General features: G+C 45.4%; 9 protein-coding genes and 2 long non-coding RNA genes across 21 annotated transcripts; 3 read left to right on the top strand and 8 right to left on the bottom strand.

Annotated features, from left to right (window-relative positions):
* Positions 1-5,591: 5,591 nt before the first annotated feature.
* On the bottom strand, positions 5,592-23,091 carry LOC125739655 (tripartite motif-containing protein 16-like). The gene is made up of 6 exons (XM_049009980.1): positions 22,407-23,091; positions 17,392-17,487; positions 15,637-15,870; positions 15,306-15,465; positions 14,871-14,930; positions 5,592-6,360 (listed from the first exon to the last, which is right to left on the bottom strand). The coding sequence occupies exons 1-6, from the start codon at positions 22,995-22,997 to the stop codon at positions 5,828-5,830; spliced, it is 1,674 nt and encodes a 557-aa protein (XP_048865937.1). The 5' UTR covers positions 22,998-23,091; the 3' UTR covers positions 5,592-5,827.
* Positions 23,092-28,978: 5,887 nt separating this feature from the next.
* LOC125739622 (tripartite motif-containing protein 16-like) lies at positions 28,979-43,147 on the bottom strand. The gene is made up of 6 exons (XM_049009915.1): positions 42,491-43,147; positions 39,721-39,816; positions 38,911-39,144; positions 37,797-37,956; positions 37,364-37,423; positions 28,979-29,812 (listed from the first exon to the last, which is right to left on the bottom strand). The coding sequence occupies exons 1-6, from the start codon at positions 43,079-43,081 to the stop codon at positions 29,280-29,282; spliced, it is 1,674 nt and encodes a 557-aa protein (XP_048865872.1). The 5' UTR covers positions 43,082-43,147; the 3' UTR covers positions 28,979-29,279.
* Positions 43,148-48,702: 5,555 nt separating this feature from the next.
* Positions 48,703-125,819, bottom strand: LOC125739618 (tripartite motif-containing protein 16-like). 2 transcript variants are annotated; one of them, XM_049009910.1, is made up of 7 exons: positions 125,186-125,819; positions 120,319-120,414; positions 119,506-119,739; positions 119,175-119,334; positions 118,752-118,811; positions 111,588-112,041; positions 48,703-49,219 (listed from the first exon to the last, which is right to left on the bottom strand). In XM_049009910.1, the coding sequence occupies exons 1-7, from the start codon at positions 125,774-125,776 to the stop codon at positions 49,138-49,140; spliced, it is 1,677 nt and encodes a 558-aa protein (XP_048865867.1). In that variant the 5' UTR covers positions 125,777-125,819; the 3' UTR covers positions 48,703-49,137. The 2 variants fall into 2 exon arrangements, with proteins under 2 accessions (XP_048865867.1, XP_048865868.1); XM_049009911.1 differs by lacking the exons at positions 111,588-112,041; positions 118,752-118,811; positions 119,175-119,334; ... (1 more) ...; positions 120,319-120,414; positions 125,186-125,819 and adding exons at positions 57,968-58,027; positions 58,390-58,549; positions 58,721-58,954; positions 59,214-59,309; positions 62,363-63,051 and having other exon boundaries at positions 48,703-49,673.
* Positions 48,703-193,447, bottom strand: LOC125739617 (tripartite motif-containing protein 16-like). 5 transcript variants are annotated; one of them, XR_007397218.1, is made up of 9 exons: positions 192,800-193,446; positions 187,953-188,048; positions 187,197-187,430; positions 186,866-187,025; positions 186,433-186,492; positions 179,653-180,218; positions 111,436-111,478; positions 72,452-72,496; positions 48,703-49,016 (listed from the first exon to the last, which is right to left on the bottom strand). XR_007397218.1 is itself a non-coding variant. In XM_049009908.1 (7 exons), the coding sequence occupies exons 1-6, from the start codon at positions 193,388-193,390 to the stop codon at positions 179,683-179,685; spliced, it is 1,677 nt and encodes a 558-aa protein (XP_048865865.1). In that variant the 5' UTR covers positions 193,391-193,446; the 3' UTR covers positions 111,086-111,478; positions 179,653-179,682. The 5 variants fall into 5 exon arrangements, 2 of the variants coding, with proteins under 2 accessions (XP_048865865.1, XP_048865866.1); XR_007397217.1 differs by lacking the exon at positions 72,452-72,496 and having other exon boundaries at positions 111,387-111,478; XR_007397216.1 differs by lacking the exons at positions 48,703-49,016; positions 72,452-72,496; positions 111,436-111,478 and adding an exon at positions 111,086-111,435 and having other exon boundaries at positions 179,610-180,218.
* Positions 71,966-87,444, bottom strand: LOC125739623 (tripartite motif-containing protein 16-like). The gene is made up of 6 exons (XM_049009916.1): positions 86,801-87,444; positions 82,442-82,537; positions 81,629-81,862; positions 81,298-81,457; positions 80,876-80,935; positions 71,966-73,100 (listed from the first exon to the last, which is right to left on the bottom strand). Exons 1-6 carry the CDS (start codon positions 87,389-87,391, stop codon positions 72,568-72,570), a joined length of 1,674 nt encoding a protein of 557 aa, XP_048865873.1. The 5' UTR covers positions 87,392-87,444; the 3' UTR covers positions 71,966-72,567.
* LOC125739657 (uncharacterized) lies at positions 74,590-102,384 on the top strand. Its single transcript, XR_007397222.1, has 2 exons — positions 74,590-75,394; positions 102,267-102,384. It is a non-coding gene; the product is annotated as an uncharacterized LOC125739657 (long non-coding RNA).
* Positions 154,378-155,490, bottom strand: LOC125739842 (E3 ubiquitin/ISG15 ligase TRIM25-like). Its single transcript, XM_049010346.1, has 2 exons — positions 155,004-155,490; positions 154,378-154,406 (listed from the first exon to the last, which is right to left on the bottom strand). Exons 1-2 carry the CDS (start codon positions 155,461-155,463, stop codon positions 154,378-154,380), a joined length of 489 nt encoding a protein of 162 aa, XP_048866303.1. The 5' UTR covers positions 155,464-155,490.
* Positions 193,448-202,208: 8,761 nt separating the features above from the next.
* On the bottom strand, positions 202,209-205,216 carry LOC125739656 (uncharacterized). The gene is made up of 3 exons (XR_007397221.1): positions 205,091-205,216; positions 204,409-204,605; positions 202,209-203,586 (listed from the first exon to the last, which is right to left on the bottom strand). It is a non-coding gene; the product is annotated as an uncharacterized LOC125739656 (long non-coding RNA).
* Positions 204,486-211,065, top strand: LOC125739638 (cytochrome P450 7A1). The gene is made up of 6 exons (XM_049009957.1): positions 204,486-204,623; positions 205,122-205,362; positions 207,307-207,905; positions 208,632-208,762; positions 209,043-209,221; positions 209,976-211,065. Exons 1-6 carry the CDS (start codon positions 204,544-204,546, stop codon positions 210,288-210,290), a joined length of 1,545 nt encoding a protein of 514 aa, XP_048865914.1. The 5' UTR covers positions 204,486-204,543; the 3' UTR covers positions 210,291-211,065.
* Positions 211,066-211,627: 562 nt separating this feature from the next.
* On the top strand, positions 211,628-218,879 carry LOC125739640 (syndecan binding protein (syntenin)). Of its 3 annotated transcripts, none has more exons than XM_049009961.1 (9): positions 211,628-211,908; positions 212,589-212,677; positions 212,774-212,855; positions 213,831-213,940; positions 214,968-215,126; positions 216,276-216,451; positions 216,535-216,706; positions 217,424-217,515; positions 218,108-218,879. In XM_049009961.1, exons 2-9 carry the CDS (start codon positions 212,627-212,629, stop codon positions 218,160-218,162), a joined length of 897 nt encoding a protein of 298 aa, XP_048865918.1. In that variant the 5' UTR covers positions 211,628-211,908; positions 212,589-212,626; the 3' UTR covers positions 218,163-218,879. The 3 variants fall into 3 exon arrangements, with proteins under 3 accessions (XP_048865918.1, XP_048865919.1, XP_048865917.1); XM_049009962.1 differs by having other exon boundaries at positions 211,629-211,908; positions 212,780-212,855; positions 214,965-215,126; XM_049009960.1 differs by having other exon boundaries at positions 211,632-211,908; positions 214,965-215,126.
* An 898-nt stretch (positions 218,880-219,777) lies between these two features.
* On the bottom strand, positions 219,778-240,910 carry nsmaf (neutral sphingomyelinase (N-SMase) activation associated factor). Of its 4 annotated transcripts, none has more exons than XM_049009887.1 (31): positions 240,734-240,910; positions 238,609-238,698; positions 238,152-238,230; positions 238,005-238,069; positions 237,791-237,827; positions 237,356-237,406; positions 236,983-237,054; positions 235,996-236,043; positions 235,742-235,794; positions 234,773-234,902; positions 232,654-232,725; positions 232,190-232,298; positions 231,476-231,652; positions 231,263-231,342; positions 230,367-230,457; positions 230,182-230,245; positions 229,476-229,527; positions 229,150-229,270; positions 228,847-228,978; positions 228,054-228,096; positions 227,794-227,960; positions 227,139-227,250; positions 226,899-226,957; positions 226,749-226,816; positions 225,690-225,757; positions 225,467-225,590; positions 224,235-224,507; positions 223,406-223,556; positions 222,561-222,663; positions 222,323-222,432; positions 219,778-221,891 (listed from the first exon to the last, which is right to left on the bottom strand). In XM_049009887.1, the coding sequence occupies exons 1-31, from the start codon at positions 240,769-240,771 to the stop codon at positions 221,797-221,799; spliced, it is 2,934 nt and encodes a 977-aa protein (XP_048865844.1). In that variant the 5' UTR covers positions 240,772-240,910; the 3' UTR covers positions 219,778-221,796. The 4 variants fall into 4 exon arrangements, with proteins under 4 accessions (XP_048865844.1, XP_048865846.1, XP_048865843.1 ...); XM_049009889.1 differs by having other exon boundaries at positions 224,424-224,507; positions 240,734-240,908; XM_049009886.1 differs by lacking the exon at positions 240,734-240,910 and adding an exon at positions 239,167-240,702.
* Positions 240,911-264,802: the final 23,892 nt, after the last annotated feature.

Below are 264,802 nucleotides of genomic sequence, written 5' to 3' on the forward strand. Positions count from 1 at the left end.
GCGATGTTTTAAAACCTCTATTTTTCCACACTCTTGCATGGTGATGAACAGCTCCAAACACATATTGACTATCAGTGTATATAGTAAGTGACTTATTTTTGAATAGCTCGCATGCCCTAATTACAGCATAGAGTTCAGCCGCTTGTGCTGAACAAGCAGGTGGGAGTGCATTGGCCTCTAACACTTCAGTGGACGTAACTACAGCATACCCGACCTTATTTTTTCCCATATCATTTTTTGATGCTGATCCATCTACATAAACAACCATTGAATCTGATATTGGGGTCTGTAAAATATCTGCTCTGGGTTTTGTTTGCTCTTCCACAACTGCTTTGCACGAATGTGGCTCTCCATCTTCCGTTGTCGGAAGAAGGGTGCTAGGGTTAAGAGGACCACATCGCTGTATAGTAATGTTTGACTGTGAAAGCAGGAGTGAGACTAAGGTCAGATGTCTAGCATGTGTGAGGAACGGAAGCGGCGTCTGCAGTAAAACTAATGAAACTGAATGTGGCACCTTCAGGGTGAGTGGGTGACACAACACTAATTCTGCTGATAATTTTACTGCTTCTGCAGCAGCTGCACATGCTTGCAAACATTGTGGAAAACCAGCTGCTACTGCATCTAATCGTTTAGAATAGAATGCTAGTGGTCTTTCCTTTGTCCCGAACGGCTGTGTTAATACCGCTTTCATATAACCTTGATTAGCATCAACACATAAGGTAAATGGTTGTTGATAATCTGGTAAGGCAAGTATCACATTTGTTTGTAGCATCATTTTTAAGTTTGTGAATGCCAATTCTCCTTCTTTTGTCCACTGAATTTTATCTTTTAAGGCCATGTCTTTCCCATAAATTAAGGTTTGCAGAGGTTGAACGAGTGCGACATAATCAGGTAGCCATTCTCTGCAATAATCACAAAGTCCTAAGAAGGACATCATTTGCTGTTTAGTCTTTGGCTTTGGTGCCTCTTGTATTGCCTGTTTTCTAGTTTCTAATAATGATCGACCTTGTTGGGAGAGTTTATGTCCAAGATATATAACTTCCTCCCTGCAATATTGTAATTTTTGTTTTGATGCTTTATGTCCTGTATCATATAAATGCTGTAACACCAACAGTGTGGCTTCCTTACAATGCTGTTTTGTATCTGAAGCAATTAATATATCATCTACATACAGTAGCACTTGACTATGGGATGGTATTTTACAGGTACTCATAGAATATCTAAGGGCCATGGTATATACATGTGGACTTTCTGAAAACCCTTGAGGGAGTCTAGTATATGTGTATTTTTTTCCCTTATAGGTGAGACCAAATAAAGGTTGAGAATCAGAGTGCAATGGTACTGAGAAAAATGCATTACTGAGATCAACTACTGAGAAGTAACTTTTATCAGGGGTTAATGAGTTGAGCAATAAGTGCGGGTTGGGCACGTCTGGTGCTGCGTGTTGCACTATGTTATTAACTGGTCTTAAATCCTGCACCATGCGCCATTTCCCTGTATGTCCCTTCTGGACAGGGAAGATAGGAGTATTGCAAGTGGCCTCAGGAGCCTCTCGCAATATTCCTGATGCCAACATATCCTGCACTACAGGGGCTATACCTTTCTCTGCCTCAGGTTTTAACGGGTATTGTCTAACTACCGGGCGGTGTTCTGATTTCACAATTACTTTGTATGGTGGGAACCCCTTTACCAGTCCTACATCAGTGGGGGAGGACGACCACAACCCTTCCGGGAGGCGATCTAGATCTGGACATGATCCCCCCTCCAGAACAGAAAAAATTTGTCAGGTTGGGTCCTGCAAGTGTGTGGTGAGAGTGGTTTGAACTCTCCATCCCAAAGGAAACCGCCACACATTGTGTTTTTTGTCATAGCTCCAACAGGAGCCAGGTACGGGTTGGTAGTCATTGTGACTGTGCATGGAATCTCGTAAGAACATCTCTACATCCCTCCACTGCATCTGAAATGGTTTTGATAGAGATACGTGTGGTGTTTCCCCTCTGAACACAGCCTGTTGTTTATTAGATAAGATGACTGAGGCAGCAGAAAAGCCAGTAGTGGAGTTAACATATATATGTTGTAAGGTGATACAAGTGTCTTGAAGGGCATGAAACGTTTTGTCATAGGCATAATCTGGTCCTGGGGTGCCTTTGTACCACATAGTGACGTGTAAGGCATCGTCAGGCATGAACTGGGTTTGTTTAGGGGACTGCTTTTCTCTAGTTTTTCGCAACAATTCTCGTGTCTGTGCAGTTCCCCCTAGGTCCAGTGACCAGTAATATTGTGGTGCTCCGGTTCCTTGCACAACATAGGCTTCCTCATTTATGATTGCTTTCATGCCAGAGTTTGTGGTAACTACACTAATGCCCATCTGTACCATAAGGTCACGGCCTAACAGATTGACAGGGCAAGAAGGGCTTATTAACACTTGTGCTTGACATTCAATCCCAGTTTCCTTATCTTTTACTGCAACTGGGTTTGTTAGCTGATGACTGTCTGTTTGGCCTCCTGCTGTTTTTATATTTATGACAGATGAGGAGTATGTGACTTCAGGAGGACTGGAGGTTAGGACAGTCCTACAGGCTCCAGTATCACACAGGCATTCGTATACTTTGCCATTTATGATTAATTTCCGACTTGGCAAAGTTCCCCACTGCCTTTCTGCTAATAGCTGACATACTGCTTGCAAATCTATTTCCTCATCCAGGAGGTCTTGTAAGGTAACCTCCGTTTCTTCCCTTAAAATGACCTCTGTTTCACCTCGGATAGTGTCGGCAACAGGGGTCTCCGAGGAGGGTCATTGGTCATTTTCGGTGGAGTTTGGATTAAATGGTCGCTTCCCTGACCTGCAGTCCCTGCTTAAATGTCCAGGTTTCCCGCATGTCCAACACTCCTGTGAAACATGTCCTGTGAAAACCCTCCTGTTTGTTTATTTCTAAATCTTCCTCAGCCTCTAAATCTTCCTCTACCTCTGAATCCCCCGCGTCCCCGAGGGTTCGTTTGCACTAGCGCTACCACGTCAGAGGCGCTGAATATTGTATCTGTCTTTTGCTGTTTCTGCGCTTTCTGTGCGTGTTGGGCATATTCTAAGGCTTGTTGGACTGAGCCAGTATTCTGATGTACCCAATGTTTGTCGAGATATTTTCGCAATTCAGGCTTTAGGCCTGCGACAAAAGCTCGTTTTAATTGTTGCTGATACACTCCTCCGTCTTCCTCGTCGTGAGGAATTCCTGAATTTCCCCTGAACACCACTCGCATCCTATCCATAAAATCCTCAGGTTCCTCTCCATCTTTTTGTTTGCACTGCGCTATTCGCCCATAATCTGCACGTCTCACGAAGACTGTGTCTATCCTCTCTCGCAGGTGTTGTAATGCTTGTATGAGTTCCTGTGAGTCATGTGCTAAGACTTCATCATTATTACCATGTCCTGTGAAGTCTCCCGCTACACGTCCCCATTTATGGGTAAACAACTGTCTTAGGCATCGGTACATTTCCCTGCCGTTCAAATGAAAACTACTTTGTAATTCTAGGATGGCAGTCCAAAACTCGGGTACCCCTTCTTCAACCGGGGGTATTTCTTTTAAAGCCGCTGTTCTATCCTCAGCGGTCCAGGGTCTATATACTAACATAGTTTCGGGTCCTGCATTATTTGGGCCTCGATTTGGATTTGCCACTTCTACGAGGGGACACTGCCATTCTACCTCCTCTTGTTCTGTGTTATTTTTTGGATGCCATTGTACTTTAGCTGTGGCCAAATCTTTTACAGGATATAGAGAGGGATCAGACCCTCGAGTTAACATGCGAGATGGTTCCACCCCCCCCCCTTGCTTCTTGTCTATCTGTGGCTGGAACCAGCGCCGGTGCAGGCACCGGAATTTGTGGGGGTGGTGGAGGAGCTGGAGGGGCAGAAGGTCTTGCTGCCGTTTCTTCGTCTAGTGTGATTAAAGCCACCTGCAGTTTTTTCTCCTTATTTCCCTTTTTCTGTTGTCTCTTATTATCTCTTAGTTTACTCTGTTCTAACCATGCATCAGAGAAAACGTATTCCTTTTTTCTATCTTGGCCTTTTTTATTATTGGTAGTCTGTAACATCTCCAGTTTTAAGTTTCCCTGTAACTTTAATATGTCTGGAGTATGGAGTTTTCCTTCAAACCCATGTTTTTTCCTCCATCTCTGACTACTTATTTGTCCTGATCCTGGTTTATATCCTTCCATAAACTTCTCATCTCCCTCTAATTTGATTTGTTTACTCAGATTTTTTCCCATTGTTACCTTTTATTGAATACACTACAAAACATAAAAAATCCTAAAAGCAAGTCCCTGGCATGAGACTTCAGGAGGACACCAACACGGCCTTCTACTGCTCACTATTAGAGCAGCGGTGTTAGTTTTCAGGGATGAAACCCGTCCTTTATCCTTCAGTCACCAGTATGTTGTTGCTTTTAGGGTGGATCGTGTAGGTTAATCTAAAACCTATAAAAACACATCCACATACATCAATATATATATTTCCAATAACGCCTACTTTCTCTCCCGGTTAATTTCGGCTAACCTCAACCACATGCATGTCTTGGCCACCTACTTATTTAGGTGTCGTATCTCACTTGGCCACCTATTCACTTAGGTGCCGTGTTTCTCACCTATGTAGTGTGCTCTCTGTTCCGTCACCGAGGTCCTTCAGACATCACCAGACGTCGAGCGCAGTTCTAACCACCGGCCTGATGACGAATTCACATCACAGGTCTTTCTTGCACCCGTCTTCGAGTGACTGCCGGCAGTTTTCGGTGTCGCTTCTCTCGGCGTACTGGAGACGTCTTCGGGGTTCCTCGGATCCGGCTCGAAGGACCAAATTCTATGTTGGGGAAAGCGCCCGGCGTTTCCACCCCAACTCCACATTTATGAGACACACACAGGTTACAGTTTTACTTGCAAGGGTACCCACACTCTCTGCAATGCAAACTACAGCAGAATGTGTTACAAAGGGTGGTTCCCCTTGACTCCTTTATTTATAGTCAGTGGGAGGCGCAAGAGTCATGCAGAATAGGGAGGTGAGAGAAAGTTCTGGTTTTGCTAAGGTGGGAATGCTATTATTAATATAATCTAAAGTATGAGGCTAGGGGAAAACAAAATAATATATATACATATTTACATTCATGGGGCGGCATGGTGGTGCAGTGGTTAGCACTGTCGCCTCACACCTCTGGGACCCGGGTTCGAGTCTCCGCCTGGGTCACATGTGTGTGGAGTTTGCATGTTCTCCCCGTGTCGTCGTGGGGTTTCCTCCGGGTACTCCGGTTTCCCCCCACAGTCCAAAAACATGCTGAGGCTAATTGGAGTTGCTGAATTGCCCGTAGGTGTGCATGTGTGAGTGAATGGTGTGTGAGTGTGCCCTGCGATGGGCTGGCCCCCCATCCTGGGTTGTTCCCTGCCTCGTGCCCATTGATTCCGGGATAGGCTCCGGACCCCCCGCGACCCATTAGGATAAGCGGTTTGGAAAATGGATGGATGGATGGATGGATGGATTTACATTCATTGCTGATCATACAGGAGTGATAACAAAATGATTAATAACAGTTTCTTCAACCTAACAACTATGAATTTGTTCTGGCAGTTTTGCTGCATTAACAGACAACATAGAACAAAAGTAATTTTGCACGAGTTTGGCAAACTGAACAAACATTCATTTATTTCTATCTAACATACGTCACACTTCATACAGAGTAAAAAGGGTTATACTGGTTATAAAGCAGAGATTTTACCTTTTTGTCGTGGAGAAGCAGCGACATGTCACACTCTGATACGGTAAAAATGATTCCTCCAGCACACAGTGAGCTATCCCAGCATGCACAGCGACACGGGGGAGTTTGCATAAACATAAAACCCTGGATAGAGGGGTTCAGTGAATGAGGAGGTGAAGCTGTACAGGAGGGTCAGTCCATCAGAGGAGACTCTGTAGAAGGACAGAGTACCAGCCGCCCAGTCCAGATACACTCCTACTCTGCGGGAGTCTGAGGGCTTTATGGGTATGTCAGTCCGTTTATTATTGTGATAGACAGAGTAACCGTCAGGAGAGCAGCGCAGCATCCATGACTTGTCATTGAATCCAAGCAGACAGTCATCACTCTCTCCTTTCCTCCCGATTCCTTTATAAGTCACTCCTATCAGGGCTACATCTCCACTCCACTCAGCCTCCCAGTAACAGCGACCAGTCAGACTCTCTCTGCACAGAACTTGGGTCCAGTAGTCAAATCTCTCTGGATGATCAGGATATGGCTGCTTTGCCCCCCCTGTCACCTTCCTGTTCCCCTCTGACAGAGACAGTTCTCTGTTTGCTGTGTTGGGGTCCAGCGTCAGCTGGCAGGAGTCTGTAGGCAAGAGGAAGAGCGATTAATCCCATGACGAAGCCCAGCATCTCCATCATTATCACTGTCACACCTCACACACTCACTAACACAGAACTCGCTCCAATACACACATTTTATTCCCAATATACTCATGTAGCCGCCCGAGTCTGCGGCGCTCCGGCTGCCCCCTGCGCTGTGAGACACGCCGCGCTGAGAGACTCGCTGGGGACCCAACTGCACTTTAGCCTGCGCTCTATTATTCTGTACGATACATAAAATATAAAAACGAAGCAGGAATTCAAGTATGTGAAATACCTCAGGAAATGTCGGACGCCGCGCGACGCCGGCGGGAAGAAGCTGCGCGTGCTAAATTAATAGCCTTAATTACAGGTGAATAAAATTACAAACAGTATTCATCAGATATGTTAATAATAAAATTATATGACAAAGATTACCACCAATTTGTCTTTACGTCACAATATGAACATTTTTCAAACCAATTTGGACACACACCTCTTTCCAGCAGCGCGCGGACGCATCTAGGCTTAAATGTGTCCTATTTAAGTAATATTTTCAGTAAATTATTATTCTGATATTCCCTGCACACGTACCACAGCAGTGAGGTCTGTGTATGTTTCCCTACGTTTTACAAATTCAAAGCGACAGTTTTGATCAACTGGCTGGCGTGAGATTTTCAATTCGGGTCTGCACACACATGCATACGCATTTATATGTATGTAACAGTTTTACCTTAAATTGCTTGCAGGGTTTGCAAACTACCCCAACCGTCGTCAAAAGCATCTGTGTTGTTTAAAGTGGACGCCAGCGTCCGCGGAGGAGGACGATGACGTAAAACGCATTATAATAAAAGTACCAGTCTGGGCGCCGCGTGTTTTCTGTGTTGATTCCGGCTGCGTCTGTGCGCCTACATGAGAATACGCGACGCATGCGCGAGGTGCAGTACCACCAGAAATTGGGCTGGCAGTATGGTCACGTTTTGTTACTGGACATTGTGTTTATATACGATACAGATAATATTAAAGTAGCATCTGATTTTTTAAGAATGACTGGCCTGAAAAACTGTATAACTGTTGTTGTGTGTAGTTCCTGGCAATCAAGCGTAGTTTCGGTCTCCCTGAACTGTTGTTGTGTGTAGTTTCGGTCTCCCTGAAGGTGTTAATTAGGGGCACCGCCACAGACACAGGTGTGGTAATGGTCTAGTTGTTACTCCTGCTTGTAACCTCTCTCCTACTCTATCCTATCCTCTACTTCGCAATCTCTCACACCATCACTACAGACATGTGCCTTAGACGTATACCAGTACACTTATCTTTGAGACCTAGAATATCTCATCCAACATCCAGGCGCCGCACTCTCAGTAATCTTGTCTACCCTCCCATAACACCCCAGTCCCAGCGAAGCGTGTTGGGTGGCCTCTGGAATTGCCAGTCTGCTGTAAAGAAGGCTGATTTCATTTCCGCCCTTGCTTCACACCACTCTCTTGACTTTCTGGCTCTGACGGAGACCTGGATATCGCCTGAGAACTCGGCTACCCCGGCAGCTCTCTCCTCTGCTTATGCTTTCTCTCACTCTCCTCGCCAGACTGGCAGGGGCGGTGGCACAGGTCTATTGGTAACTCGGAACTGGTGCTACACGCCCCTCTCTCTGCCCCATCTCAACATTTCATCCTTTGAATCCCATGGAGTTGCTGTTACCTCTCCACTTGATATTCGGATCATTGTTGTCTACCGCCCTCCTGGCCCCCTAGGCTGCTTTCTGGAGGAGCTTGATACTCTCCTCAGTCTCTTCCCCACTGACAGCTCCTCTCTCATTCTCCTTGGTGACTTCAACCTACCCCATGACAAGCTCCCTTCTTCTGGTCTCCTCCCTTTTCTCGATTCCTTCTCTCTAACATCCAACAGCTCCTCTCCTACACACAAAGGAGGTAACGTCCTCGACCTGGTTTTCAGCCGCCCCTCTCCGGCTACTGACATCTCTTCTACTCCTCTACACATTTCTGATCACCACTTTGTATCCTTTACCATTGCCCTACCCGTCTTGCCCAATCCCAGTTTTCAACGTTTCCTCCCCACTCGACCAAACCTCCACTCTGTCTCCGCTTCTTCTGTTACTTCCTGCACACTGTCTTACCTTCCTGACCCTGACTCCTTTTCCTCCTTGGCACTGGAGCCTGCAACTGATACTCTCATCTCCTCACTTTACACATCCTTGGACAACCTCTGCCCGCTGTCTTCCAAACCAAGGAAAACTCGGCCTACTCCTTGGCTTTCAGCTGCATTACGTACTAACCGAAGAGAATTGCGGGTAGCTGAGAGGACGTGGAAGAAATCTAAGCTTGATGCAGATCTGTCTTCCTACCGTACTCTGCTATCCAAATTCTCTATGGACGTGACTGCAGCTAAAACTGCCTTTTACAAAGACAAACTAGAATTATCCTCACGAGATCCTCGCAAACTCCATAACATCTTTTCGTCTCTTCTCAACCCTCCCCCTCCTCCTGCTCCTTCCTTCCTGACTGCTGAAGATTTTGCCAACTTCTTTGCCGAGAAGATTGACAGAATCTGTCAGACATTCTCTCCCTCATCCACTACACTACACACTAAGGATTTCCCTCCCCCCTCACTGGCCCAGTTTTCTGGTCTTACGGCAGATGAGATCATGAAAGTCATCTCATCTTCCAACCCTACCACCTGCCCACTTGATCCAATCCCTTCTGCATTATTTCAGACAATCGCTCTAGACCTTCTCCCCTTCATCACGACTATCATTAATGGCTCCATAACCTCCGGTCATGTACCAACAGCATTCAAAATAGCCAGGGTCATTCCCATCCTAAAAAAACCCACTCTAAATCCCTCAGACACTTGCAGCTACCGACCAGTATCGCTTCTTTCCTTCCTTTCAAAAATCCTCGAACGTACAGTCTACAACCAGCTTTCTCTCTATCTCTCTCAGAACAACCTCCAGGATCCTAATCAGTCTGGCTTTAAAGCAGCTCACTCTACAGAGACTGCCCTCTTAGCAGTCACTGAGAAGCTACATGCTGCCAGATCGGCCAAACTGTCATCTGTCCTCATCCTTCTTGACCTATCAGCAGCATTTGACACGGTCAACCACAAAACTCTCCTATCCATCCTTAGGAGTCTTGGCATTGGTGGCCTGGCCTGGCGCTGGCTGGCTTCCTACCTAGAAGGCCGAACATACCAAGTGACATGGAATGGATCCACATCTACTCCACGTTGTCTTTCCACCGGTGTCCCTCAGGGCTCGGTTCTTGGCCCTCTCCTATTCTCCCTCTACACTAAATCTCTTGGCGAAGTTATATCCTCACATGGCTTCTCCTACCACTGCTATGCCGATGACACTCAACTCATCCTCTCCTTCCCTCCCTCAGACACTCATGTCTCCACTAAGATCTCTACATGCTTGGCAGACATCTCATCTTGGATGACCACTCACCAGCTAAAACTCAACACTAGTAAAACTGAGCTGCTTTACATCCCGGCTGACTCATCCCCCCTCCAGGACCTTGCGATCTCTTTCGACAACTCCCTGATCCGTCCTTCGGTTTCTGCTAGAAACCTTGGAGTTACCATAGATGATCGGTTGTCATTTTCTCACATATCGCCAGTCTTTCTCGCTCTTGTCGGTTTCTCCTCTTTAACATCAGGAGGATACGTCCATTTCTTTCCACTCAGGCTACCCAGATACTCGTCCAGTCCCTCGTCATCTCACGCCTTGACTACTGTAACTCGCTTCTAGCGGGTTTACCACTGAGCGCCATCCGTCCCCTCCAACTGATTCAGAATGCAGCTGCTCGTCTTGTTTTCAACCTTCCCAAGTTCTCCCACACCACTCCTTTGCTGCGCTCCCTCCACTGGCTTCCTGTAGCTGCACGCATCAGATTCAAAACACTGATGCTGGCATACAAAGCCAAAAATTCTCTGGCACCATCCTACCTAAAGGACCTCATCACACCACGCTCTGCACCACGATCTCTCCGATCCTCCAGCACTGCTCGACTGGTCCCTCCTCCCCTCAAGGCACAAGGAAGACACGCATCTCGGCTCTTCTCTGTCCTGGCACCTAATTGGTGGAATGAACTCCCCCTAGATGTCCGAACAGCTGAATCCTTGACTGTCTTCAAGCGACGACTCAAAACATTTCTTTTTCAGAAATACTTGACGTAGAACTTCTATATTCTTTCTCGACTCTTATTCTGGTGTGTTTTTAAAAAAAAAAAAAATAAATTCTGCACTACTCAATGGAGTTCTCAGAGATAGTATTCATAGCTTGGGTCCTTATTGAGCTAGCATCGGAAATTCATTGCAGAGTCTCGAAGCACTTATGTAAGTCGCTCTGGCTAAGGGCGTCTGCCAAATCCTGTAAATGTAATGTAAATGTAAATGTATATTTTCAGGGGCAAGAAAGAAAATATTCCAAACATTATTGTGCCCGTCTGTGTACAGTGGCTTCAAAATTAATGGCAGTATAAGTTTCTGAGAATGCAGTGTCGAGTACAAATTACAATGAAATTCTAACTTGAAATTCTTACTTTCCCACTTTCATAAGTAGCATTACTTTTCAGTACAGTTCCATCCATCCATTTTGTGCCACTTATCTAATCTAATATATATCTGATGTTTTGAAAAGACAACGTGTTGATATTGCCTTCTTAATAGAGACCCACTTAGTGCAGCAAGATGCAATGCTGGCGGCCTCCAGGTTCTACAGGCTTGTTTCCTCCTCATCAGCTTCCTCTCGGAGATGTGGCTGCTCATTTTGGTTAGTTGGGCCCTTCAAATCCATATTCTCAAATTGAGAGGGACGCTGACAGCAGGTTCTGTTACGTTATTTCTGACCTGGGGGGCAGGAAGGTCTGTTTTGTTGCTGCTTATACTCCCACCCCCCAGGCCGCTCATTCTTCTTGGATCTGTCCAATCATATTCTTAGATTCCAGGAATTTAATTAAAGCTTATTATTGGTACTGATGCCAACGCCATTCACAATCCTGCCCTGGACAAATCCCCCTCTCTCATGGGTAGCCGGGTGCCCCCCTCCACTGGCTCCTTGTGTAAATTTGTGCAGGACCTGAATTTAGTCGACTCATTTTTCTGCTTCTCTGAGTTCCTCTTCTCTATCTGACCACAAGTCTGCCTTCCTTCAGTTGGTGCTGCCTTCTCTACCTTCTCGGGCCCCGTGATGGAAATTTGATTCTTCTCTGCTTCAAAACCCCAAATTCATGACTTATTTAACCCCTAGACTAGAGGAATTTATTTCCATTAATGCTGGCTGAACTGATGACCTAACCTACTGCTGGAAGGCTATTCAGGGCTTCCTTCGTGATGCACGGTTGCCTTTGCCAGCGGTTTGGCTCGCGATGGTCGTCAGAATATTTCTGAATTAGAAAAGCCTCTATCTCAATTAGAAAGTGCGCGTCCTGCAGTGGATGATCAGGATCATGAGATCCTTATTACAAGTGTAAGAGCTGAGCTGAATTCTCTTCTATCTCACTGCACAGAGTTTATGGTTCATCACACCAGGTTGCACTATTATGTTTCTGCTGCCAGGCCTAGTAAACTATTGGCTCTTAGGCTTAGGCATTGTGACTCATTCTCAGCGATATCTGCAGTTAAAACTAAGGATGGCGTCGTCACCACTAACCCTCTCGAAATCAACAAATCCTTTTTTCAGTTTTATTCTGATTTACTCTCTTCACCTCCTGCCTCCCCATCCTCTGATCTCACCCGCTCTGCTCATTTGCTTTGACTCTCTGCCCCAGTTCTAAGCCCGTGTCCAGACTCTATTCCCTTCTCCACAAATCCTCTTACAAACCTCTCTCTGTCACTTCCGCCTGGCAGATGGAGCTCTCCCCCACCCCTGTGTTACCCTGGAGTGTCATTTTTCAAAACATTAAAAACTGTTCTAAAAATCCGAATCATCAGCAAACGCAATTTAAATTTGTCCATAGATTGTACCGCACTCCTAGGTAATGCCACCCCATGGCACACCTTGGGGACCCGGGTTCGAGTCTCTGCCTGGGTTACATGTGTGTGGAGTTTGCATGTTCTCCCAATGTCGTCGTGGGGTTTCCTCCGGGTACTCCGGTTTCCCCCCACAGTCCAAAAACATGCTGAGGCTAATTGGAGTTGCGAAATTGCCCGTAGGTGTGCATGTGTGAGTGCATGGTGTGTGAGTGTGCCCTGTGATGGGCTGGTGCCCCATCCTGGATTGTTCCCTGCCTCGTGCCCATTGCTTCCAGGATAGGCTCCGGATCCCCTGTGACCCAGTAAGATAAGCGGTTTGGAAAATGGATGGATTTACCCATCTAGACATCAATTTTAAATATATTATCTGACTCTGTTACGTCTTTATTTTCACTGTTTCTACTGGTATCATTGTTTTGTCCTCAGCTTCCAGCTGCACTCTCTCTGGGGTTGGCAGATATATATATATATATATGTGTGTGTGTGTGTGTGTGTGTGTGTGTGTGTGTGTGCGTGTTTTTTTCCTTTTCGCTTACATGCTGTCTCAGGGTATGTGGGGGATTTTTGTTCTATGTTAAAATTGTTAAATAAAAATTTGATCACAAAAAATGCCCAATTGAGCAGGAAAACCATGGACCTGGCAACCCTGCATATGTGATGGTTTATAGATACACCTGTAAAGTGTGAGATGTCTGAATGGGGTTATACTCTGATAACGGCCCTCATAGAACAATCAGATTTCTTGGTCGGAACTAACTGTTATAATGCATTATGAATGTGTTTATAAATGACTAAAAACACGACTTTAAGTAAAATGTTACCAAAATTGTTTATTACAGTTAAGCAAACAACACACAGCTCTACATTACAGTGTCCCCATGTGACTATAGTGTCACATACAAAGGGGGGGGTGTAGATATCTGTTTTCTTTCTACCCCCCTTTCCCAGATCTGTCAAGAACAGGATTGCTGCTGCTGGCTGTTAAGCCCTATCCATCTGAAATACAGGGCAACCCATCATTGGTGCTCAGTGTTCCAGTGGAAGATCTAACCAATCCCGACTGGTCTGTTCCTGATGGGAGGGGCCTAGCATTCAGAAGCTGGCTGTGTCTATGTGTCTAGGAGGGCAGATATGGTTGTGTTGTTAGTCTCATTTGGTGAATTTGGTGTCTTTGATACTCTCATCCAGTCTTCTGCAACCCCCCCTCCCACACCCCCTTGTGAAACTGAACAGGTAAGAAGTGTGCACACATACATTAACATGTAGGTCCTCTCTCTGTATAAACACACTGGGTTAGAGAGCGAGTGCCACCTTCTGTATTTATGTTCGGGTGGGTAAGCCTAGTGTAGTCTGGGTTTTATTTTCTATCTTTGGTTTTAGTTATAATCTTTACAGGGTAGGGAAGAGGTGTTATGTTTTGTTAATTTTTTTCCTTTGACGCATCCATGTTCTTTTCCCTGGGTCTGGCCCATCCCCCTGTGTTCCCAGCACCCAAATCCCTATATTGGTTTGGTCAGAAAGACTGAAAGCTATTGCTCACCATGAATCCATGAAATTGAAATCTACTGATCAAGCCAGAAATCTTGGTGTAGTTCTGGATTCAGACCTAAATATCAACAGTCACATAAGGACAATTACAAAATCAGCTTCCCACCATTAAAAACATAGCAAGAATAAAAGGATTTCTCGCTAAACCAGATATAGTAAAGCTTGGGAAATGGGAAACATTCACTCAGTGTCCCAGAATGAAGACCAAGCAGGCTGAAGCAGCTTTTAGTCTCTATGCTCCCTGTCTGTGGAACAAGCTTCCTGAAGACCTGAGGTCTGCTAACACTGTCAGCTCATTACAATCAGGGCTTAAAGCGTTACTGTTTGCTGCAGCTTTTCAATAGATTTTATGAGCAGGAGATTAGTCATATGCTGCCTCTACAATGTCACTTCCTTTTAGTTAAGTATTTATTTGTTTTTTTGTTTTGGCTTTTAGACATTTTAAAATTGTCTTTTAAATTGACAATCAACGTGTTTGTAAGTCCCACACCAAAGTTCCGAAGTACCGAAAACGTACCCCAGCTGTGATGGTACTTTAGGTACTGGTACTTGACCTGAAGTCAATGGAAAAGGGAAAGTACCAAAAGTACCGTACCTGTTGCAGTGGAAAAACACCCTGAATAGTCTAAATAAATCTGTCACTGATGTTTGTCTGCCCTATTTCTTCCCTGAATAAACCTTCGTATTTCCTGCCTGCCTCATCCTTCCCCGCTTCCCACCTACACGCCTAACCCTGGACATTACACTATTGCAGTGGAAAGAAAGGCTGAATAAACTTGGCTTGCTTCGCATTGCATTGCAACTGGATTCAAAGGTTACTGACAAAAACAGCTCATGTAAACGTGAAAGACCAGGAGGCAGCAGGAGAGAGAAAGAGAAGCTCCACTAGCAGAAGAAAATGAAACACAATAAAACACAATAAAACACACTCCACCTCATACAGGGAGAGAGAAGCGTGTGTGTGAACAGACTCACATGGTAAGAATTCTGCTCTGGTCCTGGGCACTAATGCTGATAGGATGGAGTCTTCGGTAACTAGAGACAGAGAGAAACAGGGATGTGAGTAAAAGGAATTTACTTGTGGGAGATGGACTTCACTCACTGTGGAGACACCAGCAGTACAGTATTATCATTATGAGGGACAATAACAGGCATTTTATCAAACTGCAAATCATGGTAAGTTACACATAATACAGATTTTTTGGATTCTGTAATGTAGAAGAAACACAAATTGTTTTCTGGGTTTTGCAGACTGTAGAATTTAGAGCTCACAGGTTTTCATAAAGATTTAGTCGTACTGGAAACAGAAACTGACTTGGTCACACCAACGTGAGGCTGACTGTACTGCACACTCTCTCTGCATGGTGTATATTAACAAGACCAGACTGAAAAATGTTTTTATTTATCAACCTGTATGATGGATCTCTGCCATTTTCTTTTTGCAAACATTCTCCAGTTGATCCTTCAGCTCAGAAACCACCTTCCTCATCTTCTCAAAAGAGCAGCGTGGACTGATGGAGATTCTGGGTCCAAATCCAGCTTCAGGGGTGACAGGAAGACCCTGGTACCTCTACAGACACACAGTCTGATTAAACAGCTTCATCAAAACAAATGTGTATGGCAATCTAATTAACAGGATCATTAACATCTGACCAATAACAGACTAACTGAAATACAAATGAGAACATGCATCCATTTGAATGCTCTGGTTTTCTATTCGCCAAAGTAGCTATTCTGTTACCTGGAGGAAATGGATGTGATCCTCTGTGTGTGAAAGCTGCTCTAGCTCAGAGTGTCTCCTCTTCAGTTCATCAATCTCCTGCTTCAGTATCTCCATGTGTCCTTCAGTCTGGCTCACTACAACCTTCTCCTGATCTCTGATCAGCTTTGTCAACTCAGAGCGTCTTCTCTCAATGGAGCAGACCATCTCAGTGAAGATCCTCTCGCTGTCCTCCACTGCTGACTGTGCTGAGCTCTGTTGGTGACACAGGGAGCAGAGGACGGAAAATTACTATTGGCCCCTTTTGAGACTCCAGAGAGCCTCATTGTACAATGGAGATGTGAGCCGACAGGAGGTATAAAAACAGTCTCAGTTTAATAGGTGACTTTCTTGGTGTTTATTTGCATTATGCTGGTGTAATGAGGTGGAGCTGGAGGGTGCGATCTATTTGGGGCATGGTAATTTCATTAACCTGATTGCTTAATTGTTGCAGCCAGCGCGTGTATATAGGACCCGGTTGTGGTTGCGTGTGTAACTGATTTGTAATCGGTGACGTGACTTTCCATGCGCCAGTATCTCCTTTTCCGGAAGTTGTGGCTATATCCAACGCTGCAGGTAGGGCATCAGTAGACGGGGTCGTTTGCTTGCTGTATGGGTGGTTGTAATGTGCTTTGGTATCTTCCTTACAGTTGCAAGGGCTTGGTATATCTAGCAGCTTGTGGTTGCTTCCGCTTTTAAGGTTTTCCAACTTTTACCGCGTGTAATCTGCCAGGTATGTCTCGTCTCCTTTTACCAACATTTGGGTAGTAGGGGCATACCTAATACTGTGTTTGTATTTGTAGTGGATCGCGACTTGGAGTGTTCCCGGACCGACGTCAGCCAGACCATCGACGGGATACTAAGTCACTACAATTGCTGCTGTTTTGCCCAGATGTTTTATGTTTTGTTTCATGTTTTAATTGGTTTTAAGTATTAATGTGTTTCATTGATTGGATGTAAATTGAGGGGGGCGTTGTTGGGAAGGATTGGTGCTGGGCGGTGAGGATCCGTGTCGGGCGATACCGCGCTGCGTGGTCGTGTTGTTTTTTTAGCCCACCCCTTGGGTGGATGTACTTGCGTCATGTACTGCGGGACCCCTTGGACTGTTGTCTGACTGTACGTCTCCCATTCCCCTCCCGATAACAGCTGCCTGGTTTGGGTTTCCTCTTTTGTCGTGTGATTGGAGTGTTTTAAACATGATTTGATTTGTATTATTTGTGATGTGATTTTTGTTTTAGTAATTTGCTGTTTGGTTTCTTTTTATTTGTTTTTGGAGTGTGAATTAACAGCAGCCTAATAAAGGGAGTGTTTATGGTCTTCGCGTCTCCCCTATGGTGATCACGAATCTGTGTCCTTTTATATTGGAGTGGGTTTTGAACTCCGGTATTCTAATTCTCTGGGTGCAATTCCCAGAGTGGCGTAGTCGGGTTGTCCATTTCCGTATTCCCTCGCTACTTCCTCCCTCAGTAACGCCACACTGGGTTGGAAAGAGTTGCATTTTTCTCAAATGAGCCTTTTATGCTATTTTTCTAAATAAACAAGGTACTACTGCTGCAACACTTAGTTAAACTCTTATCTAGCAACTTTGCTGCATACAATCACTGATTCAGATTAACCCACAGAAGCATTAATTTGATTAATCCCCACAAGTCTGTAGATTTGCAATCTGTTGCATCTGAGAAACGATTTATTATGATCACAAGCCAGCTGTTATCTTCTTCTCAGGTTCATACTCACTGTGATTGAGGCCACAGCCTCTCTCAGCTCCTGCAGCTCCTTCTCTCTCATCTGAATTCTCTGCTGAAATTCCCTCTGTGTTTCACCCATTTGTTTCTACAGATAGGAAACAAGATGATAAAATGAGTTTGTTTTATTAACTGAGATCATATTCATTAATCATCCTGTCCAGGGTGGACTCCAGCCTTGGGCCCTATGCTGCCTGGGAAAGGATCCAGGTGCTCCCCATGACCCTGACTGGGATTACTGGTTAGGAGATGGATGGATGCAGGGATATTCGTAAATGATTTATTGACTGTGGGTAGGATAAACTGGACATAGACCCTTTGATCCTGTTTCCACCTGGTATTAACATGCGTCCTCAGTGATCCAATCAGAAGTGGACAGCGCTAACTATAGGTGTGAAGGCACCTAGGACACATTGAAGATGCATTGAGATCCGATCACTGAAACCACATTGGGAGGTGGTCTGGGCTGCATATGGCCACATTCTTATAGCAATGTGAGGCGAATGTGTCCTGGGCTGCACTGCAGGACCGGCTACTCAACTGACGTCTTATTTGATTGATGTCAGATCGCATGTCAGTTGAGAATGGGCCACTGTGTAGTAAACTGCACTGTGAACAACAATAATGCATCTTTTCTCCTGCGACACTAAAAACTCTGAATCTGCTGGGAAGTCGGTTTAATTTTGGACTGTTGTGACCCATTCATATGGAAACCGTGTCATAGTGTACATCACTGATGTTCCATGCAAATTCAGAACAGAAAATGTGTAAAATGGATTTATTAAAAATGTTTCAGAATTTGCACAGATCATATATTTAATGTGCATGTTGGGGCGCAGCCTGGTGCAGGCAGGGAAACAAGGTGACGATGCACTTAAAGGCTCCAACACAAAAGGAATTATGGAGACTGAACCAAACTGGAAAGACACAAAATAAAGGAACAATATGGGGTCAAAACTCACCAGGGATAAAGTAGCTAAGAAAATGACACGTAGACTAACAGAGGGAATGGGGCAGCTAGTGATGTTAAGCTTGACACTGAAGCTCCGAGGTATGTGCCAAAAAGAATGATGCATTGCGTTCTGAAGCACAGCTTCGGTTTCCTCTGTTCCACCCTAAACACGTGACCATGGTCATCCGAAGCTTCATTCTGCACTCAACCATCTGACTGCTTTGGAAATTGAAAATAAGACGCAAAAACCTCATTGCCGGTTTCGAACGTGTTGTAGAACAAATATTACTCCGCACACACACTGCAGCATAAGGTTTCATCACAAAAATAATTTTATAATTTATTATTCATGATTTAATAATAATATAATATGATAATTATAATAATAATTAGTTATTGTGGTGTTCACGATTCAGGTTAGTTGCATGAATACATAATATTAGATTTGGGTGAGGGTATGACCCAATAATCTGTATAATTTTCCCAGTATAGAGACCAAGAAGCAGATGATTGATGAGGCTTTGGTCAATATGACTGTGAAGGATTCACAGCCCTTCACCATAGTGGATGATGCTGGATTAAGGGAGTTTCTGGGTATCCTGGATCGAACCTACATTCTCCCATCCAGGCAAACATGAAAGGGTTTGGTGACAGAAACATTTAAGATAGAAAAAGAGAAAGCAAAGGAAGAGGTGAGAAATGCCAAAGCGGTAAGACTAACATCTGACATGCGGGCATCCATACATATGGAAGCGTATTTAGCAGTGAAATGCCATTTTATAAATGATCAGACTGAGCTGTCGACCGTATTATTGGGAGCAGGAAAATTCCCAGAGTCTCATTCTGCAGAAAACATGGCTGCAGTTGAGGCAGCCTGATGGAGGAGTGGGGAATACAGAATAAAGTCCGATGGCTCACACTGACACTGCACAAAATGTGATTGTCTGTGTCAGATACACAACCTGCATTGTACATGCACTGAATTTGGATGTGAAGAAGGACATTGATCAGACACAAGGACCTGATGATATCAGATCCAAGACAAGACAGATTCTACGTGATCAACTTCAGAACCAGTACAACTGCTAGAGAAAAGCTTTGTCAAATTCAACTGCTGATGGGCAGATCCACACTCAAAATGGTCCAAGAACTGGAAACCAGCTGGAAAAGCATCTATTCAATGCTGCAATGATCACATGATCAAGGAGAACCAGTTGGTGCTGCATTGGTCACTCTGAAGACAGAGCTCACTACCCTGACCTCAGAGGAATATCACATCATTTATGAGTGTCTGGGTGTTTTATGACATTTCAATGAGGCATCTGTGACACTTTCTGAAGAGAAGAGAATATCAGGATCCAAGGTAATTCCTCTCATCCACATGCTTAGACATGCTGTGAATCTGAAACCGTCCCAGACACAGAATATCAAGGCCCAGCAGTTGTGCAAGAACCTCTTGAAGTTGCTCACTGAGAGGATGTCAGTCTGTGAGACCATGAGCATAATGACACTGGCCACACTGCTGGATCCAAGATATAAAACTGCAGATTTCCGTAGCCAATCTGATGCTCAGGCTGCTGTGAAACGCCTTACAGCAGAGTGTGTGTCCAGCATAAGATTACAGGAGGCCCAGCTGAACCCATCCACACCAACATGCATCCAGCCACCAGAACCTGCAGGAACCTCATCTGCCACTGCAATGCACACCGGTACTGCAACCTTTAATGTTTTAATGATGATGTTCGATTAATCTAAATTGGGATAAATAATTATTATTGAACAGTACAAAATGCATAGTGTATATAATGACTCAGGCTTTGTCATCTTAGTTCCAGGTCTGCGGGATCTTCTGGACAGTGATGTGGGGGAGAGCAGACAGGTCAAGAGTTCTGCAGCACATGCTACTGTGCAGGTTCAGCAGTACCTCAGTGACCCAAATATACTGCATTCTGAAGACTGTCTATCTACACTTATATTATAATAATATTATATATTATAACTATAATTGCATTATAGTTTTTATACACTCCAGCAACCTCCGTTCCATATCAGTGGATATTCTCTAAAGCAGGAGAAGTTGTGAATAAAGAAATGCAACCAACACAATGTTCAACAAATATCTTTAGTCCAATGCCCCCTCGAGTTACACATGCACCCCTTCCTAGGCAATTCAAAGGTTGCCCAAACCACAAGACATTGCACCCAAGTTAATCAGTACATTAACGTGCATAAAGCACTACAGACCACTGTTTACCTAATTGTATATATTCTGATGCACGACACTCAGTCAAAATGAGCTGCTATTTACTTATTTGACTACCTAGTGTCACTAATGATCACCATTTAGAAAAGCTTTGAGTACTGAACCATTGTTTGACAGAGTTGCTTCGGAAAGCTTTGTTTTGCCATCACTATGGGCAACTAAGGGAAGAAAAACCATGAAAAGCAACCAGGTAGAAAAACAGGCTGTGACTAAAGACAATAACCTAACATTCCACCACCAACACAGAAACAATGAATCAGCATGAAAAAGGAGGACAAGCACTTAAATGCAACAGACAACCTAACTAACGAAGAGGCAGATGTGACACATAAGACAATTAACCAATAACAACGGTGCAGGGAAAACAGGCAACATGTGCAGTAACTTATACTAATGAACACAAGACTAGGGAAACTCCCACAAACACTGAAAGTAAAAAACACTAATCACACACTAGGAATTCAACACTTAGAAAACACAGAAACATGTGGAACATAATAAAACAAGGCAGAAGCTTCACAAGGAGAACAAATAACTAATAAGGACTAAGAAGAATAGAAAACCAGTAATTAAATGATAGAGGTGATGTTTGCTCCTGATCTGCCTCAAACCCATGACCAGCTGGTTTCAGCCTCTATGTCACACACTCATCCCATTGAGCCAAATGCAGCCATGTGGGTAAAAGGAAGAACACACTAGGGCCAAAGACAATGAGAGGACAAAGGGGATGGACAGCGATGGCTGCTGACCACACGGGGAAGAGACACAAGGACAGGCACTGAGACGAAGCTTCATTATTTATGTCAAAGCTGCTCCGCGCTTTATTAATATTAGTGAAATGTGCCGGTAAAAATGACATGAAGGTAAAATTAAAGCGTGTAGGTAAGAATATGTGTCCAGTAGCCTAGAAAATGGATGTGTGAATAGAAACATATAATAACAGTGTAATTGTTTATGTAGTTTTATATTGGGCTGTCTGGGGGCTTGAATTCCTGGTCAGAAATTCAGTCCCACTGCGGCGCTGACTACTTTGCTCCTTTTACTTCACGCTCTGGGTGTTTCATGTTCACTGCACCGTTCTCAGTAAACTCTACACACTGCAGTGTGTGAAATTAAAATCCCAGGACGGTGGCTGTTTCTGAGGTGATGGAGCTGCTACTCCTATGCTGAGCTCCATTTACTGGGAGGTCAGAACTCGGAGCTGGGAATGACGTCACAGACGAGTTAAATATGTTCCAGTGCCGCAAGTCGGACAGCAATTTAGCAAAACCAGGGACCGGTTTCAAAAAGCAAGATTTCTTGTTTAGCCAGATAACTTGTTGGATTTAATGTGTCCCAGTTTAATTGGCCTTTTTCTTCATTCACTTATATTTATCCCAAACTACCTTAAACCCGACAAGCTATCCAGCTAAGCAAGACATCCTGCTTTCTGAAACGGACCCCAGTTCTAGCTGGTTAATTGTTAGCCACTGTATGTGTGATCACACCATATTTAAACCCTCTTAGCTCACACATCTTAGCCATTCAGATGCTCAGCTAAACAGTAAGGGAACCTCTTCACCCTGATTGCTGACTGTATGTATTCAACTGCAGCCACGTGATTCTATGTTTGAAGGAGTTTCAGTAGGAATTCAATTAGAACTTTTTAAACTTTCACTTTTAGTTAATTTTTATTTCATTTTACCAAAGCAGACTTGAGTGATTTGTAGCAATTATACTAACATGTTAAGACAAAAGTTATTTTCATTTAAAATAAATTTTATAATTCATATAAGAGTATTTCTGCCCTGACCTGTATCTCCGTCCTTCCTGCAGCAGCTGAGACTGTATCATGGCCTCTGTGTTCATCCATCGTACAGAGATAACAGATACACTGCTGGTCGGTACGGCAGTAGATCTCCAGGGGTTTGTCATGGTGGGAACAGACCTTGTCCTGCAGATGTCCAGTGGCATCAGTCAGCTTGTGCTTCTTAAAAGCTGGAGACTCATAGTGAGGCTGGAGGTGAGTTTCACAGTAAGAGGCCAGACACACCAAGCAGGACTTGACAGCTTTGTGTTTTCTCCCAGTACAGAAATCACACTCCACATCTCCAGGTCCAGCATAATGGGCAGCAGGAGTAGCTGCTTGTAGTCCAGTCTTCTTCAGTTTCTCCACCATTTCAGCCAGTATGGTGTTTCTGCCCAGAACAGGTCTGGGTATGAAGGTCTGTCTGCACTGGGGGCAGCTGTAAACTCCAAGACGATCCTCCTGATCCCAGCAGCTCTTAATGCAGCTCATACAGTAACTGTGTCCACAGTTGATAGTCACTGGATCCTTCAGTAGATCCAGACAGATTGGGCAGCTGAACTGGTTCTGATCCACTGCAACACTGGCTTCTGCCATTTTACCACGAACACTGATATGATTCAGTTTCGTTTTCTCTCACTTCCTGCTTCTCAGGCTGCAGCAGGTGTGGTTTTGGACTGTGGCCAGACTGAGAAGAGCAGACTGAGCAAACACTGTAGTTAGAGTTTATAACTAAAACAGTACATTATGCAAACTATACACACAACAGACATTTATTTAGCTTTAATGAGAATATCTGTTACTGATATTGTTTTTCCACAAACAAGCTATAATCCTATTATTTGATTTTGTACAGTAGATAGAAATTAGGTATAAAGGTATAAGAGAGCAGATCTACTGAGAATGAATTTCTGTGTCTGTTTAGAATCATGTTTGGGATCATGTGGTTTCAGGTGAAACATGCAGGGATGTGCAATTATAGACAGACTGTGTCAGGATTAGACAGAACAAGCTTTGACAAGCTCTGAACCACTAATTCACCAAACTGCATGATCTTGGACAGCAGGAGGAAACCTGAGGAAACCCACAGGAACACGGGGAGAACATGCAAGCTGTACATGCAGAACCAGGAGTGGGAACCACACCCACAAGCCTGGAGGCGTAAAGTGAGAGCAGCTGGTCTGAAGTCCTGAAGGGAGCGGGAGCGCCCTTTCTTTGGAACAGTGTGGAGCCGTCCTGCATTACTGCTTATCCTGTACAGGGGGGTGGGGAGCCTGGAGCCTGTCCCAGGTGGCACAGGGCGGGGGACACAATGGATAGGATACTAGTTTATAGCAGAGTACACACTCACACATACAGACTCACACTAAGGGCAGCTTAGAGATCCAATCGGCTGATCGCAGTTTCATGTTCTCCAAAGTAGGAGGAGAAAGCCCACATTGGAAGAACATGCAAACTTCACACATACAGCAGGAGGGACAGGAAACAAGCCCAGAGACAGAGGTTACACCCCGAGACCCCACACCCCCCCACAATCACACATACTGTTAGGATTTATTTAAAAGTTACATTATAATACTACAAACGTATGACTGACTATGAACTTCATATTCCAGAACTGTGTTGAATTTATGCTGACTTTAAGAATGTTACCTTACAGGATTTACCTGTTTCTGCGCCCTGTATCTACAGTAAGGAGGTGTGATCTCTGTTCCTTCAAAGCAGACAGACTCACTCACATATGATTACAGTTCTAGTATTTAGCAGATACTGTTGCTGAAAATGGCCGTGTGTGCAGCTTCCTATTAGTAAAAGAGAACTCGCACATTCAGTCTGTCAGGAGCCTTGTGAGCACGCTGTGATCTGCTCACTGTCTCCGATGCCACAACTGTCCCCACTGGGGATGGTGTTTTGGGTAACTCCATTCCTTCGGTCAGAAGAGGACTGTGAACATGACTTCACCCTATTTTCCAGCTCGAAGTCCATTTTCGGCCACCAGACATAGGACGTTGCTAGACCTTTCATCCTCGACACGCCTGGATGCACCTCATGTATCTCCTCTTTCATCTGTGAACGGCCTTGGTGAGGCACTATGACTCTCGTGCCCCTGAAAACGCACCCATCTTGTAGGCTTAGTTCTGTCTTATGTTGCACATAAGGCCTCAGTTCCTCGCCTTGTAACAAGTAAATCTTTGGCATTGTCCTTTACTGCTCTGTACACCGCAGTACACTGATAGGCTGACAAAGTTAATGCCCAACACTGGATACGGGCAGAGGCCAACGGGGGAATGCAGCGGGTCTCACCGAACACGCTCAGTAGTGCCTTATGATCTGTATAAATTTAAAAAACACGCCCATATAAATACTGATGAAAACGGTTTACAGAAAACACAATAACAAGCCCTTCTTTGTCCAGCTGTGAATAACCCTTTTCCGCCTCAGTCAGCATCGGTGAAGCAAAACCAATAGGCTTCTCTGACATGTCCTTCGTGACGTGTGATAGAACTGTCCCCACTGCATAGGGGGAGGCATCACATGAGAGTGTAATCTCTTTGTCTGGATCATAATGCAGGAGCAACTTAACTGATTGAAGGAGTTCATTTACCTCTTCTACTGCACTGCACACCACTGCCACCTGCTGTCCTTGTGCAGCAGTTTGTATAGGGGTGCCAGAACCTTGGCGAGACCTTGGAGAAATTTTCCATATTAGTTCAGCCTGCCCAGAAATGATCTCAGCTCAGTGACATTTTTAGGGCTTGGAACCTCCTTGATGGCCCTCAAAGCCCCTCAGCTGTGATCTTATGTCCCAGATAAGTCACGCTTGGTGCCATGAACACACATTTGTCACATTTCAGTCTCAGCCCTACCTCTGAGAGTCTTTTCAGCTCTTGTTCCTGGTTATGTAGATGCTCCGCTTCTGTAGCCCCTGTAATCAACAGATCATCTAAATATGCTGCTACCTGTGGAATCCCTTGCAACAATGTATCCATTGTCCTTTGGAAAATGGCGAGACTGGATGCCACTCCAAACACCAGTCGGTTGTATTTGAACAATCCCTTGTGTGTGTTTATTGTGACATATTCTTTCGAATCCCTGTCCAGCAGCAGCTGCTGGTATGCATGGCTCACGTTCAACTTCGTGAACAGCTTTCCCCCTGCCAGCGTTGCAAACGGGTCATCCACCCTGGGCAAAGGATACTCCTCCATCTTTGCAACCTGGCAAACGGTAAGTTTATAGTCCCCACATATCCTCACAGTTTTATCAGGTTTCATGACAGAAACGATGGGAGCTGCCCACCTTGATAACTGGACAGGCTCCATGATGCCCAGCGCCTGTAAGCGCTCCAGCTCCTCTTCCACTTTTCTTTTCATTACATAGGGTACCGTTCTGGGATTATAGAATCGTGGTTTGGCCTTTGGGTCAACATGAAGTTTCACCGACGCTCCCTTCAGTGTGCCCAGCTCATCCCTGAACACCTCACTGTATCCCTGCAGAATGTCCTCTTTTGTGTGAATGTACCTAACCTCATGCCAATTAAGCTGAATTTTGCGAAGCCAGTCATGGCCTAAAAGACTGGGCCCGCTACCCTTTGCGACCACTAGTCTACTCTCAGCCCCCTGACTTCCCACCCTAATGTCCACACGCAACACTGCCAAATGGGCCAGGTTTTATGGTCTAAAGTTCACGAATAGGAATGACCAGGAATTCGACGGCCTGTGAAGTTCAGGCACGTCTGGATGATTATTTACGAAACCGCAAGGGTCAGAGGGGTCATGTGTCTCAGCACGCGGTTCCTGCTGTCACGCCGGTAACTGAGGCTGTGAGTGGCGTTATGCTGTCTGGTGAGTCTACAGTGGGGGTGGGCATGTCAGACAGCGCAGCTACGGAGGGCACCACACTGGACAGGTTATTGGGCTTGATAGAGAAGGCATTAGTGTGCAACGTCCAGGCTGCTCAGCATAGTCACCCTAAGCAGAGTGTGAAACGCACCTTCAAATGTGATGTGTGTCAGAGTGCTGACCATTCTACTCAGTCTCACTGCAGGTTGCATAGGTTGTGCTTTTCGTGTTTCAGTCCGGAGCACACATGTGCACAGTGTCAGGGCAGGTTTCAGGGTGCGAGGCGTGTTGCTGGTTCTGCCACAGTGGGGACTGTGGGCAGTGGCAGGCGACTGAGTTTTCCCTCCAATGTAGATGATGGCATTGAGTCTGTGTGTTCATATTTGTGTGAGACAGTGCCGACATCAAGTAAAACAGTTATGAAAAACACCATGAGAGCTGCGCCATGAGAGTGACAGTCTATTTTACACGTCTGTGCTAGTGCAGGACAAAGCTGATTTGAAGTTGATTTGAAATACTGCCAGTATGTTGGATACTTGGCTTCCAGTCAAAATTGTTAACCCTACGCCGAAATGCAAAAGTGGCTGATGTTTATCCATGCGTCGCAGGCTGCCACTTGTGAGGCACAGAGTTATGCATCACCTGACCAGGACTTCCTATGTTCAACTGCTTAAAGAAGCTCAGAACTTGCAGGTGGATTCAGTTCAGGACATGTTGAACTGCGCTTGCTGAATTTAGAGAGCAGTGAGCTGCCCCAGTGGCTGATGATGTGTGTGTTGGGATTACATGTGTCGCTCAGAAGTTGGTGGGAGGCAGGGGCTCGCATGAAGAGGTCTCTGCTGTGCTGCTGTCCTCTCGAACTGGGAGTATGGTGCTTAGCTTAGGGCTATCTCTCATACGCAGCAGTTGAGGGCCAAGGCCATGACTGGTCAGCATACGTTACCTATTTTTAGTCATGAAGAACTGTATGACAGGCAGTGTCAGGATCCCAGCATCAGCAGGGTAAGGTTCTTTGTTGATAAGGGGCAACATCCATCCAGGCGCGAGCGGGTACATGAATCCCGGGAGACGCATAGGGTTTTGAGGCAGTGGGGTAAACTGACAACACGGTTAGGTGCTATACAGGGTGGCTAAGAATCCTGTGTCCAAAAAGAATGCCTGTAGAATGTAGAAGAATGAACTGGTTCTGAGGTCCACTGTGGTGAAAGGGGTTCATGATGAGGCAGGTCACCAGGGTCTGCAACGTACTCTGTGGCTGGCTAGACAGAGGATTTACTGGGACACGCTCGAAAGAGACGTATGGAATTATGTACACAGGTGCAAGAGGTGTGTAGTTAGCAAGGCTCTGGAACCTGAGGCTAGGGCTCCTCTCGTTTCCATTGCTATCCCAGCTCCTTTGGAATTAGTATGCATTGATTTTTGGTCTGCAGAAGATTCTAATAACAAATCTATTGACGTCTTAATGGTTACTGACGTTTTTACTAAGCTGGCTTGTGCATATCCTTGCCCCAATCAGTCTGCTAAGTCGGTAGCTTGGGTCCTCTGGAACAAATTCCTTTTGTGTGTATGGGTTTCCAGCTTGCATTCATTCAGATCAGGGGGCTAATTTTGAGGGGTCTTTAATTGCGGAGCTGCTCTTGTTAGCTGGGGAGAAGAAGTCACACACCACTCCGTATCACCCCATGGGGAATGGTCAAGTAGAGAGGATGAACCGCACATTGGGGAACCTGATTAGTCTTACCTTTGCATACAAATGTACTGTGCATGAGACCACAGGTTTCCCCCCTTTCTTTCTGATGTACGGTCGAGAACAGAACAGAAAAGGAGAATGAAACACTGATGCAGAGCCGAAGCCGGCGTGGTGGCTGCCACAGGATCGATTCCTCCCCCCTTAGGGGGACCCACCTTATACACCCACCCCCAGGGGAACAAGTGCACCACGTCTAAATTAGACAGGGGGGAGAGAAACAAACACGCCGCCAGCAGAGGCAGCAGCACAGAATGTGGAGCTCGTCACCAGAGGAAGGAGAAGGACGTCAGAGTAAGAATCCACCTTCCCATTGTGTTCAGGGGTATATCTGTATTACTGCAGTGCCACTGTGAGTGTTTGTGGGTCACATTACAGCTGACAGTCTCATTCCTACATTGTGTGGAGTGAAAAAGGAACTTAAAAACTCTCTCTCTCTCTCTCTCTCTCTATCTCTCTCTATATATATAAAATCTCAGGACTCCTAAGGAAACAGAATTTATGCTTTTTTTTAGTAATTAGTACTCACCTACACTGCATCATTGATGATCAGGTGCAACATCACACAATTTTTGTTGTACTAACGTGATTCATTAAGATTTTATGTTATTTCTGTTTACTTAGTTAACATATGATTAATTTGATTATATAATTTATCTTTACTCAGTTGCCTCAGGACCGCTGTAGGTTTTCAGTTAATAAAATGTCGCTGTTACTGTTACTGGTAGCGCTGAACCAGGCATGGACATCGCTGGCATTATATCTGAGGGGGGCGTGTCCCCCTCACATTTCATAATTATCCGTTTGGACCCCCCCACATTTAACATAAAATATTAGTTTCATGCCAATGTGTCCCCCCCCCTCACATTCAAAATGCTTCTGACACCCCTAGAACCAGGACATTAATATGATCAAATACAATATACAGACAGAAATATATAAAATGTACATATTCCGAGGAGGGGGAACCCCCCCCCCCCATCAGGCTTACATTTCATTACATTTTATTTTATTCAGAATCAGAATTAACTTTATTGGTACAACTGCATTTACTATGAATTTGTTTTGGCAGTTTTGGTGCATTAACAGACAACATAGAACAAAAGTCATTTTGCATGAGTTTGGCAAACTGAACAAACATTTATTTATTTCTGTCTAACATACGTCACACTTCAGACAGAGTAAAAAGGGTTATACTGGTTATAAAGCAAAGATTTTACCTATTTGCCGCGGAGAAGCAGCGACATGTGACACTCTGATAAGGTAAAAATGATTCCTCCAGCACACAGTGAGCTATCCCAGCAAGCACAGCGACAGGGAGGAGTTTGGATAAACCCAAAACCCTGGATAGAGGGGTTCAGTGAATGAGGAGGTGAAGCTGTACAGGAGGGTCAGTCCATCAGAGGAGACTCTGTAGAAGGACAGAGTACCAGCCGCCCAGTCCAGATACACTCCTACTCTGCGGGAGCATGAGGGCTTTATGGGTATGTCAGTCTCCTTCTTATTGTGAGAGACAGAGTAACTGTCAGGAGAGCAGAACAGTATCCATGACTTGTCATTGAATCCAAGCCAACAGTCATCACTCCCTCCTTTCCTCCCAATTCCTTTATAAGTCACTCCTATCCAGGCTACATCTCCACTCCACTCAGCCTCCCAGTAACAGCGACCAGTCTGACTCTCTCTGCACAGAACTTGAGGCAAGTAGTCAAATCTCTCTGGATGATCAGGATATGGCTGCTCTGCCCCCCGTGTCACCTTCCTGTTCCCCTCTGACAGAGACAGGAGCCTGTTTGCTGTGTTGGGGTCCAGCGTCAGCTGGCAGGAGTCTGTAGGCAAGAGGAAGAGCAATTAATCCCATGACGAAGCCCAGCATCTCCATCATTATCACTGTCACACCTCACATACTCACTAACACAGAACTCGCTCCAATACACACATTTTATTCCCAATATACTCATGTAGCCGCCCGAGTCTGCGGCGCTCCGGCTGCCCCCTGCGCTGTGAGACACGCCGCGCTGAGAGACTCGCTGGGGACCCAACTGCACTTTAGCCTGCGCTCTATTATTCTGTACGATACATAAAATATAAAAACAAAGCAGGAATTCAAGTATGTGAAATACCTCAGGAAATGTCGGACTCCACGCGACGCATGCGCGAGGTGCAGTACCACCAGTATGGTCACGTTTTGTCACTGGACATTGTGTTTATATACGGTACAGATAGTATATAAGATATAATGTAGTATATATTATGTATAATCTCTCAGGGTATATATAATATATAATCTCAGGGTCTGCTCCGGGGCCTCCTCCTGGTTGGACATGCCCTGAAACACCTCCCCAGTGAGTCGTCCAGAAGGCATCCTAGATAGATGTCCGAACCATCAACTGACTCCTTTCAATGCGGAGGAACAGCGGCTCTACTTTGATCCCGGATGTCTGAGCTCCTCACCCTCTCTAAGGCTGAGCCCAGACACCCTGCTGAGGAAACTCATTTCTGCTGCTTGTATTCACAGTCTCATTTTTTCGGTCATCACCCAGAGCTCATGACCATAGGTCAGGGTAGGAACGTAGATTAACTGGTAAATCGAAAGCTTTGCCCTCCAGCTCAGTTCCCTCTTTTTCCAAATTGCTGCACTGTGAACAAAACCCCGAGAACAAAGTCTAAGTCAAAGTAAACTTCATTGCCATCTGCACCATATATAAGTATACAGAGAGATGAAATGGCGAAGCTCAGGGCCCACAGTGTAAACATAAACTCGCAATATAACAAACAAGACAATACAATGTGCAAAGGACTTACAGGATAGTGCACTTAAGTAAGGGGTATACATTGTGCAATATTGGGTAATGTGCTATATTGTTAGAACTGTATTAAATTTATACATTTTTTATGTAATCAGTTAGACCTGAATTCACCATCATGTACACTGTAACAGCATGAGTTCACAATGTAAAACAGTGTATGATAATAGTAGTAATAATAGTAAAATGTCTAAAATTTCTAACAGCCAAAAATAGGAATAGAAGCAGAATAATGGGGCAGACAGAGAATAATGGGGATTCTTATTATTGCCCCCATGTCAGAGTGACAAAGTGTTAAGTGCAGTGCAGCGCTTAAGGGTCGGTTTGTGGCTGTTAGTTGTGGGGTAAGGGGGGCTTGAGGCAGTGATGAGGCAGAGTGAGGGATCCTGGGGGGCAGCATGGTGTTGAGGAGCCTCACAGCCTGGGGGTAAAAACTGCCACGCAGCCTGGCAGACCCGGCTCTGATGCTGCAGTATCTTCTCTCAGGTGGCTGGAGTGTGGAATGACCATGTGAGGGATGTGATGGGTCCTGCACAATGCTGCAGGCCTTGCGGACACTGCGTTTGCAAAATGCGTCTTGTAGGGAAGGGAGAGGCATCCCATAATGTTCTCTGCTGTCTTCACTATCCGCAGCCACTTGTGGTCAGATTTGTTGCAGCTGCCATACCAGATGGTGATGCAGTTAGTCAGAACACTCCTGATGGTGCCTCTATAGAACATGTTGAGGATGGGAGGGGAAGGTTTGCTTATTTCAGCCGCCTCAGGAAGTTTAGTCTTTGCTGGGCTTTCTTGAATAAGGAGCTGGTGTTTTTTGTCCATGTAAGTTCCACAATTATGTCCATGTGACCTCGAGCGAGTACCCCCCTAATCAAACGGTATCCAAAAGGAGCACACAGGAGGGATTGGGGCTGGATCGTAAAAGTATTTATTTGTTTTATTAACAATCACAAAAAAAGAGGGGCTAGTTCAACAACTCCCGATGACCTGGTTGATGTTTCCACTGGTGCAGTATATCCGTCAGTAGGTGGTTCAAAACCCCGGCCCGCGCCACTGGGCGGCCAGAGATATCCTCACAGCAGGCTGGGACCCTATTGCTCGTTTAACACCCCAGGTTTACACAAATCAAAATACCAAATACTCAAAACAACAAAATAATCCTCACTAAAATCACAATAAAAACCCCAAAAAACATACCGACCGCACACAGCAAATCCACTCCAATACACCCCCTGGGGTCGTCAGAGCACCGGTCCCAGACCCCACCTGATAAACCTAGGGACAGCCTGCTAGAGGGTACGGACAAAGTCACCCGAGATAGTCCAGGGGATCAGCGGAGTCATACACATGTAATGTTCACAAATAATTTTACATTTTAATTAAATACATTGCGCCCTAAAAGAGGGGAGGAGAAACAGTGGCTAAAACTTTCCAAAAAGTTGCGGTTTCCTTGTCTTTGCAAACAATCTTGTGCCTTTGGGCAAATGCGTTCGTCCCTCACCATCAATGCCCCAAGCTTCACAAAGAGCGGTCCGACTTATCCAAAGGAATACCACTTGCCGCACTCCCTCTTCCCAAGAAACCTTCAAGACCAAACAGTACTTCCCTTTGAATCGCGAGATTACGCGGGTATAAATCTGCTGGAATACCGCGCCCCCATATCAGCATAAAAGTCCCCTCTTGATATCAAAATAAAGGTCCCCTTTTCAGCTATATGGTTGCTACTCGTACCGGTTACATCCACATCGAGTAACTTGGTTCTCCTTATAATCTCCACAGCAGTACCATTGATGCTGAGTGGGGTGTGGGCAGGATGTGTCCTTCTGAAGCCCACAATTATCTCCTTATGTCAATTATGTCAACATTGAGAGATAGATCATTGTCTCTGCACCTAGTGGACAGCCTTTCCACCTCTTCTCTATATGCTGATTCATCATATCTGCTTATCAGTCCCACCACAGTCGTATCATCCGCAAACTTGATGATGTGGTTGGTGTTGTGCGTGGCTGTGAAGACCTGGATCAGCAAGGTGAGGAGCAGAGGACTAAGCACACAGCCTTGCGGAGCTCCGGTGCTCATCGTGATGGTGTTGGAGGTGTTGTAGCCCATATGTACTGACTGGGGTCTCTCTGTCAGGAAATACAAGATCCAGCTGCAAATAGTGGTGTTCAAGCTTATCCTCTCAGTTCCACAATCAGCTTTTGAGGGATGTATTGAAGGCAGAGCTGAAGTCTATGAATAACATTCTGACATATGTGACTCTCTTATCCAAATATATCAGGGAAAGGTGATAGGCAGAGGCTGTGGTGTCCCCAGTAGACCTATTGGACCGGTATGCAAATTGGAGAGGGTCTAGAGAGGTAGGAAGATTGGTCTTTATGTCTGCCATGACCAGCCTTTCGAAGCACTTCATGATGATTGACCTGAGTGCTATGAGGCAGTAGTAATTCAGGCTAGTCACTGACGGCTTCTACAGCACTGGGTTGATTGTGGTTGATGTGAAGCATGCTGGGACAGACCACTGGCTTAAAGAGGTGTTTAAAATGTCTGTGCGGACACCAGCTAGGTGGTCAGTGCATTCACTCAGTGCATTCCTCAAAGCTGTGGACAGACAGAGTACTGGTCATTGGGAGGATGTCGGCTCCTTATTCTGTACATCAGAGTCTGCAAAAAAGTTGTTTAGCTCTTCTGGATGGGAGACATCACCGCCACTGATTTGTGGGTTGGGCTTGTAGATCATGATTGGCTAAATGCCCTGCCATATGCGGCCTGTGTCTTTGGTGCATTTAAAGTGTTCATTGATCCTCTGTGCATGTGCCTGATTGGCTATCCTCAAAGCTCCGGGCAGGTTGTCTCTGGGCGTCCTGAGGGCAGCCTTGTCTTTAGATCTGAAAGCTGCATTTCTGATTCTTAGCTGTGTGAGCACTTCCCTCGTCATCCTGGGCCTTTGGCCGGCTGTCATGGTCATCGATCACAGAGTTTATATACTCCTCCAGGTTGATGGCGTCACCATTTATAGCAGCCTCCTTAAAAATGTCCCAGTCAGTAGATCCAAAGCAGCCTTGGAGAGCTGAGACGGCACCAGCTGGCCACACTCTGACTGACTGGTTTGTTGTGCTTCAGCAGGGATTTATACGCAGGAACCATGAACACAGTGACATGGTCTGAGTAGCCAAGGTGGGAAGTTCACATGCTGGAAGAATTTGGGGAAAACTGGCTTCAGATTTGCTTGATTGAAGTCTCCAGCAATAATGAAAAAAGACTCTGGATTAGCTTAAGGACCCAGTCGTAGGATTGGAACTCGGTGGTTAAGTGAGGAGTGTTTGTATAGAGATGCTGCAGCAGGGCTACAAAATTAGCAGCTCACTGTGGAGGCTGAAATTGTACAACATCATTTTTCCCCCCAAACTTTGAGTATTGTACGTCAAAACACGATAAAAGTACAACAATACGGGTAATGCATCATGAAATTGTTCATATAGGTTTTTACTAGCTGAAAGCGGAAGAAAAGAGATGAGAAAAGAAGGAATGACAAAGAAGGAAAGGAAAAGAAAAATGAATGAATAGCAGCTGACAAATTTGCATCAAATTAATAATAAAATATATGTTTTTTTTGCAGTCTTGGAGCAGTGGCAACCTAAAATAATATGTTGAAACAAAAGCTTAAAATTGGGCAGGACAGTATTCCCTATGAATATGTTTAAGTCTTTCCAAAAGTTATTTGAAAAGTTACATTTCCAGAATAGATGTGATATGGTTTCTGGGTACTGATTCCAGAATGAGCATTTGTTATCAAACTCTCTTCAATTTGTCAGTAGAAACCGCTTAACTGGACAGTACTTATTAATAAGCTTGAATGAAATTTCTTTTATCTTATTGGTTAACAAAAAGTCCAGGAGGGACTGCATGAAAAACTGTTGCAAATTGTTTGGGACTTATGGGTTTTTGGAATTTGGTGAGAAACTGAGTAATTATATGGTAGGACTTGCTCATTAAATAACTGTCTTACAAGTAAAATACCATTTCTGAACCACCCCTCATAAAACAACGATTTGTTCTTAAACAAAACAATTATTCGAACAATATGGCAAGAAATTATTGAGGCATGGTGCAGGCACAAAAAGTGGACAATCCACTTGCGGCTCACAATACAAAAATTGGGGTTTATTGAATGAACTAAAATAAAACAAGGAACCACTAACAAAACAGAAGGACCGTGCGGGGTCAAAAGCAAACGGGACAAAACAAAGACTAATTACAACAAGACGCAGGCAGGTAATAAAGACCACAGCATAAGACAAACATCAATGACTCCAGGAAGAACAGAACAGGATCAGGAACTTAAATACAAAACTAAACCAGGTAACGACACAAAAGGAGTGAAAAACAATTAACCAATCCGGGAAGGGGCAGGGCAACGACTAATCAGGTAAACACAGAAGGGCAGGCACAAAGACAGGCAACAGCTGAAACTAATAATTAAACTGAGGGAACTCAAACTAACAAAGAAACTAAGAAACAGAATCTACACTAGAGGAACAACAGATAGGAAAAAACACAAGCACAGGGCACAAAACATGTAGCCCAAACCAAATATAATTCACAAGACACAGGAATAAGAAAACTCATACAATGAAACACTAGGGAAAAAAATACAAATACAGGAGGGATTTGAATATGGGACAGAAGGGTTCATAAACATGCGATAGGCTGGCCCCCCATCCTGGGTTGTTCCCTGCCTTGTGCCCATTGCTTCCGGGATAAGCTCCGGACCCCCCGCGACCCAGTAGGATAAGCGGTTTGGAAAATGGATGGATGGATGGGTTCACAAACAGCTGCATGCTCAACAAGGTAGGCTATGCAGTCCGCACAGAGCAGGGAAAAACACAAAGACTGGCAACACGAGGGACGGGATGACCAGCAAATGGGGAAGGAACAGAGTGGGACGATAGAGGCTGACCCTGACAGTTCCATATTGAAGTTGGATCCAAGCATCGTTTAATCCAATTTATTTTTCAAAGTACTGTTTAGAGTAAAAGTTTACACAGTTCAGTCCTTCTTTGTAATAAAAATTAAGAATAACAGATTTCTTTAAGTAATGGGTTTTCTTCTTCCATGCAAAGTTTAAACTATCCTACACATAGGGTCATCTATACAACGTGATTGGGCCACATACAGTATGTGAGGGGAGAGATGCCCTCAGCTTTGGTGAGCAGTATTCTGCCTTTGACTGATAGATCTATTGGTAAACATTAGTTGCTGGATTTTTTCAACAATACGATTCAAATTAATAGGGCATCTGGATTTATCCTTAGTTAGTTCATCATCGAAAGCACAGCAGTAAAACATCAAGCAAGAATAAACTGACTTACACACAGATGGGGAGCCTTTAATGAGACAAAAGTGGATACAGACAGTAGAGACAGAGCAGCGAGTCATATGTTGGAAACTTTTATTTCAGTTCGGAAGCTTATTAAAACTTAAAATCCGGAACAAATAAAAAAATTCAACATAATAGAATACATATGAACCTTTACTCTCACTTCTGCCTACGTTCATTTTTGAAACTGATGGAAACACGAGCAGGTTCTGAAAAGGCATAAAGTGAGAACCATTCGAGCACCGGCTCTGTGTTGGTGGAAATGAGGCATCAGTACACTGTCCGCAGGTCCAACCCAAGGTCAGCTTAAAATCCATCCAATGGAAGCTGACACTAACCCAATATATGAAATCCCAGTATACTGTATCTCAAAGAAATAAACCAGTATTTTGCATCCTTGTCACACTGAAATATTCAACATTTTCAAATCACGGTTAAACACAATGACGTTGGTTAGACAGACACGCTCTCCTTTCGCAGGGTTGCCGAGCGATTCCATCTTTTAAATCGACAGTGTATGCGTTTGCAAGTCCCACCCCTGTCATGACCTGCGCGTCCAGCCCTCGTGTGTGCCACGCCCCTCTGATTGACCACGTGTGATTCCCCGATTGTACCCAGCTGTTTTCCATTAGTCTGATGTCATGTCCTGTATTTAGTCCGCGTTCAAGTCTGGTTCCCCAGTCCGGTCATTGACGTGACGTGACGATGTTCGTCGCCGTCTACCCTGCCTTTCCCTAATAAAACCCCATTTCTTGCATCCTTGCCTGCCTTCTTCGTCCTTTCCCATGTCCTACCGGTTCATCTACCCCTGGACATCACAACCCCAAAGTTCACAGGGACCAAAAAACAAAGTGCACTTTGGGTACTGGAACTTTTTGGTACTGGTATTTAACTGGAAGTCAATGGAAAAAGGAAAGTACCAAAAGTACCGTACCTGGTGCAGTGGAAACACATCCTGAATAAACTTGCTTTGCATTGCATTGCAACTGGATTCAAAATTTACTGACAGAAACAGCTCATGTAAATGTGAAAGACCAGGAGGCAGCGGGAGAGAGAAAGAGAAGCTCTTCTGGCAGAAGGAAATGGAAAAACTCCACTAGCAGAAGAAAACGAAACACAATAAAACACAATAAAACACAGTAAAACACACTCCACCTCATACAGGGAGAGAGAAGCGAGTGTGTGAACAGACTTACAGTGTAAGAATTCTGATCTGGTCGTGGGCACTAATACTGGTAGGACGGTGTCTTTGGTAACTAGAAGGAGACAGAGAGAAACAGGGATGTGAGTAAAAGGAATTTACTTGTGGGAGATGGACTTCACTCACTGTGGAGACACCAGCAGTGGGGTATTATCGTTATGAGGGACAATAACAGGCATTTTTAACAAACTGCAAATCATGGTAAGTTACACACAATACAGATTTTTGATTCTGTAATGTAGAAGAATCATGTGATCTGGATTTTGCAGCCTGTAGAATTTAGAGCTCACTAGTTTTCATAAATATTTAGTCTTATTGGAAACAAAAACTGATTTGGTCACACCAACGTGAGGCTGACTGTACTGCACACTCTCTCTGCATGGTGTATAATAACAAGAACAGACTGAAAAATGTTTGTATTTATCAACCTGTATGATGGATCTCTGCCATTTTCTTTTCGCAAACATTCTCCAGTTGATCCTTCAGCTCAGAAACCACCTTCCTCATATTCTCAAAAGAGCAGCGTGGACTGACGGAGATTCTGGGTCCAAATCCAGCTTCAGGGGTGACAGGAAGACCCTGGTACCTCTACAGACACACAGTCTGATTAAACAGCTTCATCAAAACAAATGTGTATGGTAATCTGATTAATAGGACCGTTAACATCTGACCAATGACAGACTAGTTGAAATACATGTAACCGGGTGATCTGGAGATTTTGACCATGAGCGGTTAAGCTGCAGCGGGGAACGAGGAGGAATAGGTGGTTGCGCCTTTAAGCAAGTTGGTGACATCATCACCTGAGAGAGAGCGCGAAAAGCCACTATCTGGAGGCGCCATTTTAAGCTGGATGAGCTGGACTGCGGACGGTTTTCCGAGTGGGGTGAGAGTTTCCCAGAGTACCAGGTTTGTTTTCTCTGCCGAATTGCTGTGTGAGAAAAGTGGAGAACGGTAACAAATGGTGTGTATTCACTTTCCACATATTGAAAGAGCGGGTAAAATGGTCCTTATCTGTTTTTATTTTAGAGAGCGGTGCGTCACAAGGTTTTCTGCCCGCGCCTTGAGGTTTTTCTGGTATGTGCAAAGTTGGTAAGAGCATGCTGCCCATGTTAAATATCTGTTCAGTTGTTAGTGTGCTAACAAGGATATTTCTGTTTCAGTGTGCCATTACCGTATTATTTTCAGTGCAAAACTGCCATTTCCTTTTATTTCGGTGTACTCGGTTATGTGAGGTCTGCCTCACATGGTTTTCTGAGTGTTTTATTTTACTTTTATACTGTACCAGTCCCACCTGAGTGTGGAGTTTTATTTCTTTTCTGTAAGAGACTCCTCTGTAAGGGAAAAGTGTGAGGTTTAAGAAACTGTTTATTGTAAATCCTCTTATCTTCCAACCAAAACGTCTAATTAATTAGGCCTATGGAATAAATTAGACCCAAAAAGAGTATTTGTGTTCCTGCGTGTTTCCCGGGCCACATACAAATGAGAACATGCATCCATTTGAATGCTCTGGTTTTCTTATTGCCAAAGTAGCTGTTCTGTTACCTGGAGGAAATGGATGTGATCCTCTGTGTGTGAAAGCTGCTCCAGCTCAGAGTGTCTCCTCTTCAGTTCATCAATATCCTGCTTCAGTCTCTTCATGTCTCCTTCAGTGTGGCTCACTACAGCCTTCTCCTGATCTCTGATCAGCTTTGTCACCTCAGAGCGTCTTCTCTCAATGGAGCGGATCATCTCAGTGAAGATCCTCTCACTGGCCTCCACTGCTGACTGTGCTGAGCTCTGTTGGTGACACAGGGAACAGAGGATGGAAAATTACTATTGGCCCCTTTTGAGACCCCAGAGAGCCTCATTGTACAATAGAGATGTGAGCCAACAGGAGGTATAAAAACAGCACAGGGCTGGGGTTTGGAGCGTCACCATGCTGGATGACTCGGGTACTGAAACCCAGCCAGCACTGATTGGAAATGATCACTCATTAAGCTCATACACTGTGAGCTGCAGGGATTTGGCAGAGACTGGTGGCTGTATGGGGCAGGTTGGTTGTCACCATTAGGTCTCAGTTTAATGTGACTTTTTCGGTGTTTGCATTATGCTGGGTTGTGAAAAGCTGCATTTTTACCAAATGGGCCTTTTTTTAGCATTTTTCTAAATAAATAAGGTACTACTGCTGCAACACTTGGTTAAATTCTGTTATCTAGCAACTTTGCCCCATTAAATCATTGACCCAGAATAACCCACAGCAGCATTAATTTGATTAATACCCATAAGTCTGTAATTCTGCAATTTGTTGAATCTGAAAGAAGATACAATATGATTACAAGCCAGCTGTTATCTTCTCCTCAGGTTCATACTCACCGTGATTGAGTCCACAGCCTCTCTCAGCTTCTGCAGCTCCTTCTCTCTCATCTGAATTCTCTGCTGAAATTCCCTCTGTGTTTCAACCATTTGTTTCTACAAATAGGAAACAAGATGACAAAACAAGTTTGTTTCATTAGCTGAGATCATATTATTAATCATCCTGTCCAGGGTGGACCCCAGACTTGGGCCCTATGCTGCCTGGGAAAAGATCCAGGTGCTCCCTCATGATCCTGACCTAGATAAGCAGTTAGGAGATGGATGGATGGATATTCATAAATGATTTATTGACTGTAGGTAGGATGAACTGGACATAGACCCTTTGATCCTGTTTCCACCTGGTATTAACATGCTGGGTCCTGGGTGATCCAATCAGGAGTGGACAGCAATAATTACAGATGTGAAGGCACCCAGGACACATTGAAGATGCACTGAGTTCCGATCACTGAAAATGCATTATAGTTTTTATACAAATTGCACTGTCCAACAATTAGTTATGTCAAATAATATACTAATGACTGTTTAATGAAAATCGCAATATTATTGCAAAATACAATTTAAAAATTACACATAGAAAAGTGTTATGAAATATATCTTATGGAAATATTTAAAAATATATGGTCATGTTATTAAAATATTTATAAATTTATTAACCTTTAGATATGTTGATTTATTTTATTTTAGTATCACGACGTTTTGTACAAACATTTTAGGCAGTTTGTTTACCCTAAAATGTGCTAATAACTTCCGATTCCTTCTTGTCCTTTTAATGTTCGGCAGATTCTGCATATGGAAGTTATTTTCGTGCATATTTGAATTACTGCGGAAAGTGAGATACAATTAGACGGTCAGTCGAGATGCATGTGGAGACGCATGTTAATACCAGGTGTGAACAGTGCCTTTGACTCACCACTGTTGCACTGAGCTCATAGTTTTGCATTTGTGGGTTTCCTGTCAGCTTAAACAGAGTTGGCCATTCTCATCTGACCTCTCTAACTGTCACACCCGGCTTGTCCGATCCTCATGTGTGCCACGCCCTCTGATCATCCACGTGTGCTTCCCCGATCATGCCCAGCTGTTTCCTGTTATTTTCGGCTTGTCTTTTGTATTTAGTTCACGTCTGAGTCCGTCTTCCCCAGACTTGTCATTAATGTTAGCTACTCTTAGTTTGTTGCTGTCTGCCCTGCCTTCCCGTTCCCTTATTAAACCCTCGTTTTCCCGTAATCCTGCCTACCTGCCTCATCCTTCCCCGCCTCCTGCTTGCCCATCCAATCCCCAATCCTGACATTGACAAGGTGTTTTAAAAATAACAATAATTGATACTGATCCCTGTGGGGAATTTCTCTTAACACCCCCCCCTGCTCTCTGTAGGTGTGAGTAAGCTGACTGCAAAGGGTAGCCACCCATATCAGCACCCAGAGAGCTGGGGGTTAAGGGCCTTGCTCAGGGACCCCCAGATGTACCAAGCCCAGGCTTGAACTGACAATTCTCAGTAAAGTCTACACACTGGAGTGTGTGAAATTAAAATCCCAGGACGGAGGCTGTTTCTGAGGTGATGGAGCCGCTACTCTTATTCTGCTCTCCATTTACCTAGGAGGTCGGAACTCGGAGCTAGGAATGATGTCACAGATGAATTTAAATGACTTAAACAAGTCAGAAAGCCATTTACTGTACCAAAACCAGTGACCTGTTTAAAAAGCTAGATTTCTTGTTTAGCCGGATAGCTTGTTGGATATAATGTGTAGGGTCTGACAGTGGGTCCAAGGGTTTCACCCCCATACCTAATGGCAGTCAAGGTGTTGTTGTCTGGCCTGTAGAGGTCTGTGCGTCCCTCCATGGATATGCCTCCCCAGACCATCACTGACCCACCACCGAACCAGTCATGCTGAACAGTATTACAGCATAATGCTCTCCACAGCTTTTCCAGACCCTTTCACGTCTGTCACATGTGCTCAGGCTCTCATCTGTGAAAAGCACAGTTCTGATATTCTATGGCAAATTCCAATCGAGCTCCATGGTGCCGGGCAGTGAGCCCCGGGGCCACTAGAGGGTGTCGGGCTCTCAGACCACCCTCATGTCTGTTTCTGATTGTATGGTCAGAGATATTCACACCAACGGCCTGCTGGGGGTCATTATGTAGGGCTCTGGCAGTGCTCATCCTGTTACTCCTTGCACAAAGGAGCAGATACCGGTCCTGCAGATCGGTTAAGGACCTTCTGTGGCCCTGTCCATCTCTCCTTGAGTATCTGCCTGTCTCCTGGAATCTCCTCCATGCCTTTGAGACTGTGCTGGAAGACACAGCTAACCTTCTGCCAATGGCATGTCTTGATACGCCATCCGGGAGGAGTTGGACTACCTGTGCAACCTATGTATGGTCCAGATATAGCTTCATGATACCAGTAGTGACACTGACCAAAGCCAAATGCAAAACAAGTGAAAAAAATAGTCAGAAAAGGTGAGGAGGGAAAAATGTCAGTGGCCTCCAGCTGTTCATTCCTGTTTTGGGGGTCGTCTCATTGTTGCCCCTGTTATTAATTTCATTAACACCAAAGCAGTTGAAGCTGATTAACAACCCCCTCTGCTACTTACAGTAAAGGAGATTCAGTAGGAATTCAATCAGAACTTCTTAAACTTGCATTTTCAGTTAATTTTTCTTTCACTTTACCAAACCAGACTTGTTCTGAGTGTTTTGTAGCAATTATACTAACATGTTAAGACAAAAACATTTTTATTTCAAATTAACTTTATGTAAGAGAGTTTCTGGCCTGACCTGTATCTCCACCCTTCCTGCAGCAGCTGAGACTGTATCATGGCCTCTGTGTTCATCCAGCATACAGAGATAACAGATACACTGCTGGTCGGTACGGCAGTAGATCTCCAGGGGTTTGTCATGGTGGGAACAGACCTTGTCCTGCAGATGTCCAGTAGGATCAGCCAGCTTGTGCTTCTTAAAAGCTGGAGACTCATAGTGAGGCTGGAGGTGAGTTTCACAGTAGGAGGCCAAACACACCAGGCAGGACTTGACAGCTTTGTGTTTTCTCCCAGTACAGACGTCACACTCCACATCTCCAGGTCCAGCATACTGGTCAGTATGAGTAGCTGCTTGTACTCCAGTCTTCTTCAGTTTCTCCACCACTTCAGCCAGTATGGTGTTTCTGCCCAGAACAGGTCTGGGTATGAAGGTCTGTCTGCACTGGGGGCAGCTGTAAACTCCAAAACGATCTTCCTCATCCCAGCAGCTCTTAATGCAGCTCATACAGTAACTGTGCCCACAGGGAATAGCCACCGGATCCTTCAGTAAATCCAGACAGATCGGACAGCTGAGCTGGTTCTGATCCACTGCAACACTGGCTTCTGCCATTTTACCACGAACACTGATAGGATTCAGTTTCGTTTTCTTTCACAGTCGTCTGTGTGTGACAGTGGGAGGAACTTCCTGCTTCTCCTGCTGCAGTAGGTGTGGTTTTGGACTGAGACCAGACAGAAGAGCAGACTGGGCAAACAGTGGAGTTAGAGTTTATAACTAAGTACATTATGCAAATTATACACACTTGAGACATTTATTTACCTTTTATGAGAATAACAGTTACTGACATTGTTTTTCCACAAACAAGCCATAATCCTACTCTTTGATTTTGTACAGTGGATAGAAAATATCTATAAAGGTATAAGAGAGCAGATCTACTGAGAATGAATTTCTGTGTCAGTTTAGAAACATGTTTGGGATTATGTGGTTTCCGGTGAAACATGCAGGGGTGTGCAATTATAGACAGACTGTGTCAGGATTAGACAGAACAAGATTTGACCAGGGACGGATTACGGACTGGGCTAGCGGGGATGCTGCCCAGGGGCCCTTGGGGTGCAGGGGGCCCGTGGGGCCCCTAGCCCAAAACAATTTGCAACGCTTATCAACAATGTATTTTTGTTTGTCTATTTTAGAGGGCTTACATTCTTTGATCCTCTGCCTACAAGGGCCCCTGACCCTATAGGGAGGGTGTTTGGCTGCCAAGGGCCCTTGAATTGTGGTGGTGGTGGGGGGGGGCCCTCGCGAACCTTTTGCCCAGGGGCCCACACAACCCATAATCCATCCCTGGCTTTGACAAGTGCTGTTAATCTGCAGATTTGTTTTTTTACATTGTTCAATATATATATATAATATTCATGAAAATAAAGGGTGTAGCACATAAATGTCATACTTCCTCATTTTTTTCTGTGTGTATTTCTGTTAGGAAGGAGAGTCAGGTGACCAGGTTCAGAGTGATAATTTTTTACATCCAAAATTTTTCCATAATCCAATAATGAAAATTAGTTCTAGATATTCATTGAACACTATTAAGTTAAAGTCTCACATTTAAGCCCAAAGTTAATGGACCAGCTTCAGCCATCCGCAAGAACAGAACGGTAAAATATCAACAAAGTATCCAACAAATTCCAATAACCGCTTATCCAGTACAGGGTTATTAGACACACATCACAGGAAGCACAAGGCAGAGACACCCTGGATGGGATGCCAGTCCATCACAGGGCAAACACTCACTCACATGCTGAGGACAATCAAGTGACACTAATTCACCAAACTGCATGATCTTGGACAGCAGGAGGAAACCTGAGGAAACCCACAGGAACACGGGGAGAACATGCAAGCTGTACATGCAGAACCAGGAGTGGGAACCACACCCACAAGCCTGGAGGCGTGAAGTGAGAGCAGCTGGTCTGAAGTCCTGAAGGGAGCTGGAGCGCCCTTTCTTTGGAACAGTGTGGAGCCGTCCTCCATTACTGCTTATCCTGTAAAGGGGGGTGGGGAGCCTGGAGCCTGTCCCAGGTGGCACAGGGTGGGGGACACAATGGATAGGATACTAGTTCATAGCAGAGCACAAACTCACACATACAGACGCACACTAAGGGCAGCTTAGAGATCCAATCGGCTGATCGCAGTTTCATGTTCTCCAAAGTAGGAGGAGAAAGCCCACATTGGAAGAACATGCAAACTTCACACTTACAGCAGGAGGGACAGGAAATAAGCCCAGAGACAGAGGTTACACCCCGAGACCCCACACCCCCCCACAATCACACATACTGTTAGGATTTATTTAAAAGTTACATTTTAATGCTACAAAATTATGACTGACTGAACTTCATATTCCAGAACTGTGTTGGAATTTATGCTGACTTTAAGAATATTACCTTACAGGATTTACCTGTTTCTGTGCCCTGTACCTACAGTAAGGAGGTGTGATCTCTGTTCCTTCAAAGCAGACATACTCACTCACATATGATTACATTTCTAATACTTAGCAGATACTGTTACCGAAAGTGGTGAACAAGTGAGGCAAACGTGACACTGCAAACATGCCGCTGTCAAGGTGCTGCCTGGGCACTAGTGCAGCTAGGCTGGTATTTCTGGGCTCCACAGACATCACTGGCGGTTGGTGTTGTGGTCACCGGGATGAAAGACTCGTGCAGCAGGTATTTGTCTGGCAACAAATAGGGACTTACTGGGATCATTATGGGAGGCTATGAAACAGGCAACACATAAGGCACAACATCAGTGATCAAACTGGGGAACACAGGACCAGGAAGCACTTAAATAGAGGACTAATGAGGAAACAGACTGGAGGCAGCTGGTGGTGTTTAACACGAGGGCTGGAACGAGATGTGAGACCAACAAGCAGCAAACATGCCCTGTGAGAGTCACGTCAGGGAGGTGGAAGGACTTGACGTTTGTAGCTAGGGTTAGGGTTAGGGTAAAGTATGGATGGTCTTGGGACTTTTCTCCAGAACCCCAGGGCTTGATGAAAGTACCAGGAAATTCTTAAACCCTTAACTGGGGAAGGAGGCTCCCAACGTAAGGAGAGGTTCACCAGAGTACCCTGGCTGGATCTTCATTAAATCCTTACGTGCGGAAAGAAACACCTTATCCTTGGCCTCCAAGCCTGGAAGTACCCTGAGCCCTTGGAGCCAAACTTCACCCTAACCCATAAGCACAGGTGTGCAGCATGAGCAGTTTCCACCTGATAACATGTATGGTTTTCTGGTCTTAATCTGAAAATCAGTTCATCGATTACCCAGAAGGTGGCAGCACATCACCACTGCAAAACTGCAAGCTTGACACATTGCTTAAGCTACAAATATGTGCTATCATATATTTATAAAAACTACATTATTAAATAAATCAATAAATAATTTACCTCCCAAAAAGAATGGAATGAGGTCTACAGAGTATACCATAATAATTTAATAATTATTAGTATAATTTAATAATTATAGTTATAATGTAATAGTGAAATGCCGTCCTCACTATTTACCGCGGGGATTCACAGCGGTGTTTATAGTGGCTGTTTACGTGCCTCCACATGCTACTGCTAGCGATGCTCTGAGGGAGCTACATGACAGCATCGGCTCGCTACAAAATAAACACCCAGAAGCGCTGTGTGTGGTGCTGGGGGGCTTTAACCACGCGAATCTGCAGGACATTCTCCCCAGGTTCCACCAACATGATAACATCGCCCCTCGAGGGGGAAACACTCTGGACAAAGTGTTCACCAACAGTCAAGGAGCGCCCTCCCACCTCGGGGCCTCAGATCACATCTCCCTCCTGCCGGCTCCTGCATACAGCCCCCGGTTGAGAAGGAGCAAAACTATAACACAAACCATCTCTGTGTGGCCTGATGGTGCTGTGTCCCTGCTGCAGGCCTGCTTTGGGACTACAGACTGGGGGCATAAGGAGAGCAAAGTCCATATCTGCTCTCAAGATCCAGGGCCAGTTCAATACAAATGAGCCACAAAGCATGTGGAAGAGCATCAGGTGCATCACTGACGACAGGAAGAGTGATGCACAGTGTCCGGTGGGTCCAGCACTCCCTGACACCTTCAATGCCTTCTACACTCGCTTTGAGGCCTCAGACACCACCACTCCCTCCCGGCTCACCCCTCCCCCAATGAGCCCACAGTAATCGGCGTACCAACAGTGGAGGTGGGGAGAACGCTGTAGAGAATCAACCCTAGGAAGGCTTCAGGCCCTAATGGGATCCCAGGCAAGGTTCTGAGGGACTGTGCACACCAGCTGTCTGAGGTTCTGACGGACATAAACAGGCTTCCGGAGATGATGCACCGCAGTCCCACAGCCCTCTAGTCTTAAGTGCTGTAATCTTGTGATACCTCTGTGCCCTAGTCTCATAGTCCATAGTGTTCAATTCCCCCTTTGCCCCACTTCCATGATCCACAAGTCCCTAGTCTCCTTGATTCTTAGTCCCATAGTCCCCAACACTGTAGCCCCGTTTCCCCAGGTCCCCTATTCCCTTAGTCCCCTTGTTCCTAGTCACATAGTCTCCTAGTCCTGTGGCCCCTAATTCCATAGTCCACTACTACTTGGTCCCCTAGTTCCTACTCCCTATTCCCCTTGTATTAAACAAGGAGCAGGATTCGGAGGCCAACTGCTATGCTTTACAATTAAGCTGTGCTAAAACCAGTATATGCATGAGCAGTGACCTCTGCTGGCCCAATCGGGAGAAGATGGGACAGATCATCACAAGTACTAAGATGTGATGCATCCATCTTCCAAACACTTATCACAAGGGTATCCCAGAGCCAATTACAGGAAACACAGGGAACAAAGCTGGGGTCCACCATGGATAGAATGCCATTTAATCACAAGGCACACTCACAGTCATAGAGTCTGGACAATTTACAGATGCCTGTCAGAGTAGCTGCACGAAGAATCCCATGTGGGATAAAGAGAGCAAACAAACGCCACACAGACAGTGTAGGAAAAGGATGGAAACATTCAACACTGCAGCTGCAAGGCAGCCCTGTTACCCACTGAGCCGCCCCTCACTGGATTCTCATGGTTAAAACAGGACATGATGCCCAATACATTCAAAATGCACATGTGGAGGATTTCAGCCACATGGTTTTGAGTAACTTCTACACCCACGTACCATTTGTGAGATGGAGCCTGCCAGTTCCTCTTATGGTCCAATTCTGCTCCTGCGTTACTAAGATTATGGTACTTAGGTCCTCCATCCATCAGATCCTCTTCTCACTGTGGTCATGCTCATGCATCTGATAATCTTATTCCAAAATTGTGTGGATTAAAAAGAAGATACTTAGACTAAAATATAAAATAAATCAGGATTCATACAAAAGAGATTGTATGCTTTTTGGGTCTTTTGGAATCATATACAGTGTATCATAGATGATAAGGCATGTAGTGAAATCAGAATACTGTCCACATTGGTTTTAATAAAAAATTGAATCACTGTAGTCAGAATAACAAATCAAATAATTGTCCATTCTAAATAAGCATTTTTTTAGACTTCACAAAATATTGACTTTTATTTTAGAATATTTTTTATCAGGTTAATGTTTTATTTAACGTTAAATAATAACTGTACCCGTTAACCATATCTGGTGTGTTGTGATGGGGACGTTAACTGAGGGACCGCAGCGTCTCACGTGCTGCGACCGACGGGAAACCCGCAGTTACCTCAGGGCGGCAGTAGGGGGCGGACGTGAGGTTCTGCCGTCTGAAGTTAAACCGTATTTTTTGGGAGAAATAAAAATGTGTTACGCTTTATTTTGAATTACTTGTTTAATTGTTTACTTAGGAAGTAAGAATTTAGTTCGGCTTTTAATGATTCTTTTCCCGTGTTTAATGTGGGTCAGAGACGCCGTTTGCTAATTAGCTTGTCGATTGTCAGGTTTAGCAGTTCAAAGGTTTACTTAGGAAATTTTTATTCTTGCTTGTGGTTTGATCATTTAATCAAATGTGTCAATGATGTGATTTATGACTTTTCATTTTAACTCAGATATTTATTGCTTTCGCTGTTATGTCTCCCGTCTCCTTTTACATGGTAATTATATATGCTGATTTAATCTAATCTTGTTAGTGAAATTACAGTAAAGTGAATTTATTTAATTATATGTTTCACATTACTCAGTTGTCTCACTAACGCTTCGAGCAGCGCTGAACCAGGACATTAATAGGATAGAATAGGAAGCCTTTATTGTCAGTGTACAGGCAACAAATACAATATACAGACAGAAATATATAAAATGTACATATAAGGGGAGGGAAAAAGCCCCCCCACTCATCAGGCTTACATTTCATTACATTTTATTTTATTCAGAATCAGAATTCACTCTATTGGTAAGACTGCATTTACTATGAATTTATTTTAGCAGTTTTGTTGCATTAACAGACAACATAGAACAAAAGTCAGAGAAAAACAGTAATTTTGCATGAGTTTGGCAAACTGAACAAACATTCATTTATTTCTGTATAACATACGTCACACCTCAGACAGAGTAAAAAGGGTTATACTGGTTATAAAACAGAGACTTTACTATTTGCCACTGAGAAGCAGCGACATGTGACACTCTGATAAGGTAAAAATGATTCCTCCAGCACACAGTGAGCTATCCCAGCATGCACAGCGACACGGGGGAGTTTGTATAATTAACCCCAAACCCTGGATAGAGGGGTTCAGTGAATGAGGAGGTGAAGCTGTACAGGAGGGTCAGTCCATCAGAGGAGACTCTGTAGAAGGACAGAGTACCAGCTGCCTGGTCCAGATACACTCCTACTCTGCGGGAGCCTGAGGGCTTTATGGGTATGAAAGTCCGTTTATTATTGTGTCGGACAGAGTAACTGTCAGGAGAGCAGAACAGCATCCATGACTTGTCATTGAATCCAAGCCGACAGTCATAACTCCATCCTTTCCTCCCGATTCCTTTATAAGTCACTCCTATCCAGGCGTCATCTCCACTCCACTCAGCCTCCCAGTAACAGCGACCGGTCAGACTCTCTCTGCACAGAACTTGACTGCAGAAGTCAAATCTCTCTGGATGATCAGGATATGGCTGCTCTGCCCCCCCTGTCACCTTCCTGTTCCCCCCTGACAGAGACAGGAGCCTGTTTGCTGTGTTGGGGTCCAGTCTCAGCTGGCAGGAGTCTGTAGGCAAAAGGAAGAGCGATTAATCCCATGACGAAGCCCAGCATCTCCATCATTATCACTGTCACACCTCACACACTCACTAACACAGAACTCGCTCCAATACACACATTTTATTCCCAATATACTCATGTAGCCGCCCGAGTCTGCGGCGCTCCGGCTGCCCCCTGCGCTGTGAGACACGCCGCGCTGAGAGACTCGCTGGGGACCCAACTGCACTTTAGCCTGCGCTCTATTATTCTGTACGATACATAAAATATAAAAACGAAGCAGGAATTCAAGTATGTGAAATACCTCAGGAAATGTCGGACGTCGTCGAGAAGGCGGGGCGAAATGCTGCGCGTGCTAAATGAATAGCCTTAGTTACAGGTGAATAAAATTACAAACAGTATTCATCAGACATGTTAACCATAAAATTATATGACAAAGATTACCACCAGTTTGTCTTTACGTCACAATATGAACTTCTTTCAAACCACTTTGGACACACACCTCTCTCTAGCAGCGCGCCGACGCAACGCTCCCAGCGCGGACGCATCTAGGCTTAAATGTGTCCCATTTAAATAATATTATCAGTAAATTATTATTCTGATATTCCCTGCACACGTACCACAGCAGTGAGGTCTGTGTATGTCTCCCTACGTTTTACAAATTCAAAGCGCCAGTTCACGGGCTGCCAACTTCAATCAACTGGCTGGCATGAGATTTTCAATTCCAGACAAGTCTGCACACACATGCATACGCATTTATATGTATGTAACAGTTTTACCTTAAATTGCTTGCAGGGTTTGCAAACTACCCCAACCCTCGTCAAAAGTATCTGTGCTGTTCAAAGTGGACGCTAGCGTCCGCGGAGGAGGACGATGACGTAAAACGTATCATAAAAGTACCAGTCTGGCCGCCACGTGTTTTCTGTGTTGATTCCGGCTGCGTCTGTGCGCCTACATGAGGATGCGCGACGCATGCGCGAGATGCAGTACCACCAGGAAATGGGGTGGGAGTATGGTCACGTTTTGTCACGGGAAATTGTGTTTATATACGGTACAGATAGTATTAAAGTAGCATCTGTTTTTTTAAGAATGAGTGGCCAGAAAAACTGTATATTTTCAAAGGCAAGAAAGAAAATATTCCAAAGATTATTGTGCCCGTATGTGTACAGTGGCTTCAAAATTTAATGGCAGTAAAAGTTTTTAAGAAAGCAGTTTCTTGTACAAATTACAATGAAGCTCTAACTTGAAATTCTTACTTGCATACTTTCATAATTAGCGTGATTTTTCAATACAGTTCCATCCATCCATCCATCCATTTTGTGCCACTTATCTCCATCCATCCATTTTCCAAACCACCTATCCTACTGGGTCGCTGGGAGTCCGGAGCCTGCCTCAGGAAGTATAGTCTTTGCTGGGCTTTCTTGAATAAGGAACTGGTGTTATTTGTCCATAATTGTCCGTAAGTTCCTCAGTTATGTCCACAATGAGGAACTTGGTTCTCCTTACAATCTCCACAGCAGTACCATTGATGCTGAGTGGCATGTGGGCAGGATGTGTCCTTCTGAAGTCCATAATCATCTCCTTTGCCTTGTCAACGTTGACAGATAGATTGTTGTCTTTGCACCTTGTGGACAGACTTTCCACTTCTTCTCTGTATGCTGATTCATCTACTATGTTTATCAGTCCCACCACAGTTGTTAGTCCCACCCACAAACTTGATGATGACGGTGTTGGAGGTGTTGCAGTCCATACATACTGACTGGGGCATCTCTATCATGAAATCCAAGATCCAGTTGCAGAGAGTGGTGTTCAAGCTTAACCCCCTCAGTTTTTGAGGGACGTATTGAAGGTAGAGCTGAAGTCTATGAATAACATCCTGAATAACATCCTGACATATGTGACTCTTACCCAGATGTGTCAGGGAAAGGTGACGGGCAGAGGCTACGGTGTCCTCAGTAGACCTGTTGGACCAGTATGCAGATCGGAGAGGGTCTAGAGAGGTAGGAAGATTGCCCTTTATGTATTACTGCCATTACCAGCCTTTCAAAGCACTTCATAATGATTGACATGAGTGCAACGGGACAGTAGTCATTCAGGCTAGTCACTGATGGCTTCTTCAGTACTGGGATGATGGTGGTTGATGTGAAGCATGCTCGGACAGACCACTGGCTTAAAGAGGTGTTGGAAATGTGTGTGAGGACACCAGCCAGGTGGTCAGTGCATTCTCTCAGCACACAGACAGGTATGTTGTCAGGTCCTACAGCCTTGCGTGGATTGACTCTGGATAGAAGACTTCTCACATCAGCTGTGGACAGAGTACCTGGTCACTGGGGGGAGGTGTTGGCTCCTTATTCTGTTCATCAGAGTCTGCAAAAGAATTGTTCAGCTCTTCTAGAAGGGAGACATCACCGCCACTGATGTGTGGGTTGGTCTTGTAGATCGTGATTGGCTGATTGTCCTACCATATACGGTGTGTGTCTTTGGTGCAATTAAAGTGTTCATTGATCCTCTGTGCATGTGCCTGATTGGCTATCCTCATAGCTCCGGACAGGTTGTCTCTGGGCGTCCTGAGGGCAGCCTTGTCTTTAGATCTGAAAGCTGCATTTCTGATTCTTAGCTGTGTGAGCACTTCCCTCGTCATCCTGGGCCTTTGGTCAGCTGTCGTGGTCATCGATCACAGAGTTTTTATACTCCTCCAGGTTGATGACATCACCATTTATAGCAACCTCCTTAAAAATGTCCCAGTCAGTAGATTCACAGCAGCCTTGGAGAGCTGAAACGGCACCAGCTGGCCACACTCTTACTGACTGGTTTGTTGTGCTTCAGCAGGGATTTATACACAGGAACCATGATCACAGTGACATGGTCTGAGTAGCCGAGGTGGGGGGGGGGGGGGGGGGGGGGAGGGCCTTGTAGGCCTCACAAACGTTTGTGTAAACATTGTCCAGACAGATTCTCTCTTTAGCCAGGAAGTTCACATGCTGGAAGAATTTGGGGAAAACTGTTTTCAGATTTGCCTGATTGAAGTCTCCAGCAATAATGAAAAAAGACTCTGGATTAGCTTAAGGACCCAGTCGTAGGATTGGAACTCGGTGGTTAAGTGAGGAGTGTCTGTATAGAGATGCTGCAGCAGTGCTACAAAATTAGCAGCTCACTGTGGAGGCTGCGATTGTACAACATTTTTTCCCCCATCTTTACTGAATATTGTACGTCAAAACACGATAAAGTACAACAATACGGGTAATGCATCATGAAATTGTTCATATAGTTTTTTACTACCTGAAAGCGGAAGAAAAGAGAAGATGAGAAAAGAAAGAAGGAATGACAAAGAAAAAAAGGAAAAGAAAAAAGAATGAATAGCACAGGGACAGACAGAAAGAGGGCAAACAGGGCAAATTCCTTTTTAAAACTGTAAAGGTCGGGTTGTTATGTGTGAATTTACATTTATAGATATAAAATTTGTGACAAAATGAGTGACTGCAGGAAACGGAGTGAAATTTGGATACATTTCAATTACATTGATAATACAAAGGCAGAGTGTAGATCATGCAAGGTTAAAATCTCATATCGAACAGGCTCTACAAATAACCTGCACTGGCACATGAGAACTGTACATCCATCAGTGCAGTGGGAAGAAAAAAGGCAAGCAAGTGAACCTGCTACTAATGAAAGTGACAGTTTGTCTACTGCAACTGTTGAAAGTGCCAGTTTGTCAGTGTCTACACCGTCATCCAGTACAGCACCACAACCACCTAGACCTACAACCTAGAGCTCCTTGAGACAGTTTGTGCAAAAAGCTATGACTCCAGTAAAACAGAAAACAATTGATGATGAACTGGCTAAAATGATTGCACGTGATTTCCAACCATAGTAATTCATTTCACTAATAATTTTACATTATTTTTGGTAATAAATTCATTTAAGCACCAAAAAAATCTGAAGAGCCACTTCGGAGTCGAAAGAGCCGGCTCTCTTAACAGAGCCGGAATTCCCATCACTAATTGCTGCTCCAGGCTGTTAAGCACTACCCATATGAAATACAGGGCAACCCATCATTGGTGCTCAGTGTTCCAGTGGAACCAATCCTGACTGGCCTCTTCCTGATGGGAAGGGCCTAGTATTCAAAGCTGGCTGTGTCTATGTGTCTAGGAGGGCAGATATGGTTGTGTTGTTAGTCTCATTTGGTGAATTTGGTGTCTTTGATACTCTCCTCCTGTCTTCTGCAATCCCCCACCCTCCCCCCCCTTGTGAAACTGAACAGGTAAGATGTGTGCACACATACATTAACACGTAGGTCCTCTCTCTGTATGAACACACTGGGTTAGAGAGCGAGTGCCACCTTCTGTATTTATGTTCGGGTGGGTAAGCCTAGTGTAGTCTGGGTTTTTATTTTCTATTTTTGGTTTTAGTTATAATCTTTACAGGGTAGGGAAGAGGTGTTGTGTTTTGTTAATTTCTTTCCTTTGACGCGTCCATGTTCTTTTCCCTGGGTCTGGCCCATCCTCCTGTGTTCCCAGCATTCAAATCCCTGTATTGGTTCATTCAGAAAGACTGAAAGCTATTGATCACCATGAATCCATGACAATCCAAGCCAGAAATCTTGGACTAAGACCTAAATATCAAGTCACATAAAGACAATTACAAAATCAGCTTCCCACCATTAAAAACATAGCAAGAGTAAAAGGATTTCTCGCTAAACCAGATATAGTAAAGCTTGTTCATGTGTCTATTTTCTGAAGGTTAGACTATTGTAATGGTCTCTTCGCAGGTCTATAATAAATCAGTCAGACAGCTGCAGCTAATCCAGGATGCTGCCACCAGAGTCCTCACTAACACCAAGGAAGTAGAGCATATCACACAGCTCCTTAATCACTGCACTGGCTTCCTGTGCATCACAGGATTAATAATTAAATATTACTTGTGTACAAGGCACTAAATGGCATTAATTTCCTTGAATGTTATGAAGCATCCAGACCCCTGAGGTCATCTGGGAAACATTCACTCAGTGTCCCAGAATGAAGACCAATCAGGCTGAAGCAGCTTTTAGCCTCTAAGCTCCCTGTCTGTGGAACAAGCTTCCTGAAGACCTGAGGTATGCTAACAGTCAGCTCATTATAATCAAGGCTTAAAATGTTACTGTTTACTTCAGCTTTTCATTTTTCAGTCAAATTAAGCAAGAGTTTTGTCATACGCTGCCTCTACAATGAAACTTCTTTTTAGTTTACTATTTGTTCTTTTGGCTTTTATGCTTTTTAAAATTATCTTTTAAATCGACAGTGAATGCAAGTCCCACTCCAAAGTTCCGAGATACCAAAAAAGAAATGGTACTTTGGGTACTGGAACTTTTCGTACTGGTACTCAACTGGAAGTCCATGGAAAAAACTGGAAAGTACCAAAAGTACCGTACCTATTTGTCATGACCTGCGCGTCCAGTCCTTATATGTGCCACGCCCCATGATCATCCACGTGTGCTTCCCTGATTGTGATCACCTGTTTCCTGTTATTTTTGGCTTCTCTTCTGTATTTCAGTCTGCGTCCAAGTTATTTTCCCCAGATCTGTCATTGATGTTCGTCGCTGTCTGCCCTGCGTCTTCCCTGAATAAACCCTCGTATCCCCCATTCTCACCTGCCTGTCTCATCCTTTCCTGCTTCCCACCTGCTCGTCTAACCCTGGACGTTACAGACTCAATAAGAAGACGCCTCAGCTAACGGCAACTGAACATGGGATCTGATCGATGAAGCTGTTTATTGGCTGCAACAGCACGAAATTCAAGAAGACCCTGCTGCGTGCACCCTGGCTATACACACGGGGATATCTTGGCTGGGATATCTCCGACAAAGGACGCATTTCTAGCCGAAGAAGTTAAGAGGTATAGCAGCGGAGGCAAATAGGCGGCAGGTAGCCCTGGACAGCGGACTGCCTTTGGGTCCACCATCGGCGTAGTCTGAAGTACCCCCGACAACAGGCGGTAAGAAAAAGCGCAAAAGCAGGAGGCATGCGAAGACACTGGAGATTTTCTTAGGGGCAATCTCCCTCTCCGCTGCCTGTCCTGCTGATTACTGGGTGGAGCCCCTCCCGGTGCTTAATCCGGCAGTGTTGGTATCGGACGTCATCGTCGCCACTTCACAGTAGCCGCCTGCCGCTTTTCTGCCGGAATCCACTGCTCACCCGTTTCCCGGGATGCGGCTGGTTCTTAAAGGGGCCAGGTCCATTTTGGATGCTATCCCGCAAGTGCCCCTGCTCCGGAACTGAGCAGTACCCGCTGCCAAGGCGCAATCACCTGCAGCGTCCCCAGTGGTTCCTGTGCCTCCTGCTGCTTTGCCCATAGCCTGCCTGACTGATCTGCCTGCCCTGCCCGTGCCTGATCTGCCTGTCCTGGCGGCTGCTGCGCCGTCCAGCAAGGCTCCGGCCATTGAGGCGCCCCCTGCTGGTTCTGAGTCGGCAGTTTCTGTGGCGCCCTAGGCGCCTACCACAGCCCCACCTCCAGCTACCGCTCTGCTTCCTGCACCACCCGAGCTGTCTGCTGCGGCTGCTACACCGCCTGAGCTCCCTGCTGCGGCTGCAGCTCCGCCCACGCCGGAGGTCCCGGCTATGCCCACGGTCCCTGCTACGGCACCGCCTCCTGCTTTGCCCCAGGCTCCTGCTCTGCCCGTCCTCGCTCCTCCAGTCCCTGCTTTGCCCATCCCTGAGGTGCCTGCTACGGCTCCCCCTCCGTCTGCTGCTCCACCCGATGCCCCTCTGCCTCCACCTGCTGCTCTGCCCAAGGCCCCTCTGCCTATCCCTGCTCCGCCCAAGGCTCCTCAGCCTCCGCCTGCAGCTCCTCCCGCACCTGTGACTCCTGCCCCTATTGTCCATGTTTCAGTCCCTGATCCGGCTCCAGTTCCCCCAGCACCGGTCCCAGTCCCCGAGGAAGTCCCAGACAGTCTGACCACCGCTCCTTCTTCCTTGGAGGAGGAGCTCGAGTGGGACCCCTCCATGACTCCTCTGCTCTCACCCCGGCGAGGTCGACCCCAGCCAAAACCCCACCTTTCAGTGTCCCGAAAGGGCAGAGGACACAGGTGTAGGGCCAGGGTCCCACCCACTCTACCCCCTGACTCGCCCTCGCTCGCCTTGGCTGGGGCTCAGAGGGCACTTGCGGGTCCTGTGGCTTCAGTTCAGTGGTCGCCTGCGGGTCCTCCTCTACCGCCTCATTGCTCAGCCTCGGTCCCGCCTGTGACATCTCGTTGGTCCCCTGCTCCCGCGTGTTGGTGGACGGCACCTTTGCCTGCTATGGCTATGCTGTCGCCTGCTGCGGCTTTCCCTCCCTCCTTGCTTTCGCAGGTGTCCCCCCTGACTTTCTCTTTGCCTCCCCTGGTGCCCCCTCCGAATCCCTCTTTGACTCCTCCTCCTGTCCCTCGCCCTGCATCCTCGCCCTGTACCTGCAAGGTCCCCTCCTGCTTCTGCCTCCCGGTTGCCTGCGGCCCATCCGACTGCCGTCCGTCACCCGCTGTGGCTCCTTTGGTCTCCCCTTTGTCCCCCGTCCTTTCCTGTTTGGCCTCCTGTGTTTGTTCCTCATTCTTCTGTCCCTCCTGTCTCTGCTCCTCGCCCCTCTGTAACTCCCGTGTTCACTCCTGGCCCATTCATTCTGCCTGTTGCAGTTCCCCTTGTGTCTCCCTTCCTGATCTGCCTGTCTGCGTTTCCCGTCTTGTGTCAGGTGTTGCCTTGGCTTTTGCCCCTGTGCTTATTCTGTGTGTCGGTCCTGTTCCCAGTGTCTCGTTAATGGTTTGGTTCTTGTTTTCCAGGTCCTGTGCCCCTGGTCTCGTCCTGTCCGCCACTCCCCTTTGGGGCACCCCCGGAGTGCGTGCCTTAGGAGGGGGTCCTCTCATGACCTGCGCGTCCAGTCCTCATGTGTCCACGCCCCGTGACCATCCAGGTCTGCTTCCCCAATTGTAATCAAGACTATTGTAAGACTCTTGTGTATTTCAGTCTGCGTCCGAATTAATTTCCCCAGATCTGTCACTGATGTTCGTCTGCCATGTTTCTTCCCTGAATAAACCCTCGTATTTCCTACCTGCCTCATCCTTCCACGCTTCCCACCTACTCGCCTAACCCTAGACGTTACACTGTTGCAGTGGAAAAACACCCTGAATAAACTTGCCTTCAAAGGAATCAAAGGTTACTGACATAAACAGCTCATGTAAATGTGAAAGGCCCGGAGGTAGCAGGAGAGAGAAAGAGAAACTCCACTAGCAAAAGAAAATGAAACACAATAAAACACTCCAGCTCATAGAAGAAGAGAGAAGCGAGTGTGTGAACAGACTCACATTGTAAGAATTCTGATCTGGTCCTGGGCACTAATGCTGGTAGGACGGTGTCAATTGTAACTAGAAGGAGACAGGGAGATAGAGGGATGTCAGTAAAACGGAATTTACTTGTGGAAGATGGACTTCATTCACTGTGTATTATCATTATGAGGGACAATAACAGGCATTCTTAACAAACTGCAAAATCATAAGTTACACATAATACAGATTTTCGGATTCTGTAATGTAGAAGAAACATAAATCATGTGATCTGGGTTTTGCAGCCTGTAGAATTTAGAGCTCACAGGTTTTCATAAAGATTTAGTCTTATTGGAAACAGAAACTGACTTGGTCACACCAACGTGAGGCTGACTGTACTGCACACTCTCTCTGCATGGTGTATATTAACAAGACCAGACTGAAAAGTGTTTTTATTTATCAACCTGTATGACGGATCTCTGCCATTTTCTTTTTGCAAACATTCTCCAGTTGATCCTTCAGCTCAGAAACCACCTTCCTCATATTCGCAAAAGAGCAGCGTGGACTGACGGAGATTCTGGGTCCAAATCCAGCTTCAGGGGTGACAGGAAGACCCTGGTACCTCTACAGACACACAGTCTGATTAAACAGCTTCATCAAAACAAATGTGTATAGTAATCTGATTAACAGGACCGCTAGCATCTGACTAATGACAGACTAGCTGAAATACAAATGAGAACCTGCATCCACTTGAATGCTCTGGTTTTCTTATTGCCAAAGTAGCTGTTCTGTTACCTGGAGGAAATGGATGTGATCCTCTGTGTGTGAAAGCTGCTCCAGCTCAGAGTGTCTCCTCTTCAGTTCATCAATCTCCTGCTTCAGTCTCTTCATGTCTCCTTCAGCCTGACTCACTGCAGCCTTCTTCTGATCTCTGATCAGCTTTGTCACCTCAGAGCGTCTTCTCTCAATGGAGCGGATCATCTGAGTGAAGATCCTCTCACTGACCTGCAGTGCTGACTGTGCTGAGCTCTGTTGGTGACACAGAGATCAGAGGACGGTAAATTACAATTGGCCCCATTTTGAGACTCCAGAGAGCCTCATTGAACAATAGTTGATTAAACTCTTATCTAGTAACTTTGCCCCATTAAATCACTGACTCAGAATAACCCACAGCAGTATTGATTTGATTAATACCCATAAGTCTGTAAATCTGCAATTTGTTGAATTTGAGAGAAGATTTAATATGATCACAAGCCAGCTGTTATCTTCTCCTCAGGTTCATACTCACTGTGATTGAGGCCACAGCCTCTCTCAGCTCCTGCAGCTCCTTCTCTCTCATCTGAATTCTCTGCTGAAATTCCCTCTGTGTTTGATCTATTTGTTTCTACAGATAGTAAACAAAATGAATAAGCAAGATTGTTTCATTATCTGAGATCATATTAATCAATCATCCTGTATTGTACATGCATTGAATTTGGTTGTAAAGAAGGACATTAATTAGACACAAGGACCTGATGATATCAGATCCAAGGCAAGACAGATTCTGCGTGACCTACTTCAGAACCAGTACAACTGCTAGAGAAAGGCTTTGTCAAATTCAACAGCAGATGGGCAGACCCACTCTGAGAATGATTACAGAAGTGGAAACGAGCAGGAATATCACCTATTCAATGCTGCGATGATCACATGATCAAGGAGAACCTGTTGGAGCTGCATTGGTCACTCTGAAGACAGAGCTCACTACCCTGACCTCAGAGGAATATCACATCATTTATGAGTGTCTGGGTGTTTTATGACATTTCAATAAGTAAATAGACTGTTCCACTTTCTGAAGAGAAGAGAGTATCAGGATCCAAGGTAATTCCTCTCATCCACATGCTTAGACATGCTGTCAATCTGAAACTGTCCCAGACACAGAATGTCAAGGCCCAGCAGTTATGCAAGAACCTCTTGAAGTTGCTCAAAGAGAGGATGTCAGTCTGTGAGACAATGAGCATAATGATACTGGCCACACTGCTGGATCCAAGATATAAAACTGCAGGTTTCTGTAACCAATCTAATGCTTAGGCTGCTGTGAGACGCCTTACAGCAGAGTGTGTGTCCAGCATAAGATTACAGGAGGCCCAGCAGAACCCATCCACACAAACATGCATCCAGCCACCAGAACCAGAGCCTGCAGGAACCTCATCTGCCACTGCAATGCACACCGGTACTGCAACTTTTCACATTTTAATGATGATGTTCAATTAATCTGAATTGGGATAAATAATTACTATTGTACAGTATAAAATGTACAGTGTATATAATGACTCATGCTTTGTCATTTTAGTTCCAGGTCTGTAGGATCTTTTGGACAGTGATGTTGGGTAGAGCAGACGGGTCAAGGGTTCGACAGTAGATGCTATTGTGGAAGTTCAGCACTACCTCAGTGACCCAAATATACTGCGTTCTGAAGACCCTTTGCAGTTCTGGGATATGCAGACGGACAAATATCTTTAGTCCAATGTCCCCTCTTGAGTTACACATGCACCCCTTCCCAGGTAATTCAAAGGTTTCCCAATCCACACGAAATTGCACCCAACTTAATCAGTACATTTACATGCATAAAGCACTACAGACCACTGTTTACCTAATTGTATATATTCTGATGCACGACACTCAGTCAAAATGAGCTGCTATTTACTTATTTGACCACCTAGTGTCACTAATGTTCACCATTTAGAAAAGCTTTGAGTACTGAATCATTTTTCGACAGACTTGCTTCGGAAAGCTTTGTTTTGCCATCACTATGGGCAACTAAGGGAAGAAAACCACGAAAAGCAACCAGGTAGAAAAACAGGGTGTGACTAAAGACAATGACCTAACATTCCACCACCAACACAGAAACAATGAATCAGCATGAAAAAGGAGGACAAGCACTTAAATGCGACAGACAACCAAACTAACGAAGAGGCAGATGTGACACATAAGACAATTAACCAGTCACAACGGTGCAGGGAAAACAGGCAACAGGTGCAGTAACTTATACTAATGAATACAACTAGGGAAACTCCAACAATCATTGAAAGTAAGAAACACTAATCACACACTAGGAATTCAACACTTAGAAAATACAGAAACATGTGGAACATAATAAAACAAGACAGAAGCTTCACAAGGAGAACAAATAACTAATAAACACTAAGAAGAATAGAAAACCAGTAATTAAATGATAGAGGTGATGTTTGTTCCTGATCTGCCTCAAACCCATGACCAGCTGGTTTTAGCCTCTATGTCACACACTCAACCCATTGAGCCGAATGCAGCCATGTGGGGAAAAGGAAGAACACACTAGGGCCAAAGACAATGAGAGGACAAAGGGGATGGACAGCGATGGCTGCTGGCCACACGGGGAAGAGACACAAGGACAGGCACTGAGACGAAGCTTCATTATTTATGTCAAAGCTGCTCCGCGCTTTATTAATATTAGTGAAATGTGCTGGTAAAAATTACATGAAGGTAAAATTAAAGTGTGTAGGTAAGAATGTGTGTCCAGTAGCCTAGAAAATGGATGTGTGAATAGAAACATATAATAACAGTGTCATTGTTTATATAATTTTATATTGGGTTTTCTGGGGGCTTGAATTCCCGGTTAGATATTCAGTCCCACTGCGGCCCTGACTACTTTCCTCCTTTTACTTCACACTCTGGGTGTTTCATGTTCACTGCACCGTTCTCAGTAAACTCTACACACTGCAGTGTGTGAAATTAAAATTCCAGGATGGTGGCTGTTTCTGAGGTGATGGAGCCACTACTCTTATGCTGAGCTCCATTTACCTCGGAGGTCGGAATTCGGAGCTGGGAATGACGTCACAGACGAGTTAAACACGTTCCAATGCTGCAAGTCGGACAGCAATTTAGCAAAACCAGGGACCAGTTTCAAAAAGAAAGATTTCTTATTTAGCCAGATAACTTGTTGGATGTAATGTGTCCCAGTTTAAATGGCCTTCTTTTTCATTCACTTATATCTATCCCAGACTACCTTAAACCCGACAAGCTATCCAGCTAAGTAAGACATCCTGTTTTCTGAAACGGACCCCAGTTCTAGCTGGTTAATTGTTAGCCACTGTATGTGTGATCACACCATATTTAAACCCTCTTAGCTCACATATCTTAGCCATTCAGAAGCTCAGCTAAACAGTAAGTGAACCTGTTCACCCTGTTTTGATGGCTGTATGTATTCAACTGCAGCCACATGATTCGATGTTTGAAGGAGTTTCAGTACAAATTCAATCAAAGCTTTTTAAAATTGTATTTTCAGTTAATTTTTCTTTCACATTTTCAAACCATACTTGTTCTGGATGTTTTTATAGAAATAATACTCACATGTGTAAAGACAAAAGCCCCTTTTATTTCAAATAAATGTTATAATTTATATAAGAAAACGTCTGGCCTGACCTGTATCTCCGTCATTCCTGCAGCAGCTGAGACTGTATCATGGCCTCTGTGTTCATCCATCATACAGAGATTACAGATACACTGCTGGTCGGTACGGCAGTAGACCTCCAGGGGTTTGTCATGGTGGGAACAGACCTTGTCCAGCAGATGTCTAGTAGGATTAGCCAGCTTGTGCTTCTTAAATGCTGGAGACTCATAGTGAGGCTGGAGGTGAGATTCACAGTAGGAGACCAGACACACCAGGCAGGACTTGACAGCTTTCTCTTTTCTCCCAGTACAGACGTCACACTCTATATCTCCAGGTCCAGCATAATGGGCAGCAGGAGTAGCTGCTTGTAGTCCAGTCTTCTTTAGTTTTTCCACCACTTCAGCCAGTATGGTGTTTCTGCCCAGAACAGGTCTGGGTGTGAAGGTCTGTCTGCACTGGGGGCAGCTGTAAACTCCAAGACAATCTTCCTCATCCCAGCAGTTCTTAATGCAGCTCATACAGTAACTGTGTCCACAGGGAATAGCCACTGGATCCTTCAGTAGATCCAAACAGATTGGGCAGCTGAACTGGTTCTGATCCACTGCAACACTGGTTTCTGCCATTTTACCACGAACACTGATAGGATTCAGTTTTGTTTTCTCTCACATCCTGCTTCTCAGGCTGCAGCAGGTGTGGTTTTGGACTGAGGCCAGACTGAGAAGAGCAGACTGGGCAAACACTGGTGTTGAGGTTTATAACTAAAAAAGTACATTATGCAAACTATACACACAACAGACATTTATTTAGCTTTAATGAGAATATCTGTTATTCTGTTATCTGTTACAATCGAGTGACACTAATTCACCAAGCTGCATGATCTTGGACAGCAGAAAGAGACCTGAGGAGACTCAGTGGAACACGGGGAGAACATGCAAGCTGTACATGCAGAACCAGGAGTGGGAACCACACCCACAAACTTGGAGGCGTGAAGTGAGAGCAGCTGCTCTGAAGTCCTGAAGGGAGCTGGAGCGCCCTTTCTTTGGAACAGTGTGGAGCCGTCCTCCATTACTGCTTATCCTGTACAGGGGGGTGGGGAGCCTGGAGCCTGTCCCAGGTGGCACAGGGCAGGGGGCACAATGGGTAGGATACTAGTTTATAGCAGAGCACAAACTCACACATACAGACGCACACTAAGGGCAGCTTAGAGATCCCAATCGGCTGATCGCAGTTTCATGTTTTCCAAAGTAGGAGGAGAAAGCCCACATTGGAAGAACATGCAAATTTCACACATACAGCAGGAGGGACAGGAAACAAGCCCAGAGACAGAGGTTACACCCCGAGACCCCACACCCCCCCACAATCACACATACTGTTAGGATTTATTTAAGTTACATTTTAATGCTACAAAATTATGACTGACTATGAACTTCATATTCCAGAACTGTGTTGGAATTTATGTTGACTCTAAGAATGTTACCTTACAGGATTTACCTGTTTCTGTGCCCTGTACCTACAGTAAGGAGGTGTGATCTCTGCTCCTTCAAAGCAGACATACTCACTCACATATGATTACAGTTCTAGTACTTAGCAGATACTGTTTTCGAAAGTGGTGAACAAGTGAGGCAAACGTGACACTGCAAACATGCCGCTTTCAAGGTGCTGCCTGGGCACTAGTGCAGCTAGGCTGGTATTTCTGGGCTCCACAGACATCACTGGCGGTTGGTGTCGTAGTCACTGGGATGAAAGATTCGTGCAGCAGGTGTTGAAATTATTTACCTCAGGTAAACTTTATATCTCCAGTGTTGAAATGAAAAAAAAAAATTATTATTTAATGATGATTATTAAGTAATTGTTATGCCGAATGGTTGGCTCCTCCAAACTCAACTGTGAATCCTCGTGAGTCTGTTAATGTGAGACTTAAATGGAATTCACTAATAACCAGTATCGCTCAATAACCTGGGTTAGAAAGCTCGTCCACCGAGCTGCATCACCAGGTAATGTAAACGATCGGTAGCGAAGCTCCCCTCACGGCCAATGAGAGAGAGTGTCGTGATATTTCACATGAGTTTGAGGTTTCAGAGCTTAGGAGCCAGATTGCACAGAGGCAGTGATTATTGTGAGCATGCAATGAACAGAGGCTGAAGTTGTGTAAAAGACATGCATTTATTCCTAACTAGTGGTCTCTGGAGTGAGACGATATTTAAACAGGAAACGTGAAAGCCTAGCGCTCAGCGAGCCACCTGTCATGCGCTTCAGACCTTCCTTCACTGTCTGGACCACCCGTTCCGCCAGTCAATTTGAGGCTGGATGGAAAGTAACTGCAAGAATGTGGTGAATACCATTCTGGACTCGCGAAACAGCTCACTGGTAAAAGTCAGACCATTATCTGTAAGCAGGGAGTCGGGCAACTCATGAACTGCAAACACTTGTCTGAGTGCGTCTGTTGTTGAGCGTGCTGTTATGTTGCTGGTTTGACACTCTATCCACTTAGAATGGGCCTCGACCATGATCAGAAACATCTGTCCCATAAAAGGACCAGCAAAGTCCAGATGAAACCTAGACCACGGATGGTCTGGCCACTCCCACGAGTGCAAAGCAGCAGGTGATGACATTTTCTGATTGGACTGACACTGTGAACATGACTTTACCCTATTTTCCATCTCTAAGTTCATTTTCGGCCACCAGACGTAGGACCTTGCTAGACCTTTCATCCTCAACACGCCTGGATGCGCCTCATGTATCTCCTCTATCATCTGTGAACAGCCTTGGTGAGGCACTATGACTTCTGCCCCCGAAAACGCACCCATCTTGTAGGCTCAGTTCTGTCTTATGTTGCACATAAGGCCTCAGTTCCTCGCTTGGAGCCTTACTGAGCCAACCTTGTAACAAGTAAGTCTTTACCTTAGACAGGACCGGGTCTCTCTGTCCACTGCTTGACCTGAGCTGCTGTGACAGACAACTTCTCTAATGAAAAAACAGTCTCTGGAGGCACATGTGTAGAAACAGTCGCCTCTGGCAACAGCAGTCGACTTAATGCATCAACATTGGCATTGTCCTTTACTGCTCTGTACACCATAGTATACTGATAGGCTGACAAAGTTAATGCCCAACACTGGATACGGGCAGAGGCCAACGGGGGAATGCAGTGGGTCTCACCGGACACGCTCAGTAGTGCCTTATGATCTGTACAAATGTAAAAAAACACGCCCATATAAATACTGATGAAAACGGTTTACAGCAAACAGAATGGCAAGCCCTTCATTGTCCAGCTGTGAATAACCCTTTTCTGCCACAGTCAGCGTCCGTGAAGCAAAACCAATAGGCTTCTCTGACCCGTCCTTCATGACGTGTGATAGAACTGTCCCCACTGCATAGGGGGAGGCATCACATGACAGTGTAATCTCTTTGTCTGGATCATAATGCAGGAGCAACTTAACTGATTGAAGGAGTTCATTTACCTCTTCTCCTGCTCTGCACACCACTGCCACCTGCTGTCCTTGTGCAGCAGTTTATATAGGGGTGCCAGAACCTTGGAGAGACCTTGAAGAAATTTTCCATATTAGTTCACCTAAAAGACTGGGCCCACTACCCTTTGCGACCACTAGTCTACCCTCAGCCCCCTGACTTCCCCCCCTAATGTCCACACGTAACACTGCCAAATGGGCCAGGTTTTATGGTCTAAAGTACACGAATAAGGATGACCAGGAATTCGACGGCCTGTGAAGTTCAGGCACGTCTGGATGAGTATTTATGAAACCGCAAGGGTCAGAGGGGTCATGTGTCTCAGCACACGGTTCCTGCTGTCACGCCGGTAACTGAGGCTGTGAGTGGCGTTATGCTGTCTGGTGAGTCTACAGTGGGGGTGGGCATGTCAGACAGCGCAGCTACGGAGGGCACCACACTGGACAGGTTATTGGGCTTGATAGAGAAGGCATTAGTGTGCAACGTCCAGGCTGCTCAGTATAGTCACCCTAAGCAGAGTGTGAAACGCACCTTCAAATGCAATGTGTGTCAGAGTGCTGACCATTCTACTCAGTCTCACTGCAGGTTGCATAGGTTGTGCTTTTCGTGCTTCAGTCCGGAGCACATATGTGCACAGTGTCAGGGCAGGTTTCAGGGTGGGAGGCGTGTTGCTGGTTCTGCCACAGTGGGGACTGTGGGCAGTGCCAGGCGACTGAGTTTTCCCTCCAATGTAGATGATGGCATTGAGTCTGTGTGTTCATATTTGTGTGAGACAGTGCTGAAATCAAGTAAAATAGTCATGAAAAACACCATGAGAGCTGTGCAGAGTGACAGTCTATTTTACACGTCTGTGCTAGTGCAGGACAAAGTTGATTTGAAGTTGATTTGAAATACTGCCAGTATGTTGGATACTTGGCTTCCAGTCAAGGTTGTTAACCCTACGCCGAAATGCCAAAGTGGCTGATGTTTATCCATGCGTCACAGGCTGCCACTTGTGAGGCACAGAGTTATGCATCACCTGACCAGGACTTCCTATGTTCAACTGCTCAAAGAAGCTCAGAACTTGCAGGTGGATTCAGTTCGGGACATGTTGAACTGTGCTTGCTGAATTTAGAGAGCAGTGAGCTGCCCCAGTGGCTGATGATGTGTGTGTTGGGGTTACATGTGTCGCTCAGAAGTTGGCGGGAGGCAGGGGCTCGCATGAAGAGGTCTCTGCTGTGCTGCTGTCCTCTCGAACTGGGAGTATGGTGCTGAGCTTAGGGCTATCTCTCATACTCAGCAGTTGAGGGCCAAGGCCACGACTGGTCAGCATACGTTACCTATTTTTAGTCATGAAGAACTGTATGACAGGCAGTGTCAGGATCCCAGCATTAGTAGGGTAAGGTTCTTTGTTGATAGGGGGCAACATCCATCCAGGTGCGAGCGGGTACATGAATCCCAGGAGACGCTTAGGGTTTTGAGGCAGTGGGGTAAACTGACAACACGGTTAGGTGCTATACAGGGTGGCTAAGAATCCTGTGTCCAAAAAGAATGCCTGTAGAATGTAGAAGAATGTATGTGGTGCCCGAAGCACTGAGGTCCACTGTGGTGAAAGGGATTCATGATGAGGCAGGTCACCTGGGTCTGCAACGTACTCTGTGGCTGGCTAGACAGAGGATTTACTGGGACACGCTCGAAAGAGACATATGGAATTATGTACACAGGTGCAAGAGGTGTGTAGTTAGCAAGGCTCCGGAACCTGAGGCTAGGGCTCCTCTCGTTTCCATTGCTATCCCAGCTCCTTTGGAATTAGTATGCATTGATTTTTGGTCTGCAGAAGATTCTAATAACAAATCTATTGACGTCTTAATGGTTACTGACCTTTTTACTAAGCTGGCTTGTGCATATCCTTGCCCCAATCAGTCTGCTAAGTCGGTAGCTTGGGTCCTCTGGAACAAATTCCTTTGTGTATATGGGTTTCCAGCTTGCATTCATTCAGATCAGGGGGCTAATTTTGAGGGGTCTTTAATTGCGGAGCTGCTCTTGTTAGCTGGGGTGAAGAAGTCACACACCACTCCGTATCACCCCCATGGGGAATGGTCAAGTAGAGAGGATGAACCGCACGTTGGGGAACCTGATTAGGGCTCTTTCACATAGGTCAAAGGTCAAGTGGCCCCAAATGCTTAACAGTCTTACCTTTGCATACAAATGTACTGTGCATGAGACCACAGGTTTCCCCCCTTTCTTTCTGATGTACGGTCAAGAACAGAACAGAAAAGGAGAATGAAACACTGATGCAGAGCCGAAGCCGGCGTGGTGGCTGCCACAGGATCGATTCCTCCCCCCTTAGCCGGGGACCCACCTTATACACCCACCCCCAGGGGAACAAGTGCACCACGTCTAAATTAGACAGGGGGGAGAGAAACAAACACGCCGCCAGCAGAGGCAGCAGCACAGAATGTGGAGCTCGTCACCAGAGGAAGGAGAAGAACGTCAGAGTAAGAATCCACCTTTCCTCTGTGCTCAGGGGTATATCAGTATTACTGCAATGCCACTGGGAGTGTTTTGTGGGTCACATTACAGCTTAACCTCTCCTGGAGCCGACACCTTATCGTGGTGTAGGGGTTTGCGTGTTCCAGTGATCTCAGGAGCTATGTTGTCTGGGGCTTTATGCCCCTGGTAGGGTCACCCAAGGCAAACAGGTCCTGGGTGAGGAAACAGACAAAGTGCGGTTCAGAAGATTCCTATGAAGGACAAGATTTTGGACTCACGGCTTCCCTTGCCCGGATGCGGGTCACCGGGGTCCCCCCCTGGAGCCAGGCCTGGGGGTGGGGCTCGAGGGCGAGTGCCTGGTGGCCAGGCCTACACTCATGGGGCCTGGTCGGGCACAGCCCGAACAAGGCACATGGGTCCCCCCTCCAATGGGCTCACCACCCATGGGAGGGGCCATAGGGGTCGGGTGCGATGCAAGCTGGGCGGCAGCCAAAGGCGGGGACCTTGGCGGTCCGATCCTCGGCTGCAGAAGCTAGCTCTAGGGAGATGGAATGTCACCTCTCTGATGGGGAAGGAGTCTGAGCTGGTGCGCGAGGTTGCGAAGTTCCGGCTAGATATAGTCGGACTCACCTCGACGCATGGCTTGGGCTCTGGAACCAGTCTCCTTGAGGGGGGTTGGACCCTTTTCCACTCTGGAGTTGCCCACGGGGAGAGGCGCCGAGCAGGGGTGGGCATACTTATTGCCCCCTGGCTGGGTGCCTGTACGTTGGGGTTTACCGCAGTGGACGAGAGGGTAGCCTCCCTTCGGGTGGGGGGATGGGTCCTGACTGTTGTTTGCGCTTATGCGCCAAACGGCAGTTCAGAATACCCACCCTTTTTGGAGTCCTTGGAAGGGGTGTTGGAAAGCGCTCCTCCTGGGGACTCTCTTGTTCTGCTGGGGGACTTCAATGATCACGTGGGCAATGACAGTGAGACCTGGAGGCGTGATTGGGAGGAACGGCCCCCCCGACCTGAACCCGAGCGGTGCTTTGTTATTGGACTTCTGTGCTCGTCATGGATTGTCCATAATGAACACCGTGTTCAAACATAAGGGTGTCCACATGTGCACTTGGCACCAGGACACCCTAGGCCGCAGTTCGATGATCGACTTTGTAGTCGTGTCGTTGGACTTGCGGCCGCATGTCTTGGACACTCGGGTGAAGAGAGGGGCGGAGCTGTCAACTGATCACTACCTGGTGGTAGGTTGGCTCCGCTGGTGGGGGAGGAAGCCGGCCAGGCCTGGCAGACCCAAGCGTATAGTGAGGGTCTGCTGGGAACGTCTGGCGGAACCCCCTGTCAGGACGAGTTTCAACTCCTACCTCCGGCAGAACTTCTCCCATATCCCGGGGGAGGCGGGGGATATTGAGTCCGAATGGGCCATGTTCCGCGCCTCCATTGTGGAGGCGGCTGACCGGAGCTGCGGCCATAAGGTGGTCGGTGCCTGTCGCGGCGGCAATCCTCGAACCCGCTGGTGGACACCAGTGGTGAGGGATGCCGTCAAGCTGAAGAAGGAGTCCTATCGGGCCTTTTTGGTCTGTGGGACTCCAGACGCAGCTGACGGCTACCAGCAGGCCAAGCGGGATGCGGCTTTTGCGGTTGTTGAAGCAAAAACTCGGGTGTGGAAGGAGTTTGGCGAGGCCATGGAAAACGACTTCTGGACGGCTTCGAGGAGGTTCTGGTCCACCATCCGGCGGCTCAGGGCGGGGAAGCGGTGCAACATCAACACTGTTTGTGGTGGGGATGGTGCGTTGCTGACCTGAACTCGGGACGTTCTGGGTCGGTGGAGGGAATACTTCGAAGACCTTCTCAATCCCACCGACACGCCTTCCGATATGGAAGCAGGGTGTGGGGACTTGGGGGTGGACTCGCCTATCTCTGGGGCGGAGGTTGCTGAGGTGGTTAAAAAGCTCCTTGGTGGCCGGGCCCCGGAGGTGAATGAGATCCGCCCGGAGTTCCTCAAGGCTCTGGATGTTGTGGGGCTGTCCTGGCTGACACGCATCTGCAGCATCGCGTGGACATCGGGGGCAGTGCCTCTGGACTGGCAGACCAGGGTGGTGGTCCCCCTCTTTAAGAAGAGGGACCGGAGGGTGTGCTCCAACTATAGGGGGATCACACTCCTCAGCCTCCCTGGTAAGGTCTATTCGGGGGTCCTGGAGAGGAGGGTCCGCCGGATTGTTGAATCTCGGATTCAGGAGGAGCAGTGTGGTTTTCGCCCTGGCCGTGGAACAGTGGACCAGCTCTATACTCTCAGCAGGGTTTTGGAGGGCTCATGAGAGTTTGCCCGACCAGTCTACATGTGTTTTGTGGACTTGGAGAAGGCATTCGACCATGTCCCTCGGGGAGTCCTGTGGGGAGTGCTCCGGGAGTATGGGGTACCGGGCTTCCTTTTAAGGGTGGTTCGGTCCCTGTATGACCGGTGCCAGAGCCTGGTCCGCATGGGCGGCAATAAGTCGGACTCGTTTCCAGTGAGGGTTGGACTCCGTCAGGGCTGCCCTTTGTCACCGATTCTGTTCATAGTTTTTATGGACAGAATTTCTAGGCGCAGCCAGGGCGTTGAGGGTATCCGGTTTGGTGGCCTCAGGATTGGGTCTCTGCTTTTTGCAGATGATGTGGTTCTGTTGGCCTCATCGGACCGTGACCTTCAACTCTCATTGGGACGGTTCGCAGCCGAGTGTGAAGCGGCTGGGATGAGGATCAGCACCTCCAAATCTGAGACCATGGTTCTCAGCCGGAAAAGGGTAGAATGCTCTCTCCGGGTTGGGGATGGGGTCCTTCCCCAAGTGGAGGAGTTTAAGTATCTCGGGGTCTTGTTCACGAGTGGGGGAACAATGGAGCGGGAGATCGACAGGCAGATCGGTGCGGCATCAGCAGTGATGCGGGCGCTGCATTGGTCTGTCATGGTGAAGAGAGAGCTGAGCCAAAAGGCGAAGCTCTCGATTTACCAGTCGATCTACGTTCCTACCCTCACCTATGGTCATGAGCTATGGGTAGTGACCGAAAGAACGAGATCGCGGGTACAAGCGGCCGTAATGTGTTTCCTCAGCAGGGTGGCTGGGTTCTCCCTTAGAGATAGGGTGAGGAGCTCAGTCATTCGGGAGATACTCAGAGTAGAGCCGCTGCTCCTCCGCATCGAGAGGAGCCAGATGAGGTGGCTCGGGCATGTGATCCGGATGCCTCCTGGACGCCTCCCTGGTGAGGTGTTCCGGGCATGTCCCACTGGGAGGACGCCCCGGGGAAGACCCAGGACACGCTGGAGAGACTATGTCTCTCGGCTGGCCTGGGAACGCCTCGGGGTCCCCCCAGAGGAGCTGGATGAAGTGGCCCGGGAGAGGGAAGTCTGGGTCTCCCTGCTGAGACTGCTGCCCCCGCGACCCCACCCTGGATTCAGCGGTAGATGATGGATGAATGGATTACAGCTTAAAAAAAAGAAATTTAGCCTAAAATATAAAGTAAATCAGGATTCCTAAAAAAGAGAGATTTTATGCTTTTTTGGTCATTTGGAATCATATGTAGTGCATCATAGATGATCAGGCATGCAGTGAAATCAGAATGCTATCCACATTGGTCTTAAGAAAAAATAGAAAGGCTGCAGTCAGAATAACAAATTAACTTAACTGTCCATTCTCGTTGTTGCTAAATATGCATGTTTTTTAGACTTCACAAAATATGAAGACTTTTATTTGAGAATATTTCGCTATTATACCTCCCGTCTCCTTTTACATGGTTATTATATATGCTGATTTAATCTAATCGTGATATTTATGTTCAATTACAGTAAAGTGAATTTATTTAATCATATGTTTTTGGTTACCCAGTTACCTCACGCTTTGAGCAGAGCGGAACCAGGACATTAATAGGTTGGAATATAAAGCCTTTGTCAGTGTACAGGCAGCAAATACAATATACAGACAGATATATATAAAATGTACATACAAGGGGAGGGGAAAAGCCCCCCCACTCATCAGGCTTACATTTCATTACATTTTATTTTATTCAGAATCAGAATTCACTGTATTGGTACAATTGCATGTACTATGAAATTGTTCTGGTAGTTTTGCTGCATTAACAGACAACATAGAACAAAAGTCATTTTGCATGAGTTTGGCAAACTGAACCATTAATTTATTTCTGTCTAACATACGTCACACTTCAGAGTAAAAAGGGTTATACTGGTTAAAAAGCAGAGATTTTACCTTTTTGCCGGTGAAGCAGCGACATGTGACACACTGATACGGTAAAAATGATTCCTCTAGCACACAGTGAGCTATCCCAGCATGCACAGCGACACGGAGGCGTTTTTAAAAACCCAAAACCCTGGATAGAGGGTTTCAGTGAATGAGGAGGTGAAGCTGTAAAGGAGGGTCAGTCCATCAGAGGAGACTCTGTAGAAGAACAGAGTACCAGCCGCCCAGTCCAGATACACTCCTACTCTGCGGGAGCCTGAAGGCTCTATTGGTATAACAGTATGTTCATTATTGTGTTGGACAGAGTAACTGTCAGGAGTGCAGCGCAGCATCCATGACTTGTCATTGAATCCAAGGCGACATTCAGCACTGTGTCCTTTCCTCCCGATTCCTTTATAAGTCACTCCTATCCGGGCTCCATTTCCACTCCACTCAGCCTCCCAGTAACAGCGACCAGTCAGACTCTCTCTGCACAGAACTTGGGACCGGCAGTCAAATCTCTCTGGATGATTAGGATATGGCTGCTTTGCCCCCAGTGTCGCCTTCCTATTCCCGTCTGACAGAGACAGGCGTCTGTTTGCTGTGTTGGGGTCCAGCATCAGCTGGCAGGAGTCTGTAAGCAAGAGGAAGAGCAATTAATCCCATGACGAAGCCCAGCATCTCCATCATTATCACTGTCACACCTCACACACTCACTAACACAGAACTCGCTCCAATACACACATTTTATTCCCAATATACTCATGTAGCCGCCAGACTCTGCGGCGGTCCGGCTGCCCCCTGCGCTGTGAGACACGCCGCGCTGAGAGACTCGCTGGGGACCCAACTGCACTTTAGCCTGAAAGCTATTATTCTGTACGATACATAAAATATAAAAACGAAGCAGGAATTCAAGTACGTGAAATACCTCAGGAAATGTCGGATGTCTGCAGGAAGACTTGCCGAAATGTTGCGCGTGCTAAATTAATAGCCTTAATTACAGGTGAATAAAATTACAAACAGCATTCATCAGACATATTAATCATAAAATTATATGACAAAGATTACCACCAGTTTGTCTTTACATCACAATATGAACTTTTTTCAAACCACTTTGGACACACCTCTCTCCAGCAGCGCGCCGACGCGACGTTCTCAACGCCGACGCATCTAGGTTTAAATGTGTCCTATTTAAATAATATTATCAGTAAATTATTATTCTGATATTCCCTGCACACGTACCACAGCAGTGAGGTCTGTGTATGTTTCCCTACGTTTTACAAATTCAAAGCGCCAGTTCACGGGCTGCCAACTTTGATCAACTGCTGGCGTGAGATTTTCAATTCGGAACAAGTCTGCACACACATGCATACGCATTTATATGTATGTAACAATTTTACCTTAAATTGCTTGCAGGGTTTGCAAACTACCCCAACCCTCGTCAAAAGCTTCTGTGCTGTTTAAAGTGGACGCTAGCGTCCGCGGAGAACGACGATGACGTAAAACGCATCATAAAAGTACCAGACTGGCCGCCACGTGTTTTCTGTGTTGATTCCGGCTGCGTCTATGCGCCTACATGAGGATACGCGACGCATGCGCGAGGTGCAGTACCACCAGAAATTGAGGTGGCAGTATGGTCACGTTTTGTCACTGGACATTGTGTTTATATACGGTACAGATAGCATTAAAGTAGCATCTGATTTTTTAAGAATGAGTGGCCAGAAAAACTGTATATTTTCAGAGGCAAGAAAGAATATATTCCAAACATTATTGTGCCCGTCTGTGTACAGCGGCTTCACAATTAATGGCAGTATAAGTTTCTGAGAATGCAGTGTCGAGTACAAATTACAATGAAATTCTAACTTGAAATTCTTACTTTCCCACTTTCATAAGTAGCATTACTTTTCAATACAGTTCCATCCATCCATTTTGTGCCACTTATCTAATCTAATATATATAACATATAAGCTATAATGTAGTATATATTATATAATTTCTCAGCGTATACATAAGAACAACTCCACACCATCGCAGAGAGGCAAGCTGTGCTTAGCACGCGACTGGAAACTGCTGGTAGATATTGGCCAACAACCGGTGTTTCCTCAGGAGAAAGCATGCTGGTGTAATGAGGTGGAGCTGGAGGGTGCGATCTGGTTGGGGCATGGTAATTTCATTAACCTGATTGCTTAATTGTTGCAGCCAGCACGCGTATATAGGACCCGGTTGTGGTTGCGTGTGTGACTGATTTGTAAGCGTGACGTGACTCTCCGTGCGCCAGTATCTCCTTTTCCGGAAGTTGTGGCTATATCCAACGCTGCAGGTAGGGCATCAGTGGACGGGGTCGTTTGCTTGCTGTATGGGTGGTTGTAATGTGCTTTGGTATCTTCCTTACAGTTGCAAGGGCTTGGTAAATCTAGCAGCTTGCGGTTGCTTCCGCTTTTAAGGTTTTCCAACTCTTACCGCGTGTAATCTGCCAGGTATGTCTCGTCTCCTTTTACCAACGTTTGGGTAGTAGGGGCATACCTAATACTGTGTTTGTATTTGTAGTGGATCGCGACTTGGAGTGTCCCGGACCGACGTGAGCCAGACCATCAACGGGATACTAAGTCACTACAATTGCTGCTGTTTTGCCCGGATGTTTTATGTTTTGTTTCATGTTTTAATTGGTTTTAAGTATTAATGTGTTTTATTGATTGGATGTAAATTGGGAGGTGTCGTTGGGAAGGCTTGGTGCTGGGCGGTGAGGATCCGTGTCGGGCGATACCGCGCTGCGTGGTCGCGTTGCGTTCTTTTAGCCCACCCCTTGGGTGGATGTACTGCGGGACCCCTTAGAGTGTTGTCTGACTGTACGCCTCCCATTCCCCTCCCGATAACAGCTGCCTGGTTTGGGTTTCCTCTTTTGTCGTGTGATTGGAGTGTTTTAAACATGTTTTGATTTTGTATTTGTGCTGTGATTTTGGTTTAGTAATTTGCTGTTTGGTTTCTTTGTGTTTTTACTTGGAGTGTTAATTAACAGCAGCCTAATAAAGGGAGTGTTTATGGTCTTCGCATCTCCCATATGGTGATCACGAATCTGTGTCCTTCTATATTGGAGTGGGTTTTGAACTCCAGTATTCTAATTCTCTGGCTGCAATTCCCAGAGTGGCGTAGTCGGGTTGTCCATTTCCATATTCCCTCGCTACTTCCTCCCTCAGTAACGCCACACTGGGACAGACGACTGGCTTAAGGAGGTGTTTAAAATGTCTGTGAGGACACCAACCAGGTGGTCAGTGCATTCTCTCAGCACACAGCCAGGTATGTTGTCAGGTCCTGCAGCCTTGTGTGGGTTGACTCTGGATAGAGGACTCCTCACATCAGCTGTGTACAGACAGAGTACCTGGTCACTGGGGGGAGGTGTCGGCTCCTTATTCTGTACATCAGAGTCTGAAAAAGAGTTGTTTAGCTCCTCTGGATGGGAGACATCACCACCACTGATGTGTGGGCTGGGCTTGTAGATCGTGATTGGCTGAATGTCCTGCCATATGGAGTTGAGGCTTTCTCCTTTCCTAATGTTTCCTGCTCGCCTGAAGCTCTCCTTTAGCAGTCAGCATGTTTTGTGTTCTACTCCGGAGAACCCGAACGCTGCCATGGACCATTTCCAGTCTATTGGGACTCTTCCCATTTGATTCTCTCCCCAAAGAGTTAATTGTCGGTCATTTCTGCCAGGTCACTGTAATCGCCTTCAGTTCTGTGTAACTGCCCTGTTAGCTGTTGTTCCTGCCTGTGACTAATTCGTCGTTTGCTTTTGTTAATTATCTGTAAGCTCACTGGCCTTTTGCTGTTGTCAGTCTGGCTGATGTCACTCTTGATCGCCTCCTTTCCCTTTTGTATACGGCGCAGTAACGGCAGTAGGGCTCCTGTGTCTGTCCTCTCAGCGTCATTATTTAGGAAGGGCAGAGGGGTGTGTGCGCAGTTAGTTCTGCGTCTCGGCTTCGGGCACCATGTGCCCACATTCCCCGGCAGCAGTCGGAGGGGGGGAGGATGTACGCTCTGCAGCCAGCCGCAGACACTTTTCTTTTCCCGTCGTCTTCTCTTTTGGAATTACCACGGGGGCTATCCGGAGCACGGGGTTCGGGGGGGTTTGGTTTCGTTTGGGGGGGTGGCGGGTTGGTTTTTCCCTGAGACGTTTTGCTTAAAGTCGACTGTCCGGAACATTCCACCACTGGAGCATCTGCGGCATTCTGAGATTTTTCATGTTTTTCTTTGTTTACACCTTGCTCTTCATTAGATTTAGATCAGTGTTTCACAACCCGGTCCTCAGCGAACTAGAGTGTCTACATTTTTGCTTCCTCTCAGCTTCCAGTGCACCTGTACCAAGCATTCAGTGTTCCTGATTGGCTGGGAAAGAGCAAAAGCATGGACTGTCCAGGGTTCCCTAAGGATTGGGTTGGGAAACACTGGTTTAGATCATGGCTAATGTAAATATCCTAAATACCCAGGAAAAAGGTCCAGTATCTCTGATGTTTTGAAAAGGCAGCGTGTTGATATTGCCTTCTTAATAGAGACCCACTTAGGGCAGCAAGATGTAATGCTGGCGGCCTCCAGGTTCTACAGGCTTGTTCCTCCTCATCAGCTTCCTCTCGGAGATGTGGCTGCTCATTTTGGTTAGTTGGGCCCTTCAAATCCATATTCTCAAATTGAGAGGGACGCTGACAGCAGGTTCTGTTATGTTATTTCTGACCTGGGGGGCAGGAAGGTCTGTTTTGTTGCTGCTTATACTCCCACCCCCCCAGGCCGCTCATTCTTCTTGGAGCTGTCCAATCATATTCTTGGATTCCAGGAATTTAATTAAAGCTTATTATTGGTACTGCTGCCAACGCCATTCACAATCCTGCCCTGGACAAATCCCCCTCTCTCGTGGGTAGCCGGGTGCCCCCCTCCACCCGCTCCTTGTGTAAATTTGTGCAGGACCTGAATTTAGTCGACTCATTCTTCTGCTTCTCTGATTTTTTTTTTTTTACATTTACAGGATTTGGCAGACGCCCTTAGCCAGAGCGACTTACATAAGTGCTTTGAGACTCTGCAATGAATTTCCAATGCTAGCTCAATAAGGACCCAAGCTATGAATACTATCTCTGAGAACTCCATTGAGTAGTGCAGAATTTTAATTTTTTTTTAAAAACACACGCCAGAATAAGAGTCGAGAAAGAGAATATAGAAGTTCTACGTCAGGTATTTCTGAAAAAGAAAAGTTTTGAGTCGTCGCTTGAAGACAGTCAAAGATTCAGCTGTTCGGACATCTAGGGGGAGTTCATTCCACCAATTAGGTGCCAGGACAGAGAAGAGCCGAGATGCGTGTCTTCCTTGTGCCTTGAGGGGAGGAGGGACCAGTCGAGCAGTGCTGGAGGATCGGAGAGATCGTGGTGCAGAGCGGGGTGTGATGAGGTCCTTTAGGTAGGATGGTGCCAGAGAATTTTTGCCTTTGTATGCGAGCATCAGTGTTTTGAATCTGATGCGTGCAGCTACAGGAAGCCAGTGGAGGGAGCGCAGCAAAGGAGTGGTGTGGGAGAACTTGGGAAGGTTGAAAACAAGACGAGCAGCTGCATTCTGAATCAGTTGGAGGTTGGAGAAGATTTTCTCTTCTCTATCTGATCACAAGTCTGCCTTCCTTCAGTTGGTGCTGCCTTCTCGGGCCCCGTGATGGAAATTTGATTCTTCTCTGCTTCAAAACCCTAAATTCATAACTTATTTAACCCCTAGACTCGAAGAATTTATTTCCATTAATGCTGGTTGAACTGATGACCCAGCCTACTGCTGGATGGCTGTTCAGGGCTTCCTTCGTGACTCACAGTTGCCTTTGCCAGCAGTTTGGCTCGCGATGGTCGTCAGAATATTTCTGAATTAGAAAAGCCTCTATCTCAATTAGAAAGTGCGCGTTCTGCAGTGGATGATCAGGATCATGAGATCCTTATTACAAGTGTAAGAGCTGAGCTGAATTCTCTTCTATCTCACTGCACAGAGTTTATGGTTCATCACACCAGGTTGCACTATTATGTTTCTGGTTCCAGGCCTAGTAAACTATTGGCTCTTAGGCTTAGGCAGTATGACTCATTCTCAGCGATATCTGCAGTTAAAACTAAGGATGGTGTCGTCACCACTAACCCTCTGGAAATCAACAAATCCTTTTTTCAGTTTTATTCTGATTTACTCTCTTCACCTCCTGCCTCCCCATCCTCTGATCTCACCCGCTCTGCACATTTGCTTTGACTCTCTGCCCCAGTTCTAAGCCCGTGTCCAGTCTCTATTCCCTTCTCCACAAATCCTCTTACAAACCTCTCTCGGTCACTTCCGCCTGGCAGATGGAGCTCTCCCCCACCCCTGTGTTATCCTGGAGTGTCATTTTTCAAAACATTAAAAACTGTTCTAAAAACCCAATCATCAGCAAATACAATTTACATTTGTCCATAGATTGTACTGCACTCCTAGGTAATGCCATCCCATGGCACACCTTGGGGACCCGGGTTCGAGTCTCCGCCTGGGTTACATGTGTGTGGAGTTTTCATGTTCTCCCCATGTCGTCGTGGGGTTTCCTCCGGGTACTCCAGTTTCCCCCCACAGTCCAAAAACATGCTTAGGCTAATTGGAGTTGCTAAATTGCCCGTAGGTATGCATGTGTGAGTGCATGGTGTGTGAGTGTGCCCTGCGATGGGCTGGCCCCCCATCCTGGATTGTTCCCTGCCTTGTGCCCATTGCTTCCAGGATAGGCTCCGGACCCCCCGTGACCCAGTAAGATAAGCGGTTTGGAAAATGGATGGATGGATGGATTTACCTATCTAGACATCAATTTTAAATATATTATCTTCCTGATGGGGGCCTAGCATTAAGAAGCTGGCTGTGTCTATGTGTCTAGGAGGGCAGATATGGTTGTGTTGTTTGACTGATTTGGTGAATTTGTTGTCTTTGATATTCTGCTCCTGTCTTCTGCAATCCCCAGCCTCCCCACACATGTGAAACTGAACAGGTAAGAAGTGTGCAGACACATTATTAACACGTAGGTCCTCTCTCTGTATGAACACACTGGGTTAGAGAGCTAGTGCCACCTTCTGTATTTATGTTCGGGTGGGTAAGCCTAGTGTACTCTGGGTTTTTATTTTCTATCTTTGGTTTTAGTTATAATCTTTACAGGGTAGGGAAGAGCTTTTATGTTTTGTTAATTTCTTTCCTTTGACGCGTCCATGTTCTTTTCCCTGGGTCTGGCCCATCCTCCTGTGTTCCCAGTACCCAAATCCCTGCATTGGTTCATTCAGAAAGACCGAAAGCTATTGCTCACCATGAATCCATGAAACTGAAATCTACTAATCAAGCCAGAAATCTTGGTGTAGTTCTGGACTCAGACCTAAATATTAACAGTCACATAAGGACAATTACAACATCAGCTTCCCACCATTAAAAACATAGCAAGAATAAAAGGATTTCTCGCTAAACGAGATATAGAAAAGCTTGTTCATGTGTTTATTTTCAGAAGGTTAGACTATTATAATGGTGTCTTCACAGGTCTTGGTAATAAATCAATCAGACAACTGCAGCTCATCCAGGATGCTGCCACCAGAGTCCTCACTAACACCAAGGAAGTATATCATACAGCTCCTTAATCACTGCACTGGCTTCCTGAGCATCACAGGATTAGTAATTAAATATTACTTGTGTAAAAGGCACTAAATGGCACTAATTTCCTTGAACGTTATGAAGCATCCAGACCCCTGAGGGCATCAGGGAAACATTCACTCAGTGTCCCAGAATGAAGACCAAGCAGGCTGAAGCAGCTTTTAGTCTCTATGCTCCCTGTCTGTGGAACAAGCTTCCTGAAGACCTGAGGTCTGCTAACACTGTCAGGTCATTATAATCAGGGCTTAAAACGTTACTGTTTGCTGCAGCTTTTCAATTTCCAGTCAAATTAAGCAGGAGTTTAGTCATATGCTGCCTCTACAATGTAACTTCTTTTTAGTTAATTGTTTATTTGGTTTTTTGTTTTGGCTTTTAGGCATTTTAAAATTGTCTTTTAAATTGACAATCAACGTATTTGTAAGTCCCACACCAAAGTTCCGAAGTACCGAAAAAGTACCCCAGCTGCGAGGGTACTTTGGGTACTGGTACTCGACCCGAAGTCAATGGAAAAGGGAAAGTACCAAAAGTACCGTACCTGTTGCAGTGGAAAAACACCCTGAATAAACTCGCCTTGCTTCACATTGCATTGCAACTGGATTCAAAGGTTACTGACAAAAACAGCTCATGTAAATGTGAGAGACCAGGAGGCAGCGGGAGAGAGAAAGAGAAGCTCCACTAGCAGAAGAAAACGAAACACAATAAAACACAGTAAAACACACTCCACCTCATACAGGGAGAGAGAAGCGTGTGTGTGAACAGACTCACATTGTAAGAATTCTGATCTGGTCCTGGGCAATAATACTGGTAGGACGGTGTCTTTGGTAACTAGAAGGAGACAGAGAGAAACAGGGATGTGAGTAAAAGGAATTTACTTGTGGGAGATGGACTTCAATCACTGTGTATTGTCATTATGAGGGACAATAACAGGCATTTCTAACAAACTGCAAATCATGGTAAGTTACACATAATACAGATTTTTGGATTTTGTAATGTAGAAGAACATAAATCATGTGATCTGGGTTTTGCAGCCTGTAGAATTTAGAGCTCACAGGTTTTCATAAAGATTTAGTCTTACTGGAAACAGAAACTGACTTGGTCACACCAACGTGAGGCTGACTGTACTGCACACTCTCTCTGCATGGTGTCTAATAACAAGAACAGACAGAAGAATGTTTGTATTTATCAACCTGTATGATGGATCTCTGCCATTTTCTTTTCGCAAACATTCTCCAGTTGATCCTTCAGCTCAGAAACCACCTTCCTCATGTTCTCAAAAGAGCAGCGTGGACTGACGGAGATTCTGGGTCCAAATCCAGCTTCAGGGGTGACAGGAAGAGCCTGGTACCTCTACAGACACACAGTCTGATTACACAGCTTCATCAAAACAAATGTGTATGGCAATCTAATTAACAGGACCATCAACATCTGACCAATGACAGACTAGCTGAAATACAAATGAGAACATCCATCCATTTGAATGTTCTGGATTTCTTATTGTCAAAGTAGATGTTCTGTTACCTGGAGGAAATGGATGTGATCCTCTGTGTGTGAAAGCTGCTCCAGCTCAGAGTGTCTCCTCTTCAGTTCATCAATATCCTGCTTCAGTCTCTTCATGTCTCCTTCAGTGTGGCTCACTACAGCCTTCTCCTGATCTCTGATCAGCTTTGTCACCTCAGAGCGTCTTCTCTCAATGGAGCGGATCATCTCAGTAAAGATCCTCTCACTGGCCTCCACTGCTGACTGTGCTGAGCTCTGTTGGTGACACAGGGAGCAGAGGACGGTAAATTACAATTGGCCCCTTTTGAGACTCCAGAGAGCCTTATGGTACAATAGTGATGTGAGCCAACAGGAGGTATAAAAACAGCACAGGGCTGGGGTTTGGAGCGTCATCATGCTGGATGCCACAGGTACTGAAACCCAGCCAGCACTGATTGGAAATGATCACTCATTAAGCTCATACACTGTCAGCTGCAGGGATTTGGCAGAGACTGGTGGCTGTATGGGGCAGGTTGGTTGTCACCATTAGGACTCAGTTCCATAGGTGTGTTCAATTTCTGTGTTTATTTGCATTATGCTGAGTTGTGAAAAGCTGCATTTTTACCAAATGGGCCTTTTATTTTTCGAAATAAACAAGGTACTACTGCTGCAACACTTGGTTAAACTCTGTTATCTAGCAACATTATCCCATTCAACCTCTGACCCAGAATAACCCACAGCAGCATTAATTTGATTAATACCCATAAGTCTATAAATCTGCAATCTGTTGAATCTGACAGATGATTTAATATGATCACAAGCCAGCTGTTATCTTCTCCTCAGGTTCATACTCACTGTGACTGAGCCCACAGCCTCTCTCAGCTCCTGCAGCTCCTTCTCTCTCATCTGAATTCTCTGCTGAAATTCCCTCTGTGTTTCACTCATTTGTTTCTACAGATAGGAAACAAGACAACAAAACGAGTTTGTTTCATTAGCTAAGATCAGATTGATTAATCATCCTGTCCAGGGTGGACCCCAGACTTGGGCCCTATGCTGCCTGGGAAAGGATCCAGGTGCTCCCTATGACCCTGACTGGGATTACTGGTTAGGAGATGGATGGATGCAGGGATATTCGTAAATGATTTATTGACCGTAAGTAGGATAAACTGGACATAGACCCTTTGATCCTGTTTCCACCTGGTATTAACATGCATCCTGGGCGATCCAATCAGAAGTGGACAACGCTAATTACATGTGTGAAGGCACCCAGGACACAGGAAGATGCACTGAGATCCGATCACTGAAACCACATTGGGAGGTGGTCTGGGCCGCATATGGCCACATTCTTATAGCAATGTGAAGGCGAATGTGTCCTGGGCTGCACTGCAGGACCAGCTACTCAACTGATGTCCTATTTGATTGATGTCAGATCGCATGTCAGTTGACAATGGGCCACTGTGTAGTAAACTGCACTGTGAACAACAATAATGCATCTTTTCTCCTGCGACACTAAAAACTCTGAATCCGCTGGGAAGTTGGTTTAATTTTGGACTGTTGTGAACCATTCATATGGAAACCATGTCATAGTGTACATCACTGATGTTCCATGCAAATTCAGAACAGAAAATGTGTAAAATGGGATTTATTAAAGATGCTTCAGAATTTGCACAGATCATATATTTAATGTGCATGTTGGGGCGCAGCCTGGTGCAGGCAGGGGAACAAGGTGACGATGCACTTAAAAGCTCCAAGACAAAGGGAATTAAGGAGACTGAACAAAACTGGAAAGACACAAAATAAAGGAACAATAAGGGGTCAAAACTCACCAGGGATAAAGTAGCTAAGAAAATGACACATAAACTAACAGAGGGAATGGGGCAGCTAGTGATGTTAAGCTTGACACTGAAGCTGTAAGGTATGTGCCAAAAAGAAATGATTCACTACATTCTGAAGCACAGCTTCGGTTTCCTCCGTTCCACCCTAAACATGTGACCATGGTCATCCGAAGCTTCAGTCTGCATTCAACCATGTGACTGCTTTGGAGATTGAAAATGAGGCGGAAAAATACAAAATAAAGTCTGATGCTAGAGACTGATGCTGCTCCAAATGTTATTTCCTGTCAGACACACAACCTGCATTGTACATGCACTGAATTTGGTTGTGAAGAAGGACATTAATTAGACACAAGGTGCTGATGATATCAGATCCAAGGCAAGACAGATTGTCCGTGACCTATATCAGAACCAGTACAACTGCTAGAGAGAGGCTTTGTAAAATCCAACAGCAGATGGGCAGACCCACTCTGAGAATGATTACAGAAGTGGAAACGAGCAGGAATATCACCTATTCAATGCTGCAATGATCACATGATCAAGGAGAACCAGTTGGTGCTGCATTGGTCACTCTGAAGACAGAGCTCACTACCCTGACCTCAGAGAAATATCACATCATTTATGAGTGTCTGGGTGTTTTATGACATTTCAATAAGTAAATAAACTGTTCCACTTTCTGAAGAGAAGAGAGTATCAGGATCCAAGGTAATTCCTCTCATCCGCATGCTTAGACATGCTATCAAGCTGAAACTGTCCCAGACACAATGTCAAGGCCCAGCAGTTATGCAAGAACCTCATGAAGTTGCTCACTGAGAGGATGTCAGTCTATGAGACCATGAGCATAATGACACTGGCCACACTGTTGGATACAAGATATAAAACTGCAGGTTTCTGTTGCCAATCTAATGCTCAGGCTGCTGTGAAACGCCTTACAGCAGAGTGTGTCCAGCATAAGATTACAGGAGGCCCAGCAGAACCCATCCACAGCAACATGCATCCAGCCAACAGAACCAGAGCCTGCAGGAACCTCATCTGCCACTGCTATGCACACCGGTACTGCAACCTTTCACATTTTAATGATAATGTTTGATTAATCTGAATTGGGATAAATAATTATTATTGCACAGTACAAAATGCATAGTGTATATAATGACTCAGGCTTTGTCATTTTAGTTCCAGGTCTGTAGGATCTTCTGGACAGTGATGAGGGGAGAGCAGATGGGTCAAGGGTTCGACCGCAGATGCTACTGTGCAGGTTCAGCAGTACCTCAGTGACCCAAATATAATGCATTCTGAAAGCCCTTTGCAGTTCTGGGATATGCAGATGGCTGTGTATCCACACTTATATGAACTTGCATTATAGTTTTTATACACTCCAGCAACCTCCGTTCCATGTCAGTGGCTATTCTCTAAAGTGGAAGAAATTGTGAATAAAAAAACGAAACTAACACAATGTTCAACAAATATTGTTCCTCTACAAATTTCTTTAGTCCAATGCCCCCTCGAGTTACACATGCACCCCTTCCCAAGTAATTCAAAGGTTGCCCAAACCACAAGATATTGCACCCAACTTAATCAGTACATTCACGCGCATAAAGCACTACAGACCACTTGAATGTTTGCCTATTTGTGTATATTCTGATGCACGACACTCAGTCAAAATGAGCTGCTATTTACTTATTTGACAGCCTAGTGTCACTAATGTTCACCATTTACAAAAGCTTTGAGTACTGAATCATTTTTTGCTTCGGAAAGCTTTGTTTTGCCATCACTATGGGCAACTAAGGGAAGAAAACCAGGAATATTATTAAAATGTGCCGGTAAAAATTACATTAAGGTAAATTTAAAGCGTGTAGGTAAAAATGTGTGTCCAGTAGCCTAGAAAATGGATGTGTGAATAGAAACTTATAATAACAGTGTCATTGTTTATGTAGTTTTATATTGGGCTGTCTGGGGGCTTGAATTCCCGGTTAGATATTCAGTCCCACTCCGGCCCTGACTACTTTCCTCTTTTTACTTCACTTGTTCCAAGTCAGACATATAATTCAGCATTTCAGACAAAACAATGAACCTCTTTGTTAACATTTTCACAAATTTTGAGCTTGACTAGTTAAAATGCCAAAATATTAAAAGCCAAAATATTATCTTATGGCAACCAACGTAATGCAGTGGGTGACACCTCAGCACCACACCAGTCTGAATGGACCAGTATGAGTTTTTTCCCAGTGGCCGGAGCGCCAATCCTGCAAAAAAACTGTGTTGATGCAGTATAAAAATGCACGTCTGTAATGTTAAATGTTGAACTTTATTGTGAAATATAGTTTCACAAGAAATATAATTATTTAAGTAATCACATCTGCATGATGTGAAATTATATAATGACTGTATAATGAAAATTACAACATTATTAAGAAATGCAAAGTAACAATCATATTATATTTCAAAAAGCATGATTTCTTGCTTAGCTAGATAACTTGTTGCATTTAATGTGCCCCAGTTTAAATGGCTTTTTTCTTCATTCACTTACACAGTAATGATTCGTTGATTGATGATCATGTGTTTATTGATCCCTGTGGGGAAATTGTGTTTTTGCCTCCCCCAACTTACTGTTGCCACCCATTGGGGCACCCAGGGGTTAGGGGCCTTGCTCAAGGACCCACAGATGTGCTGAGACTGGGTTTGAACTGGCAACCTTCTGATTACAGGCACACAGGCTTAGCTCGGACTACCTTAAACCCGACAAGCTGACTAAGTAAGAAATCCTGCTTTCTGAAACGGGCACTAATTTTAGCCTGGTAAATTGTTATATATTGTTAGCAATATCTGTTGATAATAACAAGTTACATTGTACTTTGCACACAAAAACACCATAGCAACACTGGCTAGACAGTACTGTGTGTACAACTGTTTTAATGCGCCAAAAATAAGTTATAATGCTAACAGTATAAAACTACAGCTTTAACTTATTTTGATAAAGGATGCAGCCATCTTGGATTCTGAGGTCAGGGTTGTGTAGATTCCTCTGACTTCAGGGGGGCGTTCCAGTTGAAATTTCCAACTAGGAACTCGGAATTTCCAAGTTACAAGTTCAAATGGAATGCAGCATTAGTACCAAAAATCACAACATATTTAAAACCTCTTAGCTCACACATCTTAGCTATTCTTGACCCTGTTTACTTGCTCTATATATTGAGCTGCATGATTAACTGTTTGAAAGAGTTTCAGTTGGAATTAAATCAGAATTTTTTTTTAATTGCCCTTTCAGTTTGCCAAACCTAACTTGTACTGAGCGTTTCATAGCAATTATACTAACATGTGTTAAGACAAAATCCATTTATTTAAAATTAACTTTATATTTATATAAGAAAACTTCTGGCCTGACCTGTATCTCCGTCCTTCCTGCAGCAGCTGAGACTGTATCATGGCCTCTGTGTTCATCCATCGTACAGAGGTAACAGATACACTGCTGGTCGGTACGGCAGTAGACCTCCAGGGGTTTGTCATGGTGGGAACAGACCTTGTCCTGCAGATGTCCAGAGGCATCAGTCAGCTTGTGCTTCTTAAAAGCTGGAGACTCATAGTGAGGCTGGAGGTGAGATTCACAGTAAGAGGCCAGACACACCAGGCAGGACTTGACAGCTTTGTGTTTTCTCCCAGTACAGATGTCACACTTCACATCTCCAGGTCCAGCATAATGGTCAGCAGGAGTAGTTGCTTGTAGTCCAGTCTTCTTCATGTTCTCCACCACTTCAGCCAGTATGGTGTTTCTGCCCAGAACAGGTCTGGGTATGAAGGTCTGTCTGCACTGGGGGCAGCTGTAAACTCCAAGACGATCCTTCTGATCCCAGCAGCTCTTTATGCAGCTCATACAGTAACTGTGCCCACAGGGAATAGCCACTGGATCCTTTAGTAAATCCAGACAGATTGGACAGTTGAACTGGTTCGGATCCACTGCGACACTGGTTTCTGCCATTTTACCACGAACACTGATAGGATTTAGTTTCGTTTTTCCTCACTTCCTGCTTCTCAGGCTGCAGTAGGTGTGGTTTTGGACTGTGGCCAGACTGAGAAGAGCAGACTGGGCAAACACTGGAGTTAGAGATTATAACTAAAATAATACATTATGCAAACTATACAGACCACAGACATTTATTTAGCTTTCATGAGTATAACTGTTACTGACATTGTTTTTCTGCAAACAAGCTATAATCCTACTATTTGATTTTGTTCAGTAGCAATTAGGTATAAAGGTATAAGAGAGCAGATCTACTGATAATTAATTTCTGCGTCTGTTTAGAAACATGTTTAAGATCAGGTGGTTTCAGATGAAACATGAAATTGTTGTGGTTTTTCATAAGTCAGAAGCCGCTTGTGTAGATCCAGATTCAGTCTGATGCTGAACAACAATGAGGTTACAACCAAGGCCGGACACTTAAAGTGTGTCCAATACTGTTTTACATCAATTTTATGCAAGTTCTTATTGTTTAACAATATCTTGTCACTTAAGCATCATCATTTCTTCAATTATACACCATTTCATAATTCCTTCAACTATTCATCATTTTTGTTCTCCCTTGATCCACACCCCTAGACAATAAGTATGTCAGTCATCTTTTTATTGGTTGGTGCCTCGGCTGAACATAATGGTGGCGTACCCATCTCTACTAGGTTTTTTCATAATGCTCAGCCATGAACCTCTGGTGAACTCAAGCGAATCTCTTCCCTTCCGTAGAAAACCTTGGCAGCTTCAGCCTGTTGCACATTGTGTAACTAGAGGGTTGGTAATTTATTTGTCCTTCAACATAGTAGTAAGATATAACACTAATAAAGGTGGATTTTCATACATTCAGTGCTAACATAAAGTAGCTAACAGAAACATTTAGGCTAACAGAAGGTGTGATTATGTTCTAAGTTGTCAAGTGCTAAATAATATTCCATATATTTCCCCCCTTTGGGACTCCAAAGAGTCCCACACACAATCCTGTCCATCCAGCTTAGGAAAATTCCACCTCCAGCCCACCAAGGGTGCAACCCCCATTCGGGGTCCATGGTTGGTATGGCTCACCAACTACCAACTATTTTGCAATGGACCTGCTGGACCTAGAGGGCTGTTTTCCAGAGTAAATATCCACCTGGCTAGGTAACATCACCCTAGTGCAGAGGCCTCCCCAATTGTTGGGGAGAGGAGGCCTCAATCCTCCCTCCTGACCACACAGCCACCACGTATCTGCCAGAGGCAGGTTCTCTAGTACATCCAGTGCAGTGCTCGATACTTCTCCATTCAGCACTTGGTCGCCTTTCATATCCCAAACAGTTCCAAAGTTTCCCGAGAAGATGCCCACCTCCTCTGTCCCATTAATCTTAAAACACTCATAAGTCCCTTGAAAAGACTGAATTTCTGCCCTTTGATATCTCGCTGTCCCTCTTCCCAGGCCCTGTATGCATATTTAGTTAGTTATGTAGCATATTTAGTATATTTAGTTATGTCATTTGAAGATGGCGGTGCCCTGTTCGGTTGCGGCTGTATTAGCTCACAATAATATCGGACCACTTTTGGGTGTAAACTCAGTTAAAACTGAGACTTTGGTGATTAGCTCGCAGCATAATGTCAGTAAACTTGTGTACAATCGCCAGCTCCTACTTGGACTATGAACATCAAGCAGTTTTCATATCTTGGACCCAAACACTCTGGAAAACATATTGGACTATCTAAGGCTGAATTAAACAACAGAATGAGAGGTGAGAGACTGCTATGCTATGATCCTGACAGAGACATGGCTGAACTCGGGCGTTTCCAATGATGCAGTTAGCTTGCAAGGGCTAACAACATTCCAGCTGGATAGGAACCAAGTTCTTAGCGGTAAATCCCGTGGAGGCGGTTTATGCATTTATATTGACAAAAGATGACGCAACGACGCAGACATAGAGCTGCTTACTGTAAAATGCAGACCGTTTTATCTGCCCAGGGAATTCACCATTATTATCCTCATGACTGTGTACATACCCCCCAGTGTGAATACAAAGGAGGCCCTGAATATTCTTTATCGGACCATCACTGAATTGCAAGGCACGCACCCAGAGGGTGTTTGCAGCAGATTTCAATCAGGCTAATATGAGAACAGTTCTCCCCCATTTCCAGCAATATGTGGACTTTGCAACTAGGGGAATCAACACACTGGACTTGGCCTACACAAACCTAAAGAATGCTTTCAGAGCTGTCCCTCACCCCCCACCTTGGCTCCTTAGACCATCTCTCTGTTTTGCTAATACCTGCATACCGGCCCCTGCTGACCAGAGAAAAACCCATTGTAAGGCAGGTGAGGGTTTGGCTTGAGGGAGCAGTAGAAGCCTTACAGGATTGTTTTGAGTTCACGGACTGGGACATGTTCAGAGCTGCTGCCACTGATAATCAGCACACTAATGTGGAAGAGTATGCTGACTCTGTATCTGCCTACATCCAAAAATGCACAGAGGACATCAGCGTCATGAAGAACATCCCCACCAGGGCCAATGAGAAGCCATTGGTGACGCAAGAGGTACGTGAGCTTGGGACCACTGTGAGAATCATGTTTTTCAATTTCTTCAGTGCCTTCAACACCATCATACCCACAAGACTGAGGGACAAGTTAGGGCACTTTTCCACCATACAAAGTACGGTACTTTGGCTTTTCCATTAACTTCTGGTCGAGTACCAGTACCGAAAGTTCCAGTACCAAAAGTGCCAAACCAGCTGGGGTACTTTGGTACTTTGGGGTGGGACTGGCAAACGTATTTGCTGTCGATTGGTTATGCAAATAGCCTGCCGCTGAAACACAAAATACAACTAGCATCTTTTGAAACACACAGAGGGCACTGAGAAACAAAATAAAAAGCAGTAGAAACAAAAATATTAAAAAAAGTAAAATGGAAGGATGGACAAACGAGGAAACACAGGCTTTAATGTGTTTAATTTAATATGGTCGGATGAACGGATCCAGCGGGATTTGGATGGCACGACTCGACTGTTGTATTAATGCTTCCCCTTCATTCTATTATTATTACTGCTTACTTTACATTACATGAAAGATCGCACATTCGCGTGTCAGTATTGATTAATATGCGAACAAGTGACGCATAGCAGTGACCGATAGCCGCAATGGATTATGATCCTCATAGTTCCTGCGATTGGACCTGCCATTTTGCAAGCGATTTATTGCCATTTCCGAACAAAACATTCAGCAGCAGCTTACGAACTGCCGCCACTAACGAATGTATGGTGGGAAATATTTAAGGCCAATTTATACGATACTACTGATCCCCCTCCCGCCCCAAAATACATTCATAACTTCCCGATGTCACAGTGGAAGGTGTACATGATGTTGCTCCCGGCTGTGTAGCAATACCATGTAACGCAGCGCAAACACTTGCCAAAACTGCACTTTCTATGGCCTCTATGTGAGCAGAATTCGCCATGTTGTCCTGCATCCAGTGTCGCCAACTATTTTCAACGGAAAGTAGCTAAAGTCTGCTTGAAAAGTCGCCAAATGTCGCTAGATGACGTCATGCGTATATTTGCATATTGAAGCAGTAATTGATCTAGTTGGCAACACTGGTCGGTACCGCGTTTATATTTAACATTTATATTTAACATTTATATTTAACATATAAGTTTAACATTTAGATATAAGTTAACATTTATATTTACCATTTACATTTAAGTTTTGCCCTGTGATGGACTGGCCCCCCATTCTGCGTTGTTCCCTGGCTCGTGCCCATTGCTTCCGGGATAGGCTCCGGAGCCCCCGCGACCCAGTAGGATAAGCGGTTTGGAAAATGGATGGATGGATATAAGTTAACATTTAAGATTCATATTTAAGATTTATATTTACATTTACATTTAATATTTATATATAGACATTCTGTCACGATCGCTGCGAAGTACGCGGGCGATCGTGCGGGCAAGCAGGAAGCAGGCAGGCAGAATACGGGGTTAAACGAGGGTTTAATAAGGAAGCCGGGGACAGGGAAACAGCTCACACGTACAAACATCAATGACAGACAAGGAAAACTGGGGAGACCAGGACTTAAATACACAGGACTGATTGAAAGTAAATGGACACAGCTGGGTACGATCCGGGAAACACACGTTGGTAAGCAGGGGGCGTGGCACACATGAGGAGCCGACGAGCAGGTCATGACAGAACCCCCCCCCAAAGGCGCGCTGCAAAAAGTGCGCCAGGGAGGAGGTGACAGACGGGACGAGACCGGGGAACCAGGACCTGAAAAACAAGAACCAAAACCATCAACGAGGGACAGGGAACAAGACAGACAGACAAAACTGACAAAGCGGCAGAAGCCAAGACAGGACACGACACAGGACAGGAAAGGCGGACAAACAGACCAGAAAAGGAGACACAGAGGGAACAGGCGGGACAAAAGGATCGGGAGTGAATGGAGGGAACCCAGAGGGAGAAGGAGGAACAGGAGGAGCGAAGGGACAAGGGACAAAGAAAGGGGAAGCTGGGACAGGAGTACGAGGAGCAGAAACGGGAGGAACAAAGCGAGGGGGAGCAGAAACAGGAGGGACAAAGACGGAAGGAGGAGAAGGGAACGTAGGGACAAAGACAGGAGCGAAGGGAGACAAGGAGGGGGAATAGAGGGGAGCCCGAGGGAGCCCCAGCGGGCGACGGGAAGTGGCCGGAGGGGCCGCAGGTGGCCGGGAGGCCGGAGCCGGAGGGGACCCCGGAGGGGCCGAGGAGACAGGGCGAGGGACCGACAAAGGGGCAGAGGAGGGAGCTGGAGGGAGCGCCAGGGAAGGGGCCGAGGGAGCTGGAAGGGGCCTGGGCGAAGGCAAGGCAAGGGGGGAGCTGCCGCAGGCGGTGACGTCCTCCGACGAGCCTAAGGCGGGGGCCCCGCGGGCGACTGAGGAGCCGCCGATGGGGAGCCCGTGGAAGCCCGACGCGAAGCCGGAGGAGGGACCGAGGCCGGGGGACGAGGCCTCGGAGAGGGGCCCGCAGGCGACCGCCGACCCGGGGGCCCATGACCCACAGGCGCTGACCACGCCCCAGCGCAGGCGAGGGAGGACGAGCCAGGGGGCAGGCCAGGAGGGACCCCAGTTCTTCGCCTGTGTCCCCTCCCCTTATGGGACACAGACAGTCTGACCCCCGGTCGGGGTCGAGTTCGCCGGGGCGAGGGCCGAGGAGTCACTAAAAGGGTCCCCGAGGGGTCCTGGGGGACTGGGACAGAAGGGATCAGAGCGGGGTCTGGAACAAGGGCCCCAGGGGCCACAGTAATAGGAGGTGGAAGGAGCGCCTGCTCTGGGGCTGCAGGCAGTGGGACCGCCTGCTCCGGGGCTGCAGGCTGCTGCAGTGGGGCCGCCCTCTCCGGGGCTGCAGGCAGTGGGAACGCCTGCCCCGGGGCTGCAGGCAGTGGGGCCGGTTTCTCCGGGGCTGCAGGCTGCTGCAGTGGGGGCGCCCTCTCCGGGGATGCAGGCTGCTGCAGTGGGGGCGCCCTCTCCGGGGATGCAGGCTGCTGCAGTGGGGGCGCCCTCTCCGGGGATGCAGGCTGCTGCAGTGGGGGCGCCCTCTCCGGGGATGCAGGCGACAGTTCGGGATGGGCAGGAGGCAACGGAGGTGGCTGCTCGGGAGCTGGGGCCACCGGCGGCGGGACTGGTAGGTCCAGCGTGGGCAGGATGAGCGTGGTCCCTTTAATTCTCCGGGACACACGTGGTATGGCAACCCACAGCGCGCTGGCCCCCTTGTTAGCCAGCCGCTCAGGCCAGAAAAAATACCATTCGAGGGGCTTTGGCAGTTTCGTGGCGGCCGGCCGCTTTCCTCGGACGGGATCAGCTGCCTGTGCGAGCAGTTTGGCTGCGGTGGTGACGTTGGGCTCGGCTGAGGAGTTCTCCTCTCCAGCTAGAGGGGAAGTGGAGACGAGAGCGCATGCTCCCAGGACGATCGTCGGGGCGACCGCTGGCGTCTTCCTCCTCTTCTTCCGCCACTTGGTCACGGAAGCTGCGGGAGGCTGCTCTGTGTCTGACGGGACAGACGGTGGAACCTCTACCGCGGCGTCCGGTGCGTCCAACCCCAGCCTCCTCGCTGTCATACGTTGTACCAACAGGTAAAGGTTGGACCGCACCTCTCCCAGGCGATGTCCGCCCTCAAGTGGGGACACCGCTAGCAGGAGGTCGCAGCTTTGGTTGCCGAAATCCAGCGCGACGGGATCCTCTCGGACGTCGGGCTCGTTCAGCCAATAGTATACTTACTGCAGCAGACCGAGACGTTCGCTCTTGGTCTGCTGCTTTGCCTCTTCGTTTAGGTCTGTCATTCTGTCACGATCGCTGCGAAGTACGCGGGCGATCGTGCGGGCACAGCTGGGTACAATCCAGGAAACACACGTGGGTAAGCAGGGGGCGTGGCACACATTAGGAGCCGACGAGCAGGTCATGGCACATACCATTTATATTTACATATAATAAACAATTTTGAACATAATCTACACAGCAAAAAAATCTGATGATTCACAACACCATCTTGCTAAATGTCAGAAAATTGCACTGAATGTTGAAAAAGTGGCAAGTACAAAAATGTTTAGTACCTTTACAAACGGTGCCCCATACTATATGCAGCTGACACAAAGCATCTCTGCCTAACAAATGCACTGGGGTGTGCTCTGATATTAGTATGGGCATATTTACATTTTTGTCCCCTATCTTAATCTCCACTGGAGCAGATTTACGAATATGCTGCACTTGTCCCGACAATCCTATGGTCCTGACCTTCTCAGCTGACCGGGGGAGTATGACTGGCATCTTTTAGTCCTACACAAGTGTAGGTGGCTCCAGTGTCCATCATCATTGGTATTACTTTGCCATTTATTTGAACCTGCAGCATCGGCTCAGCCTCAGACCCCTTAATCGACATTGGCATCTGAGGTCCCCCTTTAGGATTCGCTGGGCATCCCTAGAATAAACGTCCCAGGGCCCACGGGTTGATCGGACCCCGTGGTCTGTTATTCTGCAACTGCGGACTGCCACCCCTGCCTCTATTTGGCATTGGACCTACAGAGCCTCCTGGATTAACTGGGCCCGCAGGGCGTCTCGGGCTCACCCCCTGAAAGGGTGGATTTGGACAGACTCTACAGGTGTGTCCAGGCTGGTTACAGTTCCAGCACACCAGCTGTGGTGGCCTGTTCCTCAGTCTTCCCATAGACTGGGATCGCCCAATTTGTGGGAAATCAGGTGCCCTCTTGTCACCCCCCACCTATCATATGTATTCTCTCTATTCCAATCAGGGACCGCAGGCCAATTATTGCCCTGGGAGGCCCCAGTGACAGGAGACTGTCGGCTGTCCACAGGCTGCCCACGGGGGCTTGGGTCCGGAGAGACCACTGGTGCCTGGACTTTTTTCTTTTTAGTAGTCAGCTCCTCCAGCTGCATCTGATTCAATTTCTTTATAAGCTTTCTTCCTCACGCTCTTTAGCAGAGTCCTCCTCCTCTCTGTACAAGTCAATAACATGGATAACCAGCTCACAGTAATGCTCCTCAAGCATAGTATAGAGTTCCACAACTTGCCTTAGCCTGCTTCTCAATGCCTTAGGGAGTGTGTCCTGCAGTGCCCTTCGGTACAGACCTCTGAATGCCGGATTCTGCAGGTCCTGCTCTGTCTCAGTGCGCCACCGCTTTTCTTGAGCTTGCAGATAGCCACGGAGACGTGGCTAACCGAGCTAACGCCAGAGGCTAACGTGGACCTGCGCGGTTTTGCGTCTGTGAGAGCCGACAGAGACACAGAAGCCTGCGGGAAAAGCAGAGGAGGGGGACTGATTGTCTACATTAACAACAGATGGTGTAATCCAGGGCATGTCTCCGTTAAAGCGTCTTCATGCTGCCCAGACCTGGAGCTGCTAGTCGTTAGCATGCGGCCATATTATTTGCCATCGCATTTGTCACGTGATCTGTGTGTGTGTTTACATTCCTCCGAGGGCAGACGCGGCCATTGCCTGTGAGAAAATACACATAGTTACAGCAAGACTGCAGACACAGCACCCTGAGGCCTTCATTATAATAACTGGAGATTTTAATCACGTCACTTTGGACTATACACTGGCGTCTTTTTACCAGTTCGTGGATTGCCCCACACGGAACAACAGGACAATTGACCTTCTGTATGCTAATATGAGGGATGCATACAGAGCCACCCCCCTCCCCCCATTAGGGAAGTCAGACCACAACCTGGTCTACCTAAAACCCCAATATACACCCCTGGTTCAAAGGCAGCCTGTCACCACACGCTCCATCAGGAGATGGACCCCTGAAATGGAGGATGCCCTGAGAGACTGCTACGACACCACGGACTGGGATGTGTTACTGAGCACACATGGTGAGGACATAGAGGGGGTAACACACTGTCTAACAGATTACCTCAATTTCTGTGTAGACGTGGTCGCCCCTGCTAAGACGGTACGGTGTTACCCTAATAACAAACCGTGGGTGACACAGGAAGTCAAAGCTGTCCTCAACAAAAAGAAGAAAGCCTTCAGGAACAGAGACAAGGAGGAGATGAAAACAGCACAGAGGGAGGTAAAACAATGTGTAAGGGAGGCAAAGGACACGTACAGGAGGAAGGTAGAGCAGAAGCTGGGGGAGAACAATATGAGGGACGTCTGGAAGGGTGTGAAAACCATCACAGGCCACAACACCAAGAATGGCACAGCGGGGGGGACTGTGGAGAAGGCAAACGAACTCAAGAACTTCTTCAACAGGTTTGACCAGCCCACAGCAACCCCACCCCCTCCTCTTCCTCCCTCAAACCCCCTCCTCCAACTCCAAGGTGATTCCACCCCCCCCCCTCCTCCTCCCAGCCACTTCACAGCGTCACAGCAGACCACGTCAGGGGACAACTGAGGAAGCTTCGCCCCAGGAAGGCAGCAGGCCCAGATAAGGTGTGCCCCAGGCTACTAAAAACCTGTGCTGCTGAACTCGGGGAGCCGCTACAACGTGTCTTCAACCTCAGTCTACGACTGGGGAGAGTGCCTGCGCTCTGGAAGACATCCTGTATTGTACATGTCCCAGTTCCAAAAAAGAACAGGCCCAGTGAGCTGAATGACTACCGACCGGTGGCACTCACGTCACATCTGATGAAGACTCTGGAGCGGCTCTTTCTCAACCTTCTTAGACCCCAGGTACAACATGCTCAGGACCCCCTACAGTTCGCCTACCAGACAGATGTCGGTGTGGAGGATGCCGTACTGTACCTCCTACACCGAGCTTATTCACACCTGGACAAGGAAAAAGGCACTGTCAGAATCCTGTTCCTGGATTTCTCTAGTGCCTTTAATACAATTCGGCCCTGTCTGCTCCATGAAAAAATGTCCAGAATGCAGGTAGATCCCTGCCTAGCTGCCTGGATCCACAACTATCTCACGGATAGACATCAGTACGTCAGGGTGAAGGACGTCACCTCTGACACTGTAGTAAGTAGCACAGGAGCACCACAGGGAACTGTGCTATCCCCTCTGCTCTTCACCCTGTACACCTCAGACTTCTGCTATAACTCGGAACTATGTCACATTCAGAAGTTTGCAGATGATACAGCCATCATGGAGTGTATCAGGGACGACCAGGAAGAGGAGTACAGAGGTCTGGTGATGAACTTTGTAGCTTGGTGCCACACAAACCACCTGCAGCTTAACACCTCAAAAACTAAGGAGCTGGTCATTGACTTTGGGAGGTCCAGACCAAGTCCACGACCAGTTCTGATTAAGGAAGAGGAAGTGGAGGTGGTCAACTCATACAAGTACCTAGGACTGTGGGTGGATAACAAACTGGACTGGACAGTCAACACACAGCACCTGTACAAAAAGGGTCAAAGCAGACTGTACTTCCTGAGGAGGCTGCGGTCCTTCAACATCTGCAGGAAGCTCCTGTGGATGTTCTACCAGTCTGTGGTTGCCAGTGTCCTCTTTTACGCTGTTGTGTGCTGGGGGAGCAGCACAGCAAAGAGGGACTCATCCAGGCTGGACAAACTAGTCAGGAGGGCCGGCTCGGTAGTCGGCATGAAGCTGGACTCTCTGTTGACAGTGGCTGAGAAGAGGACTCTCAACAAACTGCTGTCCATAATGGACAATGTTAGGCACCCTCTGCACACTGTCATAAACAAACAGAGGAGCCTGTTCAGTGACAGGATGCTTCTCCCCAAGTCGAGAACCAACAGACTTAAAAACTCCTTTGTCCCACACGCCATCAAACTGTTCAACTCCTCACTAAGGGGGAGGAGGAGGAGGGGAAACAGGAGGTCAGAGGAGGACGGGGAGAAACAGGAACAATAAATTGCACCAGACAATCGAACATTCGGACTGTGCAATGGACCACATAACTGTGCAATCTCATGTGAAATACCGCAATATCTATTACTTCTACTATTATAACATATATGTTCAATTTTTCTCCTGTGCAATAATGCAATAACTGCAATTTGTCATGTGCAATAATGCAATATCTATTTATATATACACCTTATAGATTATTGGCATATACATATCACAATCTCTATACACATTGTGTCTCTACATAACTACTGCTAAATCCCTCTATTTCCCTTTTATTGTGAATAGTTTTTCCCTTTCCCTTTCCCCCCTCCCTACTCGAATCCTTATCTGTATGTTGGCTCTTACCTTAGTATTTGTATTTTAAATTCCTCCTCTTATATTGTATTTTTTTATTGTATTTTTATAACTTGTAATATGCTGGTGTACTGCTGCTGGAAACTAGAATTTCCCAGAGGAACCTTCCCGAGGGATTAATAAAGTTCTATCTATCTATCTATCTATCTATCTATCTATCTATCTATCTATCTATCTAGATAGGCAGCTGGGCTCTCCCCCTCCTTTATGGGCTCCACCTTCATTTCATCCACACTCAGCCGTGGAGAGAACATTAGTTGCAGCTGGTGCTGGAGGTTACCACGGTAACTATCAAACTGGCATGCATCATTTACAGGAGTTCCTCTCTACATTCCATCTACAGCCTCAACGCGACCCTGCACCGCCTTTATGTCCCCTATCGCCAGGACCCGTCCCATAGTTTCCTCCTCAAATGCTTTTATGCACTTTCCGGCCCCTTCTGCCAAAACTGGGAGTCTGAGAAGCAGGCCCCCCAGATCCTGTCCTGCCCACGGCACATACTGTGTCAGTGGTTCCTTTACCATCAGTGGGAGCATCGGAGTGTACCTGGTGGGGGGCCTCACAGCGCTCCTGCTTCTCATTACTCTATGATCTACATTATCCTCCTCTATAATTAGCAAGTCTTCGAGTGAATTTGCATCCCAACTCGTAATTGTGTGGAAGAAAAATGGAGATCTGAGGCTGTGTACAGACTTTCAATGGCTGAACTCACGTACTGTCAAAGATGCGTACCCACTTCCCCACGAAGAAGATTGTCTCGCCGCATTAGGCGGCAATGTGTTTTTTAGCACAATGGACTTAACCTCATGATTCCATAATATTCCCCTTCATGAAGATGATAAAAAGTATACCGCTTTCGCTTCTCCTGTTGGCTTGCACGAGTACAATCGATTCTCCCAAGGTCTATCCAACAGCCCTGCCAGTTTCATGAGAATGATGAAGATTTTTGGTGATCAGAAGTTCATGAGCATACTGTGCTATCTAGGTGATCTCATGTCATTTGCTCCAACTGAAGATGAGGCTTTAAAAAGACTTGAAATGATTTTGATGATTTTTCAGAGGCTACGTGCACACAGTCTGAAGTTCGCGCCGAAGAAATGTTTCCTTCTCCGGCGCTCTGTACGGTTCCTCGGACAGCTCATAGACAGTAAAGGAATTTCTACTGACCTGTCTAAAATGGAGGCCATCACGAATGTGGTCAAGGTGGATCTAATGAAAGCTGATGGGCTGACCCCTGACGCCAAGAAGATTCAGTCGTTTTTAGGGCTGGTAATGTGGTATCAGCGTTTCTTTGAGAACTGTTCCACCATAGCCAAGCCACTTTTTAATCCCACAGCTGGGTGTAAACAGGTGAGAGCACACAGAGGGGGCAAAAGAAGAAAGGTTCCTGTGTCCAGACAATTGACCGCAACTGATTGGACCCCTGACTGCGAGCAGGCCTTGCATAAACTTAAAGATGCTCTTCTTGCTAATGTTGTACTGGCACACCCTGACTTCTCCAGACCTTTTATTTTAGCCACTAATGCTTCTTCAGATGGCCTGGGTGCTGTTTAATCACAGGTTGTGCCAGGAGAAGATCGTGCCACCCTATAGCCAAGTAAGACTTTGAGTAAAGCCCAGAGCAAGTATCCTGCTCACCGCCTCGAGTTTTTTGCTTTGAAGTGGGCAGTCTGTGAAAAATTCAGTCATTGACTGAAGGGACACAAATTCATGGCATGGACGGATAACAATCCGCTGACCCATATCCTTACAAAGCCCAGGTTGGACGCTTGCAAGCAACGCTGGATGGCTAAGCTTGCAGCCTATGAGTTTGATGTGAAATATGTCCCTGGAAGTAAGAACATTGTAGCTGATGCGCTGAGCCGGATTCCTTTTGCTACAAATAAAGTGAGTCACAGACTTATTCATGATCCTTACTCTGCCCTCCTGTCCATCTCAGAACATCTGCCTGTCCCTGAATTACAGGATATGTTTCGTCAGTTTTCAGCCTGTTAAGCATCTCAACTCATCGGTGTGTCCAGGAGGTCACACGATCACCACTCTGCTGTTGCCTCAGTGTCTGCTGTGGAAGTTGCTGCAGTTATGAGTGGTCACACAGACGGGGAGACTGCTGCCCGAGTGAGAGCTGTCCCCTTAGCCAGCCATATTCAGAGTCTCACTGACATCGGTCATAATTCATTGCCGTCCTTCTCAGCACTTGAGCTGCTTGACAGACAACATGGTCATGCTGACCATGTCCGTGTTATTTTTTATGTTGGGCGAAAACGATGACCGTCCAGCCGCAAACGTGCACAGAAGATCAGGACCACACTAAGACTTCTAAAACAATGGCAGAAGTTGTCTTTAATGGATGAGATGTTATACAGAGTAGCTACTGGCTACTGGGAAGAAGAAATTTCAGTACGTCGTACCTCAGTCCCTTAGGTCTGATGTCCTTCGAGGCTGCCACGAGGATGCTGGACACCAGGGTCAGCTTCGAACACTGCACCTGGTCAAGCAGAGGTTTTACTGGGCCAGCATGGAGAGGGACGTTGGAGACCATGTGAAGTGTTGCACCAGATGTGTGGTGAGCAAAACACCAGAGCCAGAGGGCCGTGCTCCTCTTGAGAGCGTTAAAGCAACTGCGCCCCTTCAGTTAGTCTGCATTGATTTCATTCATCAGATACCATTGGCCGCTGCTGTTCTAGAACAAACCAACAGATTTTCAACCACATGCTCATGAGATACTAAAGTATCTCAAGCCAAAGCAATGAAAGGAGCCCACAAGACAAACCTTGACCTTTAGCCCATGTTCTGAACCACTATGCTACCAACACACAGGTAGAAGATGAAGAACTATCCTCAAAGTAGCGCCGTCAGTTAGACCTTGTAACATGAATAATCATGGTGGAGAGTTACAATGTTTATTTTAATGGTAAGATTTTTATTGGGGGAGGGGGTCTTCATTTTTCCACCTTCAGAACCAGCCAGTGAGACCCGTTTACCTCAAACCATCTGACCACGTGAGTCTCATTAATGAAACCGTATCTCACACCCAGCTGGAGCCCACCACCCCAAGGGTACACTCTACTTTCCCAGAAAATGTCAACCACCACCCCCAGCCCCACCTTTCCCAAACCCTCACCCACCCTCATAATTTGTAGCCCACTAACGCCGTTACTGCACGTCGCCGGCCCAGCTCCTCTCAGATTAAAGGCCATGGGAAAGTGAGCCAGCTGACCAACCCCATGTGCTCCTCATCAAGCTCGGCACGGAGCCGCAGGGCTGCCAAGAACAATGTGGGAGCTTCCTGAGTCTTAAGGACACGGCTGATGAGCGGGGAGGCTCACTGCACTGAACCAGCGAGAGTTAGCCAGCGAGAGTTAGCCAGCGAGAGTTAGCCAGTGTAATGAGGTGGAGCTGGAGGGTGCGATCTGGTTGGGGCATGGTAATTTCATTAACCTGATTGCTTAATTGTTGCAGCCAGCACGCGTATATAGGACCCGGTTGTGGTTGCGTGTGTGACTGATTTGTAAGCGGTGACGTGACTCTCCGTGCGCCAGTATCTCCTTTTCCGGAAGTTGTGGCTATATCCAACGCTGCAGGTAGGGCATCAGTACACGGGGTCGTTTGCTTGCTGTATGGGTGGTTGTAATGTGCTTTGGTATCTTCCTTACAGTTGCAAGGGCTTGGTAAATCTAGCAGCTTGCGGTTGCTTCCGCTTTTAAGGTTTTCCAACTCTTACCGCGTGTAATCTGCCAGGTATGTCTCGTCTCCTTTTACCAACGTTTGGGTAGTAGGGGCATACCTAATACTGTGTTTGTATTTGTAGTGGATCACGACTTGGAGTGTCCCGGACCGATGTGAGCCAGACCATCAACGGGATACTAAGTCACTACAATTGCTGCTGTTTTGCCCGGATGTTTTATGTTTTGTTTCATGTTTTAAGTATTAATGTGTTTTATTGATTGGATGTAAATTGGGGGGTGTCGTTGGGAAGGCTTGGTGCTGGGCGGTGAGGATCCGTGTCGGGCGATGCTGCGTGGTCGCGTTGCGTTCTTTTAGCCCACCCCTTGGGTGGATGTACCGGCGTCATGTACTGCGGGACCCCTTAGAGTGTTGTCTGACTGTACGCCTCCCATTCCCCTCCCGATAGCAGCTGCCTGGTTTGGGTTTCCTCTTTTGTCGTGTGATTGGAGTGTTTTAAACAGGATTTGATTTGTATTACTTGTGCTGTGATTTTGGTTTAGTAATTTGCTGTTTGGTTTCTTTGTGTTTTTATTTGGAGTGTTAATTAACAGCAGCCTAATAAAGGGAGTGTTTATGGTCTTCGCGTCTCCCCTATGGTGATCACGAATCTGTGTCCTTTTATATTGGAGTGGGTTTTGAACTCCGGTATTCTAATTCTCTGGGTGCAATTCCCAGAGTGGCGTAGTCGGGTTGTCCATTTCCGTATTCCCTCGCTACTTCCTCCCTCAGTAACGCCACACCAGCGAGAGTTAGCTAATGAGAGTTAGCTAATGAGAGTTAGCTAATGAGAGTTAGCTAATGAGAGTTAGCTAGCGAGAGTTAGTCAGCAAGAGTTAGCTAATGAGAGTTAGCCAGGCAGAGTTAGCCAGCGAGAGTTAGCCAGCGAGAGTCAGTCTTCGAGTGCTAAGTCACGCTGGGCCTCTGATCCACAAGCTTTACCATTAATATACCTTTATCAATGAAGATCTCTTCTATGTGTTATTATAAAACTTAGTTGCTACAAACTCTTAGATACTTTAACTAAAGCAATTTGGTTTTAAGAGACTTTGTGTGTGTGTGTGTGTGTGGGGGGGGGTTATGTATATATTACATTGTGGGAGCTAAATGTCCACTACAATGTCATAAAAACCTTTGGCCATGTGAGGACTTTTTCAGTCCCCACAATGATAACCTCTATTTCATAAGAATCTGTGAATGCAATCTCAAAATTAAACATGCCAAAATCTTGTATTTTGTTTGCTTACTTATGGTTATTGTTGGGGCTGGGTAGGGGCTAAGGCTGTCATTGTTGGGATTAGTGTTTTCACTGTAGAAACAAATGGAGAGTCACCAGAAAGATATAATTACAAGCCTGTGTATGTGTCTGTGTGAGCGTGTGTGTGTGTGTTTGTGTGTATTTGTGTATCTTGAGTGGATAACTGACTACAGAAGATGGATGGATGGACAGATGGAATTTGCAACCTTACTAAAGAGTAGCAGAAGCACTTCTGACACTTGAACCCTGATGATAAGTACAATTATTTATGTAAAAGTGCATCAGTTTTGTATTTAGTGGCATTTGCCAAACATGCTTGTAAAGGTTAATTCTGCCAGAGGTCAGTGATGTGGGTTGGCATTTGGCTCAGTGGCTTATATCACTATGCTTCTGTGACTAAGGCCCTTAACCCCAAACGCACCAGTGACTGCCTGCGTCTGCCTTCTCAAAGAAAAGTTTGTTTGCATGACATCATCTGCTGAATGAATACAAATGATTATTAACTTCTGTGGCCCTGGGTTAACGGCGTCGTCTGCCTTTCATTCACTATTAATTGTTTATGTTACTATTGTTACCTTAATCTTTTGCTTGTTTCTTTTTCAATCACTTTATGTAACATCACTGTATTAGTTAGTTTGGACTGTGAATCTGTTCTGCTTTAAGGTCTCTCTGTTCAGCTGACCTCAGGTCGAGGAGGCGCTGATTAAGGTCTTTTCCAGCTATGATAAAATAAAACTTTTCCTAGTGTCAGCCCCACTTCATCTTCATAGTGTTTTCCCCAAAACGGAGCCTTCTTCCAAGTCTGTGTTTGTGTGCGTGTCTCCAGATCTGGCTGGAGATTGAGATGGTAAGCAAATTCATAGCGGCCTCATCTCCAGCTGTCCACTTGCAGTCTCTCAGACATGTCCAGTATTCTGGAAATAAATTTACCTTCAGATAATTATCTCTTCTTCCCTGAAAGTGCTCCTGAGAAACTCCCTTTTCAGAGCTATAACTTTGTCATTTATGACGGCCATATTCCTGCAAGTGAATCACAAACTATACCCTCCTCCGGTCTGCACCTTGGGCTTCTGATTACTCTGTATATGCATGCTGATATAGATTCATAATATCTTCTATAATTACTGATCTGCCACCAAGCACATATTTACATTTTTTTTTCTACAATTCAAATTCAAAAGATTGCTGATTCAAATTCCATTGCCAGAGGTTTGTTGGTTCAAATCCCACGGTCAGAAGGTTGTTTGTTTATAACCCTTTGTCGGATAACTGATTTTACTGTTGGGCATTTGGGCAAGGCCCTTAAGCCAAAGTTGCTCCAGGCACCAGCTGATCTTGTTTTCTGAAGGGTACGTCACTGTGAAAAAAAAGCATTTGCTAAATAAACAAATATAATAAGATCGCCAGATATCGATTCTACATCACTAATATAGTTGTGGACACAGAGGCCCCACAGAAGCTCTTATCTTGATCTGTCAAGGCACAGGGAGACCTGGGGGAAGAGAACGTTCTGCCTGAGTCCATTTCAATTTTGGGGGGCTGCGTGTGTAGAAGCCTGAACCTAGAAGCCTGTGTCAGTGTTTGCAAGCTGTGAGCAAAAGCTGCCTTTATGACAGAGAGTCCAGCAAGCAAAGCATTCTGGGAGGGTGCAGAAACATGAACAGGACATAGATGTGCGATTCCCATGGCGGTGTTCTAGGGACTGACCGGGGGGGGGGGGGGGGGGGGGCTGGGAATTACCACTGACGCCCTAAAAACCCACATCTTGTCCTAGTGGCGAGGAACTGACATACATTCTGAGCCCCTCCCTCTGGGATCAGGGCTGCCATCATATTTCATGGTTCTGTTTAGCTAGGGGAGGCGTGGCCTCGATCTGAGTCATACCTGAACCTGGAATGTGATGAGCAACCACTTCTTTAATACTGATAAACTTTAGCAATCACACTTATTGTAATTAAGTTATTTTTAACAGATGCTTTTATCCAAAGTGACATAAGATTGAGAAAGCAGGACTCTGGAGAAATTGGGGGGGGGGGTTAAGGGTCTTGCCCCAGGGCCCAATGGTGACATCATTCTGCTGACCGTGGGATTTGAGCTTTGTGAGTCCAAACCTGCTTAGTCACACCACCCTAAGTTTGTTGCTCAACTCTCTGCTTTCTCAATTATAAATCGCTTTGCAAAGAAACATTTAAAAAATAAAAGTAAATGCTTCTTTTTTGCAGTGGAAAAAATGATCAACAGATATTTTGAAACGTTATGAAAGTGGGTCTGACCTTCAAGCAGCTTCAACAAAACATGGGGGGGGGGAGACAAGGGACGTCTTGATATAATGTAATCATGTGATTACGTTTGCAGCAAAATAAAAGGATGAAAGCAGAATGGAATATGGGCGTATGGGAGATGATCCTTTTATAGCATCCAGGTTTTTTAATGTTTGCGAGGCTGAGTTTGATTATATGGCGAGGAGCACAGCGCCATGTTACACGAGAAAATAAGCTGGAGGAAAGCAGCAGGCAAAAGCCTGACCGAGACGCAGCCCTGATACACGCCAGTTGGCGGCTGGGGAAACCTGCCGCGCATCAGCCCTCCGACGGCTGTTTCAGCTCACGGCAGGAAGCCGCCATCTAGTGGTGCGCTTTGGGAATTGCATGTAGCGCTGGAGTTCCTGGATATTATTACAGTGTCATGAAACTATAGACTCATTGTGGTTTGACTCAAATCACAATATTGTGCAGTTTGGGGATTTGCGTGGGTGTTTTTCCGCTCGTCATCACAGGTCCTGAGAGCCTAAACATGCTGCTGCTGAGCTCTGTTACTGTTATTCTTAAGTATTATTTTTAATAATTGTTGCGCTTGGACTTGATCTTTGATTCAATGTTTTGCCGTCTTTAATCTTTCCAAGCACTTCGGGTACCGGGGCGACGCCCAGCACCGTGTCAATTTGTGTCGTGGTTTTTTCTCCTTCCCCGCCAAATCAGAAGTCAGAGGGCCGCTTGTGCAGTATCCAGAATTCAGTCTTTATAGCAACAATGAAGTTACAACCAAGGCTGGACACGTAAAGTGTGTCCAGTACTGTTTTACACCAATTTTTATATAAATTCTTATCATTTAACAATATCTCGTCACTTAAGTATCATCATTCCTTCAGCCATTCACAATAATTGTTTTTTCCCTTAATCCACACCCCTAGGTGATAAGTTTGTCCATCATTTCTTTTGCCGTTTGGTCTCTTGGCTGAACATAATGGTGGCGCGAGCAGCTCCACTTGGTTTTTTAAAATGCTCAGCCGTGAACGTCTGGTGAACTCAGGCGAATCCCTTCCTTCAGTAGTAAACCGTGGCAGTTTCAGCCTTTTACACATTGTCTAACTAAAAGGTCGATAATATATTTGTCCTTTAACATAGTGATAAAATATACGCTAATTAAAGTGAATATTCATAGATTGAGGACTAACATAAAGTAGCTAACAGAATCTCAGACTAACAAAAGGTGCAAATACTCAGTTGATTACATTGTGTTGATTACATTATAATGTTTACATTGTAATGATTACATCATGGATATTTGACATACTTTTTAATAATATCATAAGACTTGTATTCTACGTTCATTTGTATGTCGTTTTGATAAAACGTCTGATCTAAATGTATACACAACAGTAACTATGAAAAACAAATCCAGATAGTTCTTTCTCTGGTAGGTCTCTCTAACCTTACGCCCCTGGGAGAAAAGCCTAGTGTCACGTGGGGTTAAATATAAATGTGTAGTTTTCTGGATCTTAATCTGTAGGTCAGTTCATCGTTTACCCAGAAGGTGGCAGCACATGAACACTGCAAAACTGCAAGCCTGGAATGTCACTTCGTATACAATAGTGCGCTATACGTGTATTAAAAAACTACATAATTACATACATAAATAAATGTTCTTCTATCCAAAAAGAATAGAAGTATGTCTACACAATATTCCCAAATCTAAAAATCCCCCTTGGCAGCATGTTACGATGTAGTTTGGTTTTGTTGAAGCTCCATACTTTCCCAGAATTACCCTGGACTGCATCCAGTACTGAAGCCCATAGAATCAAACACGAAGCTCACATAACTTGGCAAGAGGCCCCTGAATTACCTAAATTGGATGGAGTTTTCACCTCGGCTCATGGGGATTCAGAGAAGACACAAATGATCGCGAACCCCTGTGTGATTTACAATGAAAGGTGACTGAACACAACGCACAGCCTCTGTAATGTCTCCACTGTCCAGCAGGGGGTGCCACATGATAGCTGCCCAGCAGGAGTAAACAGGCTTCCAGAGATGATGCACCACAGTCCTCTAGTCTTAAGTGCTGTAATCTTGTGGTGCCTCTATACCTTAGTCTCATAGTCCCTAGTGCCCAATTCCCCTTTGCCCCACTTCCATGATCCACAAGTCCCTAGTCTCCTTGTTTCTTAGTCCCATAGTCCCCAACACTGTAGCCCCTTTTCTCCTGGTCCCCTATTCCCTTAGTCCCATAGTCTCCTAGTCCTGTGGCCCCTAATCCCATAGTCCACTACTCCTTAGTCCCCCAGTTCCTACTCCCTATTCCCTTTGTATTAAGCAGGGAGCAGGATTCAGAGGCCATCTGATATGCTTTACAATGAAGCTGTGCTAAAACCAGTATATGCATGAGCAGTGACCTCTGCTGGCCCAATCGGGAGGAGACGGGACAGATCGTCACAAGTACTAAGATGTGATGCATTTATCTTCCAAACACTTATCACAAGGGTATCCCAGGATACAGGAAACACAGCGTACAAAGCTGGGGTCCACCATGGATAGAATGCCATTTAATCACAAGGCACACTCACAGTCATAGACTCTGGACAATTTTCAGATGCCTGTCAGAGTAGCTGCAGGAAGAAACCCATGTGGGATAAAGAGAGCAAACACCACACAGACAGTGTAGGAGAAGGATGGAAACATTCAACACTGCAGCTGCAAGGCAGCCCTGTTACCCACTGAGCCGCCCCTCACTGGATTCTCATGGTTAAAATAGGACATGATGCCCAATACATTCAAAATGCACATGCGGAGGATTTCAGCCATATGGTTTTGAGTAACTTCTACACCCACGTAACATTTGTGAGATGGAGCCTGCCAGTTCCTCTTATGGTCCAATTCTGCTCCTGCGTTACTAAGATTACGGTACTTAGGTCCTCCATCCATCAGATCCTCTTCTCACTCTGGTCATGCTAATCCACTCTGGACACTGTAAGCTTGGTAAAAGACTCTCATCTCTGCATCCTTGGTAGTGAAACAAAAAGGGGGTTTGCTGAACTAGATGGGCTGAGACTGGAAGCAAAGAGGATTGTGAGGGATCACAAATGGGAGGACTGGCAACCGGGAAGGTCACAGGCAACAGGAAGGTTTAACATCAATGACCAGACTGGGGCTGACGAGACAAATAGATACTTAAACGCAAAGACTAACGAGGGGCAACAAGCAACAGGAATGAATCATCAGGGTCACGCTAGTGAGGAGACAGGAGGGTCAGGCAGGTGTGATGGATAGGACATGACAGTGGACATGTGACACGGGCTGTTACTGTCACCATGAGGAAGCGCAGGAATGTAAACAGCTTGGAAAAGGCAGCTGGTGTTTTTCTCCTTTGTTTCTGTGTGAGCCTATAGTGGGTCCCGTGTTGGATGGGATCCTGTTTCTACTGCCTGTCAGTCGTAAGCGGATCACACTTCTTACCGTTAGGGTGATGCCTGTGGTTTATGTCATTAAACCAGAGTTACTTGGATTTGCTGGAGACTTGACTGCGACACAAACACAATAACCTGTAGCAGGACTTGTAGTCTTTCAGGCACTCGGCCCCAGATTTTTAATTACTTTGAGTTTATATCTGAATGAGAAATTTTTGTAATTGACCAATACGCTTCTTATACATGAAAATATTCAGTCGATGTTTTGCTTATGAATTGCATTGATTGAGAATTAGATTAAATGTATTGATCTCGGGGGGAAAATTTTTTGAAAGCAGCAGAGACAAACATACATGCACTCCCGTACACACACACACACACACACACATACACACACACGCTGTTCTACTGTATAGGACTCTCACTACTGCTGTTGTTCCATTGTAAGTTGTTTGCGGTCAAACCCATTGCACAGTCCTAGTTGTAATGTGCACTATTTTGTACAGCACATCTATTCATCTGTTCTTTCATTCATCCGTTCATTCATTAGTTAGTTCATTCATTCAAATGATAAGTTGTATGGATTTGAATACAAAAATGTCTGTGTTTGTGTCACCAGAGGGATAAATATCCCTGTTTGCATGTGTGTCGCTGTCTGTAAGTGTATCACAGCTGTGAGAAATGCTTGTGTATATAGGCTGTAAACCCTCATGCTCATGCATTGTAGGGGCAGCTCAGTAAGTGTAAGTGTTACTTTGCGGCTGCTGTCAGGTGCAGCATGAACGGACTACGGGGGCCCGGGATGCTGGATTATCAGGGGTGATTTATTATTATGATTTAGAGCACAAACAGGAGAGAACAGAACAGAAAAGGAGAATGAAACACTGATGCAGAGCCGAAGCCGGCATGGTGGCTGCCACAGGATCGATTCCTCCCCCCTTAGCCGGGGACCCACCTCATACACCCACCCCCAGGGGAACAAGTGCACCACGTCTAAATTAGACAGGGGGGAGAGAAACAAACACGCGGCCAGCAGAGGCAGCAGCACAGAATGTGGAGCTCGTCACCAGAGGAAGGAGAAGGACGTCAGAGTAAGAATCCACCTTTCCTCTGTGTTCAGGGGTATATCTGTATTACTGCAATGCCACTGTGAGTGTTTGTGGGACACATTGCATCTGATAATCTTATTCCTAAATTGTGTGGATTAAAAAGAAGATACTTAGACTAAAATATAAAGCAAATCAGGTGTTAGCAGAAATACATGCTACAGCGGTTATGGCGTGTAAAATATTATACTAAACCGAATATATAAACCTTTATGGAGGACTGACACACATGTTAAACTCCTGTCTTACGTGAAAAAACTTTATTAACACTTTTACAACATCGGCTTAGCTCACAGCTGCCACTCATCGGTCATCAATACAAACTCTTTCACATATATACACTTGACAATTTGAGAGCACATTATACATTTCTGTCAACATCAGGATTCCTAAAAAAGAGATTTTGTTCTTTTTTTTGGTCTTTTGGAATCACATACAGTGCATCATAGATGATCAGGTATGTAGTGAAATCAGAATGCTGTCCACATTGGTTTAAATAAAAAATTGAAACGCTGCAGTTTGAATAACAAATCAACTTAACTGTCCATTCTCGTTGTTGCTAAATATGCATGTTTTTTTAGACTTCACAAAATATTAAGAATTTTCTTTTAGAATATTTATCTCGATAATGTTAAATAATGACTGTACCCGTTAACCATATCTAACGTGTTGTGATGGGGACGTTAACTGAGGGACTGCAGCGTCTCACGTGCTGCGACCGACGGGAAACCCGCAGTTACCTCAGGGCGGCAGTAGGAGGCGGACGTGAGGTTCAACCGTCTGAAGTTAAACCGTATTTTTTGGGAGAAATAAACATGTGTTACGCTTTATTTTTAATTACTTGTGCAATTATTCTCTAAGGTAGTAAGGACTAGTTCGCCTTTTAATGACTCTTTTCCCGTGTTTAATGGGAGTCAGAGAGACGCCGTTTGCTAATTAGCTTGTCGATTGTCAGGTTTAGCAGTTCACATAAGTTAAGTTTTTTTCTTGCTTGTTGTATTTTGATCTTTTAATCTAACGTGTGTCACTGATGTGATTTATGACTTTTCTTTTTAACTCTACGGATATTTTTCGCTTTCGCTGTTATGTCTCCTGTCTCCTTTTACGTGTTTATTATATATGCTGATTTAATCTAATTGTGATATTTATGTTCAATTACAGTAAAGTGAATTCATTTAATTATATTATGTTTTATGTTACTCAGTTACCTCACGCTTTGAGCAGAGCAGAACCAGGACATTAATAGGATGGAATAGGAAGCCTTTATTGTCAGTGTACAGGCAGCAAATACAATATACAGACAGAAATATATAAAATGTACATATACAGGGGAGGGGAAAAGCCCCCCCACTCATCAGGCTTACATTTCGTTACATTTTATTTTATTCAGAATCAGAATTCACTTTATTGGTACAACTGCATTTACTATGAATTTGTTCTGGCAGTTTTGCTGCATTGACAATATAGAACAAAAGTAATTTTGCATGAGTTTGGCAAACTGAACAAACATTCATTTGTTTCTGTCTAACATACGTCACACTTCAGACAGAGTAAAAATGGTTATACTGGTTATAAAGCAGAGATTTTACCTTTTTGCCACGGAGAAGCAGCGACATGTGACACTCTGATAAGGTAAAAATGATTCCTCCAGCACACAGTGAGCTATCCCAGCATGCACAGCGACACGGAGGAGTTTATATAAACATAAAACACTGGATAGAGGGGTTCAGTGAATGAGGAGGTGAAGCTGTACAGGAGGGTCAGTCCATCAGAGGAGACTCTGTAGAAGGACAGAGTACCAGCCGCCTGGTCCAGATACACTCCTACTCTGCGGGAGTCTGAGGGCTCTATGGGTATGACAGTCTCTTTATTATTGTGCCAGACAGAGTAACTGTCAGGAGAGCAGAGCAGCATCCATGACTTGTCATTGTGTCCAAGCAGACAGTCATAACTCCCTCCTTTCCTCCCGATTCCTTTATAAGTCACTGCTATCCGGGCTCCATCTCCACTCCACTCAGCCTCCCAGTAACAGCGACCAGTCAGACTCTCTCTGCACAGAACCTGGGGCCACCAGTCAAATCTCTCTGGATGATCAGGATATGGCTGCTTTGCCCCCCATGTCACCTTCCTGTTCCCCTTTGACAGAGACAGGAGGCTGTTTGCTGTGTTGGGGTCCAGCGTCAGCTGGCAGGAGTCTGTAGGCAAGAGGAAGAGCGATTAATCCCATGACGAAGCCCAGCATCTCCATCATTATCACTGTCACACCTCACACACTCCCTAACACAGAACTCGCTCCAATACACACATTTTATTCCCAATATACTCATGTAGCCGCCCGAGTCTGCGGCGCTCCGGCTGCCCCCTGCGCTGTGAGACACGCCGCGCTGAGAGACTCGCTGGGGACCCAACTACACTTTAGCCTGCGCTCTATTATTCTGTACTATACAGAAAATATTAAAACGAAGCAGGAATTCAAGTATGTGAAATACCTCAGGAAATGTCGGACGCCGCGCGACGCCGGCGGGAAGAAGCTGCGCGTGCTAAATTAATAGCCTTAATTACAGGTGAATAAAATTACAAACAGCATTCATCAGACATGTTAATAATAAAATTATAAGACAAAGATTACCACCAGTTTGTCTTTACGTCACAATATGAACATTTTTCAAACCAATTTGGACACACACCTCTTTCCAGCAGCGCGCGGACGCATCTAGGCTTAAATGTGTCCCATTTAAGTAATATTTTCAGTAAATTATTATTCTGATATTCCCTGCACACGTACCACAGCAGTGAGGTCTGTGTATGTTTCCCTACGTTTTACAAATTCAAAGCGCCAGTTTTGATCACCTGGCTGGCGTGAGATTTTCAATTCGGGTCTGCACACACATGCATACGCATTTATATGTATGTAACAGTTTTATTACCTTAAATTGTCTGTAGGGTTTGCAAACTACCCCAACCCTCGTCAAAAGCATCTGTGTTGTTTAAAGTGGACGCCAGCGTCCGCGGAGGAGGACGATGACGTAAAACGCATCAAAAAAGTACCAGTCTGGGCGCCACGTGTTTTCTGTGTTGATTCCGGCTGCGTCTGTGCGCCTACATGAGGATACGCGACGCATGCGCGAGGTGCAGTACCACCAGGAAATGGGTTGGGAGTATGGTCACGTTTTGTCACTGGACATTGTGTTTATATACGATACAGATAGTATTAAAGTAGCATCTGATTTTTTAAGAATGAGTGACCTGAAAAACTATATTTTCAGGGGCAAGAAAGAAAATATTCCAAACATTATTGTGCCCGTCTGTGTACAGTGGCTTCAAAATTAATGGCAGTATAAGTTTCTGAGAATGCAGTGTCGAGTACAAATTACAATGAAATTCTAACTTGAAATTCTTACTTTCCCACTTTCATAAGTAGCATTACTTTTCAATACAGTTCCATCCATCCATTTTGTGCCACTTATCTAATCTAATATATATCTGATGTTTTGAAAAGGCAACGTGTTGATATTGCCTTCTTAATAGAGACCCACTTAGTGCAGCAAGATGTAATGCTGGTGGCCTCCAGGTTCTACAGGCTTGTTTCCTCCTCATCAGCTTCCTCTCGGAGATGTGGCTGCTCATTTTGGTTAGTTGGGGCCTTCAAATCCATATTCTCAAATTGAGAGGGACGCTGACAGCAGGTTCTGTTACGTTATTTCTGACCTGGGGGGCAGGAAGGTCTGTTTTGTTGCTGCTTATACTCCCACCCCCCAGGCCGCTCATTCTTCTTGGATCTGTCCAATCATATTCTTAGATTCCAGGAATTTAATTAAAGCTTATTATTGGTACTGATGCCAACGCCATTCACAATCCTGCCCTGGACAAATCCCCCTCTCTCGTGGGTAGCCGGGTGCCCCCCTCCACCCGCTCCTTGTGTAAATTTGTGCAGGACCTGAATTTAGTCGACTCATTCTTCTGCTTCTCTGATTTCCTCTTCTCTATCTGACCACAAGTCTGCCTTCCTTCAGTTGGTGCTGCCTTCTCTACCCTCTCAGGCCCCGTGATGGAAATTTGATTCTTCTCTGCTTCAAAATCCCAAATTCATAACTTATTTAACCACTAGCCTCGAAGAATTTATTTCCATTAATGCTGGCTGAACTGATGACCCAGCCTACTGCTGGATGGCTGTTCAGGGCTTCCTTCATGACGCACGGTTGCCTTTGCCAGCGGTTTGGCTCGCGATGGTCGTCAGAATATTTCTGAATTAGAAAAGCCTCTATCTCAGTTAGAAAGTGCGCGTTCTGCAGTGGATGATCAGGATCATGAGATCCTTATTACAAGTGTAAGAGCTGAGCTGAATTCTCTTCTATCTCACCGCACAGAGTTTATGGTTCATCACACCAGGTTGCACTATTATGTTTCTGCTGCCAGGCCTAGTAAACTATTGCCTCTTAGGCTTAGGCAGTGTGACTCATTCTCAACGACATCTGCAGTTAAAACTAAGGATGGTGTCGTCACCACTAACCCTCTCGAAATCAACAAATCCTTTTTTCAGTTTTATTCTGATTTACTCTCTTCACCTGCCTCCCCATCCTCTGATCTCACCCGCTCTGCACGTTTGCTTTGACTCTCTGCCCCAGTTCTAAGCCCGTGTCCAGTCTCTATTCCCTTCTCCACAAATCCTCTTACAAACCTCTTTCTGTCACTTCCGCCTGGCAGATGGAGCTCTCCCCCACCCCTGTTTTATCCTGGAGTGTCATTTTTCAAAACATTAAAAACTGTTCTAAAAACCGAATCATCAGCAAATACAATTTAAATTTGTCCATAGATTGTACCGCACTCCTAGGTAATGCCATCCCATGGCACACCTTGGGGACCCGGGTTCGAGTCTCTGCCTGGGTTACATGTGCGTAGAGTTTGCATATTCTCCCCGTGTCGTTGTGGGGTTTCCTCCAGGTACTCCGGTTTCCCCCCACAGTCCAAAAACATGCTGAGGCTAATTGGTGTTGCGAAATTGCCCGTAGATGTGCATGTGTGGGTGAATGGTGTGTGAGTGTGCCCTGTGATGGGCTGGCCTCCCATCCTGGATTGTTCCCTGCCTCATGCCCATTGCTTCCAGGATAGGCTCCGGACCCCCCGTGACCCATTAGGATAAGCGGTTTGGAAAATGGATGGATTTACCCAACTAGACATCAATTTTAAATATATTATCTGACTCTGTTACGTCTTTATTTTCACTGTTTCTACTGGTATCATTGTTTTGTCCTCAGCTTCCAGCTGCACTCTCTCTGGGGTTGGCAGATATATATATATATATATATGTGTGTGTGTGTGTGTGTGTGTGCGCGTGTTTTTTTTCTTTTCGCTTACATGCTGTCTCAGGTTATGGGGGGGATTTTTGTTCTATGTTAAAATTGTTAAATAAAAATTTGATCACAAAAAATGCCCAATTGAGCGGGAAAACCATGGACCTGGCAACCCTGCATGATGGTTTATAGATACACCTGTAAAGTGTGAGATGTCTGAATGGGGTTATACTCTGATAACGGCACTCATAGAACAATCAGATTTCTTGGTCGGAACTAACTGTTATAATGCATTATGAATGTGTTTATAAATGACTAAAAACACTACTTTAAGTAAAATGTTACCAAAATTGTTTATTACAGTTAAGCAAATGTGGTGTCCCCTGTGAGGGGAAGGGGGAATTATAATTTATGGGTTGTTTATGGTTTGGTTTTTTCCTATTCTTTTTTGTTTTCCTTCTCCTTTCAGCAGTGCCACGAAAGCTTGGGGAGGTTGCGCCGTCCCTCATTGGTAATTGAGGGGCGGGACTTGTTAGATTGGTTGGCGGAGGCGGGGACTTGATCGGGTTTTAAAGATGGCTACATCAGAGTGGACGGGAGCGCGGTCCGGGGACGGAAGGTAATCGCGGCGGTTGTTTTAAGGAGGCGTCGGTGGGGCGATGCGGGCTTTCCCAAGCGGACCGCGGACGTGAGTGAGCTGAGGTACCAGGCTACAAGTCACGGGTCCGCGGTATCGATAGAGGGATAGCGAGCGCGCAGCCATAGCGTCTGGGGAGGTAAGAGCAGTGGGAAGGCGACGCAGATGACGGTGGGGGGAGTGGCCTGGGATACTGTGCTTAGAACCCGGAAGTAAGGGAAGGTTCCTAACCGGTGGGGTGTAGGACGTATCCGTTCAGGTTATAGCCGGGACGGTGTGGTTCCGGGGTTGTTTTGGGCTTTGTTTCCCCCACAGGTCTAAGCTCGCCGCCGTGGGTCGGCTGGCTTGGGAGGCACCGGGTTGGTGCATATCGCAGCCAACGGATTGAGGCGGTGAGCGGCGTACGAGCTACCAGGCTAAGAGAAGGACAGTGGGAAGAGTTTCGGTTATCTCCCACGGGACCGAGAGAGCTCCGGGAGGAGGTGGACGCGGCCGGAGGGTAGCGGCATTGCTGAAAAGGGGATAGTTAAGTTTTGCTTTGTTTTTTTTATTTTTTATTTTTTGTTGTTTTTGTGGGCCGGACGAGGGAAGTGCGCCGGCCCAGGACTGAGTCTTTAGTTTCTTTTTTTTTCATTTTCGTTTCTTATTATTATTATTATTAATAATATTATTGTTATTATTATTATTACATTTTTGTTTGGGGGTTAGGTTTATGTAGGGGGGACCTTTGCAGGTCACCCTTCGGTTTTGTCCTCTCCTATGTTAACTGACCTCCTCTCCCCGCTGCATAAGTGTGCTGTATATAAGGGTGCTGTGTCACTGTGTGATTAGTTGTAGTGGATATTGGGGGGAGGTGTGAGTGCTGTGGGGTTGTTTTGGAGTGGTATTGGGGAAGGAGAAATAACACTTGTAGTGGTAGTGTGATTTACCTGTTGGTGGGAGGGAGGTGGTTGTTGCCTGGGAGTTTGGAGTATCTGTAACCGAGCCCCAAATAAATCTGTGCCAGCTCACCCAGTTGTTTGCCCCATTGTGTCATTGCCCCAGGAGATCCTAAAGGGTGTGTGGGTAGCATTGTGCTGTGTGAAAGGGTTAAGGGGAAGAATTAAAGACTCAGTACAAAAATAGTCATTAGGCAGTGGAGGTCCTACACCCTGGGCCACCACACAAACAACACACAGCTCTACATTACAGTGTCCCCATGTGACTATAGTGTCACATACAAAGGGGGGGGGGTGTATATTTCTGTTTTCTTTCTCCCCCCTTTCCCAGATCTGTCAAGAACAGGATTGCTGCTGCTGACTGTTAAGCCCTATCCATCTGAAATACAGGGCAACCCATCATTGGTGCTCAGTGTTCCAGTGGAAGATCTAACCAATCCTGACTGGTCTGTTCCTGATGGGAGGGGCCTAGCATTCAGAAGCTGGCTGTGTCTATGTGTCTAGGAGGGCAGATATGGTTGTGTTGTTAGTCTCATTTGGTGTCTTTGATACTCTCCTCCTGCCTTCTGCAATCCCCCCCTCACCCCCTTGTGAAACTGAACAGGTAAGAAGTGTGCACACATACATTAACATGTAGGTCCTCTCTCTGTATGAACACACTGGGTTAGAGAGCAAGTGCCACCTTCTGTATTTATGTTCGGGTGGGTAAGCCTAGTGTAGTCTTGGTTTTTATTTTCTATCTTTGGTTTTAGTTATAATCTTTACAGGGTAGGGAAGAGCTATTATGTTTTGTTAATTTCTTTCCTTTGACGCGTCCATGTTCTTTTCCCTGGGTCTGGCCCATCCTCCTGTGTTCCCAGCACCCAAATCCCTGTATTGGTTTGGTCAGAAAGACTGAAAGCTATTGATCACCATGAATCCATGAAACTGAAATCTACTGATCAAGCCAGAAATCTTGGTGTAGTTCTGGACTCAGACCTGAATATCAACAGTCACATAAGGACAATTACAAAATCAGCTTCTCACCATTAAAAACATAGCAAGAATAAAAGGATTTCTCGCTAAACCAGATATAGTAAAGCTTGTTCATGTGTTAATTTTCAGAAGGTTAAACTATTGTAATGGTGTCTTCACAGGTCTTGGTTATAAATCAGTCAGACAACTGCAGCTCATCCAGGATGCTGCCACCAGAGTCCTCACTAACACCAAGGAAGTAGAGCATATCACACAGCTCCTTAATCACTGCACTGGCTTCCTGAGCATCACAGGATTAATAATTAAATATTACTTGTGTAAAAGGCACTAAATGGCACTAATTTCCTTGAACGTTATGAAGCATCCAGACCCCTGAGGGCATCTGGGAAACATTCACTCAGTGTCCCAGAATGAAGACCAAGCAGGCTGAAGCAGCTTTTAGTCTCTATGCTCCCTGTCTGTGGAACAAGCTTCCTGAAGACCTGAGGTCTGCTAACACTGTCAGCTCATTATAATCAGGGCTTAAAACGTTACTGTTTGCTGCAGCTTTTCAATAAATGTTATGAGCAGGAGATTAGTCATATGCTGCCTCTACAATGTCACTTCTTTTTAGTTTACTGTTTGTTTTTTTGGCTTTTATGCTTTTTAAAATGATCTTTTAAATTGACAATCAACGTGTTTGTAAGTCCCACACCAAAGTTCCGAAGTACCGAAAAAGTACCCCAGCTGTGATGGTACTTTGGGTACTGGAACTTCTGGTACTGGTACTCGACCCGAAGTCAATGGAAAAGGGGAAGTACCAAATGTACTGTTCCTGGCGCAGTGCAAAAACACCCTGAATAAACTTGCCTTGCTTCGCATTGCATTACAACTGGATTCAAAGGTTACTGACATAAACAGCTCATGTAAATGTGAAAGACCAGGAGGCAGCGGGAGAGAGAAAGAGAAGCTCCACTAGCAGAAGAAAATGAAAAACAATAAAACACAATAAAACACAGTAAAACACAATAAAACACACTCCACCTCATACAGGGAGAGAGAAGCGTGTGTGTGAACAGACTCACGTTGTAAGAATTCTGATCTGGTCGTGGGCACTAATACTGGTAGGACGGTGTCTTTGGTAACTAGAAGGAGACAGAGAGAAACATGGATGTGAGTAAAAGGAATTTACTTGTGGGAGATGGACGTCACTCACTGTGTATTATTATTATGAGGGACAATAACACGCATTTTTAACAAACTGCAAATCATGGTAAGTTACACATAATACAGATTTTTGGATTCTGTAATGTAGAAGAAACATGAATCATGTGATCTGGGTTTTGCAGCCTGTAGAATTTAGAGCTCACAGGTTTTCATAAAGATTTAGTCGTATTGGAAACAGAAACTGACTTGGTCACCCCAACGTGAGGCTGACTGTACTGCATACTCTCTCTGCATGGTGTATAATAACAAGAACAGACTGAGAAATGTTTATATTTATCAACCTGTATGATGGATCTCTGCCATTTTCTTTTCGCAAACATTCTCCAGTTGATCCTTCAGCTCAGAAACCACGTTCCTCATGTTCTCAAAAGAGCAGCATGGACTGACGGAGATTCTGGGTCCAAATCCAGCTTCAGGGGTGACAGGAAGACCCTGGTACCTCTACAGACACACAGTCTGATTAAACAGCTTCATTAAAACAAATGTGTATGGGGATCTAATGAACAGGACCATTAACATCTGACCAATGACAGTCTAGCTGAAATACAAATGAGAACATGCATCCATTTGAATTCTCTGCTTTTCTTATTGCCAAAGTAGCTGTTCTGTTACCTGGAGGAAATGGATGTGATCCTCTGTGTGTGAAAGCTGCTCCAGCTCAGAGTGTCTCCTCTTCAGTTCATCAATATCCTGCTTCAGTCTCTCCATGTCTCCTTCAGCTTGACTCACTACAGCCTTCTCCTGATCTCGGATCAGCTTCGTCACCTCAGAGCGTCTTCTCTCAATGGAGCGGATCATGTCAGTGAAGATCCTCTCGCTGTCCTCCACTGCTGACTGTGCTGAGCTCTGTTGGTGACACAGGGAGCAGAGGACGGTAAATTACAATTGGCCCCTTTTGAGACTCCAGAGAGCCTCATTGTGCAATAGAGATGTGAGCTGACAGGAGGTATAAAAACAGCACAGGGCTGGGGTTTGGAGCGTCACCATGCTGGATGCCTCAGGTACTGAAACCCAGCCAGCACTGATTGGAAATGATCACTCATTAAGCTCATACACTGTCAGCTGCAGGGATTTGGCAGAGACTGGTGGCTGTATGGGGCACGTTGGTTGTCACCATTAGGTCTCAGTTTAATAGGTGACTTTCTTGGTGTTTATTTGCATTATGCTGGGTTGTGAAGAGTTGCATTTTTCTCAAATGAGCCTTTTATGGTATTTTTCTAAATAAACAAGGTACTACTGCTGCAACACTTAGTTAAACTCTTATCTAGCAACTTTGCTGCATAAAATCACTGACCCAGAATAACCCACAGAAGCATTAATTTGATTAATCCCCACAAGTCTGTAGATTTGCAATCTGTTGTATCTGAGAAACGATTTAATATGACCACAAGCCAGCTGTTATCTTCTCCTCAGGTTCATACTCACTGTGATTGAGGCCACAGCCTCTCTCAGCTCCTGCAGCTCCTTCTCTCTCATCTGAATTCTCTGCTGAAATTCACTCTGTGTTTCACCCATTTGTTTCTACAGATAAGAAACAAGATGACAAAAGCTCCTTTCATTAGCTGAGATTATATTCATTAATCATCCTGTCCAGGGTGGCTCCCAGCATTGGGCCCCATGCTGCCTCGAAAAGAATCGAGGTGCTCCCCATAACCCTGACTGGGATTACTGGTTAGGAGATGGATGGATGCAGGGATATTCGTAAATGATTTATTGACCGTAAGTAGGATAAACTGGACATAGACCCTTTCATCCTGTTTCCACCTGGTATTAACATACGTCCTGGATTATCCAATCAGAAGTGGACAGCGCTAATTACAGGTGTGAAGGTACCCAGGACACATTGAAGATGCATTGAGATACGATCACTGAAACCACATTGGGAGGTGGTCTGAGCTGCATATGGCCACATTCTTATAGCAATGTGAGGCGAATGTGTCCTGGGCTGCACTGCAGGACCGGATACTCAACTGATGTCCTATTAGATTGATGTCAGATCGCATGTCAGTTGAGAATGGGCCACTGTGTAGTAAACTGCACTGTGAACAACAATAATGCATCTTTTCTCCTGCGACACTAAAAACTCTGAAACTTTTGGGAAGTTGGTTTAATATTGGACTGTTGTGACCCATTCATATGGAAACCATGTCACAGTGTACATCACTGATGTTCCCATGCAAATTCAGAACAGAAAATGTGTAAAATGGGATTTATTAAAGATGCTTCAGAATTTGCACAGATCATATATTTAATGTGCATGTTGGGGTGCAACCTGGTGCAAGCAGGGAAACAAGGTGAAGATGCACTTAAAAGCTCCAAGACAAAGGGAATTAAGGAGACTGAACCAAACTGGAAAAACACACAATAAAGGAACAATAAGGGGTCAAAACTCACCAGGGATAAAGTAGCTAAGAAAATGACATGTAGACTAACAGAGGGATTGGGGCAGCTAGTGATGTTAAGCTTGACACTGAAGCTCCGAGGTATGTGCCAAAAAGAAACGATTCACTACATTCTTGACTGAGCTTCGAGGTTTCCTCTGTTCCACCCTAAACACGTGACCATGGTCATCCGAAGCTTCATTCTGCACTCAACCATGTGACTGCTTTGGAAATTGAAAATGAGACGCAAAAACCTCTTTGTCGGTTTTGAACGTGTTGTAGAACAAATATTACTCGGCACACACACTGCAGCATAAGGTTTCATCACAAAAATAATTTAATAATTTATTATTCATGATTTAATAATAATATAATATGATAATAATTATAATAATAATTAGTTATTGTTGTGTTCAAGGTTCAGGTTAGTTGCATGACTACATAATATTACATTTGGGTGAGGGTATTACCCAATAATCTGTATAATTTTCCCAGTATAGAGACCAAGAAGCAAATGATTGATGAGGCTTTGGTCAATATGACTGTGAAGGATTCACAACCCTTCACCATAGTGGTTAACGCTGGATTTAGGGTGTTTCTGGGTATCCTGGATCCAACCTACATTCTCCCATCCAGGCAAACATGAAAGTGTTTGGTGACAGAAACATTTAAGATAGAAAACGAGAAAGCAAAGGAAGAGGTGAGAAAGGCCAAAGCAGTAAGTCTAACATCTGACATGCGGACATCCATACATATGGAAGCGTATTTAGCAGTCAAATGCCATTTTATAAATGATAAGACTGAGCTATCAACTGTATTATTGGGAGCAGGAAAATTCCCAGAGTCTCATTCTGCAGAAAACATGGCTGCAGTCGAGGCAGCCTGATGGAGGAGTGGGGAATACAGAATAAAGTCCGATGGCTCACACTGACGCTGCACAAAATGTAATTGTGTCAGACACACAACCTGCATTGTAGATGCACTGAATTTGGTTGTGAAGAAGGACATGGACCAGACACAAGTACCTGACGATATCAGATCCAAGACAAGACAGATTCTGTGTGATCAACTTCAGAACCAGTACAACTGCTAGAGAAAAGCTTTGTCAAATTCAACTGCTGATGGGCAGATCCACACTCAAAATAGTCCAAGAACTGGAAACCAGCTGGAAAAGCACCTATTCAATGCTGTAATGATCACATGATCAAGGAGAACCAGTTGGTGCTGCATTGGTCACTCTGAAGACAGAGCTCACTACCCTGACCTCAGAGGAATATCACATCATTTATGAGTGTCTGGGTGTTTTATGACATTTCAATGAGGCATCTGTTACTCTCTTCTCTTCAGAAAGTGTATCAGGATCCAAGGTAATTTCTCTCATCCACATGCTTAGACATGCTGTGAATCTGAAAACTTCCCAGACACAGAATGTCAAGGCCCAGCAGTTGTGCAAGAACCTCTTGAAGTTGCTCACTGAGAGGATGTCAGTCTGTGAGACCATGAGCATAATGACACTGGCCACACTGCTGGATCCAAGATATAAAACTGCAGGTTTCTGTAGCCAATCTAATGCTCAGGCTGCCGTGAGACGCCTTACAGCAGAGTGTGTGTCCAGCATAAGATTACAGGAGGCCCAGCAGAACCCATCCACACCAACATGCATCCAGCCACCAGAACCAGAGCCTGGAGGAACCTCATCTGCTACTGCAATGCACACCGGTACTGCAACCATTCTGCAGCACATGCTACTGCGCAGGTTCAGCAGTACTTCAGTGACCAATATATTGCGTTCTGAAGACCCTTTGCAGTTCTGGGATATACAGATGGCTGCCTATCCACACTCGTATGAACTTGCATTATAGTTTCTCTGTACTCCAGCAACCTCCATTCCATATCAGTGGATATTCTCTAAAGTGGGAGAAGTTGTGAATAAAAAAACACAACCAACACGATGTTCAACAAATACTGTTCCTTTACAAATATCTTTAGTCCAATGTCCTCTCGAGTTACACATGCACCCCTTCCCAGGTAATTCAAAGGTTGCCCAAACCACAAGACACTGCACCCAACTTAATCAGTACATTCACGTGCATAAAGCACTACAGACCACTGTTTACCTAATTGTATATATTCTGATGCACGACACTCAGTCAAAATGAGCTGCTATTTACTTATTTGACCCCTCAGTGTCACTAATGTTCACCATTTAGAAAAGCTTTGAGTACTAAACCATTGATTGACAGACTTGCTTCGGAAAGCTTTGTTTTGCCATCACTATGGGCAACTAAGGGAAGAAAAACCACAAAAAGCAACCAGGTAGAAAAACAGGCTGTGACTAAAGACAATGACCTAACATTCCACCACCAACAGACAAACAATGAATCAGCATGAAAAAGGAGGACAAGCACTTAAATGCAAAAGACAACCGAACTAACGAAGAGGCAGATGTGACACATAAGACAATTAACCAATAACAACAGTGCAGGGAAAACAGGCAACAGGTGCTGTAACTTATACTAATGAAAACAAGACTAGGGAAACTCCAACAAACACTGAAAGCAAGAAACACTAATCACACACTAGGAATTCAACACTTAGAAAACACAGAAACATGTGAAACATAATAAAACAAGGCAGAAGCTTCACAAGGAGAACAAATAACTAATAAACACTAAGAAGAATAGAAAACCAGTAATTAAATGATAGAGGTGATGTTTGCTCCTGATCTGCCTCAAACCCATGACCAGCTGGTTTCAGCCTCTATGTCACACACTCATCCCATTGAGCCAAATGCAGCCATGTGGGGAAAAGGAAGAACACACTAGGGCCAAAGACGATGAGAGGACAAAGGGGATGGACAGCGATGGCTGCTGGCCACACGGGGAAGAGACACAAGGACAGCGCACTGAGACGAAGCTTCATTGTTTATGTCAAAGCTGCTCCACGCTTTATTAATATTAGTGAATTGTGCCGGTAAAAATTACATGAAGGTAAAATTAAAGCGTGTAGGTAAGAATGCGTGTTCAGTAGCCTAGAAAATGGATGTGTGAATAGAAACATATAATAACAGTGCAATTGTTTATATAGTTTTATGTTGGGCTGTCTGGGGGCTTGAATTCCCGGTTAGATATTCAGTCCCACTGCGGCCCTGACTACTTTGCTCCTTTTACTTCACACTCTGGGTGTTTCATGTTCACTGCACCGTTCTCAGTAAACTCTACACACTGCAGTGTGTGAAATTAAAATCCCAGGACGGTGGCTGTTTCTGAGGTGATGGAGCTGCTACTCTTATGAGGCGCTCCATTTACCTCGGAGGTCAGAACTCGGAGCTGGGAATGACGTCACAGACGAGTTAAACACGTTCCAGTGCAGCAAGTCGGACAGCAATTTAGCAAAACCAGGGACCGGTTTCAAAAAGCAAGATTTCTTGTTTAGCCAGATAACTTGTTGGATTTAATGTGTCCCAGTTTAAATGGCCTTTTTCTTCATTCACTTATATTTATCCCAGACTACCTTAAACCCGACAAGCTGTCCAGCTAAGCAAGACATCCTGTTTTCTGAAACGGGCCCCACTTCTAACTGGTTAATTGTTAGCCACTGTATGTGTGATCACACCATATTTAAACCCTCTTAGCTCACACATCTTAACCATTCAGATGCTCAGCTAAACAGTAAGTGAACCTCTTCACCCTGTTTGCTGGCTGTATGTATTCAACTGCAGCCACATGATTCGATGTTTGATGGAGATTCAGTAGGAATTCAATAAGACCTTTTTAAACTTGCACTTTGTTAAATTTTCTTTCATTTTACCAAACTAGACTTGAGTGATCTGCAGTAATCACACTAACATGTGTTAAGACAAAATCCATTTATTTAAAATTAACTTTATATAAGAAAACTTGTGGCCTGACCTGTATCTCCGCCCTTCCTGTAGCAGCTGAGACTGTATCATGGCCTCTGTGTTCATCCATCACACACAGCAGACAGATACACTGCTGGTCGGTACGGCAGTAGACCTCCAGGGGTTTGTCATGGTGGGAACAGACCTTGTCCTGTAGATGTCCAGAGGCATCAGTCAGCTTGTGCTTCTTAAAAGCTGGAGACTCATAGTGAGGCTGGAGGTGAGTTTCACAGTAAGAGGCCAGACACACCAGGCAGGACTTGACAGCTTTGTGTTTTCTCCCAGTACAGACGTCACACTCCACATCTCCAGGTCCAGCATAATGGTCAGTGGGAGTAGCTGCTTGTAATCCAGTCTTCTTCAGGTTCTCCACCACTTCAGCCAGTATGATGTTTCTTTTCAGAACAGGTCTGGGTCTGAAGGTCTGTCTGCACTGGGGGCAGCTGTAAACTCCAAGACGATCCTCCTGATCCCAGCAGCTCTTAATGCAGCTCATACAGTAACTGTGTCCACAGTTGATAGTCACTGGATCCTTCAGTAGATCCAGACATATTGGACAGCTGAACTGGTTCTGATCCAATGTGGAACGAGCTTCTGCCATTTTACCACGAACACTGATATGATTCAGTTTCGTCTTCTCTCACTTCCTGCTTCTCAGGCTGTAGCAGGTGTGGTTTTGGACTGAGGCCAGACTGAGAAGAGCAGACTGAGCAAACACTGGAATTTGAATTAGCCCATTCTGTGGTCTGTGTGGATCACAGTACAGTGATAGGGACATTGTGTTGTAAAAAGGGTGTGTCCTTTAAATGAGATGTAAAACTGAAGCTTTCATAAGTACTATCAATGTACTGGTGTGTTTTATATGTTCTTCAATGTAATATTGTAAGGCTGCAGGCCTTGCAGGCCCCATCGGTCTGAGATCTGGCAAGCCTGCAATTTTCCACCCAGTGTCCTAAGGCAAAGGTCCACCAGCTCCGAGAAGACTGGACCCAAATCACCTGATTGCCACATCAAAAGGGACACCTCACGCCCACTGGGCAGCCAGAACCCTGCAGCCAACTTCCAGCGACAAGGCCTGACTGGCTCAAGACACAGATGCATCCTACACTCACTAACTCACACTAACACTGGAGGTATCACCCCAGACTAACGTTAGGGACACATACACCCATGTTTGGTCTCGTTTGAATGGTCACAGTACGACGGGCACAATACTCTCCACCTTAACGCAGTATGTTCTCACATAAGAAAAATTATGAAAGTAAGACTAAACCCACCAAAGTGGAGGATCTTATCACCTGGTGGAACAAAGGAATTCTCACGTTCCTCCTTAAGTGATTCCATTGGCTGAGCGTCTGAGAATTGATAAGATCAGCAGTTCTCCAGGACACACACACAAGAAACAAACGGTCCCTAAAATAATCAGTCACAGTATTTGGTACATCCTGCCACTTGGTTTGGAATACTTAAGGAAGAGATCCAGAGTAGGAAAGGGAGACACTCTGTAATCAGAGCTCCCACATAGTGCTGCGTCTACATCTGCAATCAGATATTTTCTGCAGTTACTCTGTCCAATCAGCTGAGGTATGTAATTGTTGTATTGTTTTTGATTGGATGGCATACTTTAGGAATTGTGGCCACATGTTAAACTTACATTGATGTTATATTTGGCTAAATTGATGTGTCTTGTATTAATTGTGAATAAACTGTGTTTTGATTACTTCTTGGCTGTCTGACTTTGCTAACGTCTGCACGTTTCCCATAGACTGGTTTTATTTCTATTTAAATCAAAGGGGAGAGAGAATTACGCATATTATTAACAGGAATTTCTATTCAGACTGATATACACATTTCCAAGACAGCAGGGTTAGCTAATCTCTGGAGCAGTTGGGGTTTAAGGGCCTTATTTAAGTCTATTCTACCAACCCTGGGACTTAAACCAATGACCTTCTGGCCACAAACGCAGCATCCTAACCCGCTGAGCCACACATACAAAGTTTTCTTTGGCATTCAGGGTGGCATACAGATGCTGCCTGGAGACCCCAAATTATCACGATATGTTGCCTACCCTGTTGCCTGAAACACTCCACTACCTGTGGCGTCCTTCCGACTTGATCGCCATTCTGCCTGTGATGTCTTCCCTGTATGCCCTGCTGCTATACTGATTGTCCTGCCATCTGAAGCAGCACCAGTACCTGCTTGGCTTTACTTGCCTGCCCCCCACTTTTAGACTGAAATGTTAAAATTGAGAGTGTGAATTACGCCATCTTGCTCATATTACTTCCTCTGCTGGCCCCTGGAGATTGGGCTCCCCCTCTGAGTCTGCTTCCTCCCAAGATTTCTGCCTTCTAGGGAGTTTTTCCTTTGCCACTGTTGCCTCTGGCTTACTCACTGGGGGCTTTGGGTGGGGATGCTGTAAAGCGCTGTGAGACAATGTAATGTTGTGAAAATGTGCTATAAAAATAAATTAATTGAACTGAATTGAAAATCTCAGCAGGAGGCCCAGTGTATCTGATCTGATCCTGCTGCACATGTTCCTGAAAGATACTCTGTCCACTTTTGATGATGTCAGCAAAGCCAGGGCACATGTGGCCTTCCTGTGGGCTTCCCAGGGCAACACCTAGCCAGCTACCTTCAGGACTATCTTCTACCTTATCAGGTATTTCATCCAAAGAGATGTGCAACCAACGGCGTGTGTTTTGAAATCGGTCTACCCAAAAACTTACAAAAGCACTCACAATCAAAAAACTCATTAATCTGCAAATCCAAATAGACAATTATTAAAATCCAAGAACACCCGAAGAAAATATAAGCTCTCTCTTAGTGTCCTCTCCCCATCTGTCGCCTTTGAAGGAGCCTTGAAGCCCTGAGAGCAGCCAGTGAGGAAATTATGAAACACTGACAGGACCATCCTCCGAGGCCCCTGGATCTCACTCAGCAGGGAGAAGCTGGACAGCCTGCCGGTATTAGGCCAGGCATCCTCTCCATAGGAGTACAGTCAGGAGTGAGGATGGGGAGGGACAGATCAGGACTAGATTACATCTATTCTCCGCAGGGCAGTTTTAAGGTGCTGGGTTTGGGCCTCTAGGTCAGAGCTTCACCCCCCTCGGTACTTCAAGCAGGCCTAGAAGAGGGATGGGTTTGTTTCTTCTGGGGCTTCATTCAAAAAGCCAATTTGTCAGGAAATCAGAGAACTTTTATGACACTCCATTCTAAATCCACAGGCATCAGTATGGAGTTGGTCCCCCTTTGCAGCATTATCAGCCGCCACTCTTCTGGGCAGGCTTTCCACCAGATTTTGGAGAGTGTCTGTGAGATCTTTCATTTCCTCAGAATTAAAATAGCAATGTAACGTTATTTCGCTAATAAGCTGGCAAGTTTCACTGCCAGCACCGTTGATATTAAACAAACCTATAGTGGTCATGGACTGAATTTTCCAGGTATGCATAAGGTTTGGACATGATGGCCCGGCTCAGTAACTTGAGACCGGCTTTTCTGTGGTGTCATTTCAACATCTAATGGAAAGCCTTCCCATGCCTGCAGAGACTATTATACAAACAATGGGCCAAGTAACTCCATATTAATACCCTTGTTTTCAGAATGAGAGGTTGGACAAGCTGGTGTCCACATACTTTTGTATATGCAGCATTTTAATACATCCAGGTCAGGTGTTCTGAGTCATGAAATGCTACATTATTACTGCATTATACTAGATATTATGCTTACAAAAGGTCCCCTGACACTAACCACTCCATCATTCATCACCTGATAGCATCATCAAAGAGGCTATGAGGTTCTCTACTGCCTCCCTCAACATCCACTTTGCCAAGGAAGACTTCCTGTTACACTTAGGAAATCAGACTTACTGCTTCCACAAGGATGACGCCATTGTTTTACCCCCCCCTCCCCCCACCCCGTTGATTCACCTTGAGCCAGAAATTTATGAAGACTCTCTGCTAATATTTTTTGGGGAATGGATGATAAAGAGAGGGCCTAACTTTGGGTTGAGCATCATCGGGGTTGAGGTCTCCACCCATTTAAGGGGTCCAGGGGGTTGTATTGGCTTATTTTGCATATTATAATTGACCTGCAGGCTGCTATGTGTATTGTCGATACTGGGGTTGCTCCGCGGCATGGTGGTGCAGTGGTTAGCACTGTTGCCCCAAACCTTTGGGACCCGGGTTCGAGTCTCCGCCTGGGTCACGTGTGTGGAGTTTGCATGTTCGCCCCATGTCGTCGTGGGGTTTCCTCCGGGTACTCTGGTTTCCCCCTACAGTTCAAAGTCATGCTGAGGCTAATTGGAGTTACCCCCATAGGAGTGAATGGTGTGTGAGTGTGCCCTGCGATGGGCTGGCCCCCTGTCCTTGGTTGTTCCCTGCCTCGTGCCCCCGGACCCCCTGTAACCCAGAAAGATAAGCGGGTTGGAAAATGGACGGATGTACTGAAAACTCACCCATTGTAAAGTCGAAAAATTGTAACCCTGGGAGCGACTGTATACATAATCTATGTTAAATTAGCTGTTAAATCACAAGAAACATATTAATACCTAAAAACATATAAATAGTCTTTGATAGTTACGTACTCATTTGCAGGTAAGTATGCTCACTATTTGGACAAAAATGGATGAAAGAAGAAGACTTCCAGCGAAGAGGGCCGTAAGCTGAGCTACTTCTGCATGCCCTTTGGCTCTGGCGTCACCATGTGCCAGGGAAGATTCTTTGCAATGTTTAAAATCAAAATCTTTCTAATATTGCTGCTCATCTACTTGGAAACGCAGCTATCAAACCCCGGTATTAAGATCCCACCCCTGGATCATTTCTGGGCTGGTCTGGGAATCCCGAACATCCAGTTCAGATACTGGTATAAAAATCTGTGAATTTTTTGTGAGCTGATTATTAGGAATTTATTTATAACTGAGTACAGGGCTGTCAGAGGGGCATGGATACCCTGGCAGATGCAGTGGGCACAGTAGTTTATATGGGCCCTGAAATTTTAATTGGGGGACAGGTCAGCGAAATCTACTGACGTGAATTTGGGGGCCCATAGTGACATTTTGCCAGGGTGCCGCTGAGTATTATTTAACCATTCAATGACGCAAAGACACTGTGTTTTGTGGCCTGATACATTATGCTGCTGGAATTGTCCATGCAATGAAGTCAGGAAGTGATACACCAGGTTTGGACATTTTCTGGTGTTTTAGATGGTATCAGTGCACCTCAAGTGGGCCAGGAGAACATTTCTGGAACCAATACACTAGTGATACCAGGCTACTTGTGCAAAATGCTGACCTTACCATAGGTGTGATGGAACAAGAACCAGGATTCGCTAGTCTTTTGCATTACAATTATTTATTTAACAGAAGCTTTTATCCAAACACACAAACGAAACCAGGATCAGACAGTCCCTGGATCAGTTAATAGCCTTGTTCAAGGGCCCAATGGTGACATCACTGTGCAAACCCTGCAATTTGAACCAACAACTTGGAACCAAATAACAAGGTCAGTACTGGCACCTGGTACTGAATGACAATGGCAGTACTTGCACCTGGAATCAAATAACAAGGGCAGTAGTGGCACCTGGTACTGAATGACAAGGGGAGTATCGGCACCTGGTACTGAATGGCAAGGGCAGTACTGGCACCGGGCATCCTTATATGACCAAACTACCTTTGATGATCCCCCTCAGGGGTTCTAATTCATGATCTCTCAGGATCTTACCCTATCACTGATTGTGATCCTGGCATCTTGTTCTTTTGGTCATTACCCATAATTCAATGTTGCAGATGCTGATTTTTTTCATCATTTTTATTGAGTGGTGGCCTATTGGTTAAAGAAGTGCACTTGTGATTGGAAGGTTGCTGATTTGATTCCCCGACCAGCAAGGTACCACTGAGGTACCCTGAGCAAAGTACTGCCTTCACGTCCTGTTCTGTGGGCACTAAACTATAGCTGTCCATTGCTATGTCACATATGGGTTACATGCAGAGGACACATTTCATTGTTGTGCGATGGAGTGTCAACAATGACAATAAATCACTTTCACTAGGTTCTTCATATTCACTTAATTAGTGTGTATTTGAATTCCAGGTCAGATGAAACCAAAAAGACAACAAGTCTGCAGCAGCAGGGTTGATACCTCTGGCACCCCTAATTATAGTGGTATCAACTTGCCTGTTAATAATAAACAGATAACAGGAACAGTCCACAGCACCTGAAAATAAGGGTTGGTGTGTGAGTTGGGACTGGAAGGCTACTGGTTTGAATCCCATATATGGAAGAGTGATCATATCACCGTTGAACACTTGAGCAGGGCCCTTATCCCCAAAACTGCCCCAGAGCTCCTGGAAAAATAGCAGGCCCTGTGCTCTGACCCTGTGCTTGACTCACATAAGGCAGAAATATGGGCTATACGTGAAACATGAAATTCCCATGTATTTGTACAATCACCATTACGTGGAAGATGCTGCCATCTGGTGGTTAGTATGGGGAAAACCGGTAAATGTGGCCGCTTTGGGATCAAAGGTAATCGGATTTTAACTTTAAAAAAAAGTCTATCAGCTCATATAGCTTTTAAGAAAAATTTTCGCTTGACGGTTGAGAGTGCTATCACTGATTCCAGTGTGTTACAGAAATAGGTTGTAAGCTTTCAATAACTCAGTTATTCAATCCATTACATAATGTTCATTTTCAACTTAATTATAGTCACTTCAGAGTATAGAATCTATACACGTTAACTGAGTGTTCATTCTGCACGTTGCAAATGGCTTACGGAAAGGATATTAACGACGCTGGTAAAAACATAAATAAATAAGATACAAATCTTCATTCCATTAAATATCCCAAAGTTTATTTCCAGTGCTGAGGCCAGTAATTTAAATGTAAAACAAGTACAAAAATGAACAATAACGGACTACATTTTTGAACGCCACCCCTGTTCATTTCATATCATGTTGTTAAAAATTACAGACCAAATTATAGACCAAATCTGTGTAAACACTTTCCGGGATTCCCCTTCCGTAAATTCTGCCGACCGGGGGATCCCCTCGGTCAATTTAGTGTGATCGCTGGTACTCGAAAACTCAGAAGAACAAAAGCGGATCGACAGTTTTGATTATTCGGGCAACATGGGCAGGTGCTCAGGGTCCCCTGCCATTCATGGACTTTGGATTTTCCCTATTTTGCATTGTTCTCTCTTAATGATATTGTGGCGAGTGGTGGTGAGAGAAATACTGCCAAATAGTACCAAACAATGGTACCAATAGCCACACGTTAGTCCGACTACGCCACCCCAGGTATTACACCCAGAGAAAGTTAAATCGCCCTATCCCCGGGCAAAGGCACACTGGTCCGTTCACCATAAACAGCGGAGAGACGTTGTTCCGAACACACACACTTTTATTACACAGTAAAACCAAAAAAGAGTAATCCGTCGATCCGAGCACCGCAAGCTTGGAGCACCGCCGCGTACCAGCAGCCACTTCCTGCCGATCTAAGGCTGGGCGCCGGGACCTAGAACAGCCAGAGTCGAGCGGGCACAAGCGAGGAGGGAAAAACAAGATGTAACCGCAAACCAAACAAAATCACGCAAAACCCAAAGAAAACACTGCAGTCTAAAAGAAACAAATAAAATACAAAACCATTACATTAATACACAATAAAAATCCCATTCAAAACAGAACAAATGTATCAACAAAACAAACATAATACAATCAAAACAAAACACAAACCCTTAGGAAGCGGGGGACCAGTCAGACTCTCCAACCCCCGCTCACACTCATGTGGGCACGCACACCCCCCTGCCCCCAGCTATGGACCCGCTTGCGACTCAGCCTGCTATAGGCTAGACAGAGTATGGACAAACCGGAAGCGCAAAGCGCGAAACGGTGCAAATGTCACTAGACAGCAGCAATAAGGCAAAGTAAAGCTGAGCCGCCGCTAAGCAGAGCAGGGCGCAGTCGCCGCTAGGCAGAGCAGACCGCAGTCGCCGCTAGGCAGAGCAGCAGTAGTTCCACGCGAGATGAAGCAGCTGTCAACCCCACGCCACAACACACGGGACCCTGTAATAATAAAAGGTAAGGACTCAAAACCCAGCCGTATTAGCCCCAACGTCAACCGTTCTACTGCAGCTTGTAATATTCACCGTACCGGGCTGAACACACCAAGGTAAGATGTCCGCGGACGAACAGGAGATCCAGCAATTAAGGTGACCGCCGACAAGGAGCCTAGAACATTGGTGCCAGGGTAACCCTTATAGTCTGAGCGCCCTCTCCGATTGGCCACTCCCCTCCAGAACTTAATTAGGCACACACCTCGTTTCCTTCTCCTGCTACAGTCTACCCCCCATCTCTTTATCGTCGCCCCGACGATAACACAAGCCAACAAAAGAACCCACTACATCCAGGGCCTAAACAAAGCAATCATGGCATTAGATGCAGTATCTGTAGAGCGCACAGCCCCGTGTACCTCCCCCAAAGACCTAGGCAAGTGATGGATATTAGAATGCCGGCCAGCAGTAGATCGTACTGTCCGCCGAAGGGCCACCCCACCAAGATCTACATTACCAGCTAGTGGGTCCACTGAGGAAGCGGATAGTTGCCTGGTTAGGGTCGAGTCCACTGGACAAGCGTGAACAGGCTCCACCTCACCCGGTATCCGAGTCACCTGTGGAGTAGCTACCGAACCCAAAGCTGGAACTGACGAGATCACAGTTGGACTGTGATCTTCCAGCCCTAAACACAACAGATCACCGGCCACTGAATCCTCCTCCTCTGACTGTGGCGAGTCCATTGGTGGTGGAAAACTATCCACCACACCCGTAGGAAGGTCCCTTCCAACCACCGCCTTCAGTAGATTGCGATGAACTCGCCTTACCTTAGACTGACCATGCAGGGGGGCCACAGTATACACGGAGCCGCCAGAATCAGGTACCTGTAAGATTTTGTACATTACCGAACCCCACAAATCCTGAATTTTATGCCGACCCTTGGCACTGGTCTCCCGCAACAGCACGCACTGACCCTCAGCCAGAGGAACATCCCGGACATACTGATCGTAATTCCTTTTCCGACGGGCTGCAGCCACCCTTAACCGTTCTCTCGCACCGTCAACCGCAACCTGTAATCGGGCCTGATGTTCCTTGACCCACTCATGAACACATCCCCTACCGGGATCCTGAACTCTACCAAGCAGAAAATCCACTGGGAGCCGAGGCTCCTGGCCAAACATCAAGAAAAAGGGGGACTCACCGGTGGCCTGATGGGGAGTTGTATTATAGCAGTACACTAACTGCAGCAAACAGGAATGCCAGTCCCGCTTGCGAGACACCGGCAGCGCCCGAAGTAAATTATGAAGCGTCCTATTGAACCTTTCACACTGTCCATTCCCTGCCGGGTGGTATGGGGTAGTGCGAGAACGTTCAATGCCATAAAGATCACAAAGCTGGCAGATCAACAAGCTCTCAAAATTTCGGCCTTGGTCAGAATGAATCCGAGCTGGAACCCCAAACTTGTAAAACCATTCCGAAACCAAAACCTGCGCTACGGTCGAGGCACGTTGATCTCGAGTGGGAATGGCCAGGGTGTACTTACTAAAGATGTCTGTCATCACCAAAACATTTTCTAGGCCATTACAAGCAGGCTCCAATACGGTATAATCTATTGCCAAGATTTCGTTAGGCTTTGATGCCAAAAGATGCCCCATGTAGCTATGAGCCACCGGCTGATTGTCCTTCGCAACTTGGCATCTCTCACACATCTGACACCAACCAGCCACCTCTGAAGACATACTGGGCCAGTAACACCGTGAACGCAAAAGCCCCAAGGTCCGCTCTACCCCCTGGTGGCCATGCTCCTGATGGAGCTGTGTCAAGACCTCCTCCTTCAATGCAGCTGGTAGCAGCAGCTGAAATTCAACCTCTCCCCCATCAGGGTGAAAGATCTGCCGATACAAAATTCCGTCCCTCTCCACCAACCGACCCCATTGCCGCAACACCACCAATACAGGCTGGGAAAGCTGTTTCCGCTCCTCGAAATTGGGGCGCTGCTTCCGCCTCCAAAACACCAAGACCTCCTTCAAAGTGGGGTCAGCTTGCTGAAGAGCACGGATGTCAGCCAGAGAATGCCCTGGCAAGACTGTAATTGCCGCTTGAGTCCCTGGAACCTGATGGGACTGCAAAGCGTGCCGTAAGGGCCCAGGGAGTAAAGTGCCAGGGACCATACCTTCCATTCCCTGGGCACTGGATGGATGCTGACGTGACAAAGCATCTGCATTTTTATTACTCTTCCCTGACCGATACTTGATCTCGAAGTCAAAAACCGCAAGCTGAGCAGCCCACCGTTGCTCCGTCGCTCCAAGTTTTTCAGTGGACAAATGACTCAATGGGTTGTTATCGGTGTAGACAACACACTTCTGCCCCAATAGGTACTCCCGAAACTTTTCGGTCATAGCCCATTTCAATGCCAAAAACTCCAGTTTCATAGAACTGTAGTTTTGCATGTTACGCTCAGTCGGCCTCAACCCTCGACTGGCAAAAGCTATAGGTCTGACCCTATTGTCCTGTTCCTGTGAAAGTACTGCTCCCAGGCCGCCATAACTGGCGTCAACCTCCAGAATAAATGGCTGTGAAAAAATCTGCATAAGCAAGCACCGGCGCGGTAGTGAGCTTGGTCTTAAGAGCTTCAAAGCTATCACGACATTCTGCAGTCCAGCTCTCAATCAGACCCTGTCCTCCCTTCCCCTTGGTCTTTGAGCCACTAAGCTCTCCAACCAGCCTATGTAGGGGGGCAGCCAACTTGGCAAAACCCTCTACAAAACGCCTATAGTAACTAGCAAAACCCAGGAAAGAGCGCAGCCCTGATACAGTACTGGGAAGCGGCCACTTAGCCACTACTTCTACCTTGGCTGGATCCGTAGAGACCCCCTCCTTCGAGATCACATGGCCAAGGTAGCGTACCTCAGACTGAAGGAAAGCACATTTGCTCAGTTTGACCTTGAGACCCTCCAGCTGGAGACGGTTCAACACTACCTCCAACCTCTCCAGATGCTGCTCTACGGTGGAGGAAAACACCACGATATCGTCCAGATATAGCAATAAAGACTGGCCCTGTTGATCACCAAACATCCTCTGCATCAACCGCTGAAACGTGCTCGGAGCATTACATAAACCAAACGGCATACGATTGAATTCAAACAGCCCAAAGGGCGTACAGAATGCCGTCTTTGGACGATCCTGCTCTGCCACCATTACTTGATTATAGCCACTAGCCAGATCTAAAGTAGAAAACCAGCGGGCCCCAGTAAGGGCATCAAGAGACTCCTCAATCCGAGGCAGGGGAAAAGCATCCTTTCTGGTCTTACTATTCAACTGCCTATAGTCTACGCACAAGCGCAAACTGCCATCCTTTTTCCGGACCAGAACAATAGGGGAAGCATAGGGACTACTGCTTTCCGTAATCACCTGAGCTTCCAAAAGCTGATTAATATGCCCTTTCACCAGCTCGTACTCTGAAGGTGGTATGCGCCTATAGCGCTGCCTAACTGGGACCTCATCCAGTAGTGGAATCTCATGCATAATCAGATCTGTACAACCCAAATCCCCCTCGTCAACTGAAAACACTGACGCGAATTTTCTTAGCAGGGTTTTTACTAGGATCTGTGTCTCAACCGGGAGCGAGGACAGGTCCAGAGCCTCCACTGGATCCATAGTGGCTGTGGTCGCAGACTGAAATGCCGTAGTGGGTACCCCCGGAGGCACCTCCGTGACTCCAGCAGGGAGGCTCACCACGCTAACTGCACCTAAGGTACCTAAAAAGGTACGAGGGTAGAGAAGCACATCAGTAGCCCCTACATTGATGACAGAAATGTACACTGTGCCCCGCAGCACCTGAACCAATGCCGGGGAAGCAAGAAGCCCAGCAGGCAAACCAGCCTCTGGAGGTTCAAACATTACAGTGCTACCAGAAAGCTGCTCCGAGCATGTTGCGGCCACCAACTTCATGGTCCCACCTGGAACGCGACAGGCCCTCCCACCCCGGACCTTGGCCCTACCAGAAACCGGAGGAGCCAACTCCTGAGCATGACACTGACATAATGCCTGCACCACTGGTTCAGGTACCTGAAACGAGCCAGGTTGTTCAAACAACAACGCACCATGCTGGGAAAACAACTCTCGATAACACCTCCTAATCATATTCATACCCAGTATACCTGGAAATTGAGATGGTAAACTGCCAGGGGGATCCCTGACCACAAGTATCCCACAGCCCAGCATCCACTTTCCACACAGGTTAACATCTAGCTCCAGATAACCAACATACGGAATAGCTAGTCCATTGGCAGCTCGAAGCTCCAACCAACGGCAATCCTGTAGTCGCTCATGACCCAGAGGCACAAAATATTGCTGAAAGAAGCTCTGAGTGATAGTAGACACCATTGATCCAGTGTCAACCAGACAGGGCACCCTTACGCCACTCATGTCTACCTCCAAGTGGGGGCAGGATGACATTAACCGGGAGGCATTCCCCAAATTACTTGAGCCAGAAACAATCCCCACAGAACTTTGGCCCCCCAGTTCAGTGGGCACTAGTTTTCCGACGGCTGCACCGGATGGGGCTGACTATTGGGCTGTGAGAATATCCTCTGCCGGGGCAAGTTACCAGAGCGAATGCGCAAACCATCACACTCCCTAGCGAAGTGACCGGGCTGCTGACAACGCCGACATATTACTGGATCCTTCTGGGGTGCACGATCACGCTGACTGGAGTTCTGCAACCGAGCCACACTCTGGGTGAGCTGAGACAACTGCTTCTGCTGACACGTCAGTAACGCTCTCACTTCCTCCATTGCAGTCAAATGGGATGAATTACCAGCACCCTGGGGACCACCATGAACCCCATACTGAACACCAAGCACTGCTGGCACGGAACTACTCCGTCCGCGTGCAGCACAGGGCAAACCCACACGCTCCCACCTGATAGCCTCCCCTCGGACATCCAACAACGTAGCCATAGGCTGCCGGCGCACTAATTGTTTCAATTCACGGCGCAAAGCACCATCTAGTACGTGTTCAATAAATTGATCCCGCAGCAACAAATCTGCATTCTCCATATCGGCCGGTGCACGCTGTTTTACAGCCTCCATAAGGCCCATTAAAGCCAAGGAAAACTCCTGAAGAGACTCCCCGTCCTCTTGCCTTCTAGCAAAGAAAGCTTGCTGTAAAGACACATAGGATTCAGTACACCCGTACAGTTCTTTTAGAACTGCTATTATCTTTACTGGGTCTGTTCTGTCCTGAGGACGGTACGTTATCTCCTCCTTTGCCTTGCCCTCCAAATGGTCAAACAAGAAGAATGCCTGATCTGCCATGGACAAATGACGTGCCCTCATACTGGCCTCCACTTCCTCCAGCCACTCCATTAACCCTATTCCTGTTCTCCCTCTAAAAATGGGGCATTTCCTATCCCTAGGGACAAGAACCAAACGTTCGACTACAGGGGTACCCCTACTGGGTACAGTAAAGTGACTGGGGTTAACACTAGCACTAGGCCCTGGGGCAACAGAAACCGACTCCTGGCGCAGCCTATCATTCTCAGCTTGCAGTTGTAAAACAAGCTCCCTCAATTCCTGTAACTCCTCCGCCATACCTATAATTTAACCAAGGCTGGGCTAATCCAGTATGATGGTAGCGCTCAAATTATTACAGCTGCGCGAACCCGTATCTTGGGCAAACCTTCACCAAGCCACCCAAAAGGATCCACAAGGAACAAACTGCTGCTCTGCCTCTCCAAACTGACGATACCCTAAAAAAACAAAAATTACAGAAACTCAATTAAAAGGAACACACGTCTCCGCTGAAAGATGATCCTGCCGACTACGCCAAGATGTGGCGAGTGGTGGTGAGAGAAATACTGCCAAATAGTACCAAACAATGGTACCAATAGCCACACGTTAGTCCGACTACGCCACCCCAGGTATTACACCCAGAGAAAGTTAAATCACCCTATCCCCGGGCAAAGGCACACTGGTCCGTTCACCATAAACAGCGGAGAGACGTTGTTCCGAACACACACACTTTTATTACACAGTAAAACCAAAAAAGAGTAATCCGTCGATCCGAGCACCGCAAGCTTGGAGCACCGCCGCGTACCAGCAGCCACTTCCTGCCGATCTAAGGCTGGGCGCCGGGACCTAGAACAGCCAGAGTCGGGCGGGCACAAGCGAGGAGGGAAAAACAAGATGTAACCGCAAACCAAACAAAATCACGCAAAACCCAAAGAAAACACTGCAGTCTAAAAGAAACAAATAAAATACAAAACCATTACATTAATACACAATAAAAATCCCATTCAAAACAGAACAAATGTATCAACAAAACAAACATAATACAATCAAAACAAAACACAAACCCTTAGGAAGCGGGGGACCAGTCAGACTCTCCAACCCCCGCTCACACTCATGTGGGCACGCACACCCCCCTGCCCCCAGCTATGGACCCGCTTGCGACTCAGCCTGCTATAGGCTAGACAGAGTATGGACAAACCGGAAGCGCAAAGCGCGAAACGGTGCAAATGTCACTAGACAGCAGCAATAAGGCAAAGTAAAGCTGAGCCGCCGCTAAGCAGAGCAGGGCGCAGTCGCCGCTAGGCAGAGCAGGGCGCAGTCGCCGCTAGGCAGAGCAGCAGTAGTTCCACGCGAGATGAAGCAGCTGTCAACCCCACGCCACAACACACGGGACCCTGTAATAATAAAAGGTAAGGACTCAAAACCCAGCCGTATTAGCCCCAACGTCAACCGTTCTACTGCAGCTTGTAATATTCACCGTACCGGGCTGAACACACCAAGGTAAGATGTCCGCAGACGAACAGGAGATCCAGCAATTAAGGTGACCGCCGACAAGGAGCCTAGAACATTGGTGCCAGGGTAACCCTTATAGTCTGAGCGCCCTCTCCGATTGGCCACTCCCCTCCAGAACTTAATTAGGCACACACCTCGTTTCCTTCTCCTGCTACAATATTGTAATGTGTCACAACACACCCACGTAAACATTATGGTGGATTAAACCAGGTCTGCAGGGCGTCTCGGGCTCACCCCCTGAAAGGGTGGATTCAGGCAGACTCTACAGGTGTGTCCTGGGGGGGCCCAGCAACAAGAGACTGTCAACTGTCCACAGACTGCCCCCGGGGGCTTGGGTCCAGAGAGACCTCTAATGCCTGGACTTTTTTCTTTTTAGCAGTCAACTCCTCCACCTGCATCTGATTCAATTTCTTTATAAGCTTTCTTCCTCACGCTCTTTAGCAGAGTCCTCCTCCTCTCTGTACAAGTCAATAACATGGATAACCAGCTCACAGTAATGCTCCTCAAGCATAGTATAGAGTCCCACAACTTGCCTTAGCCTGCTTCTCAATGCCTTAGGGAGTGTGTCCTGCAGTGCCCTCCGGTACAGGCCTCTGAATGCCGGATTCTGCAGGTCCTGCTCTGTCTCAGTGCGCCACCGCTTTTCTTGAGCTTGCAGATAGGCAGCTGGGCTCTCCCCCTCCTTTATGGGCTCCACCTTCATTTCATCCACACTCAGCCGTGTAGAGAACATTAGTTGCAGCTGGTGCTGGAGGTTACCACGGTAACTATCAAACTGGCATGCATCATTTACAGGAGTTCCTCTCTACATTCCATCTACAGCCTCAACGCGACCCTGAACCGCCTTTGTCAATGTGATTAAAGTGACCAAGTGCATATCAGCAGCAATACAGAGGTGTGGAAGTGACTTAATGGTCAGTGTTCTGTAGCGGGAAGGGGTGTGACGGAGGCCACTGCTCTCAGGGAAAAGCTGCTCCTCAGTCTGTCTGTTTGTGACTTGATGGTCCTGAATCTTTTGCCTGATGGGAGGGGGACAAACAGTTTGTAACCCGGGTGGGTGGGGTCCTTGATGATGTTGCTAGCCTTCCTACATAGTCGGCTAGCATAAACGTTGTTCAGATTTGGTTGCTTGGTACTCACGATCCTCTGCGCAATCTTATCTATCCGGGCCAAGTCTCTCCGGTTCTTCAGAGTACCACAGTGTGGAATACCACACTGTAGCCCTGTAACAGAGAACTTCCTCTCTACTTATGTGAGGGGGGGGTGTCGTTTTCTTGGCTCTCCTAAAGTCCATAACAATCTCCTTTGTCTTGGATGTACTCAAGACAAGGTTGCTGTCCGAGCACCACTGTACCAGGTGTTGCACCTCCTATCTGTAGTGGGTCTCATCGTCTCCTGTTATCAGTCCCACTGCCATGGTGTCATATGCAAATTTCATTATGGTGTTGGAGTTGCGGATGGATGTGCAGTCGTGTGTGAATAGGGTGAAAAGGGCTGGGCTGAGGACAGAGCCCTGTGGTACTCCTGTGCTCAGTGTGAGAGTGGATGATATGCGGTTTCCCACCCTGACATTTTGTGGCCTGAGAAAGTTCAGAATCCATGAGCAGAGAGTGGTGGTTAGCCCCAGGTTGGTGAGCTTGGTAATCAGTTTGTGAGGGATTATCAAGTCAATAAATAACATTCTGGTGTATGTGTCGGGATGCTCCAGATGAGACAGGGTGGCGAGAAGTGGCTTCTTTAATGCTCTTTTTCAGCTCCCTCCAGGCACTGGTGTAAGCCAGCCTGTCTCCTGACACATAGACAGCGTCTCGTGCCCTGAGTAGGAACAGCACCTTTCTGTCGAACCATGGCTTTGGCTTTCGGTAGACCTTGGTGGTTACGCTGGTCAGCACTATGTCAGTGCAGAAGGCGATGTAATCCAGCACTGATCAGCTGTATTCCTCTAGGTCTGTGTTTTCTGCAAACACCTCCAAGTCTGTGTTTTCAAAACAGTCTTGTAGTCGAGATGTGGATTCTTTTCTCCAGACTTGAACAGTTTTAACAGCTGGACATGTTCTGCAGATTAATGGTCTATACGATGGAATCGATTAAAGTGAAACATGGTCAGACAGTCCAAGATGTGAGGATGGAATAGCTTTATAAGCTTCAGAAACATTTGTGGAGACCTAATCCAAAATGTTATTGTCTCTGGTGGGGAAATGCACATTTTTGTGCAGTTTTGGCATTACATATAGAAGGTCTGCTTGATTGAAATCCCCTGCTATAATGACAGCTCCGTCTGGATGTGCATTCAGCTGACTAGCTCCTCCAGAGCTAGCTTAATGCTAGCCTGCGGTGGAATATACACAGCTGTTATTAGAACAATGGAAAACTCTCAGTGAGTAAAAAGTTCTGCACTTCAGTGCCAGATATTCAATGTCCAGGGAGCAATGTGTCTTAATAATGTCCGTGGATGTGCACCAGTTATTGATCACATAAATACACACTCCTCTACCCTTACTTTTACTGGTTTCAGCCTTGGTCCTATCCACATGGTAAACAGAGTGCTCCACTAGCTAGTTGGGAATGTTTGTGTTCAGCCAAGTCTCTGTAATTACCATCACACAGCTGTTCATGTGGCGACTAGTAATCCTCAGTCCTACTTGGTCCATTTTGTTGATGAGAGACCATGAGTTGGCGAGGAAGAGACTCGGCAGGGATGGTTTGTGGGGGTTAGCCTTTAGCCTGGCACATACGCTGGCTCTCTTACCCCACTTCTGCTTCCTTTCCCTGCGCGAAAAGGATGATCAGGGCTGTTCCGCTGAGTTGTTCAGGATGCAGGATCTCTGGAGGAATAGAATGCAGGCTTCTGGAGGAGTAGTCCAGGCATTTGTATCCAATATTCAGAAGTTCAGCACCTCCATAGTGTACTCATTCACCAAGAGCCTGCACAAGTAAACTTAACACAAATAAAAAACAAAAACGCTGCTACCTCATTGAGAGCTCCCAGCCGCCGCGATCACCCACGCCACCATCTTATATTATCTTCAATAGCACGAATAGCGCAATTTGCAAGTGAGCAGGCAATCAGAGCTGCTTCGAGACGCAGACGCGTAATACAGTCTGGTGTATTTAAGTGCTTCCCTATTAGTCTTTCCCAGTTCTGTCATTAATGTCGTTTGGTATCAGTCTTGTCTTTCTCCTAATAAACCCTCATTCACTCGATTTTATGGCATCTGTGTTGCTTCCCTGCCGAAGATCTGACAGAATGACAGAACTTTACAAAAGGACACCTTGCATCACTGAGGAGAAGCACCTTGCCTTGGTGAACAAGGTTATTTACTGGCTCGGTCAGCCAGAGGTGAAAGAGGACCCCACAGCTCGAGCCCTGCGGTTGAGAGGGGTTCTGGAAGGAATCTCCCTGCCCAAGGACTTGCACCTCACGGAAGAGGTATGGAAAAACCTACAGCAGCTGAGGGGAGGAGTGGCAGAGACGACGTTCAGGCGGGTGCACCTGGACAGTGGATTGTCTATCCTCCTGCCATCCGGGCAACCCAAATCCTCCGTCACTCCTGCTGCGTCCGCTCGCACAAAGAAGCGATTGCAATAAGAGGAATCACAAAGGGGAGGACGTCCCTAAAGCTCCTCCAGGATCAATCGTGATCCCTTTCCTCTCCCTGGTGGTGTTTGTCAAAGCTTGCACAGCAGCCGTTCCCCCGGAGAGTGCGCCCGAAGCTCGTCTCCCCACTGCTTTGCCTACTACTGAGTAATGGGTACAACGGGTAATGGAGGATCTGGCGGTGCGGGACTCTGCAGGGGCTGCCCCACTCCATACATGGCTTCAAGAGGAGTTCACTGCCTTCAACCCAACTTCCCCATCTGGAGAAGATGGTGGAGAGCCTGAGGAGCAAGCTTCCTCAGCAGGAGACTCGCCCGAGGTCTCTGTTGCAATTGCCCTTGTGCCTGTTCTGTGTGTCCGTGCTGTTCTCTGTGCCTCGTTAGTGTTTTCACTCTTGTATTCCCAGGTTTTGTTGTGTATCCAGTCTCATCCCTTCGCTCCCCTTCGTCGCGCCCAGTGTGCACTCCTTTGGCGGGGGGCAGGCGGGGTGGTTCTGTCACGTCCCGATTGTGCCGCTCCTCCTGTGTGTCACGCCCCCTTGTTAACCACGTGTGGAATCCGCCTGTTACCAGCTGTGTCTAGTCTTGTTTAAAATAGTCTGGTGTATGTAAGTGCTTCCATGTTAGCCTTTCCCCAGTTCTGTCATTAATGTCGTTTAACGTCAGCCTTTCTGTGATGTTCCTGATTTGTCTACCTCCTAATAAAACCTCATTCACCCAAAGTCATCATAGCATGAATCCATGACACTGAAATATACTAATCAAGCAAGATATCTTGGTGTAGTCCTGGACTCAGACCTAAATTTTAATAGTCACATAAAGACAATTACAAAATCAGCCTCCCACCACTTTAAAAACAGAGCAAGAAGTAAAGGATTTTTGTCTGAGCAAGAAACAGAAAAATTTGTTCATATGTTTATTTTCTGAAGGTTAGACTATTGTAATGGTGTCTTCACAGGTCTTAGTTATAAATCAGTCAGACAGCTGCAGCTCATCCAGGATGCTGCCACCAGAGTCCTCACTAACACCAGGGAAGTGGAGCATATCACACAGGTCCTTAATCACTACACTGGCTTCCTGAGCATCACAGGAATGATTTCAAAATATTATCACTTGCATACAAAGCACCAAATGGTCTCAGGCCTAAATACATTTCTGATTTCCTTCAACGTTATGAAGCATCCAGACCCCTGAGGGCATCTGGGAAACATTCACTCAGTGTCCCAGAATGAAGACCAAGCAGGCTGAAGGAACTTTTTAGTCTCTATGCTCCCTGTCTGTGGATCAAGCTTCCTGAAGACCTGAGGTCTGCTAACACTGTCAGCTCATTACAATCAGGGCTTAAAACGTTACTGTTTGCTGCAGCTTTTCAATTTTCAGTCAAATTAAGCAAGAGTTTTGTCATACACTGCCTCTACAATGTAACTTCTTTTTAGTTTACTGTTTGTTTTTTTGGCTTTAATGCTTTTTAAAATTATCTTTTAAATCGGCAAACAATCCATTTGCAAGTCCCACCCCAAAAAGTTCCGAGGTACCAAAAGAGAAAGGGTACTTTGGGTACTGGAACTTTGTGGTACTGGAACTCAACCTTTATTCAATGGAAAAGGGGAAGTACCAAAAGTACCGTACTTGTTGCAGTGGAAAAACACCCTGAATAAACTCGCCTTGCTTCGCATTGCATTACAACTGGATTCAAAGGTTACTGACATAAACAGCTCATGTAAATGTGAGAGACCAGGAGGCATCGGGAGAGAGAAAGAGAAGCTCCACTAGCAGAAGAAAATGAAACACAATAAAACACAATAAAACACAATGAAACACAATAAAACACAATAAAACACACTCCACCCCATACAGGGAGAGAGAAGCGTGTGTGTGAACAGACTCACATTGTAAGAATTCTGCTCTGGTCCTGGGCACTAATACTGGTAGGACGGTGTCTTTGGTAACTAGAAGGAGACAGAGAGAAACAGGGATGTGAGTAAAAGGAATTTACTTGTGGGAGATGGACTTCACTCACTGTGGAGACAACAGCAGTAGGGTATTATCATTATCAGGGACAATAACAGGCATTTTGACAAGCTGCAAATCGTTTTAAGTTACACATGATACAGATGTTTGGATACTGTAATGTAGAAAAACATGTTTCATGTGATCTGGGTTTTGCAGCCAGTAGAATGTGAAGCTCTTTCACCAGGTAACACAAAGAAAACAAACTGACTGGTCACACAAATGTGAGGCTGACTGTACTGCATACTCTCTCTGCATGGTCTACATCAGGGGGGGGGGGGCAATTCTACCTGCAAAATCCAGTGTGTACGCAGGTCTTTGGGGTAACCTTTACTGTTCAACCCCAGGTGTGAGGACTCTTCAGCCAATCAGTCCTCTAATTAGTAATCCAGCAAAATCCCGCAGTAGCCCTTTCTGGGTAAGATTGGCCACATCTAGTCGATATTAACATGAACAGACTAGAAAATACATTAACCTGGGTGATGGATTTCTGCCATTTTCTTTCTGCAAACATTCTCCAGTAGATTTTTCAGTTCCGAAACCAACTTCCTCAAATTCCCAAAATCAGATCTTGGACTGACAGAGATTCTGGGTCCAAATCCAACTTCAGGGGTGACAGGAAGACCCTGGCAGCTCGACAGACACACAGTCTGATTAAACAGCTTCAACAAAACATCTGACCAGTGACAGACTAGCTGAAATACAAATGAGAACATGCATCCATTTGAATGCTCTGGTTTTCTTATTGCCAGAGTAGCTGTTCTGTTACCTGGAGGAAATGGATGTGATCCTCTGTGTGTGAAAGCTGCTCCAGCTCATAGTGTCTCCTCTTCAGTTCATCAATATCCTGCTTCAGTCTCTCCATGTCTCCTTCAGTCTGGCTCACTGCAGCCTTCTCCTGATCTCTGATCAGCTTTGTCACCTCAGAGCGTCTTCTCTCAATGGAGCGGATCATCTCAGTGAAGATCCTCTCGCTGTCCTCCACTGCTGACTGTGCTGAGCTCTGTTGGTGACACAGGGAGCAGAGGACGGTAAATTACATTTGGCCCCTTTTGAGACTCCAGAGAGCCTCATTGTACAATAGTGATGTGAGCCAACAGGAGGTATAAAAACAACACAGGGCTGGGGTTTGGAGCGTCACCATGCTGGATGCCTCAGGTACTGAAACCCAGCCAGCACTAATTGGAAATGATCACTCATTAAGCTCATACACTGTCAGCTGCAGGGATTTTGCAGAGACTGGTGGCTGTATGGGGCAGGTTGGTTGTCACTATTGAGTCTCAGTGTAGTAGCCGACTTTTTCAGTGTTTATTTGCTTTATGTTGGGTTGTGAAAAGCTGCATTTTTACCAAATGGACTTTTTACAGTATTTTTCTAAATAAATATGGTACTACTGCTATACCACTTGGTTAAACTCTGTTATCTAGCAACTTTGTAACATTAAATCTTTGACCCAGAATAAGCAATAGCAGCATTAATTTGATTAATACCCATAAGTCTATAAATCTGCAACCTGTTGAATCTGAAAGAAGATTTAATATGATCACAAGCCAGCTGTTATCTTCTGCTCAGGTTCATACTCACTGTGATAGAGGCCACAGCCTCTCTCAGCTCCTGCAGCTCCTTCTCTCTCATCTGAATTCTCTGCTGAAATTCCCTCTGTGTTTCACCCATTTGTTTCTACGGATAGGAAACAAGATGACAAAATGAGTTTGTTTCATTAACTGAGATCATATTCATTAATCATCCTGTCCAGGGTGGACTCCAGCCTTGGGCCCTATGCTGCCTGGGAAAGTATCCAGGTGCTCCCTATGACCCTGAATGGGATTACTGGTTAAGAGATGGGTGGATGGATGGATATTCATAAATGATTTATTGACTGTAGGTAGGATAAACTAGACATAGACCCTTTGGTCCCGTATTAACATGCGTCCTGGGTGATCCAATCGGAAGTGGACAGCGCTAATTACAGGTGTGAAGACACCCAGGACACATTAAAGATTCGTTGAGATCCGATCACTGAAACCACATTAGGAGGTGGTCTGGGCCGCATATGGCCACATTCTAATAGCAATGTGAAGGCGAATGTGTCCTGGGCTGCATTGCAGGACCGGCTACTCAACTGACGTCCTATTAGATTGATGTCAGATTGCATGTCAGTTCAGAATGGGCCACTGTGTAGTAAACTGCACTATGAACAACAGTAATGCATGATGCATTAATAATGCAATAATGGATAATCAGGGGGTGTGGCACACACGAGGATCGGACGAGCCGGGCATGACAACACGTTGACTAGCAGAGGGAATTGGGGCGTCCAGTGATGTTAAGCTTGACACAGAAGGTCTGAGGTATGCATCAAAAAAATAATACACTACACTGTGAAGCACAGCTTTGGGGTTTCCTCCATTCTTCCCTAAACATGTGACCACAGTCATCTAGAACTTAGTGATCAGTGGTCATCGTTGACACACCACAGCACAACGTGTCCTCTGCATTTAACCCATATGTGACATCTTCACATAGCAGGGGGCAGCTAATTCTACACCCAGCCAGAAGTACCTTTCTCAGTATACCTCAATGGTGTTTTGTCAGGCAGGGATTTGAACCAACAACTTTTCAATTACAAGTGCACTTCCGTAACCATTAAGCCACCACTGTCCATGGTCATCCGAAGCTTCATTCTGCACTAAACCATCTGACTGCTTTGGAAACTGAAAATGAGGCACAAACCTCATTGCTGGTTTCGAACGCGTTGTAGAGCATATATTCCTGCTCACAAAGACTGCAGCGTAAGTTTTAATCATAATAATTTAACAATAGTTTTGTATGAATAATTAAATTAAGTATAATATAATTCTAATACTAGTCAAGTCAAGAAGTTTATTGTCGTATACACAGTAAAAAACATGTACATGTTAGAACCATGTAATGAAATTCTTACTTTTCTTGCTCACCCTTCGAAAAACATACAAAAAAAGAATAAATAAAAAAAATACAAAAATATAAGAATCCCTCAATAAAGTGCACAGTGCTGAATGACATACAGTAAGAGTTGGATATGAGTATGATATGAAAATGAAAATGATGTAATATGGGGTCAGATTAACTTGAGCTTTTCACATTGTTCAAGAGTCTGATTGATTATACTAATAATAATAAGTCATTATTGTCTTCAAGGTTCAGTTTAACTGTGTGAATACATAACGTCAGATTTGGGTAGGAGTATGACTGTGATGCCTGACCCGTCCGCTCCTCATGTGTGCCACGCTCCCTGATTACCCACGTGTGCTTCCCCGATTGTTTCCAGCCCCGTCTGATTATGTTGCCCTGCTTTAATGTATTTAAGTCCTGGTCTCCCCTGTTTCCGTGTCTGTCATTGATGTTAGTTGGCGTGCGATGTTTCCTAGTCCTCGTTCCTACAATAAATCCCCGTTTACCCTGTTTTTGCCTGATCGCCTGCCTCTCTGCCCGTCACCCCGTCCGTGCGCCTCAGCCGCTATCGCCGAGCGTGACAATGACCCAATAATCTGTATAATTTTCCCGGTATAGAGACCAAGAAGCAGATGATTGATGAGGCTTTGATCAATATGATTGTGAAGGATTCACAACCCTTCACCATAGTGGATAACACTGGATTTAGGGAGGTTGTGGGGATCCTGGATCCAACCTACATTCTCCCATCCAGGCAAACATGAAAGGGTTTGGTGACAGAAACATTTAAGATAGAAAAAGAGAAAGCAAAGGAAGACATGAAAAATGCCAAAGCAGTAAGTCTAACATCTGACATGGGGACATCCATACATATGGAAGCTTATTTAGCAGTCAAATGCCATTTTATAAATGATAAGACTGAGCTGTCGACCGTATTATTGGGAGCAGGAGTCTCATTCTGCAGAAATCATGGTTGCAGTCGAGGCAGCCTGATGGAGGAGTGGGGAATACAGAATAAAGTCCGATGGCTCACACTGACGCTGCACAAAATGTGTCAGACATGCAACCTGCATGGTACATGCACTGAATTTGGTTGTGAAGACCATTGATCAGACACAAGGACCTTATGATATCAGATCCAAGGTAAGACAGATTCTGCGTGACCTACTTCAGAACTAGTACAACTGCTACAGAAAGGCTTTGTCAAATCCAGCAGCAGATGGGCAGACCCACTCTGAGAATGATTACAAAAGTGGAAACCAGCTGGAAAAGCAGCTATTCAATGCTGCAATGATGACATGATCAAGGAGAACCATTTGGTGCTGCATTGGTCACTCTGAAGACAGGGCTCACAACCCTGACCCTGAACTGCTATTAACTTATTTTACCACCTAATGCCACGAATGTGGAGGGAGCCGAAGGGAGAGCCAGGGAAGGGGACGAGGGAGCGGGAGGGGACCTGGGCGAGGGCAAGGAGAGGGGGGGAGCCGCAGTAGGCGGCGACGTCCTCCGACGCGCAGGAGGCGGGGGACCTGCAGGCGACTGAGGAGCCGCCGATGAGCAGCTCGCAGGCGACCGACCGGGCACCGGAGGAGCGAGGCAGGGCGACCAGGCCGGGGAGGGGGACCCACAGGCGACAGCCGACCCGGAGGGCCAGGACCCGCAGGCACTCTCCGAGCCCCAGCGCAGGTGAGCGAGGGCGAGCCAGGGGGCAGGGCGAGAGGGACCCTAGCCCGGCGTCTGTGTCCTCTTCCCTTATGGGACACAGACATAAGGACCCACGGCCGGGGTCGGGCTCGTCGGGGTGAGGGTACCAGAGTCTCAGGGCAAGAGGGACCCTAGCCCGGTGTCTGTGTCCTCTTCCCTTATGGGACACAGACATAAGGACCCACGGCCGGGGTCGGGCTCGTCGGGGTGAGGGTACCAGAGTCTCGGGGGGAGAAGGGACTGGAGTGGGGCCAGGGACTGGAGCTGCAGGCTGCAGAGGGGGAGCCTGCCTGGGAGCTGCAGGCTGCTGCAGAGGGGGCGCCTGCCCGGGAGCCGGGTCTGCAGGCACAGGGACTGCCTGCTCGGGAGCTAGAGCCGCAGACAGTGGTGGCGGCTGCTCCGGGAGCTCAGGCTGTGGCAGCTGCTGCTCAGGCTAGGCAGAGGTGGCCGCTCAGGCTCTGGGACTGCAGGCGGCAGCGGAGGAGGCTGCTTGGGCTCTGGGGCCATAGGGGGCAGCGGTGGCGGCTGCTCAGGCTCTGGGGCCGCAGGGGACGGGACCGGTAGGTCCCGTGAGGGCAGGACGGGCGTGGCCCCTTTAAGTCTCTGGGGCACACGCGGGATGGCATCCCACAATGCGCTGGCCCCCTTGTTGGCCAGCCGCTCTGGCCGGAAGCAATACTGCTCGAGGGGCAGTGGCAGTTCTGCGGCGGCCGGCCGCTCTCCCCGGAGGGTGACGTTAAGAGCGGCCAGGGAGTCCTCTAGTTCTCTGGCCGGAAGGGAAGCAGGGACGAGCGCACACGCCCCTACCACGATCGTCGGGGCGATCGCGTGCTTCTTCTTCCTCCTCCTCTTAGTTGTCACGGCGGTCGCAGTGGGCTGCTCCACGTTCGCTGGCACGGACGACTGGGGAACGACCTCCGCGACACTTGGCTCGTCCATCCCCAACCTCCGCGTGGTCATGCGCCTAACCAGCTGGTACAGGTTAGAGCGCACCACTTCCAAGCGATGCCCGTCCTCCCGTGGGGACATCGCCAGCAGGAGGTCGCAGCTGTCGTTGGCCAACCTCAGCGCGATGGGGTCCTCCTGGACATCGGGTTGGAGGAGCCAGTAATGTACCTCCTGTAGCAGACCGAGACGTGGGCTCTCGGTCTGCTGTTGTGCCTCGTTCAGGGGGTCCGTCATTCTGTCACGATCGCAGACAAAGTGGGCAATCGTCTGGCAGGCGAGCGAGCAAGGAGCAGGCAGGCAAGCGGGATACGGGGAAAACGGGTCTTTAATCGGGGAAATGGAGCAGGTAGAGCAGGACGGAACACAGGCATTGACAAACATCAATGATGGACAGGGCAAACAGGTAAGACCAGGACTTAAAACAGGACAGGACTAATCAAAGTAATCGGACACAGCAGGAGACGATCAGGGAAGCACACGTGGGTAATCAGGGGGCATGGCACACACGAGGAGCGGACCAGCCGGGCATGACAGTGACGAAGATTCATTATTTATGTCAAAGCTGCTCCACGCTTTATTAATATTAGTGAAATGTGCCGGTAAAAATGACATGAAGGTAAAATTAAAGCGTGTAGGTAAGAATGTGTGTTCAGTAGCCTAGAAAATGGATGTGTGAATAGAAACATATAATAACAGTGTCATTGTTTATGTAGTTTTATATTGGGCTGTCTGGGGGCTTGAATTCCCGGTTAGATATTCAGTCCCACTGCGGCCCTGACTACTTTGCTCCTTTTACTTCACTTGTTCCAAGTCAGACATATAAGTCAGCATTTCAGACAAAACACTGAACCTCTTTGTTATCATTTTCACAAATTTTGAGCTTCACTGATTAAAAGCCAAAATATAATCCTATGGCAACCAATACAGTGCATTATAGGCTAAACCCTTTAATCTTGAATAGAAAAATATTAATCTTCATATATCTTAGTACTGAAAGACATATTTTAACACATTCATTTGTTCATTCATTGTGTTGATGTAGGTAAGGTAAGGAGGTAAGAAGCACACACTGAGTACAGAGCCTTACTGCACCCACAATACGACGAACCACCTCAGGGATGAAAACCTGAGTACAGCCGTGCAGTGGGTGACACCTCAGCACCACACCAGTCCCAATGGAACAGTGTGAGTTTTATCCGGTGGCTGGAGTGCCAATCCTGCAAATCCTTGACAATAAAGTTGAACTTTATTGTGAAATACAGGTTCCCAAGAAATATAATTAAGTAATCACATTTTCATCATGTGAAATATTTCATAATAATGACCGTGTAATAAAAATCGTAACATTATGAAATACAATTAAAAAATTATACATAGAAGACAAGCGTTATTACGAAAATATGATGTCCATCTATCCATTTTCCAAACCGCTTATCCTACTGGGTCGCGGGAGGTCTGCAGCCTATCCCAGAAGCAATGGGCACGAGGCAGGGAACAACCCAGGATGGGGGGCCAGCCCATCGCAGGCCACACTCACACACCATCCACACACACATCCACTCCTACGGGCAATTTACCAAGTCCTTCTTTTAATGTTCGGCATGTGGAGACGCATGTTAATACCAGGTGTGAACGTAGCCTTTGACTCATTTTTTGCATTTGTGGGTTTCCTGTCAGCTTAAACAGGGCTAGTCATTCTCATCTGACCTCTAATTAACAATGTGTTTTAATGATAACAATAATTGATACTTTCACTGATCCCTGTGAGGAAATTCTTTTAACATCCGCCCACTTGCTCTCTGTAGGTGTGAGTAAGCTGACTGCAAAGGGCAGCCACCCATAGCAGCACCCAGAGAGCTGGGGGTTAAGGGCCTTGCTCAGGGACCCCCAGATGTACCAAGGCCAGGCTTGAACTGCCAATTCTCAGTAAACTCTACACACTGGAGTGTGTGAAATTAAAATCCCAGGATGGTGGCTGTTTCTGAGGTGATGGAGTCGCTACTCTTATACTGCGCTCCATTTACCTCGGAGGTCAGAACTCAGAGCTGGGAATGATGTCACACACCAGTTAAACACGTTCCAGTGCAGCAAATTGGACATTTAACGAAACCAGTAACCTGTTTCAAAAAGCAAACTTTCTTGCTTTCCCGGATAACTTGTTGGATTTAATTTGTCCCAGGCCGTTTTCTTTATTCACTTACATTTAGCCCGGAGTACCTTAAATCCGCCAAGCGGTCTCCTAAGCAAGAAATCATGCTTTCTGAAACGGGCCCCAGTTCTTTCCTGGTTAGTAATATCAGTTGATAACAACAGATTATATGGTATTTTGCACACAAAAACAGCATAGCAACACGTCTACAGATAGCGGCTATACAGTACCATGTGTACGACTAATTTAATGAGCCAAAAATTAGATGTAAGTGCTAATAAACAGTATAAAACTATAGTCAAACCTCACCTCGGTTTGCGAGTAGCTTGGTTAAAATGTTTTAATAAATTTTAACTTGATAAACGAGTGAAGTCTTGCAATACAAGTATTATGTATACACTTTGTCTGCCTAGCGTCACGTGATCACAACTGAGCCGATGGTTCTTCTCTCTCTCTCGCTGCAGGATTGTGGGTAATCGTTTCCCAAGCTCGGTCTCAGTTGGCGTCCCTCACTCATATAGTCAAAATTTAGTAGAAAAGCACCACCCGAATAAGGGTGTAGCAGTGCATGCGATTAATCTGTTTAACGAAAATTCAATGTCCACATTTCCGTGAAATCGAAAAGGAGGCAAAAGCGCCTGTCATTGGAAAGGTTCCTTGTTAAAGTCGCACAAAAAAAAAGATTCCAGTGAGCCTACAGTGAAATCAGTGATTCCGTTAGTTATAGTGAAAGCCGCCCTACAAAATAACCCTCCTCTTCTCCTCTCTCTCATTTCCTTCACACCATCCACAATTTTTTTCAAAGGTAAAGTGCAGGTTAATTTGTTTTATTATTATTGTTTTTTTTACTTTATATTTCGTATTCATCATTTTTATATGGATATTTTTGGGTTATGGAACGAATCATCTGAGTTTCCATTATTTCTAACAGGAAAATTCACTTTGATATACGAGTGCTTTGGATTACGAGCACGTTTCTGGAACAAATTATGCTCACAATCCAAGGTTTTACTGTACAGCTTTAACTTCTGTTGATACTGTAAAGGGCACAACCATCTTGAAATCTGAGGTCAGGGTTGTGTAGATTCCTCTGACTTCAGGGGGTGTTCCAGTTCAAATTTCCGACTAGGAACTCGGAATTTCCAAGTTACAAGTTCAATTGGAATGCAGCATTAGTACCAAAAATCACACCATATTTAAACCCTCTTACTCACACATCTTAGCCATTCAGATCCTCAGCCAAACAGTAAGTGAACCTCTTCACCCTGTTTGCTGGCTGTATGTATTCAGCTGCAGCCATGTGATTCAATGTTTGAAGGAGTTTTCAGTAGAAATTTGATCAGAACTTTTTAAATGTGCATTTTCAGTTAATTTTTCTTCATTTTACCAAACCAGACTTGGTCTGAGTGTTTTCATAGCCATTATACTCATATATATTAAGACAAAAGTCATTTTTATTTCAAATAAATTTTATAATCTATATTAGAGTGTTTCTGGCCTGATCTGTTTTTCCGCACTTCCTGCAGCAGCTGAGACTGTATCATGGCCTCTGTGTTCATCCATCGTACAGAGATAACAGATACACTGCTGGTCGGTACGGCAGTAGATCTCCAGGGGTTTGTCATGGTGGGAACAGAGCTTGTCCTGCAGGTGTCCAGTGGCATCAGTCAGCTTGTGCTTCTTAAAAGCTGGAGATTCATAGTGAGGCTGGAGGTGAGTTTCACAGTAAGAGGCCAGACACACCAGGCAGGACTTGGCAGCTTTGCGTTTTCTCCCAGTACAGAAATCACACTCCACATCTCCAGGTCCAGCATAATGGTCAGCAGGAGTAGCTGCTTGTAGTCCAGTCTTCTTCAGTTTCTCCACCATTTCAGCCAGTATGGTGTTTTTGCCTAGAACAGGTCTGGGTATGAAGATCTGTCTGCACTGGGGACAGCTGTAAACTCTAAGATGATCCTCCTGATCCCAGCAGCTCTTAATGCAGCTCATACAGTAACTGTGTCCACAGTTGATAGTCACTGGATAATTCAGCAGATCCAGGCATATTGGACAGCTGAACTCTTTCTGATCCAGAGCGGAACTGGCTTCTGCCATTTTACCTACTTTCGTTTTCTCTCACAGTTGTCTGTGTGTGACAGTGGGAAGAGCTTCCTGCAGTAGGTGTGGTTTTGGACTGAGGCCAGACTGAGAAGAGCAGACCGAGCAAACACTGGAGTTTGAATGTGTGTATAAACTAATACATTAGACAAATTATACACACCAAGCAATTCAGACTGGAACAGAGGTAGCCAATCTCATCCGCAAAGGGCCGGTGTGTGTGCAGATTTTCGCTGTGACTGCTTAATTAGATTACTAATTAGAGGGCCGTATTGGCTGTAGAATCCTCACACCTGGGTGTGAACAGCTGACCTAAAGGTTATCCCAAAGACCCGCATACATACTGGCCCTTCGCGGATAAGATTGGCCACCCCTGCACTAGATAATCCACCTGAAGCTAAGCAAGTTAAGGTCTGGCCAGTACTTGGATAGGAGACCAACTAGGAAAGCTAGGTAGCTGCTGAAGAGATGTTAGTGTGGCCAACAGGTTAGTCCATCCAGCACACTGTGCTGTAAAAATGATGCGTCCTTTGGATGAGATGTAAAACCGAGGTCCTGACTCTCTGAGGTCATGAAAGATTCCTGCAGGGGTGGTACATCAATGCTTGGCTAAGAAATTGGCCACTATGGCCCTGTGCCATTTGGCCTTCTAATCATCCCCTACATCTAACTGGTGAATTCTCTCCTTCCCCTTCAGCACCTTAGCTACTGTGTGGTGAGCGTACTGGTGCAGAATGGCTGCTGTCACATCATCCCAGTTGGTGCTACGCACTGGTGGTGGTTGAAATGGCTTCCCGTTCCTTCTGTAAAGCATTTTGGCTGCCTGGAAAGTTACTATATACATGCACATTCATTCATAACTGTTGTTGACATTGTTTTCCCCCAAACAAGCTGTAATACTACTATTTGATTTTATAGATAGATATTAGGCAGAGATGCATGAGAGCAGTTCTGTTGATAATGAATTTCTCTGTCTGTTTAGATGTTTGCTTGTTTTCTTTTTCTCCAGATGAAGCAGATTTACCACAAAAATTTGAAGCTGTCATGTGGTATCATGGAGTAACATGCAGGTATGTGCAATTATAGATAGACTGTGTCAGGTTTAGACAGAGCAAGCTTTGATAAGTACTGTCAATCTACACATTAGTTTTGTACATTGTTTAATACATACATGAGAATAAAGGATGCAGCCCACAAATGTCATATTTTTTAATTTTGTTTCTGTGTGTGTCCTGAGAGTCTATATCTATCTACTGTCAGGGACCAAACAGTAAGGCAACACAAACAGAGAAGTTTTACTAAAGAAAATAGGACTTTATTGACCCCCAAAAATACAAACAGTTGACAAAACTCAAGACCTAAATAACAAGGCCCAGAAAAGAAGTAAAAAAACAGCAAAACGTAATACCACAAAGCAAGATATCAGCTGAAACAAACTGACCTTCTTATAATGAGACACATGGAACATATATAGTGGTTTGGCCAAACCAATTAACACACAAAAGGGGTAAACTAAATGAACACTACATACAACTAAACATAAAAAACACAACTAAACCCCAACTCCCCCGTCTTGCCATGGCAGTATATGGTTCAATCCAGCTCCAGGGGTTTTTCCCTTTGCAAATTTCCCACCCGTGGGACTAATAAAGTTAATAAATCTTATCTTATCTTATCTTATCTTATCTTATCTTATCTTATCTTATCTTATCTTATCTTATCTTATCTTGCCTTTAAGAGTCTTCCACCCTCAGCCACACCTTTATACCAACTAGGAGAGGCCCACCCCCCACAACCAAAGTAACTACAAAATCAAAGGATTAATTAGGAAACCACTGCATATAAATCCCTTTAAAAAGGATAAAGCAAACCAACTGAAAACTATACATTGCTATTCTAAATAAAGCAGTTTCATTAAAGAAAACAACAACAACAAATTTATTTTTATATAGCGCATTATCACAACATTACATTGTCTCAAAGCGCTTTACTATATCCTCACCCAAAGCCCCCAGTGAGTAAGCCATAGGCGACAGTGGCAAGGAAAAACTCCCCAGAAGGAAGAAACCTTGAGAGGGACTAGACTCAAAGGGGGAGCCCATCCTCCAGGGGCCGGCAGGGATAGTCAAATAGAGAGAGGAGAGCAAGGAAGATGATAAGCCAATGCCAAAGCCGAGTCTTCTTCAAATTGCCAGGCAACCAGAGGTAAGGCAGCGGGTTATACATGGAAGATCAGAACGGCGAGCTGGATGCAGGGACGTCACTGGTGGTGGCGACGTCACATGTGGCCGGGTGTGCTGGATATCTTGATAGATTGAGGTCTCCAGGCATCACCCCCCAGGAGGAGTAGGGGAAATAAAATGTACAATTAGGCATAGTAGAGGAGGCTATTGGCAGTGCTAAAAGCTAGGTGAGTACAATATGAAGTGCAATCTGCAAGCTCCGGCAGATATGGCTATGGCAGCATCAGTAGGAGGGAGAGGCAAGTGGGAATGCCGGCATGGGGAGTCCCTGAAATGTCAGCACTCCAGTTCCACAAGAGATTGCAAAGCTAGAGTGACAGCACTGACAATCCAGTTCATCCAAAGCCAATGGCACCGATCCCCACCCAGCTCTGCACCTCACACTACAGGTCTGACTGGGAGTGAAGAGTTAGCTAGGGCTAGAACTAGTGTCCCTATACGCTAAACTAAACAGGTGTGTTTTTAGTCTGGACTTGAATATTGAGAGTGAACCTGAAACCCGCACATCCGGTGGAAGACCATTCCACAGCTGAGGAGCTTTGTAGGAGAAAGCTCTGCAGCCTGCCGTAGCTCTTTCTACCCTAGGCACTAACAGATATCCCATGGCTTGAGAGCGAAGCAATCGTGGAGGGTTGTATGTGGTCAGCAGTTCACTAAGGTATTCTGGTGCAAGGCCATTTAGTGCTTTATAAGTTAATAGCAGTATTTTATAGTCAATTCGAGACTTAACTGGCAGCCAATGAAGAGAGGATAAGACCGGTGTAATATGATCAAATTTTTTAGTGTTTGTTAGAACTCTGGCTGCAGCATTCTGTACCATCTGAAGTTTATGCAAGGATCCAGACGGGCAACCCGATAGGAGGGCATTACAGTAATCCAGTCTGGAACTTACGAAGGCATGTATTAGTTTTTCTGCATCATTAAGTGAGAGCATCTTACGAAGCTTGGCTATGTTCTGTAGATGATAAAATGCAGTTCTAGTAATACTTCTTATGTGAGCATCAAAGCATAGATCTGAATCGACAAGAACGCCAAGATTTCTAACTACCATGTTAGGTTGTGTAGGAAGGTTACCAACGTTGAGGTGGTGGAACTTATTTCTAGCAGCCTTGGGACCAATTACCAGAACTTCTGTTTTTTCTGTGTTTAACATAAGAAATTTTTTTGCCATCCAGCACTGGATATCTAATAAACAGTCTTCTAACCGAAATAGCAGTGATATATCATCAGGGTTAACAGATATGTACAACTGTGTATCATCTGCATAACAATGAAACCCAATACCATGATTTCTAATAATGTTACCAAGAGGTAGCATGTATAGGGTAAACAGTAGCGGGCCCAAGACTGATCCCTGTGGGACACCATATTCAACTTTAGTTGTCTTGGAAGATTCATTGTTCACATGGGCATACTGATAGCGATCAGACAAATATGAGCGGAACCAAGAAAGTGCTGTCCCTGTAATGCCAACTACACCTTCTAACCGGTCCAAGAGGATATTATGGTCCACAGTATCGAACGCTGCAGTTAAATCTAGCAATACCAACAGAGATACACAGCCACGGTCAGAAGCCACAAGTAAATCATTCATTACCTTGACTAGAGCAGTTTCTGTGCTATGGTTTGGTCTAAAGCCAGACTGATATAATTCATTGGCATTAGTTTTTTGTAGGAAAGAGGACAACTGACGAACTACAACCTTTTCCATGATCTTTGAAATGAAAGGAAGATTCAGGTCTCATTATTGGTAGGCATAAGACTAGCAGGAGGCAGGCAGCCGTAAGTAGGTAAAGGTGTGCACTGTATAGTCTGTCTAATTGTAGTTATCTTACCATTAAAAAATGTAAGAAAGTCATCACTCTTAAGAGCTTGCGGGATTTGCAAGTTTAATGAGGAATTCTGTGTTATCCTAGCCACAGATTCAAATAGGAATTTAGGATTGGTTTTGTTCATGTCTATTAATCTGGAGAGATAGACAGACCGAGCAGTTACTAGTGCTTGTCTGTATTTAGAGAGGCTCTCTTTCCAGGCAGATTTGAAAACTTCCAGTTTAGTTGAGCGCCATTTTCGCTCTAGCTTGCGTGATGCCTGTTTGAGTTCACGTGTATTATCAGAGTACCAGGGGGCAGGTTTGTTATTGCTATGCTTTATACTCCTAAGTGGAGCCACAAGATCTAGAGTGCTGCGAAGGGATTTTTCCATGTTTGAAGTTGCCTGTTCAAGTTCATTTACACACGATGCTTCAGATGTAAGGCTGAAGGACTGTGGAAGTTGTTTCATAAATGTTGTTGTAGTTAGTGCCTTAATAGAACGTCTGATTCTATACTTTGGAGTGGTGGTCAACAGGAGGCTATACTGGATTTCAAATGTTAACAAGTAATGATCTGAGAGCAGAGGACTCTGTGGCATAATAGACACATGTTCTACCAGGATGCCATGACTAATGATCAAATCAAGGGTATGGTTACAGACATGAGTAGGCCCGACTACATTCTGACGTACACCTACAGAGTCAAGAATAGCTGCAAACGCTGTTTTTAAAGGATCATTATCCTTCTCCATATGAATGTTAAAATCACCCACAATAACGGCTTTGTCAGTACTGACCACCAGGTTTGTTAAAAAATCAGCAAATTCCTTAAGAAAATCACTGTACGGCCCAGGCGGTCTATACACAATAACCATGGTGATTTGGGGTGACGAACTAGAAAGAGATGAGCCAGCAAGGCTAAGAACAAGAGTTTCAAATGTGCTGAAACTCACACCACATTTCTCAGACACTCCTAAGTTGGACTGAAAAATTGCAGCAACACCACCACCTTTGCGATTTGGTCGCGGGTTATGCTTATAACTGTATTCCGCTGGAGTAGATTCATTTAGTGCCATGAATTCATCCGGTTTAAGCCAGGTCTCAGTAAGGCACAGGTCACCAAGACTAAAATCAGTAATTAAAACATATACAAGTAATGAACTAAGGAGGTGAGAGGATGTTTGAGATCTCACTCTGTGTGGCTGTAGCCATCACACTTGTTATGGTCCCCAGTCTAGGGTTGAAGGACCTGCGACAGTATTAGAAAGGGTGAAGTGAAAGTCGGAATCCAAGAACAAAAAAACAGTCATAAACAGTAAGACCAATCAGAAATCAATCACAAACTAAACAATCAGAAAATGAACAAGAGCTCCAGAGGGTTGCGAGCGGTGGCTCTTTCTGTCTATCTAGTCTCAATGTCCTGAAGAATATGTTGAGTCACCATGTCGCTGATGAAACGCGGTGTCACTGTGTCCTTAATAAAGACAATGTCACGGTGTCCCTGATGAAATACTGGTTCATCACACTTGGAATCACGCATAGAAATGTATATATATACAGACGCTTTCAAAATGTCAATTGTCGAAAGTATTAAAGTGTTTAAAATTAAGTTAAATCGGCAAAAAAGTGAACCATGTCACCTTTTTTTGTTTTACCTGCATGGGGGGCGTGTAGTGCCGCCCTCACCTGAAGATCGCTATTCGCATTATAAATAGCCGCATTATCCATCCATCCATTTTCCAAACCGCTTATCCTAATGGGTCGGGGGGTCCGGAGCCTATCCTGTAAGCAATGGGCACGAGGCAGGGAACAACCCAGGACGGGGGGGCCAGCCCATCGCAGGGCACACTCACACACCAGTCACTCTCACATGCACACCTATGGGCAATTTAGCAACTTCAATTAGCCTCAGCATGTCTTTGGACTGTGGGGGGAAACCGGAGTACCCGGAGGGAACCCTACGACGACATGGGGAGAACATGCAAACTCCACACACATGGGACCCAGGCGGAGGCTCGAACCCGGGTCCCAGAGGTGTGTGTATACATATATACTGAACAAAAATATAAACGCAACACTCTTGTTTCTGCTCCCATTTTTCATGAGATGGACTTAAAGATCTACAATTCATTCCAAATACACAATATTACCATTTCTCTCAAACATTTCTCACAAATCAGTCTAAATGTGTGATAGTGAGCACTTCTGCTTTGCTGAGATAATCCATCCCACCTCACAGGTGTGCCACATCAAGATGCTGATCTGACATCATGGGTAGTGCACAGGTGTACCTTATACTGCCCACAATAAAAGGCCACCCTGGAATGTGCAGTTTTTTGCTTTATTGGGGGTCTGGGGACTCAGAACCGGTCAGTATCTGGTGTGACCACCATTTGCCTCATGCAATGCAACACATCTTCTTCGCATAGAGTTTATCAGATTGTCAATTGTGGCCTGTGGAATGTTGGTCCACTCCTCTTCAATGGCTGTGCGAAGTTGTTGGATATTAGTGGGAACTGGTACACGCTGTCGTATACGCCGGTCAAGCACATCCCAAACATGCTCAACGGGTGACATGTCCGGTGAGTATGCTGGCCATGCAAGAACTGGGACATTTTCAGCTTCCAAGAACTGTGTACAGATCCTTGCAACATGGGGCCGTGCATTATCTGTCTGAGTGGCTGGTCTCAGACGATCTTGGAGGTGAACCTGCTGGATGTGGAGGTCCTGGGCTGATGTGGTTACACGTGGTCTGCGGTTGTGAGGCCGGTTGGATGTACTGCCATATTCTCCGAAACGCCTTTGGAGACGGCTTATGGTTGAGAAATGAACATTCAATGCACGAGCAACAGATCTGGTTGACATTCCTGCTGTCCACATGCCAATTGCACGCTCCCTCAATGCTTGTGGCATCTGTGGCATTTTGCTGTGAGACAAAACTGCACATTCCAGGGTGGCCTTTTATTGTGGGCAGTATAAGGTACACCTGTGCACTACCCATGATGTCAGATCAGCATCTTGATGTGGCACACCTGTGAGGTGGGATGGATTATCTCAGCAAAGCAGAAGTGCTCACTATCACACATTTAGACTGATTTGTGAGAAATGTTTGAGAGAAATGGTAATATTGTGTATCTGGAATGAATTGTAGATCTTTAAGTCCATCTCATGAAAAATGGGAGCAAAAACAAAAGTGTTGCGTTTATATTTTTGTTCAGTGTATATTCATGACACTACTGTAATTGTTGCACTATTTTTAAAGTTATTTATTCTATCCTATTGCCTTTATTGGTCCCATTACCCCGTTTCATTGTGCTTGTACACAATGACAGTTGACTTTGACTTACAAGTTGAGAAATCCATGGTTCGAAAATGTGTGCTAATGCTAACTGGGACTCCTGGCAGTCAGATTTATTAGACCCAGCTGATGGGTTCCACAAGTCCCCACGTGATCTGAGCCACAGATACAGCTAAGCTGTCTGACAACAAGCCAGTGAAGTCAAACAGCCTGCAGGGCCAGTCACCCCATCTGGGCGCAGGATCCCAAAACAGAACAAAGGCTTTTGTTTTCTGACTTTGACTCACTATTGGGAAAATAGTGATAAATCAGCCTCCCCCCTGAGAGTTACCCCAAAACACATCATTTTAGTGCACTGTCTTTCACACGTTGTTTTATTCTATTGGCCATGTCCCTAATGGGGAAGCCAGACTTTCCCAGAATGACAGCTGCTCACTGTAACATGCATTAAGAGATATGTATGCATATTCTGACATCATTTGTTGTGTTTCCCTTCAGGTACCATCAGTCTACCAAAGACATCAGTTTTCCAAAACAAAGACCTGAGTGTCTATCCTCTCTTCCCCTCCCCGTGGAATGCTAATGGTAGCTGCTTTTTGGTAGCCGAGGTTGTACCATGAGTGCATGTATGGGGGTGGTTCGGTGTGTTTTCCCAGAAGGCTTAGCTTATGCTGGAGAGCATCCTACCTGGACACCGGCCGCTGTGACGGTCCCTGCATTGTTCTGAGCTCCCCTGTTGTCTGAGGCAGACAAACATACATGTAGTGCATCAGTTATAAATAACAAATGGAAACTTGCTGCACATACACACACACGCTGTTCTACTGTACAGAACTCTCACTACTGCTGTTCTTCCATTGTAAGTCATTTACGATCCTAGTTAAAAGATGGGGCAGGTTGATTGATCAGTCTGAATTGGCCCTGTAGTTGAGTGTGTGTGTGTGTGTGTGCGTGCGTGTGTGTGTGTGTGTGTGTGTGTGTGCGCCTGCCCTGGGTTGGTTCCCGCCTGTGCCTTTTGTTCTCAGGATAGGCTCCGGTTCCTTCCATGACCCCAGTTTGGATTAAGCCAGTGGTTCTCAAACTCAGTCCTCAGGCCCCACTGCCCTGCTTGTTTCCCAGCTTTCCCTGCCCCACACACTGCTGATTACCTGGATCAGGTGTGTTCAGTCAATCAGAAGCTGAAAGACAGCTGGGACTTGTGTGTGGGGCAGGGATAGCAGGAAAACAAGCAGGGCAGTGGGGCCCGAGGACTGACTTTGAGAACCACTGGATTAAGCAGTCACAATGATGCATGGATGGGTAGTTGTAAGTTGCACTATTTTGCACAGCACATCTATTCATCTCCTTATTCATTCATCTGTTAATTCATTTCGTAGTTCTTTACGTGTTAATTCATTACGTAGTTCTTTCATTATTGTGTTGTGTGTTTATGCCGTCTTGCGTATAAAGCTGTTTTGGGCAAACACTACTTTGTTTCATTCTATGACTGCATATTTAGTATTAACAAAAATAATATATTTGACAACATGCAAACACCCAAAGTACACAAATAGGATGCTGAAAAACAGAACAATAAGGATAACGATCATAAATTAGTGATGTGCAATGAAAAAATAGAGAGTACTGGATTTTTGATGAAAAATTCATGTTACAGGTCAAAAATGAAAAAAAGCTAAAACTATCAAAATTAAAAACAAAACATATAAAGTAAATATAGTACAGTATGTGCAAATGTGATTCTGTCTGAAATGCAATTAAAGATATTTACTTTTCATGCCTTTCCTATTGCTCTTTTTTTGCTATCAGTTTCTACAATGAAAGTCAAGTTTAAAAGTTAGGTTTGCTCAGAAGGTGGCGCTGTACCTGCCAGAGTCGATTCAAGTAAAGTCTAGTGGACTTTATTGTCATGCCAGCCACATTTATACCGTGGTATGAGACGTTGTTTCCCCAGGACCACAGTGAAACATAAGACACATGGGCGGCTGTATGTACACAATTACAGGGGTAAAGTGCAGATGAAGTACACAAATGCAAACATGGGGGTTGGTCACGGACCACACATAGTGCACATGACACGATAGGAGGGCAGATGATTATATACACGAATAGAGTGAATAGAATGATGTATGTGGACTTCCATGGAATATAAACTTTATCTAAAACCCCTGTTCTGGGAAGCTGCACTGTGGATCGTCCATCTTTCCAGCATCCCCCACCATAACCATACCAGTACCCAGTCCACCCACTGTACCACCACCCAGTCCGCCCTCCTAGCCCAGCTTCCCTGCCTGCTTCCCATTGAATATGAATTAAATGCTAGCAGGTATCGCTTCCCATGCAAAAAGCATGTTCCTCATAAATAGTGTAGCTTCGAATTCTATTGTGATAATCATCAATATCATTTGAAATGAAAAAATCATGATAAAATATTTTACCACATGGTCCAGCCCTAGGCTCACCTTTTCTCTAGTCTATCCCTACAACGTCATTCCAGCTGTTGGTTGGAACCTCTGCCTGATCTTTAGCCTACTTCTCATTGAACGTCACTCTTCTTCAGTATTACATCTCTTTTGACCAAGTCATTGTGCACTTGAACGTTTGATGAACAGTGGGTAACCGTTCTCAGTCTGGCCTCAGTCCAAAACCACACCTGCTGCAGCCTGAGAAGCAGGAAAAAACAGGGAATGAAAACGAAAATGTATCCAATCAGTGATTTTTTTTGGAAAATGGCAGAAGCCAGTGTGGCAATGGATCCAAACCAGTTCTGCTGTCAGGTCTGTTTGGATCTATTGCAGGATCCAGTGATTATTCCCTGTGGACACAGATACTGTTTCACAGATACTAAGTTGTTTATTTCTCTCAGATCTGACCACTAATTTTCCTGGCATTTTGCTGAGCTGATAGAACGGTGATGTGCTGCCATTCGACAAACTTTTTTAGATTTATCTTTATCGTCATTGTACAAGTACTTAGAAAGTGCACATAAGCTGAAAAGTGAAAGAGACAGCAGTATGACATATACATGGGTGATGAATAAGTTGTTAGAAATCTACACATGTTCCTATTTGTGATTTAAAAAAATGACGTTTTCTCATGCCTGTCATGCCCGGCTCGTCCGCTCCTCGTGTGTGCCACGCCCCCTGATTACCCATGTGTATTTCCCTGATCGTCTCCAGCTTTGTCTAGTTACTTTGATTAGTCCTGTGTATTTAAGTCCTGGTCTCCCCGGTTTCCCTTGTCCGTCATTGATGTTTGTACGCGTGAGATCCCCGTCTTCTCTAATAAACCCCGTTCGTCCCGTATCCTGCCTGCCTGCTTGCCCGCACGATCGCCTGAGTACTGCACAGCGATCGTGACAATGCCACTGTTCAAAATGCCTCTTTTTGGTTTTCTTTTTATGGCCTTCAGCATCAGACTTTGCAACCAAAAAGGCGTCATTTTTATTTATTAAATAGGCATACAGTTAATTTGCATTGACCATTTATGGTCATTTGTGGGCGCAAGCTACGTTCAAACTCAGGCTCCTGCATGTCTGCACATTCATAAGTTTTATCACGGGGAAATGTGCACCCGCCAGGATCGATAAATCAATCGATTTATACAACATTTTTCTTTTGCATGAGGCCCCCGGATTCAGCAAACCCTCACACCAGGATCTTATTTGTGGACTTTCCTCTGCATGTACTAAATATTCCCACTTTGATTACAGGGATAACGGATCAATCCAACTTTGTTTTTATGATTTTCTAAATAACAGACCTCAACATGTGGTTGTTACTGGTTTTTAATCTATATCTTTTGATGTTGAACACAGGGATTCTGCAGGGTTGCATTTTATTCCCAATCCTCTTTATGTGCACAACCAGTTTCATTTGTATCAGAGAAGGAGTGACTCTTTTAATTAAAACATGCAGATGACATGGTGGCTCAGCTGACTGATACCAGCTCGCTGGGAGACTGTCACTGGTTTGTGGAGGGAAGAGTCCTTGTGACTTAACATCTCCAAGACTAAGGAGCTGTGCTGTGGGGGCAGAAGACAGGCTGATTTTCCCCATTCACACCTTTCTCCCTCCAAGGCTGAGGGAGAGAAACACTTTATCAGTCCCCAGGTCCCCCAAACATCGCTGCATGAGTCGCTGAAAGGTTGCCGGGGCATTACACAAGCCAAAGGCCATCTTCTCAAATTCGAACAAACCCATAGGGGTGGCAAACGCAGTCTTCTCCCGGTCCCCTTGGTCCATTGCTACTTGCCAATAGCCGCTGGCTAAATCCAAGGTTGAGAAGTACTTTGCCTGCTTAAGGTTGGTGAGGGCCTCCTCAATTCGGGGCAGGGGATAAGCATCCTTGTGAGTGATTGCATTTAGCTTCCTATAATCGACACAGAAGCGCAGTGCACCATCCTTCTTACGGACCAGGACTACGGGTGCTGCCCATGGGCTGCTGCTCTCTCGAATCACACTTGTGGATAACATGCCTTGCAACAGCTGGTTCATTTCCTGATACAGGGTAGGTGGAACTGGACGATATCTTTCCCGAACAGGGGCGGCATTACCTGTGGGAATCGTGTGCCGTACCGCATCTGTACTACCCAGGTCGTGGTCTCCTGAGGAGAACACACCTGCCCACGTAGTCACCAGCCCTTGTACTTGTTCCCGTTCTTCCTCCATCAATCCCTCACACCGATCAACCAATTCCTGCAACAAAGGCATCATCCCCGCCGGCTCCACACTTGCTGCCCTTACACCTACCTCAATCACACCTCCCTCTACCTCTCGCAGGGTGACCACAGGGTCAACAATATCTGCAGGCCTCAGCTGGGTCACTCGCGCCAACTTCTGATGCCTGTGGAGCTGTACTGGAGCCGGGTGCAGGTTCCTTACCTGGAGGAGGACCCTACCGCCTTCGATCTTAACTACACTCCGGGCAACATCCACTGATCCCCCTCCCTCCAATGGCTCCACCAGCCCATACACCCCAGTTTGCACCCTAGGTCCAAACACTCGGGCTGCTAGAACCATCTCGCTCTGGCCGGGCACGATCACACCCTTGCGCTGTCCTATCCGTACATGCCCTGGCTGGATGTCCTCTGCCTCCGCTACCACCCTCTTACAATGTGCCAAAGCCTTGGCCCACCCGTGGTGACTTTGGAAGTCCACTTGTCCTGAAAGGAAATCAGACTGAGAGAGGGATTTCGCCAACAGTTCCTTCCAGCATGCCCCAATGATGTTCATCCCCAAAATGGGCTGCTGGCATGATTTTAAATCCTTTACTACTACCACTCCCTTCTTGGGCAGCATTAATCCACCCACCTTCACATCCACAAGGGCATAGCCCACATAAGGGATCTCTAGCCCATTCACGGCCCGTAAAGTCAACCATGTAGCCTCCCCCACAACCCTCTCATCTCTCCCTGGAAGTTTGTCAAAGACATTCTCAGGCAATAAACTCACCTCTGACCCTGTATCCAATAAACATTCTACCTCCATCCCATTAAAACCAACCGTCACCAAAGGGCAAGTCCCAACTAAAACCTCTGAAGACTGACTGAGGCCCTGCAACTCCTCTCCAGACACCTGGCCCCTGGTGTCTGGACAATCTAGTTTAAAGCTGGGGAGGTGGCACCACAATTCCGTGCAATATGCCCTGCCTGTTTACAACGGCCACAAATGGGACGTCCCTGCTCATCCCATTGAAATCGATGACGTGGTAGCTGGGTCCTGGGGTTCTGGGCTGCTGTTCGAGGAGCCAGCACCTGTGTGGGTTGAGCATGCCCAATACGATCCTGGGCACCACTTGGCCATCCTGGTAACATCCCTTGGGGCATTGGCTCAATCCCCTGCATCCTAGAGTCCGCTCCGGCCCTTAGGTCCCGCAGCTCCGACATCACTTTGTTCTGCAGTTCTTCAAACTGCCCACGAACTTCCTGTAGCAGCTCCTCCTGCAACTTTGCCTTCCAATCATCTTCTCTCCCATCCAGAGCCCTGTTAGCTGAAACCTGTGCACAAGCCAGTGGCTGCCAAACCATGGCCTGACGATCCTCCTCTGCCCAGAGAACCTCAGTTCGCACCTGATCAAACGTCTTAAGTTCCCTCCGGCGGATCAAGTGGTTCAAATTCTGCCTTAAATCTGCATCCTGCAACCCTGTCACAAACTGGTCCCTCAGCACTTGATCTGCATTCCCCATCATAACCGGGTCCCGCTGCTGTAAGCGCTGATGTAATTCCCGCAGCCGCAAGGCAAAGGCCCTCCCCGTCTCACCAGCTTTCTGCCTACAATCAAAAAACATACCCCTCAAATGGGCCACAGGCACACGATCACCATAGAGCTCATCCAGGTAGGCAAATATCCCTTCGGGGGTATTCCTTAAAGGCTCCTCCAACACTACTACCTCTCTCCTGGCACCACCTTCTAAAGCCCCCACTATAAAATCACTTTGCTGCTGCAGATCCCAGGACTCATTCCTCAACATTGCCTTAATTCTATTCTTTCATTCCCCATATGAGACAGCTGACTCACTACCCCCAAATCTAGGCACCCAAGGCAACCCAATAAAAAAAGGCGACATCGCTACTACATTACTCCCCGAGTACGGGCCCTGAGCAGCTCCTGAACGCGGTTGGCCAGAGGCCTCCATCATAGGTGTGGGGTATATGGACTCCACTCACCCAGCACGAACCAGTAATATCCTGCCGACTACGCCACCTGATGTTACCATAGGGCACCAGGACCCTCCAATTTGGTTCTAACTGGTTGTGCTGGTATGAGTTGCTCCACAGACACCCAAACACCCAAGGGTTGGTATTTTACCAATTTATTTTACAACAAGAGTAAAAACACACTTTAAAACGCCAAGGCTAGCCGATGGCATACAAAAACGTCATAAAAATTTAGTCCGTTCAGGGCCCACTATCAGATCAGCGGGGCCAGGCGATGTCCGTGCAAAAGATGATCCCCACAAGCCCGGTTCCGTCCGCCCCAGCCTATAAGGGTGACAAACACAAGGCGAGCAAACAGATTCTACCACAGCACGACCCACAATCACCGTATAGGGATACCGAGAGTATCGCGACAAAGGCACACTACCGCACACTTATCACCCCCACAGGGCACCGCAATAATCACACACACAAATCGAAACACCCGTACACACCCACTACAAACGACACCATATCACGGTATCCACTACAGGGAGGATTGATAACCTGGTTTCGAACACCCGCCACTACATCAGCCTAAACCAGACCCCAGATCCAACGCCGACCCGATATTTGGCTCTGTCCAAGCGAACAGAGTTTTCACTTAACTCGCTGCGGGGGGAATGCCCAGTTACTCTCCCCCGCTCCGGCGTCCCAGCGACTCCTTCCCCGACCGAGCGTCTCGAGACGCGATCGCCACTCGGGGTGCTCCGCTCTCCAGTATCGGCTCCCCTGTCCACTCTCCGGTGCGTCTTCTCCCGACGCCTCGTCCGGTGTCTCTTCTGTCCTTTCCCTGGTGCGCCTTTTTCCGGTCTCGCCTCCGGGTCTCTGCTGTCCACTCCCTGGTGCGCCTTTTTCCGGTCTCTCCTCCGGGTGTCTGCTGTCCACTCCCTGGTGCGCCTTTTTCCGGTGTCTCCTCCGGGTCCCTGTCCTAACTTCCAGGGTGCCTTTTCTGTAATGCGATCCTCCCCCTTCACTTTCCCAACCAATCCCAACCATTGTTCCAACGCCGCAATTGTCAAGGCAATTAATTAGTCCCGCGATCCCGGCTGACGTACCAAAGGCACAAGGATATAAACAAAACCCACGTGCCCATAATACCCACGTGACACTTACACTGTAATGGTGCAGATTGTACGCAAAAGTATGAATCAGCCTTTAGTCTGGGCGGCCAGTAGGCAGAGCAGGCTGAGGCATTTAAATACCTGGGCACAGTTATGGACGCCTGCATGTCATTCCCTCAACATGCTGACCTTGTGTTTTAAATGGCCCAACAGCTCCTGCACCTTCCACACAGGCTCATGAGGTTTAATGTTAGTAAGAGAGATTTAACTCTGCTCACTTATTGGATCTGTTCTCACCTTAATATCATATGCTGGTAAATCTCTCTTACAGTCAGACCTACATCAGTCTTTCTCGGGTTGTTAATCAGGCCAGATATCAGGGGCAGCTCAGCTTTCACTGCCTGAGTTGTTCTCCCTTGATCAGTCACTAGGAAAGACACTCTTATAATACAGGACTCACCGCAGGACCCATAAGTTTTATGTCTGACAAACGGCAACAAAACCATGTGAAGGTTTGGCATGAAATATCAGGCGAAACATCAACACAAGCAGATGGCTTCCATATTAAAGGGATGGGAGCAGAAACAGCTGTGGGCAGCAGAGGGCGCTCCACTCAGAGCCCCGAGCTTCATGGGAGGAGAGCAGGATGCGTGTGTCACTGTGCATGAGAGTGTGCATGTGAATGTGGGTGTGTGTCACTGTGCATGAGAGTGTGCATGTGAATGTGGGTGTGTGTCACTGTGCATGAGAGTGTGTATGTGAATGTGTATGTGTGTGTGTGTATTTGTGTATCTTGATTGAATAACTGACTACAGAAGATGGATGGATGGACAGATGGAATTTACAACCATACTAAAGGGTAGCAGAAGTACTTCTGACACTTGAACCCTGATGATAAGTACAATTATTTATTTAAAAGTGCATCAGTTTTGTACTTAGTGGCATTTGCCAAACATGCTTGTAAAGGTTAATTCTGCCAGAGGTCAGTGCTGTGGGTTGGCATTTGGCTCAGTGGCTTATATCACTTTGCTCGTGTGACTAAGGCCCTTAACCCCAAACGCACCAGTGACTGCCTGCGTCTGCCATCTCAAAAAAAAGTTTGTTTGTATGACATCATCTGCTGAATGAATACAAATGATTATTAACTTCTTTGGCCCTGGGTTAACGGCGTCTTCTGCCTTTCATTCACTATTAATTGTTTCTATTACTATTGTTACCTTAATCTTTTGCTTGTTTCTTTTTCAATCACTTTATGTAACATCACTGTATTAGTTAGTTTGGACTGTGAATCTGTTCTGCTTTAAGGTCTCTCTGTTCAGATGACCTCAGGTCGAGGAGGAGCTGATTAAGGTCTTTTCCAGCTATGATAAAATAAACCTTTTCCTAGTGTCAGCCACACTTCATCTTCATAGTGTTTTCCCCAAACGGAGCCTTCTTCCGAGTCTGTGTTTGTGTGCGTGTCTCCAGATCTGGCTGGAGACTGAGATGGGAAGCAGATTCAAAGCGGCCTTATCTCCAGCTTTGTGTTTTGTCCACTTGCAGTTTCTCAGACATGTCCAGTATTCCGGAAATAAATTTACCTTCAGATAATTATCTCTTCTTCCCTGAAAGTGCTCCTGAGAAACTCCCTTTTCAGAGCTATAACTTTGTCATTTATGACGGCCATATTCCTGCAAGTGAATCACAAACTATACCCTCCTCCGGTCTGCACCTTGGGCTTCTGATTACTCTCTATATGCATGCTGATATAAACTCATAATATCTTCTATCATTACACAGCTGATCGGCCACCAAACACATATTTACATTTTTTTTTCTACAATTCAAATTCAAAAGATTGCTGATTCAAATTCCATTGCCAGAGGTTTGTTGGTTCAAATCCCACGGTCAGAAGGTTGCTTGTTTATAACCCTTTGTCGGATAACTGATTTTACTGTTGGGCCCTTGGGCAAGGCCCTTAAGCCAAAGCTGCTCCAGGCATCAGCTGACCCTGCTTACTGAAGGGTTCGTCACTGTGGATAAAAGCATTTGCTAAATAAACAAATATAATAAGATCGCCAGACATCAATTCTACATCACTAATATAGTTGTGGACACAGAGGCCCCACAGAAGCTCTTATCTTGATCTGTCAAGGCACAGGGTGACCTGGGGGAAGAGAACGTTCTGCCTGAGTCCATTTCAGTTTTGTGGGGCTGCGTGTGTAGAAGCCTGAACCTAGAAGCCTGTGTCACGTGCCTCTTCTCTTCACAGGACCCCCCAGTGTTTGCAAGCTGGGAGCAAAAGCTGTCTTTATGACAGAGAGTCCAGCAAGCAAAGCATTCTGGGAGGGTGCAGAAACATGAACAGGACATAGATGTGCGATTCCCATGGCGGTGTTCCAGGGACTGACCGGGGGGGCTGGGAATTACCACTGTCGCCCTAAAAACCCACATCTTGTCCGAGTGGTGAGGAACTGACATACATTCTGAGCCCCTCCCTCTGGGATCAGGGCTGCCATCATATTTCAGGGTTCTGTTTAGGCAGGGAGGCGTAGCCTCAGTCTGGGTCATACCTGAACCTGGAATGTGATGAGCAACCACTTCTTTAATATTGATAAACTTTAGCAATCACACTTATTGTAATTAAGTTATTTTTAACAGATGCTTTTATCCAAAGTGACATAAGATTGAGAAAGCAGGTCTCTGGAGAAATTGGGGGGGTTAAGGGTCTTGCCCCAGGGCCCAATGGTGACATCATTCTGCTGACTGTGGGATTTGAGCTTTGTGAGTCTATACCTGCTTAGTCACACCGCCCTAAGTTTGTTGCTCAACTCTCTGCTTTCTCAATTATAAATCGCTTTGCAAAGAAACATTTAGAAAATAAAAGTAAATGCTTCTTTTTTGCAGTGGAAAAAATCATCAACAGATAGTTTAAAACGTTACGAAAGTGGGTCTGACCTTCAAGCAGCTTCAACAAAACATGGGGGGGGAGACAAGGGACGTCTTGATATAATGTAATCATGTGATTACGTTTGCAGCCAAAATAAATGGATGAAAGCAGAATGGAATATGGGAGTATGGGGGACGATCCTTTTATAGCATCCAGGTTTTTTAATGTTTGCGAGTTTGATTATGCGGCGAGGAGCACAGCGCCAAGTTACACGAGAAAATAAGCTGGAGGAAAGCAGCAGGCAAAAGCCTGACCGAGACGCAGCCCTGATACACGCTGCTTGGCGGCTGGGGAAACTTGCCGCGCATCAGCCCTCCGACGGCTGTTTCAGCTCACGGCAGGAAGCCGCCATCTAGTGGTGCGCTTTGGGAATTGCATGTAGTGCTAGAGTTCCTGGATGTTATTACAGTGTCATGAAACTAAAGACTCATTGTGGTTTGACTCAAATCACAATATTGTGCAGTTTTGGGATTTGCGTGGTTGTTTTTCCGCTCGTCATAACAGGTCCTGAGAGCCTAAACATGCTGCTGCTGAGCTCTGTTACTGTTATTCTTAAGTATTATTTTTAATAATTGTTGCGCTTGGACTCGATCTTTGATTCAATGTTTTGCCGTCTTTAATCTTTCCAAGCACTTCGGATACCGGGGCGACGCCCAGCACCGTATCAATTTGCTTCTTCATTTGTATGTCGTTTTGATAAAACGTCTGATTTAAATGTATACACAACAGTAACTATGAAAAACAAATCCTGATAGTTCTTTCTCTGGTAGGTCTCTCTAACCTTACGCCCCTGGGAGAAAAGCCTAGTGTCACGTGGGGTTAAATGTAAATGTGTAGTTTTCTGGATCTTAATCTGTAGGTCAGTTCATCGTTTACCCAGAAGGTGGCAGCACATGAACACTGCAAAACTGCAAGTCTGGAATGTCATTCCGTATACAATAGTGCGCTATACGTGTATTAAAAAACTACATAATTACATACATAAATAAATGTTCTTCTTTCCAAAAAGAATAGAAGTATGTCTACACAATATTCCCAAATCTAAAAATCCCCCTTGGCAGCATGTTACGATGTAGTTTGGTTTTGTTTAAGCTCCATACTTTCCCAGAATTACCCTGGACTGCATCCAGTACTGAAGCCCATAGAATCAAACACGAAGCTCACATAACTTGGCAAGAGGCCCCTGAATTAGCTAAAGTGTATGGAGTTTTCACCTCGGCTCATGGGGATTCAGAGAAGACACAAATGATCGCGAACCCATGTGTGATTTACAATGAAAGGTGACTGAACACAACGCACAGCCTCTGTAATGTCTCCACTGTCCAGCAGGGGGTGCCACATGAAAGCTGCCCAGCAGGAGTAAACAGGCTTCCGGAGATGATGCACCGCAGTCCCACAGTACTCCATTCTTAAGTGCTGTAATCTTGTGGTCCCTCTACAGGGCTGGACTGGGACAAAAAAAGGGCCCTGGCATTTTTGCTTAGACCGGCCCACCACAATCGGTCGGACACAACCAACAAGTACACCATCGTTGCGGTCCCTGTAGATATGCATATCTACTGTTCCATTCCCAAAAATTGACTATACATAAGGACAGAGAGAAATGATTGAATAATTAAAATAATCAAATAGCATCATCTAAGTTTTTCTAGAGAAGGGCTGTCGACGGCCGTTATGCGTTTTAAAGGGTTACCATTAGAATAGTCAGCAGAAGTTGCAAATGAATAAGTTAACTCTGCTAACCTAGCTACAAAAACAATGCAAAATAGCTTATGCTGTGTAATTTGACATTAGCTGACTGAGTCGCTAGTGCAGTAACAGACTGATAATATGACAGACTTTATAATAGTGACAACGATTAGTTTGTTTTATTATAATTAGGGGTGGGCATGGATTATTTTTTTTATCTAGATTAATTTAGAAATTAATCATTTGAATTCTGCCAAAGACATTCAGAATATCTGTGCTACCTAAATAATGATTAAAAGTAACTAGTGTTTCAGGGGGTCGTTAGAGAATGTTTTGTTTCACAGACGTACTTGGTGATTTTAATCCCCTCCGAATCTGCTATGTCTGTGTTTTTCTCTCACAACATCTGTAATAATTTCCAAATGCGATTCTGAATGTCTTTGATATACTTTTTCATTCTTTCATCATAGCTTGCATAGTATAAGACCCAGCTCCCAACTTTGTGAATAGATCAATATTTTTTTTATCGCGCAATAAGAGTCTCGCATTAACACAGCACGTTAACGCCGATAACGGCCCACCATTAATTGTAATATTCATTAATTTAGGTAAATCATCATCTTCCTCGTGGCCCAGCCAGGCCCACACACGCTATCCTGCTGCATCCGCCCTGTTTAACACTCCCTTCCTGTTAAATCATGTAGCTACCATGCTTACCGTTTCAACTACACTCTCCTCCTGCTCACTCTGTCTCTGTCCCTCCTTGACTTCACTGTCAGACACCTGCTCTTCTCCCTGGGTGCCGCCATGACTAGTCACCTCTTCTCCATGTGCTATGTTCACCTGTTTAGTGTCATCAGGCAACGTTACTGTTGGCTTGGAAACCGAAGCTACAGCACTAAACATGTTGGTTATTTTTGCACATGTTGAGGCATCAACCTCTAGATTTTTTTTTTTGGCCCACAACTTCTCTGCACCCCCCTTGCGCTTTTGCCTCTCCATCCTAAATCCACTGATTTCTGGCTCTGGCCACTGACTGCATCTGACACAAGAAACAGAGGGGGAGGGGTGGAGCCTGTTAAGAGATGATTAGGCCAGCCCAGTGTCAGTATAGAAAATGAACCAATGGGCCGATGTCCCTGCTTTATGGGCCGGTCGTTGGACAATTTAAAAAAAATAAAAAATTCATATCAAATCGACCAGCCCCCAAGTGCGTCGGCCCACCGGGCATTTGCCCTGTATGCCAGATTACCAGTCCAGCCCTGTCCCTCTATACCTTAGTCTCATAGTCCCTAGTGCCCAATTCCCCCTTTGCCCCACTTCCATGATCCACAAGTCCCTAGTCTCCTTGTTTCTTAGTCCCATAGTCCCCAACACTGTAGCCCCGTTTCCCCTGGTCCCCTATTCCCTTAGTCCCATAGTCTCCTAGTCCTGTGGCCCCTAACCCCATAGTCCAGTACTCCTTGGTCCCCTAGTTCTTACTCCCTATTCCCTTTGTATTAAGCAGGGAGCAGGATTCTGAGGCCATCTGATATGCTTTACAATGAAGCTGTGCTAAAACCAGTATATGCATGAGCAGTGACCTCTGCTGGCCCAATCGGGAGGAGACGGGACAGATCGTCGCAAGTACTAAGATGTGATGCATCCATCTTCCAAACATTTATCACAAGGGTATCCCAGGATACAGGAAACACAGGGTACAAAGCTGGGGTCTGTGTTGTCTTGCTTATTTTTATAATCAGCAGACGAGGCGTGTAAACTCCTTTTAACGCACTTTATTTCTACTACATTTTTAGTACCGCCATCAGTGCTACATTCCTTAGCCATGCTGCTCTCCCCCGTTGCCCCCTGGGTAACTGAGTTCTTCCCGAACTATACTCATAACATAACAGGGTCCACCATGGATAGAATGCCATTAAATCACAAGGCACACTCACAGTCATAGACTCTGGACAGTTTACAGATGCCTGTCAGAGTAGCTTCAGGAAGAAACCCATGTGGGATAAAGAGAGCAAACAAACGCCACACAGACAGTGTAGGAGAAGGATGGAAACATTCGACACTGATTTGATTTGATTTGATTCAAACCCTTTATTGCTGTTGCAATATACCATGTCACTAGTCACAAGTACCAGCGAAAAGCAGGCCATCGCCCGACCTTACATATACAACATCACAGTAGGGGGTAGACCGGCCGGGAGACAGGGGAGGAGAGAAGAAGAGAAACAGGATGACATGAGGAGAGAGGAGGAGAAAACACCTCAGCAACATAAGCTCATGGTCACTACACCGTACAACATGAAAAGACACGACTCGCATCAGGTGAGGGAATGGGGAGGTGGAGGTAGTCCAGCATAGACAAACAGCCATGTCCTGCAGCCATGGAGGCGCTGGTCACAGACCCGCCTGTTCACGCTGGGGGTATGAAGCGGCGAAGGCGTTGGATGGGGGGAGGGTGCAAGTCCTTGGGATTGGGGGAGAGGAAAGCAAGAGAGTCTCACTGCCTGTTCTTCCGGGGGAGTAATGGTTGTTGTATGTTGTATGGTTTTGAACACAAAAATGTCTGTGTTTGTGTCACCAGAGGGATAAATATCCCTGTTTACATGTGTGTCGCTGTCTGTAAGTGTATCACAGATGGGAGAAATGTTTGTGCATATAGGCTGTAAACCCTCATGCTCATGCATTGTAGGGGCAGCTCAGTAAGTGTAAGTGTCACTTTGCGGCTGCTGTCAGGTGCAGCATGAACGGACTCCGGGGGCCGGGATGCTGGATTATCAGGGGTGATTTATTAACAAAGAGCACAAACAGGAGAGAACAGAACAGAAAAGGACAATGAAACACTGATGCAGAGCCGAAGCCGGCGTGGTGGCTGCCACAGGATCGATTCCTCCCCCCTTAGCCGGGGACCCACCTTATACACCCACCCCCAGGGGAACAAGTGCACCACGTCTAAATTAGACAGGGGGGAGAGAAACAAACACGCGGCCAGCAGAGGCAGCAGCACAGAATGTGGAGCTCGTCACCAGAGGAAGGAGAAGGACGTCAGAGTAAGAATCCACCTTTCCTCTGTGTTCAGGGGTATATCTGTATTACTGCAATGCCACTGTGAGTGTTTTGTGGGACACATTGCATCTGATAATCTTATTCCTAAATTGTGTGGATTAAAAAGAAGATACTTAGACTAAAATATAAAGCAAATCAGGATTCCTAAAAAAGAGATTTTGTTCTTTTTTTGGTCTTTTGGAATCATATACAGTGCATCATAGATGATCAGGCATGTAGTGAAATCAGAATGCTGTCCACATTGGTTTAAATAAAAAATTGAAACGCTGCAGTTTGAATAACAAATCAACTTAACTGTCCATTCTCGTTGTTCCTAAATATGCATGTTTTTTTAGACTTCACAAAATATTAAGAATTTTATTTTAGAATATTTATCTAGATAATGTTAAATAATGACTGTACCCGTTAACCATATCTAACGTGTTGTGATGGAGACGTTAACTGAGGGACTGCAGCGTCTCACGTGCTGCGACCGACGGGAAACCCGCAGTTACCTCAGGACGGCAGTAGGGGGCGGACGTGAGGTTCAGCCGTCTGAAGTTAAACCGTATTTTTTGGGAGAAATAAAAATGTGTTCCGGTTTATTAATCACTTGTGCAATTATTCTCTAAGGTAGTAAGGACTTAGTTCGGCTTTTAATTATTCTTTCCCCGTGTATAATGGGAGTCAGAGAGACGCCGTTTGCTAATTAGCTTGTCAATTGTCAGGTATAGCAGTTCACAGGTTTACTTAGGAAATTTTTATTCTTGCTTGTTGTATTTTGATATTTTAATCTAACGTGTCACTGATGTGATTCATGACTTTTGTTTTTAACTCAGATATTTCTTGCTTTCGCTGTTATGTCTCCCGTCTCCTTTTACATGGTTATTATATATGCTGATTTAATATAATCAAGTTAGTTATGTTCAATTATAATAAAGTGAATTTATTTCATTATATTATATGATTTATGTTACTCAGTTACCTCACGCTTTGAGCAGAGCAGAACCAGGACATTAATAGGATGGAATCGAAAGCTTTTATTGTCAGTGTAAAGGTAGGAAATACAATATACAGACAGAAATATATCAAATGTACATATACAGGGGAGAGGAAAAGCCCCCCCACTCATCAGGCTTACATTTCATTACATTTTATTTTATTCAGAATCAGAATTCACTCTATTGGTACAACTGCATTTACTATGAATTTGTTCTGGCAGTTTTGCTGCATTAACAGACAACATAGAACAAAAGTCATTTTGCATGAGTTTGGCAAACTGAACAAAAATTCATTTATTTCTGTCTAACATACGTCACACTTCAGACAGAGTAAAAAGGGTTATACTGGTTATAAAGCAGAGATTTTACCTTTTTTCCGTGGAGAAGCAGCGACATGTGACACTCTGATGAGGTAAAAATGATTCCTCCAGCACACAGTGAGCTATCCCAGCATGCACAGCGACACGGGGGAGTTTGGATCATAAACCCGAAACCCTGGATAGAGGGGTTCAGTGAATGAGGAGGTGAAGCTGTACAGGAGGGTCAGTCCATCAGAGGAGACTCTGTAGAAGGACAGAGTACCAGCCGCCTGGTCCAGATACACTCCTACTCTGCGGGAGTCTGAGGGCTTTATGGGTATGAGAGTCTGTTTCTTATTGTGCCAGACAGAGTAACTGTCAGGAGAGCAGCTCAGCATCCATGACTTGTCATTGAATCCAAGCCGACAGTCAGCACTCCCTCCTTTCCTCCCGATTCCTTTATAAGTCACTGCTATCCGGGCTCCATCTCCACTCCACTCAGCCTCCCAGTAACAGCGACCAGTCAGACTCTCTCTGCATAGAACTTGGAGCCAGAAGTCAAATCTCTCTGGATGATCAGGATATGGCCGCTTTGCCCCCCGTGTCACCTTCCTGTTCCCCTCTGACAGAGACAGGAGGCTGTTTGCTGTGTTGGGGTCCAGCGTCAGCTGGCAGGAGTCTGTAGGCAAGAGGAAGAGCGATTAATCCCATGACGAAGCCCAGCATCTCCATCATTATCACTGTCACACCTCACACACTCACTAACACAGAACTCGCTCCAATACACACATTTTATTCCCAATATACTCATGTAGCCGCCCGAGTCTGCGGCGCTCCGGCTGCCCCCTGCGCTGTGAGACACGCCGCGCTGAGAGACTCTCTGGGGACCCAACTGCACTTTAGCCTGCGCTCTATTATTCTGTACGATAAATAAAATATAAAAACGAAGCAGGAATTCAAGTATGTGAAATACCTCAGGAAATGTCGGACGCCGCGCGACGCCGGCGGGAAGAAGCTGCGCGTGCTAAATTAATAGCCTTAATTACAGGTGAATAAAATTACAAACAGTATTCATCAGACATGTTAATAATAAAATTATATGACAAAGATCACCACCAGTTTGTCTTTACGTCACAATATGAACATTTTTCAAACCAATTTGGACACACACCTCCCTCCAACAGCACGCGGACGCATCTAGGCTTAAATGTGTCCTATTTAAGTAATATTTTCAGTAAATTATTATTCTGATATTCCATGCACACGTACCACAGCAGTGAGGTCTGTGTATGTTTCCCTACGTTTTACAAATTCAAAGCGCCAGTTTTGATCACCTGGCTGGCGTGAGATTTTCAATTCGGGTCTGCACACACATGCATACGCATTTATATGTATGTAACAGTTTTACCTTAAATTGCTTGCAGGGTTTGCAAACTACCCCAACCGTCGTCAAAAGCATCTGTGTTGTTTAAAGTGGACGCTAGCGTCCGCGGAGGAGGACGATGACGTAAAACGCATTATGATAAAAGTACCAGTCTGGGCGCCACGTGTTTTCTGTGTTGATTTCGGCTGCGTCTGTGCGCCTACATGAGGATACGCGACGCATGCGCGAGGTGCAGTACCACCAGAAATTGGGGTGGCAGTATGGTCACGTTTTGTCACTGGACATTGTGTTTATATACGATACAGATAATATTAAAGTAGCTTTTTTTATTTTTTAAGAATGGGTGGCCTGAAAAACTGTATATTTTCAGGGGCAAGAAAGAAAATATTCCAAACATTATTGTGCCCGTCTGTGTACAGTGGCTTCAAAATTAATGGCAGTATAAGTTTCTGAGAATGCAGTGTCGAGTACAAATTACAATGAAATTCTAACTTGAAATTCTTACTTTCCCACTTTCATAAGTAGCATTACTTTTCAATACAGTTCCATCCATCCATTTTGTGCCACTTATCTAATCTAATATATATAACATATAAGCTATAATGTAGTATATATTATATAATCTCTCAGCGTATATATATATATAGGAGCAACTCCACACCATCGGAGAGAGGCAAGCTGTGCTTAGCACGCGACTGGAAACTGCTGGTAGATATTGGCCAACAACTGGCGTTTCCTCATGAGAAAGCATGCTGGGACAGACATGCTTAAGGAGGTGATTAAAGTCTGTGAGGACACCAGCCAGGTGGTCAGTCCATTCTCTCAGCACACAGCCAGGTACGTTGTCAGGTCCTGCAGCCTTGTGTGGGTTGACTCTGGATAGAGGACTCCTCTCATCAGCTGTGTACAGACAGAGTACCTGGTCACTGGGGGGGGGGGGGTGTCAGCTCCTTATTCTGTACATCAGAGTCTGCAAAAGAGTTGTTTAGCTCCTCTGGAAGGGATTTACTGGAATTTCCACGGGGGCTATCTGGAGCACGGGGTTCGGGGGGTTTTGGTTTCGTTGGGGGGGTGGCGATTTTTGCTTGAAGTTGACTGTCCGGCACATTCCACCACTGGAGCGTCTGCAGAACTCTGAGATTTTTCATGTTTTTTGTTTACACCTTGCTCTTCATTTCCTTAGTTTGGATCAGTGTTTCCCAACCCGGTCCTCGGGGAACCACGGAGTGTCCACATTTTTTCTTCCTCTCAGCTCCCAGTGTGCCTGTACCAGGTATTCGGTGTTCCTGATTGGCTGGAAGCTGGGAAAGAGCAAAAGCATGGACTGTCCAGGGTTCCCTGAGGATTGGGTTGGGAAACACTGGTTTAGATCATAGCTAATGTAAATATGGCCTCTTGGGATGTCAGAGCCCTAAATACCCGGGAAAAAGGTCCAGTATCTCTGATGTTTTGAAAAGGCAGCGTGTTGATATTGCCTTCTTAATAGAGACCCACTTAGTGCAGCAAGATGCAATGCTGGTGGCCTCCAGGTTCTACAGGCTTGTTTCCTCCTCATCAGCTTCCTCTCGGAGATGTGGCTGCTCATTTTGGTTAGTTGGGCCCTTCAAATCCATATTCTCAAATTGAGAGGGACGCTGACTACAGGTTCTGTTATGTTATTTCTTACCTGGGGGGCAGGAAGGTCTGTTTTGTTGCTGCTTATACTCCCACCCCCCAGGCCACTCATTCTTCTTGGATCTGTCCAATCATATTCTTAGATTCCAGGAATTTAATTAAAGCTTATTATTGGTACTGATGCCAACGCCATTCACAATCCTGCCCTGGACAAATCCCCCTCTCTCCTGGGTAGCTGGATGCCCCCCTCCACCCGCTCCTTGTGTAAATTTGTGCAGGACCTGAATTTAGTCGACTCATTCTTCTGCTTCTCTGATTTCCTCTTCTCTATCTGACCACAAGTCTGCCTTCCTTCAGTTGGTGCTGCCTTCTCTACCTTCTCGGGCCCCGTGATAGAAATTTGATTCTTCTCTGCTTCAAAACCCTAAATTCATAACTTATTTAAACCCTAGACTCATAGAATTTATTTCCATTAATGCTAGCTGAACTGATGACCCAACCTACTGCTGGATGGCTGTTCAGGGCTTCCTTCATGACGCTACGGTTGCCTTTGCCAGCGGTTTGGCTCGCGATAGTCGTCAGAATATTTCTGAATCAGAAAAGCGTCTATCTCAGTTAGAAAGTGTGTGTTCTGCAGTGGATGATCAGGATCATGAGATCCTTTTTACAAGTGTAAGAGCTGATCTGAATTCTCTTCTATCTCACCGCACATAGTTTATGGTTCATTACACCAGGTTGCACTATTATGTTGCTGCTGCCAGGCCTAGTAAACTATTGGCTCTTAGGCTTAGGCAGTGTGACTCATTCTCAGCGATATCTGCAGTTAAAACTAAGGATGGCGTCGTCACCACTAACCCTCTCGAAATCAACAAATCCTTTTTTCAGTTTTATTCTGATTTACTCTCTTCACCTCCTGCCTCCCCATCCTCTGATCTCACCCGCTCTGCACATTTGCTTTGACTCTCTGCCCCAGTTCTAAGCCCGTTTCCAGTCTCTATTCCCTTCTCCACAAATCCTCTTACAAACCCCTCTCTGTCACTTCCGCCTGGCAGATGGAGCTCTCCCCCACCCCTGTGTTATCCTGGAGTGTCATTTTTCAAAACATTAAAACTGTTCTAAAAATCCGAATCATCAGCAAACACAATTTAGATTTGTCCATAGATTGTACCGCACTCCTAGGTAATGCCATCCCATGGCACACCTTGGGCACCCGGGTTCGAGTCTTCGCCTGGGTTACATGTGTGCAGAGTTTGCATGTTCTCCCCATGTCGTCGTGGGGTTTCCTCCGGGTACTCCAGTTTCCCCCAACAGTCCAAAAACATGCTGAGGCTAACTGGAGTTGCTAAATTGCCCGTAGATGTGCATGTGTGAGTGCATGGTGTGTGAGTGTGCCCTGTGATGGGCTGGCCCCCCATCCTGGATTGTTCCCTGCCTCGTGCCCATTGCTTCCAGGATAGGCTCCGGACCCCCCGTGACCCAATAGGATCAGCGGTTTGGAAAATGGATTGATTTACCCATCTAGACATCAATTTTAAAAATATTATCTGACTCTGTTACATCTTTATTTTCACTGTTTCTACTGGTATCATTGTTTTGTCCTCAACTTCCAGCTGCACTCTTTCTGGGGTTGACATATATATATATATATATATATATATATATATATATATATATATATATATATATATATATATATATATATATGTGTGTGTGTGTGTGTGCGTGTGTGTGTGTGTGTGCGCGTGTTTTTTTTTTTTTTCCCGCTTACATGCTGTCTCAGGGTATGGGGGGGATTTTTGTTCTATGTTAAAATTGTTAAATAAAAATTTGATCACAAAAAATGCCCAATTGAGCAGGAAAACCATGGACCTGGCAACCCTGCGTATGTAATGGTTTATAGATACACCTGTAAAGTGTGAGATGTCTGAATGGGGTTATACTCTGATAACGGCCCTCATAGAACAATCAGATTTCTTGGTCGGAACTAACTGTTATAATGCATTATGAATGTGTTTATAAATTACTAAATTACTGTCCTTAAGTAAAGTGTTACCAAAATTGTTTATTACAGTTAAGCAGACGACACACAGCTCAACATTACAGTGTCCCCATGTGACTATAGTGTCACATATAAAGGGGGGGGGGTGTAGATATCTGTTTTCTTTCTCCTCCCTTTCCCAGATCTGTCAAGAACAGGATTGCTGCTGCTGGCTGTTAAGCCCTATCCATCTGAAATACAGGGCAACCCATCATTGGTGCTCAATGTTCCAGTGGAAGATCTAACCAATCCCGACTAGCCTCTTCCTGATGGGAGGGGCCTAGCATTCAAAGCTGGCTGTGTCTGTGTCTAGGAGGGCAGATATGGTTGTGTTGTTAGTCTCATTTGGTGAATTTGGTGTCTTTGATACTCTCCTCCTGTCTTCTGCAATCCCCCCTCCCCCCCGCCCCCCCTTGTGAAACTGAAGAGGTAAGAAGTGTGCACACATACATTAACATGTAGGTCCTCTCTCTGTATGAACACACTGGGTTAGAGGGCGAGTGCCACCTTCTGTATTTATGTTCGGGTGGGTAAGCCTAGTGTAGTCTGGGTTTTTATTTTCTATCTTTGGTTTTTCTTATAATCTTTACAGGGTAGGGAAGAGCTGTTATGTTTTGTTAATTTCTTTCCTTTGACACGTCCATGTTCTTTTCCCTGGGTCTGGCCCATCCTCCTGTGTTCCAAGCACCCAAATCCCTGTATTGGTTCATTCAGAAAGACCGAAAGCTATTGCTCACCATGATTCCATGAAATTGAAATCTACTAATGAAGCCAGAAATCTTGGTGTAGTTTTGGACTCAGACCTAAATATGAAGTCACATAAGGACAATTACAAAATCAGCTTCCCACCATTAAAAACATAGCAAGAATTGTAGGATTTCTCGCTAAACCAGACATAGTAAAGCTTGTTCATATGTCTATTTTCTGAAGGTTAGACTATTGTAATGGTGTCTTTGCAGGTCTTGGTTATAAATCAGTCAGACAGCTGCAGCTCATCCAGGATGCTGCCACCAGAGTCCTCACTAACACCAAGGAAGTAGAGCATATCACACAGCTCCTTAATCACTGCACTGGCTTCCTGAGCATCATAGGATTAATAATTAAATATTACTTGTGTAAAAGGCACTAAATGGCACTAATCTCCTTGAACGTTATGAAGCATCCAGACCCCTGAGGGCATCTGGGAAACATTCACTCAGTGTCCCAGAATGAAGACCAAGCAGGCTGAAGCAGCTTTTAGTCTCTATGCTCCCTGTCTGTGGAACAAGCTTCCTGAAGACCTGAGGTCTGCTAACACTGTCAGCTCATTATAATCAGGGCTTAAAATGTTACTGTTTGCTGCAGCTTTTCAATTGTCAGTCAAATTAAGCAAGAGTTTTGTCATACGCTGCCTCTACAATGTAACTTCTTTTTAGTTAACTATTTATTTGGTTTTTTTGGTTTTTTGTTTTGGCTTTTAGGCATTTTAAATTTGTCTTTTAAATTGACAATCAACGTGTTTGTAAGTCCCACACCAAAGTTCCGAATTACCAAAAAGGTATCCCAGCTGCGAGGGTACTTTGGGTACTGGTACTCGACCCGAAGTCAATGGAAAAGGGAAAGTACCAAAAGTACCGTACCTGTTGCAGTGGAAAAACACCCTGAATAAACTCGCCTTGCTTCACATTGCATTGCAACTGGATTCAAAGGTTACTGACAAAAACAGCTCATGTAAATGTGAAAGACCAGGAGGCAGCGGGAGAGAGAAAGAGAAGCTCCACTAGCAGAAGAAAATGAAACACAATAAAACACAATAAAACACAATAAAACACTACAGCTCATACAGGGAGAGAGAAGCGAGTGTGTGAGCAGACTCACATTGTAAGAATTCTGATCTGGTCGTGGGCACTAATACTGGTAGGACGGTGTCTTTGGTAACTAGAAGGAGACAGAGAGAAACAGGGATGTGAGTAAAAGAAATTTACTTGTGGGAGATGGACGTCACTCACTGTGGAGACATCAGCAGTAGGGTATTATCATTATCAGGGACAATAACAGGCATTTTATCAAACTGCAAATCATGGTAAGTTGCACATAATACAGATTTTTTGGATTCTGTAATGTAGAAGAAACACAAATCGTGTTCTGGGTTTTGCAGACTGTATTTAGAGCTCACAGGTTTTCATAAAGATTTAGTCTTATTGGAAACAGAAACTGACTTGGTCACACCAACGTGAGGCTGACTGTACTGCACACTCTCTGCATGGTGTATAATAACAAGAACAGACTGACAGTGTTTTTATTTATCAACCTGTATGGTGGATCTCTGTCATTTTCTTTTCGCAAACATTCTCCAGTTGATCCTTCAGCTCAGAAACCACCTTCCTCATGTTCTCAAAAGAACAGCGTGGACTGACGGAGATTCTGGGTCCAAATCCAGCTTCAGGGGTGACAGGAAGACCCTGGTACCTCTACAGACACACAGTCTGATTAAACAGCTTCATTAAAACAAATGTGTATGGCAATCTAATGAACAGGACCATTAACATCTGACCAATGACAGACTAGCTGAAATACAAATGAGAACATGCATCCATTTGAATGATCTGGTTTTCTATTTGCCAAAGTAGCTGTTCTGTTACCTGGAGGAAATGGATGTGATCCTCTGTGTGTGAAAGCTGCTCCAGCTCAGAGTGTTTCCTCTTCAGTTCATCAATATCCTGCTTCAATCTCTTCATGTCTCCTTCAGTCTGGCTCACTACAGCCTTCTCCTGATCTCTGATCAGCTTTGTCACCTCAGAGCGTCTTCTCTCAATGGAGCGGATCATCTCAGTGAAGATCCTCTCGCTGTCCTCCACTGCTGACTGTGCTGAGCTCTGTTGGTGACATAGGGAACAGAGGACGGAAAATTACAATTGGCCCCTTTTGAGACTCCAGAGAGCCTCATTGTACAATAGAGATGTGAGCTGTCAGGAGGTATAAAAACAGCACAGGGCTGGGGTTTGGAACGTCATGATGCTGGTTGCCTCAGGTACTGAAACCCAACCAGCAGAGACTGGTGGCTGTATGGGGCAGGTTGGTTGTCACCATTAGGTCTCAGTTTAATAGGTGACTTTCTTGGTGTTTATTTGCATTATGCTGGGTTGTGAAGAGTTGCATTTTTCTCAAATGAGCCTTTTATGGTATTTTTCTAAATAAACAAGGTACTACTGCTGCAACACTTAGTTAAACTCTTATCTAGCAACTTTGCTGCATAAAATCACTGACCCAGAATAACCCACAGAAGCATTAATTTGATTAATCCCCACAAGTCTGTAGATTTGCAATCTGTTGTATCTGAGAAACGATTTATTATGATCATAAGCCAGCTGTTATCTTCTTCTCAGGTTCATACTCACAGTGATTGAGGCCACAGCCTCTCTCAGCTCCTGCAGCTCCTTCTCTCTCATCTGAATTCTCTCCTGAAATTCCCTCTGTGTTTCACCCATTTGTTTCTACAGATAAGAAACAAGATGACAAAAGTTTCTTTTTTTAGTTGAGATTATATTCATTAATCATCCTGTCCAGGGTGGATCCCAGCCTTGTGCCCTATGCTGCCTGGGAAAGGATCCAGGTGCTCCCCATGACCCTGACTGGGATTACTGGTTAGGAGATGGATGGATGCAGGGATATTCGTAAATGATTTATTGACCGTAAGTAGGATAAACTGGACATAGACCCTTTCATCCTGTTTCCACCTGGTATTAACATGCGTCCTCAGTGATCCAATCAGAAGTGGACAGCAATAATTACAAGTGTGAAGGCACCCAGGACACATTAAAGATGCATTGAGATCCGGTCACTGAAACCACATTGGGAGGTGGTCTGAGCTGCATATGGCCACATTCTTATAGCAATGTGAAGGCGAATGTGTCCTGGGCTGCATTGCAGGACCGGCTACTCAACTGACGTCCTATTAGATTGATGTCAGATCGCATGTCAGTTGAGAATGGGCCACTGTGTAGTAAACTGCATTGTGAACAACAATAATGCATCTTTTCTCCTGCAACACTAAAAACTCTGAATCTGCTGGGAAGTTGGTTTCATTTTGGACTGTTGTGACCCATTCATATGGAAACCATGTCATAGTGTACATCACTGATGTCCCATGCAAATTCAGAACAGAAAATGTGTAAAATGGGATTTATTAAAGATGCTTCAGAATTTGCACAGATCATATATTTAATGTGCATGTTGGGGTGCAGCCTGGTGCAGACAGGGAAACAAGGTGATGATGCACTTAAAGGCTCCAACACAAAAGGAATTAAGGAGACTGAACCAAACTGGAAAGACACACAATAAAGGAACAATAAGGGGTCAAAACTCACCAGGGATAAAGTAGCTAAGAAAATGACACGTAGACTAACAGAGGGAATGGGGCAGCTAGTGATGTTAAGCTTGACACTGAAGCTCCGAGGTATGTGCCAAAAAGAATGATACATTGCGTTCTGAAGCACAGCTTCAGTTTCCTCCGTTCCTCCCTAAACACGTGACCATGGTCATCTGAAGCTTCATTCTGCGCTCAACCATCTGACTGCTTTGGAAACTGAAAATGAGGCGCAAACCTCATTGCTGGTTTTGAACGTGTTGTAGAACAAATATTTCTCTGCACACACACTGCAGCATAAGGTTTCATAACAAAAATAATTTAATAATTTATTATTCATGATTTAATAATAATATAATATGATAATAATTATAATAACAATTAGTTATTGTTGTGTTCAAGGTTCAGGTTTGTTGCATGAATACATAATATTAGATTTGGGTGAGGGTATTACCCAATAATCTGTATAATTTTCTCAGTATAGAGACCAAGAAGCAAATGATTGATGAGGCTTTGGTCAATATGACTGTGAAGGATTCACAACCCTTCACCATAGTGGATAACGCTGGATTTAGGGAGTTTCTGGGTATCCTGGATCCAACCTACATTCTCCCATCCAGGCAAACATGAAAGTGTTTGGTGACAGAAACATTTAAGATAGAAAACGAGAAAGCAAAGGAAGAGGTGAGAAATGCCAAAGCAGTAAGACTAACATCTGACATGCGGACATCCATACATATGGAAGCGTATTTAGCAGTCAAATGCCATTTTATAAATGATAAGACTGAGCTGTCGACTGTATTATTGGGAGCAGGAAAATTCCCAGAGTCTCATTCTGCAGAAAACATGGCTGCAGTCGAGGCAGCCTGATGGAGGAGTGGGGAATACAGAATAAAGTCTGATGGCTCACACTGACGCTGCACAAAATGTGATTGTCTGTGTCAGACACACAACCTGCATTGTACATGCACTGAATTTGGCTGTGAAGAAGGACATTGATCAGACACAAGTACCTGACGATATCAGATCCAAGACAAGACAGATTCTGTGTGATCAACTTCAGAACCAGTACAACTGCTAGAGAAAAGCTTTGTCAAATTCAACTGCTGATGGGCAGAACCACACTCAAAATGGTCCAAGAACTGGAAACCAGCTGGAAAAGCACCTATTCAATGCCGTAATGATCACATGATCAAGGAGAACCAGTTGGTGCTGCATTGGTCACTCTGAAGGCAGAGCTCACTACCCTGACCTCAGAGGAATATCACATCATTTATGAGTGTCTGGGTGTTTTATGACATTTCAATGAGGCATCTGTTACACTTTCTGAAGAGAAGAGAGTATCAGGATTCAAGGTAATTTCTCTCATCCACATGCTTAGACATCCTGTGAATCTGAAACCTTCCCAGACACAGAATGTCAAGACCCAGCAGTTGTGCAAGAACCTCTTGAAGTTGCTCACTGAGAGGATGTCAGTCTATGAGACCATGACCATAATGACACTGGCCACACTGCTGGATACAAGATATAAAACTGCAGGTTTATGTAGCAAATCTAATGCTCAGGCTGCTGTGAGACGCCTTACAGCAAAGTGTGTGTCCAGCATAAGATTACAGCAGGCCCAGCAAAACCCATCCACACCAACATGCATCCAGCCACCAGAACCAGTGCCTGGAGGAACCTCATCTGCTACTGCAATGCACACCGGTACTGCAACCATTCTGCAGCACATGCTACTGCGCAGGTTCAGCAGTACTTCAGTGACCCAAATATATTGCGTTCTGAAGACCCTTTGCAGTTCTGGGATATGCAGATGGCTGTGCATCCACACTTATATGAACTTGCATTATAGTTTCTCTGCACTCCAGCAACCTCCGTTCCATATCAGTGGATATTCTCTAAAGTGGGAGAAGTTGTGAATAAAAAAACACAACCAACACGATGTTCAACAAATACTGTTCCTTTACAAATATCTTTAGTCCAATGTCCCCTCGAGTTACACATGCACCCCTTCCCAGGTAATTCAAAGGTTGCCCAAACCACAAGAAATTGCACCCAAGTTAATCAGTATATTTACATGCATAAAGCACTACAGACCACTGTTTACCTAATTGTATATATTCTGATGTACAACACTCAGTCAAAGTGAGCTGCTATTTACTTATTTGACCCCTCAGTGTCACTACTGTTCACCATTTAGAAAAGCTTTGAGTACTGAACCATTGTTTGACAGACTTGCTTCAGAAAGCTTTGTTTTGCCATCACTATGGGCAACTAAGGGAAGAAAAACCACGAAAAGCAACCAGGTAGAAAAACAGGCTGTGACTAAAGACAATGACCTAACATTCCACCACCAACAGACAAACAATGAATCAGCATGAAAAAGGACGACAAGCACTTAATGCAAAAGACAACCGAACTAACGAAGAGGCAGATGTGACACATAAGACAATTAACCAGTAACAATGGTGCAAGGAAAACAGGCAACAGGTGCAGTAACTTATACTAATGAACACAAAACTAGGGAAACTCCAACAAACACTGAAAGTAAGAAACACTAATCACACACTAGGAATTCAACACTTAGAAAACACAGAAACACGTGGAACATAATAAAACAAGGCAGAAGCTTCACAAGGAGAACAAATAACTAATAAACACTAAGAAGAATAGAAAACCAGTAATTAAATGATAGAGGTGATGTTTGCTCCTGATCTGCCTCAAACCCATGACCAGCTGGTTTCAGCCTCTATGTCACACACTCATCCCATTGAGCCAAATGCAGCCATGTGGGGAAAAGGAAGAACACACTAGGGCCAAAGACGATGAGAGGACAAAGGGGATGGACAGCGATGGCTGCTGGCCACACGGGGAAGAGACACAAGGACAGGCACTGAGACGAAGCTTCATTATTTATGTCAAAGCTGCTCCGCGCTTTATTAATATTAGTGAAATGTGCCGGTAAAAATGACGTGAAGGTAAAATTAAAGCGTGTAGGTAAGAATGTGTGTTCAGTAGCCTAGAAAATGGATGTGTGAATAGAAACATATAATAACAGTGTAATTGTTTATGTAGTTTTATATTGGGCTGTCTGGGGGCTTGAATTAGTCCCACTGCGGCCCTGACTACTTTGCTCCTTTTACTTCACGCTCTGGGTGTTTCATGTTCACTGCACCGTTCTCAGTAAACTCTACACACTGGAGTGTGTAAAATTAAAATCCCAGGATGGTGGCTGTTTCTGAGGTGATGGAGCTGCTACTCCTATGCTGAGCTCCATTTACTGGGAGGTCAGAACTCGGAGCTGGGAATGACGTCACAGACGAGTTAAATATGTTCCAGTGCCGCAAGTCGGACAGCAATTTAGCAAAACCAGGAACCAGTTTCAAAAAGCAAGATTTCTTGTTTAGCCAGATAACTTGCTGTATTTAATGTGTCCCAGTTTAAATGGCCTTTTCCTTCATTCACTTATATCTATCCCAGACTACCTTAAACCCGACAAGCTACCCAGCTAAGCAAGACATCCTGCTTTCTGAAACGGGTCCCAGTTCTAGTGGTTAATTGTTAGCCACTGTATGTGTGATCACACCATATTTAATCCCTCTTAGCTCACACATGTTAGCCATTCAGGTGCTCAGCTAAACAGTAAGTGAACCTGTTCACCCTGATTGCTGACTGTGATTCTACGTGATTCTATGTTTGAAGGAGTTTCAGTAGCAATTCAATAAGAACTTTTTAAACTTTCACTTTCAGTTAATTTTTATTTCATTTTACCAAAGCAGACTTGAGTGATTTGTAGCAATTATACTAACATGTTAAGACAAAAGTTACTTTCATTTAAAATAAATTTTATAATTCATATAAGAGTATTTCTGCCCTGACCTGTATCTCCGTCCTTCCTGCAGCAGCTGAGACTGTATCATGGCCTCTGTGTTCATCCATCGTACAGAGATAACAGATACACTGCTGGTCGGTGCGGCAGTAGATCTCCAGGGGTTTGTCATGGTGGGAACAGACCTTGTCCTGCAGATGTCCAGTGGCATCAGTCAGCTTGTGCTTCTTAAAAGCTGGAGACTCATAGTGAGGCTGGAGGTGAGTTTCACAGTAAGAGGCCAGACACACCAGGCAGGACTTGACAGCTTTGTGTTTTCTCCCAGTACAGAAATCACACTCCACATCTCCAGGTCCAGCATAATGGTCAGTGGGAGTAACTGCTTGTAGTCCAGTTTTCTTCAGGTTCTCCACCACTTCAGCCAGTATGGTGTTTCTGCCCAGAACAGGTCTGGGTATGAAGGTCTGTCTGCAGTGGGGGCAGCTGTAAACTCCAAGACGATCCTCCTGATCCCAGCAGCTCTTTATGCAGCTCATACAGTAACTGTGTCCACAATTGATAGTCACTGGATCCTTCAGTAGATCCAGACATATTGGACAGCTGAACTGGTTCTGATCCAATGTGGAACGAGCTTCTGCCATTTTACCATGAACACTGATATGATTCAGTTTCGTTTTCTCTCGCTTCCTGCTTCTCAGGCTGCAGTAGGTGTGGTTTTGGACTGAGGCCAGACTGAGAAGAGCAGACTGAGCAAACACTGGAATTTGAGTGTATGACTGAAGTAATACAAAAGACAAACTATACACACACACAGTTTAGACTAGATAATCCGCCTGAAGTTAAGCAGGTTAAGGTCTGGCCAGTACTTGGATTGGAGACCAACTAGGAAAATGTGGTGGCTGCTGAAGAGATGTTAGTGTGGCCAACAAATTAGCCGATTCTGTGGTCTGTGTGGATCACAGTACAGTGATAGAGACACTGTGCTGTAAAAAGGGTCTGTCCTTTAAATTAGATGTAAAACTGAAGCTTTCATAAGTACTATCAATGTACTGGTGTGTTTTATATGTTGTTCAATGTAATATTGTAAGGCTGCAGGCCTTGCAGGCCCCGTCGGTCTGAGATCTGGCAAGCCTGCCATTTTCCACCCAGTGTCCTAAGGCAAAGGTCCACCAGCTCCGAGAAGACTGGACCCAAGTCACCTGATCGCTACATCAAAAGGGACACCTCACCCCCACTGGGTGGCCTGAACCCTGCAGCCAAATTCCAGCGACAAGGCCTGACTGGCTCAAGACACAGATACATCCTACACTCACTAACTCACACTAACACAGGAGGTATCACCACAGACTAACGTTAGGGACACATACACCCATGTTTGGTCTCGTTTGAATGGTCACAGTACGACGGGCACAATACTCTCCACCTTAACGCAGTATGTTCTCACATAAGAGAAATAATGAAAGTAAGACTAAACCCACCAAAGTGGAGGATCTTATCACCTGATGGAACAAAGGAATTCTCACGTTCCTCCTTAAGTGATTCCATTGGCTGAGCGTCTGAGAATTGATAAGATCAGCAGTTCTCCAGGACACACACACAAGAAACAAATGGTCCCTAAAATAATCAGGATGGGGTGCCAACCCACTGCAGGACACACTCACGCACACCTACAGACAGCTTGGTAACACAATTATCTTCAGCATGTTTTGGGTCTGTGGGGGGAAGCCAGAGTATCTGGAGGAAACCTCACGACGACAGGAAGAACATTCAGATACTCAGATACTCAAACCCTGGTTCCAAGGGTGTGAGGCAACAGTGCTCACCACTGCACAAACATGCCACCCCATTTTAGGCTATATTGACAGTATAGCCAATTCAGTTCAATTATATAAGTCTTGAGAATATATGGGGAAAATTAATTTAGAAAAAGTGGTTTTACTTATAATTGTGAAGAATTTCCAGAAGGGTGCAAAGCTCGGTATGTCTGTTTTGCCAGAGTTTACAGGCTGTAACTCTGGACGGGATCCTGCTCTCAGAATCCCAGCTCCCTGCCGGTTATTGGTGGACCCTTAAGTGGGATGTTTCTGAGGCCAAATACAGCAGAAAATCATACACTTACATATATAACATCATGTGCAATTGTATGTCATTCAAGATCATTGTGTGACATCGAAATTCCGATTAGCAATTTGAATTCAGCGCGGAAGTACTTTATGTTCACCTATTCTAAGTTTTTTGTTGGGTATTTTTTGATGGGTATTTTAGGTCACCCACTGTAATCTATGTGTTTATTACTGCCTGGAAGGGTAGCTAGCCAGTTGAAGGTGGAAAGTTGGAACTTAGAAGCCCATCAGAGGTGACTAGGTCAGCAGGTATTTGAACAGCCCTATTAAGTGAGACTTTGAATCTGAGGATGCATTTTTATCTGCTATAGTACACCTAAGGTATAACTAATGCATAGTTAGACTGTGCTGAAAGCCATTCATTGCCAATGGTAATTTAACAACCAAAGCATGGATGAATTTTAATCTTCACCCCCTGTAGTCAGTGATGGCCCAACCTTATTCAGGGGCCTAAGTAAAATGTGATTAATTTTATTGTCATTAAATCTCCCTTTCCTATCCAAGCACATGGGGTGCCCCCTGGTGGCCATTGGGTACTAAGCAGCCACTCAGGTTGCTTATGCCTCGGGCTGACCCGTGCCTGTAGCAGCACGAATAACCAGTGCCGCAATTTCTTTGTGTGGAGGAAGCCTTATGTTGACATCGCGTTAGTCAGTGGCTGCACCAGTTAAAGGACGTGGTGCAAGTGATGTGTGGCAAGTGTTTGGGAGCCCCCACCCCCCCCCCCCCCCCTTTAAGGGCCAGAGCTGTTTGCAATGTCCGAGAACTCCCTTACTGGAATGTGACAGTGATCAGTTACAGTTAGTTGCCAGTTCTGGGGCATCAAAACCCACTGATCAGTATGTTGTTGACATGCGCATTCTGCTGGATGTTTTTTTAATTTGCAGAAACATTTGCAAATGAACCAGATCCATGACCCTGAGAATCACACCTCTGGTGTATTATAATTGTCTCAAAACTTAAATCGAACCATAAACTCTTCCACAATGGCATACATTGTGGGACAGGTATTTTTTTGTCTGTTTCTGAAAAAAATTAATTGTGAGGACTGCAATAACATTTACTAATTACAAACAAACAGCAATGCACCCAGGCATGGCTCTGCGGGTTCGGACACTGTGACTGTAGCTAGAACAGTGCCGGCTGAAACCCACTGGCCAATAAGGTGATTTTGCCATTAGGTCGCAGTTGTACGTCACTTTGAATAAAGTCCTTAGCTGCAGAGTGTTACATGCAGGGCTCCATATGAAGCTCACCCACTCACTTGAAGTGCGTCATTTAGATGAGAGTCGAGTATAATTACTGAATACTATTTCAATGGCTAGCAAAAAAGTTGCATGTCGGATTACATTTTTACTCAACTGGTCTAGTTGGCTAGTGCCAAAAATTCTGAAGTCCCACTCAGTGCTTGAAGTGGGCTTGTACTCACCGGTACGCAATGCCAGCACCTCTCTGCTGTTCTCTTCAGAATGCCAACACCTCTCAATATCTGCTGGTACTGAATGACAAGGGGAGTGTCGGCACCTGGTACTGAATGACAATGGCAGTACTGGTACCTGGAACCAAATAACAAGGGCAGTACTGGCACCTGGTACTGAATGACAAGGGGAGTGTCGGCACCTGGTACTGAATGACAAGGGCAGTACTGGCAGCTGGTACTGAATGACAATGGCAGTACTGGTACCTGGAACCAAATAACAAGGGCAGTACTGGCACCTGGTACTGAATGACAAGGGGAGTGTCGGCACCTGGTACTGAATGACAAGGGGAGTACCGGCATCTGGTACTGAATGACAATGGCAGTACTGGTACCTGGAACCAAATAACAAGGGCAGTACTAGCACCTGGTACTGAATGACAAGGGGAGTGTCGGCACCTGGTACTGAATGACAAGGGCAGTACTGGCAGCTGGTACTGAATGACAATGGCAGTACCGGCACCTGGTACTGAATGACAAGGGGAGTACCGGCATCTGGTACTGAATGACAATGGCAGTACTGGTACCTGGAACCAAATAACAAGGGCAGTAGTGGCACCTGGTACTGAATGACAAGGGGAGTGTCGGCACCTGGTACTGAATGACAAGGGCAGTACTGGCAGCTGGTACTGAATGACAATGGCAGTACTGGCACCTGGTACTGAATGACAAGGGGAGTACCGGCACCTGGTACTGAATGACAATGGCAGTACTGGTACCTGGAACCAAATAACAAGGGCAGTACTGGCACCTGGTACTGAATGACAAGGGGAGTGTCGGCACCTGGTACTGAATGACAAGGGGAGTACCGGCATCTGGTACTGAATGACAATGGCAGTACTGGTACCTGGAACCAAATAACAAGGGCAGTACTGGCACCTGGTACTGAATGACAAGGGGAGTGTCGGCACCTGGTACTGAATGAAAATGGCAGTACTGGTACCTGGAACCAAATAACAAGGGCAGTACTGGCACCTGGTACTGAATGACAAGGGGAGTGTCGGCACCTGGTACTGAATGACAAGGGCAGTACTGGCAGCTGGTACTGAATGACAATGGCAGTACTGGTACCTGGAACCAAATAACAAGGGCAGTACTGGCACCTGGTACTGAATGACAAGGGGAGTGTCGGCACCTGGTACTGAATGACAAGGGGAGTACCGGCATCTGGTACTGAATGACAATGGCAGTACTGGTACCTGGAACCAAATAACAAGGGCAGTACTGGCACCTGGTACTGAATGACAAGGGGAGTGTCGGCACCTGGTACTGAATGACAAGGGCAGTACTGGCAGCTGGTACTGAATGACAATGGCAGTACCGGCACCTGGTACTGAATGACAAGGGGAGTACCGGCATCTGGTACTGAATGACAATGGCAGTACTGGTACCTGGAACCAAATAACAAGGGCAGTACTGGCACCTGGTACTGAATGACAAGGGGAGTGTCGGCACCTGGTACTGAATGACAAGGGCAGTACTGGCAGCTGGTACTGAATGACAATGGCAGTACTGGTACCTGGAACCAAATAACAAGGGCAGTACTGGCACCTGGTACTGAATGACAAGGGGAGTGTCGGCACCTGGTACTGAATGACAAGGGGAGTACCGGCATCTGGTACTGAATGACAATGGCAGTACTGGTACCTGGAACCAAATAACAAGGGCAGTACTGGCACCTGGTACTGAATGACAAGGGGAGTGTCGGCACCTGGTACTGAATGAAAATGGCAGTACTGGTACCTGGAACCAAATAACAAGGGCAGTACTGGCACCTGGTACTGAATGACAAGGGGAGTACCGGCACCTGGTACTGAATGACAATGGCAGTACTGGTAGCTGGAACCAAATAACAAGGGCAGTACTGGCACCTGGTACTGAATGACAAGGGGAGTGTCGGCACCTGGTACTGAATGACAATGGCGGTACTGGTACCTGGAACCAAATAACAAGGGCAGTACTGGCACCTGGTACTGAATGACAAGTGGAGTGTCGGCACCTGGTACTGAATGAAAAGGGCAGTACTGGCAGCTGGTACTGAACGACAATGGCAGTACCGGCACCTGGTACTGAATGACAAGGGGATTACCGGCATCTGGTACTGAATGACAATGGCAGTACTGGTACCTGGAACCAAATAACAAGGGCAGTACTGGCACCTGGTACTGAATGACAAGGGGAGTGTCGGCACCTGCTACTGAATGAAAATGGCTGTACTGGTACCTGGAACCAAATAACAAGGGGAGTACCGGCACCTGGTACTGAATGACAATGGCAGTACTGGTACCTGGAACCAAATAACAAGGGCAGTACTGGCACCTGGTACTGAATGACAAGGGGAGTGTCGGCACCTGGTACTGAATGACAATGGCAGTACTGGTACCTGGAACCAAATAACAAGGGCAGTACTGGCACCTGGTACTGAATGACAAGGGGAGTACTGGCACCTGGTACTGAATGACAATGGCAGTACTGGTACCTGGAACCAAATAACAAGGGGCAGTATTGGCACCTGGTACTGAATGACAAGGGGAGCACCGGCACCTGGTACTGAATGACAATGGCAGTACTGGTACCTGGAACCAAATAACAAGGGCAGTAGTGGCACCTGGTAATGAATGACAAGGGGAGCACCGGCACCTGGTACTGAATGACAATGGCAGTACTGGTACCTGGAACCAAATAACAAGGGCAGTAGTGGCACCTGGTAGTGAATGACAAGGGCAGTACCGGCACCTGGTACTGAATGACAATGGCAGTACTGGTACCTGGAACCAAATAACAAGGGCAGTAGTGGCACCTGGTAGTGAATGACAAGGGCAGTACCGGCACCTGGTACTAAATAACAAGGGGAGTATCGGCACATGTTACTGAATGGCAAGGGCAGTACTGGCACCTGGTACTGAATGACAATGGCAGTACTGGCAGCTGGTACTGAATGACAAGGGCAGTATTGGCACCTGGTACTGAATAACAAGGGAAGTATCGGCACCTGGTACTGAATGGCAAGGGCAGTACTGGCAGCTGGTACTGAATAACAACCACCTGAAGCTCCTGAATAAAACGCACCTCTTTTTCCCACTTTTTTTTCATCATTTTTATTCAGTGGTGGCCTATTGGTTAGGGAAGTGCACTTGTGATTGGAAGGTTGCTGATTTGATTCCCCGACCAGCAAGGTACCACTGAGGTACCCTGAGCAAAGTACTGCCTTCACGTCCTGTTCTGTGGGCACTAAACTATAGCTGTCCATTGCTATGTCACATATGGGTTACATGCAGATGACACATTTCATTGTTGTGCTATGGAGTGTCAACAATGACAATTAATCACTTTCACTAGGTTCTTCATATTCACTTAATTAGTGTGTATTTGAATTCCAGGTCAGATGAAATCAAAAAGACAACAGAGTCTGCAGCAGCAGGGTTGATACCTCTGCCACCCCTAATTATAGTGATATCAACTTGCCTGTTAATAATAAACAGATAACAGGAACAGTCCACAGCACCTTAAAATAAGGGGTGGTGTGTGTGATTGTGTGTTACGATTGGAAGGCTGCTGGTTTGAATCCCATATATGGAAGAGTGATCATATCACCGTTGAACACTTGAGCAGAGCCCTTATCCCCAAAACTGCCCCAGAGCTCCTGGAAAAATGGCAGACCCTGTGCTTGACTCACATAAGGCAGAAATATGGGCTATACGTGAAACATGAAATTCCCATGTATTTGTACAATCACCATTACGTGGAAGATGCTGCCATCTAGTGGTTAGTGTGGGGAGCTAGTAAATTTGGCCGTTTTGGGATCAATGGTAATCCGATGCTAACTTAAAAAAAAGTCTATCAGCTCATATAGCTTTTATGAAATATTTTCGCTTGACGGTTGAGAGTGCTATCACTGATTCCAGTGTGTTACAGAAATAGGTTGTAAGCTTTCAGCAACTCAGTTATTCAACTCATTACATAATGTTCATTTTTCAACTTAATTGTGTTACATTTACATTTACAGTATTTGGCAGACGCCCTTAGCCAGAGCGATAAGTGCTTTAAGACGCTGCGATGAATTTTTCCAATTCTAGCTCAATAAGGACCCAAGCTATGAATACCATCTATCCGAACACTGTTGAGAAAGTGCAACAATTTTTTTTTACACATACACACACACGGAAAAGAGCTGAGTAAGAATACAGAGTACTACTTCAGGTATTTCTGAAAAATGAAAGTTTTGAGTTGTCGCTTGAAGATAGCCAAGGTTTCTGCTGTTCGGACATCAAGGGAGAGTTCATTCCACCAACTAGGTGCCAGGAGATGTGTGTCGTCCTTGTGACTTGAGGGGTGGTGGGACCAGTCTAGCAGTGCTGGAGGATCGGAGAGATCGGGGCGCAGTACGGGGTGTGATGAGGTCTTTTAGATAGGATGGTGCCAGACCATTTTTGGCTTTGTATGTGTTCACTTCAGAGTATAGAATCTATACACGTTCACTGAGTGTTCATTCTGCACGTTGCAAATGCCTTACGGAAAGAATATTAACGACGCTGGTAAAAAAAATATTAATAAATAAGATACAAATCTTCATTCCATTAAATATCCCAAAGTTTATTTCCAGTGCTGAGGCCAGTAATTTAAATGTAAAACTAGTACAAAAATGAACAATAACGGGCTACATTTTTGAACGCCACCCCTGTTCATTTCATATCATGTTGTTAAAAATTAAGCTGAAATTATAGACCAGATCTGTGTAAACACTTTCCGGGATTCCCCTTCCGTAAATTCTGCCGACCGGGGATCCCCTCGGTCAATTTAGTGTGATCGCTGGTAATCGAAAACTCAGAAGAACAAAAGCGGATCGACAGTTTTTATTATTCGGGCAACACGGGCAGGTGCTTTGGATTTTCCCTTCACCACAGTTTGCACCTTATTTAGCAAACCTATTTCTTTTTCCATGTGTTAGCATCCCCGGGGGGGGGCAACTGACCCTGGACCCCTACAGTTTTGCTTTCTCCCTACTTGGGGGTTTTTGGTTCCTCTCCTCTTTTGTCATATGGATTTCTTTCTTTAATTTCTCTTTCATTTTCCCTGTTTTGTATTGTTCTCTCTTAATGATGTTGTAATGTGTCACAACACACCCACGTAAACCGCCTTGGGGCGACTCTGGTAAAGGCACCATATGAAAATAAATTGAGTTGAAATAATGATCTCGTGTTTCTTTATCATTAATGAATCGTGACAAATCTTTTACCTTAAGTAACTACTATATTTGTTCATTATTTGTACTTCGTGTGTTGTACTTCTGTCTGTGTGTGTGTGTGTGTATGTGTGCGTGTGTGTGTGTCTATATATATATATGCCCCCTCAAGTACCGATTTTTTATGGGTCAAGAAATGCTTCGTACTCATTCATTGCATCTGTCCATTTCTCCTTTTCTGACCATTTCCCCTTGGCATGCGTTAGGGAATCACCGTCTTCTAGCTACTGAATAGTCTGTTTATCCCTCTTTCAAGCCAGTGTCCTGTAGCGTTGTGCAGCTGGCTATGTAAGCAGACTTTTTAGCGACATTATGAATAATGTCTCTCTTCTCTAGCAAAGCATTTTTAAAGGGCTCCCTGTGTCCTAGATAACCCAAACTCCCCTTTTGTTCGAAGCCCACGTTTAGTAAGAGAGCACAAAGACGCGTCCCAATTCCTTTGTGAAGATAAGTTTACAATTACATGACAGAATGTTTTTTAAAGGCATGTGAACCACAGTGAACTCCGGCTTCTCTGCTGCAATGCATTATGGGTGCAAAGTAGCCCCAGTCGAAAAATCCGAAGCTATTAAAACCTGTGTCTAAAAATAAACGCAGATCAATTCACTGAATATCTCATTTATTCTTTAAGAATGCTTTAGATGCCAGACATGTTCTAGACTTTTGAAAGAACATTGGCTGTTTTACATAGAATATTGTAAGGAAACTTCTCGCCAGTTGTGTAACAAAAGAAAGTTCTAACGCAATGGTTAGACTGTGTATACAATCACCCAAAGCAAGTAAGAAGTGTCCCAATGTCACCACAAACTGCCTATGCAGTTTTGCAAGTATGCGACAGAGCATCGTTACAAATAAGATGTAAAGACGACTAAAGACAGAGAGATTCTGCAAAATATGGACACCAGTATGTGGACATCACTATTAATTGCTTAATTAAGGCAAACCCATTGGTGACACTGGTGTATCATTAAGCGCACAATAAAGCAATTTGCTGCAACAAATATTAGCAAGCAGAACGAGTTGTTGTACAGAATAGGTCAGTGACCTTCCCACTTGGCACTGCCACAGGGCACCATCTGTCAGTTTGCCACATTTCTGCCATGCTAGCGGTGCCCTGGTCAATTGCAAATTAAGTGACTGAGAAGGTCAAAACATCTGGGAGCAAGTTCAGTGGTAGGAGACACAAGCTCACAGAAAGGGACCTGATCACCCAACATCAATACAAGCTCGCAGAAACCTGAATGGCATTAAATCCCATTCCAGCATCTAATGGGAAGCCTTCCCAAAAGAATACAGGCTACTATAGTGACAATGGGCCAATCAACCTCATATTAACACAACTGGTTTCAGAATATGGTGTTGGGCAACACTGTGTCCACATACTTCTGACCATATAGTGTATATTGATAGTGAACTTTCATGGTCCACAAGCATGCATAGTAATTGCTTTCTTTGCAATTGAGACGCTTCTTTTAAGTTATCCCATCTTGCCCTCCTTTGAGAGTGAAGCCTGGGGTCTGAGCACAGGGCACAGGCTAGCCATTTATTGGGCATCCTTGGAGCATTTTGGTGGGTTAAGGGCCTTGTTCAAGAGCCCAGTAGAGGTGTAACAATTTTGGCAAGGATAGGAATCAAACCATCTCTGTCTCTGGATTGCAGAGACATACCCAAACACCAGTCCCACTGTGCCACACACTGGCAATAATTTTTAGCTGTGAAGTGTGCGTCCTGTGATGGCTTGGCAGCCCGTCCAGCGTGTCCCCCTGCCTCGTGCCCTGTGATGGACTGGCATCCCGTCCAGGGTGTCCCCCTGCCTCGTGCCCTATGATGGACTGGCATCCCGTCCAGGGTCGTACCCCTGCCTCGTGCCCTATGATGGACTGGCATCCCGTCCAGGGTCGTACCCTGCGATGGACTGGCATCCCGCCCAGGGTGTCCCCCTGCCTCGTGCCCTGTGATGGACTGGCATCCCGTCCAGGGTGTCCCCCTGCATTACTGTAAGATAATTTTCTAGCGTCAGCAATGAATCCATCTTAATTAGGCAATCTGGCATGATTAATAGGGCCATCCATATACCTTTTGCCATATACTCTATATGTGAATTTGACAGATTAATCTATAATTAAAATCTATATTTCCCCGTTATTAGAATTTCACTCCTCTCTAATTTTAAGGATTTGCATCACCATACTTTCATATTCGTTTTCAAATATATTTCAAGTCATTAATGGTCCTTTGATTTCATAGGGACCTCAGTCTTTTCTCTAGTTTGTGACGGTTACAACATATATTAACTTATAATACTAATATACAGCTACAGAAAAAAATTAAGAGACCACAGCACAAATATTTGTTTTCTCAATTTATGGGTGTCCGTCAGTGAATAACATACTTTTTTTTGTCAACTTCAGCCAGATTGTCTGTTTCTCATTAATAAAGAGCTTCCTTGTTGCTTTATGCGACTTCGCTCAGTCCCGCTTCTAGCAACCTGATGCGAACTGTCCTAGCGGTGCACCTCACCCCTGCACTTAATGTTTCCCATTCCTTTTACTCCTTTTAACTGTCACTTGATGTCACCCTACGACTCATGAGAATCTATCAGATAATTTAACGTCAGCTCTGGCATTAGAAAGTCGCTTCTGCATTTTGGTTTCTGTTCGTATGAAATGTCTCCTGCTTCACCTCATTCTTGCGTTCTGCAGTTTTAGAAATTTAGAACTTGGAAGCAACCAGCTGCTCATCGTAGCCTTCTGCAAGTAAAACCAGTATTAAACCAGGATTTTAAAAACACAGATTTGTTGAAAAATATACAGTTACCCGAATGAGTCTTTCTTCAGCTTTCATACTCCTACTTCTTTCCTGAGACCACCTCTGCCATTAGCTGGGAGGAGCGAAGCCCGCTAGGTTCAGTCAGATCCCTGCGATGGTGAACCGAGAAAGAAACACTTCACCATGGCCGCCTTAAGCATCCACATCTTCATACTCTTTTTGTGCATCTTGTTGGTTTTGAAGCTCTGTGGATTCAGGAAAAGGTGAGTGCTTATTGTAATGCATTTGGACGGCAAGCATTCATAGCACGTTGATGTGTTTGTCGTAGTTTAATTAAAGATTTAAAATGCCGAGTTGCTTCAGCGACGCGTACAGCGCTCGGCTCACCGTACGTATGTGTTCTTGTTTCGGAAAACTTTAGATACAGCTGATTATTATTAATTAATATAATGATACAATCATCTTCAGACCGCATCTCCCGATGGGAGTCGCGATGTTATTTTTAGTATTGTTGTTGTAGCGACTAATAATAATAATAATAATAATTATAAATTATTATAATAATATACTGATGCCATCGGATGTACATCGTACCCAGCAGACACAGTGCTAGACAGAAACGATCCTAAATAATCTGAATTATTCGTAAGTATTTACTCAGATTCATGTACTTTCATTTTCTTATATTATAGACAGTTATATACAATGTAACTACTGGTAGAGAGTTTACCTGCTTGACATAAATGTCTTCATCCCCACAGGCAACAGGATGAACCTCCGCTAATGAACGGCTGGATCCCCTTTCTTGGCGTTGCGCTGGAATACGGGAAAAACCCCCTGGAATTTTTGAGGTCGATCCAGAGGGAATACGGAGACATTTTCACTTGTAAAATAGCCGGGAAATACTTCACCTTTGTGACGGATCCTTTCTCCTATAGCGCGGTGTTTCGCCAGGGAAGGAATCTTGACTTCCAAAAGTTTGCAATGGGATTCTCCCAGAAGGTAAAGTTCACGCGCTGCAGTCCCTCTCCACTCCCATCAACTCGCACATAAATCAGTTTAATTAGTCGCGAAAGACTCGTACAAAAAATAACTCATAAAAGTGTGCTAGAACGTGTTTATAATTCGATTATAATTGCCTTAATTATAATGCTTCACAATGTCTTCTTTTTGAGTTGCTCTCTTCAATGGTTTGCCTTGGTAACAAGGTTCAGTAGAAAACAACGCAGGCTTTTTTTTTCTTCGCTTCCACTTTCTTCACGGACAGGATACATGGACAATCCTAGGAAGTGCTGTGAAATCTGTGGTTTTTAAGCTGTCTGTGTAGTTAGTAGTCACAGTCCTCAAATATTAGAGTTAACTTAACCGTAACATGTTTGAAATCCGTCATTAAGGGAACGTTAAGTCTGTCTGTAACGTAGACGCGGATCGTGCGGCGGGGAAGAATTCGGTTGACTTGTCGTTCGTTTTAAGTCTTCCGTTTTATCCAGATTGAAACTGTAAGTACTGTTAAGCCCAAAATTACTCATACCCATGCCAAATAATGATCTATAATGAATTTCTATTTGTTTCAATAGGTGTCTTCTGGCTCGAAATGGCATACACATCTGATAAAAGATAGTAAAAGATATAAATAAAAATAAAAAACAGCTATATGGATGTTTATGAAAATGCCATGTCCAAAATTGTACATACCTTTCTCAATGATCAATGGCAAAGGGTTTATTTTGTCATTGCAGCAATCAAACGGTTCTTATAATTGCTAACAAGCATTTTGTATGTCTCCAATGGGATTTTGGACTTTTTTGCAAAGATCTCCAGGTCCTTGAGGTTGGAAGGCTTCCTTGCCATCACTCTAGACTTCAGTTCCCTCCACATATTCTCGATAGAATTCAGGTCCAAACCCTTGCTGGACTACTCCAAAATGTTAATATTATGTTCTGTTAACCATTTCTTGACCAATTTGGCTGTATGTTTTGGATCATTGTCTTGTTGGAAGATCCAATGCTGCCTGAGGCAAAATTTTCCTGCCGACTGTCTGATGTTTTCCTCCAGAATCTTAATGTAGTCCTCTTTCTTCATGATGCCATTTACTCTGACAAAGTTGCCTGGGCCATTGGCTGAAAACCAATCATGTAGCATCTTTCGTCACATACTTACAGTATGTCATTTACTGCCAGATGAAACTATACTAGGCAAATTATAATTCATTAAATACATCAAAATTCGGCATGGGTATAAATAATTTTGTGCTTAACGGTATGTCTCTGGTGACAGCCTTTGGTATATTCTTTGGCTTGGTATTGCGAATATCAGGTCAGGCATTAGGCCGCAGGGAGGTGGATGCCGGGTGAGAGTGACATGCTGAAGTAAGGCCTAAAAAGTACAAAAGAAAAATTGTTTGTGAGGTTTTCTTTCATGCCACGTGAGTTTTTCAAGTTATTCAACTTCCCACACAAAATCCAGCCTTACTGGAAATGTTAAGTAAGATGTAATTGTTCACATTTAATTAGGAGACACTTTTATTAAAAACCGCAGACAAGGGAGGATCAAAGACTTGCTTCAGACATTCCTACCCCCCCCTCAACAAACATCACCACCCAGTTCCACTTTTGAACCATGCAGACAATGTCACTCTACATGTTTTTTTTTTTTTTTTGGGAGGGGGGGTGTTGGGGTAGGCTGGCAGTTTGCTTAGTCGCTCAGATGGTGCTCTGGGTCTAAATCGCCTAATGGGTTGCCTGAAATTACCTGAAGCAATTGGGGTTAAGGGCCTTGCTCGAGAGCCCAAGAGATGAATCACTCTGGGATTCAAACCAATAACCTTCTGATCACCCTGACCCACAGAGCCACACACCAGCTGCAGTTACTATGTGTGGCATTTCCAGAATCCCCCCAGTTACATCTTTCATCCGCTGATAGCCACTAATGCTTGTTGCCCCTCAGGTGTTCGGCCATGCCGACTTCAACGCCCCCATGTACAGTGGGAGCTACAGGGACATCCACCCCATTTTCCGACAAACGCTGCAAGGGCCTGTCCTCCAGCAGCTCATCTCCACCATGATGGAGAACATCCAGATGGTGATTCGCAGGGACGACAGCTTCAACTGGGTCACCGAGGGCCTGCAACGCTTCGTGGACCGGATCATGTTCGAGGCTGGGTACCTGACTCTCTTCGGCAAAGAGGATGAGGCGTTGGTGACTGGCGGCGGTGGCTGTGGCGCCCCCCAGTGGCTGTCCATGAGACAGGCCATGGAGGACTTCCATGCCTTTGACAAGGCCTTGCCCGAGATGGTGGCCGGACTCCCCATACACTTACACTTGAAGGCTTTTCGAGCCCGCGAGGCACTGGCCCAGAAGCTCCACCACCGACATCTGAAGAGGAACAAGTGCTTATCGGCTCTCATCGAGAGGAGGATTCAGGCTTTTGATAAAATGGAGGAGCTCGACGAGAATGGCAAAGCCAAGACACACTTATGCATCCTGTGGGCTTCCCAAGCCAACACCTTACCTGCAACCTTCTGGAGCCTGTACTACATGCTAAGGTAGCCACATATCATTGGATAAATCTGATTGGATGAATTTAACTGGATAAACTTGATTGTATGTTTGTTTCAGTGACAGAAAGAGTTTTTTCTCTAGTAAATACAGATGATCGGTTTATTTTATAGGGGTTGTATTTGTTTTGATCCCCTTTATCCAGAATGACTTGATGACATGATTTAACATTTGCTCCATTGTCCTTGGGACCCCGGCCAGGATAAACGGAGAGCTGTTTTAGCATGCGAGGGTCCAAGTGTATAAGTGTCATTTTTCTTTTGAAATGTGTATATGAAGCCACTCATTGAAGTTAAATTAATCTCTTCATGATTAGTGAACCCGGGTTCGAGTCTCCGCCTGGGTCACATGTGTGTGGAGTTTGCATGTTCTCCCCATGTCGTTGTGGGGTTTCCTCCGGGTACTTCGGTTTCCCCCCACAGTCCAAAAACATGCTGAGGCTAATTGGACTTGCTAAATTGACCCTTTTTGTGTGAGTGAATGTTGTGTGAGTGTGCCCTGCCATGGGCTGGCCCCCCATCCTGGGTTGTTCCCTGCCTCATGCCCATTGCTTCCGGGATAGGCTCCGGACCCCCCGCGACCCAGTAGGATAAGCAGTTTGGAAAATGAATGGAAGGATGGATGGTTAGTGAAGACTAGTTGAGTTAATATATCTTATGTAACATGTTTATGTTTAGGTTCAGGACTATGAACCCTCTCTGCATTTACTCCAGGTCTCCAGATGCCATGAGGGCTGCTCAGGCTGAGGTGGACCGAGTGTTGAGGGAGTCCGGCCACACGCCAGAACACCTGGACAAACCGGTGGTCCTTTCTAAAGACCAGCTAGACAGCATGTCTGTGCTGGGTAAGTAAGTTCATGCAGCGGTGATCAGGGGGCCGACTGTTGGCCACTATCATCACTACACAACATTCCAGATTTAGGAGATGCTGAAGCAGCATGTTCTGCTAACCAGCTAGCTAGCTACGATCTTCTGACTGTACTCGCTGGCTATTTATTTTGTTTTTGAAACATCTGAGTAGGGGGCAGTTTAGCTGGTTCATTGTGGTGGCAGCATACACACCTCACGGGGGCACATTGTCATTATATAGCCCCTTCATTTAGTCCTATTTCTCACTCCATCCAGGGAGCATCATAGAGGAAGCCCTCCGGCTCTCAAGTGCTTCCATAATGATCCGCGTCGCCAACGAGAACTTCACCTTGACGCTTGATTCCAGCAAGATGGTTGCCATCCGCAAAGGGGACCACATTGCCATGTTCCCACAGATGATGCACATGGACCCAGAGATCTACGAGAATCCCACGGTACATCCCACTTGTTCATGTCTCAGACCTCTTTCTCATTTGATAATTAGCTCATTATCATGTTGCATAATTAGTGTGATCATACTGAGTTTAGCACATGTTACGAGTCAAACGTGCACTACGTGGACAAACGTATTGAGACACTCCCACCTTTGCCTTAAGTCAGTTTGTGAAATTTTTTCCTGCTAGAGACACAGTCTGTCCATAGTCAGTTGAAAGTGGCATTATTGCAAAGTGGAAGCATGTAGCAACAACTGAAGCTCTGCCACAAAGTGACAGACCATTTAACGTAATAGAGTAGGGTAGTCAAATTCTGAGGTGCATTGTGTGTAAAATTTGCCAATGCTCTGTTGACTCAATAACTGCAGAGTGCATCACTAAGCGCAATGTGAAACGTCAGCAGAGGTGGCAATTTCAGGTCCAGAAAGTAAAAATCCAGACCATGATTTACTGTCAACCAACCAGATTAGTACTCTGTGACTGTGACTCTTTATGCTCGACTGGTTGGTTGAAAGTAAATCACGGTCTGGATTTTTACTTTCTGGACCTGAACTTGCTACCTCTGAACATCAGATAGAGTGGTGTAAAGCACTGCACCACTTGTCTCTTAAGCAATGGAAATGTGTTCTGTGGAGTGACAAATCACGCTTCCCTGTCAGGCCGTCTGATGGAAGAAGCAGGGTTTCTCTTAGATACAGTAACAGATCTATAATGTGTTTGTGCCCTGAATATGATGGTTGGCTGCCTCCTGTAGGAATTCAAGTTCGACAGATTCCTGGATGAGAATGGGCAGAGGAAGACAGATTTCTACAAGAACGGGAGGAAGCTGCGGCATTTCCTCCTGCCCTTTGGGTCCGGGGTCAGTGAGTGCCCCGGTCGCTTCTTTGCCGTAAATGAGATCAAGCAGTTTCTCACGTTGACTCTCTGCTACTATGACATGGAGCTACAAGACCCTACAATGCCTCCTTTGACCACAGACTGCACCAGGGCAGGTCTGGGCATCTTGCCACCCAAGCAAGATATTTCCCTTAGATACAGACTCAGACGATGGGTCCCGACACATCTGTAAGCTCCACGTTAGCTGGTGCACTTATATCATCAACTGGTGAAGCCTTGCTAACTCGTAATCGCTAACACATTCAACTAAAATTTACATTTTGAACACCATAATGTGACTTAGCAACTGTGAATTGGAATTTCAGGTAGAGGTGTGGGATTATGTAAATGTATTTTTTGGGATAGTCATTTTTGGACGCCTGGATTACTTTGCAACCTGTGAAGTCTCTTGATGAGCCTCTGAGTCTGATCATTTCCCAGCAAAACAAGAGTGCATTTGCAGGAAAAATACTGAGGTGTTGTGCTACTGAAGTGACTCTTCATAAGAAGTGGCTGATTATATACTGGGGATCCATACAGGGGCGGGGCAACATTGGAACTCACCACAGCTGACAGCTGATTGGCCCTCAGAATGCCATCTCCCCTGTCAATCATCGATTGAAAACATATCATTGGCTAATGATAGCCTGTCTTTGAACGTCCCTATAGTAGCATTGGAGCACGATGGGAAAACAGACAGCTACTTTGAGAGCGTGCTACACCATTTCCCCATTTTTATTGTTTGAATGTGTTTTAAGACGTTTTTACCATGTCTGAAAGTGATGGGGGAGACAACCTAATAAAATGTATAATAGGATGCTATTGTGCTTTCCGTTCCTTAGGGTACGGTATATTAAGCTTAAATTTTTAAGCAGTGGCATCTGATTTATCTCTGTGCCCAACAGGCTTTGATATTAGTCATGTAAAGAACAATGCAGTTTGTTAATAAATTTGTTCCTTGACTGGAATCATTCTTGCACCTTTATTGCGAGATCGAAGTGAAAGTTGGTGACAACAACAGTAATAATAATAATGTTGAGGCATCATTTCAAATATTGTCAGCACTTTAATGCACGTGAGGACAACACAATTAACTTAATTAACATCAGAATCAATGCGTGGAAGTTAGTACACACATAGTAAATCATTTCCTTTAGTTGATGTATTTTCAAAATAATATAAAGCAAGAGTCAACAATGGGGGGGGGGGGGGGGGTAACCAAGGCCGTATAAAATATATATATGGTCATTGTCAGCACATTCGAATACTCGGCGGTCGTGTCCCCCCAATATACAGTATATTAAAACGATCTTCTGTTGCGAATACGAGTATTCGATTGTATTATAAGCAATACATTTTTATAGAGGATTAATAGGAGTTGCCCTCAGGAAACACTAATAAACGAATAAATGTGCGACGTACGGTTGTCCGGATTTCATTATTGAATATCTTGTGCCACATTAACCTATATGTACTCGTTATATGTGTGTGCACGTACCTACATTGTATCGTAAACCAATTATAATAAGCCCCGTATTGGAGTGAATGATCAGTTGGATGCGAAGTGTGGATATTAACAGGAGAGCAGTGCAGATATGATGCTAGCAGGCAGCGGGCGCTGCGAGGGGGGCTCGGTAATAAGGATACCGCATGGATGTGGGATGATCAAGGTCGGTGCTGCTCATCGTCAGCACGCCAGCATCCGGCCACACGGAGACATACGCGCTTTATTTACTGCGGCCATTAAATCGGAAATCTGCCTCGTCTGATACCTGCTGGCGGAAAGGCAAAGCCATACTAGCGTCTTTAAGGTGAGTGCGCATCACCGTTGCTATTTGTGCAGTATCTAATATTAATATTGGCTTTAAGCGAATTTGATACATCCGGTTTTTTTTTTTTTGCCGGACGGATGTAAAATCTAAACAAAAACGGGGGGAGAAAAACAATACATCGTCCGCGAAGTGTCGAAAATTAATTCGGAGTTTTAATTAAAGATATTAAGAAATCTGGTCGAAATAGCGTATCCATAAATACTGCGTCAATTAAGAAATACGTTTCTGAAGCACACTAGGCTGAAGGGAATGACAATTTGCGTGATAAAACAACGCCCAAACGACACAGAACACAATATCTAAAGGTGTTTATTATTTAATTTTATTTATAACATAACTACAAGACCGCTGTCATTTGTATTTTTCACTGGATCGTCATTATAAAACGTGGCCAACGGCTTGCAGATCACGCCTAGAACCGCATCGCTGTCACCGCATACTGTAACAGAGCAGGATTTATAATATTTAATGTAAACATTAGTTAAAATGCCATACAATATAGAAACGCATTTTTTAAGCTTCCGTTTTGTGTTTCGCATGGTATATACCGTGACCTGGACTCTGTGCATATTCAATTAGGCTGCCAAGAGATACGTGGGGAGGTGTAAAATATTAAAGGCCAGAAACAGATTATTTACACAGTCTGTCCCTCTCCAAAGTGCCCAGGCAATCCACCCAAACCCCCCTCCTGGCAACAATGTCGCTGTATCCATCTTTAGAAGACATGAAGGTGGATAAGTTCATGCAGGTGAGCTACATAACGATGTTTGGGTGTGAAGAAGAGTCATGAATTTGAGAGTATTTTTTCTTTTAATTTCCAAAATGTCCCGAATGTCCTGTTCAGGCGCAGAGCTCTTACGCGTCGGTCACGGCGAAGCAGGCGGCTCTCTCTGAAGCGGGTCAGACCTCCGGGGAAAACGCCAGCGGTAAGTCTAGGAAGGCAATTACTCCCGCGATCCTCACTCCACCGCTGAGCATTTTGGGTCATTCTACCGACTTTGTCCATAATCACTTCAAGCGGAATTACTATGTTTTGCCTTTATCTCTGGAATTACCCAATTATGGCTATAGTTGTCTTAAGTATATGCCTGGTTTATGAACCTATGTCCTCATGTATCCAGCATGGCGCAACCCCACAACATGACTAGCTGGAAGTGTGCTTATGCATCCTCTAGGGGGCGGTGTGAGGCATAGCAGGTCGGGCCTCTGTGCTTGTGATCAGAAGGTTGCTGGTTCAAATCCCATCCTCAGCAGAATAGTCACATCTCTATTGGGTTCTTGAGAAAGACAATTAGCCTCTATAAAAATGCTCCGGGGGGCGATAAATGGCCTGACCCTGTGCTCAGACCCCAAGCTTTGCTCTGAAGGCACGAGATACCAATATTTGCTCTGAGTTACGCCACTTTGGGGGGTTTTATTGGATTAGAGGTACTCTGTGTTACTGAGGGCTGCTTTAAAGTCCACCCTGGATTTTACTGGGAGCCACTGAAGCGACTGACTGCTGTCTCTGCAGGATGACTCTGAAGTACTGAAATACACGATGACCTTTGACTAGTCAGTCTATAGTATTAATGTAAAATAGTAAAATATTATACCACTGACCTGGTTTAGTATGTTTTGATGGAGGGATGGATGCATGGGATGTATGGACGGATAGTTAACTGGATGGATGGATGGATGGACTGATTAACTGATGACTGGATGGATGATGACTATACGGATGGATGGATGGATTGATGGATGGATGAAACAGGACTATGACCTGCAGTACTAATGGTGGGTTTAGGAGTAGCTGGAAGCTGCTGCGATCCCAGCTTGTGCTGATTCCTGTCTCCCACCGTCCGGTAATGTACTTGCCTGCTTTTGTTTGTTTCCTCTGGCTTGCACCCCTAACCCCTCAGGCCTCTACCCCAGACTGTACCCCGAGCTCAGCGACTTTATGGGCCTAAACCTCGCTGAGGATGCCCTTCGGCAGGCTCTCTCCTCCCTGCCAGCTGCAGACTGCTCCGGGGTAAGGTCACCGCACCCTGTGTGCAGTGCTCCGGCTGTGGTACGGGCATATGGTATGTGCCTCTTACATATGGTCTGCCCCACTGCTACTTAACTGGTGGGTCGTGACCCAAACGTGGGTTGTGGGACCATCACCATTTGGTCACTAAATGCCTGGTTAAAAATAAATCATTTTGAAAATGTTTCCTAATGTAGGACATTTTGAACAGCGCTTGAAGGCATTGTGTTACTGTTACTGTGCTCTGATTGTTATTGCTGCGCTAATTTTTGTGGAAAACAAAGGATCAAATGGGTCGTGATTTAATGCCCAAGGACACGTGGGGTCTGAATCAGTTGAGGAGCATTGGTATAAGAGGCAGGCAGCTGATTGAAGACACACTGTGACACACAGCATGTCACTATATACAGACATGCTCATCATTAATGAGAAAATGTAAGATTTTTGATGGATTGCAGATTGTTCGTATAGCTCTAACGATAAGAATCTTTTTTGTAAAAAAATATATAAAGAATAAAAATAAATTAAAATAAAGAGGTGTCAGACCAGAAACATATGAGCAGTATTGGTGTGGCATTGCAAAATTTTAAGAGTGCAATATACTAAAGAGATGCAAAAAGCAGAATGAATAATGACTGGCCTATGACTAAAGCACATACATCACTCACAGGGGAAAAAGTCCCAACAGAGAACACTGAAGAATAAAAAATATATAAACAACGGTGTGGGATCTTGTGTAATCAATCCCAGAGAACACAAACTCCTGTTTCATGTTTATGTCAGTCTGAAAGTGAAAACTACTGGCGATTCAAAGGGATCAATGAGTCATGTCTCCGGAATGATAAAAGTCTAACATCAAACACTATCTACCAAAGATTAAACATTATATTACTAATAAACACCACTTAACTGGGTTGTTGAATAAAGGAAAACTTTCTGGAAATGGTGCTTCGGTGGTACATGGTTTTGTTGTGAAACGTCATGCTGTCCAGAATGTTTATTTATGTTTTTTTTTTATTTTTTATAGCAGGTTGCTACGAGGCCATCTGCTCTCAGCTGCATGACTGCCCCAGTAACGGGAAATGACTGCGGCCTCCGCAGGGCCGAGATCAAGCAGGGCGTCCGCGAGCTTATCCTGTGCAAAGACATGGACGGCAAGATCGGGCTGCGCTTGAAATCTGTGGACAACGTAAGACCCCCGTCCTCAACCATGAATAATGCTGCCTTCCATTTGAACTGAAGAGTCGAAAATTCCGAATTCCTTATTGAACATTTCAACTGGAACGCCCCCTGATGTCGGAATTCCGACTTGGAAAGTCAGAGGAATCTCTGCAACCCTGACCTCAGAATTCAAGATGGTCGCACCCTTTATCCACAGAAGTTAAATCTGTAGTTTTATACTGTTTGTTAGCACTTATGTCTTATCTTTATTTCATTAAACTGATCACATACACAGTAATGTCCAAACGGTATCTTTTGACTGGTTGCTACAGTATTTTTATATATAAAATACCACATAATGCGTTGTTCTCAGTCAGTATTGCTAACAATGGTTAAGAAAGCAGGATTTCTTGCTTAGCCGGATTACTTGTTGGATTTAAGGTCAGCTGGGCTAAGTGTAAGTGAATGAAGATAAAGGCCATTTAGAATAGGGTAAATTAAATCTAACAAGTTATCCAGCTAAGTACTGAATCCTGCTGTTTGACACGGATCCCTGGTATTGCTAAATGTCTTTCCAATTTCTTGTAAATGGAACACAGTTAACTTGGGTGTCATGTGATTCCCAGCTCCGGCTTCTGACCTCCAAGGTTAATGGAGCGCAGTATAAGCATCATCGGTATTGATAATGGATGTTAGTCTGAGGAAATATTGGTATCTCGTGCCTCCAGAGTTGGGGGTTGGAATCCCATCTCTGACCGTGCATGTGGAGTTCATGTGTTGTGAAAATTTGCAGCCGGGCAAACTGATGTCTGTCATTTGGCTGAAATATATAAACGTGCCCTTTGAGAGACTGAAGTTCCATCTGGATTATCCCCCACCCTGTGCATCCTGTGTTGGGTTGAAGGGTCACCTTGATACTGCGGCAGATTCCAAAGTGAGGATAGTGTGCCAGACCACACAGCAGGGTCAGCCAGAGAGCATCCCTGGAGCAATTGGGGTTAAGGGCCTAGACTTCAATTTGATTACTCTGCCAATGAGACACAAACCCAAAACCTTAAGGACATCGGATACGAAACCCACAACCTTCTGGAGGGCACAGATTCTTAGTCCCTTTAGCTACAGATTGCACCAGGTGGCAATTCTGTAAGATGTCTGAATGGGTTACTGCTGTCTGCAGGGTGTGTTCGTCCAGCTGGTGCAGGCCAACACCGCAGCTGCCCTGGGCGGGCTGCGTTTCGGGGACCAGGTGCTGCAGATCAACGGGGAGAACTGTGCTGGCTGGAGCACGGATAAGGCCCACAAGGCGCTGAAGAGCGCCGCAGCTGAGAGGATAGCGCTCGTGGTCCGGGACAGGTAGCCCCGCCCCCTCTATGTCTCCCCACCCCCTCCTCGTTACTCACGGTTAAGCTGACGTCCTTACCTCCCGCCACGGTTAGGCCATTTGAGCGCACCATCACCCTGCACAAGGACACCGGCGGCCAGCTGGGATTCATATTCAAGAAGGGCAAGGTGACCTTCATCGTGAAGGACAGCTCCGCCGCCCGCAATGGGCTCCTCACTGAGCACCACATCTGCGAGGTCAACGGCCAAAACGTCATCGGGCTGAAGGTGAGCCCTGCGGCGCCCGCCCACTCTGTTTCCCAGAATGCATGCCGTTTTTCCAGTGGTGATTCCACAGAGTCATACACACTGTCCAACAGCACTTAATAGAGCAGAAATTTTCTTTATGTAGCAGTCACTATTTATCTTAAAAAATGGGGATTTGAACTGACAACTTTTTGATCACAGACATAACCCACTGAACCACACACTGCTTAGTCCAGAAATGAGTGGACTTTAGAGTTGGTGTTTCTATCCCACCTCTGTGTGTATGCAGGTCTCCCTGTGTTGTGTGGGTTTCCATTTGTATGCCCTGTGATGGACAGGAATCCCATCCAGGGTGTCTCCCTGCCTGGTGTCCTGCGATGGACAGGAATCCCAGTCTCCTTGACCCTAACCAGGAAAAACTTTGGGTCTAACTGTGAATTTTTTGTATAGTTTGTTCTGTCACAGAGAAATAAATTTCAATCCAAAGTGCTTAGATATACATAAAAGCAGAACATGTCTTATTCACTGAACTTTGAGACAGATACATATTAGTTAGACATCTGCGATGGAGTTGGGCAATCCTCGGTATGCAACAGTTCCCATAACGTAAACTCACACATGTGATGCTCTTCTCGGTCACAGATAATGCTCATCTGATGACTCATCTATCCAGCTGGAAACACAACTCACACAACAGCCGGTTTAAACCCTTTCATCTGTCCATCTATCCGTCAACAGGACCCACAGATTTCTGACATACTGAACACCAGTGGAAATGTGGTCACCATAACCATCATGCCTGCCATTATCTTTGAACACATGATGAAGAAGTAAGTACTAACAGAACCGGCCCGCTGATCTTATCCATAGTGAGGCAGATAGTGCAGTGTAGTCAGCCACTGAACTGGTACAAACACCAAACCTGAATTAATCCCAAAACCTTTAGAGAATCCATAGCTTGATGTTTGTAATTGAATTATCTACACAACTGCCTTATTTGCAGTGTTTTTTTAAGTTTGCTGGTTTCTCCAGTAAAGCCTGCAGAATCAGAAGCCTGTCTACTCAGTGAGCCCCACTGACCCTATAAAATATAAAGTTTCCAGTTTTCTGCCTGAGAAACGGACCCCAACATTGGTTTTGAGGTGGGGTGGCTCAATGAGTAGCAAAAGGGACATAGGGATTTGAGTTCCAACCCCCAAACTGGTTTCCTCTGGGTTTCGTGGTTGTATCCTTAAGTCCAATGACGTGAGATGAATGGTGAATCAGCATCTCCATATTTTACTATAGCTTGTGAATGTATGTACGTGGCGTCTAGCATCCTGACATGTTTCTATAAGAACCCTGTGCTTCTTGGAGATAATATAGACCTTCTGTGGTGGAGTTCTCCTGAAGATCATGCTGATGTCCGATCTCCTATCACAGGATGTCCTCCAGCATTGTAAAGAGCCTGATGGACCACTCCATCCCAGAGGTGTGAATATGCAGCCCCCCCCCCAGCTCTGCTGCTTTCTGCCTAAAGACAGCTGACAGGTCACATGATCACCACGTGAGAGCTTTCGCCCTAGTTTCACAGAAGCTCTCCTGCAGCTCTTCTGAAGGCATCGTGGACCCGAATCCACACACCTTACCTAACGCTTGTATGTATTTCGCTCTTTCAGTGGCTGTGTACATTAAAAAAGAAAAGAAAAACATAATGTGTGGTGTTTACGTGCTGCATCTTCATTTATTTATTCATTAAAGAGTGAAGAACTCATTACCATTTCGAAATAACGCACCTTTTAAGAGATATTGTTTTTATTTCATTAATGAATTTAAACTGTGACTTTCATAAAAGTTGGTTTATGAAACATGAACCTGGTTAAGATGTGAATGCATGTCATATTCGGGTTAACCGGCCCGTATCTCAAGAACTTAAAGCCATTTATAGAAGCCTTGCTGTTTTGTTGATGTCATTTTGTAAATATTTAGGTGAACTTTGAGCACAAGATTCCAGGAATATGACGGAGATGTTGGAGACGTCTGATGTTCACTTACTTGTGGATCTCTTTCTCCGATTTGGTAATTTAATTCAGAAATACAACTCTGGGCTATTTAACTATATTGATTTTGTTAAAAAAAACATAGTTAACAACCTTCCATGTACTCTAAATGAGATGGATGAAATCATTAAAGTCAGATGTTTCTGAGAAAACAATCCTGTGTCAAGTTTAGAATTTCTGATGCTTATATGCCAAGAGATTTACAGCAATGGGGTAACAATTTATACATGTTCCTGGGACTGGAAGGTACAGCATTTGCTTGACAACTCAATACTCTACATGTCGAGCCATCAGACCCTATTTTCATACTCGACTATTGTGGTGTGAAGTTCCTCTTCCAGCATGTCCCTCAACCATAGAAGAGGATTAAAAATGAATGAGAATAGTCGTTTCCACTGGCTTTTATATTTAATTATACTAAGAGAGTGGGGGTGTCTGGTGTCGGTTTTGGTAAAGAACCTCATGTTCTTGTTTGTGTCTCACATGAACGGTGTATTCAGGGTGGGGTGGATCAGCAGCCAGCCCTGCAGCCAGTCATCGGGTACAATCCCTGCACTCAGCTGTGTGCACGCATGTGAAATATGCATGTTCTCTCTCCTTCTCCAGTCCACAATGCACTCAGGTAACTCGATACCTCTGAATTACCCATAATGCAGCTGCGGTGGTTGTATGAGTGTGTGTTGGGACTGGTGTTGAGTGCCAACACCAGGCTACTTTCACCTAAGTGCATGAAACAACAAACGCCATATCGTCTTAAATCATGTAATAATTGCGGCTATGATTTGTGTACATTCATGTAGTTGTGGGAACTACTAAAACTATAGCTGTGTCATATGTGCGTCTGGAAAAACTACGTTCCCTATTCTCTGCATCACTCAAGGGTGAATGAAAATAGGGGGGTGGGCTGTGGCTCTGCCGGCGTCCAGAGGGTCCCCTACCTAGTGACCTGTGTTTACTAGGCTAGGCTCCCTTTCATGTCAATCCATTATAGACATGAGTTACCGGACCCCTTTGTGGCCTGAAACTTAAAGAGACAACAGGGAACAGATAAGATAAGATAAGATAAGAAAAACTTTATTTATCCCGAGGGAAATTCTTTTGTCCTTTAGGACAAAACAGGGTATATAAGCATGTAGTTCTGGTTAATCGGGGACACCTGCAACTTCCACAAGCCTTACTTTGTGGTGCCTAGCAACCTCTCTACATATAATGAGAAGGTTGCTGGTCACATCTCCATTGGACCCCGCCATCCCTGAAAAGAACAGTACTCCAGTAGCACTGGATCACCAGGATATATGCGTATGCCTGAAAGCAGCTGAAGAGCATGATGGGATATGAAAAAAAAAACTGAATAAATGTCTATGATCTTGTGGAAAACACAAATAAAGTTTCATTTGACTGTTATCCTCCACTCTCATGGTGGATCAAGTTAGCCAGTATCCTCATACGTAATGACATCAGACAGCAAAAGACAAATACCTGCGTTTCTGTTTAATTCCCAGTCATCCAACTTTTATTAAGTATGTATATGGGGCACTGTTTGAATAAGCATGAAGACTCCAGCACAGTGCCCTAGAATTTATATTACATCATTTATAAAATACACAACCCACACCTTCTGGAAACTGCCAGTGAAACTCAGCAGAGGAGAGAGTATATTTATATACAGTGATATTGCAGCAAATTAACACATTGAAGCCTTTCCACAAATATTTCTGACTCATTCATCTACCGCAGACAATTACCGTTCCAAAATCTGATGTTGCTTTAGGGTTGATTCATTTTATCTAGCGTTTAGTCAAAATTCAATATTTTTGTTTAGTGAACTAGTTTTATACAGTTATACAGTTAGGTATAGGAAATTCATTTTTGTTCAGCTGACAGTGATATATATGGTCAAACTGCAGTGCTCAACTTGCTGCTGACCGCACTGCCAGGACTATGCTCAGGTGTTTCACGTTCATTCCAAAGACACCAGCTCAGTCTTAGCATGCATATGAGAGTATGGAAGCTGGCGAAACACACTCATGGTCAATCAGTGTTTACTGAAAGGCATGTGATCTACTTAACAGGCACAGTTGAACAGCATTAAACATCAATGCAGTTAGCAAACAATGGCAGCATTTATTTGTTTACTTAAATTCTCAGCGGGTTAAAAGCCGGGACACCTAAAATTGACGTCAATTAGCTAATGTGAGAATGATATTACCACTCTTGCAAACAAACAGATAGTTAAGTATTCATCTATAAATTCAGTAACTTTTCTTTACGTGCGTAGTGACAGGAAATTGGGATTTTACAAATGGCGTACCGTGGCATAGGAGGATTGTTACGTCATCCAGCGCTACACAGTCTACACCGTAAGATTGTAACATTGTAATTTTAAAGCCATAAACTTCTGGTGGAAACAAAGTTTCACAAAAAACAAATAGTAAGAACAACCCTGTAGGTAGAGATCTGTCTAGAAAACTAGTTAAGCGTGGAAAATAAAATATCAGTGCCTCCTAATCCTGTCTTTACCTACATACTGTTAATTTAATAAGCATTTATGCCAGTAAAAAGAGAGGAGCAGTTTTACTGCACTGGATGCTACAGCTCTATAGGCTTGTATTCAGACTTATTCTGAATAATATCCTTCATGGTAAAAGGTGTAACTCCCCCCCGCCCCCCCCACCCTCTGAGGATCGTTTTTAATGGAAATTAAGGCACACTTCAAGCAGAGGAAAGCTCGACAGAACCAAACGAAGCCAAATGAAACCAGGCAGAACTCACAAAACTGAACAAAACACAATGGAAAAAACAAACAGACGTTCTGTAGGAACACACTGTTAACATCATATTCACCGCAATTTAGTGCAAGTTACTCGGGAATCAATGAAAATAAAATTAAGTATGCTTTTATGTGTCAAGTATCTATCTGTTACATATTTTATATAAATTCTTCTTTTTGAAGCTGTGGATTAACACTTCTGCAGTGGCTTAATACGGCCCATTTCATCAAGCGGTGCACCTGAATTGTCCGTTTTAAAACACAGTCCTGAAGGATGATGGGATACGACAGAGCGGGACCCATCAATACTGGGGCTTCCAGAAGATGAGATGCTTGTCTTCGCCTCCGGTGATGATGCTGCTACATTGTTCATTCATCCACATGGCTGTCACCGGGCCTATGGGGGGGGGGGGGGGGGGGGCAGTGTTATCACAGCCACAGGAATCACTTGGGCTACATTCACCACACAAACCATGCATTTGTGTGGCTTCCCTAAGGTTTGGCCACAAACAGTCACATGCGGCCCCCCTTTTGGCCACAGACAGTCACTGCCCTAAACATTAAATAAACATGTTACCTACATAAATAAATACATTTCATGCTGAAGCAGCATGTTCTGCTAACCAGCAACGGTTTATTGACCCTAACTGCCAGCTATTTAAAATGTAATTTAAGAGGCGCTGGCGGGATTAAAGTGACATTTTCTTTAGGCTCCAGAAACAACAAATTCAGCAAATCCATTCCTGGCTACATTACACAGATACACGTGATACATCCAGCCTTTCGGCCACCGGACACGTCTGTTTGGGGCTTCATTTACTGTCATACCTGAATGTCCGGGGATCCTGTGCGTGACCCTCCCGGCCATGATGTCCCACACGAGAAGGTCGCCTGTCTCCCCGCCTGACAGGGCCGTGTTTCCGTCCCAGCAGAAACACCTGGCAGGCAGCCCGGGAACGGCAGAGAAAGACGGGGTCGGTTTCAGGTCACCGGCGCTCACTCAGGATTCACTTAATTAGTTTTTTTTTTTTTTTTTGGGGGGGGGGGGGGGGGGGGGTAGTCTTACCTCTGAGGCTCATCTGCAGCCACGGACGAGAGAAGCATGCCTGTCTGCACGTCCACGACCTTCAGGGAGCAGTCCTCACCGGCACTCAGCACGTGTCTGCTGTCTGCGGGGCCGTGGAGAGCCGCAGGTCAGCCGCAATTTATAGAAGATTCGAGAAACCTCACGTTTCCGTTCCAGAAACGAGCACGCCGAGGACAAAACTGAATTCAGGCATAACACTGACCTCCTCCATCTCTCCTGTTACGCTACATAGTGTCGGCACCGTTAAAAAAAAAAAAAAAACTATCAGACGATCTTATCCAACGCAACAATTAAGTGGGAAAGCAGTCAGGCAGTCCATGGAGCAGCTGAGGGCTTGGGGTCCCAATGGTGACATCACTCTGCCAACCATATGATTTGAACTGGTGACCATCTGATCACAAGCCCGGCTTCCTAACCCACGGAGCTACACGCTGTCAACTTTAAAATTAGCTTTAGACTTAGGAAGAAATGCAGTGACTTGGAAGCTTGCGAAATAACCAACAGAACCCATTTTAGATAAGATCCACTTAAAAAGGAAATGTGCCCGTGTGACAAAAAAATCCCCAACAGAGATGACAAAACGGCCAAAATATTATTCAATGGATTACTAGACCATTGAATCACAGGCCTTTATCTAATAAAAAGGCAAGTAAACCACAGACGCGATGAATCACAGCCTAAACACCTGATGTTCTCATCATTTCCAACCCAAGACAATGCATTCCTGAAAGTGATTAAACAATTCAACTCCTACCCAGAAAGTACTATATACAGGAGTAATCCAGCCAGATGCAGATGAACTACAGCAGAAAGGAGAATCTTACCAGGACTGAACGCGATGTCATGGATCTTTCCAGAGTGGCACTGGATCTGATGCAGCAGCGTGGAGTTTGTGGTGTCCCACAGGCTGACGGCGCCCTCCTTCGTCCCGGAGGCCAATAACGTTCCTGCTTGATTGAGGCTAATTGTGTTTACCTTGTGGACAGAGAAGAACAGTCGCACAACATCCGGAACGATCTGTGAGACACATTTACACGCCGAGGAATTTCCATATAGTCACAAAGGGTCCTTCCACCCCAGGAGCAAGTGAAAAAAAGCTAAAGCTGCCCGTTTAAATAATATCTAAATTATGACAGTCGGAAATGCATTACTGAATATGATGAGCGGTGGTCACCAACCAGTGAATCATAATCAACGCATTGACCATTCCTAGTGCAGGGGGAAAAACAGACCATCACCTTCACGGCTGGTCAAAACGATATATCAAGGAAGACCAGCCGCTGACAGAAGAATCTCGGTAGGGAGGTTCCCAGGACTATGTTCTTTGTAAATGTAAAAGCTCTCATTGAACAGAAAAAGCAAACACTGGACACCACTGTTTTACAATGCATCCAACTTTACCTTTAAGTCTGAATTGCTTTGTAAGAATTATGTTTCCTTTGCGCAACATGTCACATGCCGTTGTGTCGACGTGTTTACTGTTATAATTTTAATCACATTCTTTTCGCTTACTGTAAGCGCCATAATTCACATTCGCGTTTTATTAACCAGTGGCCAAGCAGACACGCAGAATAAGATTTTCATTGCGTATCGAAACTGTTTACTGTCCATATGACAATAGACTCTTGAATCATGCATTGTTACGTAACTCACAGATTGCACCATTTCACGTCGAGTCATAGCTTGTACAGAGCAGGGCTGCACCCCGAGTCGATCACCGAGGGACTCCATCCAAAAGGGCCTGTTCAGATGAGGTATGTCCCAGCATGCACTGGGCACACAGCCGAGTCTCACCCCCAGGCTGGTGTCCTGGATATCAAAGGCCTTCCTGCAGACACTCACCCCTGCGTCGTGCTCCAGCTCCGCCAGCAACTCGAAGGGGCCCCTCCTGCTGCTCGACACCTCGGCGGCGACACAGCGCCACACCTGCGACGTCACATGACATGACATCACTGTCCATTCATCGCCTTCCATCCTGAAAGGGGATTTCCAGTCTGATTCGACCCAGGGAATTTCCCGTTTTGGAAATCCGTGTATCCCCAATCCTCACTGGGTTAAGCGACTGAATGACGTATGGGTGGTTAATGAACATAAACACGGCGATAAGCGGCACATAAAATGTAACTAATTTCACGTCTATGAAGATGCACTAAAAAAAACTGAGAAAACCTTATAATGACTCTCCCATTGGATCTAATTCAGGTTGAACTTTCACCCAGCTTGACATTAGAGAATCGCTACACATCTGTGACTCATTACAGTATATGTGACCAGGATCACATCTGTTTGTGAAGTACAGTTCATTCATCATCAGCCAAGTTGGGAGGCAGTTGAAAGTCTCTGTGTGAGTCAGCGTTATCATTGGAAAAGAAAGCTATAGTTAAAACTAAAAGCAAACATTTTCTAAACTGAAACTAAATAATACACTACAAGAAAATGAAAACTATAAATGGTGCTTCAAAAACAAACTGAAATAAAATAAAAACAAGCCTCAAATATTTTCCGTCACAGGATTTTCAATACTTAGCTAATATTCAGCTACAGTAAGGATTTCTTTATCTTTAATTACCACTTATACCAGGAGCATGTCTTGCCCATTTTATGGACATTAGCAAGTAATGTGCACTTTGTATTCATGCTGCATTCTGTAAAAAAACGACACAAAGTATTCATACAACCTCCAATCTACCCTTAAAAGAATTACTAACACTGAAACTAAACTATATTTAAACAAAAACATAACCCCATACTTTACCTGAAACTAAAGTGGATTTCAAATGAAAATGGAAAATGATTAATGGAAATAAAATTAATAATTAACACTATAATAACACTGGTCTGCATGAGGCCCTGGGGATGGATTGGATGATGATGACATCACTTGCCTTCACAGTAGAATCCCAGGACGCCGTGTAGAGTCGGTTCTCCTTCCAGCACACCTTGCTCACAGCATCGTCATGGCCCATGATGGTGTCCTGCCGTCGCCCATAAGCTATCGAGTAGAAATAGCTGGGGGGGCAGTGGAAAATGGCTCTGTAAGAACATGATTACTGGGGTGGTCACATGGTTGGACCTGCAACATTCTGCAGTTCTGAGCACGGCACGTACACGTTGTTGTCCCAAGATGAGCACACCACTGTCGCATCTTCTGGGAGGATGAGGCAGGATGACAGTGCCTTAGAAGAGAGAAAATGTCATCGTCAGAACAGGGAAGGACAGGAAGACACAGGCCAGGATAGGACAGGACAGCACGGGACGGGACAGGACAGCACAGCACAGGATGGGACAGGACAGGACAAGACGACACAGGCCAGGATAGGACGGGACAGGTCAGCACAGGACGGGACAGGACAGGACGGGACGGGACGGGACAGGATGGGACAGGGCAGCACAGGACAGGATGGGACAGTACAGCACAGGACAGGATGGGACAGGACAGGATGGGACAGTACAGCACAGGACAGGATGGGACAGGACAGTACAGCACAGGACAGGATGGGACAGGACAGCACAGGGCAGCACAGGACGGGACAGCACAGGACAAGATCAGATATAAGACAATATAATATAACTTTATTGAAGCCAATGGTATATTCTTTTACATAGAGGAATGACTGAAGAGAAAATTTCCAAAGCTCACTAAGCCCAGGTTTTTTTCTTGTTGTTGACATGAGTCAATGAAAAATTCAACCATGATTAAATGTTACAGTATTTGGAACCAAAACTCAGACCTCATGCTTCAAAACTCACTAACTCATTGAATGAGTTTTGGAAATTTGCTCCTCGATTTACGTAGAGCACAGGCGACAACAGTATAAATGTATATACTGTGCAAACAAATTTAAAGAAGTACAAAGTACACAGAAAAATCAAATCAAATAGGCTTCTATTGTCAATAATAATAAATATCCTAACAGAATCTTAAGGTAACAAGACAACATAAATTAAATAAATCAATTAATAATAATTATTATTACAATATCAATACATGTGCAGTTAAAAAATCCGATAGCACCAATCTAAGTACTGCAGAGAAGTCATCAGCAGCACAGATCAAAAAAGGTTATTTATAGTTCATTCAGGCAGACATGCTAGTGACACGCTGGTGACACGCTAGTGACATGCTGGATATAGATGGACGTCTGGCTGATAGTCTGTCTGATTTACCATGTTGGAGAAGGAGATGCTTCTCTGTAAGCTGCTGGAGTCCTTGGAGAACATCTTCAACGTCGAGTCTGTGAACAGAAGAAGTGAGGTACTCCACACGACATCCCGCGATACCAACATGGCGTCGACGTCACAAGAGATCCATCACACCTTGAGATGACGTGAAAACGGAGAGTCCTGCGCGAGTTACTGCGATGCCCGTTACAGCCCTGCGATTTAAAGGAGGAGACAGCGCTTACAATGAGGGTTAATGCAACTCCTCTCTAAGGGGCCGAATCGCAGCTGAGGGTTCGAGGGCTTTGTTTGGCAGCATGCAGATGCCTGAACGCCTAGGAAGGATTTTACCTGAACACACAGGCAGAGCCATATAAACCAGAATAGTTCCCTCACTCTTTGTGAATCTTGTGGTCGCCCACCATCTTCAGCTTGCTCATGTGGTTCCACGCCATCTTCCTGCTCTCTTCTGTCAGGTCTTCAAAAGAGGAGTCCTCACTGATGGACGCTAGAAGATCAAGTGCAGAGAAACAGTCGCACGCTTGGATATTTCTCCAGTAATCACAACACGGTTGGGCCCTTGAACAAGGCCCTTAACCCCAACCACTCCAGGGCTGCTAGAGGTGTTTGCCGACCCTGTTCTGATCCCAAGCATTCCTCACTTGCACACCACTTCAGAGTAAAGTATCTACTAAATACACAATAAAGTCCTGCTTTTGTGTGCCGCAGCAGGCAGCAGAACTGGTCAAACAGTGCCACCAAGAGGCTGAAAGCTGAACTTTGCCGCTCCGGCACCTGATCTTTATTAGTAAACTTAACAAGCTGACACACTAGACTGTGGAAGGCATTCAACATAATTAAACAGGATACCCTTGAATACAGCATGTGCAATGACAAAACACCCATTTATCCTCAATACCATCCTTGGTAATGCTGAACCTCCAAACCTAGAGATACAGTAGCTCATTGAGTGGACACTGCACTAGAGGACAGATCCTCCTCTGTTCCTAAAGAGAGCTTGTTGAGTGAACACTGTCAGCTCCCTCAATACCTGGTGAAAGCTCACTGAGGGAGGCGTTCTGGCTGTGGGTGCGAGACATGCTCTGGAACCTGGGTGTGATCCTTTGGGGGTGGGGGGTGGTGAACAGCTGCTTGGGGGTCTGTCCGAACTCCAGTATCTGCGTCAGCATGGCGATCTTCTGATCAGGGTCCTCGATACTGTAGAGGACAGGAAGTGAGAGACGGGAAGGTTTCCGCACGCTGTATCCATGGCAACGCAGGAAGCCTGCACTCATCCGCCCGCCCCGTTACCTGTCACAGTCGATCCCTCCTTCATACGTCAACGGATGAAACACTGAAAAAGAAAGAGTTCTTTCATTGCCATCTGAACCCAGGGTCACCCCTGGACTCACAGCCCTTTGTTACTGCAGCTAGTAAGGTTAAGGTTCGTGAGGTGAACTTCACTTTTCTCTAAATAACCTTACAGGTTTAGTCATTTTTAGAGGTGGGTATTTCACAGGAGAAATTAAGGTAAAAGTACTCTGCTGGCTATGTGCCTAACGACCCGACTACCCGTTCACATAAATCGCTAAGCTAAAGCTAACGATTAGGTTACAGGTTATCTTGACGGTTACCGTCTAAATGAAACAAACCGTCAGCGCACAAGGATATTTCGGTTACATCACGTTACGTCTACACCAGGCAGACGCTTTAATACAAAGCGACGCACATTTTTGAAATAGGAGCGTAAGACAACCCATGGTGCAGCCAGAGGTTAAGGGCCTAGCTCAAGAGCCCAACGAAGAAATCTCCGGGATTTGAACTGGTGACCTTCTGATTACAGGCACAATGTCCTAACCTGCTGAGCCACACTGATTAACTTCCTTGTGCAATGGATGTTTTTCCTCCTTTCTACTGTTTGCTCACTTTTTCCCAGATAATCTTCCAAAAGTTCATTACTGAGACATATCGACCTGTATCTGGGCAGTGTTCTGCCTTGAGGGTACCAAGACCAAGACCAAGACACACTTTTGAGTGGCTCATAAATTCACTATCCCCAGGGTGGCTCCTATCAGAAGACCCTCCTCCCCTCCCGCCCCCATACCATTGTGGGCGCCTATAGCCTCGCTCCCCCTCTGCTTGTAGCCAAAGATCAGGTCGATCCACTCGTGCAGGTGCTCCGAGACATGCTGGCTCTCCAGGGCCTGCTGGCATTTCTGGAGGAAGTCTCTGGTATCTAGCCCAACATCCCAACACACACATACATTACTTTTCATTTTAGGTATAATGGCCTGTTTGTTACTATAATAAGTAATTAAGCTCATCCAATAGGGGGCGATAGAGAGCAGCAACACCGCAAGGAGTCAAAGGCGGTTATTCCTAGGGTCTACCTGTCTTCCCTTCTCACCTGAGGCCCAGGGGGGCATGCTCACATCCCCCACCATCCTCCCTCCCTGTCGCTTCCCTAGATCGAGGTTCAGGTTGTTCTCCAGGAAGCTGACGTCGTTCCCATAGAATTCTGGGATTAACTGGGAGGGGCGGGAATTCACCACGGGTGGAGTTACATTAGCGGTGGGGAGGGGCGGATGACAGTACTGACCGAAGGGCATAAGACTGTAACCATACACAGCTAATAGCGCCTCCCGGTCTGTGGGAGTGCTCCATAACAAATCAAAGCAGGACACAATGCCAACCAATGAGCATCTTTACAGTAAAAACACACCAATGTCATACCTCCTTGAAGTCAGTGGCACCTTCTAAGCAGTTTTTCCACGTTTCCGATATGCTATTGAGGAAAAACGCAGAATGTTACAAGAGAAAACACACTAACGAAATCAGTGTAATCCAGGTCTGGGCTGTTATTTCCCAAATCTGAGTGTTATCGTGTCAGTGGGGGACATATTTAATGATTAATTTCCTGTCCCATGAAAGCACAATAGGCAATTGTTAGATTTTTTTATTTTTTTTATGTCCCTTATTTTTGTAAATGACCTACATTCTGAATCAGTGTTTTTTGAGGAAGCTCTTTTTTTCGGTTGGCAGGGATTAGCAACTGAAGAGCAAATTCCCACTTATTGTTGCTTTTGATGAGATGGCCAATGACCTAAAGTCAGGCTCCCTCATCATATGCTACAGTATCGGGAGCCACATCTCACTCAGTCATCACGTAATCCAACCGAGAGCTTTCCTTACTGTTCCAAAACTCACTAAGTCTGCAAAACCTTTCCTGAAAATCAATCTCGTGGGTGAATTTTGGAAGTTTGCTATTAAAGTGTATTGGACTTTAACATAAAACTTTATTTATTTATTCGTTCATTTTTTTTACATTTACCCAGGTCTGGTGTAAACCCACGAATGAAAACCGCAGTCGGGGGGGGGGGGGGGGGGGGGGGGGGTGACTAAAGGCTGAAGGGGTTGAACCGTGATCCAGGTCGTGTACCTGTTGAACATGCGGTCGGCGTGGTCATAGCGGCCATTCTGTAAGCACAGCATGTACTCCGGAGCTATGGGCAAAACAAGAGGACTGAGGATTAAAATTAGCCACAGGTACGGAGGAACCAACCATACTGAGACCGTATTCTGATTGTTGCAGAGAGGAATGTTCTGGAATCTCCATGCACATACCCACTCGGACTAGGTAGAAGAGCACATAGCCAGGAGAGGAGTAGTGGCTGCCGTACATGAACTTGGGGTCCGGCATGTCCCGGTAACGAGCCTGGGGACAAAGGGGCGAGGGGATCACGTGACATTTCTCATTTCAACAGGTACCAGCACAGCCTGGAGGAGAGCATAGGCACCGGACCGGAATGATTCAGATTCAGCTTATCATTTCTCTGCCCAGAAACGTCACTTTACATTATTTACACAAAAATGAAGAATATTTTTTTTTACTCTTTTTGCCAACCTATGCTTTGTTGTCGTTTCGTTCAAAAACCGCACTAAAAGTATTGTCAAGATTTCGACAGTTTCACCCACAATACGGGTCAATTTCACCCTCGATTTTCTCATTACAGCCTACAAAAAAAATCCCACCGTACTAGGTACCAAAATAAAGCTTCACAAACAAAGCATTCCAGAATGTACATAGCAAAATCCCACAATCCAGAGGAGAAACCTGGGAACTGAAAGTGAGGCCCCCAGTCATCAGGTCGGGAAGGGGGGGTGCGCCAATAGCCATATCTCAAACACGGTTAAAAATAAGGACAAGAAGTTTTCGTGTCTCCATTTGGTATAAAAATAAATCATTCCGAACCTAATCAAGGTCAATTTGCAATATTTACTGGGCAGTACCTCATTATAAATAAGGACCCCATTAGAGATAATGCTAACTGGTAGCATACAAATCATAGTCGTTAAAATGATGTTTTAAATCCAATTGAAATAGTTACTCATAAAAGCTTATTCAACTATGCTATGAATTGTGCCTCATTATTTTCACGAGTCATTGACTGGTCAGTCAACTCAAGATAAATATGCATTTCAAGGCCTCCTATCTCAAACAGGCAGCAGGGGGCGCTCACCAGAAGCCGCTCCAGTCGCTCTTTGTTCAGAGCCCCCACTGGCTTGCTCAGGTCCCGGAAACTTGCTGGATTCCTCAAGTCTTGGAGGAGAAGGGGAGAGAGAGAGAGAGAGAGAGACAGAGACAGAAAGGGGGTGGTGACCATGTGACCCAGACATACAAGGTCGTCTTCCACCCTCAACGGCTGAACCTCTCTCCCCGAGCCAATACCAACCTAACTCAGTGCTGGTGTAATCGGCGATGACCCAGGGGAACACGGGGTACTGCGACAGGTCGTTGCAGCTGCGGTCTGCCAGGTTGTTCAGGTGCAGCAGGTATTGGTAGTTACTGATGTGGCCCCTTTGCCACTGCAGCATGTAGCTCTCAGCCGTCTGCTCCACCATGTGGTTCTCTGGTGTAATGACAGTCCAGGGATAATATAAAGACATTTTAGAAAATAATACTCTAAAAGTATGCTTCTGTAAAGTGGGAAACATCTGCTAGAATTTCAGCAAGTATCTAGCCCATTATAATTTGTTTATTTAGCACATGTTGTCATTGAAAGCAACATACTTTTTTTTTTTTAAAAAGCAATTCGAGGTTAAGGGCCTTGCTGAACTGCACAAAAATAAAAATCATTCTATCGATGCTGGGATTTGAACAGGTAACCTTCTGTTCACCAGGAATAAGTGTCCCAAACCACTCCTGGTCTCCAAAGGCCAGGTTACTGACAGACTTATGAATCTAAACTACATATGAAGTTATTGATCCTTCACCGCTAAGTCTGGAAAGTCGGCACTCGCTAAAAGCCCCAAGTATAAGGATTGCGAGTCAGTAACCTTAAACTGCAAGCATACATTTAAAACCACATGGCTGGGGAAATCCGTTTCGTGTGGTCCCTAAAAAGCAAAAGGTCAAAAGGCTATAAAAGAAAGCTTCGAAAACAGACCCAAGAAGGTAGCGATGTAGTAGTAGAGTTCATCCCTGTCCTTGGTGTTGTAAAACTTCAAGTAGATGTCTGAGCAGAGGTCATTTTCAGAGCAGAACACTTCAAGTCCCTATCGGAAAGAATAAGGACAGGGAGACTCTCAAATTAAACGCGGCTGCAACTAACTATATAAGTATACGGCTTATTTTCAGTCTTACGGTTTTCACATAAAAGGTCCTCTGTACATGTAACGAGTTTGTTTTTTTCTGGGGCCTCATTCAAAAAGTCACCCCCACCTCCCCCCAGATCGTAGTTAGCTAGCCGGTTAGCAGAAGCTGCTTCAGCACTTACTAAATAATTTATTTGTGTTTATTTAATGTTTAGTGCATTTACTGTTTCTTGGCAGCAGGGGGCATCATTGCCTGAGAGGCGGTAAGCACTGCTGCAGGAATTGGCTTCGCTGAGATCTTAGCGGCCTGACTCACCAGGGGCCTCAGGCCGTGCCGTCGCTTGTAGATCCTCCTGACACTGTGAAGCATGATTTTCACCACCTGCTCCTGTATTTAAAGTGGAAGGCAGCAGTGAGGTCAGGGAGACACGTCCACCGTGCGCCGCGTTGTTCAAATAAATCAAACACCTACTATTGTGAATTGATGTGTTATTGCGTTCATATCTTAGAAAAACCATGTACACAGAAGCAGGGCGTATATAGGCATATATTTGTGCTTTATTTACTTAGAACGCCCTTTTATTCAAAGTGACATACAAGTAGGAATGCAGGCTCAGACAGTCCTTGGAGCAATTGTAGATTGGGGGTCTCACTCCGGAGCCCAATACTGAAATCACTCACACGCTGGGATTTGAACTGGTGACCTCCTGATCACAGGCACAGTTCCCTAACACACTGAGCTACATTATTCTCAGCAGGTGAGGCATCAAAATACTGATATTCAATGACAACAGCTCTTGCGGAAATTAACTGCTCGCCAAGCGTGTACCAATTAGCCAAAGTGCATGTCGTTATGCAGCAGGATGAAGCCAGAGCACCAGCAGAGAACACAGGGAGAACTTGCAGGAACAGCAGGTGGGACTCGAATCCACAACCCAAGGCGACACTGAGACACCATACCTCCCAACAACAAATTTAAAAAAAAAATCTAATAAAAAAAAAATAAAATCCAAGTACTGTACCACCATTAAAAAAAAAAAAAAAGATATTAAGCTTAAGAACTGTGCCTATTGGTGCAATGAGCACACTGGGATACCGGCAGAAGGACCTGAAAAGCATTTCATCTCTTCAGAGCAACACCAGGCCCTAGCTACAGCTAGGCTAACACAATGTAGGTTTCCTTAATTTAAGGAAGTTCCTGATCTTGGAATCCTACCGCAAATATTCAACACAGATACTACAAAAAAATTAAAAACTGATACAATTTCCCAGCAATGTTGCCAGGGTCTGGCAGCGACCCGAATGTCTGCGACGCGTCAGCTGCTAATGTCCGTTCCACACATGCTATGGATTGTGAGTCATATGCTCTTGTTCCACCGAGCCAGCTGGGCACCTTCATTTCAAACTGTTTGTCTGGTTTCTGGATCCACTAACCACCAATGTAATTAAGGAGCTTCTGTGTGTAATTTAAAAATGCACGTCAGAGTTCTGAATTATTTCTCAAGGTTCTTAAGACAACTATAATTAAGACTTCATTCATGAAGTCTCATCTGAATTTACATATAATACGTGTCTATCTGTTCTATTCCTGATTCTAATTGGCTTATCCCAAATCTTCCTCTTCACCTACAACCAGTTGTCTGGTTTATCATAATCCAACAACGTCTGGCAACGTTTCAGCCTGCATAGGGGTAATAAGCTAAATTGAACAGCCTCCATTTTCTCTTGGACAGAGTAGTGTCAGAGGACCGGTGCCATCTTGGTTTATGTCTCTACTGTCAGACAGTTACCGATTTGCAGGAAGGTGATTAAAGTCTTCAAATATCCAGCAATCATGCAAATAAAATGGAGCTAAAAAGGAGCTTTACAGGGGTCTGTGGTGGACTCTCAGCTCTCTCACTCTATATGCCAGACAGACAGCAATAAGCGATGACTGATCACCTTTTTCATAGTCATATGTAGGGTGAACGCGTAAGGATTTTATTCTTGGTGATATTATTCCAAGCATGGTGTTAACTACCACTGTCATCCTGACCACATTTCATAGATCTGTTAAACCCAGGGAAATATTTTGACTGGCAAAAATTGGAGACATAATATAAACTATATATCGAGATGTATAAACATGTACCCGGATTCAACATCAAACTTCCTGCTGAGCTCCAGTAAAATGTTACATGCCCTGAAGTCAAACATTCTCAAACTTTGGTGTTAAATTTGACGAGGACCGGACAGATTTCTGAGAAACGGCGCAGCCTCCGTATTTAGGCATAAAGAGAGTCACCAGCATGGCTCTAGAGTAAACAGTGGACATGCGAAATGACTGTTCCCAAGTCAAGATACCCAGGTATTTGAAGATAAGCAGATTTTTTCCTTCTAATATTAGCAACATGTTCGTGAATATGGTGGGGGGGGGGGGGTGGCAGAGGGCTTACTGGGTAGCTGTTGAGAGGCTGAAAGTAGAGGTTCTGGTCTGTGATGCATACATGTCCTGGATTGGTGACCAGCGGCGTCACCATCTCGGCCTCGCATTCCATATGAGGTTTTTCGGAGACACTCTGGAAGCTACGAAAAACATGGGGCATGAAGCGGCAGGTCGTCAAGCAAACGTGACATTGCTAGCTGCCCCAGACACATTAAACATTATCATATGGACCCCGAACTGGAAAAATGTCCATCCGCTAGAAAAACTAGGCCCAATTTCATTTTAACGCTAATTTACTTTGCTAGCAAAACACTGTTTTTAGCGCTTCCTGCTTTTTTGTGATTTTTCTTTCTACAGATATAAAGGAAATGTGCAGACAAACTAAAGAATGCCAAAGCACCCTCAGCTGACTGTACGCCATTTTATTTTTAACTTTTACGGTCCTTTCAGTTACTTGCTCACGAGATGCTTCCGCTATAACAGCTAAATATTTCCTTTCACAATAAGCACCGTAAACAGCTGTTTCAATCATTCTGATTCACAGCTACCTCAGTGGGTTTTTTTCGCGTAATGAAAACGTGAAGCACAAAAGGGCCTCTGCAGTCTTATCCCAAAACACTACGGGTGTTTCTCAATACCAAGAACGCAAAGATCATATTTGTAGTCTTGGCAAGACCCATCTTCTGAACTGGCCTTCCAAGAACAAACTTGGAATGCAATGAATCATGGGATTGGTCTCATTCAGTGAGGATGTGACCGATGTATCCTTGATTATTTGGGGCAGAGCAAGACCAACATCTGGGGATTTTTATCGTCCTCTGTACTTGTGTTTTAAGTATTGCAACTGGTCTTCAGCAATGAAAGATGACATAAAACAGGCACACAAGAACACAAGTATGGTCAACTATGGGATTCACCCTACGTTGAACCTTAAGACCAACTGACCTATGGACCGTAAACATACAGTGTTGAATCATACCTGTTCTTATCAAATGATGTGCGCGCTAGCCGAGACTGCAGATTGGCAGCGATCTGGAACAATACATACAACACAAATCCTTTAGTTGATTTTAACATGATACAAAAAAACACGTTTTTAAATTAAATAATCATTACATGCTGGAGCTACCCAGGATATGACCAAAATGGATTCCTGTGAAATTTCTACCTCACGAGAACTTTCAGTCATTTGTTAGCCATTTAGTGGTCATAAGCGTTGTCAAGGTAACTCACCATGGCGGTCTGGTCTCCAAGTTTGTTGAGGCAAGATGCTCTGTGTAGCTGTAACACCGCAGAAACACACCTTACTAGTGAAGGTCTGTAGACCCCCTTACGGCAATCCCAAGGTATCACATAAAAATATTAAAATACTGATGACCATGTTCTTTCAGAATATCAGAAGTGAAGCCTGTCGAGGTGGGAACAAGTAGCTTTTGGGGGGGGTTGGGTTAGTATTCAACAGGCCGCCACAAGAGGGTGCCCATGCACCGTCCATGCACCCTATAGTCGCTGTGTCCACGCGCACTATAGTCGCTCTGTCCACGAGCACTACAGTCGCTGTGTCCACGCGCACTACAGTCGCTGTGTCCACGCGCACTACAGTCGCTGTGTCCACGCGCACTACAGTCGCTGTGTCCACGCGCACTACAGTCGCTGTGTCCACGCGCACTACAGTCGCTGTGTCCACGCGCACTACAGTCGCTGTGTCCACGCGCACTACAGTCGCTGTGTCCACGCGCACTAGTCGCTGTGTCCACGCGCACTACAGTCGCTGTGTCCACGCGCACTACAGTCGCTGTGTCCACGCGCACTACAGTCGCTGTGTCCACGCGCACTACAGTCGCTGTGTCCACGCGCACTATACTCGCTGTGTCCACGCGCACTATACTCGCTGTGTCCATGTGCACTACAATCGCTGTGTCTATGCGCACTATAGTCGCCGTGTCCATGCACACTACAATCGCTGTGTCCATGCGCCCTGTAGTCGCTGTGTCCATGCGCACTATAATTGCTGTGCCTATGCACACTGTAGTCGCTGTGTCCATGCGCACTATAATCGCTGTGTCTATGTGCACTACAATCTCTGTGTCCATGCACACTATAATCGCTGTGTCCATGCACACTATAATCGCTGTGTCCATGCGCCCTGTAATCGCTGTGTCCATGCGCACTATAGTCGCTGTGTCCATGCACACTATCATCGCTGCGGAAATCACGTACCTGGAGCAAGATTTGGATGACGTCCTCTGTTTTCCTCGACATATCGAGTTGGAAGAAGAAACTCTGGTCCCCCTAAGTCGAGTGGGAAAATCAGCTCAACAAAATGCTAACACAAGACATAATTAATACGAGTAACACTTATACAATATGGGGAAGAAATAACAAATGCTATTTATTGCAACATTTTTCAGGGGAATTAAGGTAAGTCCTTTAGCTGCACCAAATCAAGAATCCTTACTAAAGCACGACTGGCAATAATGTTGAATTTGGTAACATAGCACTGCTGGTTTTATCCACGTATTTTAAGGGAATCAGACATTATTATGATGTGCACAGTGTTTGCCAATAAGGACTAGAGAGAGACTGTTCTTACCCGCTCAATCCTGTAGGGGGCAACAATGTTGCTCTCCTTAATGTGAAACACCTTGAAAAACAAGGACACTGAATTACCAGTTAGCAAGTGATGGCTAAATGAAGCCTCATGAACCACTTGCCGTATTTTCTGACCCCACTTGATGGCACTCTTGGTTCTCCTTGGGGCATACTTTTAACAAAGAGCACCACCTAGTGGGGTCAGAAAATATGGCAAGTGGTTCATGAGGCTTCATTTGGCCATTACTACAATTGACATTAGCATCTTGTTGTACAAACTATGCAGCTACTGACGCAAAACCAGCAAACTATAAAACTAAGCACTGCTATAGCTTAACCATATTAAAAAAAGAGAAAAGGGGTAAAGTCAGGCTCTCTAGAGGCAGGAAAGAAAGCCGAAAGGTTTTAAAATGACCGGGGTTTACAGTCGACATACCTGTTTGCAAACAATGGAGAGTCCAACCAGCTTGCTTCTGAGAGTTCAATAAATAATAATAACAATAAATTAAAACAAGAATAATAAACGCTAGTATCTTTATTTTCTGTGACAGTTTGTCAACAATCAAAGGCTATATTTGATTGTTGCATATAAACCTCAAGTCCACTTCCTTAGTCCACTTCTAAACCCATAGTCTCCAAAAGGCACTTACTCATTAAAAGGGTTTTGGTCATTCTCTTCAACTCCTTCAATTAATTTGCAGTCTCTAAGCGGTATCTGGGGAATCAGGCGTTTCGGTTAATAACTCAAATCTATGAACAATTAAGTGATTCATAATCTTACACTCCCCGCTACATACCTTTAAAATTGGTTCAGCAGCTGGTTCTGGCTCAAAAATGATGGATTTAGAGCAGATCTTCAGTGATCCTCTTATTCTCCTAGGCAACACAGCATTTTAAATCAGTTAAACAAGACAGGAGAATGTGTAAAGAACATTCTGCACAGCAGCCATTCTCCAGACAGATTTCTTCTTACGAATAACTTTCGCTATGCCTGCTTTTTAAAGGCTAATGTTGGTGCATGATTCTACTATGAAGTTGACTCCACGCTAATGATAAACTGGAGGGCCACTAGGAGTCACTAGAGTGGCAGGCTGCAGGTGTGACAAGGAGCAGGAAGGAATGCAATGGATGCTCTGCACTGTAAAACCCTGACTATACAGGACATGCGACCCTTAAGTGCACCTTAACTAGTCCCTTTCGGTCAAAAATTCAGGTGCTGGCTAAAGAGGGCTTGCTTTGTTGTCGGATTTGTACCTTTTCTGGTTTGTACTGTTACTGATCACATTGTATGCGGTGTGTTGCTCAAAATAATACTCCTCTAGGTCAAGTAGCAATAGGGAAAACCTAGACAGGAAAAAACACAGTAAAAGAGAATCAGGAAATCATCAATACACAAAAGTACAAAAACAAATCACACAAGAAGCTAACTTGCCAACATAACTGTGCCTCATCTCAGTGCAGTCAGGCCCAATCCCAAGACAGATATGGTATTTTGGCCAGAATGTCTTAACTTTGAACATATTAAGGAGAATGAGATCTTGGCAAAGTCTAACTCTAGATGGTTACATTTTCTTTTCATTTCTTAGGGTCTCCTTTCCTGTTCATACTTATAAAAGTTACCAAACAACACTACAGCAGCAGACATAATGCTTGTTACATACAAATAATTTTATTAATTAACTGTATATTTAGTGTAAAATAACCGCATATGTAGCCAGGTGAAACCTCCACAAAGTCAGGTTTAGACTCAATACTGCCATGAAAAGTTAGCAGACTCCGGAAACTTCCAAAATGAAGAGAAGCCTTATTTACCATTTGTACAAGTAGAAGAATAGGTTCATTGATATGTCTTCATTTTCGCACATACCATCTTGCTCTTCTTTTATAAGATATACACACATAGAGTTGAGAGTTACATTTGGGGTCGGAGCACAAGGTCAAACATTCATCTAGCACCCAAGAGGATTGTTGTGGGGGAGGGAGCCTCGCTCGAGGGCCCAAGCGAGATGTGGCTACTCTGCCAATCATGGGGTTTGAACCGGCAACCTTTCAGTCACAGGCACCAAGGTCAAAACTGCTGAACCGCACGCTGCAAAAGTCCGGCCTGACATGACAGGAAAAACAGATCTTCTGAAATTTCTCCATCTCCTTCGCAATCTGTGTTTGAGAAATGGCTACGGCCAGTCTGCAGTGAATCCCTCTCACTACTGAGAAACAACACACTAAAGATGTACGGGCTGGAAGCATACAAATAAAATGCACATAATAATACACAAATATAGGAATTTAACCAAATATATCAATGGCCAAGAAACTCACTTAGATATAAATATCAAAGGGTTGATAACAGAAATAGAGACCGGGAAACACCGAGACTTTGAAGTTCATGGTGGGCGGTATTTAACCCGAAAGGAGGCCAATGAAAGGCGGCCTAAACTGGTCAATGAATACCAACCCATCAGATTTGCCGAAGTGCCCCCTCCCCCTACCAGATGTTTCAGAAAATACATAAACAGCCAGCCAGTGGAGTCAGACGATTGTAGCTAGTTAGCTGGTTAGCAGGACGGGCTCCTTCAGCATCTCTTAAATATCTAGTGTAGAGGGGTCAGCAAGCAAATACAATTGACCCTGGGCTCCGATGCCCCCTTTGTTGGACACTTAAAATTCATGAACATACCACATTTAACTGCCTTTTCCAAACGACCCCTTCACCGCGATTTGCCGGGCCCGAGGCAACAGTAAGTCTCCTGTGGTCATTTTATTGATACCACTACGGGGGGCAAATTTCTTCTGGCTTAAAAGCATGTTACTGGAATCGAACTCGCAACCTGAACTACTGCGTTCATTCCCTACAGGCAAGGAGTCAACCCTGAGAAATAAACCGAATACAACGATTTTAAACCAGGCTGAATCACTGTAATAATACAGTACAGAATACTATCAGAAATGTTTCAGTTAAAGCCCACTGTATAATAATAATAATAATAGTAATAATAATAATCCCGCATTAGATATCCGATGGTGCACAAAGGGACTTGAACTCCAACCAGATCACCGAAGTGTTTCGAGAGCAATCGGCAATAACACCGGCGCGTGTTTTCGTGCGATCCTAAATAAAACAGCGTTTTATCAAAAGAGGTCTGAAATCTACATAAGCACCTATAATGACAGGAAGGCTGGCCGGCCTAAAGCGTCGCGTCGGATCCAGGAGGCTCGGTTAAAAGTCGCCTGAAGTCGGAGCACCGCGATCAGGAAGCACCGGTGCCGCATGCATGCAATAACAATAACGATCATTAAAAACAAACGCAATAAAATAATCACGTTAAAATATGACAGGGCTACGGATCACCACAGCAGACACGCACTCGTGCTACGTTACCTCTCTTTGGGACGCTCTTTCTTCTTTATAAAAGCCATTGCACGCAGCCCGGCGCATTTGGGAAGGTAAACGCAGCACTTTCCGGGTAAACAAGGAAATGGACGAGAGCTGGCGTTGGAGGGCAGGCGTGGCAGCGCAATCCGCTCCGAGCAGCTGTGAGGAGCAGGGCACCGCTTTGGCTCAGAAAAAAATATATATTTAAGAAAAAGCGTTTGGACTCTGCGCAGTGAATTACATCATTCTTGTTATGATGCTATTATTCCGAGAAGGGGAAACCACGTGTTCAGCTTCATACCGAAATATAGTATCATAGTCTTTGTAATATTGTACTTCTATATATGTTTTTTTATTTGAAAACCTAATGGACATTTCCCAGATAAAAAGCGACATTTATAGCGGTGAACCAGTTTTATAATTTTAGATCTAATAATCATATATTAAATAGCCTTGCATTTTAAAATTAATGTACTGTTTTCAGTTTATACTACAGTTCAGCTTACACTGACTTAAGGCTTTTATTTATAGTATACGATAAGGAATAAAGTACTGTATAAGTATACTACAGGGAGATGGTGTTCTGACGTGCACCAGCTGCTTTATTACACTAGGAGGAAGCAGCGTAACAATAATTATCGGCCATCGAATAAAGTACTGTATAAGTATACTACAGGGAGATGGTGTTCTGACGTGCACCAGCTGCTTTATTACACTAGGGGGAAGCAGCGTAACAATAATTATCGGCCATCGATAGACAAAATATGTCTCTTGCCCTTATTGACATTTTAGATTTATTGTACTATTTTAATTCCTCTTGAAATGAATTATATTCTTATGTTTTGCAATACATGCCGTATAATTCTTGCGTACTGTTATAATTATTATATAATCATGAAGACGTCCGTCCATCCATCCATCCATCCATTTTCCAAACCGCTTATCCTACAGGGTCGCGGGAGGTTCGGAGCCTATCCCGGAAGCAATGGGCACGAGGCAGGGAACAACCCAGGATGGAGGGCCAGCCCATCGCAGGGCACACTCACACACCATTCATAATGAAGACGTTATCTTTTTAAAATATAATTTATTTTACGTTTACCACAGAGCGGGCAGGATGTTTCACAGAAAATGTATGAAAGTGTATCAGCTTTAGTCTCGCTATGTTCCCTCATATTCATAAATGAAACGTGCTACTTGACACCTTAGAGACCAACCTAGACGAAGTTATCACTGCTTATGAACTACACCAAACATTAGTTGTGATATTTGCTTGCGGAACACGAGCCCCTTGTCGTGTGACTAACGTTTTCTGCCTTTCTTTCTTCGATGTCATAGTTCACTGGCTTTGGGCGCGCGCGGGGGGGATTTGGGAAAAGCATGATCAGAGCATTTCCTGAAAACCCCCCTGCCATAATCAATAGCACATTTAGGTCCCGGTTTAGCAGCCCCAGCCTTGTGACTTGCTGATCCTCAAGTACAGGTTTGATTTCAGGTATTCACTGTTTAAAAGTTGTAAAAAAAATCGTGATCTGACAATGAACTATGAGTTTTACGGATCGACCAGAATGGAAAGGCATAAGACTGCGGAGCTGATCACCAAGTCATAGGCATATGATCCTAGACACGTGCATCGACAGTATAACGAATTATTCTTACGATTGTTATTATATGGTACTAAGTTACAAGTCAACTGTGACATCGGAGAAAAAAAGCATGAAGTGACAGTTAATCCTTCCTGTAAGTTTGCAGTGTCCCGCGCCTAAGTTTCGCTCCGGTGGGTTTTAATAATGAGCGCTCTGTCCGGACCATCAATGACAGCTTTGTAACAAGGAAGCGAACTCCACCCAGCCACATGCTTAATCCTGGCCAGTAACTCCAGCAGGACGGATAATGGATGCTGCAGTGGAGGAGGCTCCGTCAGCAAACGCGATCAACCACAGAGACACAAATGAACAATCTAGCGAAGTAAAATCACGTATCATTTCATAAATCAATTGTATACATACATACCGTAGCCTATGTAAAGCGATTATTACGCACAAATATCAACCCGAGACCAAGAATCATCTGAAAGTTCGGGGTTAAAAGCGGTAGAAGGGTTTGGTTTTTTATTTATTTTTTTCCCTCTCTTTTGGCAGTTTTCTTTTGTTTAACCACCTGCTGTTCAACATGATTACTCACAAGCCCTTGACAGAGGCTTCCTGCATCTACACCGAGGCCGACGTCGGGGGTGTCGCCAGAGCCGACAACCTAATCTCAAAGTCCATCAGCCCACACTAATAGTGAAGCTGTGGTCAGTAAATAAGCACTTTGTGCATCATGTGGAGCACAAATGAGGTATTAGAGCAGATCGAGGTGGTAAGAAAGGATGTGCGGGGAAGAGTTAGAGTCGGTTCATTCAGTGACCAGTAGGTGGCAGTAGTAAGAAACATTTGTAATAATGGAGGTAGATCTGTTTTAAAATAATGAAAAAGGTTGATCTTCATCTACTGTTTGGTCATACCTGTCATTATCATTTTATTATTTATTATTATTATTATTATTATCATGCACATAGAATTGCGTAATTACAACTTCGTAATTACCAATTAAACTCAAGATATAACTAGTTAAAATATTTTGGGATTTACATTGAACGGTAAATTATGAAGCAATGTAGGCCTGTTTTCAGATCTGGGAATCATGTCAGTGTTGCACCTTCTTACGGATGGATAACAGCCGGAATGCATTTATTAAACTAAATTAGGTCCGTTGTTCACCGTGAACGTTGTGACATCGCGCTGTCGTTTGATACAGTATTCATCGCTGCTATTTGTAGTGACCTTAAAGTGAAAGACACAATCAGTCATAGTTCAGGTAGCAGACATATCTATTCTTGTGACATTTTATGAAGGAACATTTTACATTTTATTTTATTAAACTGTAATGGCCAACAACAAATATCGTTTTATTTCCGAAGAATGTCCGTAGGACTGGTTACTTTTCTCCTTGTTAGAATCATATTTCAAAAAGATGACAACTATTCTCGATAACGAAATTTTGCTAGGTGTGAGAAAATGGCTTCATATATAAAGTTAAGTGACACACTCAGCAGAATTTGCTGCCTAAAATTTATGCTTTTCAATTCACCTCGGGTTGATTAAACAATTTCGCCAGTTGAAAGCACACTGTAAATTCTCCATTAGTATCAAGCTTTGCGATACCATTCCACATAATTGTCGTCTTTTCCTGCACATCTTCTAGCTATGTTTTGTCAGCAGAGACGTGCCTTGCCAATATCAGATTTTTATAAATACTACAATCAACACAATTTACAAGCTTAAATGCAATACCTTCAGGAACGTAAAGGAAGACAAAGGCAGTATTTTATCATTTTGAATGCACACATTTATGTCAGGATGACTGTATTTATTAGACCTATGTTTACGGGCACTTTTTCAAATAACAGTTTACAGACGATTCAGACCTTATATCTATCGATCCATCTTCCAGCCGTTTATCCTGGTCAGGGATACTGGGTTGTACAAGGGTGTAACGTTTTGAACACTGGGGGTTGAGGTCTCCGCCTATTTTGTGGGGAACATGATTATTGGCGGGGGGGGGGGGGGGGGGGGGGGGGGGGGAGGGTTATAATAACCGGTTTTGATTAATTATAATTTGTAATTATTTATAAGAAATCATGCCCAACTTTTATATTCATTTATATTCATTTGTACAGACTAACCTACTCTCCCACCGAATTAGCATTACATTTAAAATAAATATGTCCATAGTTTTCAAAAATATGCATACAACTATAGGGAATTCTTAATCATATAACTGAAACTCAAGGCTGAAAGTCTTTGTATACATTCCGTCAATATTGCTTGAAGCCAATGCGCATAGCGCCTTATACAAGCTCCCCCGGTGGCACCTCCCATCGACCAGCGACCGACACAAAGTGCAATTGGCTGGCAGGTCAGCAGCCTATCAGAAGACGATGCTCTAGTTGGCCACCTTTGTCACCTTATGGATTGACACAGTGCGGCATTTTGTAATACTTCCATAAAGCCACTAGACACACGTTTTTTTTGTTAGACTAAGGCAGCTCTGTTGGCCTCTAGGCTTTAGAATCGCTCTTTGAAGACACCAGCACTAGACGGCCTCGTACAATCCAGGAAACGTGACAGTCTTTCAGCTTCACCTGGGAGGTCTACACCCCCTTCAGCATGGGACAGAGGGTGAAGCAGTAGTATCAGTTAAGGTGGCGTTTAGTCTATGATCTGTCAGGGTCGGTCTGCTGACACTCCCGAGGACCGGTTGCAGAAATCACGGCCAGTGTAACGGAGATTTACGTCGCGCATTGGCCCTCAATACCGCTGACCAAGAAGAATGTAAAATCATTCCCCTTCTACATTTACGACTAACAAGCATATTCAGGTTTTTCGCTACAGCGTTACCATGGACTGTTCGCTCATTTGGGACTTCATGCTCCTGACATCAAAATGATGACTTGATGGATATATCCTTAGGTTATATCAGCAAAAGCTGGAATCGTATAAAGTCATTTTTAAAAGTCTGGCAGGCTGGCTTCAAGGCAGGAGATGAAAAGGCATCCCAAGGAGACCGGAGCTCATTGTCGGAGCCCGTTCGGCTGGTCCCCCAACACCGGAACGTGTCTTAGATCGACGGATCTTGTCTCGAGTGACTTTGCTGTCATCTGCCAGCTACGTCGGCCCCCTAAATGCTTCAGTGAGCAGAGAGATGATTCTGCCTTCCTTCACGGCCTGCCAAAGGGCTCGGATGATCCACAAACACACTATTCGCTGTGTTCCAATTCACACTGGGATTGGGGGCGGGGGGGGGGGGGGGGACAGAAAATTAATGCACCAGCGCATATGCCTTCAGGAATGGCAGTAAGAAAAGGAACCCATTTCATTTTTTTAGGATGGAAAGTTTCTCTTTTTTGTGAATTTACACAGTTACCACCTACGCTCGTTAATCCTGTTTGTGAAGAATTGTTGGGTAAGCCATTGTGTTTTTTTTTTTGGTAATATGTAAGGTCATGCAGATTATGGCTGAGAAAGAGAAGTATTTCAAGCCAGAGTTAAGTTTCATTACTCGGTAATCGCGATGAGGACCCGGCCGCCGCCACGTGCCCGAAGCAAGCCGAGCAGGCGTCTCTTGTTTTCTGGAAGATTCTGTCGCCCCACTTGTTTGCCGGTGGGTGTGAAGTTTATGGGAGCGCTGCCATCTCTGAGCCCCGCGAGTCGCCTTTTCCGACGTTAAAGAAAAAAAAAAAACCACACCAGTATGGTACAAACAGGAAGGAAAGAAACCAGTCACTGCCCCGTCTGCCGCATTTCGTAAGAATGCTGTGAATTGCGGCCCACTCTCGGTTTATTGGGCCTAAATGATGGTTTGGCGGGTTCTGTCCCTGAAACTTTCAGGTGCGCTTCTTTGGTACGTGACTTTCCAGTTGGCACAGCATTACCCTACCACATGATTTCACACACATCCGACCTTTACAGCGAGGTCATGTTAAAGTCATAACTGCATTGGATCATATTACATTGGTGGAGCAGATGTGTGGGTTAGGCCACTGTTGCTGAGATTGGCAGGACGTAGGTTCAAATCCCATGGTCAGCCATGTGATGTCACAGTTGTTTTCTCAGTTGTACCTCACTTTGGATGAAAGCATCTGGAAATAAAATATACAATACCAATCAAAAGTCAGGATGTGTGTGTGTGTGTGTGTGTGTATACACTCACCTTCTGGTTCTTAAAGGATAAAATTTGTCACTTATGCTCAGTTGGATTCTTCATAAACATAATTAGTTTTCCCCATTCCCACAAATCCCATAGGTATTTATATTTGAATAAGAGTGGAATTAAGTAAAATCACAGAAGTGTAGCATTATGTGAAATAAGAAGTAATCACTGGTCTTTCAAGCAGTGAACATAAGTTACAAGGCACCGTTGCATCTGGTTTAATTAAAATTTGTTGTAGTACATAGGATGGGGAGTGACAAACACAGTGAGGATACAATGAAGGAATTAAAAATGATTATTATGAAGCAAATTTTGTTTTAAAAAAAATGACATCAGGCAAAAAAATCTGGCTTGGTGGTGTATGAAATTCTATCATCTGTACCTGGAGTCATATGATCCACCCATCCATCCATGCTGGGTGGGGTCACAACCAAACACACAAACAAACAATAATGACAATAACAACAATAATAAGAAGAACAACAATAATATACATTATTATTATTATTGGTAGTAGTAGTGATTGTACTGATATTCAGAATGTCGGTGAATTCCTGCAGCTTTCTTTGCACTGATTACAATCACCAACATTATGAACTTCATTAGCTGTGTGTTGGGGGGGGTGATTGTCTATGATGCCTATGAGTGTCCACAGGTTACATTTGTAAGTCATGCTGGGTGGTGTGGATAGTGTTCGCACTGGCTCACTGGCCCAGTTCGTTCACACTCTCCTGTAACTGCAACCTACAGTATGGGACGGGAAATGTAAGCATTTACAGTCTCCAGCGCAGTAGCAGGAAGAGCCGTCATCACTGAGAAGTCACCACACATTGGATTTCCAGAAGATACTATTTATGATAAAACTTTAGTATGTTCAGCACAAAACAATTCTCAAATAACGGAGTCCTTCATCGGACGCCCCTTGCTTAGGTTTCTTTTTCCTGCCCGCTTTCTGTTTCTCCGTTTGTCTCGACGCCCACTGCGAGGTCCCCGCTGTGTCAGAGGTGCGCGCTGGGTGTTTTCCCAATCTGCCCTCCGACAACCTGCGAAAGACGCTACACAGAAGCGTGTTCATAGCCGTGCAGGATGGGCGAGCGAGTGAACCAATGATTAAACAAAAAAAAAGTACATACAGTTCTCATAAAAATTGGCACCTTCACTGATTCTATTTTTGCACCCCTAAGAAACAAAAACAACAGGTAAATCCTTTGCATTTATACAAATATATTTATTAAATCACATATTATTGTAAGACATGAAACCATTGACCCCTGTTACACTGGTCAAAACTCAGGGTATTTTGTCAACAAATCAGACATCTGTAAACATGTAATGCCAATAATGATATCTGTCAACAAAGACAGGGGGACAGATCAGCTATTCATAATGTAAATCTCAGAATGACAGAGGGCAAACCACTGCTTAGCTCAGAGTAAGTTTGAGAGAGAAAAACTGCATTAATAAGAGTGGGGTTGGTTTTGTTTTTGGTGAAGGATTCTCTTACTTGTCTGATCGTTGGTATTTAATCATGTACACCTACCCGCTATAATCTATAGCCCAGCCAAACCATGAGGCACAATTTTCTCCTATTAATTGTGTTTGGCTCAGTGGGTTAGGATGCAAGGGCCAGAAGGTGACTGGTTTAAATCCCTTGGCTGACAGAGTGATTTCATTGTCGGACCCTCGAGCGAGGCCCTTAATTCCCTGCCCCCCCCAGGGGCCGGCTGACCCTGCGTTCTCAAATGTACCTCACTTTGGATAAAAGAGTCCGTTACATAAATAAAATACATAAAAATGAACGTTGACAAGTGATGGGCCTCACCTTACATGCTAATAACACCACTGACTGGCTCAAAGCCAAAAATGATTTTCGAGGGGGGGGGTATGAACTCGTTATTTTACTAGCTGGCTATGTGCCAGGTTGGGAGCAAACAAATTTTCACGGTGCCCGGGGGGGGCGAGGGAGGGAGCGTGGGGAGTGTCAAATCTGTAATTTTTCTACGTGGCTACACGCCCGACCACTAATAAGAATTTGTTAATACATTTACTCATGGTATTAATTATGGGGCAAAGTGGCTCATTACCTAAATTATTAACTTGTGTTTACTCATAATTCCTGATAGTAAGTGAACTGCCAAGGTTTATTTAATTATGTTTTCACATGATTCATACTTATTACCAGTTGGTACATTGGAGCAGAGGATCTCTGCCTTCCGTGCGATCAACTGGATTCACTTTGGTTAATTTGAGTAGTGTTTTTCCGAGCATCATTGCAGGTTTATAGCTACATGATTAGCCCGTCATCTCAATAAACAGACACATTTGTAGGGGGAGAGAATTTCCGGAGGCTGGAAAATAATCTGCGCTCTCTATCGTGTGCCTCTTTTCGGAAACGAATATGCAAACAGTCTCCGTGACTTACCTGTGACTGTGCATGATTACCCTGAATGTGTAGCCGTGGAATGGAAAATTTGCTGAAGGGGCAATTATTTTATCTTGTGGAAGAGAAGAGCGGTGTTCACAAGGAGAGCGAAGACGTGACCGATATTTGATCATGCTAATCGTGCCGCATCTCGTGAGAATTAATCCGCAATTTGCTGTAGTCTCCACTGAGTGATTATGTTGTGCGTTACGTTTTTCGCTGGAAACACAAGCTGCGTTCACAGTGAGGTGTGGCATTGTGTTCGGCCCGTTCAACAATCAATTTATTAATCAGAAGAAATATAGCTACATTAAAACTAGTTCAGTTCATTGGACTGAATATGATTTTCCCCATTCATACTCACTCAGACCCTGAACACCAAAACCAACCCCCACAAAACACACACCCAGACCCCGATGTCCAAGACTGACCCCTACAGGTTTCCTTGGCAGAATAGCCACATTTCCATTGGGCCCTTGAGCAAGGCCCTTAAAGATGAGGCCTGAAAATTGGTCCAGGGGCCATGGATGAATGTCTGACCATGTGCATCTGATCGTAAGTGTGGTGTCCCCTGGGAGGGGAAGGGGGAATTATAATTTATGGGTTGTTTATGGTTTGTTTTTTTTTATTCTCTTTTTTGTTTTTCTTTTCCTTTCAGCAGTGCCACGAAAGCTTGGGGAGGTTGCGCCGTCCCTCATTGGTAATTGAGGGGCGGGACTTGTTAGATTGGTTGGCGGAGGCGTGGACTTGATCGGGTTTAAAGATGGCTACATCAGAGTGGACGGGAGCGCGGTCCGGGGACGGAAGGTAATCGCGGCGGTTGTTTTAAGGAGGCGTCGGTGGGGCGATGGGGGCTTTCCCAAGCGGACCGCGGACGTGAGTGAGCTGAGGTACCAGGCTACAAGTCACGGGTCCGCGGTATCGATAGGGGGATAGCGAGCGCGCAGCCATAGCGTCTGGGGAGGTAAGAGCAGTGGGAAGGCGACGCAGATGACGGTGGGGGGAGTGGCCTGGGATACTGTGCTTTGAACCCGGAAGTAAGGGAAGGTTCCTAATCGGTGGGGTGTAGGACGTATCCGTTCGGGTTATAGCCGGGACGGTGTGGTTCTGGGGTTGTTTTGGGCTTTGTTTCCCCCACAGGTCTAAGCTCGCCGCCGTGGGTCGGCTGGCTTGGGAGGCACCGGGTTGGTGCATATCGCAGCCAACGGATTGAGGCGGTGAGCGGCGTACGAGCTACCAGGCTAAGAGAAGGACAGTGGGAAGAGTTTCGGTTATCTCCCACGGGACCGAGAGAGCTCCGGGAGGAGGTGGATGCGGCCGGAGGGTAGCGGCATTGCTGAAAAGGGATAGTTAAGTTTTGCTTTTTTTTTATTTTTTATTTTCTGTTGTTTTTGTGGGCCGGACGAGGGAAGTGCGCCGGCCCAGGACTGAGTCTTTAGTTTCTTTTTTTTTTTCCGTTTCTTATTATTATTATTAATAATATTATTGTTGTTATTATTATTACACTTTTGTTTGGGGGTTAGGTTTATGTAAGGGGGACCTTTGCAGGTCACCCTTCGGTTTTGTCCTCTCCTATGTTAACTGACCTCCTCTCCCCGCTGCATAAGTGTGCTGTATATAAGGGTGCCGTGTGCTGTGCCACTGTTAGTTGTAGTGGATATTGGGGGAGGTGTGAGTGCTGTGGGGTTGTTTTGGAGTAGTATTGGGGAAGGAGAACTAACACTTGTAGTGGTAGTGTGATTTACCTGTTGGTGGGAGGGAGGTGGTTGTTGCCTGGGAGTTTGGAGTATCTGTAACCGAGCCCCAAATAAATCTGTGCCAGTTCACCCAGTTGTTGCCCCATTGTGTCATTGCCCCAGGAGATCCTAAAGGGTGTGTGGGTAGTATTGTGCTGTGTGAAAAGGGTTAAGGGGAAGAATTAAAGACTCAGTACAAAAATAGTCATTAAGCAGTGGGGGTCCTACACCCTGGGCCACCACACTGCTTGAATTTGGCGTAGTCGGCAGGATCTCCTCGAGCACGACATGGATGGGACAGCACCTGGGGTACAGGAGTTGTCAGGTGGGTGGCCATGGTTTTTGGGGGGGGCTTGGATGACCCGCTTCGATGGGTCCGCTAAGGGGACGTATCAAGAATGGAGGCGGGTAGTCGGGGTGGGTCTCCGGGCGCAGTCACTCTCTGCAGTCCAACAGGTGGATTTTGTTCTTAGTGCTTTGGAAGGGGAAGCGAGGCGAGAAGTGGAATTATTGAGGGAAAATCAGCGGGATACGGCTGAGAAGATATTGGAGGCATTGGATAGACTTTATGGGGAGGGTGCCGGGCTGGCCCAGTTGAGGGTTGAGTTTTTTACCTGTCAACAACAGTCTGGGGAAGGGGTGGGTTCGTTCATCCTCCGTCTCCGGGAGTGTCATTATAGATGGCGGAAGAAGGAACCAGTCCGGGATGAGGATGATGACGATGCTACCCTTCGAAGTCAACTGGTGACTGGCCTCCTAGCGGGGTCGACTAAGAGGGAATTACAGCGACTTATTCGACGAGCCAGCCGGTTGACATTTATGGAGGCATGTCGGGAGGTGAAAGAAATGGAGAAGGAGGAGGGGCCCGGCACCGTAATGGAAGGTGTGGACGCCCGGAGGACGTTTCTGCCCCTACCTACTGCAGCCACAGAGCCCGCCACTGCCCCTTCACTTGATTTGGAAACATTACGGTCATCCCTGAGGGAGGACCTTTTGAGGGAGATCAGTGACCAAGTACGGGAGCTGAAGCAAGTTTTGGAAGGATGGAGTCAGGTTCGAGAGGGGCAGGCGAGTGCTCCTGGGACCACCTTGGTAGTTCCCCCTTCTCGTCGGCGTGGCCGCACTTACGTAAGTTCGGGGGGACCTCGTTGGGATGAACAGGGGCGTCCCATTTGTCTGCGCTGTGGAGAGGCGGGACATATGGCAAGGAGTTGCCCTCGGGGAGAAACGACGGTGGTGAATAGTCGAGGGGTGCAGCCGGAAGCCAGCATGTCCACGACGCCTGTTGGGTTGCGGGAGGCGCTGGTGGGGGAGAGCCCGGTTCTGGAAGTGCTGGCAGCTGGAAGGCTGGTACCCTGTATTCTGGATACTGGCTCGCAGGTCACCTTGTTTAGTCGTAGTATATTTAATCAGTGTGTGAAGGGTATTGAGGTCAAGGGGGCGGCTGAAGTCCCATGGCTAGCCCTTAAGGCAGTGAATGGGTTGTCCCTCCCGTATGTGGGCTATGTGGTGCTGGACTTCACGGTGGCTGGGGTGGAGATTCCTCAGCGAGGGGTGGTGATCGTGGAGGACCAGCACCTCCCGGCCCCATACGGGATTTTGGGGATGAACGTAATTAGGCATTGTTGGGAGGTATTGCAGACACGGGGGGGAGCCCAGGTGTCCTTGTTCCGTTCTGCCCTCCCACAGAGTGACCGGCGAGCCTGGGATCAGGCTTTCACTGTATGTCGGCGATTGGAAGCAGCAGTGAGGGGACCGGTGGTGGAACAGCTTGCCAGACTGCGGACCGAGAAGCCATGGGTGTTGAGTCCCGCCACGGAGAAGCTGATCTGGGCAGACGTGCCCCGGGGGCATTTGCGAGATGGGGACCAGGTCCTGGTGGAAGACTATCGAGGGGGCCAGCAGGAGTGGTGTGTGGCTCGAGCTGTGGCACAAGTATGTGAGGGGAGAGTGCCACTTCGTATTTGTAATCTCCATCAGTATCCTGTGGAACTCCCTCCTCGACGTCCACTCGCCCGAGTGGAGAAGATCACGGCTGGGTGTGTGCAGCCGCAGAAGGAGTTGGTGTTGCGCCAGCCACAGGGGGGGGTGGTTGACGTGGAGGTGCGGCCAGTGGCCGGGGCTTTGCCTGAGCAACTGCACGCCCTGGTGGCTGACAGCACGGGGTTGACCCGTGAGGAGAGTCGGCAGCTGCAGGAACTGTTGGAGCGGTGGCAGAGGGTGTTTGCCCGGGACGAGGAGGACCATGGCTGTACAGATGTGGTATACCATTGCATCCCCACAGGGGTGGCGGCTCCCTCGAGGGAACGTTACCGGCCTGTTCCCCCTAGTCTGTATCCAGAATTGCGGGAGTTGTTGAAATCCATGCTTGAGGGGGGAGTCATTACAGAGAGTGCTAGTCCCTGGGCTGCCCCGATAGTGTTAGTCCGTAAGAAGGATGGCTCCTGGAGGTTTTGTGTAGACTACCGAAAACTGAATGCTGTGACCCATAAGGACGCTTACCCTCTCCCGCGGATTGAGGAGTCATTGACAGGGTTGAAAGGGGCAGCCTGGTACTCCACCCTGGACCTGGCAAGTGGATACTGGCAGGTGGAGGTGCACCCCAACGATAAAGAAAAGACTGCCTTTACCACACCTATGGGCCTCTATCAGTTCGAACGGATGCCCTTTGGTCTGTGCAATGCACCAGCAACCTTCCAGCGACTGATGCAGCGGTGTCTGGGTGAGCAGGTTTATGACTACTTGCTGATTTATCTGGACGATGTGATTGTTTATTCTCCCGATTTTGGGGGGCATCTGGAACATTTGGAGAAGGTGTTTGCACGGCTGGAGGCTCACGGTCTTAAGCTTCAGCCAGAGAAGTGTCGGCTGTTCCAACGGGCCGTCCGCTACCTGGGTCATATAGTCAGCCGTGAGGGGGTGACCACGGACCCCGAGAAGACGGAGGCAGTACGGGGGTGGCCTCGCCCAGGAACAGTACGGGAAGTGCGGTCCTTCCTGGGGTTTGTGGGGTACTACCGGCGGTTTGTACCAGGGTTTGCTAAAAAAGCAGCTGCGCTCCATGGACTGCTGAAAGGTGTTGGCTCCTCGTCAAGACAGAAGATCGAATGGACCAAGGAGTGTGAGGAAGCATTCCAGGCTCTGAAGGAGGCCCTACTTGAAGCCCCGGTACTTGCTTATGCTGACTATACCTTGCCATTTCGCCTGTATACTGATGCTAGTCTTCGGGGGTTGGGGGCTGTTTTGACCCAGGTGCAAGGGGGGCAGGAAAGGGTGATTGCTTATGCCAGCCGGAGCCTCCATGAGGCGGAGCGCAATGATCAGAACTATAGTGCCTTTAAACTGGAGCTATTGGCCTTAAAGTGGGCAGTAGTAGAGAAGTTTAAGGACTACTTGTGGGGAGCTAGGTTTGAAGTATTCACCGATCATCGCCCCCTCTTGCATTTGAAGACTGCCAAATTGGGGGCTGTGGAGCAAAGGTGGGCGGGTCAGCTGGCATCATTTGACTATGAGTTAAGGCATAAACCTGGCCGGGAGCACCAGAATATGGATGCCCTGTCGCGACGATCAGGTATGGCGGTGGTGGCACAGATTGGATCCATAGAGGATTGGGCGGAGCGGCAGAGTGAAGATTCGGCAGTGGCCCAGATTCGGCAGTGGGTGTTATCCGGGGAACGTCCAACTGTGATGGCTGGCCGAACTGTTGGAGGGATGGGCCGGTGCCTGTTGGAAGATTGGGAGCTACTGAGAGTGGATCAAGGGGTGTTGCGGCGTAGATCCCCAGTGGGAGGTGAAGAGAGCTGGGCTGTGGTGGTTCCGGAGAAACAGCGCCAACAAGTGTGGTTGGAGTATCATCGGGCATTGGGGCATGCCCGAGGGCGACGGATGGTCCTGGCCCTGCAAGAGAGGTTCTACTGGCCTGGCATGCGAAGGGATGTGGAGCAGAGGCAGCGTGGCTGCCAGGAGTGCCTGATTGGGAGCCGGGGGAAGGGAGAGCCCCTGCCCCTAGGGGGGATTAATACCAGCTACCCCTGGGAGGTGTTGGCGGTGGATTACCTGTCCATGGGGCGCCCCGGAGATACTTACCCATATGTGCTGGTCGCCATTGATCTGTTTTCCAGGTTCGCTTTTGCAGTACCGACCAGGGATCAGACAGCCGCGACGGCGGCCAGAGTGATCTGGGGGGAGGTGATCCAGCGTTATGGCTGCCCCGAGCGGCTGCTGTCTGACCAGGGGCCTGCCTTCGAGTCACAGTTGGTGAAAGAACTGTGTGAAGTGTATGGGTGCCGGAAAGTGAGAACTACTCCCTACCACCCGCAGGGCAATGGGGCTTGTGAGCGGTGGAACCAAACGCTGCTACGTCTGTTGAACACGCTCTCGGTGCAAGAGCAGGGTCGTTGGGCGGTACATCTACCGGAGCTGGTGCAGGCCTATAATTGCACCCCGCATAGCAGTACGGGTTTGTCCCCATTTTGGGTTTTGTTTGGGCGGCAACCTCGGTTACCTATAGATCAGCGATGGGGGACCTGTGATCTGGCCGGAGGAGAGGCCGGGTCGGAGTGGGTCCGTGGGCATCGGAGACGAATGTGGGCAGCCTGCAAGGAAGTAGAAAGGGGAACAGAGCGCCGGCGGCAAGGGGATCGGCGCTATCACAATGTAGGGAAACGTAGATGGTTGCTGGCCCCAGGGGATCGTGTTCTGGTGAGGAACTTCCGTCGACGAGCTGGAGGCAAGGTGAGCCCATATTGGCAAACTAACCCTTGGGTGGTGGTGCGACAACGGGATCTGGAGAGCCCAGTGTTCCAGCTGCGGCCGGACGGAAGAGAGGGCCCTCTCCGGACTCTCCATCGACGGCACCTGCGGCCATGCCCCCCAGGATGGATATCGGTGACACCGGAGATGGGGGGTGAGCTACGGAGGGCTGGGGTCTGTCCTCGACCAGGACCGTCTCGTCCCAGGGGTTGGCCTGGTGATTGGGAAGAGCCATGGGCTGGGACGGCTGAACAGGTGGTAGAAAGGCGGCTACCGGCGGAGGATGGGGAGCCGGTTGTGGAGGTTGAGCCAGTTCCGGAGGTTGTGGAGCCCGTGCGTCGATCCCAGCGAGCCAACTTTGGGATAAGGCCAGCCCGGTATAGGGAGTAGGTGCTCGGGGCGAGCCCCCATTTGGTGGGGGGGAGTGTGGTGTCCCCTGGGAGGGGAAGGGGGAATTATAATTTATGGGTTGTTTATGGTTTGTTTTTTTTTATTCTCTTTTTTGTTTTTCTTTTCCTTTCAGCAGTGCCACGAAAGCTTGGGGAGGTTGCGCCGTCCCTCATTGGTAATTGAGGGGCGGGACTTGTTAGATTGGTTGGCGGAGGCGTGGACTTGATCGGGTTTAAAGATGGCTACATCAGAGTGGACGGGAGCGCGGTCCGGGGACGGAAGGTAATCGCGGCGGTTGTTTTAAGGAGGCGTCGGTGGGGCGATGGGGGCTTTCCCAAGCGGACCGCGGACGTGAGTGAGCTGAGGTACCAGGCTACAAGTCACGGGTCCGCGGTATCGATAGGGGGATAGCGAGCGCGCAGCCATAGCGTCTGGGGAGGTAAGAGCAGTGGGAAGGCGACGCAGATGACGGTGGGGGGAGTGGCCTGGGATACTGTGCTTTGAACCCGGAAGTAAGGGAAGGTTCCTAATCGGTGGGGTGTAGGACGTATCCGTTCGGGTTATAGCCGGGACGGTGTGGTTCTGGGGTTGTTTTGGGCTTTGTTTCCCCCACAGGTCTAAGCTCGCCGCCGTGGGTCGGCTGGCTTGGGAGGCACCGGGTTGGTGCATATCGCAGCCAACGGATTGAGGCGGTGAGCGGCGTACGAGCTACCAGGCTAAGAGAAGGACAGTGGGAAGAGTTTCGGTTATCTCCCACGGGACCGAGAGAGCTCCGGGAGGAGGTGGATGCGGCCGGAGGGTAGCGGCATTGCTGAAAAGGGATAGTTAAGTTTTGCTTTTTTTTTATTTTTTATTTTCTGTTGTTTTTGTGGGCCGGACGAGGGAAGTGCGCCGGCCCAGGACTGAGTCTTTAGTTTCTTTTTTTTTTTCCGTTTCTTATTATTATTATTAATAATATTATTGTTGTTATTATTATTACACTTTTGTTTGGGGGTTAGGTTTATGTAAGGGGGACCTTTGCAGGTCACCCTTCGGTTTTGTCCTCTCCTATGTTAACTGACCTCCTCTCCCCGCTGCATAAGTGTGCTGTATATAAGGGTGCCGTGTGCTGTGCCACTGTTAGTTGTAGTGGATATTGGGGGAGGTGTGAGTGCTGTGGGGTTGTTTTGGAGTAGTATTGGGGAAGGAGAACTAACACTTGTAGTGGTAGTGTGATTTACCTGTTGGTGGGAGGGAGGTGGTTGTTGCCTGGGAGTTTGGAGTATCTGTAACCGAGCCCCAAATAAATCTGTGCCAGTTCACCCAGTTGTTGCCCCATTGTGTCATTGCCCCAGGAGATCCTAAAGGGTGTGTGGGTAGTATTGTGCTGTGTGAAAAGGGTTAAGGGGAAGAATTAAAGACTCAGTACAAAAATAGTCATTAAGCAGTGGGGGTCCTACACCCTGGGCCACCACATAAGCTTTACTCTTATCTCTATGTACATGTATATTTTAAAAAGGAGAGCATGATGGGATATGCAAAAGCTTTACACAAATGGCAAATAAAGCTACATTTTCCCATGGGTCACTCTCTCAACAGGCCTGCTCACCTACCTCACCCTCATCTCCCTTTTGCTCATAACAAAGTCCTCTTGAACCAAAATCTAATTCATTAAGATTTCCCAAAGTAATTTTTATTGAAGTAAAAAGTTGAAATCCAAGTCGAGAGCTGGAATAGTACGCATCAAACCATTTACTTTAAAGTGTGTTTTGCATTTTTGCAAGTTCCCGTAGGCCTGTATTTGAATGTACTTGAAAGTCTTTGCCCCAATAAAATATTTTATTTTTCATTCTTAATATGCCATGTGGGTGAAATAAAATAAACAGGATTAGCATCTTTTGCAAAATAAAGTGTGCTGAATAGTTTTGGGAGATAACATTACTCAGTTAGAATCACAACTCATTTGTTTCATAGCTGAAATATTTGCACCAGAAAGAATTTGAGGTAATTGTTTAGCTACATTTCAAGCCCATGCATAGCCTGCCGCTGCTACTTGTGTGTTTTTTTTTTTTTTTTTAATCTTTTTCGGTCTGGTGTGAGAAAGTAATATTAGAACTGCGAAACATATTATTTTAGCGCCTAAACAGCCACCTACCAGCTTCCGGGTACTGGAACGGCACACACTCCGCCGTGACATTTCACGCTCGCATATGTAGTCATGCCAGCAAGAGGCTGTTAGCGTCTGGGGTGCATTCCGGGGGTTAAAGACTTCCCAAAGGGCAAAGCACGTTCTCATTCTTCGTTGATTTAATGAAATGCTACATTAATTAATTGTAATGTTTAATTAATTAATTTTAATGTACGGTAATGCTATATAGTTAGTTATGCTATTTAACAGCCATTTTGCACCACATGTACCAGAGCAGTATATTGTTTGTACAGTTAGTACAGAAAACGGATGGATGGGTCCGGAATAGGCTCCAGACCCCCCCGCGACCCAGAAGGATACGCGGGTTAGAAAATGGATGGATGGGTAGTTTAGTTTAAATCCTATTATTTTTTTCATCGTTACATATCGATTGATTATTATTCTTTTTGTATTTATTTCGACCTAAATTATACTTCGTTACATTGATCCCCTTTGTGCTACTGGACAAGGAAATGCTCATGGAAATCAATGAAGGTCTATTCCATCTTATTTTATATGACCACATAACTTAAAACACATATATATCTTCATTTTGAAAGGTAAATAATGTAATAAATTATGCATTATAAGACAAGAAATGGCACAGGGCTGGAAGATAACGAATGGATGCGATTATCTAATGTAATGAGTAATGCAGAGTTTCGCTGGTAATGTAGCTTTACAAACAAGCTTTTCCTCCTGAATCGCTCCTAGAGAATTCAAGCTGAACTAGAAACAAAGCAGCGTGCATTATGGGGATTTTCATGCAGGATCAGTGAAATAGACTTTAAGATAATAAGTTTTAAATACCTTCACAAATGTGCTTAACTGACAAGGACATTTAGGCAACTGAGAGTGAATTCCCTTTTTAATTTCTATGTTGTGATTAAGTTTTACATACATACACACACACACACACACACACAGTCACAGAAAAAATTAAGAGACCATTCTATATTTTTTAATCCTGGTTCTGCTGGCAGAAGGCTACGCTGAGGAGTAGGTTACTTCCAAGCTGAAAATTTCTAAGACAGCAATACACAATAATACGGTAAAGCAGGAGACACTGAGAATGAGCAGAAACCAGCCAGGGAAATGGCCAGAAGCGACTTCCTAATGCCAGGGATAACGGTCAACTTATCTGATAGTACCTCATGAGTTGGAGGATGACATCAAGTGACCTTCAAAAGGAATGGGAAACATTAAGTGCAGGTGTGAAGTGCACTGCTAGGACAGTTCGTATCAGGCTCCTAGAAGCCGGACTGAAGTCCCGTAAAGCAAGGAAGAAGCCCTTCATTACTGAGAAACAGAGAATGACCAGGCTGCAGTTTGCAAAAAAAGATATATTATTCACAGAAGCGCACCCATAAATTGAGAAATGAGTGAAACGAAATGTGCTGTGGGCTCTTCATTTTTTCCATGACTGTGTGTGTGTGTGTGTGTGTGTGTATATATATATATATTATGTTTATATTACATTGTGGGGATCAAAGACTTGTATTTAGTTTGGTTACCTATGGTTAAGCTTAGGGCTGGGTTAGGGTTAAGGTCATCAGGTTGTGATTAGAGTTTTCCCCATAGAAATGAATGGAGAGTCCCCACAAAGGTATAATTACAAACCTGTGTGTGTGTGTGTTTAAGAAGATGCCTTTATCCAAAGTGACATACCTCACTGAGAACGTAGGGTCAGACAGGTCCTGGAGCAGCTGAGCGTTATGGGCCTCGCTTATGGACCCAGTAGTAAAATCACTCTGCCAAGCACAGGATTTGTACAATTTTCTAGTTATAGACACAGTAGCCTAACTCACTGCCCCAAAACAGGTTTTGTGCCCAAATTTTTTTTTATTGTGTTGTGTAAAATTTCCTCTTTGTAAGATCTAACATCACTATAACAACGCATTGATTTGTACTGAATCATTGTTACAAAATTTCAGTGCATGTCAATGGATATTGATGTTCAGCTCAATCGTTAACATTTAAGTGGAATTTTTTTTTCCACAAGGAGGATACCTAATAATCCATATATAGACACCCCCCCTTAAATAATAAAGTGATTTATTAATTTTGTTAATTAAAATGACATTGTATTCACATCACTTCACATCACAATCTATTTTAAGCTGCACATTTGACCATCATTAATATAATGGCCCCCACACTTTACAGTACATCTGTTGTACTGTTTGTTCTTAGTAGCTTGACAAAATCATAATTATTGACCAATAATTTGGCATTTTAATAGTAGCACCCATCTGTGAAATATGGTGTGATCAGAAAATGGACATATATATATATATATATATATATATATATATATATATATATATATATATATATATATATATATATATATATATATATGAAATCAGTCACAACATTCATACACTGGAAAATACCTAAACCGTTTTGTAAATAACGTTAAAAATCTGCGATGCCTGCTGCTTCAGCAGAAAACATTCTGCCAGTGTCTCTATTTTAACTCAGGTCGGCTGGTGCAAAGTTAAAGTTCAGTTAAAGCCATAGCAAACACCACTGGCTGGAACGTGGGTGAGACGAGAGACGATGATAGCGTTTGACGGCAGAGACCAGACCACGATTACAGACGGATCATCAATGCACTTTTCATTATGTGACAATGTCAGACACTAATAGACATTCTTGTTTTAACCATCATGATTTTTAAACATTCTGAGACAGTAATGAGTTAACTGGCATCGATGCACTTGCCGTGTAAATCCTTAAACATGGTGATTTTTTGTCGTTACAGTTCAAATACATGCAAAATAAGTACACATGCACATCTCACACGCACAGTATACAGGGTGGACTCCGACCCCCAACCCTGAAGGTGAGAAACTACACTGTCGTTGACACGCCCTTTGCCAACCGTGTTTTTAATGTGCTTATATTAAATCACGCGAGGATTAACGGTAACAAACAATCTACTTTTCACCAAAACTTTCCGAACCCTTGACCTTTGCTAATAATGGCCTTAACAAACTAGCCTCCCAGTTACGTTTTCAGGTAAACTCGTCGCCATTGGCCAATTCGGCATTGCTCTACACCCCCAGTTTAAGGTAAAAGGGACCGAAACAGTGGCACCGTTAGTCATTCCTAAGCCGAGACACAGATATCACCCCACAAGTGAAACTGATAACCTTTTAGCAAAATAAAACACAGCCGTTATACAGGCGTGACAAACATTAGATCTTTTTCCGCTATTTCCATATGTAAATCTATGTCTCCTGTTCATGTTATTATTTTGTATAATCAGTTTTAGATTTGTATTAAGAGATGTAGTCGTAAAATTCATAATTCCGGTCTGTTTTCCTCTGATAACAACACATTTAAAAAAATATTTTACATTTTCAAAATTCTGCATTGTGACATGCTGTATTTTCCCATCAATATGGCTAATTTTTAATAACTGATGTACCAAAACAAAATTTCCCTGGGGAATGTTTCTGAGTAATTTCTCAGACATTATAAGACCCTCAGAACCAGTTCCGTGATCCCCTTTTATCTTAAACAATATGGTGATCTAAAGGTGTCCTTGATCCTGCTGTATTAATGACCCGCATGCCTACTTTACCTTCTGCCTCTGACACAAAAGGTCATTCTCCATTTTTTCTGGCAGATCATGACCTCCAGCTTAACCGACCAGAGGCTGCGATTCTCCACATTCCAGCCAGTCCACCATCTCACCATCAGCTCGTTGCACCATATGAGGGTAGCGCCCTCAACGACAGCTCCATGTTGGGCTACACAACAGCAGTACCCTGATTCCATATTTTTACATATTTATCAGATGCTTTTATTCACAGCAATGTGTTTGTTTTTTTTAAATTCAGGGTCAGACAATCCCTGGAACAGTCGGGAGGTTAAGGGCCTTGCTCAGGGGCCCAACCGTGATATCATTCTACTGACCGTGGGGTTTGAACCAACGACCTTCTGATCATATCCTACAACAACCGACACATCTGACAACAGCTTACCTTGCTGGCCCACAGAAGGATAAAGGCAAAATTTGACCCATAGATGACATGTGAGGAAAACCTTCATATCTGCACACTCTCATCACGCCTTACAGCTCCCGGTGTTCATTTACATCAGGTCATTTGGCAGTTCCATCTTAATCAAAATCCCAGTGTATCTCCTGTGTAGTAAGACCGGGTTTTCCTGAGCCTTGTAGCTGAAGAATCCTTCCCTCTCTTCACGAATGGACTCAGAGCCTATACAGAACCATCTGTCTGTATCTGTGGTGTCAGGCTTCTCACCACCATCCCCATTGCATCTAAGGCACTTCCACAGTTCCACCTGTGTGGATGTGAGTCCACCTTCAGCTTACACAAGGGCGGGGTCACAGGGGCCCCCGTCGCACGTGAAAGCTGATCAAAGCTGATCAGAACATCTCATTGGCTAATGTATGCATTGGCTTACGCATCCCCGCCTTAAAAAATCCTAGCATGGCCCCTGGCTGTTGCCTTTATTATGAGTATTCTGCATAGCACTGTACTACAGAGTAATATCTCACATAAACTGAGCACGGGACTGCATTTACTGATTATATGCTCTTGTATGGACCTTTTATCCGTTCAATGTTTACCTTGTAAATCCCTTTGGAGAAAGAGAGCCTGATAAATAAATAAATAAATAAATGCGAATACAAGATTGGAAAAAAGAATGAGCTCATGTGGTGGGTGGACTGGTTTTAATAATATAAACTCGAATGGCCACCCTTGGACAAGTTCTTAATGCAAAACTCAGGTTACAGGATTTCCCCGTAGCCGCTGATTACATTTCTGAAAGAATAACAGAGATACCATCTGCATCTCCCCGGAGAGCCCAGATAAATGAAACTGCCAGACCCTTGTCCGCTTGACGTTTTAAGAGCAGGAGTGATCTATAGCTCCGACATTTACTCAAGAGTGATAAGGACCTTTTTACATGCTTTCCCAGACAACTTATAACGTTAGCGCTGATGCTTTGCGAATTTACTGTCTGAATTTGGTTCAATTGCCTAGGTCTAAACTGTGCGTGAACTTTTCTTCAATAATAATGTGTACGCTTCACCAATCGACTGAAAAAACACTGGTGTGGTTTGTCATATGGCAGAAAGTGGCCGCGTCATCAGACAACTGCAACTGTGGCATGACAGCCAATGAAAGCTCGTCGGTTTGTTAAATAATGATTTAATTAATGGGTGTTATGTGAAGCTTGGTGAAGGCAATTTATTATAAGACCATTTGAAAAGCAGAGCCATTCACAGGGAAATGGGACCCTCTCCCCCCCCCCAATAAAATCTAAGGGACCACTACCCTCCATTAAGAGAAAAATATGCTTGTTTTAAGGAGGGGGGTCCCTTTAAAATGACTATCATACAAGGTTTGGCTACCTCACCACCTCCCCCAGTCAACAACTTTTACCACTGCTACCCTCCAGCTTTCCCCCCCCATCCCCCCCCCCAGCTCCATCTCCCCTACCTTTGCCAACCCCTAAGACCTCTGACACAGTTCCAGCACTGGCCGTGTCCCAACCTGGAATCCTTGGATCACGTGATCCACGTCACATGTGGTCCATCTGGACGGAACATCAATCTGTCACAGGGTCATTAACTCTGCTCAGTTTTAATGCAAACTGCCCATGAGAAGGACACAGATTCCCAAATACAGGTAAAAAAGGGGAAATGGCCAGAGTCACAAGCATGAAGCAAGGAGGGCAAAACCTCTAACCACAGAGGCAGAAAAAAATAAACAAAGGCATGTGAGAAGGGAGACTCTCATTAGGAATTCTTTCATCGCTATGGAAATAAACTGGAATATCTGAGGAAAAATACTTTCATCCTTTGTACTGGGTAACAAAATGCATCGCTTTCCGCTGATAAGCTTTAAAGGTAATGTTTTTATATTCTCTCAGCTACACGTTTGTTTTTTACACCTTGATACTGACCACATGGTTTTTAAACATGCTTCAAAACAGCTACAATCTTCCTTTTAACCCACAGAATTTATTCAGCTTCCACAATCCCTCATCCGGTAGAGAGCTGTTTCTGAACCCAGCCCTTGGGGATCCCCATACAGACCACATTTTAGCTCCTGCCCAGTTACCGGTGGGCCTCTACCAGGTATTCTGTGTTCTTGATTGGCTGAGAGCTAGGAGCGAACAAAAATGTCTGGGGGGTCCCCAACTACTGGGTTGACAGATATTGCAATAGAGTGTTGCAGTGAACCTGACACCTAGCCCAGGAATAATGAGGCAGGGGGCATCCCGAACTAAGCAAACCTGAGAACAAGAATGACATGCAAACTCAACCCACAAAAATGGGATTTTGAGGTTCCGGTTTTAACTCAGTGACCCATCCATCATATAACCCCTTGTCCATATGACTGGGGCCTGCAGCCTATTCTAGGTAGCACAGGGCTTGGGACACCCTGGATGGGATGCCAGTCCATCATGTGGTACATGCACTACATGAAAGTTTGAGACACCAGTCAGCCTGATCGCACGCAGGAGGAATCCCACACGACATGCGGAGGACATGCAAAGTCCACACATATGGAAAATATGCAGGATTCAAACTCCCAACCAGCCGAGTTATGCACTGTGCCACCCAGAGCGTCAAAGATATTCCATGAGAACTTTCCTTTGAATTTAGTAAAACCGAATGAGGAGCACATGTATGATGCCTTCGATGGCTCCGTCAAGTAGCAGCATCAGACAGTAGAAGGTAACATTTCTGCAAGTTACGTCTCTACAAAAGCACATTAAACAAAGTGAAGATTATTGTCAGTCTGTGCAAGATGTCAAAACCCTGGCATTACACACATTAATTTGTGGGCCTTTTGTATTTTGGA

This window comes from Brienomyrus brachyistius, chromosome 4 (genome assembly GCF_023856365.1).
Source record: "Brienomyrus brachyistius isolate T26 chromosome 4, BBRACH_0.4, whole genome shotgun sequence".
NCBI lineage: Eukaryota > Metazoa > Chordata > Actinopteri > Osteoglossiformes > Mormyridae > Brienomyrus > Brienomyrus brachyistius.

Bases quoted from the DNA above. Each gene is read 5' to 3' on its own strand.
- LOC125739618 (XM_049009910.1), bottom strand. From the start codon at position 125,776: ATGGCAGAAGCTCGTTCCACATTGGATCAGAACCAGTTCAGCTGTCCA. The intron at 118,812-119,174 runs GTTGATAAATAT...GTCTCCTTCTAG, and splicing joins GGCAGAGATCCATCATACAG to TTACCAAAGACACCGTCCTA. The intron at 49,220-111,587 runs CTCCTCATTCAC...GTACAGCTTCAC, and splicing joins ACCCTCCTGTACAGCTTCAC to CTCCTCATTCACTGAACCCC.
- LOC125739640 (XM_049009960.1), top strand. From the start codon at position 212,627: ATGTCGCTGTATCCATCTTTAGAAGACATGAAGGTGGATAAGTTCATG. The intron at 212,678-212,773 runs GTGAGCTACATA...TGTCCTGTTCAG, and splicing joins AGGTGGATAAGTTCATGCAG to GCGCAGAGCTCTTACGCGTC. The intron at 216,452-216,534 runs GTAGCCCCGCCC...CGCCACGGTTAG, and splicing joins GCGCTCGTGGTCCGGGACAG to GCCATTTGAGCGCACCATCA.
- LOC125739638 (XM_049009957.1), top strand. From the start codon at position 204,544: ATGGCCGCCTTAAGCATCCACATCTTCATACTCTTTTTGTGCATCTTG. The intron at 207,906-208,631 runs GTAGCCACATAT...CATTTACTCCAG, and splicing joins AGCCTGTACTACATGCTAAG to GTCTCCAGATGCCATGAGGG. The intron at 209,222-209,975 runs GTACATCCCACT...TGCCTCCTGTAG, and splicing joins AGATCTACGAGAATCCCACG to GAATTCAAGTTCGACAGATT.
- LOC125739617 (XM_049009908.1), bottom strand. From the start codon at position 193,390: ATGGCAGAAGCTCGTTCCACATTGGATCAGAACCAGTTCAGCTGTCCA. The intron at 187,431-187,952 runs GTGAGTATGAAC...TGTCACCAACAG, and splicing joins AGGCTGTGGCCTCAATCACT to AGCTCAGCACAGTCAGCAGT. The intron at 186,493-186,865 runs GTTGATAAATAA...GTCTCCTTCTAG, and splicing joins GACAGAGATCCACCATACAG to TTACCAAAGACACCGTCCTA.
- LOC125739623 (XM_049009916.1), bottom strand. From the start codon at position 87,391: ATGGCAGAAACCAGTGTCGCAGTGGATCCGAACCAGTTCAACTGTCCA. The intron at 81,863-82,441 runs GTGAGTATGAAC...TGTCACCAACAG, and splicing joins AGGCTGTGGGCTCAGTCACA to AGCTCAGCACAGTCAGCAGT. The intron at 81,458-81,628 runs GTAACAGAACAT...GTGTGTCTGTAG, and splicing joins ATCACATCCATTTCCTCCAG to AGGTACCAGGCTCTTCCTGT.
- LOC125739622 (XM_049009915.1), bottom strand. From the start codon at position 43,081: ATGGCAGAAGCCAGTGTTGCAGTGGATCAGAACCAGCTCAGCTGTCCG. The intron at 39,145-39,720 runs GTGAGTATGAAC...TGTCACCAACAG, and splicing joins AGGCTGTGGACTCAATCACG to AGCTCAGCACAGTCAGCAGT. The intron at 37,424-37,796 runs GTTGATAAATAC...GTCTCCTTCTAG, and splicing joins GGCAGAGATCCATCATACAG to TTACCAAAGACACCGTCCTA.
- nsmaf (XM_049009886.1), bottom strand. From the start codon at position 239,255: ATGTGTGTATATCTTATAAAAGAAGAGCAAGATGGTATGTGCGAAAAT. The intron at 232,726-234,772 runs GTAAGCCCTCTG...CTTTAAATACAG, and splicing joins AGCCTCTCAACAGCTACCCA to GAGCAGGTGGTGAAAATCAT. The intron at 222,664-223,405 runs GTAAGATTCTCC...ACGGCCCCGCAG, and splicing joins TGACATCGCGTTCAGTCCTG to ACAGCAGACACGTGCTGAGT.
- LOC125739655 (XM_049009980.1), bottom strand. From the start codon at position 22,997: ATGGCAGAAGCCAGTGTTGCAGTGGATCAGAACCAGTTCAGCTGCCCA. The intron at 17,488-22,406 runs GTCAGGGCAGAA...TCCTATCTGTAG, and splicing joins CAGGAAGGACGGAGATACAG to AAACAAATGGGTGAAACACA. The intron at 14,931-15,305 runs GTTGATAAATAA...CTCTGTCTCTAG, and splicing joins GGCAGAGATCCATCATACAG to TTACCGAAGACTCCATCCTA.
- LOC125739842 (XM_049010346.1), bottom strand. From the start codon at position 155,463: ATGGCAGAAGCCAGTTCCGCTCTGGATCAGAAAGAGTTCAGCTGTCCA. The intron at 154,407-155,003 runs GTTCCCACCATG...TGCCCTTTACAG, and splicing joins ACACCTGCAGGACAAGCTCT to TATCAACAGAAGTTAAAGCT.